This window comes from Cydia pomonella, chromosome 18 (assembly GCF_033807575.1).
Source record: "Cydia pomonella isolate Wapato2018A chromosome 18, ilCydPomo1, whole genome shotgun sequence".
NCBI classification, from domain to species: Eukaryota; Metazoa; Arthropoda; class Insecta; order Lepidoptera; family Tortricidae; genus Cydia; species Cydia pomonella.
The window spans coordinates 19,299,465-19,571,021 of record NC_084720.1 but is presented as its reverse complement, the minus strand read 5'-3'; the positions used below and the strand labels follow the sequence as shown (position 1 = coordinate 19,571,021).

The 271,557-nt window shown below is 40.6% G+C and overlaps 15 protein-coding genes across 22 annotated transcripts; 5 read left to right on the top strand and 10 right to left on the bottom strand.

Moving 5' to 3' along the window:
• Positions 1-37,278: 37,278 nt before the first annotated feature.
• On the bottom strand, positions 37,279-37,842 carry LOC133527473 (dolichyl-diphosphooligosaccharide--protein glycosyltransferase subunit DAD1). Its single transcript, XM_061864499.1, has 2 exons — positions 37,567-37,842; positions 37,279-37,463 (listed from the first exon to the last, which is right to left on the bottom strand). Exons 1-2 carry the CDS (start codon positions 37,772-37,774, stop codon positions 37,333-37,335), a joined length of 339 nt encoding a protein of 112 aa, XP_061720483.1. The 5' UTR covers positions 37,775-37,842; the 3' UTR covers positions 37,279-37,332.
• Positions 37,843-37,959: 117 nt separating this feature from the next.
• On the top strand, positions 37,960-38,875 carry LOC133527472 (proteasome subunit beta type-1). The gene has a single exon (XM_061864498.1). The coding sequence runs from the start codon at positions 38,079-38,081 to the stop codon at positions 38,775-38,777; it is 699 nt and encodes a 232-aa protein (XP_061720482.1). The 5' UTR covers positions 37,960-38,078; the 3' UTR covers positions 38,778-38,875.
• LOC133527448 (trafficking protein particle complex subunit 11) lies at positions 38,865-42,559 on the bottom strand. The gene has a single exon (XM_061864464.1). The coding sequence runs from the start codon at positions 42,284-42,286 to the stop codon at positions 38,975-38,977; it is 3,312 nt and encodes a 1,103-aa protein (XP_061720448.1). The 5' UTR covers positions 42,287-42,559; the 3' UTR covers positions 38,865-38,974.
• Positions 42,560-42,698: 139 nt separating this feature from the next.
• LOC133527469 (SAP30-binding protein) lies at positions 42,699-43,966 on the top strand. The gene has a single exon (XM_061864494.1). It carries the CDS (start codon positions 42,848-42,850, stop codon positions 43,703-43,705), a length of 858 nt encoding a protein of 285 aa, XP_061720478.1. The 5' UTR covers positions 42,699-42,847; the 3' UTR covers positions 43,706-43,966.
• Positions 43,967-44,539: 573 nt separating this feature from the next.
• On the top strand, positions 44,540-65,470 carry LOC133527460 (zinc finger TRAF-type-containing protein 1-B). 2 transcript variants are annotated; one of them, XM_061864483.1, is made up of 7 exons: positions 44,540-45,048; positions 46,779-47,017; positions 48,401-48,559; positions 54,023-54,234; positions 55,014-55,174; positions 59,423-62,670; positions 63,561-65,470. In XM_061864483.1, exons 1-6 carry the CDS (start codon positions 44,836-44,838, stop codon positions 59,948-59,950), a joined length of 1,512 nt encoding a protein of 503 aa, XP_061720467.1. In that variant the 5' UTR covers positions 44,540-44,835; the 3' UTR covers positions 59,951-62,670; positions 63,561-65,470. The 2 variants fall into 2 exon arrangements, with proteins under 2 accessions (XP_061720467.1, XP_061720468.1); XM_061864484.1 differs by lacking the exon at positions 48,401-48,559 and having other exon boundaries at positions 44,543-45,048.
• An 854-nt stretch (positions 65,471-66,324) lies between these two features.
• LOC133527462 (WD repeat-containing protein 89) lies at positions 66,325-74,107 on the bottom strand. Of its 2 annotated transcripts, none has more exons than XM_061864486.1 (8): positions 73,850-74,107; positions 73,484-73,707; positions 72,935-73,110; positions 72,460-72,621; positions 71,938-72,039; positions 69,396-69,487; positions 67,623-67,725; positions 66,325-66,568 (listed from the first exon to the last, which is right to left on the bottom strand). In XM_061864486.1, the coding sequence occupies exons 1-8, from the start codon at positions 73,996-73,998 to the stop codon at positions 66,413-66,415; spliced, it is 1,164 nt and encodes a 387-aa protein (XP_061720470.1). In that variant the 5' UTR covers positions 73,999-74,107; the 3' UTR covers positions 66,325-66,412. The 2 variants fall into 2 exon arrangements, 1 of the variants encoding a protein (XP_061720470.1); XR_009800887.1 differs by having other exon boundaries at positions 66,392-66,568; positions 69,396-69,482.
• A 147-nt stretch (positions 74,108-74,254) lies between these two features.
• LOC133527455 (translin-associated factor X-interacting protein 1-like) lies at positions 74,255-85,147 on the bottom strand. Of its 2 annotated transcripts, XM_061864471.1 has the most exons (12): positions 84,875-85,147; positions 84,668-84,802; positions 80,935-81,072; positions 79,688-79,863; positions 77,945-78,120; positions 77,505-77,631; positions 77,205-77,313; positions 76,849-77,012; positions 76,292-76,487; positions 75,868-76,020; positions 75,172-75,349; positions 74,255-74,486 (listed from the first exon to the last, which is right to left on the bottom strand). In XM_061864471.1, the coding sequence occupies exons 1-12, from the start codon at positions 85,016-85,018 to the stop codon at positions 74,314-74,316; spliced, it is 1,869 nt and encodes a 622-aa protein (XP_061720455.1). In that variant the 5' UTR covers positions 85,019-85,147; the 3' UTR covers positions 74,255-74,313. The 2 variants fall into 2 exon arrangements, with proteins under 2 accessions (XP_061720455.1, XP_061720456.1); XM_061864472.1 differs by lacking the exons at positions 84,668-84,802; positions 84,875-85,147 and adding an exon at positions 81,160-82,156.
• On the bottom strand, positions 82,307-83,663 carry LOC133527466 (uncharacterized). Its single transcript, XM_061864491.1, has one exon. The coding sequence runs from the start codon at positions 83,450-83,452 to the stop codon at positions 82,487-82,489; it is 966 nt and encodes a 321-aa protein (XP_061720475.1). The 5' UTR covers positions 83,453-83,663; the 3' UTR covers positions 82,307-82,486.
• Positions 85,148-85,280: 133 nt separating the features above from the next.
• Positions 85,281-163,223, top strand: LOC133527457 (ran-binding protein 10). 3 transcript variants are annotated; one of them, XM_061864477.1, is made up of 14 exons: positions 85,281-85,630; positions 127,242-127,307; positions 142,239-142,403; positions 142,850-143,040; positions 143,461-143,645; positions 144,396-144,508; positions 145,013-145,170; positions 145,457-145,541; positions 149,812-149,892; positions 153,510-153,581; positions 157,031-157,146; positions 157,878-157,989; positions 158,111-158,281; positions 160,744-163,223. In XM_061864477.1, exons 1-13 carry the CDS (start codon positions 85,390-85,392, stop codon positions 158,242-158,244), a joined length of 1,719 nt encoding a protein of 572 aa, XP_061720461.1. In that variant the 5' UTR covers positions 85,281-85,389; the 3' UTR covers positions 158,245-158,281; positions 160,744-163,223. The 3 variants fall into 3 exon arrangements, with proteins under 3 accessions (XP_061720461.1, XP_061720464.1, XP_061720462.1); XM_061864480.1 differs by lacking the exon at positions 153,510-153,581 and having other exon boundaries at positions 85,282-85,630; XM_061864478.1 differs by lacking the exon at positions 127,242-127,307 and having other exon boundaries at positions 85,297-85,630.
• Positions 163,224-167,841: 4,618 nt separating this feature from the next.
• LOC133527922 (uncharacterized) lies at positions 167,842-173,223 on the bottom strand. Its single transcript, XM_061865118.1, has 3 exons — positions 169,585-173,223; positions 168,825-168,984; positions 167,842-168,284 (listed from the first exon to the last, which is right to left on the bottom strand). Exons 1-3 carry the CDS (start codon positions 173,197-173,199, stop codon positions 167,842-167,844), a joined length of 4,218 nt encoding a protein of 1,405 aa, XP_061721102.1. The 5' UTR covers positions 173,200-173,223.
• A 5,085-nt stretch (positions 173,224-178,308) lies between these two features.
• Positions 178,309-234,937, bottom strand: LOC133527921 (uncharacterized). Its single transcript, XM_061865117.1, has 8 exons — positions 234,521-234,937; positions 223,088-223,273; positions 216,129-217,396; positions 205,412-205,593; positions 187,722-187,725; positions 184,996-185,152; positions 179,994-181,240; positions 178,309-178,723 (listed from the first exon to the last, which is right to left on the bottom strand). Exons 1-8 carry the CDS (start codon positions 234,590-234,592, stop codon positions 178,510-178,512), a joined length of 3,330 nt encoding a protein of 1,109 aa, XP_061721101.1. The 5' UTR covers positions 234,593-234,937; the 3' UTR covers positions 178,309-178,509.
• A 4,460-nt stretch (positions 234,938-239,397) lies between these two features.
• On the bottom strand, positions 239,398-245,920 carry LOC133527777 (acetylcholinesterase-like). 2 transcript variants are annotated; one of them, XM_061864943.1, is made up of 4 exons: positions 245,657-245,920; positions 242,682-242,876; positions 240,758-242,037; positions 239,398-239,609 (listed from the first exon to the last, which is right to left on the bottom strand). In XM_061864943.1, the coding sequence occupies exons 2-4, from the start codon at positions 242,853-242,855 to the stop codon at positions 239,444-239,446; spliced, it is 1,620 nt and encodes a 539-aa protein (XP_061720927.1). In that variant the 5' UTR covers positions 242,856-242,876; positions 245,657-245,920; the 3' UTR covers positions 239,398-239,443. The 2 variants fall into 2 exon arrangements, with proteins under 2 accessions (XP_061720927.1, XP_061720926.1); XM_061864942.1 differs by lacking the exon at positions 245,657-245,920 and adding an exon at positions 245,055-245,162.
• A 3,174-nt stretch (positions 245,921-249,094) lies between these two features.
• LOC133527458 (esterase FE4-like) lies at positions 249,095-251,462 on the top strand. The gene is made up of 3 exons (XM_061864481.1): positions 249,095-249,351; positions 249,705-251,017; positions 251,252-251,462. The coding sequence occupies exons 1-3, from the start codon at positions 249,172-249,174 to the stop codon at positions 251,418-251,420; spliced, it is 1,662 nt and encodes a 553-aa protein (XP_061720465.1). The 5' UTR covers positions 249,095-249,171; the 3' UTR covers positions 251,421-251,462.
• Positions 251,463-254,044: 2,582 nt separating this feature from the next.
• On the bottom strand, positions 254,045-259,090 carry LOC133527456 (cholinesterase 1-like). 2 transcript variants are annotated; one of them, XM_061864476.1, is made up of 4 exons: positions 258,854-259,090; positions 256,710-256,881; positions 254,643-255,949; positions 254,045-254,386 (listed from the first exon to the last, which is right to left on the bottom strand). In XM_061864476.1, exons 2-4 carry the CDS (start codon positions 256,869-256,871, stop codon positions 254,218-254,220), a joined length of 1,638 nt encoding a protein of 545 aa, XP_061720460.1. In that variant the 5' UTR covers positions 256,872-256,881; positions 258,854-259,090; the 3' UTR covers positions 254,045-254,217. The 2 variants fall into 2 exon arrangements, with proteins under 2 accessions (XP_061720460.1, XP_061720459.1); XM_061864475.1 differs by having other exon boundaries at positions 259,042-259,090.
• Positions 259,091-263,259: 4,169 nt separating this feature from the next.
• Positions 263,260-267,907, bottom strand: LOC133527459 (cholinesterase 1-like). Its single transcript, XM_061864482.1, has 3 exons — positions 266,857-267,907; positions 263,798-265,071; positions 263,260-263,516 (listed from the first exon to the last, which is right to left on the bottom strand). The coding sequence occupies exons 1-3, from the start codon at positions 267,034-267,036 to the stop codon at positions 263,348-263,350; spliced, it is 1,623 nt and encodes a 540-aa protein (XP_061720466.1). The 5' UTR covers positions 267,037-267,907; the 3' UTR covers positions 263,260-263,347.
• Between the last annotated feature and the right edge of the window lie 3,650 nt (positions 267,908-271,557).

The following is a 271,557-nucleotide window of genomic DNA, read 5'->3' as shown; positions in this document are numbered from 1 at the left end:
ATTACACTACTGTAAAAGGGTTACGGTCTAGCTGAGGTGGGGAATGTAAACGCTCCAGGTAGATTCTAATAATATTGATATATTTTTTCTTCAAGCAACACAATACAACTATCGAGTAACTCAGATGCTTGCTACTTACTGAATGAAATCGCCTGCAGATCTTTATTCCTTCAGTAGGGCGATAATTCTAAATTCAAATAAACGTTGCCAGTTATCCATCAAGAGACTGTGAAGGTTTCCAACCTTCACCCTACACACACGTTGAGACACAGTAAAGCGACTTGGTAAATATCGAAACATCATTTTGATATTTACCATTCGCTTTTTGATGAAGGAAAAAAAAACATCGTGAGGAAACCGGATTAATCCCAAATAAGGCCTAGTTGTAAAGTCAGATGGCAGTCGCTTTCGTAAAAACTAGTGCCTACGCCAATTCTTGGAATTAGTTGCCAAGCGGGCCCCAGGCTCCCATGGCAAAATGCCGGGACAACGCAAGGAAGATGATGCGTACAGGCTTGACAGGCTAGAGTTAGAGTTTGCTTACCATTTTCAAACCTTACCAAATAAAGTTTACCAAGTGTGTTGAAGCTGTGGTTCAGAGGTTACCGACATTATTGGGGTTAAAAGATTTTGATACCCCCTTGGTGTCTGAATTAAATATTTTCATTTTCATTTTTTTTTTTCATTTTCATTTAAATATTGAGATTGTAAGAAAAGAACACAACAATACTTCGAATTTCTGTACCTATCCTCTGTTATGTTAATACGCCCCCCCTTTACTATCTTGCTAGCTTGCTACACTCCCCAGAAGGGCGAGCCCCGTTGTTCGGTAACCCCTTATTTTTCAATCAGTTGTCGGTTCTGAGCGGTCATTATGCCTACACCTAGAATCTAAATCATACTATCGAGAGTATCGAGAGCATATTCTAGATTCAATATACAGACATAAATACTGACATAATGCGTCATAACACACATTTGAACAGCTGATAACATAAGTATGACAAGAATAACAGTCCAATATCAATATTATCGAAGAGCCGAAATATTTGCTCGTGGCCAAAGTTTGTTTATATCTTACACTACGTCACTGTACGTCACACTATCACATCACGCGAGTCTTATCAGCGCTTACTTTGTCCTGCTCTATCCTTGGTCTGAGAGTATTGTGTGAAAGAAATAACAACATTGAACATTGAAATAGTTTTGCGACGGTTATTCCCCTGGTCATTTGCCAACGCAGCCGTTATTGTGAAAACGTCGTATTTGTCTACAAGTCCCATTGAAACATACGACTTTGCGTTACTAAATACGCCAATAGTGCATTTCTCATATAGTTGAAAGATGCCAGCATTTAGAGCAACTTTAGAAGCATTTACGACGTTATGGTACTTAGATCGGAGCGATATTGAGTTGGCAAGCGGTGATAAACAAATAAACATTGTTTCTTGTCTATTTTTTCACGATCAACATTCAATAAAAATAATCACGTAGGTACTAGTGACTCTGAGAGCTGTACATGTTGACCTCGCGAAACCCAACCCCATGGCTCCTCCATTTAGAAAAAAATCCAAAAAATGCGACCTGTACAGGAAAACAGCCGGACAGCGTACATACGAGAACGTTTTTGTCCAAGCTGAATCAGACTCGGAGACGGCTCAGGATCGCTACCTTTATCGTTACCTTTTTTAAATCGTCCACAATGCCATGTCGTCAGCATACAATTCCTGAGTCGTCGCCTTCTTTACTCGTCCACATTATTATACATTCCTATTTTGACCACAGTGCCAGCTCGTCAACAATAAAGTACCACCCATTATCCTGACTGCCTTCTATAAATAAGACAACTTCTACACTTTTCATTTACTTTTGTATTACTTTTTCCAACTGAAAAGTTTTGTTGGCCTGTCATTTTGACCTCCACAAAACAAGCTTCAATAGTTCAGCGGCGGTATCATGGTTCCATTTTTATCACTTGACACTATGCCCATCACTTTCGCACTTACATACTTGTTAGAACGTGACAGGCATGGTGACAAATGATAAAGAGCCAATCGCCATCTTAGCCCTACAGTTGGCTAGAGCGATTGGACCGGCGGCGGCGGTATTCCAAAAGTTGAGAGTTCGAATCTCGCACGAGCCTGTGAATATTGTGCTTTTCTATTTTCCATTCTTCCTAGCGTGTCCCGGATTATCGCCACGGCTCATGGGAGTCTGGTGTCCGCTTGGCAACGAACCACAAGAACTGTTGTAGGCCCTAGTTTTTACGAAAGCGACTATATTGGGATTAGTCCGTTCCTCGCGATGTTTTTCTTCGCCGAAAAGCGACAGGTACTGTGTATCTTACAGGTATTAAATAATAATAAGTTACGAGCCGGGGTTTGAACCCGCGACCTCTGGATTTAAAGTCGCGCGTTCTTACCCGCTAAGCTACCAACTCCTATATTTTCCATTATGATTTGAAATCACAAAATAAGCTTTTTTGCGTATTTCTCGCACTCCCTAGTAAATTGGCATACACAACACACGGTAAAAATAGAAGCTAGAACACGTATTATTGATAATTTTGCGTAGTTTTCCGATCTCTTCTGTGTATTGCATAAAATGAATAGGCATTATGACACTAAACTAAAGCAAATTCATCAGCATTTGTGGCGTCATAAAAAAAAAAGTTGAGTCTAAACGGTTTTATTTCAACTACGTCAAATGAGAGATCTTGATACTAGATCCGTTCGCATGTCTTACCGCAACTCTACCGGTGCGACTCCATTCATCCATTACATGGAATGGAGTACATGTCAGATCGAACTCGATCTATAAAGTCGCGCGACTTATGTCGAGATATGTTACATATTATATTGATCTGTGTCCCATGTCCCATCTAATAATACACCACCACAAAGACGAGAGTCTTTGTCGAAATAATATTGGCAGTGCACTGTTATGTTTACACAATGTATTTTAAGTTTAATTACTATAATTTATGACATGATACACAATTGACCATTAAAACTGTGGGACAGAAATCATATAGGAAAAACACAACTGTAATAGTCTATGAATTCTTGTATCTTTCAATCATTATTATAATTAATTGAACATGAATAATCCGTCTAACTGCATTGAGTAGGCAAGCGATAGAGTGAGGGGGGCGCCACCGTAAACGTCAATACGTGGGTCCACAACACCACACGGAACGAGCCGCCTCGCGAGGAAAATAAATGGTCGCGAATCAATAGGTGGTTCGTTCTGCGTGAACCCGCCTAATTGTATAAAAGTATTACATAAAGGCGCTGCAACACTTTGTTGCTAGGTTGCTAGCAGGACAGAGTCAGCTTTTACGAACTGTAAATTGAGGAGCTCCTATTAGCTTATACCTATTATTGGCGGAGCATTAGCTAATGCAGAGACGCTTTCCAGACAGATTTTCGTACATTGCCCCGTCTGTTGCTATCTCTATTGCACGTGTATAATTATATTGCTGTCCCGCCCGTGATTCCGGTTGTCAATGTCACGGTGCGAGCTTGACAGCAATATAATTATGCGTGTGCAATATAGATAGCAACAGGCGGGTCAACGTACAAAGATCTATCTGGAAAGCGTCTCTTCTTTATCTGAAGTATACTTTGGCCTCGTAGCAGGAAATCTTAATTGTCTTATTGAATTGATTTGCTATCAAAAGTCATTATTATCGTGGCTCTGGTCGCTCTCGCGTTAACGCGAAATTTCCTGCCTCGTCTAAACTAGCAGTTTCCTCGGCTACGGCCATGAAGTGCTTAATATGCTAATTTTACACTCAAGAGCAATGTAGACAAGTCAAATTCATCGCAATAAATAACACATGCCGCATGTGTTATTTATTCTAAGCATAAAACATAGATAGTGAGAGTGGTAAAGAACGGGGCCGACTGGTTTATTAGCTCTAACCATTTATGTGTCCATAAACAACTTGCTTAGTATCATTTGGATAACTAATATAAGAAACAGTATTACGTAAGGTTAGTCAGAGCTCAACTAGATTTTCAACCCCTGGCCTGACTCGAGGTGTATTTACTCCAAATCCCATACAACAAGGACAATAAAGTTTCGATTTCTACCGATAATGTCCCAAATGCCTGTGCTGCCCTACATGAAGTTCACAACCACTTTGCTGACGAGTGACCGGTCAGTAATTTTGATCTCCGATCAGCGATCACCACCGATCACTCATCTGTCATCTCATAGTTTGTTACTAGTGTCAGACCGTCCACACATACCACAGACTCCACAGAGTAAGCTCATCTCTGCCTTAAGTGGAAAAGCAGCCTCACAGCAATTGGTCACCTTTTTATTTCTAATGCCGGGGCGATGACCCATTACGTTGATTAACCTATAGCACACTCTTTAATAAGTCGACTAATGCGATTAGCTTATTGATGACTGGCTAATGTACACCTTATTGCGAACACATATGGTCCAGTAACGTTCAGCTGTTAGAACTATCGAAGGGTTGATACGTAGATCTTATGACTAGTGGCAGAAAGTCTAGATTCATAGAGTTTCATTTGAAGAACATTAATGGCAAGACGAGTTAACCGTGGTAGCTGCAACATATGATATTGATATCATTATAGTCTGTTATGTTTGTATGTGGAATTTTCGCATGGAGTTGTAACTCTTATATGCAACATGATTTATAAATTGTGTATATAAATTCTATGATGTTATTGCTATAAGGTCCTAAATAAATAAACAAAACCTAACAATTGCATGCAAATGTAACAATAGGTTTATTTTTAATTCATTGTTGTCTAAACTCATATTGATTCTTTGTCACTTCTTTATTAGGGTTCCGTACCCAAAGCGTCAAACGGGACCCTATTACTGAGACTCCGCTGTCCGTCCGTCCGTCTGTCACCAGGCTGTATCTCATGAACCGTGATAGTTAGCCAGTTAAAATTTCTACAGATTATGTATTTCTGTTCCCGCTATAACAACAATTACTAAAAAGAAAACATTTATTTCCAATCTCGAGGTTCTCATCCAATCACCGAAGTTGAGCAACGTCGGGCAGGGTCAGTACTTGGATGGGTGACCGTTTTTATAGATAATGGTACGGAACCCTTCCTGTGCGAGTCCAACTCACACTTGCCCGGTTATTTTTAATCGTGTGACTATGTATTAGTAGGAAAGTCTACTTGTTCTTGTTACAAAATGGCAAATGTATATTTTACACTACAATTTTGTCAGAGGTTATTTTGATATATTTGGTATTGTTGTTTATAGAATACGTAACCGGTAGGTATAAATACCTACTGTATGGTATGCCAAGGAACTTACAACATCTAATAAGAACCCCTACTACTGTAATGACTGTAAGTCAACTCTGTTACTTTTGACCTCTGTCTTATAACTAATGAGTACTTAGTCTTCCTACATACTAATAAAAATGTAAGTGCATTATTGTCAGCAAAAAATCCCCTCCAGGCTCCAGGGTCTCACCCTTCGAACCATATTTTGTTGTGCGATCGTGCGTGTGGAGCTTGAACTTTACATTAGCACTCCACAGCGCAGGCTTCGCCATAGTTGCTACACACAAAAATAGTATCCACAACATGCTTCGTCAAAAGCAGTACGCTTCCGAACTAAGGGATCAGGAAAGAAAACCCAGACACAGCGAGGAAACGTTGCTTAAACTGGTTAGTCGTGACTTTCACTATCTCTGCCACTCGCTTAATTCCGCTCGTACCCAGAACACACAGCGTACAATTATTGCCTATAGGTATTACAATAAAGTTGATAACCACCTTACGCATGCCTCTTTGCGATTGTATAAAGGTGACAGAGTTTTGTTTTCTTCGACAATTTTATTATACACAAGACATTGTGTTGGGATGATTTCACCGCACATATTTAATATGGGCTCTGGTTCCCGCATACCGCCTGAAATCATATCGACTTGTGTGGAAAGTACAATATACGAGACAGACACTTTATAGAAAACAAATCGTATACATAGGTATACAACTATAGAGTTGGAAGCAAAATAAACGTTATGCTTATGCGGCGATAGAGCCAACGTAATAACTCTCATTTTTAAATTGTGAATTGTTGTGTGTTAGTCCTCCATTATTATCACTACTATCAAAGTTAGTTTGTTAGAAACTGAAATAATTGCCATAAGAACATCCTGAACTTAAGACTTTTTCTCGTGTCGGTGGAGTATCTTCCAGCTTTTCCTATCTCGCACTAGCTCTTTAACTCCTTGATACGATACGATCCCTACTTTTTCTTACACTTGATCTAAGTAACTGAATCTGGGATTTCCTCTATCTCACCTGTGTCCTATCCGCCCCTCCAGGATAGTTTTGGAAATTGTCATATTAGTAAAGTAAAAGTGACCGAGCCCTTTAGCGCCCAAGACCGGACCAAACCGGGTTCTGCAGTTTTCGCGGCACAACACAACAATCACACCAAATGCATAATAACATAATATGGTTTCTTTCTTCTATCTGTATGTACCTTCCTTGTCTTGCATTTTTGCCTTGTTTTCTTATCCAACTTGATGAGTGATATCTCCTCAAGGATAAGAAATTACACCATAAAACGAGGGAATTATAGGTTTTACTGAGTCTGAAGTCTGAATCACAACAATTACGTGTGGCCTTTACATGCTAACGTATTTTTATTGCCACTTTTCCTTGTCTTAAGAACATGTTTCAACATCATTAGTTGTTGAAGATGTTAGTATCAGTAAAATACACAGACTTGTAAACTTTTTGCTGCACTTTCACTCCTATAGCTTGGGGAGAGTTTCACCCTCCGATCTAATTGAAAACTGTATTTAGCGCTCACTAGTTAGTAAGTCTATATCACAGCGTAGCACTCTATCCAGTCGGCCATTCCGGCCATTTCCCCTGGAGTTGCAGCTTGGCGTCCATAGGCTACGGTGACAGCTTACCATCAGGCGGGCCGTATGCTTGTTTGCCACTTACGTGGTGTAAAAAAATCAGCAGCCGAAGTAGCTACGCGTGTATAGTGGTATTGTAGATGTAAAGAGAGTTCTTACTGATGTGCATCATTTTGGACACCTCACCCCACCCTCTTGGCTCAACCTACTTCTGTTGTGAGTACGATGTGGTGCTAATTGGGACTGTCATTTGTTTCAGACCGTAATCAACATGTCGTACTGCCTGCTCGCGCTCCTCGGCTGGGGCGTGCAGCGCCTCGTGTTCGGGCGCCTCCGAGTCGCTGAGGCGGCGCGCGTCCGCGACAAGTTCTGGAACTACGTCTTCTACAAGTTCATCTTCGTGTTCGGCGTACTCAACGTGCAGTTCGTCGATGAAGTGCTCATGTGGAGTTCGTGGTTCACCGCGGTCGGCTTCCTGCATCTGCTGGGGCAGCTGTGCAAGGACCGGTTTGAATACGTGAGTTTACTGTAACTTCACCTGTCTCACACTACGTGTTCTACATCTTCGTGTTCGTGGTGAATGTGCAATTCGTCGATGAAGTCCTAATGTGGAGCTAGTGGCTTACGGCGGTCGTCTTCCTGTACTTGCTGCGGCAGCTGTGCAAGGATCGGTTTGAATAACTACGTGAGTGTTTCAGTTGACAATATATATATATATATATATATATATATATGCAAGGTTGAGATCCCTTCTGATGACGGCGTTTGGTTGTCTGAAATTTGCAACTTGCAACACACTATTATGTTTGATTACATACTAAATAGCATTGGATTCTAACTGGTGGATCACCATGAATCTTAAATCTAACATTTAGATAGCCAGGAATAAGTACTTGACATGAAGATTTGGAAGGATAATTTATCAAATTATTATCAGCTTAATATAAAAAACCCCACTACTGAGCACGGCTGACTGTCCACTTTAATTAGGGTTTGTATTCAGGTATAGTCCTCACACCAGCTGTTATAAAAAAAATGTAAATCTATGTGAATAAAACAACTAGCGTGCTTTATGAGACAGCTTTAAATAGAGAACTTACATTATCAGAACTATATAATAGCTAACGAACACAGAATTCAAAACACTCAATTTTGATTTGTTAGACCTGTACCCCAAAAGCATAAAATTGTTGTAGTAATTCACCGAATCGCATTTCACCTCGATCTCATATTTAATTTTCGCATTGTGTCTCAATAGTTTTTTTTTTCTAGTGGCTATAAGTTTTAGTCGCATTTCACCTCGACCGTACATTTAAACATCGCGTTGTGACTCAATCGTTTATTACTTTAGTCGCATTTCACCTCGATATTGTATTGGCGACGTGATTCAACGCAACGTCAACGTCACATAGATACAATTTTAATGAGTTTGATAGCACTTGAGGCTTAATCCTACAAGTACAAAACGTGTTTTAAAAAAAACACTTAATTTTAGTGCAAGCATCAAATTAACGTATCAAGTTAAATAGAGTCCCAAACAAACGTCGATCGCGGCGAAATGCCTCTTCGGTAACATACTACACGAAAAATTAAATACTACAAATTAATTATACTAATGTCAAAGGCTACGGGAAAAAGTGCGTCAAGTAAAAAAGTGATATCTTTTTCATTCAAGGTGAAATGCGATTCGGTGCATTACTCCAACAATTTTATGCTTTTGGGGTACAGGTCTAACAAATCTCAATTTTTAATAAATGGCTAAAATACGATACAAAAAATGATATCATATGAAACTTTATCTCATCGAGTCCACTATGAACGTGAAATTTGCATACAGTTGTACAAACAGGTTCCGCCGAAGCGCGTAAACATAAAAACATTGCGTAACGAACTAGTCTAGCACTTCGTTATTCGTTACCGAGGCGAACCGGATGTAACAATGTTATGGTCTGGCGCGTATTTCACCAACTTGACGATTGTCGCCTGACAATCCTGGGTCCATTGACAATATACTGTACATTGCTGTTCTAACAACTGAGTCCATTGACAATATACCGTACATTGCTGTTCCAACAACTGAGTGCATTGACAATATACCGTACATTGCTGTTCCAACAACTGAGTCCATTGACAATATACCGTACATTGCTGTTCCAACAACTGAGTGCATTGACAATATACCGTACATTGCTGTTCCAACAACTGAGTCCATTGACAATATTAAATATACCGTACATTGCTGTTCCAACAACTGCCAACAAGTAAACGTTGAAGCTTTGCTTGCACGACGAGGTTCAATGATTATGTAAACGGTTAAGTAGCTCCTGTGATGTTGATTATGTCCATGGGCGACGATGACCGCTTCCCATCAGGCGGCTCGTCTGCTCGTTGGCTGACCATCACATAAAAAATATGTCGAATATTTTTGGTAATTTGGTTTTTAGGGTTCCGTAGCCAAATGGCAAAAAACGGAACCCTTATAGATTCGTCATGTCCGTCTGTCTGTCCGATTCTGTCACAGCCACTTTTTTCCGAAACTATAAAAGCTATACTGTTCAAACTTGGTAAGTAGATGTATTCTATGAACCGCATTATGATGTTTACACAAAAATAGAAAAAAAACAATAAATTTTGGGGGTTCCCCATACTTAGAACTGAAACTCAAAAAATCTTTTTTCATCAAACCCATACGTGTGGGGTATCTATGGATAGGTCTTTAAAAATGATATTGAGGTTTCTAATATCATTTTTTTCTAAACTGAATAGTTTGCGCGAGAGACACTTCCAAAGTGGTAAAAAGTGTGTCCCCCCCCCCGTAACTTCTAAAATAACAGAATGAAAAATCTAAAAAAAATATATGATATACATTGCCATGCAAACTTCCACCGAAAATTGGTTCGAACGAGATCTAGTAAGTAGTTTTTTTTTAATACGTCATAAAAATTAAAAAAAAAAAATTTTTTTCATTAAACCCATACGTGTGGGGTATCTAAGGATAGGTCTTCAAAAATGATATTTAGGTTCCTAACATCATTTTTTTCTAAACTGAATAGTTTGCGCGAGAGACACTTCCAAAGTGAAAAAAAGTGTGTCCCCCCCCCTGTAACTTCTAAAATAACGGAATGAAAAATCTAAAAAAAATACATGATATACATTACCATGCAAACTTCCACCGAAAATTGGTTTGAACGAGATCTAGTAAGTAGTTTTTTTTTTATTCGTCATGAAATTTAAAAAAAAAAAATTTTTTTCATCATACCCATACATGTGGGGTATCTATGGATAGGTCTTCAAAAATGATATTAATGTTTCTAATATTATTTTTCTCTAAGCTGAATAGTTTGCGCGAGAGAACCTTCCAAAGTGAAAAAAAGTGTGTCCCCCCCCCCTGTAACTTCTAAAATAACAGAATTAAAAATCTAAAAAAAATATATGATATACATTACGATGCAAACTTCCAACGAAAATTGGTTTGAACGAGATCTAGTGAGTAGTTTTTTTTAATACGGCATAAAATTAAAAAATAAATATTTTTTCGTCAAACACATACGTGGGGTATCTATAGGTAGGTCTTCAAAAATGATATTGAGGTTTCTAATATAATTTTTTTCTAAAAAGAATAGTTTGCGCGAGAGACACTTCCAAAGTGAAAAAATGTGTGTCCAAAGTGGTAAAATGTTGAACGAGATCTAGTAAGTAGATTTTTTTTAATACGTCATAAATGGTACGGAACCCTTCATGCGCGAGTCCGACTCGCACTTGGCTGCTTTTAATTATTATTATTTATGAGTTTTATGACGGATGCATGGGGGTGTAAGTAAGGAGTGGTGGAAGTTTACAGCTCAGAGCCACTAGTTTAGTTTAATAAGGTTTATGAATTGTGGACTACCGTCCTGTGACCTGTCCTCACAGACAATTCATAACAGATGTAAATCACGATATGTTTGCAATACCTTGTTAGGTTGTTAGTGATAACGGATATAGGGCTTTTAAATATATGTTATTTTGGTTAATATAATTTAGTTTCAATTAACATGCATATTAGAAATACGCATAAAATAAATTAAAATTGAACAGAAATACCAGTTTACCGGTCATACAGACATTTCAGTCTAAGAGCTGAAGGTCGCGTGCCTTGCTGTCCTTTTCTAACTTATAACGTGTTTTAATTTGACTCTATAAAGTTCTAAATCATGCACTGGCATGAGTGCAGTCAATGCACCGTGGTTGCACTGGCATGAGTGCAGTCAATGCACCGTGGTTGCACTGGCATGAGTGCAGTCAATGCACCGTGGTTGCACTGTTGCACCCAAAAAGTAAAGAAAATGGATGATAACCACAGCCTAATAAATAGTGACAATGCTGTGCCCTTGCAGGATCCATAATATGTTTGCAATAAATACTTTTACAGTACATATGGTGCTACTTTACCGCACTAGTGCGAAAATTAGCATATTACGTTACTGTGTCGAACATTTAAAAGGCCATATGTACTGTAAAACGTTGTACGATACATGTGCGAATAGGTAATCCGCAACTCGTTTCGATTTAAAACACTCCCTTCGGTCGTGTTTTAATTTATCGCCACTCGTTTCGAATTTCCTATTTTTCGCACTTGTATCGTAATGTACTATTACATTACATATGGTGCTACTTTCCCGCACGCGTGCGGGAATGAGCAATTTCCATACGTATGGATGTACTGTAAAACGTTGTAAGATACACGTGCGAATATGTAATTCGCAATTCCTGTCGATTTAAAACACTCCCTTCGGTCCTGTTTTAATTTATCACCACTCGTTGCGTTTTTTCCTATTTTCTGCATTTGTATCGTAAATAACTATTGAATTTAACCTTAGGCGATTTATGCGTAAAGAGACCTCGGTAAGGTCATTCTAAATATGAAATCTAATTTAAAGTTCCTGGCGTGATATTGACTGCCTTGAGCGACCGCGTAGGTATGTGTGAAGACAACGATGTGGCATAGATAATCGTGTTACTGTAGTTTGTATGTGTAGATGAATTTTCTTACTGTTTGGATCATTTTGAGCACGTCGCACGCTTAGCTTCTTCTGCTTCTACTGTATATTATACTTTATTTCATTTAAACGTCGCGAGGCACATACAAAATGTTACAGACAAGTAATGAGAGTTAGCTCGCGTCATTCAGGATCTTTGTATTCGCACACCAATTTGCATAAATAACAAGATCTTTTCGTTTTTGTTATGAAGTAATTCAAGTTAATTTGCTTTTTTTTCAAACAGCATCTGCATTGTTGCACTGTACATTAACTAATATGAGTTTGAAACAATTGACGTGTTTGTGATGCTATAGGTTTGGGACATTCGTGATGTGAACATTGCAATTAAAACATTGTTCATCTGTAAACCAAACCACAACCAACCACCAACTGACAATGTAAGCTGTGGTAATCTGACTGCTGAATAATTTTCCTTTACTAGTGTTCCTAGTGTATAATTTAATTACTTATTATTTTCAAGTTTTTAAAGCGTAATTTCCCTATAATTTTCTTGTGTATATGTTTGTTTATATTGTTTATGCTATAAATTTTGTATGTATTTATATCCTCTACTTTCTTGTACTCTCTCCTCTCAACTACTCAAAGGTTAACTGGAAGAGATCCTCAAAGGATAAGTTCGCCTTTGTACTTAGCTTTTCCTAATTGTAAGTTACTTTTATTACGTGTTTTTGTACAATAAAGAGTTACTACTACTAAAATGTTTAAAGGCAATCCGCCAGTAGAAAAATAATCTTGTTATGAGCTGTTCTTATATGTGAAAATCGTACTCGTTCGTACCGAAGCGAACGGTTCCAATGCGCAAACCTTGTTTCAAAGACAAAGGTCCGCGATGGTCCGTCATGATATCAATGATGCACGGAATGCTCTCCGTTTTTATGTGCATATTTTTATTGGAAGCAGTTGAATAGTGTTCTAGATTGCCTTTTACGCGTGTTATTAATAAATAATAATGCGTTGTTTGCGTTTTAGTGTCACCTTGGTCCTGAACCAGTTCCCAATTGTATGCTAATTGGAAATGTTAGTGACGCGGGCGCAACGCGGAAAGGGCAATGGCACCATCACACTGGTGATGTTTCTAAACATTCTATATAGTTCAGACGAGGTGGACTTTTCGGGTTTCTAGAAGGACCTGTCACTACTTTTCTACTAGGGTGGTATTGGGACATACAAATTCAGTACCGGAAGCATTCCCTTATGCCTACCAACTGATATCCATAACGTAATTTTATACTGTCTTTGCTTAGGATAGAGGTATCTATCGATATGTCTGAGAAAAAATGTCCGGCAGACACATGCATTAATAGATTTTTCCGCCAGATAAATCTGCCAGACAGGTCTGACGGACATATCTGTTCGTATAATATCGGTAGCCTGTATAAATGTTAGCGACCGTAAGAAATTAATTACGATTACATTTGGTACAGCCGGCCTTTAGGCTTGTTCCGTATGCTAATAGGATTAAGGAATTGATTGTAAGTATCAGTTCAGTTTATGCATCGCTTTGCTTCCAGAAATTCCACAAGCAATTCCATTAGTATTGTATGTAAAACGAGGGTGTATGTATAATGCGGATATATGGCACGGGTCAGAATTCGTACCGCGATAAATAGGCCTAGGTCTAGGTCCTTGTGACAATAGATGAAGTTGATTTAAATTAAACATAACGTCAATAACAGGAATATGCCCAGTAAACTGTACGGCTACCACCAGTCGAGATGTATAGAAAGTAAGTTACGCACACGTTAGTAAATATGTCAGTTTGACACTGCTAAGGCCTTGGAGGATTTAATAATAAAAAATACCGCACCCACAATTCATAAACCTTATTAAACTAAACTAGTGGCTCTGAGCTGTAAACTTCCACCACTCCTTACACCCCCATGATCCGTCATAAAACTCATAAATAAAAATAATTAAAAACCAAATTACCAAAAATATTCGACATATTTTTTATGTGATGGTCAGCCAACGAGCAGACGAGCCGCCTGATGGGAAGCGGTCACCGTCGCCCATGGACATAATCAACATCACAGGAGCCACTTAACCGTTTACATAATCATTGAACCTCGTCGTGCAAGCAAAGCGTCAACGTTTACTTGTTGGCAGTTGTTGGAACAGCAATGTACGGTATATTGTCAATGGACTCAGTTGTTGGAACAGCAATGTACGGTATATTGTCAATGGACTCAGTTGTTGGAACAGCAATGTACGGTATATTGTCAATGGACTCAGTTGTTGGAACAGCAATGTGCGGTATAACTGGAGACCTCTGTCTGTATTGTGTTTCTGCACAAAACAGACTGCCGATTTATGCGGGGGAGGGGCACGTCAAACGTACGTTACGTACCATGCCAGATAAACGTCAGTCCATACAATACATATATATGACCATTGGCTGAGGTTTTCGATAGAGGGTTAAGTTCTTAATGGCGACCCTAGTTTGCAATAAAGCATTAAATCCTCCAAGGCTAAAGAGAAAGAGTGTTGTTGTACCTCGTTTATAGAAAACGTTTGTCTAAATAACGTAAACGTGATATGGTCTGTAATAAAGACATAATGATAATGATTCTCAAGTCACGTGCCTCGATCATTATCTCAGTTCACACCCGAGGCCCGAAGCGACAGATTTAACTGACTAATGTTAGATTTTATCTCCTTGTAATAAAGGTTACAAACGGTCAAACTGTGGTACCTATAATAATGACGGTTATTACGGCAATAAAGTATATACGCGGTAACTCGGCCATCTTTAATGAACTTGTTCCTCAGGAAAATGAGACATTTTCCTTTTTCGAACGGACTTCAGTATTGGTTCCAAATGTAAATAAGGTAAATAGATAATGGAATAGAGTCCAAACGGTAAGTTTTCATGCCAAGTGCTACTTCAGGTATCTTTTGAAGTTGTTCATTAATCACATCATAAATTATTGGCCAGTTTAATGACTTTGCCATATAATGGGACATATAGGTTATGCATTGGCATTGTCGCCAACTCTAAATGCGTTTTATTCAGGTTATGTATAAATTGCCACAGTAGGAATGAAAAGAGATTATATTATAAATATTGACGCCCGAAAATGAACACCAGATGGCAGATGAAATAAATACATTGAACTATTATTACTACGTATAGAACCTGCACAGAGAACCAATTGAGTTGTTGCTGGCCGAGAAAAAACGAATGTAAGCGGAGCGTGAATCTCGCTACCTAAACGCGAAAAGCTCTGGTTTCCTATTATACAGCGGTGCCGTTTTATAGCGGCCGTAATATTGCGGACGCAAAAAAAAATCCTTCAATCACCGCTCTAGGAAACCGCGCCATTTTGATTACATAGACAACGTTCTAGTGACGTCATTCAACCGCTGTATTACGGCCGCTACATGACGACATCGCTATCCTAGGAAACCAGTGCTTAAGCGCCGTGAAATTCATGGCGCTTACGACGTTTTGATCGCGTGGTACATTGTTTCGTGTGGCAGTAATAATAACTCATCATCATCATATCAGCCCTTTGTGGCCCACTGCTGAGCAATGCCTCTCTTCCAGTACGCATACGCATAACTCAATGTAGGGCTTTGGTAATGAGTGGCCTTCACAATTCAAGATGCAATAGGGGGCTTTTAAATGCAAATGACTGAATTATTTACTCGTATGACGTTTCCGTGATTATAGAAAGAATCTACATATTGTCTACAATGAGAATTTTCATGAACAAAAAGGCTTTGCCTCACGCCAGAAGTCTAAGCCATCTATTAAATTGAGGGTTAAGTTTTATAACATCGGTATTGGAACTTCGTGGTCCTGAACTGAAGGTGCTGTTATATTGCCTCTATTCTAATATGTTTATCCTCCACTAATTTTAGATTATTCGGCAGCCAGAAAATATTTTCCTTTTCTGTTCCAGTTATCATCGTCTCCAAACTCGGCGCGCTGGGCGCACGTCCGCCTCGCAGCATTGCTGACTGCAGTCGCAGTAGCAGCCCTCGGGCTGTTAGCGGCCGCTGCAATATGGGCGCTGCCCGTCGCCAAGGACACGTTCGCGTTCATGGCCGCTGAGGTAAGCTGTAGTTTAACTAGCAGCAATGCTGACGGTCTGCGGGTTCAAGCTTCCGCTACATGTTCTATATTTTATTATGTAAAAGGTATACATATAAGATTAAACTTACCGAGCTTGACGGAAGTCAATTAAACGGTAGACACAGATAGTGTGACAGATGTCACAATCATCACATTATGTCGTTAGCTAAACGTGTGAATAAAAGAACAGCGTGGCCAAAAAAGAAGTCCATTCCATTCCCGTTGCCACTGCCAGGGAGGTTTTCGGACCCAGAATCGCACCCTAGGGGCTTTTGTTTGCCAATCAGTTCAAGTTTCGGCAGGGTCGATAACATTTTGAAATTACGTAAACGGAGTGTTCGTTGTCAAGGACCTCGTAGACAAACATGTTTGTTTTAGACAAAAAATGTTGGCATAGAAAAATTTCGTTCATTACGACTCTATTCTCATTGCTGTTAATCGGACAGCTGTGACAGTAACTAATACTGATAGGTCACGAACATAAACCTTCTTTCTTCCGCAGTGCATCCTGGTGCTAATAGGTGCCGTACACGTGATGTCCCGCTACATCCTGCGTCTCCTGGACTGCGACGCGTCGGGCCCCCCCGCCTACTACACACACCTCGCCTTCGACTCGGCCGCGCTCGTCGTGGAGGCAGCCCATGTGCTGCATATGGTAGGTGATCCTGCGTGCACTTCGACGTTAGGTCAGGCCCCCCGCCTACTACACACACCTCGCCTTCGACTCGGCCGCGCTCGTCGTGGAGGCAGCCCATGTGCTGCATATGGTAGGTGATCCTGCGTGCACTTCGACGTTAGGTCAGGCCCCCCGCCTACTACACACACCTCGCCTTCGACTCGGCCGCGCTCGTCGTGGAGGCAGCCCATGTGCTGCATATGGTAGGTGATCCTGCGTGCACTTCGACGTTAGGTCAGGCCCCCCGCCTACTACACACACCTCGCCTTCGACTCGGCCGCGCTCGTCGTGGAGGCAGCCCATGTGCTGCATATGGTAGGTGATCCTGCGTGCACTTCGACGTTAGGTCAGGCCCCCCGCCTACTACACACACCTCGCCTTCGACTCGGCCGCGCTCGTCGTGGAGGCAGCCCATGTGCTGCATATGGTAGGTGATCCTGCGTGCACTTCGACGTTAGGTCAGGTCCCCCGTCTACTACACACACCTCGCCTTCGACTCGGCCGCGCTCGTCGTGGAGGCAGCCCATGTGCTGCATATGGTAGGTGATCCTGCGTGCACTTCGACGTTAGGTCAGGCCCCCCGCCTACTACACACACCTCGCCTTCGACTCGGCCGCGCTCGTCGTGGAGGCAGCCCATGTGCTGCATATGGTAGGTGATCCTGCGTGCACTTCGACGTTAGGTCAGGCCCCCCGCCTACTACACACACCTCGCCTTCGACTCGGCCGCGCTCGTCGTGGAGGCAGCCCATGTGCTGCATATGGTAGGTGATCCTGCCTGCACTTCGACGTTAGGTCAGGCCCCCCGCCCACTAAGGACAGTGGCAGTTGGCAGTAAGAACGCATGCATATCCTTATAAGCTCCGTACTTGACGTAGTACTTTGCATGACAATTTAGCGCCTGGTCCCACATTAATATGATTAAATCTATGTCAAGCTATCGAAATAATCTGCTCCCCTCTTACTCCCTTTACAATAAAGGCGTATTTAGCTTAAAATAAATTTAAAGGCGGAAAAATTACGGCCATGTCCAGAGTCTCACCAAAGGCAATTTTTTCACTTTTAAATTTATTCTAAGCGTGATAGCATCGTTCGCAGAAGTTTCTGCTTGTTAAAAATAAAAAGACTGTGCTTGATACTTCAGGTGCTGTGGAGCAACGTGCTGCTGAGCATGGCCTCGCTGGTGCTGCTCCTGCAGCTGCGGCATCTACTGCAGCAGCTGCAGGCCAGGCTGCGGAGACATCGCAGATATACCCGCCTGCAGGCTCACATGACTACTAGGTAACACACAAATCCTACTCGTTATTTTAACCAGAGGGCCTATCGTGAACATCGAAAATTGGAATTTCATAATATGCCTCGCTTGCTTATTCAAGCGATAAAGAGACAAATAGATGAAAGAACGAAGTGGTTCCCGGTAAGCCCTGAGGACACATCATCATTATTTCAGGTTATTGTCCAGTGCCCACTACTGAGGATAGGCCCTTCGAGTAAGCAAGTCCCGGTCTTGAGCTAATCTAAGCCAGAAGTTACTCTCAATCTTCCGAGATGTTCATTTACATGGTATATTTACATATTAAGTTGTCACTCCGAGTGGAGACCAACGACAAAGCATATGTCTTGCAATTGTTTAATCAATACTAATATTATAAATGCGAAAGTAACTGTCTGTCTGTTACCTCCCCACGCTTAAACCGCTGAACCGATCGAGATGAAATTTGGTTTGGAGATAGTTTGTGGCCCGAGGATGGACATAGGAAGGTTTTGAACCTTTCATCAGCCATCATCAGCCCACGCAGACGAAGTCGCGGGCAGAAGCTTGTTACAATAACGTAACATATTCACTTGTGTTACTGAGCCTCAAAATGTCTTTGCGACAGAATATAAATTCCATTTTCATCACACTTGCTTGAAAAAGGATCTTATTTCATGCAGGTGTACTAAAGGACAAAGGCAAGGTATATTGTTCCCGCGGAAGCTATGGATTGTGAAATAAATTATATAAATCCCTAGGGAGTTAGGAGGAATATTTTACACGATTTTCAATCGAATGGATGTGCCTTCGATGCCTAACCTGTCAAAATATAATTCGTAAGAATTTCAATTACCCCCCCCCCCCCCCCCCTCGTTGCACAATATACCATTTCACTTCTCATGCTCGTAAAATTGAAGTTTAAAACACGTAAACAGTGCCGCTTACTGAATTGCTTATTATGCTCTAGAGCATAAAGTAAAATCATCTATTACGACCCTTATTCACTTAGTAATGAGGTCCTGTATCTGCCATACAAACTGCCACCGCTGCAGCTGGCGGCCGGCGCGAGTACGATTTTCTAGTCAGAAAATAAATGCCCCATTTTATCCTCGATATATATCGATAAGTTGCCTCGCATGAAGTGGCTGTATGCCCCACTTGAATAATAATCTACTATTATCCCCAGTTTGTATTAGAAAAGCTAAGGAAACCAAATCATTACGTGCAATGTTACAATAATCTGAGTGTATAAAAGGACTATTAGAATGTGAGAACTTGTTTTTAAATAAGTACACAAAAAAAAAAGTTTTCCACATCGCATTTAGGCACTACCGTCGTGTCGTTCACTCTGTTAACCGACATGACAATTAGTATAAGTACCTTATTGCAAATACATACGGTCCATCGTTGGTCAGTGTTGCGAGAACCTAAAGTTTCCAATCCCATAATAATCCAGATCTTACGACACAACTTGGCGAATAAAAACGAATAAAATATGCAAAATATATGGTAATCTGCGGCCGATCGAAAGTGGCGATACAAACAAGTCGCGCACCAAACGGACGCATTTACATATTTTATCATTTGTTAAACGATTGATGAAAACTTACTTTCAATACCTACTGACTTACTCATTTGATGATTGATGATTACATTGATCTAATACCTGTAATCGAGCAATTAATTATTGTAATTTCGAGGATATCGGAAACGGCTCTAACGATTTAGATGAAATTTGCTATATAGGGGTTTTCGGGGGCGAAAAATCGATCTAGCTGGGTCTTATCTTTTAGTTTTTATATCTCCGAGATATCATATACTATATATAATTTATGTAGTTTTCGTGGTTCTTTCTGTAAAGTATGTATAGGTAATATTTCATAAGACTTTCGAAAGTTGTGATGTGACGGTGTTTATCAAACCAAACAAGATGGACTACGAATACGTAGAGGTTGCCTTGTTGTTTTAAATTTTAAGGTTATTTTTTTAATGTTTGTGTTTGTTTAATTTAAATACTATTTTAATTACTTATGAGTTATTATGGTACTTGAAATAAATTATTTTTAATTTAATGTAATACCCACGGTTATAAACGTATCATAAATAACCTAGTTAACTTTATACAATTTGAATTGTTTTACAGCAGCCATTTAATCAGTTTTAATTAATAAAAATTCGTGTAGGTATACACGAAAAAAACATCAAATGGAACACATTACTGCGCTTTCTATGATTATAAGTCAAAGAAACTCATAGAAAAAAGTTGTGTGAACACTATATTGTGACTCTCTTACTAACTTGATAACAATAAATTAATCTTTAAAGCAGGGGTCACTACATGTCGGACCTATATTATTTTTTTTACTCATTTCATAAATTAAGGTAGAATCGGACCGCGATGGTCATTTTAATTTAAAAACCAGACCTCTGAAGAAACTAATTGGTGACCCTGCTTTAAAGAGTAACTAATTAAACTCGATATTAAAATTGATGATTAATAAATGTTATTTTTACACCAAATGGATCCATAATCGATTTTAAGTAAATTCATCATGACGGTAGTTATTTGCGACCGCAGCGGAGATTCATCACCACACCGCAGTGCCCGATAAGTAATCTGTTCAGCGTATTGTTATGTATTGCGCAACTTTCTTCAGGTTGTACAGTCGCCCTCACATATATCGGAGCGGTCAAGGTGCTCACAAATATCTGAACACGACTCTATTGTAAAGGCGTGAGAGTGCTTGCTCAGATATTTTTGAGCACCTCGGCCGCTCTGAAGCTCCGATATATCTGATGGCGACTGTACTAAGATCCTAAGACCTCTACCACACTTCCTGTACCTAAACTGAAATAGACTTTGACTGCAGTTAAAACATTATTATGTTATAGTAATTTATTGCCATGTATATTCACATTCATGAATAAAAAACATGCACATTTATGTAAAAAACTTAGGCGTAAAAAAATACTGTGACAAGGATGGAAATTTAGGAACACAAATCAAATTAGGTACTTTATCAAATATTTGGATTTGTGTTGACGTGACTGCCAGGTCCAGGGCGTTGGCCGCGAGAGCTGAAGACGCCTGTTCGGATTCGCCCCGGCCACTGGATGGCTTGGTTTCTTTAGTATATTATATCTATTTCAGTTTATAAAAGGAATGGACTTGGTAACACCGTTTGTTACGATGCAGACTAGCTCTCAAAGCGCTGGTGTTCAATTCGTCTTCACTTCACTCTATGTACAAAATAAAATACTAGAAATAATTGGAAAACGTAAACAGCAATTTTTTTACACTATTTTATTTACTAAATAATTTGTCACTAAAAGTATGTGGTATTAACTCACAAAATGAACCTTAAAATATGTCTAAAAAGGCAGATATTTTCTATTCTTTGTTGGTAGTTACTGATGATGGTGACCATTTGGTTTGGCAGTTCGTGTGATTAGCCTCCATCGGTCTCCATCTCCAGTAGCCCTCACCGCTTAATATCAATGCGTGCTATAAATACCTTATTTTATTGTTATAGAAAAAAACCTATTGTTTCATCGTATAAAGGAATATAAAGGTTTTTATTACTTGAAAAAACTCGATTATTGTCCTTGCGAGTCAATTGTGATCAACCCTGAACTGTTTACTCTGGCACGTTCATCGTTTTCTAAACTATTTACAACGATTCTGATATACTTTTAGAATAAATAAATTCCTAATAATAACCCAAAGTAGTATGCCGTAGTAAAGTATAGCATGGACGTAGGCATTGTAAGCGGTTTTGCAGTTTTTAAATCGATCAGCACATAATAATGATAACATAATATATTTTTTTATTATCCTTGCTAGGAGATTTAAATTCTAACACCAAACTAAAAGTATATTACAAAATACAAAAAACAATCCTTTCAAAACTTATACAAATATTCCGTTGCGCGAATGCGTCAACGCCTCATTACAGTAATTGTTTATTTATTTATTGTAAACAGTAAATAGACATTTAACCTCCAATAATTAAAATACCACTGGTCGAGGGCGAAACATTCAACAACTGGTTATTGTTGCGTAAATACATATATGAACGAAATGTTTATGATAATTAACTAATTAGATCAAACATTTTCTATGTTTTACTTCATTAGGACTAATGAGTCTTATGACGGTACTGACCGCTTGCGTAAGTACGAAGAATGTTCTAATGAAAAATCTATAATAAAGTAATTAATTACTTTAACAAAGAGAGCAAACATAGCCGATTTGATAAAAGAAAAGTGACGTGAATTTTTCAATTCGTAAGGAACTTTTTTATGCGTATTTTCTGACTTTTCGAATATGTCTGAATCAAATTATATGTAATTTTGTTTGAATTAAAATTGTACACTTCAAAGTGGTTAAAGTAACATAACCACTTTGAAGTGGTTAAGTAACATAACCACTTTGAAGTGGTTATGTTACTTTAACCCTTTGACATCATAGAGGATCTCACGTTTATATTTTATTAACTCGTGAATTTGCCTTGGAAGGCCTCATTTGGTGAGCTGGAACTAGGTAGTTTTCTCAGATGTGTAATTGCTGTTTGTTACAGTTACCCAATGGCGAGCAAAGAAGAGGTGGAGAAGAACCAGGACAACTGCGCCATCTGCTGGGAGCCCATGAAGGAGGCGCGCAAGTTGCCTTGCGATCATCTATTCCACAAGTAATTATCGTCTCCTTGTTTAGTTCTGTTCAAAACTTGGCTGATAGAGTATTTAATAAGAAATATGGTTTAAAGCAGTTTCCTTGTTGATTTCCCTGTTGGTATAGAAAATATAAAACGAATGCTGCGAGAGACTGGGGCCGTGTTTCTAAAAGTAAAATGACTAGGTATACGCGCGTACTGTCCGCGAAGCATAAACTTGAAACTGGCTGTCGCTTTTTTATTTGATGTCAACCGCGAATATGGCAGCTACTGAAGTGCTCGGCACGGTATTGTTTCAGCTCGTGTCTGTGCCAATGGATGCAACAAGACGCGTCGTGCCCGACGTGTCGGCGCGCGCTGGCGGCGGCGCGGCCGCCTGCCCCCGCGGCGCCGCCGCCGGCCATGGCGCCCGTCAACCACCTCTTCCAGTTCCACGGTGAGTATTACTGCCAACGGATGCAACAAGACGCGTCGTGCCCGACGTGTCGGCGCGCGCTGGCGGCGGCGCGGCCGCCTGCCCCCGCGGCGCCGCCGCCGGCCATGGCGCCCGTCAACCACCTCTTCCAGTTCCACGGTGAGTATTACTGCCAACGGATGCAACAAGACGCGTCGTGCCCGACGTGTCGGCGAGCGCTGGCGGCGGCGCGGCCGCCTGCCCCCGCGGCGCCGCCGCCGGCCATGGCGCCCGTCAACCACCTCTTCCAGTTCCACGGTGAGTATTACTGCCAACGGATGCAACAAGACGCGTCGTGCCCGACGTGTCGGCGCGCGCTGGCGGCGGCGCGGCCGCCTGCCCCCGCGGCGCCGCCGCCGGCCATGGCGCCCGTCAACCACCTCTTCCAGTTCCACGGTGAGTATTACTGCCAACGGATGCAACAAGACGCGTCGTGCCCGACGTGTCGGCGCGCGCTGGCGGCGGCGCGGCCGCCTGCCCCCGCGGCGCCGCCGCCGGCCATGGCGCCCGTCAACCACCTCTTCCAGTTCCACGGTGAGTATTACTGCCAACGGATGCAACAAGACGCGTCGTGCCCGACGTGTCGGCGCGCGCTGGCGGCGGCGCGGCCGCCTGCCCCCGCGGCGCCGCCGCCGGCCATGGCGCCCGTCAACCACCTCTTCCAGTTCCACGGTGAGTATTACTGCCAACGGATGCAACAAGACGCGTCGTGCCCGACGTGTCGGCGCGCGCTGGCGGCGGCGCGGCCGCCTGCCCCCGCGGCGCCGCCGCCGGCCATGGCGCCCGTCAACCACCTCTTCCAGTTCCACGGTGAGTATTACTGCCAACGGATGCAACAAGACGCGTCGTGCCCGACGTGTCGGCGCGCGCTGGCGGCGGCGCGGCCGCCTGCCCCCGCGGCGCCGCCGCCGGCCATGGCGCCCGTCAACCACCTCTTCCAGTTCCACGGTGAGTATTACTGCCAACGGATGCAACAAGACGCGTCGTGCCCGACGTGTCGGCGCGCGCTGGCGGCGGCGCGGCCGCCTGCCCCCGCGGCGCCGCCGCCGGCCATGGCGCCCGTCAACCACCTCTTCCAGTTCCACGGTGAGTATTACTGCCAACGGATGCAACAAGACGCGTCGTGCCCGACGTGTCGGCGAGCGCTGGCGGCGGCGCGGCCGCCTGCCCCCGCGGCGCCGCCGCCGGCCATGGCGCCCGTCAACCACCTCTTCCAGTTCCACGGTGAGTATTACTGCCAACGGATGCAACAAGACGCGTCGTGCCCGACGTGTCGGCGCGCGCTGGCGGCGGCGCGGCCGCCTGCCCCCGCGGCGCCGCCGCCGGCCATGGCGCCCGTCAACCACCTCTTCCAGTTCCACGGTGAGTATTACTGCCAACGGATGCAACAAGACGCGTCGTGCCCGACGTGTCGGCGCGCGCTGGCGGCGGCGCGGCCGCCTGCCCCCGCGGCGCCGCCGCCGGCCATGGCGCCCGTCAACCACCTCTTCCAGTTCCACGGTGAGTATTACTGCCAACGGATGCAACAAGACGCGTCGTGCCCGACGTGTCGGCGCGCGCTGGCGGCGGCGCGGCCGCCTGCCCCCGCGGCGCCGCCGCCGGCCATGGCGCCCGTCAACCACCTCTTCCAGTTCCACGGTGAGTATTACTGCCAACGGATGCAACAAGACGCGTCGTGCCCGACGTGTCGGCGCGCGCTGGCGGCGGCGCGGCCGCCTGCCCCCGCGGCGCCGCCGCCGGCCATGGCGCCCGTCAACCACCTCTTCCAGTTCCACGGTGAGTATTACTGCCAACGGATGCAACAAGACGCGTCGTGCCCGACGTGTCGGCGAGCGCTGGCGGCGGCGCGGCCGCCTGCCCCCGCGGCGCCGCCGCCGGCCATGGCGCCCGTCAACCACCTCTTCCAGTTCCACGGTGAGTATTACTGCCAACGGATGCAACAAGACGCGTCGTGCCCGACGTGTCGGCGAGCGCTGGCGGCGGCGCGGCCGCCTGCCCCCGCGGCGCCGCCGCCGGCCATGGCGCCCGTCAACCACCTCTTCCAGTTCCACGGTGAGTATTACTGCCAACGGATGCAACAAGACGCGTCGTGCCCGACGTGTCGGCGAGCGCTGGCGGCGGCGCGGCCGCCTGCCCCCGCGGCGCCGCCGCCGGCCATGGCGCCCGTCAACCACCTCTTCCAGTTCCACGGTGAGTATTACTGCCAACGGATGCAACAAGACGCGTCGTGCCCGACGTGTCGGCGAGCGCTGGCGGCGGCGCGGCCGCCTGCCCCCGCGGCGCCGCCGCCGGCCATGGCGCCCGTCAACCACCTCTTCCAGTTCCACGGTGAGTATTACTGCCAACGGATGCAACAAGACGCGTCGTGCCCGACGTGTCGGCGAGCGCTGGCGGCGGCGCGGCCGCCTGCCCCCGCGGCGCCGCCGCCGGCCATGGCGCCCGTCAACCACCTCTTCCAGTTCCACGGTGAGTATTACTGCCAACGGATGCAACAAGACGCGTCGTGCCCGACGTGTCGGCGAGCGCTGGCGGCGGCGCGGCCGCCTGCCCCCGCGGCGCCGCCGCCGGCCATGGCGCCCGTCAACCACCTCTTCCAGTTCCACGGTGAGTATTACTGCCAACGGATGCAACAAGACGCGTCGTGCCCGACGTGTCGGCGAGCGCTGGCGGCGGCGCGGCCGCCTGCCCCCGCGGCGCCGCCGCCGGCCATGGCGCCCGTCAACCACCTCTTCCAGTTCCACGGTGAGTATTACTGCCAACGGATGCAACAAGACGCGTCGTGCCCGACGTGTCGGCGAGCGCTGGCGGCGGCGCGGCCGCCTGCCCCCGCGGCGCCGCCGCCGGCCATGGCGCCCGTCAACCACCTCTTCCAGTTCCACGGTGAGTATTACTGCCAACGGATGCAACAAGACGCGTCGTGCCCGACGTGTCGGCGAGCGCTGGCGGCGGCGCGGCCGCCTGCCCCCGCGGCGCCGCCGCCGGCCATGGCGCCCGTCAACCACCTCTTCCAGTTCCACGGTGAGTATTACTGCCAACGGATGCAACAAGACGCGTCGTGCCCGACGTGTCGGCGAGCGCTGGCGGCGGCGCGGCCGCCTGCCCCCGCGGGTCCGCCGCCGGCCATGGCGCCCGTCAACCACCTCTTCCAGTTCCACGGTGAGTATTACTGCCAACGGATGCAACAAGACGCGTCGTGCCCGACGTGTCGGCGAGCGCTGGCGGCGGCGCGGCCGCCTGCCCCCGCGGCGCCGCCGCCGGCCATGGCGCCCGTCAACCACCTCTTCCAGTTCCACGGTGAGTATTACTGCCAACGGATGCAACAAGACGCGTCGTGCCCGACGTGTCGGCGAGCGCTGGCGGCGGCGCGGCCGCCTGCCCCCGCGGCGCCGCCGCCGGCCATGGCGCCCGTCAACCACCTCTTCCAGTTCCACGGTGAGTATTACTGCCAACGGATGCAACAAGACGCGTCGTGCCCGACGTGTCGGCGAGCGCTGGCGGCGGCGCGGCCGCCTGCCCCCGCGGCGCCGCCGCCGGCCATGGCGCCCGTCAACCACCTCTTCCAGTTCCACGGTGAGTTCTACGTGTGTAATTTATCAGCTGCTAAACGACTGCTACTAGTCACACACCCAGCCGAAGAAGAATGCCACCCGGACGGCCATCGCACCAGTCGACCATTATTGTTCCAAGTTCAACATTGTCCTCAGTGTCTTGATGAGTGACACTGTTGGATGTGTTTAATTTTCATAGAATGTTCAATAATTAACTTGGCCAGAAATAACAAAACAATGGACCTAGTATTTTATATATACGGGCCATACGCGTGCGTCCGTGAGGGACAGAACACACTATACGACAAAATTATAAACACGTTTTAAGATTCCTGACAACATGCCCTTACTCTTTACCACACACTTAAATTACTTTACTCTTTGCACACACAAAGACACGTCATGTCTGACGTCATGTCATGTACCAAGATCGCCACACTTAGCGGACTCCTACAACTTTTCGAGCAAAAAATCACTAATTCATTCATGAAAATATTTCTAAGCTTGAAACTTTGCAACTTGATATTTTACAACAACCATAGACAATCAACTTGCATCGATATCAAACTCTTCCCTAAAAATTTTGGACCAATCTCACCTGTTTTACTTCTTAATTTGTCAGCCATTTGACTGACGCAATATGTCAACAATCTTAATCTTGTCATAATATTGGAAACCGTTCAGTGTTCACCCAAACCGATCGCAATGGAAAAATTAGATCTACAACACCCACAGACGAAATTACGATATCCGAATGTTCTTTACAAATATATATAAAATCATTCAGCGCTCAAATAAAATACTCGTATTATCAAAAACTGCGGCCAGACAATAATACACACATATATTATGCTAATGTTTACTAAAGCCCTTTACAAAGTTTCTTAAGAAGTAAGCGTTCTTAGTTTTATATTTTAGGACATGAGTAGGCGCCTATTTTAAATGGTTACAGTATCGTGTCGAGAGTGTGGCAGAAGAAAAAAGTTTTTACACCACACTGTGGTACAAACATTAGCCAACAGGGAAATAGGTTCTTCACGTAATAAATATCGATGTTTTTCTTTATCAAATACGAAGCTAATTCACTAAATACAGCTACTTGAGTACACATAAAATTATCTTTCAAACAATATTAGTGGATGGTGAAGATAGGCGACGTGTGCGCGTTGCTGACCGTAGTGTCGGTGACTGCGCTGCTGCTGGTACATTCGGCCGCGAGCGCTGTGAGTGCCATGAGTGCCGCGACTACCGTGAGTGCCGTGAGTGCTGTGAGCGCCACGAGTGACGTTAGTACGGCGAGTGCCGCTACCAGAGTCGCAAGTGTCGGGTCGCAGATCACCGAAGCCAGCTACTGCTGCGGGGTGGAGGACTTGGATGAAGGTAGGACACGCTATGATGGGGCATTCGGCTGGCAGGCCCGTTAGTGCCGCCACAGAGTGGCAAGAGGGGCCGCAGCTCACTGAAGCTAGCTAATGAAGGTAAAACATGAGTGGATGGTGAAGATAGGCGACGTGTGCGTGTGCCTCTGACTGAGTTGCTGCTGCTACATTCGGCCGGTAGTGCCGTAACTACCAGAAGTATCGCAAGTGTCGGCTCACAGAATACTAAAGACAGATACTGCTGCTGGACAGGGACTTAGATGAAGATATCGATCGAAAGTTAAAAACAACAGCGCGTGTCGTAGATAGGCGTTTGTCTGTTGGATGATTAGTTTCACGGCTGTTTGTCTTTGTAATTCGATTTTTTTAAATCAGGGGCAGGGTAAGACATAACTTTGTGACCCAGTTACTTGGGGGGCTTTATTCCGTTTGTGTTATTGACACTGTTACTGGTGTCATTCCTGTAAGGCCCAATGCGCATAGTGGGTAGGTGATTATAAACATAACACACCTATATTTTTGAAGTGAAAACTTTGTGATGGGGAAAAAATGTTAAACTCGCGACGGGTCACGTGACCGACAGATTCGTCAGATTGAAACTTCGTAAGACGGATACGTGAGCTGATCGAAAAACTGTTACAATATCATTGTTGAAGCCAGTAGACCACCGGCGCGGCGTAGCAGACGAAGTATTGTATTTTTTCCTACTCTACTGTTATCTGTCATTTATGCATTCATTAACACGAATATATAAGAACATACATAAAAGATTTCAAGAAAAGTCTATATTGTCTATTCCTCATAAAAGCTCTTGTGCTTTTATAAGCTATTACATTACTGCGATTAATGGCTACCAACCTAACAAAACCAAAACGAATACAGTTTTAAACTAAGTGCATTGCTGCTAACTTACAAAATATTCATTTGGTTGCATAGTAAAAATAATTACTTCATAAGTCAGAAACACGCATGTGACACCCGTAATATAGCAACACCCATAGACTACGAAGACCGCTTAGCGTTGCATGTTAGTCTCCGTAGGCTACGGTGGCCAAAATTGAGAAAAAACTGTCCAAAAAATTAATTTAGCAAGTAGCAAGTACCAGGGCCTCATGAGTTACGAGAAGGTGTCGCTGACCGGCCGGCCGCGGCCCGGGGCGGGCTGGGCGCGGAACAAGGTATGCTCGCGCGTCTTGGCTATATACTTTTGCTGTAATTTGTTTACCTAAATTAAGATTTATTTTTGTTGACTCGTAGGAAAAATATTGTATGCAACGTTGTATAAGTAGGTCAAAAAATTCTCGTGGCGTATTCCTTAACTCACGCCACTCGCCTCTTTTGACCCTTCTTATACAACTGTTGCATAAAATACTATAATAGCACATAAATGATAGTGCTTTTATACTGATAATTAAAGCAATTCGTGCAAAATTATTCCCTAACCATTCAAAAAAATCAAAAATGCACAACCTTAATATTCAAGTTTTCACTTCTGTTTTTTTTTTTTTAATTTTAAGTAGTTAATAGAGTAAAAAATGAAAGATGAAGTTTAACGTATAATTGGTGCAGGTTCCCGCTACGTGTCGTGGCTGCCGAGCTTCTCGGTGGAGGTGACGCGCGTGCGCCGCGAGCCTCTGCCGCCCGCTCAGCTTGACGCGCTAGCGAGACAGGTCAGTCTATCTCTGAACCTACGGCATCTTGTACCTATCATTTAAAATTTTTATGAAGTGCCGGTCTGTCCGCCTAAAGGCTCGTTGAAGTATTTTCCTCTGTTGTTTTGTTATATGCCCGTGGTGATAAGTACGTGTTTGGAGAAATTCATTATAGTTCACTAAAGTGTTTTATAATGAATTCATTATAGTCCAGCCGAAAGTTATAGCAGAGTATGCGTTTATATAAAAAAAATGATATTTTGAATTTAAACATGGAGTCGAAGAATTTTTAAGTTATAGAAATGTATGTTTTGTGCAGGTGCAAGCGATGTTCCCGCACTACGGGCTGGCGCCGCTGTTGGCGGACCTGGCGGCGACGCGCTCGGCCGACGTGACCGTGGACAACATCCTGGAGGGCCGCCTGCCGCCAGCGCCGCCCGAGCCCGCGCCCGCTGGGCCCTCCCCCTCCCCCTCCCCGCCACCGCCGCCACCCCCGCCGCCGCAGGAGGAGGAGGAGACTGAACAGTGAGTACCTGGCGGCGCCGCGCGAGGCCCACGTGACCGTGGACAACATCCTGGAGGGCCGCCTGCCGCCAGCGCCGCCCGAGCCCGCGCCCGCTGGGCCCTCCCCCTCCCCCTCCCCGCCACCGCCGCCACCCCCGCCGCCGCAGGAGGAGGAGGAGACTGAACAGTGAGTACCTGGCGGCGCCGCGCGAGGCCCACGTGACCGTGGACAACATCCTGGAGCGCCGCCTGCCGCCAGCGCCGCCCGAGCCCGCGCCCGCTGGGCCCTCCCCCTCCCCCTCCCCGCCACCGCCGCCACCCCCGCCGCCGCAGGAGGAGGAGGAGACTGAACAGTGAGTACCTGGCGGCGCCGCGCGAGGCCCACGTGACCGTGGACAACATCCTGGAGGGCCGCCTGCCGCCAGCGCCGCCCGAGCCCGCGCCCGCTGGGCCCTCCCCCTCCCCCTCCCCGCCACCGCCGCCACCCCCGCCGCCGCAGGAGGAGGAGGAGACTGAACAGTGAGTACCTGGCGGCGCCGCGCGAGGCCCACGTGACCGTGGACAACATCCTGGAGCGCCGCCTGCCGCCAGCGCCGCCCGAGCCCGCGCCCGCTGGGCCCTCCCCCTCCCCCTCCCCGCCACCGCCGCCACCCCCGCCGCCGCAGGAGGAGGAGGAGACTGAACAGTGAGTACCTGGCGGCGCCGCGCGAGGCCCACGTGACCGTGGACAACATCCTGGAGCGCCGCCTGCCGCCAGCGCCGCCCGAGCCCGCGCCCGCTGGGCCCTCCCCCTCCCCCTCCCCGCCACCGCCGCCACCCCCGCCGCCGCAGGAGGAGGAGGAGACTGAACAGTGAGTACCTGGCGGCGCCGCGCGAGGCCCACGTGACCGTGGACAACATCCTGGAGGGCCGCCTGCCACCGCCCAAGCGGCTTCACTAAACACACTTAGGGAAGGTTTTTGACCTAGTAAGCTCGCCCTACGGGCTTCAGCTCGCGTATACTCCCCCGAACACTCCGGACTTTCGCGGATCTTGACGCTTCACCATCAGACCTTCGACCTGTTTATTCACCAATGATTTTTTTTTTTTTTATGACAGATGAACTTACGAAAGTTAGTTGCCGAAGGAAATCACGTTGCCATAAAAGTCCTAAAACGTAAAGCTGGAGTGTAAATTAAAAACAAAAGCTGCAAGCTGGTTACGTTACGACATTTCTATTACCAAACGAATGGAAAAATAAAGCGACTATAATTAATTTCCTATTGTTATTTTCAGAGAACTCACAACAGAATTTCCTCAAGATTCCTCCGAACGCGAGTCCAACCTACAACGACGCAAACAACTACTACTGGCGCGAGCGAGACGCCGCTACCTCTCCCGTCCCGCTCCCGCGACCTCTGATGCCCCCGCCCCCGCTGCCGCTCCTGAGAGCTGAGCCACACACACTGACGTAACATTCGGTATGACGTGAACATTGTACCTTAATAGGAAGTAGCTGAAATTGGCCGTCTCTTTCTTACTTTCGATGTTATCCTGCTAAATGAGATGGTCAGCATTATTGAACATCGTTAGCTGTATACTTTGTAATTTTTTTTTCGAAATTGTTAATTGATGTAAAGCATTCGAAATATGTATGTAAAAAATAAAACTAACGAATTCGCATTACACGAACCAGATGACACAGACAATTGACTTTTCGTAAACCTTATTGCAACTACATAAGGATCAGAATGGTCAGTTAACCGTGTTGCTGTTTACAATCGCCATAATAGGGGGGCGGGCGAAGTGCTCAAAAATATTTATAAGAGCATGCACCCCCACATATTTACAATACAAGCGTGTTCAGATATTTGTGAACGCCTTGCCCGCTCCGATAAATCTTGTAGCGAAAGTTGCTTAATATATTGCAACACGTGTTACATAGGAGTAGGAATGTATTGTGAATGTTGCGATATATTGGTCACTCTGGCTCTACAAGCTACCCTAACATCTTGTAAAAACAAAGCAGAAATGTATTAATGTAGCGTGCATTAATGGGCCTACTTATTACCAGTTCGCCGGACGATATCGGCAAAGTTATTCGCAAAAGCTTACGATCGCGAATAACTGGCTAGATATCGAAGGCTCTGAAAAACGCCCGTCATTTTGTAAGCATAACCCTTTTCCGTGCAACAGAGACTTTCTTACACCTATAAGTCTGTATCTTTAGGTATTTAAAAAAAGGTAAACAAGATCTACCCTCAAATGGCTCCTTAAGTTGAGGGTAGATGAAAACATTACATGATCAAATAAAGTACGTTTAAAGTCAGGTCCTTCAATGACAGATCCAGGCGGTTTTGTATTTGGTTGGTTAACCAATAAATATTAAAACTACCCGAAAATGTACAAATTGTTTGTTTACCTTTTTTTAAATACCTAAAGATACAGACTATATGTGTTGACATTGTTTAACCCTTAAATGCATAGTGATGTATGCAGCCTACACAACAATAAACATATAATTTTATACATAATTAGATGAAATTGATTTAGTTCTGTATAATTATTAATTATTTCGATCGTAAATTAATACACTTTCAGATGTTTTATTCAAATTTGCGCAGTACTTTAAAAAAAATAGTTTTAAGACGAAATGGCAGAAAACCTGGAAAAGTTGGTAATTTTTAGTATGTGATTTAGGCGGTTTATTCGAGGTTTGCAATTATTTTCTATTTAATATCTTTATGATAGCTAGGTATATCACAAATAGTTTATCTTTCTGATAGTAGTATGATTTTTCATGATTTAGCCTTTTAGCCTTTAGAATTCTAACACTTATTTAGCAGTGAAAATCGATGATTTAATTGTTGTTATTATTTTTCCCAGAAACAGTAAACAATTATGTAACACATATATTAATTTCAGGCAAAAAGAAAAAAAAACATGCATTTAAGGGTTAAATATGACGTCCATAGACTGTAAACGAAAGACTCATAAATGGGTCCTAAATTATGGTCAAAATGACGGGCGTTTTCCCGAGCCTTTTTCCTTGCTGATATCGTCCGGCGAACTGGTAATCAGTGGGCCTCTTAACTCTGTTCTTAAAACTTTGGACTGGCGATTAAACCATGCTGCAGCGATATAGGATTCATCAACAAGAATTATTTTAACTGGTCGCCACAAAGCTTAGCCTTGAATAAAATGTGCTGGGGGCCTAGCCAAGATGACAAATGTATATCGACAAACGCCAAACGGAAAGAAAAATGTATTGGATGACAGATGCTACGAAATGTCATGTGACTATTTTCATTCATACATTGTTTCTATTGGCGTTCTCTATCTGCGATTGTAATCTTGGCTAGACCCCCTGTTGCGAAAGTATCACAAACCAGTTGTAAATTAAAGTTATTTGAAGTTGTATTAACTAATATTATTTCTGAGTTATTCAGCAACTCGAACGGTACAATGGTGTAGCGAAATGTTTGAATCTTATTTTAAATATGCGCCTCACATATTAATTCAAATTGTATGGTATGTTATACTTAGAACAGCTAAATTTTAAAAGCGTGTTTGCCAGGAAAATATAATTTTAACACCTATCCAATAACATATCGTTCATGATAACTATCTTTATGAATATTGGATACAGGTCATATCAGTTGTCAAACTGCCTGCCTGCTTATTAAATAATAATAATAATAATAATAATAATATGGTCATTTATTCACTTGTGCGGCTGTTGGAAATTACATAACCATAACCAAAAAGTTCTCATTTGGTAAACCAACTTTAAATCTCAGAAATGCATTATACTAAAAAAAAAAATTTTCAAACAACATAAGTATTAGAAATTCATATCTGGTTGGAAGTTGGCGTGCCAAGTAAGACGGAATGCATAATTATGTCTTGACTTTATTTTCATAATACACAGTACAGTTGATACAAATATTGCACCTCCAATACGACCGACGAAGAAACTGGCAGATATTCGGGATGTTTCAAAGGCTATCGGTATCAATAAGGACGATTTCTAATTAAATTATTATGGTGGCAACATCCTACTGACTACTCAAAATTAGAAAGTATCCTTTAGCTTGGAAATGTCAGTTATCTTTAGAATATGTGACCTTTTTTAAACTTTTGTGATATTTTAATTAGTTTTAACAAAATAATATTAACGTTATGTAATGGCACAATCAGTGTCCCAGTTAGTGAATGCATTTTAATTTATAATCTCTAGAGACATGCGTAGACCACTGTCGACACAATTAATTTACCGTTGATAAGCCTTATTGCGTTGAAATAAGGTCTACCACCGATCATTAGCTGTCTCTGTCAGTACATTGACCTTCCTGATGAGATTGTATGAGAATATGTGATTGAGCCATTACATTACTTACGGTAGTGTTTATGAAAAGATCGGAACCGTTATCTCGCTGCGTGCTCGTGACGTCACGATGGTGTATTCCCATTTGTCGATGGTGTATACATGAGGCGGGGACAAACGGGAATAAGTTATATAAAGAGGCCTACCGCGAAAATCGAAGTTCGTCAATTGCGGGCATTTTTCTCTGTCACTCTAATTACGTCTTAGTAAGAGCAAAAGAGAAAGATCTTTGCGAATTTCGATTTTCCCGGTAGGCCCCCTGTTTCCATCTGTGCCCGACGGGGATAAAAAGAGGATACACCGTCACGACTCGGGCGTTGATTTGGCCCCAGGCCTTGTTGCTTTTAGCGGCAGAAAGTTTATTTTTCTAAGTATTTGAGAGTGTATTTTTATATTGACAATGTATAAATTTCGCGTCCATATTAACGAAATGTTGATCATTTCTTTCTACTCATCATACTAGGTGATTTTGCGGTCATGATACCGAACATCAAAAATGTATTAAAATGGTCATAACGAACAAGCTATCCATGGTACCAATATGAAAATCGTGGAAAAAAAACCTACTCATGTGCCCATACGTTTTGCCTACTTCAGGCCTTCAGGGTGTTCATTAAATTTTTTCGCGATTATGTGGCTATTCCCATGGGGATATTGGTCTAGCATAACCTCAAAACTCATTTTTGACATTCAGGATCAACCGCAAAATCACCCAGTATTATTTATTTAAGTTTTTTTGTGGCAGCAGATAGTGCAGGTCTACAAGTAATATGTTGCACTCACTGTCCGACATGTCTCCACTTACCGCTTTACCGCGACATGTCAAACTAAATGTTGTTGTGGGTAAAAATGTTGGGCCCGTGTTAGAGGCTCCGAACTAATACCATTTTTAACACCTCTTTGGACTTGATGTTGAATAGTTTTAGTATTAACAGTTTTTTTAATATAGACTATTTTTAATCCTGGGTTTTATATGGAGCAAATTTCAATAACATTTAAAATGTAAAAACTGAAATAATGTACTCTTTTTTTTACACATATTTATAGTAATATTCTTTCAAATGTATCTATACACCGTGGACCAATTAAACCCGACAGATTTTAGCCACGCATTCTTGAGGTCATAAGGAGTAAAAAATGTTATATGAGTTTTGGTCAAAGGCAAACTAATTTTGCGTGTTTTCTACACAAGACACGTTATTTATTTTAACATCATAGCGAAAAAAATAAACATTACAAGGAATAAGTAAAGTTTTTTGTTATTTACAGACAAAAATTGTGTTTCCTTTAAAACTTTTTAATGTCTGTCAGTATCAGTAGGTATGTCTAAACCAAGTCACATACTGGCAGCGCCACAGCTAAAAAGGCGTTTTTCACTAAGTTATTACAGAAACAAATTTTCAAAAACAACAATCTCTTTCATTTCTAAAACAAGATGATTACAGGAAATTTTGTTTTACATTTTAGTCTCTAAATGCGGTCAAGAATAGACCTTTAAAATCTGTCAGGTTTAATGGCCCATGCTGTATAAAACCCAGTTTTAAAGTTAAATAGGTACATATGTTATTATTATTTACTTTCATCACGTTTTTATGATGCTTGAAATGTTTTTAGTCCAATTGGACATTACTATCCCATATGCCCTAAGCGTAAAAAAGTAGGTTTCAAAAGACTATCTATAAGTTATATAAAGATTTAGGCTCCAAATTCTTTCATTGTGTATTATATCAGATTGATTTATAATTATAGATTATTTAGTACTTAAAATTGTCGGCATTCATTTACAGCTAGCCCTTTGATTTATTTACAATTATCTTTAAGGAATATTGTTTGAATAATTATTGTAAAATTGATTCAAGACTAGTCAAAGAATAAAAATAATTCAAATGAACTTGTTTTTTGCTACCTACCCAATTTCTTCCCAGTTTTTGCATTAACCTTTTGAATACTTTATGTCATAAACACAAACATCACTCAAACGCTAAGCGGTGCAAGGGAGATAATGTAAAAATAACTTGAAAGTGTAAGGGTTACTTTAACAGCGTCTGCCATAACACCTATAGTTGTCCTTGGTGCTGTGGGCATGACAAGTAACAAGGACTGTAGGTGTCCTTGGATAGGTTAACATTCCAATCCATTTTACCACTTACAAATAGACTACAATATCTACAAGTTACATAGGTTAAGATAAGGTTTACAATAGACAAATATGAAACTAAGAGGTGCCCTATCTTGCAGGCAGGCAGAAGCTAGTCTAATATAAAAAAAATATATTTATTTATAAAAAATTGTAAAGGTGAACTTAATGCCAGAAGACATTCTTTACCAGTTAACCCTTTTGCAAGTAATTTCACACTGAATCTAATCTGTGCAGTCACTTCTACATGACCAAGTGCATGAAATTAACACATTCACTGCCAGACAAACAACGGTGCACTACCCCAGAAACCAGTGGTCTATAGCTGCGTACAAAACAACCCGCCCAGCGTTGCCAGACAAACAACGGTGCACTACCCCAGAAACCAGTGGTCTATAGCTGCGTACAAAACAATCCGCCCAGCGGGTTGTCCGGCATCTGAACAAAGTTCACGAGCGCCCACCAGGTGGGTTCCCGGCAGTGAATGTGTTAACAAGCACAAGTGGCTCTGTAAGGTAATAATTGATATTGTTACTGTTAGTCTTGTAAGATATTACTGTAGGAGATTGTACCCAACAATCTGCCCCCTATATTACTGAAGTTGTGTTGATGAAAATAAATACGTGTTAGATATTATAACATGTATTTCTTAGAAAATATAAAATTAATTATAAATGAACTTAACCTATGAAGTTGACGACTACAATGTGCAAAACAAGGTGAGCGAATATGAAGTCAGCGAAGCCGCGCTCTGCACTCAGCCCTTGGAATTCGTTCTTGTTTTCGGGATTCACCTGGAGCCTCAAGCAGACTGAAAACAGATAAACAAGAGGGCTTAAGTGGAGTCAATTGATCGTAATGTACCAACTTACAAACTTGTTATTTAACTTAGAAAAAAATACGTATAAACTTACCGGCGAGCACGAACGAGCTGACGGTGGAGATGAAGCCGCTCAAGAAGGAATTGAACGGAAATGTGCCGACTAGGCAACAGTACACAAACTGAATCACAGCGGTCAAGAAAATGTACAGGAGGTAAGCGTCGATAATTTTCAGCTTCTTGGATGTCTTGGTGGTGTACTCTTGGTACAGTTTGGGAATTACGGACATCAGAGAGGTCATTTTCTTGGATTTTTGACGAATTTGTGAATAAAGTCGGCTTTCTCAATAAACTTAAATACACGTCAGCCACAAATCATAGACATTTTTTTTTGTTTTTATCTGATGTCAAAAGTTATGTTTGAGATATGTTTATAATCATCACAAAATAAGAAATAAAATCCCACGGAAATAATTTTTAATGGCAATACTTCTTTAAGTGTCAAATTTGCAATAGCTGCTTGTGCGTGAATTTTGCATGTCATCGAATTAAACAAAGTTTTGTACTCATTTCAATAATCCAATTAAATTTTAATTTAAAACAACAATGTTGAACGTCCAAGGCAACTTCCCTGAGTACGCGGTACCCGGCGCCGTGCAGCATCGCTTCGAGCCGTACGCCGACAACGGCGGCAGCGTAGTCGCGATCGCCGGCGATGACTATGCGGTGATCGGAGCGGACACCCGGCTGAGCACGGGCTTCTCCATCTACACACGCGAGCAGAAGAAGCTGTTCCAGTTGTCGTCGCGCACGGTGCTGGGCGCGACGGGCTGCTGGTGCGACACGCTGACGCTCACGAGACTGCTCGCGGCGCGCATGCAGATGTACGAGCAGGAGCACAACAAGCCCATGACGACGCCCGCGGTGGCGCAGATGCTCTCCACCATGCTGTACTACAAACGGTTCTTCCCATACTACATCTCTAATGTTCTGGCTGGCTTGGACGGAGAGGGCAAGGGTTGTGTGTACAGCTACGACCCCATCGGGCACTGCGAGCGCTCCAACTACCGCGCCGGCGGCTCCGCGGGCGCTCAGTTGCAGCCCCTCCTTGATAACCAGATTGGTCTGAAGAACATGCAAAATGTAACTGAAGCACCTCTGCCTAGGGAAAAAGCTCTAGCTCTCGTCAAGGATGTATTCATCAGTGCGGCGGAGAGAGACATCTACACAGGGGACAGCATTTATATCCTCATTATCACAGCAAATGGTATTCAAGAGGAGAAATTTGCTCTGCGTAGAGATTAAGTACTATTACTATATTACAAAATAATGAATGAAAAATTGTATTGTATGCAAACCTTGTGATAGGTATTTTTAAATAAATAACATACATAACAAAATAACTGCGTTTATTATTTAAATAATAAGGTAACTACAATAAAACTAGATATTTGTTTAATTATGTACATTCCAATAAAAACGAAAGTAACATCTCATAGATTTTATTTCTTGTACTTAGGCATAACAAATATATTATCAGGAAAAGTTTTGTCGAACATCTCCCGGAGCGCATCTTGTCCAGGGTGGTCACCTACTAGCGCTGCTTTTAGTCTCGGGGGTGACGTGTTCCCGGCTACCAGTGGGTGGATGTTGTAACACACCTCTACACAGTCGCCTGGAGGCACAGTAACAGACAGCTTCCTATACCCCGAGAACATGTAAGCATCAGACCCTTCAACTGTTAGCATGAGCCTCACTGGGCTGTTTGACTTTCCATACAATTTGCACTTAAGTGGAACTGAAGTCTGTAGCTCTACTACTTCGGGATATTTGACTTCTATGGCTATGGGACACTCTTCAATAGGCAGGCTGGATAAGGCAGTACTGCTCATCACACAGTGCCCGCTTGTGTTACTTTTCCGCCTCCACTTGATATTATACAACCCCACCCTAGTGGGATGATCTTTAGGCTTGTACTTCGCCTGAATACAAATAGCGTCCACAGCCGTATTTTTCTCCGCCACTTCTAAATTACTAATGCAAGACTGAGGTTTAATTTCATCAGCGTATTTGAAACAATCAACTACTTCTAGTTCCGTATCTACTATCACCAGATCCCAAGGACTTAGGATTTTAACATTAGGCATGACAATAAGAGGGTCATCTATGAAGCACTTAGAGATAGGTTTGAAGTTCATAGTGACGAAGTTTGTTGAAACTTCAAAAGGCTTCACTACAGGTATTTTTGTCATAAAGTCCTTGACACATTCTAGCTTGGAGACTTCTGGAAGATCAATGAAGTATGAGACTTTTATTTGGACAGTGGTTGTGGAAGTTCTGTTAGTCTTCATGAAGAATGTGCTGGAGTGTGTGGAGGACTTATCAATGCTCCCGGGCGATATCTGGAGAGGCTGGGTCTGAGGTTGTCCCTCTATAAGGCTCAACTCGGTGACCGCCTCAGGGTTCTGGTTATCAGGAGTGCTAAGCAAGGAGACAGTGATTTTGACGTCGTAAACGGACGTGTTTTCGTCGTTTGTTATGGTGAAGGTGGAGGGGAACCACTCGCCCTGCAGTGCGGGGCTCTGGTTGCTGACGCTGTTGGACAGGCGGCACTCGCGCGCCACGATGTGGGCGATCGTCGAAGGCACGACGCTATCGAATTCGTAGTCAGCTTTAGGACTGTGAATGAAGTGTAGCAGCTCTGGGTGGATGGCTGTTTCCATGTTCTTATTCTCTTCCATTTTAAAGTTCAAGACGATTTTCCGTTTCTTATCATTGTCTAATGCAAAGGAAATATTTTTGATCGTAATTTCAGAGCCGTTGTCCTTGGAGTTGCATTTGAATTGGCACAAGAACCTCTTTACTTTCCCTCCTTCTAGAGTAATGGTATTGCCGCTGCCCGTTATGGGAATCTCGATAGTTTCCGTGCGACTCGAAAGTGTAACTAGAGCTTTCTTGACCTCGAGCGTCGTAGCGTAAGAGAGTCGCACGTAAACTTCGATTTCTATAGTTTCGTCCATTTTATATCTCTGCTGGGTGAACTTGGGTTTGACCTCGAGGACGCTGGATATGTTCGCCATGTCGACGTTGACGGTAAACGGTTCGCGCTCGGCTGCTGCTCGCCAGAGCTCGGCAGCGCGTGCTGCGGCCGCCGTTGGCAAGTCCGGCTCTGCCAAGGGAACATCCAGATTAAGCACAGCCATGATATTCTTGAAGATCCTGTCCTTATCATTGTTTGGCACTTGAATGTGTTTAGACAAGGCTTCAAGAGACAGTTGGATGTAGTCCTGCACCACAGCAGAGAGATACGCGCACTGCAGTGCGCGATTCAGTACGTGTGATGCGAGGAACCACCAACGCTCGCGCCGGTAGTCCCACAACATGTGGCTGAGCAGCGTCAGTGCCTTGCCATAGTCCGCGCAGTAATAGTACTCATTCGCCATCTCCACCACAAGCTGTTTTCGCATGCGCGGCGAATGGAACGTCTTGAACTGCGAGATAGCGCTGCCAAGAAAACTGATGACTACTGTAGAGTGATTGAAGATCCTTTCATTATATTGCAGGGCCTGTACAGCTGCTTGCTCTCTCTGTGGATCGTGAGGATCGGCACTGAGACGACCAGGCCTCCATGGCCTCTGCCCGTAAAACTCTACAATACCTTCTAAAGGATCGGGCGGAGGAGGATACTGGGTTGCCTCGGCACAAACTGAGCGCATTGCTTGTCTTCTCTTCACTGTGAACTGAGCCGCATACTGGTAATAGAAGCCTGGGTGTTGTGATTGTATAGCTGGAAGCCCTGCTCGTATTGCTTCATCAAATAACTCTCCAAAGGCACTATACTGTCTCGCAATCCATGCATAATGTTCAAACAGCAGCTCTGTCGGGCCAATTCTATTTTTATACCTCTCAATGTGTGTTTTGAGCTGTGCTATAGCATCTCTTGCCATATTTAAGGCAAATAGTAGTTTACAGAGCTTGTAATTGATATAACCAGCCACAGTTCTCACTTCATGCATGTTGGTGTCTACTGCTCTGGTTTCCAGCAGGTTGTTGTAGGCATGAAGATAGTGCTTGTGTGCAGTGCTCAGGTCCTGCTTGAGTTCATTCAAGAAGCCTAACTTAAATTGGTGCCTCACAAAAAGATACTGATGTGTGGTCTTGTTCAGGTGGTCTCGGTGCTGCTTTATGTTTTTAGTTTCATGATGATAGTAGTTCTGTGCAATATCGTAGAATGCGTTTTCGAGTCGCACTATGTAGCCCATGAGATGGTCATTGTGGGGTAATACAAAAAGTGCCTTTGACTGAATTTCGCAGGCGGCACAGAGGGCCTGCGCGCGCTCAGCGCCCAGCATGTACTCGGAGGGCGGCGGCGTGAGCCCGTCCTGCACCACGACCACGGCGACGCGCGTGGCGTGACCTTCCACAGCCGCGCGAATGCTCTGCACTCGCGACGCGCACTCAATAATCTTCTCGTTCCACTGGGGGTCATTCCACTCCATGTCATAGAAAATCACGACGACGGAGGGCACTAGCGCCACTCGCTTATGAATCCAGTTCTTCTTGAGTATGCCCTTGGGAATGTACCACTCATATGAGTTCCGCTTTGGCTTGACTACGGGAAACTCGAATGTATTCTGCAACAGCTTGAAGCGCACGGCGGCGCGCTCGGAGCGGCGGTTGTTGCTGAAGGCGTCCCATACGGCCTTATGCACGGCGTTGTTCACTGTGTCCAACCCTGAGAGTCCCACCAACGCCAGGGGCTTCAAAATGATCTCGGGCGGAAACTCCGTCGGATCACTCGGCTGCGTCGCCATCTCGCTGCTGTTGTGTAACTACTACCGACACATTAACTTAAACGATCACTAGCCTATCACTGTTTACACGTCTCACTAGAAGCGTATCATTATTTTTCATCAATAATTTCTAATTTCTACATTCTCCAACACCTCCATCATTCGTCAAATTGACAGTCAGCAGCGGGCTTACCGCAAACACCGAATTTCGCGATTTCCGGGGATCTTTCTCCGTCACTCTAAATACGCCTTAATTGAAGTAAGCGAGAAAGATGCCTGTAATTTGCAAACTTCGGTATTCGCGGTAGGCCCTCAGTAATGCGTTCCGTTCTACAACAACTGAAAAAAACCGAAATCCGCACTGCGACAGCTGTCCTTACTATGTTATGTTACTGAACGAAATCAGTGATCATCCTTTTCAATGCAATTCCTAAACGCATTAAAAAAAGTTTGTCAAAGTGTTTGCATGTTTGACGTTCACGTTAACATATTTTGTCATGGCATTTTACTATTTTTTTAAAAACTTTATGTAAAATTGCCTAAATGTCCTCATTGTGTTTTACTCTCAAATATTAACTCACCATGACGTCCCAAGCCTTAGCTTCTCTCACAGCGACGTATACTGATTCCGAGGGCGAGGAAGACATCGAGGAGCAGACCCCCGAGAAGGATGAGGCCAGAACTCACTCTGCGCCGCCGAGTCCGCGGCGTGCCACGGACGGCGACGGCCCGGCGTCAGCGCCTATCAGCCCCAAGAAGCAGCTAGTGTCCTACGTGGACGAAACGATGGTGTCGGACGAAGAAGCGCTTTCTCCCGCTCCAGGCAGCCAGGACGACATGCGGCGCCTCTCCATGGAGACGGACACGGACGAGGCGGTGCCGCGCTCCGATCCCGATGACTCGCAGGACGGCGCCAGCATTCCCCCCGAGCCCCCCGGCAAGTGCCCAAAGGAGCTCCAAGAAACGATTGCCAAGTTCTACAACCGTATGCTCACAGAAGGTCTTGACATGAACCGAATAATCCAGGATAAGAAAAACTTCAGAAATCCTAGTATCTATGAGAAACTTATTCAGTTTTGTGATATCAATGAACTGGATACAAACTATCCACCTGAAATCTATGACCCTTTGAAATGGGGTAAAGAATCTTACTATGATGAGTTGGCTAAGGTACAAAAGCTAGAAATGGACAGGAGAGAAAAGGAAAAGAAAGAAAAGCTAGCTAAGATAGATTTCATATCTGGAGTGGCCAAGAAATCAGAGAGTGATGATGAGAAGAAGCGGAAATCAAAATGGGACCAGGCCGCACCTAATGTTGGATCCAAACCAACCATAAAACAGCCTGGCCTGCTGCAGCAGCCGCTCACTAGCAATGTAACCGGTACCAAAGGGACAGTTATATCTGCTTTTGGATCTTTGCCTAAGAAACCTAAAATCTGATTGCATGAATAATGTATTTGAAAATTGAACTGTGCAGTGTGAGGTTAGACTTTTCAGCACATTTATGAGACAAATAGCTTGGGCGGTGGGTGCATTCAGGGCCTGCACATAGCACATGTCAGGGTTCACCAGGGGCCGCCGGCATCTGCACCACCAGTACTTGTAAATGTAAATGCCTGTGGAGAACTAACTGTGGATACCTTTATTGTAATTCTCTGCTTTATGTCTTTTTCATAAGTATTAAATATTTAATAGAATCAATGTTTTGTTTTTAGTTTCTATCATACTGATTACTACTTCATTTAATATGTTATCACTAACATTGCATATTGGAATTAGATACTATGTTACTACTATCAACTCAACTGATATTAGAAGGATATTACATTTTACTCAATTTAATATTAACATTAACAATGTAATATTGCGGTCATAGATGGTAGGATCAACCATTTGGTGATCAGATCTCTGCTATACACGTGCGCCCGTAAGAGATAGAACATAGGCAATGCGCCAAATTAAAAACACGTTTTAACATTCCTAACAACATATTAAAACCAACCTACGTAATTTGGTCGGATTATTTGTTGCCCACCATAAGGACTGGGGGACTAAACAGAAATTGTAACAAGGACAAACAATCATAGCACTTTCTCTGCTACTCCTATTGAAAGTTCCATAAGAGCATCCCGTTCGGTCATCTGCCGGCTCTACTATTTCATCTTTATTCTTATTGTACCTCTATAATTTATATAAACAGCATTTTTCAATATACAAAATCTGGGTTAGATTTAATTTTTAATATGAAACTACGTATGAAACCATATTTGGCAATATTTTTTTTTTTCTAATGTTGGTCTTTGTGTTCTATTAGACTATTCATCAAATAAAACCGGTAAACGTTTCTCAAAACTGCTCTATCTGTCAAGTAACGTAAAATGGAACGTTTCGTCGCGTTGCGCAAAAAACACACAGGGTGGAGGGGGGCGCTATATATACAAACAAAACACGTCAATTTTATATATGTACTTTGCTTTATCTATATAGTGTAACGAAACCTTTGTTTGTGTTCATCATCTGGTGCAGTTCTCGTTTGTTTTGATTAAATCTGTGTTTGTTTACGTCGGGCAATGGCCGAGGCACCCGAGAGCGAGCCCGTGCCCTCCGCGAGCACCGAATCTGAGATCACAGCCGCCCCTCCTGATGAGAAAAACGAGGAGGGCCCGCTGCCCGAAAAGCGCAGAAAGTTAGATAAAGAGACGAGCGAGAAGCTCGAGCACAGGCTGGGCGGCATCCTATGCTGCGCGGTCTGCCTCGACCTGCCGCCCGCCGCCGTGTACCAGGTATTCCTAAAACAGCTGATCGCCGTGACAAAGCCATCAGCTGTTTTACCAAAACATTTTCTATTGCATCCTCTCTTTGTTACGTAAGGCCGGGCTCGCAAAGCGCGCCGTGGCGACGCCTACACGGCGCGCGGCGCGTGTCTCCATTTTGTGGCCGTAGAGTATTGTTATGGCGTCATGAACCTTTGTAAATGTACGTCTTAGTCGTAGGCGCGCGCGCTGCTGCGCCATTGCCCTTTGTTCCGCCCTTGAAGTGCGCATTACTAAACTGTAATTACAATTTAAAGCATATTGTGTAATTGGGCGAGTAGTTGTGTATTTATTGTTAAGACTGCTAGACTATGTACACAGGTAGTTGTAATGGACCTAGCTGTATGGACTCTTGTAGCATTTCATTTGAATAAAGAAATGTTTAAGAGATTTGGCCCTTTTTTCATTTAGAAACCCTCCCCTCATCCCTCAGACAAACATCAACAAATATGCAAAAAAAATCAATTCCTATGATTATTTAACATTCCTGGAATTTTCTTTGTTTTCATGACATTTCAAGTTCTTATGAAATTTTAAATATTTATTTCATTCTTAAATAACAATGTTTGGTGTCATTATTTTATTACAGTTTCATTGATAAGTGAATGTGAGACGAATAATATTTTATTCATGTATTTTTTTGTTGAATCACATAGTTAATATTTTTAAAGAAATTTATAGTCTTTCTATCAAAATAAATCATCAGCACTAAAACTATTTTAGACTGACTGACAGAGAAAAGTAGAATTCTTCTTTGTTTTATGAAGAGAGATTTAAGAACACTTTAATATATTTATTTTCTGTTCCAGAAGTTATCCTATGCATTAGTTTGCTTTCAGGGACCATGCAATGAAGGTCCGAGGTAGACGACACAAGACATCAGATTTTTATACCTACTAGAAAATATAATCCCATGTCTAAAATCCTGTACTATCAATTTCTTTGTATTTCAAAGAAATTAGCAGGGGTTTACACATTGGATGTCAGATAATTGATTACACACAATACATATAATATAACTTACAAGCTTTTCACAATACATGTCAACTTTACAATAAATTGTTCAACAGCATTTTACTACCAAAGTGCAGTTAAACAATATGTGTTTACCAGGTTTAAATTAAGTAAAAACATTTAGCCACACTATGTTTCTAGTTATAATTATAGTGCTGCTCATAATTTTAGCCTTTCTATGTGCTTTTTAGGGCTATGCCAAATGGCAAAAAACGGAACCCTTATGGATTCGTCATGTCCGTCTGTCTGTCCGATCATTTCGTTCAATTCAATGTTGGTAACTGGTAATGTAAAAATGTAGTTTCTCTAATTAACCTAAATTTAATCCCAAAGTTAACATTGTTTAAGTTGAGAGTTAATTCAAATATACCATTAAACATGTTATGGCTACATCACATTAGTTGTATTTTCTCACTTGTCAGTAATCTGTTCAGCGTTGTGGTTGTAAATAATAGCTGTACAATCTCCATGTTCATCAATAAAGAGATGGCTGAGCTATTTTCTATGACTACTGTTGAAATGAAAGGCATCTAACTACTGAGAAAATGCAACTTATCCTCTAGCCGCCCAGATGCCTTTAAGGACTTTCATTAAATTGTGTTTTTAATCTTAATCAAATACAATTTTCTGGGCGACTAAAGGTTATATCCAACCAAATCCCCCGCTGAACATTTTCCCGCCCACAGTGCAGCAACGGGCACTTGATGTGCGCGCCCTGCTTCACGCACCTGCTGGCTGACGCGCGCCTCCGCGACGAGGCGGCTACCTGCCCCAACTGCCGCGTCGAGATCTCCAAGACCTCGGCCTCGAGGAATCTGGCGGTGGAGAAGACAGTGTCGGAGCTGCCTTCAGAGTGCAAATACTGTGCTCAGGTGTTCCCGAGGCATTCTCTACAGCACCATGAGGAGAAGATCTGTGAGGACAGGTTAGTCATTAGACCTAAGTGAGCTTCCTCTACCGACTGCCGTAAGATCTCCCTTGGTTTTGAGGAACTTGGCCTTGCAGAAGACTGCATTATGAAAAGAGGTTTAGATCAGGTTAGTGACGTAACTTCAAAATTTTTATAGAATAGTGAAATATTAGGCAAAATTCTTTTAAAACGGTACACGTTGTGGTTAAATATTTGTATATAAAGTTATCTTACAACACTGTTTTTGAGTGTTCTGACGTTATGGCACCTTATAAAAGGAATGACCAGTGTAGTTTAATTAGCGTCTATATACTTAGCTACCCCAGAAAATAGCGACGAATAGACGCCTACTTTTTTAAATAGCTTACGCTCCGTCTCCGTACCCTCTAATAATGGGTAATGTAATAGTAATAGGCCACTTTTCAAATAAAACGCATGTAGTTATCGCAACGACGTCTTTGCTCTATTATCTATAGTATAGGCATGTATGAGGAGACGTTGACCGCATGTAACGAGATAAGGCCACATGCGAGATTTCTGTAAATGAATACCTACGTTTCAGTGAATACTACTAGTATAATGTCTATGATAACTTTGAAATTTTTTGGGCTTAAGTTATTTAACTTGCCTCGCAAGGATCCTTAGGTATTATTTCTCGGACTTGAAGTAGATGTTTTACATTTCGATAGGCCTATATAGGGTCTTCATTAGGAGTAGGTACAATATACCTCGCCGAAATAGGTATGGATTAATTATTACAAAAAAACAAAAAACCCGACTGCACACTCAAAAGAGGAAAACAAGCCCATTGACAAGAATATTGTTGTTGATGGTAAGTATCGCAGGCGGGGACCAACAGAGGGTTACTTATAGTCATTTTGGTTGTTGGTTGTTAAGTTCACCTTTTAGCAAAATCTTACTTAGGCAGATATTTTCGTTGGTGGCGGTTACCCTCCTCCCTTTGGCAGCCGGGTAAAAAACAGCTGTAGTCATTTTTATCTGCATCTTTCTTTGCTAATTTTCCTGATTAACTCCTACTTGATCCTCTTCTACTTTTCACGATCTTCCGTCGATGAAACCACTCTTTAGCTTTACACTCCGTTCTCGCTCTTGTTTTCTGTACCTACCTATACCCTACTAGTAAGGTAGACGGATTGTGAGATTGAATCAAAGTTAGGACAGAATATCGGGTTCATAATAAAAAGAGAGGCAGTGTACTAACAGTAATTTAACGGACTACGTTTAGACCTTATATTGTTGAAAAAAATTTTTTGCATATTAGTAGTCAGGCGAGTCCAAACAGACCGATCTGCTTGGCGCGGCATATTCCTCGCGAGGCTAATCATTCTGTGTGGACTGGACCCGACTAACAGTGGCAACGATGGTATCTTCCCCCAGGCAGTACAAGTTCTCCCAAGTAGTAGTGGGCGCCCCGCGGCGCTCTTGGGGCGGGCTGGGGCGCCTGGCGCAGGGGCTGTACGCGCTCGCGGCGGCGCTGCGCCCCCGCGGCGCCGCCTCCGCCTCCGCGCCTCCCCCACTGCCGCCAAGACGCAAGAGGTACCGGGACGCATCACCAAGCTTGGACTGAACACTTAACGGGGTGTATCTTGGCGAACTTGAGAAACCATCATATACTGCTTAACAATATTGAATTCATATTCAATGATATTTGTTCGCGGTGTTTTAATCATGAGTGTGTTTTGCAATGAAAACAATCAGAATCGTTTCAGGCGTATTTTAAGCTGAATAAAAAAACGATGTAATCAGAAACAACTAGTTGACTATAATGCTGGCACCAATTTTAAACCTTGCAGAGATGCGTTTGCTGCCAATTTAAAGAAAGAGTCATTTTGCGCTTCCGATCAAGAATTATAAATATCTATTTATCTTAGCTTAATATGTCTACCTAGATCTGTCTGATATGTATCTATATCTACCCATATTCCTTTTAAAAGCAATAGGTATTGTTAGCCTCGTAAGAGCGGGTACAATTCGATTACCCTATCTACCCATGCTGCCCAATCGATCTGATATTTTAAGTGCGCGATATATTAACAAAAATATTTAAATTACTTTCTCTAATGAATAGCCGTTCTGCATATCTAAATATAAGACTTATCAGAGAAAGTTCAAGTTCGCCAATGTATACTCCGATATGTAATGTAGTGATGTATATAACCATACATGTAATGCTCCCTTTACGCTACTAACGCTAGGGGATGCTTGTCCGCTTGGTGACTGCGTGTCGGTACGCGCATGGCTCTGTGCTTGTCTTGTCTCTATAAAACTTATCAATGAAATTTTCAAGTTCGCCAATGTATATTCCGATATGTAATGTAGTAATTATAACCATATATGTAAGACTCCCTATACGCTAACTAACGCTAGGGGATAATTGTCCGCTTGGTGACTGCGAGTCGGTATGCGCAGGGCTCTGTGCTTGTCTTGTGCGTGCAATTTTATTTTAACTTAGTGTTAAGTATGTTCGTCATGTTGTATCTCTTTTTACTAGCTTGTCTACTGTGTGTAATTTATTTCGGTTTATTTTATGTTTCTTTCCTTTTGTCTGTTACCTTCCATGATTATTTCTCACTCGATGGTCTCATCGGAAGCTCAGCGCTGGAAGTTGGCAGCAACATGCTGAGATGAGGCCATTTCGTGACACTTTATTCTCACCATGTTCTCTTTTATGTGTCTATTTAGTGTTTGTGTGTTTATGAATGAAACAGATTCTATTATATTCTCTTCTATCCTATTCTATCAATCTCATGTTATAAGACTTATCAGTGAAATCTTCAGGTTCGCCAATGTATACCCGATATCATAGAGAAATAAGAAGTAATAGAGTGCTCACTCCATACATCAGTTTTGGTACCAAAATGCTTATTATTTTCGCAGTCGACATCTAGCATCGAGTAGCGGAACTCTCAGTACTGCTACTCAACAATAGATATCGCGGCGAACAAAAAGTCTAATGCTCAACGATTTCCCGCTAATATTATAACCAGAGTAAGCGTAGGAGTTGAAAATAGAGTTCCGGTTGGTACCAAAACTGATGTATGGAGTGAGCACTCTATTACTTCTTATTACTCTATGCCGATATGTAACGTATAACCATACATGTAAGGCTCTCTGTACGCTACTAACGCTAAGGGGTGCTTGTCCGCTTGGTGACTGCTTGTCGGTACGCGCATGGCTCTGTGCTTGTCTTGTCTGTATGTTATAAGACTCATCAATGAAATTTTCAAGTTCGCCAATGTACTCCGATATGTAATGTAGTAATTATAACCATATATGTAAGGCTCCCTGTACGCTACTAACGCTAGGGGATGCTTCTCCGCTTGGTGACTGCTTGTCGGTACGCGCATGGCTCTGTGCTTGTCTTGTCTGTATGTTATAAGACTCATCAATGAAATTTTCAAGTTCGCCAATGTACTCCGATATGTAATGTAGTAATTATAACCATATATGTAAGGCTCCCTGTACGCTACTAACGCTAGGGGATGCTTCTCCGCTTGGTGACTGCGAGTCAATACGCGCATGGCTCTGTGCTTGTCTTGTCTATCTCAAGACTTATCAGTGGAATCTTCAAGTTCGCCAATATATACCCGATATGGAACGTATAACCATACATGTAAGGCTCCCTGTACGCTAACTAACGCTAGGGGGTGCTTGTTCGCTTGGTGGCTGCGTGTCGGTACGCGCATGACTGCTCGGTGCTTGTTTTATCGACATATATCATGTTACATTTCATGCAAGATATTAGCAGTTAATAAAGTATTCTTCGGTTCCAACATTTGCAAAGTAACTGATGATGATGTTAGCAGACTAGCCGAACATAGGTATTACGTTTCGCGTTGTTTCGAACATCGGACGGTTGTGTAAATGGAACCATAGATTATCTAGGTACTTGAGGGCTAATATTGGGAACTGAAATTTGACTGCTACTTTGAGTAAGTACCTATTTGGCCAATTGCCCATCTTTATATCACTGTATGTAATGTCAGTGTGGCGGAGACCGGCATTATAGGGCACAATATGATTTGTAGGTATACGTACATACGTCGCTCAGACATCGTCCGAAAGAAAGCTTTACTCCTGCTCTAATCGACCTTTATGTGGAGTATGTGCACAAACGCAAGAGTTAAAGACCGTTGTTTTTTTTTTTTTCGCTCTCTACAATATTAACAATTTGGTGTATTTCAGTTATTTCCAACTTACTTCGTGGAAATTTACAGCGCAAAGTATTGCTTTCAGACAAATTGTCCACGTAGAAAAACTTCTTGTTTTACGGTAGGTAGGTACATTCTTTTTTTGGCACACTATAGCGAGTGATAGCAAGAACGACATGCGCGTTAGGGAGGGACCCAAACTTAGATTTTATTAGACAGTGAAAATTCTGTAAGTACTGTTATCTTATTGTATGATATCAATCGGTGTCTTAATTCTAGATCCAGATTATAGGACGTGCCTGGTTAGGTTTGGGTACGATGACCGACAGGCCGCCAATAGCCACGATAACAGGTTAAGACGAGGCCGGTCATTTTATTTAGTTGCGGGATATTCCTAATTGGTTCTCTTATTTTATAGCTTTGCACTAAGTACGGATGGAGCATACCTCATATATATGTTCCTATATTGAATTATTTGTAAGTGTCACCTACGTTCGTGAGTCCTTTTAGATGTAATGCCTGTCTACTGCTAGTACGTTACTGCTATACCTACAATCCGCATCATTCACACTTGCATGTTCGTAGTAAGCGTGAAAGAGATAGTCATTGGCAGTTTGGTTTCCGGATAGTATATTTACCAGAAAAGTCTCGGTTGTTTTTGAACAGCATTTGTTCGAGATAAGAGTAGCATATTTAGATAGTTTGTATATCTGTTGGTAATAGATACAGAAGGCAATAAGGTATTTCTTACTTTGACCCGATGATATGCATGCTCATTAATAAAGTACCTATTTAACTTTCTAATGTAAACCTCTCATTTTAATGACTACCGACTACTGACGTGTCTATCAGCAGTATACCGACTTGGTCACGCACGCTGCTCGGTGCTCACCGGCTACATCGAAGATCGTATCCTTTGTCATGTACATTATTAGCGAATGCATTGGAGCGTAACTACAGCTTGGGACTTATGCCTCGGCCACCGAGCGCCATCGCCATATGTATATTGATATTGGTTAAGGAGATATCGTAAGTTGTAGATTCGTGTTAATCACGGGCAAATGCCATAAAAAATTAACACGTAAACTAGACTATATTTGCAAGGGCAGGAAAAATCCGCACGCTATATCTTCTGTCGCATCATGCGACATTGACTGTAAAAGCGTATACGACATAACATGGGCTCGACAACTCCACGCCTTTAGGAAAGTATAAAGCGTCACGTTCCAGGTTCGTGATAATCGTGATGGTTGTTGAAATTCCGATGCGCCATATCCATACTGATGAAGTTTGCCTTTGTTTATGAAAATGAAGAGGGTCCACGTGTATGGCGAATGATAACACGCGCCGAATGATTTGCATTGTTATCTAACAGTATTACGAGTAGATTAGTATCATTAGGTATTATAATAACGATATACGACTTAGTTCACTGACAATTCGTAAACCTCTTTTATTGAGAGATAGTAGAATTTTTAATGGTTATTTCCGTCTTCGTCTGTATGCGTGTCTTTGTTGAATCAAGAAATAGTTTCGTGCTAATATCAATACCCGAGCGTTGCGAGGGTTTCAAGGCACGAGGGTTAAACAAACTGCCTCCGAATGAAACAAAAATTTTCACCACACCAACGCGAGGAAAATACTATGAAATAAAATAAAAACAAACCAAATCAAATCCAGATGAACGTAACCAAAAAAATTTCATTCAAAATCATTATTTAAAAGTCATTTGTACCAGCTTACATAAGGAAACAACTTAAAATTTGCATCTGATTACTTTACCCTACATGTGGATAAAATGTAATTTTCTCATCAAGTGGGCCTTTACCAGTCGGTGTGGTGAAAAAAATATTACTCTGCTAATCCGCGAAATAATAACTAGTCAACGAAATACCATCAAAAGTACTTTTATTATCGCGATGGCAAGGGAACATTAATTATATACAAAAAATACGCAGGTAAACGCCGTATATACGTATAAAGAGTTTAATTATCAGTAGCACTGATTGTCTAGCTAGCACAATATTCGAATTTAAACTGTCTTCAGACATACTTACATTAAACTAATTCCACGGATTCCACTCACGTGTTTTTAGTCACTCACGCGACATCGCTCGTATCACTCGTATGTCGCGTGAGTGACTAAAAACACGTGAATGGAATCCGTGTAATTAGTTTAATGGATTTGTTAGCTGTGCATCCAATACGCAGTTCGTCCAAATGATATTTCAATTCGCATTTATTATTTCGGTGATTAGTGAAGTAATATTTTTGTTTTAATTAGTATGTATTTCCGCAAAGTAACGTCTGGTTCTATTAATTACTGACTTTGTTAAGTAAATCATGTAAAATAAATACTTGGCAAGTTTAGATAATAGGTAGTATTAGGTGTTTATTAAATCTAATTAGTAAATTATTTTTTACTGTCTTACATTGCCTATTTAAGTAAAACACTAATGTTGGTCCGATATTTTTTATAAATAAATAAAAAGTGGCCCTGCCGAGGCAACTGGAGATTTGAATCCCGTTAAAAGCATTGTCGGACGACCTAAGCATTTTTGGACCAAGGTGCCCCCCGCTTTCCGGGATCATTCATCGTATTTGATTGATTCCTAAGATTTTGTTGCCCTCCTAGACGTGATGGCCCTAACTAACTGCTTAATTTGCTTATTGTTTCATACCCATGGGAAGGGCATGTATTTCTGTGATTAGCTTATAAATCTTATAATTATTCGCCTACGTCTTCGTTTACTACCCATGTCCACAACGTCTCACTGAGGTTACCGGCGAGGCTATTTCGATTAGTATAAGATAAGACAGTGTTATTGATATAGAGCGATGTGCGCAGACTGACGGGCTGCCGCTACGCCTCCATCGGCTGCGGCTGGCGCGGGCCGGCGCACGAGGCGCGCGCGCACGAGGCGGCGTGCGCGCACCCCGGCAAGAGCGCCGCGGAGGTCGTCGACGTGCTCGCCGAGCGGGAGCGGGCGGCTAGGGACGCCAACGCGGTCTACACGCAAGTGCTTGACTTGCTGTCGTATGAGAAAATCACGATAAATGGTAAGTGCCATACAGCGTGAAGGCTAATTAAAGTGCGGCTGAGGTCGTCGGTGTGTCAGCAGAGCGGGAGAAGGCAACAAAAGATGCTAATGCGGTAATATATTTCTTAACCGAGGTAGGTATCTAGGTAATATGTAGGTACATACCGTCAATTGTACTTAGGTCAAGCAAATTTTTGTCAAGTTCGAGTTCTGACGATGGGGTTCATGAGGACTCGAGGGAACTCCTCAAATGTTAAAGGCATATATATATAGTGATCTTAGTATTTTCATTAACAAATCAAGTATTTACATTTGTAGAAATGACATTTGATGAAGTGGAACTGCTGATGATGAACAGAACGGAACTCTTCAATGATGCATAGTTCACGTTTGGCAATTTGTTCTCTTTGCCAAGCAGTTAGGTTTCAAGGCACATTTTTATATTTCTATCCTATTTAGTTTTTTTAATAATTATCTGGTGCTTTATTTCATGCATGGTGTGAAATAATTTATCTTAAATACAGTCGAATACCCTATTGCGGGTATCTTACCAGTCAACCATAGGGCAAATCTGAAATGGGTCAAGGTGGGTGCAGTGGCAAAAAAAACATGTTACCTTCTTTTCTACATAATTAGGCGTAGGACGCTGTCTTTTTAATTTCATTGTATGAAATCTAAAATCAACAATAATCGTTCTTTCACCGGTCTCCCTCATTGAAGTCGGTTTTTTTTCTTAAAAATTATTTTCTAATTTGTACGACTTAGTCAATCGTCATATTATGTTACATATGTTTTCAGATCTGCAGCTAAAACCGTACCGCACAGAAGAATTCGTCCATAAACTGTACTATGAGACGTCTCGCTTCAACGCGTTCGGTCATCAATGGGTCGTCAAAGCGTTCGTGAATCGCAACCAACGCGATCCTACGCAGAGCACACAGCGGGAGATTACATATCAGGTAAAAATAAGGACCTTCTTTTTAATCTAGCAAGATGTTCTGTTGGGGCATATATCTACGGACGAGCCTTACGGGCACTAAGAATGGTGCTAGTTCAGTGGTGTCATTCACGAATTCGAGCCAATCGTGCAGTCTAACGGAACTAGTTGCGACCAATCGCGTTGTGGCGTTAGACTGCACGATTGGCTCGAATTCGTGAATGACACCACTGAACTAGCACCATTCTTATTGCCCGTAAGGCCCGTCCTTAGATATAAGTGTCTCAATGGTTAAGGCCCTATATAGTGACCTTGAACAACACCTAATTTAATGAAATAAAACATCATTTAGCATCATTTTTCATTTAGCTAATGAGCTAAATTATAAATAGGTACTTTCAAGAGAATCGTAATTTCAGAGTCATCATTCGAGGTCATATTTCGCACCTTGAAGGTAATTTAACTCGTAATATATAGTGTTCGTAGGAACTAGAGTCTGAATTTGAAGAACTCGACTCTTTTTACGAAACTCAGCGTTTAAAAAACTTCCGAGTCTTTTAAGTCCCGAGGCGAGTAATTTATTGAGCCTCCGAATAAGGACTCCGTCAACAATTTCATAGGTTTAACCTAAATAAAGGTAAATAAATTTTGCTTTATTGTATTATTTGTGTGCTATAACTAATTTATTACTTAAAGACAAAGCATTTCGAAATTTTGCAAACAAAAAATTTTGAGTTCTCTGTAAAGAATTCAAGTCCCTACAAAAGACTCGAGTCTCTAACAAGTTGAAAAGAACTCGAGTTTAGACTTAATATGTGAGTCTGAAAAACCGAGTCGAGTTTCAAAGCAGAGGACTCGAGTCTTAACCAACCACAGAAAACCGCCTATAGAAGCCTAATATTGGCCATTTTGTTCGCGACGCGAATCACCAAACCGTGAGGTGCGGGACGGGTGCTCACGGCGTTGCGATTGGTCGCTCTAAACATGGTGCGCTGGCACGTGCATGCGTAGGGATGGGACATGTTCATTATGGGAAGTGGTACTGGTACCAAGTGGTACCATAATTTTAAAAAAGGTAAAATTGTTATCAATAAAGTCGACAGAAAAATTACTTAATAGTATTAAATCAACATTAAGTACTTTAAAAAAGCGGCCAAGTGCGAGTCGGACTCGCCCATGAAGGGTTCCGTATCATTTATGACGTATTAAAAAACTACTTACTACATTTCGTTCAAACCTATTTTCGGTGGAAGTTTGTATAGTACTGTACATCTTATTTTTTTTTAGTTTTATCATTCTGTTATTTTAGAAGTACGGGGGGGGGGGGGGGGGGGGGCATTTTACCACTTTGGAAGTGTCTCTCGCGCAAACTATTCAGTTTAGAAAAAAAAATGATATTAGAAACCTCAATATCATTTTTGAAGACCTATCCATAGATACCCCACACGTATGGGTTTGATGAAAAAAAAATTGGGGAACCCCCAAATTGTATTGTTTTTTTTTTTCTATTTTTGTGTGAAAATCTTAATGCGGTTCACAGAATAAATCACTTACCAAGTTTCAACAGTATAGTTCTTATAGTTTTGGAAACAAGCGGGTGTGACATACGGACGGACAGACAGTCAGACAGACATGACGAATCCATAAGGGTTCCGTTTTTTGCCATTTGGCTATGGAACCCTAAAAAATAGAATTTCAAAAATACACATATTCTTATACCTCGTCCGTGACTTTGGTGGCAATAGCAGCCTTTGGACAATTAGAACTAGGAGTCACATGGGCGTTCCAGACTCTGAAAGCCTGCTAAAAATTGGATTTTTATTTCATTTCTTATTTTGATACTATCTCAATAATGATCATTCTACTAACTAAAAATTCAACTACGTATACCTACTAAGATAAACTTCCTAATAAATAAAACTACATATTAATTAATCTCAATTAAAAATAAAAAAGAATCACAGTATTCTTCATATTTTTTAAAATGGTACAATATGGTACGAACGAAAGCACGAAGTTCCACAACTGACGAAACTATCATCGTCACATCACTATTCGTTTGCGTGAAAGGGATAGCACATTGCATTTTCAAGTTATCGAAAAGGGACGGGCGCTTCGTTGCTGCTTAGTACAACCATATTGACCAGTATAACATGAACCCCGCGGACAAGGAACAATTTTCAACAAAATAATGAATGAATAATGAATGTTATTCCACCTGTTTTGTATTTGGAAGTCTTAGATGACTTGCCACAAAATTTTACGCTGTAATATACCATTATTAGGGAACGTATTCAATAATTTATGATTTATTTTCGTACAGACGGCACACTGCTGACAGGTCATAAACTTGGGCGCTACTGTTCGAAGCGGCGCACATACGTAGATTTCAACTAATTAGGCGGCCAAAACTCGCTATCCGAAAAAAAAACTAATGATAAGATAACCATTTACTCAGGTAGTAAACAGTTCCGGGAATACAATGGGCACCCCCTCCCACCCTTCGTAGATGCGCAAGAGCTTCCCTCAGGTAGTCGGAATTCGATAGTCGCTTAACGTGTACGTGTCTGTTCTCGGCGCTCCTAAACTTACAACTTTTGTAAAATTCATATTTGTTTTTTAACTACTTATTTTCGAGTGTCAGTGATGGATTGCAGTAATTCAGGTAAGAACCTATGTTTTTTAATAGTAACTTTTTTAGTTTCTACTGCCTTTGATAAACTTTTAATTTTTCAAAGATAGCTCTATCAATAAGTCAGATTTTTTGTGTTTCTTACAATTAAATATGTCTTTTAACTAACTTAAGGGTCCGTCCGAGCAATGTTTTCTTTATTTTTCTATACTTTACTTATTTTTCTATCATACCAGTAAAAAATTAGCCGCGGAAACCCGCGCGTTTCCCAAATAAGAGCATTTGAATCTTAGGGGTCGAAATTGAGAAAAATACCACGTTAGTGCTAAATTGTATTAAATCTAATTATTTTTTGTTTTAGGTCCGTCTGGTACCTCGGGTACTAAAATAGTGACTCGGAAGTACCTGTTTCAACAGGTACAAAGACAAAATTTACCAAGTTTAAGGGAAAAACTCGATTCGTATGAAGATTTTCTTTTGATACGTTATGGAGACACCGAAAATGCTAAAAAGTGTTTGAAGCAAAGGTATTCTTATATCAAGACCAAATTCATGAAAAGATGGATGAAAGCCAGTAAACACGAAGAAGTTTTCCTAAAAAACAACCGAGATTGGTTAGAAGGAACTTTCGAGATTCCGATAGAATCGGCCTCTCGTCAAGGTAGGCCAGCAAAATCTTTCGAAGATTTAAGTGAGCGAAGCAAAAGAAGAAAAACGGAAGAAGTCCGCGCGACTTTGAAGCATGACGTCATCATCCATGCCGCACAATCTGTTTTACAAAACACTGGGCAAAGGAATGCTTCAAAAGTTCTCAAAGAAATTACTAATTCGCCGACACGAGCCAGCAAATATAGATCTGCCTATTCTAAAGTGAATAACGACGACGACATGTTACCTCCACTGACGCCTCTGCAAGCACTTCAGATGTTCGTGGAAGCTGATCTTTCAAGACGGCAATATGACATAATAAGAGCAACAAACCCAAAACATTTCCCTTGCTACGACTTGTTGCTAAAGGTGAAACAAGAATGTTATCCACCAGAAGAATCCATGAATGTCACAGATACTTCGGCTTTTATTAACATCAGACCCCCTGATCAGCTCAAGCAGACAAATCAAGAAACCTTGTCACAAAGCATTCCTACCTGAAACTATAGAAATGTTGATGGCTGCCAAACCAAATACTTCTAGAGATAGCCAATAATCTTTGAACTCTCTCAAAGTAAAATATGTGTTTAAGTAGTTTTATTTGTAATAAGTATATATTTAAGATATAGATATATATGATATTTTACCATATTTATGCTTGTAACTAATAATTCATACGACGTTTTTATTTTGTTGGTAATTTAAAAAATAATTTTTATTTTTTGTATTTTATCGATGTAAATATGTTGCATAATCAATAATTATATTTTTTTCGGATCAAGAGGAGTTTATTTTAATTTCCTTTTGTACGTATAGCTATTTTCCAGAAAAAAATATTTTTGGCCGCCTAAATAATTGAAATCTACGTATGTGCGGCGCGCGTACAATCTTATATGTGCCCAGTTTACCACACGGGCGGTGACCGCGAGTCGTCCTATAAGCTCAGTCTATATCTGTGTAACCAACACTAGTAATATATGTAATTTGCAGCTGATCCTAAAGAGCAAGACGCTGTCCCCGCTGCACGTGCAGTGGGTGGGGCTGCGCGGGCCGTACGGCGAGGCGGGCGTGCGCGCGCGCGTGCAGCAGCACGTGTTCGCCGACGACGGGCCCGAGGCGCCGCCGCAGCCGCTGCCGCTGCGCGACCACGCCGACACCAACAGGCTGCTCGCCAACAAGGCCATACACTTCAGGTCCCCGCCTTACAGCTTCGCCTCCGCCGTCCTGACAGCAGCACGTGTTCGCCGACGACGGGCCCGAGGCGCCGCCGCAGCCGCTGCCGCTGCGCGACCACGCCGACACCAACAGGCTGCTCGCCAACAAGGCCATACACTTCAGGTCCCCGCCTTACAGCTTCGCCTCCGCCGTCCTGACAGCAGCACGTGTTCGCCGACGACGGGCCCGAGGCGCCGCCGCAGCCGCTGCCGCTGCGCGACCACGCCGACACCAACAGGCTGCTCGCCAACAAGGCCATACACTTCAGGTCCCCGCCTTACAGCTTCGCCTCCGCCGTCCTGACAGCAGCACGTGTTCGCCGACGACGGGCCCGAGGCGCCGCCGCAGCCGCTGCCGCTGCGCGACCACGCCGACACCAACAGGCTGCTCGCCAACAAGGCCATACACTTCAGGTCCCCGCCTTACAGCTTCGCCTCCGCCGTCCTGACAGCAGCACGTGTTCGCCGACGACGGGCCCGAGGCGCCGCCGCAGCCGCTGCCGCTGCGCGACCACGCCGACACCAACAGGCTGCTCGCCAACAAGGCCATACACTTCAGGTCCCCGCCTTACAGCTTCGCCTCCGCCGTCCTGACAGCAGCACGTGTTCGCCGACGACGGGCCCGAGGCGCCGCCGCAGCCGCTGCCGCTGCGCGACCACGCCGACACCAACAGGCTGCTCGCCAACAAGGCCATACACTTCAGGTCCCCGCCTTACAGCTTCGCCTCCGCCGTCCTGACAGCAGCACGTGTTCGCCGACGACGGGCCCGAGGCGCCGCCGCAGCCGCTGCCGCTGCGCGACCACGCCGACACCAACAGGCTGCTCGCCAACAAGGCCATACACTTCAGGTCCCCGCCTTACAGCTTCGCCTCCGCCGTCCTGACAGCAGCACGTGTTCGCCGACGACGGGCCCGAGGCGCCGCCGCAGCCGCTGCCGCTGCGCGACCACGCCGACACCAACAGGCTGCTCGCCAACAAGGCCATACACTTCAGGTCCCCGCCTTACAGCTTCGCCTCCGCCGTCCTGACAGCAGCACGTGTTCGCCGACGACGGGCCCGAGGCGCCGCCGCAGCCGCTGCCGCTGCGCGACCACGCCGACACCAACAGGCTGCTCGCCAACAAGGCCATACACTTCAGGTCCCCGCCTTACAGCTTCGCCTCCGCCGTCCTGACAGCAGCACGTGTTCGCCGACGACGGGCCCGAGGCGCCGCCGCAGCCGCTGCCGCTGCGCGACCACGCCGACACCAACAGGCTGCTCGCCAACAAGGCCATACACTTCAGGTCCCCGCCTTACAGCTTCGCCTCCGCCGTCCTGACAGCAGCACGTGTTCGCCGACGACGGGCCCGAGGCGCCGCCGCAGCCGCTGCCGCTGCGCGACCACGCCGACACCAACAGGCTGCTCGCCAACAAGGCCATACACTTCAGGTCCCCGCCTTACAGCTTCGCCTCCGCCGTCCTGACAGCAGCACGTGTTCGCCGACGACGGGCCCGAGGCGCCGCCGCAGCCGCTGCCGCTGCGCGACCACGCCGACACCAACAGGCTGCTCGCCAACAAGGCCATACACTTCAGGTCCCCGCCTTACAGCTTCGCCTCCGCCGTCCTGACAGCAGCACGTGTTCGCCGACGACGGGCCCGAGGCGCCGCCGCAGCCGCTGCCGCTGCGCGACCACGCCGACACCAACAGGCTGCTCGCCAACAAGGCCATACACTTCAGGTCCCCGCCTTACAGCTTCGCCTCCGCCGTCCTGACAGCAGCACGTGTTCGCCGACGACGGGCCCGAGGCGCCGCCGCAGCCGCTGCCGCTGCGCGACCACGCCGACACCAACAGGCTGCTCGCCAACAAGGCCATACACTTCAGGTCCCCGCCTTACAGCTTCGCCTCCGCCGTCCTGACAGCAGCACGTGTTCGCCGACGACGGGCCCGAGGCGCCGCCGCAGCCGCTGCCGCTGCGCGACCACGCCGACACCAACAGGCTGCTCGCCAACAAGGCCATACACTTCAGGTCCCCGCCTTACAGCTTCGCCTCCGCCGTCCTGACAGCAGCACGTGTTCGCCGACGACGGGCCCGAGGCGCCGCCGCAGCCGCTGCCGCTGCGCGACCACGCCGACACCAACAGGCTGCTCGCCAACAAGGCCATACACTTCAGGTCCCCGCCTTACAGCTTCGCCTCCGCCGTCCTGACAGCAGCACGTGTTCGCCGACGACGGGCCCGAGGCGCCGCCGCAGCCGCTGCCGCTGCGCGACCACGCCGACACCAACAGGCTGCTCGCCAACAAGGCCATACACTTCAGGTCCCCGCCTTACAGCTTCGCCTCCGCCGTCCTGACAGCAGCACGTGTTCGCCGACGACGGGCCCGAGGCGCCGCCGCAGCCGCTGCCGCTGCGCGACCACGCCGACACCAACAGGCTGCTCGCCAACAAGGCCATACACTTCAGGTCCCCGCCTTACAGCTTCGCCTCCGCCGTCCTGACAGCAGCACGTGTTCGCCGACGACGGGCCCGAGGCGCCGCCGCAGCCGCTGCCGCTGCGCGACCACGCCGACACCAACAGGCTGCTCGCCAACAAGGCCATACACTTCAGGTCCCCGCCTTACAGCTTCGCCTCCGCCGTCCTGACAGCAGCACGTGTTCGCCGACGACGGGCCCGAGGCGCCGCCGCAGCCGCTGCCGCTGCGCGACCACGCCGACACCAACAGGCTGCTCGCCAACAAGGCCATACACTTCAGGTCCCCGCCTTACAGCTTCGCCTCCGCCGTCCTGACAGCAGCACGTGTTCGCCGACGACGGGCCCGAGGCGCCGCCGCAGCCGCTGCCGCTGCGCGACCACGCCGACACCAACAGGCTGCTCGCCAACAAGGCCATACACTTCAGGTCCCCGCCTTACAGCTTCGCCTCCGCCGTCCTGACAGCAGCACGTGTTCGCCGACGACGGGCCCGAGGCGCCGCCGCAGCCGCTGCCGCTGCGCGACCACGCCGACACCAACAGGCTGCTCGCCAACAAGGCCATACACTTCAGGTCCCCGCCTTACAGCTTCGCCTCCGCCGTCCTGACATCAAACGCGTCCTCGTCTACAAGCTCATACACTTAACGTAAAAAAAAATCTCACACACGGCCATCCTGACGTCACACGCGTCCTCTTATACGAATCCAAAGACTCCCAACTCCAGGTAACCAATCAAAAAGCACGACTCTTTTCCCTTCTCGCTAATGCAGTGCGCGAGGCAGCCGCACGTCTCGGCGCCGACAGCCGCGAGGCACGCCCGCAACCTTCACCGTTACGTGACCATGCCGATACAAACCGACTGCTCGGTTTTATTGTTTTATGTATTCAGAATACCGCGCTGACAGCTCTTTTCATGTGCTGCCGGCTCGAGTATTTAAATGACTTATATTTTTCTGACGGGAAAGATTTAAAAAAAAGTATGAGGTAGAAAATGTGCCTTAAAAATGTCTCAGATTACTGGCAAAGATTTGTTTAATTTGTCGCAAAATTTACATTGTATGAAAAATCGAATTTCGTTAAAGTTCTCCATACAAAACGCCAAATTCATATGTAATATTATTAGTGGGTTGTCATGGTAAATTTAGTATACAATTTTACAGTGTCGTGGACTTTTAGCTTAATACCGTTAGAGAAATGATCCCAGTTAAAATTAATCGACCAAAATAATAAATAAATCTGGAACTCGACCTCGACTAGGTCATCCTGATAAACGCGTCCTTGTTCACAAAGCTTCTTCTCCTAGCAAATGTATAATTGTTGGTGCAATAAAGAATATTTACTTACTTACTTCGATCGTACTTTGGGCGACCGATCAAAATAAAAATCCTACACGGCCATCCTGATACCGAGTGCGTCCTCTCCGATTAGACATACATGTAAACATATTGACTTATCTTTCCAGACTCATAATGTTCCTGACGTCGAAGTGATCATTTGTGCCCGCGCTCGACCAGCGGTTCCTGCTGCGCACGCGCCGCATCCTCCTGCTCGTGCAGCAGTGCTTCCTGCTGGTCGACGGACAACTCGACCAATATCAACGGGAAATAGTTCCGTAAAGCCACAGACATTTGAATTCAGAGCCGGATTTTTTATTGGAACTTTTTAACTCTTGACTGCCGAAGGCGTCAACTGGCGCACGCGGCTACAGCACGATATCAATCTTCGTGTATTACGACAAAATTCAGGATGACGCGTCGCACACGATAGGTGTGGCGATCAAAAGATTAATGTATTTATATAGTCAGTAAGTCACGATCTGTCCGATAGAACTGACTAAGTTCCCTGATCATAGACATAGAAAATCTGTCAGTTCTATCTGGCATATATCCGTGACTTATCCTTCCGTGATTGGCCAATAGAAGGCGCACCCCACATTACCTGAAATTATCACAAATTAAGCACCAGAATCTCTATGGTCACGGAATAAATTCCGATATTGTCTGTGGCACCTGGTTTTTCTAAGTATCAGGTGCCATAGACGATATCTGAATTTATTCTGAGACCATAAAGATTCCGGTGCTTAATTTCTGACCATTTAAGCCCGTGTAGGATGCACCGAAAATCCGGTTTTAAATTCAGGCGAGTCTGTGATGGCCCTAATACACTTGCCCATCTGCTTCTGTCCACCTATTCCCACAGATTTTAGGCTTTCAATACTATCTCCTTACTTTTGTATGTCTTGTCTGTAAATATGTATGAAGATTTTATTTTCATAAGTCGCTCTCTGGCGCTTAACACATTTTATTAGAAACAAACAACTGCTCTGCCGATAATAGCAAAATATATAATGATGAATAATGATTATATATAATATGAATTATGTACGTTCCATTGTCTATGAGCTTGATATTACGGAGCGGAGTTTGCCAAACTACAGTAAAAAAAAAATATGTCGTCGCCTTAGTATTTTATACAATGAAGACCTTATGGCATTGAACATACGTTCGAGCCATACATTTTTTGCGTACTTCTTTGTTTAAGACACTATTGCAGGTATATTGTGAAGGTAGGAAGTAACTTGTCGATATGTTTGTATTTGATAACGAAAAACTGAATGTTATGTTAATGTGTATGTAGTTGTCTATTTTTTTTTTTAATCTTGACTGCTGCTTAAATCATGGTTCGAATGACTTCACTCGTTATACTTTTTATTTTGTAAATCAAAGTGTTCGAGATTAGACTATATTTGAGTACAAATTTATATTTATTGGGATTTTATTTTTAGGCTAATTTCATGTGTGGAGTCTTAGAATAATATGTTTATATGAAAAATGTATGGAGATGGACAGAATTATAGAGCTTAAAATAATATCTCATTGATGTTATATTATATTTTAAATTGTATAATGCTTTATTAAGAAAATGATATTGTTTATATTATATCGTTTTGAAAGGAGTTCTGTATCTAATCGAATTATGAGATTTTAATTAATGTTTACAGTTTATTTTTCGGGTCCTTTTCACGAAGGTGCATCTAGATGGCGACACCGGCGTGTTTTTATCCAGTGTTGCCATTTTATATTGCAAAAGGTTACCTTTTTTATTTTTCTTACATAGTCTTTCCAACTGTCATTTAAATAGGCATTAAATTCGGTCTATAGATGGCAACATTTATTATTTGCCTTTTATATAAGACTGAAAAGGTTGGGCAGACTTTGTGGTAAAACCTTTGTGAGACGGATTCGTATAGATGTGTGCGTGGTTTAATGTATTTACACTAATAGTGTGTGTGTTCCGATAGTCGTAACAGAATCAATTCGTGTTTATTCATATTTGGCTGCTTAGTGGATATTAAAGAGATAAGTTATTGAATTGTTGATTTTTATTTATCAGCATATGGCATTTCAAATGCTCGACAGGACACTTTTATTAAGCTTTGAGGCACTTGAGGTTTAAATAAAATGTGTATATTTGTTGCGTATGTATGTATTTTTTAATAGTTTGTCAAATCTCATCGATCAGTACGAAGCCCTTCATGTGCTAGTCTAGGGGGTCATCCATGAATTACGTCACACGTTTAGGAGGAGGGAGGGGGTGGGGAAATGCGACATGTGATAAAGGAGGGGGAGTTTAGTTTTTGCGACCATAATCGTTTTGATTCATAATCGGTTTTGTGTTATAAAATTTCTAATATCGATTTAATGAAATTTTTTAAAATTCGAATTGCTGTTTTTTTTTTTTATGGAGGATAGGGAGGATGTTTCCTTGAAAACAAAATTGTCAGATAGGTGACGTCACACTAGAGGGGAGGGGTCAACAAATTATGAAATTCGTGTGCAATGAGTTACAATAATATGGAAATGAAATGGGGGAGGGTGGAGATGACCGAGCGTGATGCTCTTATGGAACTTTCAGTAGGAGTAGCAGAGAACGCGCTATTATTGTTTGTCCTTGTCAATCTCACTTGCAAACTTTTTTTGCCCACCGTTTTTATGGTGGGTAATAATGAACCCGGCCAAATTACGTAGGTTGTTTCTGGTATGTTGTCAGGAATGTTAAAACGTGTTTTTAATTTTTGTCGCATTGCGTATGTTCTGTCCCTCACGGGCGTACGCGGTATAGCACATGTATACAATCCTATACCATTTATGGTGTGACGTATTTTACGGATGGCCCCTCGCACTTGACCAGTTTTATTTCTAAAGCGCAGAAAAGAAAACAACGCAACCGTGTACATAAATATTATGTGCCTCGGTGTTCCGCATAACATCGGTAAATAATGAAACGATAGTAAACATATGTAGAATATATTGGTCAGTAAGGCTTGTGGCGCACTCTCATCTTGTCCATGGAGCGCGCCAGCGCGAGGCCGGGGCCGGGGCCGGGGCCGAGGCCGAGGCCGGGGCCGGGGCCGCGCGGGGCCCACACGCTGACGAGGCCGGACTCGCCCGTCGTCACGAGGATGTCTCTCTGGAAACATAAGGGAGCGTATATATATATATTTTTTAATGTTACCAGTTTTTATCACCGACTATTTTTTTCTTAACAAAGGTAAATTAATTTTTGAGATCATTTTACCGAGCCCAGAACTTATGATTGGCAACCTCTGGTCTAGTAGTAACTAGGTCTTGAATTAAGGATATTGAAAAAATATCAATATATGATATTGATAATTCTATACTAGTTTTATAAATTATCAACTCGCCATATAGAGATCTGGCAATTTTTATGCGTAGCCTCTATTTATGGTACGATATCTACACCAAGAAAGTCTAAGAAAAAAACGCCCCTTAGTTTGACATCCAAAAAACAGATGGCGCTGTACTGCGCCATATGTTTTGAGTATGGAAAGTGGAGGCGAGGAACAGAATCTCCTTAGACAGAACTGTTGCAGCTATAAATAATAGTTCAAAATCTCTCCAGAGTAGCGCTAGAGTAGCTAAAAACCTAGGCGTTATTGACGGAGTGAAGTGCGCTGTCTATGATTAGAATTTTTTCTCAAGTATTCTAGGTATTGTAGCGCCACCTATTTATGGTTTTTTGTCGGACACTTTTTGGCACATGGAGATTCTATTCCTTAACTCTACCTTCCATACACGAAATTATGTTAAATTTTACACTTACTCCATCAATGTATCTTTGTCTATACCAAAGAGAATTTGAAATAGAGGTGTATTGTCAAAGAAAACTTTAAACGACGTAAATTTACTGCCATCTTTCGACACATAATTAAAACTTTTAGAACGCATTTGACTTTGATCCTTATTCTTTCACTGATATGTGCTCAATTTGTTAAATATCATAAGTGGCGCCATCTAATAGATCAAACGCCAAAGGTACCTTTAGGTAGTGCCCAGTAAGATGGCATCATTTTTTAATTTTAATTTAGTTTTAATTGTGTGTCGAAAGATGGCAGTAAATTTACGTAGCTACAAAGTTTTCTTTAACAATACACCTCTATTTCAAATTATTTTTGTCTATACTTATGTGGATTATGTTAGAACCACGATTTAATTGAACATACCTCTGCGTTATAAGAGCAGCACCTGACGACCTGCTTGTTGCCGACGAAGTTGGTGGTGGGCTGCAGCTTCTTACTGGTGGCCGTCACCGAGCGGAGCACGTTGCTGAAATTATATTTTATTTAAAGTTTACGAAATCTCAGTTAATAATGTGCATATTTCACTAAGATTAGTTAAGAGATTCTTGTTTCTCATTGATTTTGTGTAAATGTTATAATGATATTAAAATAATTGTTTTTATTGTGTTTTAAATGCCGTGAAGCAGTTTACAAAAATATAATATCAACGTTCACCCTGCACTAGTACTTTGTTTACATATGCTCCTAAATATTTATTCGATTTTTTTTTTGACATGACGCACGAAGATTTACGCAAATATAGTTATATGTGTATGTAGCGGGTACTAATGGCTATCCATGCGTATTTTTTCTGGAGGTGTACCTCCGCGAAAAGTAAAAAAATAAATCTGAAGAAAAATAAAATGTTTTTTTACACAATTAAGTATACGTACATGACGTGGGTTAAAAATGTGTATTTTGTAGCCTATTTTATAATTGTCAAACATAATTTTGTTTCGTTAATCTAACTTGATCAGTTTACAAAATATGCCACTTTCAATGATACGCTGATTATTTTACATTATCCTGAATAACTCGAAAACAAAAGAAGATCGAGGTCTGATATTAAGCATAGTGTTCTTAGGACTTGCCAGTACACCACCTGAAAGAATGACCAAATCCGTCGTTGGGGGCACCTCTAGTTCGCTTAGCCTGCTAGATCCTTTGAGTGTGGAAGATATTTTAGTGTTAATATGTAACATATATGTATATACAGAGTAATTCATGAGAAGTGAGCAGGACTACAGCCTACACAATCAGTAAATGTTAATGAATCGTTCACCATCATATTAAGTAAAACAATCACGCTTCTTTTCTGTTATTTAACTTTTTAGTAAGGAAAATTTTTAGTATCTACAATCATGGATACCCAACAACACAAAGATACAATACTACACAATTAACAAAGATTAAACCTCTTTAACCGTTATGACAGCATTTGATTATGAAGAAAATAAAATGTCACACTTGAATGAGATACAATTTTTCAAAAGTATCCAGGCTTCGATGACATTAAATTTGCACGTCACCATGATGTCACGTGTCCGTCTTACGAATTTTCAATCTGTCGGTCACGTGACACCTGACGCGAGAGAACATTTTTTCCCTATCACAAAAAGTGCACAGCGTCGCTAAAGAAGCTTTCACTTCAAAAATCTATGTATTACTGTTTTAAAATTATAACTCTAGCTGCTGTGAAAGGGGGTGGTCAATGGGGGTGAATGTGAGCTAGATGTTAAAATATCCTAGTTCCAATTAACGTAGCAATGACGTCTGTTAAAGACTTTCAAGGAATTCTAAGCGCGTATATGCAACATGTAGTAAATGCAAAAGGTACTCAATCAAAAAACCTGTCATAAAAGGAACTCTCATCTCGCGCACTCGCCCCCGTGCACACCCCGCTTCCTTAACTCAAATTTTCTTAGGCGGCTCCACAGAGCGAGCACACGCACGAGGCAATCTCCTTGCGCACAAAACGGCCAGTGTAGCGCAAATTGGCTCGAGTGAGGCAAAAGTTACAAGAGCCGCGCGAGGCCGGGCGTTTGGCGCGCGAGGAAATTTCCTAGCGAGGCTGCTCGCTCTGTGTGGAGCCGCCTAATTTAGTGCTTGAACTATAGGTAAGAAATAGTTTGGTAAAGTAGCAAGTTGGAGGCTCACCCGGCGGCCGCGTGCGAGCCGGCCAGCACGACGGCCGCGCCGTCCGCCGAGCGGTACGCGTCCACCACGTAGCAGTCGTCGCCGCGGCTGCGCTGTTACACAAATTATCTTTTCATACACCACATTCAACAAGGGCTTGTGCACAAATCACGTGAGGTTTTTTCGGCTACTTTTTGAAGTGCCAAGTGAAGATTTCTGTTTAACAAAACCGAGATAAATTATGTGGTAGATATTTTTTCTTACAAGGAAAGGTACCCAACTGTCCGGTTCCGATTTGATTTATATTTATATATATATGTTATAGAGTAGTCTAAAATAACGGACACGTATTTTTTTTTAGCTGCCCAAACTCAACCTATTGGGAGAAATTGTCCTCCAAAGTACTAAAAAGTTACTAAATCTTCTAACTCCTATAGAAAGTGATGCTCAAGCAACTTGCTAGTTAAAGGCTTGTTTGAGTATATGTTTGAGAACAGGAAAAAATAATGTACACGTGTTTTGTTATATCTGCTTAAACTCAAGTTTTCCTAAAAAAATACCCGTCTTTATGTGTAACTTTAGCGATAAGGTATTATTTTTATTTATTTTATTTCAAACATATTTTCATAACATTACAGTCGCAACCAATACGTCATGAAATTATATAAATTAAAAGCGTAAAACTACACAACAACAGTTGAGGGCCTAGCATCCATCATCTCACAGAATCTCAGGCATTCCCTTCTCACAGCCTCCCATCGCCACGCAATCAAGTCGCACTCCGGTGCTAATGTCAAGAGCGCATTCAATTGTGAGAGAGAGCGAAGCAATGGCGAATTCATGCGCGACACGGTGCGCATTATAAAACTTCGAATGTCGATTTTTTTAGGAAAAAATGAGTTTTAGCCGATATAACAAAACACGTGCTCATTATTTTTTGCTGCTTTCAAACATATACTCAAACCAGCCATTAACTAGCAAGTTGCTTGAGCATCACTTTCTATAGGAGTTAGAAGATTTAGTTACTTTTTAGTACTTTGGAGGACAATTTCTCCCAATAGGTTGAGTTTGGGCAGCTAAAAAAAAATACGTGTCCGTTATTTTAGACTACTCTATAACATATATAAATATAAATCAAATCGGAACCGGACAGTTGGGTACCTTTCCTTGTTAAGTTTCGTTCACCATAGAAAAATACACGTGAGGTTTTCTTATACCCCCCCTCCCGCTACGTGATCACTCGTGAGTTTTTCGTAACCCCCTCCCCCCCTATCGAACCTTGCGTGATTTGGGCACAAGCCCCAAGTTGTAATCGTTTGCTGTTCATGATCTATGACAGAGTCACAGAGTATTTCAACCTTATTCATAATTCTTCCCCCTACATACCTACCCCATTTCCTTTAGTCAATTTAACATATATATAGTTTATAATTTCTTACTAAAGCTTTGCAAGCACTGCAAAATTATAGAAATATTATAGTAAGGTGCAACTTATAACTTATTAACTTTAAAATCGAACTTTTTACTGCATAATGGACATGGGAGTCAAAATTACTGAAAACCTCAAATGGGAAGAACATCTCACAACCATAACCAAAAGAGTTAAATCCTTGATCTACCTCGCTAGAAAAGCCTTTGGAATCCTAACGCCAGAACTCATGCTTAAGATATATAAGACATATGTTAGACCCATCTTAGAGTACGCTGTTCAAGTCTGGAGTCCTTATTTCGTCAAAGATGTTGAGATGCTTGAGAAAGTGCAACGTAGTTTCACAAAAATACCGAAACAACATATCTTATGAAGAAAGACTTAAAGTGCTGAAGCTCACAACATTAAAAGATCGTGGAGAGCGCGGAGACCTGATCGAAACGTTTAAGATTCTGACGGGACACTACGATATAGACCAGTTTCAGGACCTGTACAAGCGCAATAGTAACACCCGTCTGCGAGGCCACCAATATAAGTTAATATCTGAACTGTCTAAAAACAACCCCCGCAGACATTTTCTCAGCAACAGAGTGGTGAAAGTGTGGAACAAACTACCAGAAGACGTGGTCTCAGCACTGACTGTCAATCAGTTTAAGGACAGACTAGACAAATACTTAAGCAGCGCAAAGAATTCATTTTAAGTAAAGATCACTCAGATACAGGCCTGCCAACTGCCTGCCTGATTAATAAATAATAATAATAATAATGTTTCAGCGAACGGTCTCAAAGTGAAGAGTCTCGACCAACACCTTGAGAGACTCTCGCTAGGTGGTTGGATCACGGGTCAGATGCAGAAGGCGGTGGTCTTGGACACGGCACGGATAGTCCGGCGGTTCCTCTCTCTGCGGCCCTGACCACCGGCAGCTTGGGCCCTGCCCCGCTGCTGGCGGCACCCTAGGTTAGGTTTTTTATAATTTGTTTATATCTTTTGTATTGTTTTGTAAGTGTTTTTATATTTTACTTTTATATACATATTGTAAAAAACCTAACGTAAGAGAAAAAATGAAATAAAGGGAATAATAATGTTTTGTGATGATCAAAGATATCAGAGTGTCAATTTTGGTTGCCGCCTACCTTGATGGTCCGGGCGATCTTGTCGCGGCCGTAGCTCTGCACGAGGTCGCCGCGCTCCGTGTCCCACACTTGTAGGTCGCTGCTCTGCGTCACGCACGAAGCCTGCGCAACACAACAACAACTTTTAATGCCGATGGATGAATTGCATGGTTACTAAGATATAAGGTAGCAAATACATTCTATGTAAGTATGTATATTCTATAAACAGGGCAATTGTGAAACATCGAAAATATCCTAAATATAGAGATTTTTTTGTTAGTGCATTGACAACATTAGTCTAAACCGAATGTTTAACCAGCTATCCTTAACTTTTGCTACCATCCACAAAAAATTAGGAATACAAGCAAGTGTATAAGTAGGTGTTTATGTGTGTTATAACCCGTGAAATAACCAAATTTTAAAGCCAACTATTGTTTACAGTTTTCTGTATAACACAAAATTAATTTTATATAACACCACACTGTGGAAGTTTGCCTATTCTTTTCTATAATTTATATTACAACTAGCCTTTCTTTGTTATACCTGTGAATCACTAAGCCAAGTTATCCTCTCAATAGAGTTTTCCACATTAAGTGAATATGTGAGTGCATCATCTTCATTAGGTTCCATGATGTTGTAAACATTGAGGAGGCCATCATCAGAACCGGAAGCCAGTACACTAGGTTTTTTCTTGTGGAATTTCACCTGGAATTATTAACAGTAATTTTAGTTTATACTTTGGTATATATTACTTGTAAATTCATTCACTTGATATTTTTAAAAGGAACTGAGGGACAATATCTAATTTCTATCAAAATAAAACTTAATATTTTGCAAATATGCCACAACAATCAATTCATGAACTTTATACATAAACAAAGTTGCATTATGTTAGGTCTCATAATGCAACTCTGTTTTGGAAATAATCCACTATAATAAAAAACATTTTGCAGAACAACAATAGATCCAATCACCAATTTTGAAGAGCACTATACTGCCTGATGCTTTTGGCGCCTACCTGAGTGATGTCATCAGTGTGTGAGTTCCAGTAGCCACCCAGAGGCTTGGTGACGCGCTGATCCCAAAACACAAGGTATGCATCATTCTGTACAGTTTGGCTTCCCGCACAGAGCACTCGGCTATTGCAGGATACATCCATGCAGAGGTACGGCCGGACTATCTGTTCTTCTTCATCTGGAAAAGGTATGCCATGGGAAAAAGTCAATTGTTTAAATTTAAGCACACTTGTTGAAATAGATATTATTCACTATTAAAATAAGGACTACATGTTTACATGTATTAAGTTTAAACAATATTAAGTTGAATACTATGTTTACATTGAGTATTACGTTTTCAGCTTAGAAATTTCAAAAGCAGCCACATTTAAGTTCAATAATAATATTAGTTATTTATCAATATTGAAAATCTGTCTAGTGATTAGTTACCATGTTGATTTGATTAAGATGTTAAACAGCCATAAGCTCAGTTGCCAGGTTTTGGAGTACTAGATAGAACCAGTTTGATTGAAATGGTCTGGAGGGTCTGGACAATGGTAACCTAAAGTTACCTTTATACTCCTGCACACAACTCCCGCTTGTCCTCGTGTCCCACAGCTTCACCAGCCCGTCTTGCCCACATGAATGCAAAAGATGTTCCTCTTTATGCAAGAACACCACATCCGTCAGCTCCTTCTTGTGACCGCTGAGCTTGCACACCTTGCTCAGTGACGTGTTGCTCAGCTGGTATACCTCGATACTGTTGTCTTGTAAGCTTACGGCTATTTTTAATGACCTGGAAATCAATTTCAGGCGTAAATATGTGGTAAATGTTACAAGTGAAAAACTATAAAATAAATAAATAAAAATTGTTTATTTCGGACCATTATTAGTAGAATATGCTTTAATAAGATTAAATAACTTGAATTAGTACTTACTTAGTTGTGGCTAACTTATTTACATACGATTTCTTAAGCGACACTGCAGTTTCTGATAACAAATTGTATTTTTTACTAAACAATTGTTCTATTTCTTCTGGCCCTACTATATCTCGATCCTCTTCTTCAGTGTCAATTATGTCAGCCATTTTTTGTATATTTTAAAGGTATTTTCATATAAATTTATTTAAAAAACTGCATGTAAACAAATGGTACACAACACGTGTGTAACTAGAAATTTCACGTCAGTTTGACATTAAGTGGGCTAGTGCTAGTGTATCGGTAAATACCGAAATCAACCACTTACCATATTTGAACCGTTGTAGAGATTTCTTAAATAGTGTTGTGTTATTTTTTAAATTGTAACTTTTAATAATTTTAAAATACGGGAAATACAAAAAGAAAAAGGAGGTAATTGATATTCTTTATTAATTTGGATTAAGTATGTATGAACACTAAATTAATCATTTGTAAGTAGTTCTCCGATGAGTACTACGGGATCGCGGACCAACGCGTTCAATGTCCCCTGCAGCAAGTCTGGCGGCCAGGGTCCGGAGCGGCAACGGGCTGATGCTGCTGAGTTCCGAGACTTGGTCGGAAAACGCCCAACGGATGTTGCGCTCCATACGGATATGATCTGAACATTTATTTAACGTTGACTAGGTTAAGGGTAAAGGCATCATGATAAGAGTAGTATGTCTCTTAGGTTCAGTTACAAGGAAACATGAGATAAATCCCTAGTAGACACTGATAAGAACGTTTGAACAATATCGAAGTAGAATCGTTTAGTTAATAATAGGTAAGACAAGATTTTCCAAGATTCATATTAAATGAAATGTTTGCGATTTGCTAAATCGTTCCTATTTCACTTTTTAACAAACGTTGCACAACCGGAGCGAACTTAATTTGAAGTAGTTACTTTAAGTCTACCGTCCGCGCTCAGTTAAATATTTCTTACACTGGAAGTGAAGATTAAATACCCATCTATGACAGGGTCCACAATAGCGGACGCTAGTTCGAGTAAGTACACAGTTATCATCTTGCTACCTCGCCTTTTGCCGCCTATTAACTCCGCTAGTGCCTCCTACAGGAATTCTGGGCCTGGTCGTATCTGTGCAAACTGCATCACCAGTTACCTATCGCCTGATCAACAAAACGCTTGAACGCGTCCACTGCAATCATCTTGCTGCCCTGTTTCTTGCCGCCTGTTATATAAGAAGTAGAAGAAATATTACTCATTAGTAGGTACCTAACAGTAGTACCTCTTGCAGTTGCAGGTATCTCGGGCCTACTGTACTGTCTGTACGACTACAAGAGGTTACCTATGGCCGGGTCGACAATAGCGAAGGCCCGCTTGAGCGCGTCCACGGAGACCGCCTTGCCGGCCTGCCCCTTGCCGCCCAGCTCCGCCAGCAGCTCGCGCAGGAGCTTGTCCTGCGCTTGTTGCCGCTGGCGGTGCAGCTCCCGCGCGAACTCCACGCGGTCGAAGCCTTCCTCGTTCTGGTGGAGGGAACAATGGTTTACTTTACAAAATACCAAAATGGATTCCCCTGGGAGATGGACGGATTTTGGGGCATATCGCATGTATATAATGTCTAGGCAATATACTGAAGGCGTGTGTGATTTTAGAGTTAACGTCCACGTCGAAGGAGAAGTGTAGGTACGTTGTACATTAGTTATGTTCGTTTTTAGGGTTCCGTAGTCAACTTATAGGAACTCTTGTAGTTTCACCATGTCCGGCTGTTTGTCTGTCAGAGGCTTTATTTCGTGATCGTTGGTGCTAGATCTATTTCATTTCATTAGGACTAGGAGGCTAAGACAAGTCTCGGTAGACCTGCTGAAACCAATAACCTCAGCAATTTATGTAAATGAACTCTAACCTAAACAATCAAAAACTACTAGAGCTCAAGCAAAGGTTGGTTGAGGTGGAGTACTAGATATGTATTAAGAATAAGTAGTAAGAAGGCTCGTGGAAGATACACTGAGTATTTCAGCCGGAAGTACTTTACACAACTTACCTCTTGGAATAGTTTGTCCAGGTTAACTTCGGTGTTGTTCAGTTTCAGCTTCAGCTGCTTTCGCACTACATCGCAGAGATTGCGGATGTCCACTTCGCTCTTCAAAGGAAATTGTGCTTTGGCTACTTTCTCAAATTCTTCTATGGAAATAGTCTGAAAACAAAGTCCTGAGTTATGTAAAGGATTAATTTATGTGTAACACAGTTAGGATTAAAGCAATATTTATTTTGACACTCTTCACTCTTTTCCTGAAAAGTCAGTTGATGGGCTTTCAATGAATTAGCTATACGCCACGAGTACTCGAAATCCGACAACACTAGAGGTGAAAGAGCAGCATGCATTCATGCTTTACTATCCTAAGCTGCTGTAACTACCGTTGCAAACAAATTATTTTAGAGCAATGAGGGTGCATCCAAGGGTTCACCTCTCCATCCTTGCTGACGCGATACAGCTGGTCCCGCAGCGTCTCCCACTGCGCGCGCAGCGACCAGTAGATGTCCTCGCTCAGGTGGCCGTGCAGCACGCCCCAGAACAGCTTGACTTGTGGCTCATCCAGCATCTGTTCCGCGCCGGCACACAGGTTGTATGCCCATTCTGCACGCACTGATACTTGCTGATATCTGGAAATTGCTAGAAATTTTAATACCTGCTTTTTATATATGCCGCAGGCGGAAGCAAGCAATGTGAAGTTGATGAGAGTAAAGATTCCGCCCTCTCTTTGTTCGTGAACTAAAAACCGAAGGACGAGGCTTACAATCACGAGGTGGAAAATGTGCCAAGTTTGCGCACTACTCGCACTAATCGACAAAGGAAATTATTACTAATCTGCCAATATATAAGTACCTAGTTACCAGCGTAGATGGTTTGGTGCAAATGGTGCAATGCAATTGACCCTAAGACTGGATCGGGCTGAAAGATTTACGTTATGTCTTTGTGTCTTGGTAAAACAGTGTCAGTTAAAAAAACTATGCTCTATGTTACCTTTCCTCTAAATACTTGGTGAGGTATTCTTGCATAGAGATGGCTTGTCGTCCCTTGCCACGCCATACGTCGGTGATGAGCACGCTTACTTCTCGCCGCGAGAGCCGAATGTTGCGGACCTTGCCAGTGTAGCGAAGGTACGGCGGGATCGCCGGATCCGTGCCCTGTAGCCAATCGGAATACGTTGCTGATGCTGACTATGGGTTAGCCAATGAGACAAAAGCCAAAAAAGAAGAAAAGTTTTCCATTCGGAACTACTACTCGTACTCCAAGTCCAACACCGATGAAACCAAAGCAATAACAATAGCAATATAGCATATAAAACAGCATTGTGAAGCTGTAAATGAAATATTTACCAGGCCATCGAAATACTCCAAGTGATCGCTTTCTGCAGCTGGTCCCAGCTCTTTCAAAAGAACTCTGAGAATATCTCTCGAGGACAGACCACTTGCCAGCTGCCACCATCTAGAAAGATAATTATTGAATGGATACGGATACAGGAAACCTAAATGATCTGACAATGTCTATTTAGTGACCTCCAGAAGCTCTCCCGATCGTTAAGCTTCCACGGCTTAGCACTTTAAGGTACCTATAGCTTTTCAAAATTTTCAAACAAAATGTATAAATGATCTCAATGGTTATCCAAGAATTCTAACCTCTCCCGGCCTCCGCTGATGAAATCTGCGCAGATCTCCCACCGCGGCCGCGGCGTGCCCGCGCGTTCTAGTTCGCTACATCGCTCTTTGCACTCAGCCAGCTCCTCTTCTAGGCTTTTCTTGCTTGCTGAAGAGAAAGAGCAGGAGACAATATGATTTCAGTTTCCATAAGAAGAGTATGGTCGGCACCATGCCTCAATTCATTCAGAAGTTTTATGAAAACTTGCTACAACTTCAAACATTGCACGATTTGCGCATCACACTTTTTGTGAAAGTCCACAATTTTGATAGCACTACTCAAATTAACATGTAGTACTCATCTCACCTAAATCACTATTAGAAAGGCTCCATTATTCTTTACTTTGGGAACAGAAGTCAAAGCAAAACTATGAAGTTTTTGATAAGCTTTACTAGTCGTCAGTTAACAGAGTGAATGGTACCTAAAACCTTCTTGTATTTGTCCTGCAAAGCCCCCAGCTCCACCTGCAGCTCGCCAGCCCGCTTGTCGAGCTCCGACCACTTGGTCTCCAGGCTGTCGAACTCGCGCTGCGGGACCGTTTGCGCGTACTGCTCCGACATCTTGTGGAGCTTATGTTGCGTTGAGGATAGTTGCTCTCTGCATCAGACACAATTATCTTATTACAATTCATACTGCCCTACTACTGCTTGTTATAAGTGGTTGAGGTATAAAAAATAACCCCGACTACTACTTTTAAGTATTAATGATTGCTACCCTGTCTACACCCTGATATTGAATCTAAGAGGTGCCCGCTATTGCAAATAATAAACATGCATCTTATGCATATGTAGGTATCTACACCACACCTGCTACCTTTTGCTGCTTTTTCTTCAAGTTGTTGAGTTGATATTCGTTGTGCTGATAAGATTGAGATATATCTGCAGCGACCCATCTCGATGTGCTGCAGAATAATGGGGTATTTTTAAGCGATTTCTGTAAAGGCTGGTGTTTTCTTAATTGACTTGATATCAAATATCAAACATTTATTCAGCAAATAGGCCACAGGGGCACTTTTACATGTCCATTTTTACAAACAATAAATTAAAAAAAAAAAAAAACAATTACAAATATCGAATCTATGAAATAATAAATACTTTATTAGAGATGTATACTGTCTCTAAATGTCAAATTACACAAAAAAAACTATGATAAAAAAATAAAACCATAAAATACTAAAATTCTTTAGAGATGTATAAGTCTCTAAGTGTCAGAGATAAAATATAAAAATATATATTAAATTATCCTTGGAGATGTAGAGGGTCGCCAAGGCTTGAATTCTTATATAAATAATTAAAAGACAAAAAAATTAAAACAGACAAGAACCGAATGAAGTGTCTCACGTTAATGTCACTCAAAAGTAAAGTTACATACTTTAACATAACCTGTACCCCGTGTAAGCTTAAACAGACCGGTCTCCACAAACAGCACCCGTTCACGAGTATGACGTGTATCTCAGCCATCGCCTCCCTCAACCTTCATTCGGGAAAGTGGCGACCCGATCAACGACGCCACCGTAAGTAAAGACTTTTAAGCGAGCATGACATGTTCAAGCTGCCGGGTTGTATTAATATAAATATAATAAAAAAAAAAATGTGAGATACAACATTTGTGCTTGTAAGTTACATTAAAGACGGCATAGCGCCACATAAACGCGACTACATATTATTCATAAGGAGAGCCTACCTATAAAACTAAATTATAAATTTAAATTGACTTAGAGATGTACAGGTCTCTAAGTGTCCAAATCATTAAAATAGGTATTAAAATAAAATGAAATTTAAAATAAAATAAAATTTAAAATAAAATAAAATCTTAGAGGTGTATAAGGTCTCTAAGTGTCCAAAACTAAAATAATACAATCAAACGAGAACATGATGTTCTCTTGTGTCATGATGGTAGCAAAATCGTGATACTGTACAGTGTTATCTTTTTCCTGATCGGCACCGCCCCGCATTTACGATATTCAGGGCTGTAACCGCGAAAATCGAAGTTCTCAAATTGCGGGCATCTTTCTTGGTTACTTTAATTACGCCTTCATTGGAGTGAAAGAGAAAAATCTCCGCAATTTGCGAATTTTGGTTTTCGCGGTAGGATATAGCGCTGATGTCGCACCGGCTTCATACCGCTAAATCGAGGTTCTAAGGTAGAGAGTACCACTGCTCACCTACACCGGTCCAACGCAATGCGGAGCATGACGGGATCTTCATGCGCGGTATCAGCAGGAGCGCTCTCCAGCTCTCGCAGACGTAACTGTAGCGACAGATTCTCGAAGTAGAGAGTGTAGCGTGCGTCGCGCTCGCGCGCCAGGCTCAGGTATTCGGAGAAATGCTCGTCTTTTATCTGCAAAAAACTTGATTAAGACAATGTACATTCAATAGGAGAAATAGGGTCTCACTAATAACTTAACCCAAGGTGGCTGCGTTATCATTAATCAGTGGCGGCCGTAGGGGGTGGCGAGCAGGGCAGACGCCCGACATCAACCTAATCACATGTATCAGCCTCGCAGAGCAGATATTTAAAAGACTGCCGGGGGCCTCGCGAAAGGTTAAGGCCGCTACTGTCTTTTTTTTATACTACGTCGGTGGCAACTATGTATACCTGCAACCCCAGAGGAGTTACATGCACGTTGCCGACCTTAACACTCCGCACCCTCGTTGAACTCAATAATTAGTCTACGAAAAAAAACTCTGTTTGCCGACCTGTCTGGCCTAGTGGGTAGTGACCCTGCCTATGAAGCCGATGGTCCCGGGTTCAAATCCTGGTAAGGCCATTCATTTGTGTGATGAGCATAGATATTTGTTCCTCAGTCATGGGTGTTTTCTATGTATTTAAGTATTTATAAATATTTATATATTTATATATATCGTTGTCTAAGTACCCACAACACAAGCCTTATTGAGCTTACTGTGGGAGTTAGTCAATTTTTGTAAGAATGCCCTATATTTATTATTTAAGTACATACAAGTACCTACGTCGTAAGCAAGGATACTCGGCCGGTTACTGTACTCTAATAACGGACACATAAGCAGTAGTGCAGGAGTGCCACACATGCGCGTTGCTGCCTGCTGGCACCACCACCAAAACCAGTCAAATCTTTTTTACATAAAGTCGGCGAGGGGTTCATTCTACTACACTATTGATACCTATGTATATACCTACTAGCAAAAGGCACGTGGGAAGGCATGCGCAAGGTGTACTGATGAAAGGACGGACGGATATTCAAGTTGTGTTCGTGTAACAAAAGTATAGATGTAAATTATTATTATCTATTATTATTTATGAATGCACAGGCAGCTTATAGCTGATGCGTGCATATCAATGTCCTGCACTTGTGTGTTTTCCATTTATAAAATGTTTGTCGAGTCTGATGTAACAAAAAGTAAAATGAAAGCTTCAACGGTTGACTTCAACCTTCCCAATTTCCTTCTTGAGCTTGGAGATCTGAAGGGTGAGCTCCTGGTTCTTGGCACGCAAATCTTCCGTCTCCTTCTGCAACCCCTTCATTTTCTCATCTCTAGCTGCCTTGCGCGCCGATACGCCGAACACTCTCTGGAATGTTTTCAAACAAGGGTATCTCACGCTTTTACGGGAAAATCATTGCTGCCTAGAGGCGGGTGATGCTAACACTACACATACGTTAACTATTACGTTATTACATTTTTATGCTGTACGCTCAGATTGTAGCGTTAACCTCTTACTTCATGTCATGAATAAAAAGTATCTGTTTAAAAATGAACTTTAATAACAATCATTAGAGTTGAAAATTATAACTGCCATATAGGGCTGCGCATGCGCAAGCGTTAAGTAGATAATAATAGAAGTTTCATATAAACTACCTAGCTTAGAGCCTGGTCTGCCAACAAAACAAACCACTCTGTGGTTCGGCAGAAGAATAATGTAATTAGTTGTACCTAAGCATGATACATGAATAAACTTTTTTTTTATTCATGCTGACATACAGGGCTAGAACCATACATACCAGCTAAGAATAAATTATTATGTTTGGAGCATATTTCTATTTAGTTACGTAGATTTTAATTTCAATCACTTAAATACAAAACTGTGATAAATCTGTCAGTCTGGGTTTATCAGTTTTCGAAACGAACTAAGATTTACGATTAGATTAGACAGACAGACAGTTGGTTATCTCGCTTGCGGTTATGTCATATTACAACGGAGATAACGATTACATACATATAAAATATTTGATAATAGTACTAATAATCATTTATCAAAAAAAAGTTACTTTGTTACATTTATTTTTAACCTCGGCCAAAGACGTCAAGTGACGCGCGCTGCTACAGAGCAATATCAACCTTTGTGCATTCCGACAAGGTTCACGATGACGCGCCGCGCACGGTAGGCGTCGCGTTCAAAGAGTACACCCCATAAGGCCCCATAGAGTAAAGTCTTGGGCCCCATGTACTAACAACAACACTGTCAACAGACTATGAATGGACTTTATATCTTTGTATTAAGGTTTAAAATAGGCCAGTTAACAATGTGGGTGATGGTGTATATAAATATGTGAAGTGAAAGTAGTTTCACTACACGATAAGCAGGTCAAAATTAATATGAGGTATCAGTCGACGACGAAATGTGTCCGTAATTAATAAGTCTAGTCTGTACATACATAGGGAGATATTTTTAAAACAGGAGAAGTAAATGTTTGCTATTTGTCTAACTAAATAAACTACTGCAGTTACTTGAATGATAATTACTTAGTTATAATGATAAGAATGAGAAATAGTGTGGTGAAAATACATGGACTTTAAAACTAATGTTTGATTTTTGATAACATTTTTATTACAATGTAATAACAATCAGTTACAACAAATAATACTTCTTAGAATTAGTCATGATAACGGTATAATTATAATGTATATTAGTGAAGTTAGGCGCATGTTGAGTGTAGTAATCATATACAGAGCTCCTTGTGCTCGGAGATATGGTAAACAAGTTCCTATTGTTTCTTATCACACCAGCTCTGTACTTGTTTGCGTATACTTTTAATATCTTCCGCATACGTCCTGCAACAGCCTCCGACATATTTAACACCTAAGTCTAACCATTTGTGAACGTAATAGTCCAATCGTTGCAACTTATCACCCTCGGTCCAGCCAAGGTCCTTGTGGTACTTTTCTCCAGAATTCGGGTAGACTATAAGGGGTATGGGTACCATCCTGTCAACATTGATGCCATCTAGTAAGTGAACAATGTTAGCCGGAGCTGTGCAGTTGACTCCAATGGCTATTATTTGCTCTGGGTTCAAATCATAACATTTCCTTGCAACGGTTTGATAGTCTTCTCCATGGGCAATATGTTTCTCATCCTTACAACTGAAAGACAGCCATGCTTTAGTCTCTGGGTAATCTTTTAACAGTTCAACAAGCATCACAGCCTCCTTTTCACATGGCACTGTTTCAAATGCAAGTAGGTCAACTCCAGAGACTATTAGAGCCTCAATGCGAGGTCTATGCCAGTCTCTCATGGTTTCAGCCGACGTGGTGTCGGCATAGGCGCCGTTGTACTCTGAACCGTCGTGTAAATGCGCGCCATATGGCCCGACCGACCCCGCTATTAAAGGGTTTTGATTTGAAGTATTATTGTTAGCATATTCCTCAAGGTATACCTTTCTCGCTTCTTTTGCGAGTCCCACTGCGCTTTTGATTAAATCTAATCCCGCTTCAGGCGATATTCCAAGATATTTTACAAACCCTCCGACGGAGGCCTGATACGTGTTGGTACTGATGATGTCAGCTCCAGCCTTAAGGAAGTCGAGGTGCGTCTTGTACACATCGCGCGGGTTGGTCTGGAGGAAGCGCGCCGTCCACAGTGGGTCACCATCGACGTTGTCGCCGACGTGGCAGGACAGTTGCGACGAGAACCCACCGTCCAAAACTTTAATCTTAGACGACGCATCTGCCATTTTTAGCGCTACAAACGTTAATACACAACAAAATGTGTAATGCGCTTCCGGAGATCCTTAGACAGAATGAGTCGAGATAGTTGAATGTTTCCGCTTATATTATCAATCGTTTATCGCGATATGTTTGGTTTGGAAAATGTAAACAAAAATAAATGATACGAAAAAGTGAACGTCACAGTCCTCTCCTCACATAACCGACATATGTCACCTTGACATTTGTCAAAACCGGTTTCTTGTTTAAGGCATGAGTTAAAACGACTGCGTTTGTTGATATGTATAATTAAGGGGAAGTCCTGCAGCTATCTAACTTTTCGTTAGGCTCCATAAAGACGAGAGATTAAAAAGCGTTGCGTTAGAACCTGAGGGCCTACCGCGAACCACGTTCGACGTGTTGCCTCTCTGTCGCACTTGTTAATTCGTACGTAAGTGTGACAGGGAGGCAACACGTCGAACGTGGTTCGCGGTAGGCCCTCTGACGTTACAAGTTCAGTAAACTAAATTTGATTTAACGGCCAACGCTCAACGCCGAAAATCAGACAGCGATTGATAAAAAAGCGCTGCCCTTAAAACCCGCTTTCGTGTGAATACATACATCATGTATGATACATGGTTACCCATTAGTGACTTCAAACGCTGTTGAAAAAACGCTCGTGCTAATGAGGCTTATCTTATGAATTCTTGATAAGATGGCGGTGGCCAAAGAGTAAAGTAAGTCTTGGCGGTGGCGCTTTTTTGTCGTACGTTGTTAGATTTTCGACTTTGAGGGTTGACGATTAAATCGAATTTAGTGCACGGAACTTGTAACGTCAGGGGCCTACCGCGAAAACCAAAATTCGCAATAGCGGGTCTCTCTCTTTTACAACTTAGTAAGACGTAATTAGAGTGACAGAGAAAAATACCAGCAATTGTTGATGGTTTTGCAATAAACGTTTTTCTATTCTATTCTATTCAATTGACCGCGACCGCGAAACCGCGAACCGCGAAAATCGAAGTTCGTCAATTGCGGGCATTTTTGTCTGTCACTCTAATTATGTCTTACTGAGAATAAAAGAGAGAGATCCCCGCAATTTGCGAATTTTGTTTTCGCGGTAGGCCCCCAGGTTACAATGAAACGCTTTTTAAACTCTCGTGCGAATGAGGCCTTAAGTTAGACGCTACTACTTTTGTATTTAAGTTAGATGAGACTAACATGCGGTCCTTCTCTAACGTACTTACATCTTGAATCAAAAACTGTGATATTCGTTCATCTCTGATATGAATGGCATTATCGTAGGCTTGTTTTATATCTGTAAGCGTATTTGAATATGTGACGCTATATTTTATGAGCTCATTAAAAGCTTCCCGGTAAATCTGAAACAAAATAATAAAGTAAACTATACTAGTAAACTATATCAATATAAGATTCTGTAAAAATACGTCCACCTCGAGCACTTCGTCATGATACAGTTGCTGTGTTTGTAAAACTTCACTGGATGTTTTCTTAACATGTTTTAATTTTAATGTCACTGTAGAGTTTATCTGTTTTAAATATTTTGGAGAACTATTTCTGTCGTTCGCTGAATACATAACTTATGTTTGCTGCAAATTTATGAGAATAAAATAAATGGCAAAGGTATCTAGAAACTTTTAAGTGGTTTGTTGTAGTGATTATCTCGAGATAGTGCGATAACATTGATAAGTGGTAGACCCACATTCGTACAATTGGGCAAAAAATTACTAAGCAATGCATCCAGTCGACATTTTTGCAAATCTACCACAAACAATAGCACTAAAATTTATGAAATCCGGTAAATTTCTTTAAAGAACCATGTATTCGCGGGTCTTTTTATTTTACTTTTGACAGTTGAGGGTTGAGCCGTTTACGGGTTTTCCGGTTTTGTCTATAGTCATGCCTGCAGTGCTGCCACCTGCGGGACGATTGATGTAATGTAGTGGATATGACGTCATTGACATTACTGTCCGACGGGAATGGGAAATCAGAAATGGCTGCGATAGGTAGTGGACGGGGAACGATGGATTCCCAAAATCAAGTGCAAAGTGATACAACTGTAGACCGTTTAAAATTACTTTATCCAAATGTGAATGAAGAAGAAACCCCTTTGCCGCGATCATGGAGTGCCAAGGACAAGTTCAGCTACATCGGGCTGTCGCAAAATAATCTACGAGTGCACTACAAAGGTAGGAACTTTCGTTTGTTTATGGATTGAATAACTCGCTAAACTTCACTAAAACACTTTATACTTAATCTGATGTGTTTGAGGACGCGAGCAACTGCGTAGTTATGTTGCAAAATATCTGACGTGTCATAAATCTCGTAGAGTTCAGGCATCACATACAAACGTAGTGTAACAAAGAAATCAGCTGATCGCATACTTTGCATCAACACTTCGAAATAAATGGTGACTACTCGGTCCTGTAAATTCCGTCTGTAATCGTGTCGGCTGCGCGTTTAGCTTCGTTATAAAACCGTTATTATTGGCGTAAAATGTTGCATTACTTGCAAAGGTCTATCTGCGTTCATACTTAATTCTAGTTTTAGTAGTTAACTAGATTGAGATACAGAATTAAGGAGAATCTTAAATTAAATACCACAAAACTTTGCGATCATGCAGTGTTCTCATGAATCTAACTGATTCATATTACTGATAATTATTTAGTGTTAGTTACAGTTAAATATAAATTGGTTGGTGGTTTGTTGCTCTATAATGTGAATTTTAGTGATTAGGTAAATGCTTGACCAGGATGAGGTCTAAGATTTGATAAACATACATATTGCATCATAATAAGTCATCATTGATTGCATTAAATTCAGACTAGTTTGTATGACAATTTTTATTTAGAAATAAATGATATGGTATGTTCCTTTTGCATATCATCTTTCAAATGCATTGAAGCATTTTTTAAATATAAATACTAACATTGTGGCTCAGGAATCTATTTTTATAAATAAAAATAACAATAGAAAAGATATGCATAGGACATGCCAAGGTTGAAAGATTTGCTTTATGAACATAGTAAATACTTAACAATCAATAAAACATTCATCAAAATGAACAACCCAAAGAGTTCTTATATTAAATGTCAAAGCATGTAAGTGAGGGCCATTATTTATTGTTTTAATTAAACACAAATGCTGCTACACGCATCAGTTCTAAGAGCTGCTAGTGTATCAAATAAAATAATAATAATACGAACTATCTTTGACTCCCGCGATCCCGATGATTATAACCTTGCATCAGGTACGCAATAGGAATAGCGGTACAGAACCTGTAACGGTTTCGCACATGGCGAATCCTAACGTTTCCCACGAATTACTCCGCTGGCTACAAATTAGTTTATGACGTAAAGTTAACAATATTCAGAAACTGACAAAGAGAGATTAACACAAAGGCAAGTGCCGACAAAGGGAAGGAAACAGATTACTTATATTATTATTATTGTATGTCTTTCCCATCACGGAACAATGGTGCTCCGGACCTTTGGGAGGCGTGCGCGGAGCCGAAGCCAACACGTAGAGGCCCTTTTGACACTTTAATGAAATGTAAGGAGTACACCTAGCGGATGCTGCCCTTGCCCGTGTCATGGGACGCACGCAGAGGCAGCACCCGCCAGGGTGTAAGGACTATTTGAGGGTTGATGGAATCTAAAATGAACTGGGCTATTGGGTGAAAGCGATGGACTAAATACTGGGCTATGGGATAAAAAACCGGACGCCTGCCTAATAAAAGGGTATTCAATTTTATTTCCGGCAGACGGTGACTCGCCCCCACAAGATGGGCCCCCACAAAAAGCGACATCTAGGATGGCTCAAGGGCAACACCGGTGTGAGGGCTCAGGGGTGTTGAGAGGTGTACGCCGCTTTCTACCCAGTGGCTGCGAGCAGCCACTGTGCCAACTCGCGTCTTATGCAATTTTTCACTTCCACCCCTGGAGCTTATAGCTCTAACGACTCCACTTTGGCCGGCCGGCTAAGGCAAGCCAGAGGCAGAGAATCGTGTCCCACCCACCCTCCTTGCGGCTAACAGAACTCCCCAGGAGCACTCGGGTACGTGAGGTCGCTACTCCCCAACAGCTCGCCACAAGCTGCCCTGCGTTGACTGATTGCACTGGTAAAACCAGCGGGCGATGGGGTCGTCACATCCCTACGCCTTTTATTATTATTATTATTATTTATTAATCAGGCAGGCAGTTGAAACAACTGATAGTTGCCTGTATCTGAGCGATCTTCTTTATATTACAATGCTTTTACAAGCTCATCCCTGTAACGGTCATAATAAACAGTTACGTATGCTATAATGTTCTTCTGTTGGGCAAAGGCCACCCCTCGTTTTCTCTACTCAACCCAACTCTCATTTGCATTTTTCCATCATTCTGGGTAGAATGTGTCCAAGCCACCCCACCACGTCAGTCATAAAGTTGTTATAGTACACGATAATAAGGATTATACAGTTCACAATATGGCTTTGCCTATTAGATGACAGTTTAATAATAACAACAGTATTTATTTGGGTCCTAACCTGCACCAAGCACCATTGCGGACAGCAGGGGTTATCATATTAGCAGATAAGGTTGCTCCGGCTGTAGTAACCTTGAGTCCATTAACACTGGCTATTTTTGCCAATGTTATATGTATGTATTTTATAATATTTTTGGGCAATATTTTAAATAGTATGAATATTTTAGTATTAGTTAGATTAGGATTTTGGATCCATTAGCTCATGTAATAGCTATTTCTGAAAAATAAGAAATTTGCTCAAATCTTACAATCTAGATTTGCCTTTGTTCATTTTGACTATTTGAAAAAAAAAACTTGATTTAGCTACATTTAAACTACCTATATTGTCTGTAAGAGATTTCTTTTTAGTGATAGAAAACGCTTGTTGTTTACCTATTCTTGAGTTGCTGTATTCATTGTATTCTTTTCTTTTTTTAGGTCATAGAGGTGTGCTATAAAGAGTATTTGTATTGTAAACTACACATTTCTCTTTGAAATAAGAAAAGTTCGGACATGAGATATTAGATTATCATTGATTTGGTTGTATTCAAGATTTGACCAATTAGTTATGTAATAACCAAATTTTGTTACCAAAACTAAATGCTATTAGAATTCTTGAAATATTTAATTACGAGGACATCACACAGATAATTTTGACCTACTTACATGTGTAATTGACCTCATAAATTGTAATTATCGTATTGTTATTGCAATCCTAAAATATGTATTTACAAACAAATTATTCAGAATTACATTATATATTTGGGCTTGTGCACAACTCGCGCGAGGTTTTCTCGGCTACTTTTTGACCCCCTCATCCTCCTTGGTGATATTTGGTGAGGTTCTTGGCTTACCCCCCCCTCTACCACCTATAACCTCACGTGTATTTTTTTTCATTTTTCATTCGACCTCAATTTAAGATAAATAGTATTTATAGAGTAAATCTTGTTTAGTCTCGCTATTTTGAAGTGCCAAGTGAAGATATTTGTTTAACGTAACCGAGAAAAAGTATGTGGTAGATATTTTTCCTTAGTTTTGTTCACTATAGAAAAATACACGTGAGGTTTTCTTATACCCCCCCCTCCCCCAACGTGATCTGTCGTGATTTTTGTCGTGTTCATAAATTGAGAACAATGGTCTACCCAACAAAAAATCTCGTAGTCGGTGTTTGAATGCTGAATTACTTACAATATAAAATAACGTAATTTGCTGTCTCCGTTTTACATAATTCTATGTAATATTCGGAAAAAAGTTATAAGAAAAACATGCAAAAAATATTATGCCTAATTGTCTATTTATTGATTTTTCTGTTTTAACATCCTTGCATCTTCCGTACCGCAAAAGCTGGGTCTTTTATTTTAATTTTAATATATAGTTCGTGTGAATTGGACTAACAAGATTGCTACCATGCATGTTTTACCAAATTTACTCTTTGTATAGCATTGTTACTGAAAAGTACCCTAAGGCGTCATTCATTTATCACGTAAGACGACTTTTGACAGTTTTTGACCCCCTCCCTAAACTAAATTGCATATGTAACTATGTAAATCAGGGTGCGTAGATAAGATGTCAATCTTTCACGCTCCGTAGCGTAGCGTATTTATCTCTCTATCACGCTTCCTTATACGACATAAATATGTGGCCCAAATGTCAGTTTGCAAATAATAATTAATTTCGCCGTTACCTATATAAATTAATAATAGCTCTAGCCTTTGACGGCGTAAATTCACTTCAGTTTGTTATCTAGTTGCACTTTGCGCTAGTTGCATGCCTATCTTTGTTCAATGTAAACTGAAAGTGAAGCGACGCAACGCAATAACAATTTACGAAGCGAGTGTTCAGCTTGGGCCCGTGTCATACAACAATGTACACGTATAGGGCTTACAATTCGATTATTCGAATTTGTCGAATATTCGATCTGTTTTGATATTCGAATATTCGGCCGCTCTTTTTTCGAATATATATATATTATTTTAATAAAAATGATTTATTTTCGTAAAATATACAGGTGTTTATAAAGTAGGGAATAGTGCTACCCGGTAAGCAAAAATGTTCTTGTATTGGGCAACACCGCTCTTCCTTAATTTACAGATTGTCACACGATTTTTTTTAAAGTACTAGTTTAGTTTAAGTCTATTAATATAAGATATGTATACAATACAATTAAAATCGGGTAAGTAATAGAACGTATACAAACCTATAATATATCACTCTGAATGTATAAATTCAATTTGTATAATTTTGATCGGAATAACATTCAATTGCAATAACATGCAATATGTATAACAACGAATTCTATAATTGTAAATTGTATAATAAACACTACATATATCATTGTTTACGATAACATTAGAAAGGTATAACGTTGAAATAATATAACATACAAAACAAATATCATTAAAAACAATAAAATAACGACACGTTTTTTTAGTCAATTGCATGTATTTTTGCAAAATATAATGTACTTTTCATTGCATAATCGATTGTTTTTTTTCCTTACTACCGAAATTACATTATTTAAATATATTTTTGTGTGTTAGTTAATGAACAGATACAGTTTTTAAATTATTATGAAATGAGCAATGTATTTGAAACATCTATACTATGCGAATTAATATTTCAACGTAGTTTGCTCCGTATTTATCTATTACAGATTGCAGCTTTTTTTCTGTGGTAATTCTGGTGCTAATTTCTTTATCTAGAGGGTCACAGTTCTAACCTAACCTAACCCACTTTTCTGTTAACAGTTTCTTTTTCCGAAGCCTCAGAGTTCTAACCTAACCTGCTACCTATTCTGGAAACAATTTATTTATCTAGGGGGTCACAGTTCTAACCTAACCTAACCCACTTTTAGCAGTTTTTTTCCTAGTAGTGTGTTCTATGAGGTTTGAAATTCCAGGTCATCCTACTAATTTTACTACTTAATTATATAAGATGTTATCTATATTTTAATATGTATATATTATGACAGTTATATGAAATGAGCTTAACTTATATGTATATTATACCAAACAGCCATATGTATGTCGTATGTTATATTATTTTCATGTTATACTAATTGAAAGTATACGTTTACTTTATTATACATAAGGTTAGTATACATTTTTAACGTTTGTAAACTGAAATTATTCCAAAAGTGCGTATATATTATAGGACGCACCCATTAAAATCACACACAACAATTGTTCATAACAATTGTTTTATTACTCGAAAACATCTATTTCATCCGCTGTAGTTACAGTTTCTGTGTGTTTTGCCGGGTTTTTACAGTGAATGAGGAACGGTAGGTATCCAAATGCGAAGAAAATAATATTTTTATTGTTTTCCTCTCGATAGGCTTCGTGAAATTACAGCTGAACCTAACTAGATTTCAAAGAAAACAAATTAAAAAAATATAAGGATTTGTCCGGTTTGATCAGACAAAGTCCGCCGAGGTCTACTCCTTCCATCTCCGCCTTCTACTCCTCCCTTATACTCTCTCTTTATTAGCCTTCTTTCACTCATTATTTTCACGCTACTATCCTAGTCTGACCCTGCCTACGAAGCAGGGAAATAACATACTGCGAAGCTAGGCCGCCTTTTGTACCATAAGTTATCTTTTGTACAATAGATTTTAAATAAATAAATAATAAAGAAATAAATAGTGTTTATTTAATAAGTTTTTGGCAAAAAATTCATTTTTGGTACGAGCTTTTATCGCTGACTGTACTTTTCTTTCCACAGGCAACTAATACTCATCGAGACAATTCTAAAAACCCCAAACACAATTAGGTTACGTTGTTTTATCATGGAGTTCCTATGGTCACCTCCTGTCTCTATCATCAGATCAGCTCGATGGTACCATAATATTGCATTGTCACCCGACTTACATATGTTTGCAAATTTTCAGCTTCATCGGAAACCGGGAAGTGGGTCAAATTTAACTTGCAAGATTTGATTACAAACAGACAACGGTCAGGTGAAAGTAAATAAAAGCTTGTAAAAAAATGTGGAAAATACATTATCATGGGGTTTGACGTTTAAATGATAAGATTGACAAGTTATGTAGTCAATCAAGTACCACGTTATGCCCATGCGTATGTATTGTTTGACACGCTCTGTAGTCGACGTGACGAATTTTCATATGCCATAGTATTGTGTGTGACGTTAGATGACGTAATGGGACAAAGATTATATGACGGTAGAATAATCACATTAATTACTATAGTAAACAAATTATACATAGTATTCTTGTACGTACTACGTACAGTACAGTCCAAAAGAGAAGTCTGGGCATTGTGAATGTCATCTCGCTTTGTGTGGTAGGGCACAGCCAGGGGATGTCATTCCAGATCTAGAGCAGAGCCCAAATGGGGAAGTACCTCCACCTTACAGAAAACGGCAGCCAAATAACACTAGACCCTACTCATAGTGTTGTGTTCCTGTCGGTGAGTAAGGTTGCCAGAGCTCAACGAGGGGGGGCGGGTTTAGGGTCGGCAACGCGCATGTAACTCCTCTGGAGTCGCAGGCGTACATAGGCTACGGACACTGCTTACCATCAGGCGGGCCGTATGCTTGTTTGCCACCGACGTAGTATTTAAAAAAAAAGTCACGTCTGAAAATATCGGTACGAAAAATGTGCCAAGAATATGTATACACTACCTTAATATATGGGCAAGAAAGTCGTGTATACACTTTTTTCGTATCGATTATTTCAGACGTGACCGTACAGTAATCTACAAATAAGTCGCGCGACTTCATAGGTCTATTAAGCCCGACTAGACATGATGACCATTTTTATAATTATGAAATAATATTCGTAGTCTGCGACACGACGTTACGATATAAATACATGAAAACCAGTAGTGTCACAGCGACACGTCGTCTGCTGCTGCTATCTGCGATCGAGTTAAAACTTGCGGGATTTCACTAGTGTGCGGCACAAGCATTTTTTATTGAAAATACTTACGCCTCACAGTGCCATGCCACACACTGGTGGAATCCCGCCTTAAGGCGTTTTTAGCATTCAAAACGTTACCTGTTCACTCTGTTCAGGCTCCATTTGGAACTCGTAAGAAAACTTTTTTTCATCCCTATTCATCTAGCTCGGCCGAAGTAAAGACTTCGCATGACCAATAAAAGGTAATACGGTTAAAATAAGCTTAATCAAAGCCCACATTCTCGGGACCTCGGAGCCGGATTACCGATTCACGCCAATTATGCTCGAATGGCCGAGCATAATCTTATTTCTTATTTCGTTTATTGCAGAACCATGGTTACATTAAGGCCATTAAGGTGTTAACATGTATTGAGTGCATGCATGGTTACCCTGTCAGGGCATAGCAACATTATTGATATTCTAAAACTACTTAGTTACTAAAATAAATACATATTCAAACACAAAATAGCATTTACGTAATACTAGGAAATTCTTACAATTAAAATAAAGCAATAATACTATAATTATTAAAATATTAGTTCTAGTCACAAATCCAGATTCAAGTAATAATGAGAAATAACCATAATACATACATTAAATTGAAGTTCATTAATAATTAAATTCATAAAACATAGACATCATTCATACAAACAATCGACTGTTGAATCGATTGCGTTTTTTGTACTATACGTTGTCTGGTATTTAAAATAAATTATACTGTAACTCTGAGCTGTAGACCGTGCGAATCCCCATGACTCCCTCATTTTGAAAAAAATCCTATATCTTATAATTGAACCTGCTCACAAATTTCTTTAAACTCCTGTTCTGTAGAGCTAAGATGGTCGGCTCTTTATCATTTGTCACCATACCTTCCTGTCACGTTCTAACAAGTGATAAAAATGGAACCATGATCGCCGCAGGAGAGCTTTTCTTCCGGATATACGAAAGCGTTTTTGACCGAGCTGAAACGGAGACCTTGGCTTCGCCCCCTATTTTTTTTTTTTCTTTTGGCCCTATTGAAAAAACATTATTAATAATCACAGATCGTGTCATTCAAGACGATGCGTGTCTTGACTCGTATTATTATGTTTGACAAATCTGCGCGTCATAGTGGATGACACGAACTTTACTATATCATCAAAACTAAATATTTATCCAAATAATGTTTCGTTTTCAAACAAATACCCAAAAAAGCATGTTCAATTCAACACACAAACAGTTCACTTCATCTAAATCCATACGGAATTAAGGTAACAGCTGCATGAGCTGCAAAATCCGTCCGGTGGTACTTGATCGCGTTCCAAATATGCCCTCACTTCCAAAACGTCGCTTTTACACCTGTTTAACTGGTGATATCAATATCTATATTGGTGGTTCTCAATAAAACTCTACTATCATTAATTTGTAAACAATAGAGGAAAGTATAGGAGTGTGGATTTTAAGTTCTTGATTTATTCCAATGTTGTTTCCTAGTCTTCGAGTAACCATGATGGGGTTTTAAATTCCACTCTTTTATAAAATGGGTTCATTACATGGCATCGTGTGGTCTCATTCGCATATCTACAAGAATGAGAGCTATTATTTCTTGTCCAATGAAATTGAAGAAAAAGAGAATTTCTCTCATTTCATAAATTGACCCTAACGGCTTCCTTAAAACAATGCAGGTGTAGGATAAATTAGTCTGGCTAGGTAAGCACTAAGCAGGGAGTATGTCCTCTGGGGTGTAACCTTAGATTTTACGAGGCAACTTTTGGAGCGAGGCTGCCACGACGCACTGCGGGACTTAAAGGTCTGCTGAATGTCGAACTTGTCGGCATGTTGGAGACAAATTTGGGTTAATCTAGTTTCCGTAAAGATTTATAAGCTAAGGATGGTATTTTAGTCCCAAGTCGCTTATGTTTATTACCTAGGTTATATTTGAACCATAACCACAAATAGATAGATAGATTAAAGCTCCAATCTGAAACGAATATTTTGTTCGATACAGAAAAGTATATTTTATAGTGTTGTAATATGTGCGAGCTCTGAGGACCTTCCGCGTAAAGCTTTGCGGTAGATACACATTAAGATATGAATGCTCGGTGGAGCAAGTGCAAACAATAAAAGTATTTTTGAAAACAGCTTGGATCCCGTTTTATTAAAATTACCTCGTTTCTGCTTGAATGGAGAAGAGAAGAGGAGAGCGAACATATTTAAATAAATAAATAAATATTATAGGACATTATTACACATTTGTGTTGTGAAATATGTTGCAAGTGGTGTTATGGAATCCCAAACATTGTCAAAAGCCAACGTTTTTGTGAATACACACCTTTAGATTCATTCTTGTAGAAACATCCGTTTCTACACATTTGATACGTCTGGAGCACACAATAGGATACCGTACCGTCTCCAGCGGGCATTTTGACACGTCACACGGTGTATACCCCTTTGTTGAGTTACATTTGCCTTTTACTACTAATTCATATGTTCAAACGACAGCATTTTAGAATTTTTATACCGTTTGGCTTCTAAGTCGATCATAGTCTAGGCTTGTCTTGTGGAGACCCCAACGTCTGCTTCAAAGACCTCTGCCGGGACGTATCGACCCGCCGGTTGTTGACCGTCCCGAACCTGCACTTTCCTAATTCCGCGTCTAGACTCAGGGCAAAGACCAGACAACAATGCAGCCCTTAATGCAAATAACTTGGAATAGTCTGCGTTTTATTTCGGTCGGTGCTTGGTCCTTTGAACGCGGGGTTGTTGACCGGTAGTTGATCGACGGGTTCTGCCGATGGCCTGAGCGATGGCGCGTCCTCTGCTGTACACACGGCAACACGTTGCTGCGCTTTTTCACATTGACATAAAGTATAATTCTTTAAATATATACAGAGCTGTTTGAATGCGATTGTAAAACGCCTTTTCTCCTTATTTATAGTTTCTAAAGCTGCCAAAATGGACGTTTAACCGTTCCTGGGCTGTCAAAGCTTGTAACAGTTCGGATAAACCATTTAAGCCCCTAGAAGCGGTAATGAAGGCTCAATCACGAGTATTATTAATCTAGCGCTCGCCGCTCGAGACCTTCGGCCGGAATTAGTATTAGTAGCGTCGCAGAATTTTAATGCGAGCGACATGGCAACGCAGTGACTTGCCGTTTCAACGCTGTCTTTTGTTTACTACTTAGTCACAGTTAACTTTTGGAAAATTTGGAATAGAACTGCGTAAATAGTAGGATTTATAAAAATTGAATTGTATTCGATTAAGTGGCCATTTATTGTCCGAGCGGGAAAGGGCAATAACCGAAACTACAATGTCAAGTAAAGTCACACATAAATGTTTTCATTATACGTATTCTAGTCAATAACAGACGTAGGGGTACGTTCGGGATTTTTATATCTTGTGTAAAACTGTTATCACAGAAACCGAAGACAGTAATGATATTATAGTGCTTGGACTATTTCCTTGGGTCATTTTGATCTATTAACAAAAATACCATGATATTATAGTGTTTGCATTGGACTATTTCGTCGGGTCAATTCGATCTATCAACAAAATATTTTAATTCTTGGCTTAGTCTTGCTTGCTCAAGCTAATAAAATATTGACCCCTAGTTAACGGTAGCAGATTTCACTCAAGTATCACGTTCTACATGAAATTGCCCATATGGACGAGCTCCGGCCCGCGATGCCTAGTCCCGCTGGACCGGGTTCATTGACCTGATTACTCGCACTCCCCGATTATTGGCTCGGCTTAACAAGTTAACACGAAACCCGACCGGCGATGTTTTGAGAATGTTCCCGAATTTGCACAAGTCTTGTGGGAATTAACGTCCCAATAACTCGTCAAGGTGAGCACGTGCACAGGGAGCTATGATCCCGGCTTTGAAAACGTAAACAAAGTTGCTTACGCATAAAGTATAACTTGGGGCGTTCATGACACAGTTGACTGATGTTTACTGCAAGGAGATAAAGTTTGCTATTGGCCACTTTTAGGCAGTTTATAACTTAATTCTTCATGTGATGGTGTATTCATACGATATCCTTTAATTTGGAGGAGATTTTTAAAGTTAAGTAGCGTAGTGTAATTGTCATTCCAAATAAATAAAAAGCGGTATCAAAGAAGGTTAACGACAATACACGCCTTCGCATTTTATATTAATTAATATCTGTCGCCATATTGTCTGGACTAGACTTCAGCAAGACACGCTGGCCACCTACAGTACCTACATGATGCATGTAATTGTAAGTCGTGGCTTCTTACGGCCTGTTTACACATTGATTAGAATGATTAGTGATTAGTGAGAGTTCGTACATTTGTAACTAATGTAATGTATCAACAGCGGTGGCAGCTGGCAGCATGGTTCCATTTTGATCACCTGTCACTATACCCGTCACCTTGGTGACAAATGATAAAGAGCTGACCATCTTAGCCCAACTGGTCATATTCAATGTTTAAACATGACCTTACTGTTCCACGATAATTCTCGTATAACGTATACTGGAATACGGTCGAGTTAGAGACTTCAGTTGCTAGTGCGTCGTGTGTTATCACATCACATGCCATCCCGCGTGGTCTGCACTGCACTGCGTTCAATTAGGCCTGTCACACTTTAACTAAAGGGTTTAATGGAAAATGTTACCTATAAACGAACCGCAATCATCACCTTCCTCGCGTTGTCCCGGCTTTTTGCCACGGGTCATGGGATCCGCAATGTCAAATATACCTCAACAATAAAACGAGTTCATCTGACAGCTCATTTTGATTTGTTCTATGTAGATTTATGTAGCGGTATTGATCCATGCCACTGCCACGTAGCAGGACTCCTTTGGCCATCGCACGATGGCCTAGGCTTCATAAAGGATGCAACAACCTAAAATGCCTCCAGGACATCGTGTCAATGTATTAGTCTAGTTTGCAACATCGCTCTTGTAATTAGGCCGTCGGAAGCCTTCGATATTTTAGTTCATCGTTAGTACATACGTACCTGTCTGTTGTTTGTGACAGGTGGTTCGTTTCAGTGGAGATATTGTTTCTCTTCGTCATGCCCCTGGCAACCCCACTTCTAACTTGGTTTAAATCTACTAGAAAAACCTACTTAAATCTAAAAGAGACTAGGAGTTCTACTAGGTGTACTAGAAGGTATCAGACCAAGTGAAAGGCGCTGTTGAGAAAATTCTCAGCAGAACTCCTATAGAATTAGAATAGGACACTTGTCCTGGTCCTAATCTCAAGTCACGGCGACCTGCAATCTTCCGAATGTCATCCACCTGCCGAGCTAACTCGTTACAGGCTTGTTTTATATGAATGCTGCCACCAATTCGTGAACATTTTATTCTTATTGTAACTAAAACAATACATTCAGCCACCCTTGCCCACCGTAAACGAAACTGTTTTCAACGAAGTCTCATTAAACCCCAACGCAACCTACAGTGCGTGAGTGCATTTACTGAATCCGCCTAAAGCCTCTGGGAGCGAGGCTCACATCCAAGTCCAAACTTTATAATAGCTGTAACAAGGTTCAATTTAACTTGGCGGAGATGGAGAAGGATCTACTTCTTATTGACGCATGCCGGAAAATTGGCCCTAAAATGTGCCGTTCAGTTATATTATATTAAAGCCGGCTCTTTTTAAATGCGCACGTAAATGCTTTGTACATTCAGTGGCAGGATTTGCTGCGCAGAAGAACGTGTCCCAAGAAATTATTTAAGTTCGTTTTCTTGATATTTGAGTCGCGGGTCATTCGTAAGTCATTTTTGTGTTAAGGTACAACTTGGATCCCGGCGACGTGAGGCGACCGCACGTCGCCGCATTACAACCGGTTTCTATGTATTTCTATGTAATACCATTTGAACTCGACACGAAGTCGCGACACGATGCCTGCAGTTGTCGTCTGCGGTCGCGACGCATCGCCGGGTACCAATATGTACCTTTAGCTTGAGTTAATATGATTTCATTATAAACAACCTGATATTTTTTACTAGCCAAACATCACGTACTTTTTGTATTACCACATGAATCTCCACAAGAGTGCCTTTTTTTTCCTACATACCTACCTATGGCAGACAGCGAATCTTTTATACGTTGGTTTAGTACTTTCATTTATTTTGTGGACATACACCGTATGAATATAGGAACCCGGCTCGCCAATGATGCTCGCGGATATTTCATTACGCGCGCTGATATCGCGGCAAAAGGATTCCACTGAATGCCAAACCCGTGCTCATGTCATTCCCCATTCGAGGCCTTTCAAATTTCAATTATGCTGTACTGTCACATATAGAGATGGGTAGTGAGTAAATACTCAAGAATAAATATCGAGTAAATACTCAGTATTTACTCTAGTAAATACCTTCTTATTAAAAACAAAATGCTTACCGTTTTTTCAAAAATTAAGCGTCCTATATGCTTTTTATTATGTAAATATTGGTAATATACGTAAATACGAGTATTTATCGTAATGAGTAAATACGAGTATTCATCGGGTGCTTTGAGTAAATACTCAGTATTTACTGTATTTACTCAAATACTCACCCCTACTCATCTCTTCATTCATATACGAATACGAATACTGGCGTTTGTAAAGCAAAAATTAAGCCTGAATCAGTATTCAGAACAGTGAATTTTACAGGGATTTTGATAAATTTGTTTTGAATTTAATAACAAGGGAAATCCCTCTTGGTTAGAAAGTCAGGCCACTGTTTCACAAAATTGTACACTTCTGAGTCAGTAAGTAACGACGGTATAAGCGTCATTATTTACCAGCAATGTACGGTAAATTGTTATTGTCAAGCGACAGTTGTCAGCGTGGTGAAATAGTATGTCCAGAATCTAAATGGACTGTAGTTTTTGAAGGACGCAACCATCTAATCGCAAAATAAGGAGGTCTGGAGATATCGTGAAATTAGACTATTTAAAAAATATCTACGTAAAACGTGCAAACGTGCACATACAAATAGGAGACGAATTATTTATCGTAATTTCGCCTTTGTGGTATTTTGGTCCCGTTTCTTTGAACTAGCTCACAAATGGCGACGGATAATGATTAATTTCAGTCATCTAAACTTATGTCGCTCAAAGTTCTTAAATTCTCCAATTTAGTTGTACACAAATGTGACATTTAAGGTTAAGAGGCTGTCAACACCCAATGTCCTTGACATTGATGTTACTTAAACAGTTTTTTAAGAAAGACTATTTGTTTTAGTCAAGTAAGAAAAATATATGTTCATATTAATTATATTTCTAAGACCGTGGTTGTACTCGATACATGATTGAACGAAATCGGCTCGATAGAAAATAATTGCAAAGATTGGTCTTAAAATCACAATTAAACGGTTTTATGTCTTTATTGTTTTGACTTATGGGTCTGCAATTAAAATCACAATTTCAAAACATTTATATCTAAACCGTGGTTGAGTAAACTATTATCCACTTTTTTTTATTTAAATATTTTTCTTATTATTCCCTTGCCTAGGCCCAGTAACATGCGACAATGCTATCTCATTTACTCCGATAGAAATAGACAGTGTGCGCGCTTTAGGTATTGACAGCCTCTTAAAGCATCGGCGGCAACAGTAATGCAGCTGCAGTTGACATCCAAACGTCACCTTTATACTGTTCCTTCATAAATTAAATTCGACTAATATTTATTAACAATATTATATCTATTTCTGTATTTATTAACAATAGTCTTGCAAGTTACGCTTTGTAATACTAACACTTTTATGGACTTTGCCTGAAATAAATGATTTATTATTATTTAGCGTAGATTTCAGCAAATTTGTTACTTTCGACACGTTTGTAGATCAAGATCTCAGAAAGTTTGATTGCGTTATTGTTGCCCCTATGGATTTTAATTTATTCTGTGGCGGGATGCCTCATTTCGTCAGGAAAATACGTGCTATCCGTCAGTATATTGAACGTGCGGAAAATGGATAAACCATTTGATGTTTCAGAACGCGTTTTGGAAGGAATATTGATAAAAAATCCAAAAGTGGTTTTCTTTCGATGTTCGTAGTAGCTGAGCAATCACTAGTTGCGGTGTATTTTGTCATGGCTACTTCGGATTTTCAGTGTCTTATGCAGATTTAAATATATTTTGCGTGTGTCTGTTATAGATCTTCACTACTTCTGCATCCAATCATTAAATTAATTGCTTAGAAGATGCAAGTCGATTCTTATAGGCAGATATAGATATTCAAAGGTACCTAATGAAAGCAATGAACCCATCAGTGTTGACTATTGGTAACTTAAAGCGCTGCTAACAACAATTATTTCTTAATTTGATTCTATTAATTTTTACAGTTTTTTTATCGTCTGTTTTATTGTTTTAGTGATAAGGCCCTGACCCTGACCGATAAGGCCCATTAAGCCAGCCACAAAAATTAAGCCACTAGACATGTAGAATTTCATTTTCAAGCGGTTGCACAACGTCTATAATCTATAAGGTAACGTAGCGAAGCATAATTTACGGTTATACGACACAACCCGCTTTCTTTTTATTGTTCACGGAGCTTCATTATGATTATAAAGGTAAAGCTGTTTTCAATAGATGAGAGTATCAACAGCCTCTTGAAGTACTTGTGTATATCGCGTATGTTCCGGGTGCCTAAACGTAGGGCATTGACTCCTGGGGTCACGCGGGGATCCCCTCGTTCGCTCCCCTGCCATTCAAATGCAAGATGTGTGTTGCAGAGTTCCTTGTGCATGTGTTTTAATGAGTGGCGACAGGTTGGGGTTATTATTTTAAAGTGATTTTTAGCGCACACAGTTAAGTAATCATTAACAAATGTTATAGACCGGGCGTTGTCATTATTAGTAGGCATGTGTATGTTTGTTGAAGTAGTTTGCTAAAAATTTGGCAATAACAAATATTATCGAAGTCTGTCCAGTTATTATCCGGATAGTTATTTAGTCTCTAGTTGGGTTTTGTTTAGACGTAGGCAAATATTGTGCATTGTGCGTTTAAAATGGCTGTTCAAATAATTAAACAAAATCAATAAACTGGTATTTAAAATCAATGAAGAAATTACTGTAAAGACAATCTGTAAAAATAAATTGTTGATGACGTGTTTTACCACTACTTAATCTCGTCAGCATCGTAATAAGACAAACCACAATTCGTCCGGTAAAAAGTTATTGATTGACGTATTACGATATTACCGTCGTCCATTAAATGCTTTAATTATGTGTCGAAAACATCTTCACATCTTTGATTTCAATTGTTAGTCAATATTGATGAACATAATAGGCAATGTCGAGACTAACTATTACTACTACTAGTACTACTACTACATATAACACACCCGACTTGGGTAAATCCGTGTAAGTTCTGCTTTTTCTAGCCAAAGACAGCTCTGCAAACAGCATTGTTGCTAATAGATCCTTTGTCTGCCATCACGGATTATTTGCTTTAACTATTACAACCTGTTACAATACAACTTACATCTTTTGACGAGTTACATTATGTTAAAGGTCTGGCCCTCGGTAAAGGTTTTTAAATCTACAAAGTCTACTGGTTACAATATTTACGCTCACTGCAAGCATACACAAGCCATTTAGTTAGTTAGTCCCTTTGTAGGCTTAAATTAAAGTCGGCTCATGCAAAGTGTAGGTAATAGAGTGAGGTTGTAACTTCATTGCAGCTTTCAGCTTTTGACGTCGCATGTTGTACTCAACAATACACACAATGCATAAATAGTATGGTTTTCCAATTTCAAAATGCGAATGAATGAATGATGCTTTTATTCGAAACACACATACACAACAACATTAAAATAGACTTAAATCTAGGTAAATTAAAAGTTACAGTGCTGCGGGTGGTTCCAGAAAAGGATAACACTCAGCATGTGTCGCAGCACATCAGTAGTGTTGCGACGCTGATTTTCAGTGTACCCATTGACACGTAAAACAACACAAAACAACACAGAACATAAAAACAGAACCGAAGCAGAATACAACAGAATGTGCACTTAACATTGAAATTTATTTATAAGAAAACCAGGACATGTTTATTAATAAATACATACTTACACAATATAACATAAATGAAATGAATACTTAGAAAAGAATACTTAGAAGATGGTCAGTCATTTTTTGTATGTGATCTGTTTCTTCGATGCAATAGTATATATCTTCTAATATACATACAAAGTGTTATTTTCTACTTGTTGAAATATTTACATATGAATAATATCAGACATCGAAATCTTGTAAAATCCTTGTTTGAAGTACATGTTGATCATATTTTAACACCATCAGTATTTTTCGCGAGCTTTTAAACATAAAAGGAATAGGTACATTAAACGGCTGGTACTTATCTCTAATACAAATAGCACACATGACATGACATGGCTAAACAAAATTATAGCTGTTTTTCCATAAATATAATTTGCAAGTTATATCGCATTACAGATAACACTGTGCTGGCAATTTCCTTTTAACTTTTTATTCGTTTTGCGTGTGCCTGCACAAAATGAATTTACCGAATATTGGGCAAAGGACATGAGTACTACATGTATATTTTCCAATATTTTTAATCAGCGGCTCAGAAAATGAGGATAATTAACACTGGGATGAAAGTTTTGATTTGGGTTATATGTTGGGAATTGGAAGCGTAATTGGATTCATAACTGTCATATTTTCGAATCGAATGACCTAAAACAAAAGACCAGCAATTAAATTAGACACATATATGCCGCTGTATAGCTGATAAGCGGTCTCATGCCATATCTTGACTCCTTTTACGAATCAGTTGATGCTCAGTGGGCTGAAAGATAAACCGCCACGTCTCCAAGAATGCAAATCTTCTAATAAACTTGCACTCATGTCTAGACAGAGCCGTTTCTTAGTCTAATGACGGATCCTAGCCTACTTCCTTCAGCTATATTTTATCTCATAATCCAACATATCTTATTAATTGCTGATCCATCTTTTCCCGAATCAATACAGAGGCGATTTAACGACCACATGCGGCACTTCAAAGAGGTGTGTTGTATTCAATTAAGTAAATATCATTTATCTGTAATTTTACAACTCTGCCCGGATAAGGAATCTTACTTTTTAAATAAATTTTCGTTCTTGCCTATGTAGACTTTTAGCACAGAAATAACGGGTTTATTAAATTCCTTCACGTGTTGGTTCTATTGGATAAAAGTTGATGAATGCTGTCCGTCCGTCCGTCCGTCCGTCTGAAAACCGTCTGACCGCAAATTTTTCCAATAAATTTGCTTCTGTCGAGTTGCCGAGCTTTGCGAAAGTGTTCTTCTATTTGTTGCGTCTTGTATAAACGTTGAATTTAGAGTTTAGAATATACTATAAACATATTTTCTTAGTGAAAACCTTTTTAGGGTTCCGTAGTCAACTAGTTATTAGTCGCACTCACTCACTCACACTAGTCGTAGTCAGTCTGTTTGTCTGTCCAAACTGGCTTTGCTCAGTGATTGACCGTGATCCGTGATTTAAAAAAAATTGTATTTTTTTACAAGCACTTTGTTTACATTAGTTAGTGTTTATACACTTTAGTAAGACCCATCCCTTTTAGCGTTGCATAAGCGGTCTAAACTACTCTAATATTTTTGACTCTTGTCCCTTCCTGTCCAAACTTCAAATGACTAACTGCGAGGAAATCTGCAAGTCCATTGTCTCGTTCAACTGATGAGCCATCACCATCAGCTCAAGTGCACACTGTTAACTGACGATTTGTAGACCTTATTGCAAACATATAAGGACCATCTATGGTCAATCAAAGTGTTGAGTGTACTGGAACGCCAACGGGCCACGTCTCGCCGTCTGGGTCCTAATTGTTCACATTACAGTTGCTCTGTCGATTGTCAATCGATAAGTGTAATGGAAGAATGGAACGCCTAAGAACGAGTTTGAAATTTTCTACATAGAAATATTCCGAAATGTAAAGAACTCCAGAAATTTAATTTGCAGACACGTCTCGTTGTCTGGGTCGTAAATAGTCGTAATTGTTCAAATTATTAGTGTTGATTGTCAACTGATAAGTGATATCGAAATGTTATTAGGTTATCTATTGTAGACGATTGTTTTATTTATAACGTGCGTACGAATATTGTTTTATCTACTTTTTTCGGTAAAGATTTGTTGGGCTATCTAAAAAATCCGTTTACAAACCAGTAGGTCTACCACAGAAGTGGCGCGACAGTATCTCGCTTGCGAGACAGTCTACTCGACTTTTTCTAACTGTATTAATTAAAGAGGGACTCCAGGGAAGGACAATAGTTCAAACCTCCTTAGCGCTCAATAGGCGAAATTATTCTGGCAAGGAAATAATACTAACAGAGGGTCAAAGTCAAAGCTTATGTCTAGAATTTTTGACGTGACGTTGTCGAATAATGGAAATCTTTTTCTTTTATAATTTAAATGAAACGAGGTTTGTATTTGTACGCGGGATCTGCGAACAGTAAAGCATTAACGAGCGAGCTGATCAGCTTATGAGAGCATTACTGGAGTCTATCCTATTACGGAGCCAATTAGCCCCTCGCTGCGTCGGGCGAACGGGAAAAATGGGACTTTTACCACCCCAACAAGAGTTAAGAGGAGTTATGCGCTTCAGCCAGACGTCTTACTTAAAAGTTGAACCTTTTATTAAAAGATTCTAAGTACTGTTTTCGGCTGCTGCAATTTGAGGTCGACGACTCTCGAGTCGAGATCTGTGTTCTTTCTGTTCTTACAGTTACCTACTTGTTAAGTACTATTAGAGTAAAACACCAGGACACTTTAAATACAACATACAAAAACACCAGGACAATATTTAATTAGGGAATCACAATTATTAGTTAGATATTGAGTGTGGCTGTTTGCGCTCGAAACCGATCTGACAGTTGGATGGAAGCCACGACACCAGCGATGGGACACGGCAGTATTTGCATAGTGATGTCTGCACTTAAACCGATGAATGGTGTTGCCCTCATTCTGTCTTTTGTCAAAGTTGACAACGGTACGCATAAGCATTGATTGAAGGTTTCAGTCCTTGAAATTTAACGAGAGTCTAAGGTTCATCATTTAAATAGTCGATCTTTAACTAATGATTAAAGTTAATTTAATTTAAAGTTTTGTTAATGTTTATGTTAATCACTGCCATTTTACAAACCGGGGCTAAGTAATGTTTGGCACGGTTTGGCAAAGATGAGTAAGTTTACTTCAACAAAGGCCATATTGTATCGAAGCAACCACAGGATAGGCGTTCGTTCTGCGCCATTTGAACGATTGAATATGCATTGTTCTCTTGCGCTCGTTACATTGTTTAAAACTATATTTATTGTTGCGCTTCGCTCATAACTTGTGCATACTTGATGTTACATTACATTATCCACGCTTTTTCAACGCCGGGTTGCGACGCCTCTATAAGGGGATTGCGAAATATTCTCTCTTCTCTCTTTCACTGCAGTCAGCTCCGTATATTTCTTCCGGTCTTTGGCAAGGTTGAAAAGCTCATCGGCCTTCTGATTCTAGACCATTCCTTATGTTACCTAGACACGATGTCATTATACGTCCAGAATTTGCAGTTGCGAAAGTCTAAAAGAAAAAGGGGATGGATTTCCAAGGATAAACTAGCCTATGACCATCCCCAAGCTTCCTACAGGTTCTACATTTTTAATGAAATATGTATGTTCAGCAGTTTAGCCGTGAACAGATAACAGACAGGTATACAGTTACTTTCGCATTTATCATATCAGTATGTATTAAAAGCATAACTACACAATGTGGTGATACGAGGGATAAACATTGTGATGTGATAAAATAAACAGTAGATCTACTGTTTATTTTATCACATTATTGACATTTACTTACATACGAAAAGAAAGAGAGGTACGGGCATTGTGAATGTCATCTGGCTTTGTGTGGTAGGGCACAGCTAGTGGATGTCATTCCAGATCTAGAGCAGAGCCCAACTGGGGAAGTACCTCCACCTTACAGAAAACAGCAGCCAAATAACACTAGACCCTACTCATAGTGTTGTGTTCCTGCCGGTGAGTAAGGTTGCCAGAGCTCATCGAGGGGGGGCGGGTTTAGGGTCGGCAACGCGCATGTAACTCCTCTGGAGTTGCAGGCGTACATAGGCTACGGAGACTGCTTACCATCAGGCGGGCCGTATGCTTGTTTGCCACCGACGTAGTATAAAAAAAAAAAAAAAAAACATAACCTTAAGGAATACTATCTTCCTCTTCCATAGTTTTCATTAATGACACTGTTGTTTCTTTATTTAAATATATGTATTAGTTTTTATGTTTGTCTATGTACGTTTATGATTATACTTATTTAAGTATGTTTATTTATGTTTTGTGTTGTTTGGTTTTTTAATATTTTGCTTTGCGCTACCTACCGTATATTTTATTTTTATTGTCTCCGATACCCAAAGGATGTCTCCAATCCGCAAGAGATCGCTCTTGAGCGATAAGACCGCCTGTTGTTACCTCTTCCAATTGTCTTTGTTTATGTTTCTGTACATTTATTGTAAACTATGTAAGGTGTGCAATAAAGACTATTGTATTGTATACCCTAGCTTCGGGTTACTTGCATTCAAATGATTCATCAATTTACTCGTGTTTAAATGGGTGCCATTTTAAACCTTACTGCACTGGTGATAAGATACACTATATTTTTTAGCTTGTTTCTGTCCAGCACAGTATTAATCTATTAATGCATTCTTTTATTGCAGTAGATAATGATAAATACTTAATATACATGAAGTGTTTAGTGAATTTTATATTATACTTAAGTATACATAAAATTCGTAGATGACTTGTCATTGATTTGTCTCTGAGGGTAAAATATCTAAATATAAACATTTCTAATGATTAATCAATAAAAATAATAATATTTCATGCATTGTATGTAAATATCACATAAGGATTTCACCTTGCCGACATTTATACATTTACCTAGCGTTTTTTTTTTTATAAAAACTAATGTTAGTTTATGTCGGTCTTGGATATTCGAGTGATGTAGAGGCAAAAAAAGAAGTTTCGGTGTTCCGTATTCGCAGTAGGGCTCTCTATGGCTGGCTGGCTAACTTTTACATGCACTTTATACATAATCTCACACTGGCGGAGCGGCGGACACATTAAGTTAGTAGTAGTAGTAAAACACTGTATTGTACAGAAAGAAACATAAAACAGGACAGAACATACATCATTTGTACTAAGGCGAACTTATTCCTTTCAGGGATCTCTTCCAGTTAACCTAGGCAGGCTAGGTTAGTTTAGGCATTTCGTTTATTTCTCGTAATATTTATATTACGTCAATTCAATTGCACCTGCATCAAACCAATACTGAGCCTCTGTCGCAATCACTCCTAATAGTTTGATTATTACACGCTATGATCAAATCAACTCGCTACTGGCCTAATGAAAAGTAACCGAGTGGGAGCGAAGGGCGCCGCGGACGGAGCCGGGTCACGGTCCCTAGCTTACGAAACCTACCGCTATTACTGTTTCCGCATATAGAGTAAGCTGCAGAGATAACTGGCCCCCTGCAAACAAGTTTATATGCAGCAGGGTCAGTTATCTCTGCAGTGTCAGTTATATCTGGCTGTGTGAGCTGTAGACTTCGCAAAGTCCCATGACTCCGCCATTTTCAGAAAATAAAATCTGTATCATCAAAGAAAATTCTTACAAAATTTAACGACAATCGGTTGAGCCATGCGATCTGTAAAGAAAACAGGAGAAAACTTAACTGAACCATCAGCTTGCATGTTAATTAAGTGTATTGAAAGTGAGTGCATTATTCGCCAATAAACACTATGTTTACTTACTTACTGCTGTGGCGCAGCGACCCAAAGCCGTTTCTGTCCAGTCGACGGCGCCGAGTTCGCTAAGGTCTTTTTGCCATTGATGTAAATGCTTTTTGCACTTCATCTCTCCAGCGGTACCTAGGGCGTCCAGACGGTCTTCGGCCATTTGGAACTCTGGAGTTTCAAACACTATGTTTGGCGAATTAAATGTAAAATGAATGTACCAGACGGGGACTGGACGTTCGGGGCAATGGACATACGGAGACTGGACGTACGGGGAATTGGATATTAGAGGCCAGAATGCTTTATTTAGAAAAAAAAATTTACAGAGTCATGCATTATTAAGACCAGTCCTTTTCAGTCTCATTAAAATGTTTCAGTCCTTTAAAAAACGCGATCTCTTCAAAGTCTCCTTAAATTTAGACTCAACTCTCATACGGTACTATATACTTCTAACCAACAAATTTTTGCAGTCCTTATATGCAGAAAACAAAACTAATTCGTACTTAAAATGACAAATTGTAATTTTCCCTTTCTCTACTCGTACTATTTTATTTTATTTTATTTTATTACAAGGAGATAAAACAGAAGCATACAAGTCAAGAACAATATAGACAGTGTATACGTAACTAGTACAGTATAGATTATGATGATTCCTTAAATATATCTCACTGAGAACATAAGTGGTATCAGAATGTAAACCTAGCAACATGCAAACTCCAATTTAACCATTTCCGCTACAAAATCTATATGCATTTACAACGAATCCTACTTCTTATTGTTTTATTTTGTACAATTTTGTCACAGCAGCCTTGAATGAGGCACGGGAGCATGAGAATAAATCTACATTTGAAAGTAACTTGTTGTGGTGGTCACAAATTCTGTGTATAGGAGCCCGTTTGCCTGAGTTGGAACGCGTAATCGGTAAGCTAAATAAGTGTTTGGACCTGGTCAACTTCTGCGGAGTGCGGAACTGTAAGGCTGCGAGGAGCTGCGGGCAGTCTACATCGGCTACACAGATGTTGCGCAGCATCACTGCGTCAGCAACGGCACGTCGGTTCTCCAGAGAAAGCATATTATACCTGATCAAAAGATCAGCGTATGAACAACGTGGACTCTTCATTTTAAAATTCAGAAAACGAAGGAATTTCTTCTGCACCATCTCTATTTTATCAATGTAAATTTGATAGTATGGGTTCCACGCTATTATTAGACTATTGAGTTCGTTCAAGTAGCTACGCTACGAATTGTAGGGCTGCGGCCTGCGAATAATGAAATATCAAACTCAAGACAGACGGAGAAATGAAAATAAGCCTATACTTAGAAACCGCGAAGGTAACTACAAAGACAAAGGAAAACTAACATAAAGGCTTAAGAACGTCACGAAGTTTTGTACTCGTACTGTTGAACTTCTAATAAATACTATTCTAGTAGGTATTGCTACTACGTCGACACGAAAAAATTTCTTGATATTCTTGCATCTCTACTGAAATAATTCAAAGTACGTATATTTAATTTCCTGATGCTCTTTTAAACCTGAAGGCTTCCCGTAAGAGTAAGGGCCTGCTTTACAATGTTCAAGTCCTAAATAAGTTACTTGCTTATCTGATAAATAAAGTCATCGTTGGAGTTTCACAATCGTTAAATAAGCTTAACTGGTAGATAAATACCTTTACAGCTTAAGGTAGTTTCATCTGGCAGTTGATGTATTTGTTAATTAGCTAGCCAATACTTAACTCAGACTTTGTGAAACAGGCCCTTAAATTTCCTACATTTTCAATGCCGTAATCGATAAACTTTCTTTGAAGATAATGACGATTGATTATTTTCATTGTTTGCTGAACTAAAGGCTTGTCTATTGAGACATTTGAGACTGTAGATGACCCAAATGATTTATTAACTAAACCAATCCATAAACTAAATGCATATAGCAGGATTTGTCAAAATTGCATGGGGCATCATCCGTATTTTCCGTAACAAAATTCACCTATAGGTCAATCATTCAAAAATAACATGTCTACGTTAAAATATGTGGTTAGTTAGGTATTTGTAGAGTGTAACATTTTGAAGGACTTTTCAAATTCAATCATCCACATGAATGCTGTGCGAACGAATTGTTTTTTCCCTATCATGATAATAAATTTACGGCTTTCTGTACCGCTTAGCAACGAAGCATCTTTTGTCTCGAGTCAACAAGCCCCAAAGGCCGGGATTGAGCATCCAACAACAAAGCCACAGAGGGCCACAGAATCGATGCTAAAGGGCTGTCCTTGCTTGATGCGAGCGGCCGAAATGGTGCATCTAGCAACTGGGTCAAGCTCGGCGCGGCGGGTCGGCTGCCACGTGTTGCCCCACTCCCCTCGCTCACAAACAACCTGAAACAACTCCTAAGGCAGTTCTCTTTAAGTCTAGTTTCCTTTGAACTGCCTATTCACATTTGGCCTTGCCTGTCGCCCGCGCGTCTCGACACCCATTCCATTATAAACTCTGATGCGTTGTGAAAAGATACCATTTAGTATGCATACCTGATAGCAGTTCGAATGTTTTGATGGTGTATTTGCATTATTACAAAAATACGGAAGTCAGGATAGGTGTTATTTATGTTTGTTGTTATGTTAAGTAATATACTATTGTTGTTTCACTCAACGTTAACCTTGTACTTGATATTGCGTCATATCATAATCTGAAAATTGTTTAAAGGTACAAAGAGTGACCTAGTTTCATAGTGGAAATCAGTAGTTGGCGTCCTATCGGGCCTATTTGGGAAATATGATTTGATGTTTCTGGGTTAACTGGGATCGTATGCTCGATAACAATTATAAAGCATTCTACTGTATATTTATTTAAAGACAAGCCAAAAGCAACATTAATCATTTTGAAACCCTTTATCAATAAACAGGTCTTAGTATGTTCGTACAATCTGACTCCTAAACTTGCAGTGTTATGCTGAACTAACTATCATTTCCAGAAAGTTGATTAACCCAAGTTTCGAACAATCTAGCCCTAATTATGTACTTAGTAGTTAGATGTTTGTTCCCGAATCTACTTCCGTTCCCCAATGTTTACCAAACGCTTCTTCCACAAGTTTCCAAATAAAAACAAAGTGGCTTATCGTCTATTCCATTTCCCCGCTTTCGTCAGAGGGGAAATATGAATACCTCGAGTTAACGGTGTCAGAAGCGACTGCGTAAACAACTTTCCCTGCTTGCACCACGCGGGGAGCTCTCTTCTGCACGGAATTATATGGTCAATAAACAAGTAGATTTGGTCAAGTCACGAAGTCAAGAATGAGTGGATTCGTGAATGTAAGAGGGTACTTTAACCTGATGTAGTTTTCAGGCTGGTCATACAAACTGCAACACATAAGTGTATGTTAACTCGGAGGAATAAGGTTTACGAATGGCCTGTTATCTCTGTCGATGGTGCGTTCTAATAACCGTATGTAAAGTCAATCAATTCATAATGTAAAAAGGGTATTTTTACTGTGGACATAACTACATAAGTGTTTTGTTAAGCGTCATTAAATCCGTGTTCTGAGCTACCAAGCTATATGCCTAAAACAAATGCTCAACAGCTTACCTAATCAAAATAACAGTTACGGACCGAGGTAAGTATTTATTTGCTAACAGCTCATGAAAAGCCCGGTTCTTGTCAAAATTTAGTTCGCAAATATTTATCCAGACACGACCAATACCCAACAATAGGCCGAATGTGCTCCAAAATCCGAATATTTCGCCGTGACATTATACAGCTAAGCAGGTGAATTGTGCAGTTATCTCGCCTTTCAGCGCCCTAGTTGCTGGGGCCTTGACCGCCCCTCTCCCGGTGAGGGGGGAGGAGGCTTCAGCACATTGCCCCTCAAATTTATGTCTTGGGGGCTTAAAATATGATTCACGGATAACGCATCATGAGTTACTCGCTCCTTTTCGGTAGTTGATTTTTGGAAATTTGTGAAGGACGATAGGTAGCTAAATTGGAAGGCCTTTCATCGATATTTATTTATGATAAAAATGTAATTTATGTTGTACATAAGATCCAAAGATGTTTTTTGCTCCTATAGAATGAAATCAATTCTTATATAGTAGATACATTTACAAAAACTTTAAAGCCAGTCTTGAGACTCTTGTGTTCATTAGGTTGTACACATTCAAAATTTTGTTTATGTTTCATCGATCTTTATCTATATATCTGCTCTTTCTAAATTGAATATTTCTATTCCACTGTTTAATTATATAGTCTTTATTTTAAATTGTAACGTTAGTGCCACCCAAAGCAAAAATAAACAACTCAAGTCTTCGTCGAAAAGCGACTGGTAAATATCAAATGCTATTTCGTACATAAGTTCCGAAAAACTCATCAGTACGAGCCGGGGTTTGAAACCGCGACCTCCGAATTGCAAGTCGCACGCTCTTACCGCTAGGTCACCAGCGCTTCCAAAAAGAAACAACTCAAGTAGTTCTGGAAAATAAAATAGTAGGCAGGAATCCAGGCATTTCTGGCGCCCGCGTCGGGTAATTAGGTTTCGTAGAATGCGCAAAACTGTCGTTCTCTATCAAATTCTCGTCGTATTTATAGTCCACTTCGTTTGGTCGCTACGGAAATAATCTCCGGTGGTCTTTCTTCGTTTCATCAATACCAGAATAGCAACGTTCTGAATTATCTTTACGATCAATTTATACATTTAATTGCGTCATTTGTTTTTGTTAAACATGTAACACGATATTCTATAGAAGCCTATAGCTCGAATACTTTCGTTATTACGATTGATTATACCTTTTTCTGACTAGTCTTGTTTGTTTATTTAATCAGTATCATAAATTTCTTCTTTTTGACTCTCTATTTCCACTTCTGTTGATATATTTTGTGAATAAACATTTTATTTTGATGTCACATTATCGAAAATGTGTTTATATTTTTAATCTTCTTGTTACAGGTAAATATTATGGTATTCCTGCTACCCGGCATATGTTACGTGTATTATAGTCGACACAGTTGTGACCAATCGTAAGCCTTATAGCAACGGTATAAGCTCTACCCATGGTCAGCTAAGAGTGTTGCCGTTAGTATTTGTTGGGCGAAGCGCCGATAATACATTTATCGAAGGGTTGGTAACTTGGTACAGCGTATTTATAGATTTCAGAATTATTGGTCACCTCGTATCGAACCTCAGCGTATTTTCGTACGAGGTGAAATTAGTCATAATTTAGTTATCATTTAGCCACGGTAAGTATATTGTCCCGTAGATGAGAAGCAACATGACTATCCTCCAGCAACACGTCATATTCTAAACACATCAGTTGTTAAATGTTTAAACTGGAGACTAGCTGACTTATTTCTAAAAATACATGAAACGAAACATAAATCAAACAATAGGAGCCAGTAAATAGCAATACAAATATTTTTTATTTACTCCCAATCTTATAAATCAAATAACACTGCAGTACAGGAAGTTGATATACAACTCATACTGCATTAGTTAAAGATATTGTTATTCCATCACCGTCACCAGTTGGCATTGTTGGCAGATTGGCAATTTTTGCAGTCTCGCGACTCTTGCACCGGCCAGACTCGATGTCTCCGTTCATGTATTTTTAACTTCCCCGAGCTCCTCGAACTTGCCTTGTTTGCATTCCGGCCAATAATTGCCAATGTGTTTTTTCACCGGAACTATAATACTATATATAAAGACGTGCAAGAGGGAGGGGTCAAGAATACCGTAAAATGACGAGGACGCGTATGGATTCAAGTGACACAAAAGATGTCTAATAGCAAATTAAATTCTGTGGTCCACCAACACCAATGATTTAAAAAAAATAAGTTTGTTGATTCCTCATTCAGAACCTTTTAACACTATTTTCTCAAAGGCAATCCGCTTTATACAGACTGTTGTTTTGCATAATTCCATTGAATCCGATATTTGTTTAGGCTTTTCACCGTGTCCACAAATTAGCAACTGATGTGGGTCGAAGCCAATCAAACGCGGGTCAAGTTCGCGCTGGTCGCAATGCTGACACACGATTGCGAATCTTATTATGTTGGCTTGCGAGCCAGAACTCCTTAACCGCGAAATCCTCGCAGTCATGCGTTGTTTAACTGTATTTGTAGCGTTCTACGGTCATTAATATGCCAGTTTTATAACCAGTTTTGCGAAACACAAAGATGCAACACTTGACTGTCTCTGGTTGTTTCTGTTTAGGGAATAATATTAAGTGGATGGACACGCACATGTTCATTCATATGCGGCGACTTGTCAAGTTGTCACTTTTCAAACAGGTTTTAAAGAAAACCTGCTTATTTGCTCCATTTTTCAAGCGGTAGTTCTCTTTGTGTGGGATAGAATAACATTCGTCTAACACCATTCGGGAAATGTGAATATATGGTATGGCCAGGTTTTGTATTCACTTCCTACTATCCCCTTTGTCATCCCACCCACAGTGTCACCCCTATATCTACCTTGCGATTGCTTCTGGATCCCAAACCGTTATCATCAAGGACATAGCGTCAGAATCTCAATATAGATGTGTGTCAAGGTCGGCACGGCTAGCGACTGAATTTGACCTGTATTTTCCAACTTGGGTATAGGCGGTATAGCATTGTACGTTTTCCTCTTCCTATAAGCCCTGTGGTGTCTGATTGGGATTACACTAAATCAACACCAACTGAGAAACTAGGAAAATCTGAGCAGAAATTGAATTGCCTTACTGAAGGTATAAACTATAGAAGGATGTATTCATGTCCAGTCCTTTGAGACTTAGGCTGTCCACGCTCGGGCGGTTTCTTTACTTGACGACAACGGCAATCCGTTAAAGGTTTTCCTGCCTATTAGTAGAAGAGCTTGTAACTACAAAACTGTGTTTTATTAACTGGGACACTAAAGGTAAAGGCCCTCTTGATTGTTCAAAAATGGTTGGGAAAGTCGCATTTTATCCACAATTCCACATGTGTGGCAAAGTAATCTGACGAAAATTTTGGTAGTCTGGTTGGTTGGCTGGTAGAATTTACTTTTAAATTATGATTTTAAGTGATTAATATTTAAAAACGTTCATATGGATTTCATTTGGTTTGATTTTGTTGATATTTTACAGTTAGAATTTTCCTCGAGTTGGTTTGGTGAAAAATCTCGGTGGCAAAATTTGCCTGCGTGCCTTGAAACCCTCGCAACGCTCCAAAAGATTCCACTTTTCGAATTTTTCGATTTTGGAATATTTTGTATCAATATTGGCACGAGCGGTTAATCAACATCTTTGCCCCACCGTAAAACAAATACCTTTTTATTATTATATTCATATTTCATTGTGTTACGAATTGTTAGTACTCGAACTATTGTAATTCCAAAGCTTATATTGTAACTTGTTCTTTGTGGCTGGAAAACATACTCCAATTTTAAGCTACTAAACGTCTTTAATATAATAGCAGCCTTCAATTTTCTCCGTTCCTGGGTATCGAAGTACCCCAAATGTCGTGTCGCTTCAGTTTCACTTTCGTCGTTACTACCCACTGTGACGGCATCCGTAGCCAGATTTGCGAGGGACATTTCCATGAGCAGGAATGTCTTACGCGGCTCAAATGGCAATCGCTAAAGCATAGTTCATATAGAATTGGCACATAATTAGCAATGTTTAAAAAATAATAATTCCATGGCGGGAAAAAAATTGACAATTACAGTTCAATCACCAACCTTCAAAGTATTAATTGTCAAAATATTTTTTTCCTAGCTTTTTGCATTTTAAAGTTTTCGACCATGAAAATTGAGAACAGGAGATTGATTGTGCACAAATACTTCGAAAATTCTTATCGATCCCGGACAAAGACAGCTAAGTCGCTTAAGATGTTAAAAGCTAGTATTTGTGGGGTCATAAAACGTTACAAGGAGACTCTATCAGCTGACAGGAAAACACAAACTAATCGGAAGTCTGGTACAAATAACAAGATTTTGGGAAAAAGACCTAAGGTCACTCAAACAAAATTCAGGACGGTCTAATTACGATTTATCCCAAAAAATCAAAGAAACTTCTAGAAAGATAAAGATGATTCACCTCAGAGGTGGCTATAAGAGCTATCGAGCAATAAAACAGCCAAATCGGACTGTTAAACAGATCCGACAAGCTAAAACACTAGCTCGACTATTGTACGACCCAGTATTGACAGAATTCGAAGGTTGCTTGTAGTTGGACGACAAGACGTATGTAAAACTCGATTTTAATCAACTACTCGGTTCGAAGTTTTATATGGCCAATAATAGAGGTCATTTACCCGAAAAATATAAGTTCGTGAAACTTGACAAGTTCGCAAAAAAACATATGATATGGCAAGGAATTTATAATTGCGGCTGTAAGACGAAAAGTTTTATAACATAGTCAACAATGAAGTCGGACCTTTATATTAAAGAGTGCTTAGAGAAATGAGTATTGGCATTTATTAGATCCCATAACGGTCCTGTGAAATATTGGCCAGATTTAGCCAGCTGCCACTACTCAAAAAAAGTTTTGGCATGGTATGCTAATAATCAGGCCAAATACATACCCCGCGAGATGAATCCTTCGAATCGTCCCCAATTTCAATCTATCAAATACTATTGGGCAATCATGAAATAAAATTAAATAAGACTAGTCAAATTGTCCAGGGTATCAATTCATTGCGATCTACAAGAAATCAACACGCCAAAAATGTCGACAAAAGTGTTGTGCAGAAAATGACGGGGGTCCATTATGAAAAACAGTTCGTAATTATTAACATAACAGAGATTTTTTTTTTAATTTATACATATTTGAAAGCTAAATACATTACTATTTAAAATTCACCATTCATAACTTTCTTATTTTATTAACTTAAAAAAATAACAATCTTCTAGTGCGTACCAATTCTATATGAACTATGCTTTATTCCTTGATGTATGGCCTACAAATTATTCCTTTTTGTCTTTAAATACCGACAAGTCCAAAGTGTCCCCGATAACTTCTAACAGCTTTTCTTGTGCTCCTTCCGACCCTCGTTCAAAACTTTGAACAAAAGTTCCGACTTATTTTTTGTCCCTAAAGATTTGGAACAAATGGTGTGAATGTTTTTCGTTAATTTGACATTAACGATAAACAATAAAACATTGAAGGTTTAAATGTCGCTTCTGCAATTTTATCGCTTTTCCACAGATTGCTAATGAAATACAAATGGACTAGGATTGCTGTCCCAGTCTGTTTTCAATAAAGTTGCTAGCGACATTTACTCCTATCGGTCTATCTTATATTGTAATGCCTTGTACTTTAATTTGACGATCATTGCGAGATACTAGGTATAAGTAGCCATATTGATATCTTTTCCGTAATTATTTTATTTGACATTGTATAATTATTTCCCAATGTTTATTTGACATTGTGATGAATTTATTTTGCTATTGTATATAATAAATAGTTGACGATCATAATATAAATTCATATAGTTTAGCTTGAAATAATTTATATTGTAATTTAATATTATGAAATAAATAAATTCAAATTTATAGATTTTACGTTCAATCGTTTTTCGATTTCAAAGATTTTCAATAAAGATTTGCATTAGTTCGAATGACGCTAAAGGCGATATTTATGAGACTGGTCGGCGAGCTGTAACGTTAGAACTAGTAGTCTCCTTGAGCGCGATCTGACACCAATCGGCCGCCCCTGGGGGCTGTTTCTGGGCTAACCTAGAGTGCTCTTTACAAAGCATTATCCCTAAGACCCCTGTTTTCTTACACACGATATAAAGTGCCGCTCTGTACGTTTCTGGGTCACTAAGATTTAATTCATTTGGGGTACATCAGCTTGTTCAGTAAGATTATGACGGCATTGTTCTTGGCTTTCATAGTGACCTATATTTGCTCGCGTGCACAAAGGTTTATCGAAAAACGATATAACAGTCCAGAATCCAGATGTAAGTCTACATATACTGCAGTCAAGAGATTCTGTTGGCATTTTCGTTCAATACAGTTAATGTATTGGTCTGGAAGTTATGTTGCATTTCTTGTTCGGTGCCATTTTTCACAGACGTGACCGCTTTGAAAGCTGCCGAGTCGCGGGATTTCGCTCAGTCATTTGACGTTAATTTAAATCGGAATGATAGTACGTTTCAGAGCAAAATGTAATTCGCAAAACAACATGCAACTGACACGATACCTCCTCCGTTTTGCATATCACGTGAAATATTAAACAACAACACGCAACTGGTAAAAATTGGTAAATGTACAAAAAGCGAAATCATATTTATGTAAATCATTTATTACGGATAGGAGGAACATAAAAATTTAAAACATTTATCAATCTGTAAAAGGTGCGTGTTTTGTATGAAGCGTCTTCTTCTAAATATTTTGCGCTCTGTCACTTCTATCGTTTCCAGCTAGGGTCAGGTAATACCTACATTTGAGGTATTTTTTATGAAACCGATAGCTATCCTGTGAAATATCAACTCAGCCCAACCCAGTTTACGCTTGTTACACTTCCAGTTTCCTGTTGTCGTTTTTTATAGAGATGAAAATGTAATTTTTGCCCTGGAGCGGCCGTATATAAGCTGACGTACGATATGAACGTGAATATTCAACATCATAAATATGTGTACGTTTCTACGCTCTATTGTTAAGGAATAAGGTTTTGAATCGGTTATATATTTATGTTGACTGAACACTGTAAATGTCAGTTTGAATCTTGTTAGTAAATTCCATCCTGCTATACCTGAAGTCGTATCTCCGCATGATTCCCATCCGCATATGCTGTTTCTGTTGGTGTTGGTGACATACATGTTCGCCACTGACGCCTTTGTGGCTTAAACCGTCATGACACCGCTAATTCTTTCCGTTAAGCAATGTTCGGAACTAGGTGTGTAATCTAATTTAAAGTAATCGTTCACCGTAAGGCTGTAATAATACTAGTAACAAAAAATCTTTATTTACTTGAAATCTAATACAGAATGTGAGCCTTACATTAAATTACAAAATAAAACTTATTTTAGGTTTGTAACAGTTCTATTAGGATTGAGCCTCCATTTCCTGAACTAGGACAAAGCCTGTGACTCAGGATTCAGTGATTTCTCCGGAGAAATTGGCACAGGTTTTGTGAACCTGTACTTTAAGAAGTGAAAACACAATAATAATACTAATATAGAAAATGACAATGTAAAAAATCTAAATATTATATAAAGAAAAGAAAAGAAAAGAAAAACGGCTAAGTAGTGTGGGGGGTGCCTCTAATTATATATTTATTTACTAAATGCCTATGTTATTAATTGAATCGAGGTTGTTGGCCGGTTATCTAAATTAGGATCGTGTGATCGCAGGCTTGAATCCAAGCATTCTTGTAAATTCCAAGTTATGGGTGCCTTATGTCTATGTATTCAATTATTAATATAATTGTATAATAATAAAACCACGGTCGGTTTTCCAAGAGGCAATATTATCTGGATGAATATAATCTGTTAGTCTCAAACGTGACGTTCAAATTAATTCATGAATTTATTTCATAGAATATGGTATACATACAATTTTGGTGTAGATGTTTTTTGGTATAGAACAGCATATTCTGCCATCACTGACGCAGACTCTGTCTGAGTGACGTTTCTGGTTGCAGAAAAGGCTTCTGTCTTGATAACTTATTACGCTTTGAACACGTCTTCCATCTTCTTCTTCGTAATTGCTTCACAGATTCAAGACAATCCGAATCGTACAATACATGTATACGTCCTACTTTATTTATAATTAGGCCGCCGTTGTTGGCCGCCGCTCGTAATGAGATCTTCAAAATGTTAATTATTCAGTCCCTGACAAACTCTGAGCCTCTTCTGTGACGATATTCCCATTTCTTAGAGTTGGTCGCTCGAACGGACCATTATTACAGTGTATATTACTCTCATAACAAAACAGGACTGAATCCTCTAGCCGCTCAGACAACAAACATTGCCAAGATAAAGGTAATTTTGATGTGTCAAAATTCTTATTGGAATGGAATGGGAGACCTTTTAATCCTTATTAGTCAAATACCGTTCGAGAAATGGGCCCCTGCATGTCTAGCATAACTTACATCCGCGAGAAGGACCGCGACTCGAGTCGACATTCCCGCAGCTGTCAAATTTGTCGATTTCCGTAGCACAACTGACACCCGCGACTGCAACAGTCGCGTAGAGAACTCAAAGTCGCGGCGCGACTCGGCAGTGTTCCCCGATGAAATCAAAGTGAAAAAATAAATGCTATTTACATATGACCACACTGAATCGGAAACAGGGTTGCGCTATTTCATTCGTTCTTCGGTGGTAAAAATCAAGTTTTTTGTCGATGGTTATGTTTTTCCTGTCAACGTCAAGGAACTTTCAAATTTTGTCAACATTTTATTACGAGAATATATATGGAAAATATGTAAGTAATAGAACTTTATATACTCACTTTTGTAGCATTTATTAAAATTCATAGTCCTTATGAATGTTTTTTTAATTAAACTTAAAATAATATATTGTTATAGTAAATTAAAATTCCCGGAATTGTGATTATTGGTTTGGTTTACATATTCCTATTGTAAGTAGATTTTATTTCAGAATAAGCCCTGCATTATCCCAAACATCCAATGGAAGCTATTATTAACAGGAAGATGATATCGAGATCTCAAGTGGATAGTCAGAAAACACTAGGCAAGCAGGTATCAAAAGCGGGGCTGGCTGTCTCCGCGCTAAGCAAGGCTGCTAAGTCTGAGGACAAATTTAATATTTCTTAGAGGTAGTACTAACCTAACTTATGATTGCAGTCACTGTATCTTCTATATTTTACTAAATTAGGTATAAATAAATAGTATTATCGGGATACGTACGAGTGTAAGAATTACCAATTTCTCCCGTAATGCAATCGCATTAAAGTAAAAGCAAGCAACACGACCTGACTGGCGTCCTACCTAGGATCGTAAATTATTTGTTCCTGATTACTGCAGTCAGACTCATACTAAATTCGATTACATTTTTACGATTTAGGATCCTGAATTAATCTCTTACAGAACACTTGTGTTGTGTTGTAGGATTATTTGTGCCAATAACGTGTGTTTTTATAAGTACCTATAGCTATTTTAGATTTGACAAATGGAGATAAAAAGCTTATTTCATAGTTAGTCAAAATCATTTCTTGTTTTGTTAACAAACCGGTTCTTTTTCCAGGGTGATCTGATTGTCCTACGCCACATGTCGAAGAAAAAGCAAAATAGAAAATAATTTTAAGTTAATGTAGAAGATGCTATTTCTAGAAGATTTTAATATAAGTTGCAATAATATATACTCTGAATTTAAATATTGTTTTTTTCCTAAATTCCTGTAATTTTTACCTGCAATGAAACGAATATAAAGTAGGTGCCTTAAAGCCGTCATTAAGGTCTTCCCTGCCCACTTCATAATGCCTACCTACTGCAAAGTATCATACCATGACCGTATCAATACCTGTCAAGCACGAAGAGAAGCACCTAGAATACGGCCACGATCTCTACCGTATGATGACCGTATATATACAGCCATAACGTAATTTGACATGAGCGTAACGACACTTTCAAAATATCGGTGTTGGCCAGGGACGGAATGGTGTACTAGGTGATGACTGATAGTATTTCAATCAAAGCATAATTTTAAGCCTGACACGATCCTGTTACATAAAAGAGAAAAACCGTAGGCGAAAAGAGCTTACGAACAGTGCAACCACCCATCGGGTTGCTGGCAGTTAATATGTTTAAGTGTGTTTTGTTGAAGTCAAGAAAGGTTCCGAACGGTACCTAGTAAGAGATTGTTGAAATTAGACATTTAAGCGTAATCCTAAACACTACGGAGATTTTTTTTCTCCGTCAGTGGCAAACAAGCTTACGGCCCGCCTGATAGTAAGCAGTCTCCGTAGCCTATGTACGCCTCCAACTCCAGATGAGTTACATGAGCGTAGATATTCATATTTATAGTATTTATGTAGACTCATGCCATGCTGCTCACCATCAGTGTCGTAGATAAATTTAGTAGTCTTTGCTATAATTATGTACCGTAAATTACTAATGCGTAAAATTTCGTCTGTCTGAAAATACCTATTAGGCAATATTGTAATAATTTCGATAGTTTGTCTCCCATATTTGTACCTACCCATCTCATCGGCTCCATCTACTTACAAGCAAGTGAGCGCCGTTTGTGGATGGAAGTTGTATTAGGAAGAAGTTTTTAAAGGGGTACTTTTACAAACTTACTGGCCTGAGTTGAAATTTTGCAATTGTAAGGTCATACCTATGTACATACAGCAAACTGTCTAGGATCAAAGCTCTAAACACCTTTCGTCAAGATAAAAACAGACTCGTCGCACTTTAAATTCCGAAACTGTATTGGCATGGGATACGTGTAATAATTTTAATATACTCGTACCTATTGATGACTCCTGAAATTATTAAGGGGCTACCAAGCCGAATTATGTTAATGTTATTATGTTAAACAGTCATTTATGTACTTGTATCATCGTGCATTATGTATATGGGGTTAGTAACATGCGTTTACTGATGGGTCCATACCTACTTCTATATCCCTAATGTACGTTTCCCACCGACCGGCGGGAATCGGGCCGCGCCGGAACGCATTTTCAATATGCCTACATATTAAGTAAGGCAGAAGTGATGGAGTCCGACCGGAGCCGTCCGCTTCCGCCAGGAGCCGACCGGCTTGCGGTACTACTAATGTGAATTATTTCATGAATTTTGCAAAAAAAGTACAAGTTAACCACCCGCGAGAGCAAGTCGCGTTCTTAATGTCGCGTAGACTTCAACTCGCGGTTTGACGTAAAGACGAGAGAATATTTTGTCTCGAAAATGGCAGTTGTGCTACGGATTTTAGTTCAAAGTCGCGATATTCTGTCATTTTGTGACAGTGACATTCGATCTCGAGTTTGTCGCTTCTCTCGTGCGTGAGTTGTGCTGCCACCCCGCGACAAGCCCTCAAGTCGCGCCGATCTGTCTCTTGTCGAGCCTGTCGCGGTAAGTCATGCTAGCAGTGTTGGAGTGTAGGTTTAAACTGGATCGTCTATAAACTCGACTGGCCCTTGCTAGCAGACAATGCAAACACGAGTCTGCTCTAGACGAGATTAACTCTTGCGGTTTTGTTATGTTCTCGTTCAATTCTGTTTATCAACATTTACTCCATTATAACGTTACACGCCTGTCGTTTATTTATTTGGTGTGTCTGAAGAAGTTTCAGATCTAGGGCTGGTAATAATATTAGTTCACGAACTGTCATGTCGTATGCTGGGTTACCATGGCAACACACAAATAAAATTAGACTAATACCGTTCGAGAAATGGGCCCCTGCTATCACTTACTGCCGACGACGGACAAGAATGTCGACAAGATACTGTAAAAAAAAATTTAACACTTTTATTGCTGACTGTACTTATTCTTCTTTGCATGTCTATCAAGTACTTCTCGAGACCTTTTTTAATGAGCCTAAACTCGATGCTTTTGTCTTTTGCGTTGTGTGTCCATCGAAGAATTCTATGCTACCTTCCGACTGCATGATCAGATCAGCTCCATGTTACCGTATTATTGCATTGTCATCGGAATTAAGGAAGTACTCCAAATTGAGGTCTACATTTGAGTTACAAGATTTGAAGCACACACTAATAATTATATACAAACACTTGAATGCAAATAAGCGGTGAAGTTAAATAAAACTATAAAATCCTTTTCGTTTCAATGAAGTCGATTATTGTCAGTAAATCCCGGGCACAATTGATAATATTTTTGTTTCAAAAAATAATATCGTATGGAAAATGGAATTGTATTAACCAATATACGGTTAGAGCTATTTTATAGTCTGATCTGAATTGACGTTCGGTCTGTCTTAGTTAGTGATCCTGCCTATGAAGCCGATGGTCGCGGGTTCGAATTCCGGTGAGGGCATTTATTTGTGTGGTAAACACAGATATTTGTTCGTGAGTCATGGGTGTTCTATATGTATACAACGTGTTGGACATTGACCGAGATCCCGAGTAGAGTTCCTTCTCAGGAATGTGCTAATATGGTAAATTATTTGATTAGATAAACATTAAAAAATGTGACGTTATCTATGAAAAGGGACCTTATTGTCGATGGCGCTTCCGCCGTTATAGACGATGCTCTGATACAAATACAACGCTGCGTGACGCAGTGCGGCGTTAGCGCCATCGACAATAAGGTCCCTTTTCATAGATAATGCCACAACTATATATTTTAAACGTTAAGTTAATTCAAATAAATTATCAATAAATAGAAGCATACTGTATTAGTCGTTCACGATGACGATAAGATTAAAGTGACACTAGTGACATGACATACTCTTTAATTACCGTGTGTCTACATACAGGTTGTTCCTGTTGTTAAATCGTTAATTTCTCCGTTAATACTGTGTCGATTGGAATGAGACTACATAGGTTAGAAATACCCTAATCAACGCGTCCTATTCATCTATGTCCAGAGGGTAGAGACACTTTGTATATATATATATACGTATGTACTCGTATATCGTCGCCTAGTACCTTTAGTAAAAGCTTAGCTTGTTTGGAGCTAGATCGATCTGTGTAAGGTTGTCCCCATTCCCAAATTTTATATAAAAAAAAAAACTTGAGGTGACAGGCTCTTTCTCAAAGGTTCATCTACCCGGATACCTTTAAAAAGGAACCTAGATACACATATTAGTAGCTAACCTTTAGGGTCGGCAACGCGCATGCAGGGTCGGCAACGCGCATGTAACACCTCTGGAGTTGCAGGCGTCCATAGGCTGCGGTGACTGCTTACCATCAGGCGGGCCGTATGTTTGTTTGCCACCGTCGTGGTATTAAAAAAAAACCTAACCTAACCACGTGCAAAAACCTTCCACGTGTTGTATCAATTGTTCCTAGACACTGCAGGGTTCCAACTTAAGCCAATAACAATCACCGACACGTTTCTATTTGATAAACATCATTGCATGGATATAACATTATCATTTACTAATAGTGGCTGCCCGGTAACATCAGAAGTTCATTTCTAGATTGGTAGGTATTAGAGTAATATAGCCCAAGAACTGGCAATGAGTTTTCTATGACAACTGCAACAAAATTAATAACCATGATCTATAACGTTTTCGGCACTTTATTGTCAATATTATATGTAATATTTTCTACTGTAAATAAAATAAAATAAATCAGAACACACTATACTTTTGGTTTATCACTGTTCGATATAGGAGCGTTTGTAGACTCCCTTATCCGCAGAAGATTAAATAGCAATAAAATCATACAAAGTAATATTAACTACAAAACTCCCGTGAGACTCGCAAACAAGCAGACAAATCAATCAAAATAAACACAAATCGCAATTATATAAAATAGATGGCATTGGCAAGACTATTTAAATTATAAATTGTGAATATGCCTCGACAAATTTTCTTTGTATATGTAGATATCGATATTACCTATCCTATAGACAATTTATATTACGATAGGTGATAGTTGGTCGTTGCCTAACTACTGACCTATTTTTTTTATTGTTATGGTGTGTACTATAGATACATCAAGATCTTATGCCTAAGTAATCTGATGTGAACGTGGTACTAATGTATCAGTTTGACTCTATCTTTTTAATTTAGTGGTAATTTAGCGTATAACATAGTATTGTAGTATGTAGTTATACATCGGCTCCATAGCACCACTTGCTCTTCGCTCGTACGCAGCGCTGTGGATGGATGCATGTCGGACAGATAAGTCGACGCTTTTAGAAACAAGCATTATACTTTTCTTTTATCCACAACTTTATAATGCCTTATCGACGCATTGATATTTATCGATATCGATGAAAAACATATCAGAACGCTCAAAATACTCGTGTTCAAGTTGTGGTTAAAAGTAAAAATACAATGTCTATGAGCTTGGGTTCTTGCAAATATCGATTCTGTTCTTCAGTTGTTCCATGGTTTTAATTGTTTCAAACTAAATTGTAGTTTCACTTTACACGACGGCGTCTGTCGCTACGGAAAGCCAGTAATTTTAAATGCCACTTGCTCGAAACTTTAAAAACTTGTTTAATGTTATAATTCACTGTTTTAAAAGTGATCCATGATCCATGGTGATCATGTTGATCTAGTTTAACGGGATCGATACTTGCAATAAAATATCCTAAGCTCAATAGACACGGATAGTATCGTTTGAGAGAAACGCAAATGCCCATACGATATTGTGACGTCGGCAATCCACTTCGCTATTTGCCTAAATATTTGTATTGCATCTCTTTGAAAAGTATTGCAGATGCAGAACCGTTTTTGCGAAAAATAAGGCAAAGTGAATTGCTGGCTCAGCTACTCGCCATAAAATCGTCACATTTTTCGAGTGTTCCGTAAAGGCAGCTCGGATTCTTTCATGGCGAATTGCTACGTCCAAACATTTGCGTTTCTGGGGGTTTACAGCGAACTTTAAAATCGAAATTCGTGTGTTTCCATTTCTGTACCTCCAAGAGTGGTAGAGTTGGAAATAAATTTCGAATTTCGATGTTCGCGATAGACTTTCCGATACTAATCCACAGATATCTTCGTTCAGAAATCACCGAGTAGCCAGAAGCGTAAGTGGTGTATATGGGCCCCAACATGTTCTATATAATGGACCGTGGTTTTCTCTATTTGTTGGAAGGTGGGACGCAGGGTCCGGGACGAAGACCCCACCTGCCATATCTCCACTTACGCCTCTGGATGTATCGTATGTGAATACTATAATATCCTTAGGACTGCAGCAGAAATGTGTTTATCGATATCGATACTTTAAATGAGCGTCACTCCCTAGTTCGAGCATTTTGTTATTTTTGGGACGTGTCATTTTAGATCAATATTGGTAAATACTATGCTAAAGTCTAGAGTTTTCCCTTATCTGAGACTAACTGCTTGATATCGCGCTTTCCTTAAGGCCACCATTTCTATGTGTCGCTTCGTCCTGATTGTTCGTTTGACTTTATACTCGTACTTGAGGCTTTTACATCTCGAAATGGTACAATTGTAATGAAGCATTGTAAATAAAGACGTAAGTGACACATACAGCTGTTTAATAAAGAGATATCTGGTATGTCTTCCGTAAAGAACAGTAAACTCGCAAACAGCATGTAGCTCATTTGAAAACTAGATTATTACTCTTTTGTCCCAGAAGATTAATTTATAGAATCTATAAATTGACACGATTTTTTGTATTAAGTATGTTTTTTGAGGCTAGTCAACTGAGTTTGCGATGATTCTGTTTTTGCTGTGTGTCTCAATGTTTACCCCTATCGTTGCTTCACTTTAATAGTTCCTTGTAATATTTTGTCGTCTTCTAGATTTTATTATATGTGTACACTTTTCCCCGTTCACATCTTTGTTGTATCGTCTCATCCGTGACGAGAATACCCGTCAAACGCAACGATTGCACACGCTTCCTCTATGTTGTATTGAAAACCTATTAGCACTTAAAGAGCTGGTTGCACTAATTTTGTTAATATTTTGCTGAGTTACGTTGATTGAGTGTGGTGCAACCGGACTTAGCCTTTCTGGAATTTGCGAAAGGATGGATCACTAATATTCAAATATTCAAATATACTTTATTCATGTAGGCCTAGCAACAAGCACTTATGAATAGTAAGACAGTATTACATATAATTATCTTAATCTAATTATCAGAGCAATTTATTGATGTTGTAAATATTATTCCATATATAATACTAATGAATATAATTCATAGATCAAATTTAATACTAAAACTTTCACAAAATATAGTCATACAAAAAAAATGTATAAAAAATACTAGTCCAGATTGTTTCTAGAATAAATTCTAAATGTCTTAACAAATATAATAAAAACAACAAAGGAAATACATGCATTGGAATATCCATTTCATCATCATTATTCAAATATAATAAATAATTAATCATTTCGAATCACAATTAATCCCACGTTGTTTTATCATTCATGTAGTCTTGTGTGGTATAATAAGGTTTAGAAATAAGTTTACGCTTTACATGATTCTTAAATTTATTAATTGGTAACTCAGTAATATGGTTTGGAAGTTTATTATAAAATCTCACACAATTACCCATGAATGATTTTTTAATTTTATGGAGCCGAGTGAAGGGCACTGCGAACTTATGTTTATTTCTAGTATTAATATTATGAATGTCACAATTTTTCTTAAAATCGGCAATCTTTTTATGCACATACAGAAGTTCCCATAGTAGTCACGTTTTCTGGGTTACACTTTAACCCGCGCGTACCATGCACAACTAGAACTAGTTACTCTCCATAGCGATAGCAGTCCATTCCGCTTTCCATTCCAAACTGTCCCGTTCACAAACAATCCCACTATTAGCAAAACAACCCTTTAGTTAGAATAGAAGTACCTTTTGCAGTGCCAGCCTGCGAAAAGGTTGTTTTAGGTGTAGAAGATGCTAGCCAAAAAAACTAGTGTCATTTTTATTGTGAGAACTGCTGAATGTGTTTAATATTCTACAACAACCAAACCTTTTTCAAGGTAAATTAAAACAATAATATGTTGTGCCCATCCGCGTTAAAATTTTGCGAAAGAAATCTTTAAAAAAGAAAATTTTGTATCGATACAATTTGGATGGACATCGGCATCATCCCGAGCGACGGGAATATCACCAGGTTAATGGTACGCAGCATGATAAGCCACAAGGAACGTCTAATTCCGTCCTCGAAAAGCCAAGATGGCGGCATCTCGCCTTTTCGCTTTTCTTATTGTTCTGCTCTGCTGTTTGAGTGATTCGATAATACTGCTAATCGATTTTTAACGGCTGTTGCATTTTTTAGTTAATGTATTAATAACCTAAATAACTACTCTCGCTACACGTAAGTAAGTAATCCTCAAATGTTACAAAAAAAGCGGCTAAGTGCGAGTCGGACTCGCCCATGAAGGGTTCCGTACCATTTATGACGTATTAAAAAAAAACTATTTACTAGATCTCGTTCAAACCAATTTTCGGTGGAGGTTTGCATGATATCATATATATTTTTTTGGTTTTATCATTCTCTTATTTTAGAAGTTACAGGGGGGGGGGGGGGGGGGCGAGACACATTTTACCACTTTGGAAGTGTCTCTCGCGCAAACTATTCAGTTTGGAAAAAAATGATATTGGAAACCTATCCATAGATACCCCACACGTATGGGTTTGATGAATAATTTTTTTTTGAGTTTCGGTTCTATGTATGGGAAACCCCCAAAATTTATTGTTTTTTTTTTCTATTTTTGTGTGAAAATCTTAATGCGGTTCATAGAATACATCTACTTACCAAGTTTGATCAGTATACTTTTTATAGTTCCGGAAAAAATTGGCTGTGACATAAACCGACAGACAGACGGACATGACGAATCTATAAGGGTTCCATTTTTGCCATTTGGCTACGGAACCCTAAAAAACCTGAATTTTGCCACTTCACAGCGAAGGCAGAACCAGAGGGTCTACTGCAAAAACAAAGTTCACTGCATACTCGAGCGACATAAAGACAGATGACGAATTTTCGATTTTCGCGGTAGGCCCTCAGTTGTTGACACGATAGGAATTGAAGCCATCAATATCGTCCCTTTTCCGGAAAAGGTCAAAACAGTAAAACTCATTGTTTATTCCTCTATGGTAGACCTTCCCAGCGGTTTGACTACAGGATGCTCCCTGTTTCGAATTTCGCTGACGTCTGAACCGAACGCAATTCAGTGTTTTATGGCCGGCGCCGCCACCGTGCCGGATTCAGTTTGTTTATGCAGCTACATTTCTGTCAGCCTACATTTAATGCGGAATATCTACAGAAGGCACAGGATAGAGGTACATACTTGGAAATCGTTTCGCTGACAAGAACCCAGCTTTTGAATACCGTCAAGGAATTTAATTTCAGTATCATTTCGTACATTGTCACAGTGACAATAGTATGAGGTCTCTAGCAACTTTCATATTGATTGTCACTGAGACAGGGTCCGAAATCGGTGGTCCAATATTACAGGGTTCTATGTTTCACTTTTATCGAACTGAAATTTGAACATTGTCATAGTGAGATTGAGTCAAATTTCAACTATCTTGAAAATGTAACATAGAACCCTGTAATATTGGGCCAGCGAAATGGTACAGAAATTAAATTCTTTGACTGAACATTGAAAATACATTATGTGACATAGGTACCTTATGAAAAGGTACCTTTCGGCTTTTCCCGGCTACGTTCGGGTCAGCATTGTTTCGAGCAATTATTAGGGTTGGCACAACCTGACGTCCCTATACGTGCACGACCACAGATAAGATAATGACTTGACTTTTGACAAAACTAAATGGCCGAAAGAGATAGTGCCATACATTAGAAAGGGACAGCATAATTAGTCTCTGACTCGCTGTCAAACTTCGGTTCTGCAGGAATTCTCATTTCTGTACGGTAGTACTATTGTTTATTTTATGCTTTTGTAGGTCAAATCTAGAGATTTTTTGAAGAATCGTAACATGTATTTGCTCGAAATAGTAACCGCGATTTTACATTTCTGTTTTAGTAGGGCTAAGATGGTCGCTTCTTTATCATCTGCCATTGTGCCTGTCCCGTTCTAACAAGTATGTAAGTGCGAAAGTGACGAATGATACGGCAGGCGATAAAAACGCGACCATGGCACTTTATCGTACACAACACAAAGTTAGTACTAATATACATGTGTATATATTTTCCCTATTTTGTAAACATCACATATTATATATGCCCACAAGCTTACGATACACCTTGGGCCGCTTACCCAGTAAATGACTGCCTCGTAAAATTAATATTTGTCGATCTATCTTTACATATCGTAAACTGTATTGTCAAAGCTATAAGGTCCGCAACTGGTCAGTGACGGTTATTGCTGTCACTACGTGTGTATTTACTCTACACCTCATTAATAAATACTAAGGTACTTCTGTGGCGCAGCGACCCGAAGTGGGTCTTGGCCTCCGACACCAAAGACCGCCATGCTTCTCTGTCCAAAACCGTCATTAATAAATAATACATAGATTTCTCTGTGAAGTTATTTTAGGGTTGGTTTTTCCCAATTAAGTAGAAAAGGCCCGACGTATTAGTCATAGCAAACTTCCCAGCAGTGTTTGCTTGTTGTATTTTCTTTTTCACAAATCTTACGCTTTTCAATGTATTTATGATGTCCAATAGGCTACCAGATTTTAACGTGTCGTCATGTGCAAGAGTGAGATGCAAGTCGGCCAATAATATACGATTAGGCTTTATTGAAATTGAAGTCCACGGGTGAAATTAAATCGACGTGGCTTGTATGACTTGTGGTTTCATGTCTCATTTCACTTGCTTCCAGTGAATGCTGTGTAATTACGATTGGCTATTACGTTTAATATCAGTTCCCTGAGTGAGGCGATTGCTCAAGCAAGATATTATACGATGGAACTTTGGAGGCCTACAATGGAACTTTTTAGAAAAGCGACTGCCTTGTCACCTTAGCACCCAGAGGTTCGTAATCGTAATTGCCTTCAGGCTTCTTCACAATGTTTTTATTCAGCGAAAAAACTATGGTTATCGTACACATATGCATTTGCACATGGATATATTACATTACAAGACTTTTTTTTCATACGAATGATAATGTGTGAATCCTGTTTCGTTATATTTGCCGGCCACTACCTGTTTGACGCTAACCGTATCAGTCAGCTTTGGACCAGATTTTGACCAAGTTTGACTATTCTACTACGAGATTCTAGATTCCCTAGCCGTGGAAGTCATTAGGGGTGGTCGCTGATCGCACCAGTCGTGTTCCAGACTTTATCTATTATCTTTGCTCTCTGAGTCGTTTGTTTGCTGAGCAACGTCAATACACAAGCCGTGAAAGTCATTAGGGGCGGTGACTCAACCTTTCTCGTGGATCAAGACTCAAGGGCCGTTGATGGCACCTTTCGTGTTGCAGACTATTTTATTTACGGAACCCTATTATCGTTGCTTTACTTGAGTCGCTTGCTTGCTAAGAAACGTGCACAGAAACCGTGGCCGTCATTAGGAACGGTGAATCAATCAACCTTTCCCAAGTTTTCGTGGGTCAAGACTCGAGAGCGGCTGTTGATCGCACCAATCCTGATGCAGACTTTATTTTATTTTCGGAATCCTGTTATCGTTGCTCTCCCTGAGTCGTTTGCTTGCTAGGCTACGTGCACACAGCCGTGGCAGTCATTAGGGGCGGTGATTCAACCTTTCCCAAGTTATCGTGGGTCAAGACTCGAGAGCAGCTGTTGATCGCACCAATCCTGTTGCAGACTTTATTTTTATTTTCGGGGTCCTGTTATCGTTGCTCTCCCCGAGTCGTGTGCTTGCTAAGAAACATGCACACAGCCGTGGCAGTCATTAGGGGCGGTGACTCAACCTTTCCCAAGTTATCGTGGGTCAAGACTCGAGAGCAGCTGTTGATCGCACTAATCGTGTTGCAGACTTTATTTTATTTACAGAATCCTTTTATCTTTCGGCTTTATCTTTTATGGGCTTTATGTGAATTATAGCAGCTATCTTGATGAACGTTTCATTTGCTTGCAGTTTTATATACCATCTGTGTATTGGCAGAGCAAATAGAACAGTTTGGGGGCATTCCAGAAGAGTGTCGGGTACGTGACGCTATTTCTTCAACACTTCGGATAAAGCTATGAAGCCGGTATTTGGCATGATAACGCTTGCTAGCTTAGCTTTAAAATCAACGGTATGTAATGCAATACAGTTTTCTGCAAGTTAATAAGGTAGCTGCCATACGTGTCACGTCCCCGATAGAGTAGACCTTATTGTGGAATGACCCTGAAGTCTCTTAGCATATCAGGTCTAAAGTTTTGTTTGATACTTGTTAAAACATGACAGGCGATAAAAATGCGACCGTGCTACGAATGCTGTAGATGCTTATTTCGCATATTATTATTTATTATTTTCTAAAGTCGCAGACATACACGAGTATTATAGAAAATTAAACATTATATTATCTGAAGTTGTTAGTCCATTACGGCGAGCCAGATGGCCTACGGCAGCCGCTTAGTTGTTTATCGCTATGGATAAAATTGCAAAGTTCTTTGTTTGCATTTGTGTACAAAATTATATGATGATGTTTTCGTCTTAATACCTATATACTCAATTACTCATGCATGTCTATTTCAGAGCACTTTTATGGTATAAACTTAAAGTGGAAGCTGTTTTGGCAAATATTTTATCTTCTTATTATTAAGATATGTGTTATTGATGCTTTATGTTTCCCAACACAATAAATAAATAAATTTAAAAAAAAGTACCAATTACGCGACTCGAATATTCTATCTTTATATTCACGCGGCCATCGTATCATATCCGAGTAATAAGTTGAAAGCGCCATCCGTCACAGTTTAGTGCGCTTTATTCTAAATGTGTGGCGTAAGTTTAACTCGAAAAAAATTGTCATCAACATAAATTGGGACGCAGTCCCAGCCAAGAGATTTTAGGGAACGGCCTAAGGGCCTATCGCGAAAATCCGAAGTTCAGTATTTGCCTCTGTATCGACCGAATCCGAAACAGAGATAGAGAGGCAAATAATGAAGTCTAATTTTCGATTTTCACGGAAGGCCCCAGTTCTCTAAATGTAGCGTAGTATAGTGAAGACTAGTGTCCGACCGAAACCCAATTATTTGCCGAAACCCAAGATTCGGTTTTGACTCAGATTCGGCCGAAAGAGAAATTTCTAATAGACGTAAATTGTATATACAGATGTCAATCACAATTAAAAAACGTGGCTTAAGTGGGGTTCGAACCCACATCTTTGGATTGCCGGTTCAACGCGTTTTCTATAGACGTGTTAATTTTTTTGATAAAAAGTGGCCTTTCTTTTTAGGCACGTACAATGAAATACCTATAAATCGTGCATGGTATAAAAAACCGGCCATGTGATTGTCGTGCCGGAAATTGCAATATTGTAAGTTTAGGCGCGGCCGAAAGGTTCGGTAGTTTTTCGACTGATTCCCGAACCTTCGGCCAGGCGCGGATACAAGATTTGGCTTAGGGGGGGGCCATTTTGAGAAAATCATATATTTTTGGTAAAAAATAAAATTTACTCAATTTAGTAATGTGAGAGCCAGGGTTTTAGGGGGGGGGGGGGGGCATTGCCCCTATGGCCCCCCCCCCCTTGTATCCGCGCCTGCCTCCGGCCGAAACATGATTTTAAAGCCCCTAGTAAAGTGTGTCATAGTGATGTAGGTGTATTGTATTATCAACACTAGAGCTTGAATTATCTTCGCACACGTGCCGGGTCGGTAACCTGTTGTTTGCTCCTGCGCAGCCCGCTATTCACAATGCTTACACCAACGCGGTTCTCAAGCTAACCATTTTAACTTGACCCTTAAATCAGTGAGAACCATAGAGCGTACTTATACTGGTTTATTCAGTCTGTGACTCTGCAAATAGCTGGAATACCTCAAAACCCAACCGCCCACTCTCGAAGCGATGCGTAGTAGCACGTAATGGATAAAACTGAACTGCGCCGCCACGCCATTGTTACGGCCCGGCGGTTTGTTGGTAAACTGACCAGATATTTTGGTCGTTTTGGTCGACATTCGACAGAGTATGATGTTTGCTCGTGCATTCAATAGTGCGTAATACGGTCAGAACTGATGAAAACGAGTAGCCTATTTTTATTTGAATTTCTATAAGTAGAGTTTTCATGACAAGTGCTATGTCAAAGTACATTGTCACTGCCATGTTGGTGCAAATTAAGCGTGGTCGGAGTCTACTCTGTTCACACTTAAATAATAAATGTATTTATTATTCGGGGAATAGTCTAACCGACAGCCAATTATAGGTTTCCATTTACTCAAATATATTTGTTTATGCTTAGAGGACTGCTTGGCAGCAGTATTGAGATGAAATAAATTGCCTACGAAGCGCTGAAAATGCACGACAAGCAAAATTATTTTGCTAATTCAATCTAAAATTATCCACAGTCAATCACGGGATAACAGTAGGTAACAGAGCCGAAATCTCATATCAGAATCGAATATCTTGATGTCGCTCGTGCCGCAACAAATGTTCACGGCAAACTCACTGCGACATATGGTTCACTATCCTGTGTTCTGCCTGGCTACTTTTGCTGACTATGCGGAACTCAACAGATTTTTTTTTAACTAACTTGGACCTTATTTCCTTGCGACAAATCGGCAGAAGTTTACAGTGTGGACGATGCTGCATGGCTACAAGGCCCCGGGGTTCAGGTTCTTCTCTCACTCTCACTGAGCGCAAGTGTGAGCGAGATGGCTGTGGATTGCGGTTATATTAACACATTCACTGCCAGGAATCCACCTGGTGGGCGCTTTGTTCAGACGCCGGACAACCCACTGGGGCTTCTGGGGTAGTGCGCCGTTTTTTGTCTGGCAGTGAATGTGTTAAGTTAAATTAATTTGTTTGTAAGTTTAAACAAAAAAGGAATCGATGAGTTCCATCAAATATAAAAAAGCGGCCAAGTGCGAGTCGGACTCGCCCATGAAGGGTTCCGTACCATTTATGACGTATTAAAAAAACTACTTACTAGATCTGGTTCAAACCAATTTTCGTTGGAAGTTTGCATGGTAATGTATATCATATATTTTTTTTAGATTTTTCATTCCGTTATTTTAGAAGTTACAGGGGGGGGGGGACACACTTTTTTTCACTTTGGAAGTGTCTCTCGCGTAAACTATTCAGTTTAGAAAAAAATGATATTAGAAACCTAAATATCTTTTTTGAAGACCTATCCTTAAATACCCCCCCCACACGTATGGGTTTGATGAAAAAAAAATTTTTTTTTTAATTTTTATGACGTATTAAATAAAAACTACTAACTAGATCTCGTTCGAACCAATTTTCGGTGGAAGTTTGCATGGCAATGTATATCATATATTCTTTTTAGATTTTTTATTCTGTTATTTTAGAAGTTACGGGGGGGGGGGGGACACACTTTTTACCACTTTGGAAGTGTCTCTCGCGCAAACTATTCAGTTTAGAAAAAAATGATATTAGAAACCTCAATATCATTTTTAAAGACCTATCCATAGATACCCCACACGTATGGGTTTGATGAAAAAAGATTTTTTGAGTTTCAGTTCTAAGTATGGGGAACCCCCAAAATTTATTGTTTTTTTTTCTATTTTTGTGTAAACATCATAATGCGGTTCATAGAATACATCTACTTACTAAGTTTGAATAGTATAGCTTTTATAGTTTCGGAAAAAAGTGGCTGTGACAGAATCGGACAGACAGACGGACATGACGAATCTATAAGGGTTCCGTTTTTTGCCATTTGGCTACGGAACCCTAAAAATGCGCATTTTTGGACCAATTTTCATAATTTTAGGTTGTGTGCGAAATTGTTACAATTTTTTTAAGGTGCGATTTAGAGCTATAATCAGACCAAGATATGTTGGCAGCGATTTTGACAGCCCAGACAGTGCAAGTGTTATTTTAAACGTCAAACTTCTATGAAATAATGACATTTACTTAACACTTGCACAAGCTGGGCTATCAAAATGGCTGCCAAGTTAGCTTTGTCTGACTTCGTGATTTTTTTCTATCGAGCGATAGACAAGAAATCAGGTTTCGAATCGATGAAGTTCCTATAGAGAAAGGCCCCAAGATTGCTAATTAAATTTATGGCAGCCGTATTGTGATCCAAAAAAGCGCTACGATTTTTCACAAACTGCCGGCTCAACCTACTGCTCATAACATTCATCATACACGCTTATAGGGGTACCTAGACCTCGGCGGACTTTCTCTGATCAAATCGGGGAAATCCTGAAGAAAGGCCAGGTCAAGAGCACCCTAAACCGACGACCGTGTATCTTAATTCCCAAATACCCATGTCCACGTTACCCAATATAAAACGTACTAGGACTAGGGAAGTATAGTGTCATCCACGATGACGCGCAGATTTGTCAATTCTAACCTTTAATAACATGAAATTACGAGATAAGGCACGCGTCTTTGTGAATGACACGATCTATGAATTGTCAGTCCCTTTCGATCCCATTGCTGCTTAACTCAATAATAAAACGTGTTTACTTACGAAGCAAATAGCGTAGTGTTATGTGACCTTGTTCGATATCTCGTGACGTAGAATTTCGAGCATACCTACACGGTTAATTGATATTCGTAAATCGTATTGCAAAGTGATAAAGACTATTGGTATGAGATCAAAGTGTGTAGTGGTATTGTCGATACGTTTAAAGGTTTTCTGCTTTATTTCAATGCCATGAACGCTCAAATAGTGATAAAGCTTTATGTACTTACGCGACGTAGGTACCTATCATTTTATTTTATCATTTATTTATATATTGCATCCATAGTGTGGAACAGATCTTAATAAGTAAGTACATTCAGAGTCATGGGCCCTGGCAATGCCATACATATTTTATTTACAATAATCTCAATAAAATGATAGGAAATAGGTAATATTCTTATTAGGTACTTATTATGAATGCATATCATTTTTATAAACCCATGTATAGTCATAATATTAAACATTATGTCAGATTTCTTATTTATACATATGTTAACAAACATCATCGTTCACTGTTAGCTGAAAATTCGACGGCAGAGCGATAGGCATATAGTGAATAGTCCATCGACGGGTTATTAAGTGGTATAAGAGAGGCTCTCCTCTTAATACATTTGATATATGCGCAATGTCATTCAACTCTTCTTTGTTTATGAAATATTTTAAAGATTTCTCGGAATATGAATTTTTCATTGTTTTCGTACCACAACTTGGCACTGAAACGTTCATAACAGGTCGAAGCCCAACTGCAATTGAATTTATAATTATACTTGCCGCAGAACTAAATAGCCAGTCAGGTCGTAATGCCATCTCTATCACTCTTGGTTGTTCTTAACAAGGGTAAAGGAGATAGCGTAATGATCTCAGTCGCGAGTTAGTTTTGCGGCAAGTATCGTTGAATCCTACTATGCCTACTTCCCACTATTATTCATTTGAGCAATGCGATGTGATGTATTAAGGCATTCAAGGTTCCTCAAAGAAATTACTTAGATAGGAAGGAAATCCACCTTATGCCTCCGGCACCTCCGGTGTACAAGCGGGACATTGCTTTCATACGTACTGTCTCGCTCACACACAAAAGCGGCATTCGGATCCGCATCTATTTGATAACCGCGTCTTACGTTTATCAGTAAAATACCCCGACTGCATCCTTATTAATATCCTCGCATCAGCTAGTCCAAGTATTCGCTCGTTCCGCCGTTTGCAGCCTCGGTATGCGCCGTCAGCTGTCTAAGGGTTTGCGACGTCAGCGACCATTATAGCATCACTGCCACTGCTCCACAGTCAACCTTATGTCTTCACTGACAAGGTTCAATTTACAAGCGGTGTTATGTGCAGCTTTAATTCGCCTCCGATATTCAATCGTTGAGTAAAGTTATGGGATAACGGTAGGACAATGAGCTTCGCCTACTGCTAATACAATGTGTTTGTGCACGTATAGTGGAGCCGTTAACCACGTATAGTACGATGAATTTTATCGACAAATCACCCCCCATACCTATGTTTTTTCTCAACCATTTTAAAACTGCACCCCTTCAAAGTTTTATGCTGCCAAACATGACTGCACTTGGTTAATGTACCATTATATGCACAAACACATTGTATATCAGACAATAGTTGTAGACCCATGTGGGAACGGGTGTGGATGTTCAAATCAGGCTCTAAAATCAAAACTGGCGACCCGCCCCGGCTTCACACGGGTAGAACCTTAACAAATTATGCACCTAAACCTTCCTCAAAAGTCACTCTATTGATAAGTGAAAACCGCATGCAAATCCGTTCAGTAGTTTTTGAGTTTATAGCGAACATACTGACAGATAGACGCGCGGTCGGCGACTTTGTTTTATAAGGTGTACTCCTGTACTAATACTGTACCCGTGAGGGAAGGGACAGAACATAAAGTACACAATGCGCCAAATTAAAGACACGTTTTAACATTCCTGATAACATACCAAAAACAACCTAATACGTAATTTGGTCGGGTTATTTGTTGCCCACCATAAACCATACTAAAATTTACGGTGGGAAAAAAAAAAGACTGACAAGGACAAACAATCATAGCGCTGTCTCCTACTGACAGTTCCATAAGAGCATTTCGTTCGGTCATCTGCCGGCTCTACCATATCATCTCTATACTTATTGTACCTCTTTGACTAATATCTATTATACTAATTCTTTGGCTATTAAGCTTACAAAACGTTTCTTTCCCTTATTGCTTATCCTGAACGGATTAAGAACGTGCAGGCACTCGCTAGCGACACTTTAATATAAGAGACGTCAGGTAGAGGGCGACGAGGGTAGTTGCGGAATTTACTGCGATCACAAAATGAACGGGGGACATCGTTTATGTTGTTTCTGCACGTACAGCTGTTAACGTTAATGTTGGGTCTTAAACTAAAGAAAAGTTTCGAACTCGACCCGGCGTCTTCAGCAATACACTCGAGAATTTGGGACGGGTACCGCCGGGGCCACCCGGTCAACCGCCCTAGAGGTCGTGGCGTTAGCCGAAGACGCGGCTTCGATTCCGGCCTCGGCTACTGGACGGGACTGGCTTACGGCCCGATTCGAAGATTGATTAAGACACGTTTAAGATCTTTAAAAGATCGATAACTAAACGACATATCAAAATTCCGTCAATTATACGACATACAACCGATATCTAAATGAGAATTTATCTAAACCAGAACTTATCGTTATCGTATTTCATTCTTCGAATCGGGCCATTAGTCATTTTTTCTTTACTATATGACATCTTTTTCAGTTCATCCTTGAATTAAACTCTGAATAAAACAATCTAACTTGTCATGTCAATTTTCTTACAAATATTAACAAAAGTTTACGAACCACATGACGACGTCTAAAATATATTCTTTCTATTTCGTTAAGAACCCTCCTTCATTCCGCCCTCCACATTCATAGTAGGTACTACAATCTACTATTTGAATCAAATGTAATTCCAATACACACTAGCTATCAGCAGTGCGTCTAATTGATATCGGATATGGAATCGCGAAGGATGCGTGTAACATGAGCGTGCACGACGCTAAGTGGCTTGTTGCGATCCGAGTGCAGAAAACTCTACACTGTAGGTATTTCTGCGCTGTTGAAGAATACTATGCCGTTAATCGCTTCTATGGAGGAATGTGTTGAGGTGGTTTCTAGTACCTATTTTTTACTGTCTCATTGTAATCCCTTCACTGCAACAGCGATCGGCGTTACAAATGCTTGGTTCGTCAGAAACACTACATACCTACACAGTGGGGGGCGCATGTCAGCGTAAGTTCCCGTTGGCCTGGTTTTTTTTAAATAAGCATCTAGTCTATACGGCTCTCAAAAGGTACCATTTTGTAGGGAACTCTTCTGGTGTAGAAATGTAATTGGTATTTTTATGATCGTTCTCAATACTAGAGACAAAAACTGTCGATGCGATTTTATTTTACGTAATGAACATTTGTAGTGCAACGGTTGTAAACCCTAGTAAGTTGCAGCAACCTTGCATGCTGACCGTGTGTTACATCACGCATGACAATGGTTATTGTTAACTAAGTGCTAAAAGCCCTTCGCGACACGGAACCAGTGGCCTTCAATCCTAGACATCCTAGTCCTATTAGTCCTATCTTAGTCTAAAATATTTTTTCTAAACTTCTTTCGTACTCAATCTTATTGAATGATATTGAGTATCTCAATTTGTAAACTGCTTACTTATTTACAATACATATCCCCAATTGCGGTGTCTTACCCAAGTTACCCAACCAACTTCTGATACCCATTGATATTTAATTTCTGATACTCTTATATGTCGTGTACTATTTAGTCATGCTTATGTTCCTGACGCTGCGCTGCCGGCATGTTTATACGACAGAATCTAAATACATACTAACATGTCGCTACAGGCGTTGTAAACTCATTACTCATGGCCCTGTTCATGTCATGACAGTACTCAACTCACTTTTAATGCTGCTGGAGAAATCGCCTAGTGTACAACCATGAAGCTGCATGATTATTAGCGGGTCCCTGATCCCTGCTCTGCTTACCGCACTAGAGTCTGTATCATATATCTATCTTATTTCGCTATGTATATATATGTATATATATATATATATATCTTATACATCTCCAAACTTAATGTATTAACCGTGGAGACTATACGTCTCTGTCATATTGTATAATATACTTGACTTGGTACATACTAGTTATGTACAGAATGTAGCATTAGTTTATGAGACTGCTAGTTTAACAGTCCAGACGCGGTTTATTTACTTAGTATAAATTTTATTTTGACACTTGGAGAGACTTTACACCTCCAAATTTTATTAGTATTAGTACTCTGACATTGGGGACCTTTTACATCTCCAGATTTAATGTGTTTTTAACCATAGAGACTATACATCTCTATTGTATTGTATTAATTATTTATTTTAAGATTATTATAATGTAATGTTTACCCAGGTATTGGCTGTTGTATTTATAAATGTTGTTATGTATTTTTCATGTCACTATATGATGTTACTATAAATGTTGTATTGACTTGTAAAAGAGCCCTTGAGGCCTACTTGCAGAATAAATTTTTGAATTTTGAATTTTGAATTTTGAATGTTTTTGTTGCAGGTCATGGCAAAACACACAAGGATGCGGCGAGCGTCCGCGCCACACACCCCATACCTGCAGCCTGCGGGCTGTACTACTTCGAGGTGCGGATCGTGTCCAAGGGCCGCGACGGGTACATGGGCATCGGACTGTCGGCGCACGGGGTCAACATGAACAGGCTGCCAGGTGAGACACACAAACATACACGCAAGGAGTGGGGTATCCCACACACTACTTAATACCAGCGTATTTGGTGAAGTGGTTATGGGGATATTTGGGAGCAGTAATAAGAAATTTAGAGGTACTTAATTAAGGAACGTGTATTCACAGGATTGCGACCGGGAGACAACTAAGGAGCGAGCTATTATGCGTTGGACCTTCCGTAGGCGCGCGGAATGCTAACAACCCATAAGCTGTCTAATATAGTGATTCGTATCCAAAGACCACAAGGAGTGCCTTCTTGGACATTTTATTTAAAGAAGCGAAGCTCAACCCTTGTACATACGTATATAAACCAGAGCACTATGTTCGTAGAACTGAAACTTCGGAAAACTAAACACGCTCGACCCACATCAAAATTTACGCCACGCAGCAAAAAGATAATCCGCTGACTAGAAGAAATTATGTTCCAGGCTGGGACAAGCACTCATACGGCTATCACGGCGACGATGGGCACTCGTTCTGCTCGTCCGGCACCGGTCAGCCGTACGGGCCCACGTTCACCACCGGCGACGTCATCGGCTGCGGCGTCAACCTCGTCGATAACACCTGCTTCTACACCAAGAATGGCCACCATCTGGGCATCGCCTTCCGGGGGCTGCCTGTGAGTGCATATCCTTATCAAAGTCATGGTGTTTAGACTTCGTTTACCCAATTTAGTCTTTAGAAAGTCGCTCTTTCCATCCGATATGACGCGGTATACAGCGCTATGACAACTGGAAACTAACGCCTTGATTTTGTGCCTTAGGACTGTCTCGGGTTATTGTTTCCCTCCGATTTCTATGTACTGATTAGCCCAGATGAAATGGCAATCAGAGGCGTACCTATTCCAATCGCGACCGTGGCAAATTCATAGAACGGAAGGAATGGATGCAATGAGGGTCTGTGTCAAATTGGGGCCCTCTTGTGCTAGGGGCCCGTGGCATTACGCCACGCCATACTTGCTACCAAATAGTTACGCCACTGATGGCGATCGGCAATTTCTTTCATGTCATTTTTCTCCAAATAGTATACCTGTTTCCAGCCCAACCTATACCCGACGGTGGGCCTGCAGACGCCGGGCGAGGTGGTGGACGCGAACTTCGGGCAGCAGCCGTTCGTGTTCGACATCGAGGACATGCTGCGCGAGCTGCGCGCGCGCACCCGGCTCACCATCGACGAGTTCCCGCTCCCGGACGCGCAGGGCCAGTGGCAGCAGGTGTTGCACAGGCGAGTTTTACTAGTTTTTTTTATCTCAAAACTGCCATCTGACGTTTCTGAGGAGAAACTACACACAAACATTATTAGTCCACAAAATTCAAAGATTTGTTTACGATTTAATTGTCATATCACGTCTACTGTTGTACATAAAGCTTCACGGGGATCGAACGAGAAAATAAACAATTCTTTGCCGGTCCTATCCCATGTTTTCCGCAACCTTAAACCACGATTTTAAAAGGATTTCTCTGTTCGGTAAGTGATCGGAATTTCAGAAGTTTTAGGCCTTGATGGGCATCCCTTTTACAAACAATACGCCCTACCCACTATCGACGTTGTCACTCCAACTCTCCTTGATTCTGTTCAATGTTGTCACTTCAACTCGCCTTGGTTTTGTTCAACGTTGTCACTTCAACTCACCTTGGTTCTGTTCAGCGTTGTCACTTCATCTCACCTTGGTTCTGTTCAGCGTTGTCACTTCAACTCACCTTGGTTCTGTTCAACGTTGTCACTTCAACTCACCTTGGTTCTGTTCAACGTTGTCACTTCAACTCACCTTGGTTCTGTTCAACGTTGCCACTTCAACTCACCTTGGTTCTGTTCAGGATCGACTTTTCCAACTTACAGGAAGCGGTCAAAATTTCAACATATTTACTAGTTTATTTTGCCTATAACCAGATTTTTTAATTTTAGTGTATCTATTTCGACATCTTCACAATACGTCGATGTTCATTACTTTCATTAGCGATTTGAACATTGCAGGATGGTATCGACATACCTAGTCCACCACGGGTACTGCAGCACGGCCACGGCCTTCTCCCGCGCCACCGGACAACCCATACAAGAAGACATACAGTCTATTAGGAATAGACAGAGTGAGTCATTTTAATAAAGAATATTTTAGCGTTACTTAGTCTTTCTTAAGTATCTTTTGATTGACTGATGATTTAGGCAGTTTTTATACTCAAGGGACAATGCCGCTTGTGAACTCCTTAAAGCTAATGCGGAAACGATGTTTAGAAGAAAATCTCAATCTGTCCTTTCAAGTTAAGACAAATTCCGAATATCTTGTTTGTATGCCAACGTTACAGCAACATGTTTTTCACATTTTCCGAAAATTACCGTTTTCGCTTCCAAGATAATCGCCTTGCTGTTTGTTTAAAATTCTTCGTTTGAAGGATTCTATTATGATAATTTCAGATACCAAAATGATCTTTATGTGCCCATTTCTGTCAGTTAAAATGATGAAAATCACGGTCACGTTTGTACTGACGTTGGCTTAATGCATATCATAAAAATCATAATTTATTACTTATGTGTATCAACTGCTTTGAAATATTAATAATAAAATTAAATCATTCATGTTTCGTGTGTTACAGAAGTATCGAAGTTAGTGTTATCGGGTCGCATCGGCGAAGCGGTGGAGCTGACTCGGAGACTTTATCCAGGTCTCTTAGAGCGGGAAAAGGAGCTGCTGTTCCTGCTGCAGTGTCGGCAGTTCGTGGAGATGGTCAACGGCACGGAGCAGGGGGAGGCTGTGAGTTAAATGATAATTGTGTGCTCCGCCAAGTGTGACATTTCTCTGAGATCGTATGATGCAGACGTGGTGCGATGGGAGTTTATTTCAAAAAGAAAAAAAAAAAAAACATCTAAATGTATGCTAAGTTTTGTAGATCGGTAGGGTGTGTTATTTTCTTAGAATTTTTAAATTTCATGTGTAATACCTCTCAAAATTTGCCTAACTAAATTCAATTACGTTCTGTTTTGAAAAAGAATATGTTTCTAAACTGCAATAAAGATAATATCCGTGTTTGGTGTTGCAGGGCGCGGCGACGGAGAACGGCGCCAGCAACGGCGTCGCCACCTCCGTCATCTCGCACACCAGCCGCGCGCCGAGGCACACCAATGGTTAGTCTCTCATATTACTGTAGCGACGGAGAACGGCGCCAGCAACGGCGTCGCCACCTCCGTCATCTCGCACACCAGCCGCGCGCCGAGGCACACCAATGGTTAGTCTCTCATATTACTGTAGCGACGGAGAACGGCGCCAGCAACGGCGTCGCCACCTCCGTCATCTCGCACACCAGCCGCGCGCCGAGGCACACCAATGGTTAGTCTCTCATATTACTGTAGCGACGGAGAACGGCGCCAGCAACGGCGTCGCCACCTCCGTCATCTCGCACACCAGCCGCGCGCCGAGGCACACCAATGGTTAGTCTCTCATATTACTGTAGCGACGGAGAACGGCGCCAGCAACGGCGTCGCCACCTCCGTCATCTCGCACACCAGCCGCGCGCCGAGGCACACCAATGGTTAGTCTCTCATATTACTGTAGCGACGGAGAACGGCGCCAGCAACGGCGTCGCCACCTCCGTCATCTCGCACACCAGCCGCGCGCCGAGGCACACCAATGGTTAGTCTCTCATATTACTGTAGCGACGGAGGACGGCGCCAGCAACGGCGGCGCCACCTCCGTCATCTCGCACACCAGCCGCGCGCCGAGGCACACCAATGGTTAGTCTCTCATATTACTGTAGCGACGGAGGACGGCGCCAGCAACGGCGGCGCCACCTCCGTCATCTCGCACACCAGCCGCGCGCCGAGGCACACCAATGGTTAGTCTCTCATATTACTGTAGCGACGGAGGACGGCGCCAGCAACGGCGGCGCCACCTCCGTCATCTCGCACACCAGCCGCGCGCCGAGGCACACCAATGGTTAGTCTCTCATATTACTGTAGCGACGGAGGACGGCGCCAGCAACGGCGTCGCCACCTCCGTCATCTCGCACACCAGCCGCGCGCCGAGGCACACCAATGGTTAGTCTCTCATATTACTGTAGCGACGGAGGACGGCGCCAGCAACGGCGGCGCCACCTCCGTCATCTCGCACACCAGCCGCGCGCCGAGGCACACCAATGGTTAGTCTCTCATATTACTGTAGCGACGGAGAACGGCGCCAGCAACGGCGGCGCCACCTCCGTCATCTCGCACACCAGCCGCGCGCCGAGGCACACCAATGGTTAGTCTCTCATATTACTGTAGCGACGGAGGACGGCGCCAGCAACGGCGGCGCCACCTCCGTCATCTCGCACACCAGCCGCGCGCCGAGGCACACCAATGGTTAGTCTCTCATATTACTGTAGCGACGGAGGACGGCGCCAGCAACGGCGGCGCCACCTCCGTCATCTCGCACACCAGCCGCGCGCCGAGGCACACCAATGGTTAGTCTCTCATATTACTGTAGCGACGGAGAACGGCGCCAGCAACGGCGTCGCCACCTCCGTCATCTCGCACACCAGCCGCGCGCCGAGGCACACCAATGGTTAGTCTCTCATATTACTGTAGCGACGGAGAACGGCGCCAGCAACGGCGTCGCCACCTCCGTCATCTCGCACACCAGCCGCGCGCCGAGGCACACCAATGGTTAGTCTCTCATATTACTGTAGCGACGGAGAACGGCGCCAGCAACGGCGTCGCCACCTCCGTCATCTCGCACACCAGCCGCGCGCCGAGGCACACCAATGGTTAGTCTCTCATATTACTGTAGCGACGGAGGACGGCGCCAGCAACGGCGGCGCCACCTCCGTCATCTCGCACACCAGCCGCGCGCCGAGGCACACCAATGGTTAGTCTCTCATATTACTGTAGCGACGGAGGACGGCGCCAGCAACGGCGGCGCCACCTCCGTCATCTCGCACACCAGCCGCGCGCCGAGGCACACCAATGGTTAGTCTCTCATATTACTGTAGCGACGGAGGACGGCGCCAGCAACGGCGGCGCCACCTCCGTCATCTCGCACACCAGCCGCGCGCCGAGGCACACCAATGGTTAGTCTCTCATATTACTGTAGCGACGGAGGACGGCGCCAGCAACGGCGTCGCCACCTCCGTCATCTCGCACACCAGCCGCGCGCCGAGGCACACCAATGGTTAGTCTCTCATATTACTGTAGCGACGGAGGACGGCGCCAGCAACGGCGGCGCCACCTCCGTCATCTCGCACACCAGCCGCGCGCCGAGGCACACCAATGGTTAGTCTCTCATATTACTGTAGCGACGGAGAACGGCGCCAGCAACGGCGGCGCCACCTCCGTCATCTCGCACACCAGCCGCGCGCCGAGGCACACCAATGGTTAGTCTCTCATATTACTGTAGCGACGGAGGACGGCGCCAGCAACGGCGGCGCCACCTCCGTCATCTCGCACACCAGCCGCGCGCCGAGGCACACCAATGGTTAGTCTCTCATATTACTGTAGCGACGGAGGACGGCGCCAGCAACGGCGGCGCCACCTCCGTCATCTCGCACACCAGCCGCGCGCCGAGGCACACCAATGGTTAGTCTCTCATATTACTGTAGCGACGGAGGACGGCGCCAGCAACGGCGTCGCCACCTCCGTCATCTCGCACACCAGCCGCGCGCCGAGGCACACCAATGGTTAGTCTCTCATATTACTGTAGCGACGGAGAACGGCGCCAGCAACGGCGTCGCCACCTCCGTCATCTCGCACACCAGCCGCGCGCCGAGGCACACCAATGGTTAGTCTCTCATATTACTGTAGCGACGGAGAACGGCGCCAGCAACGGCGTCGCCACCTCCGTCATCTCGCACACCAGCCGCGCGCCGAGGCACACCAATGGTTAGTCTCTCATATTACTGTAGCGACGGAGGACGGCGCCAGCAACGGCGGCGCCACCTCCGTCATCTCGCACACCAGCCGCGCGCCGAGGCACACCAATGGTTAGTCTCTCATATTACTGTAGCGACGGAGGACGGCGCCAGCAACGGCGGCGCCACCTCCGTCATCTCGCACACCAGCCGCGCGCCGAGGCACACCAATGGTTAGTCTCTCATATTACTGTAGCGACGGAGGACGGCGCCAGCAACGGCGGCGCCACCTCCGTCATCTCGCACACCAGCCGCGCGCCGAGGCACACCAATGGTTAGTCTCTCATATTACTGTAGCGACGGAGAACGGCGCCAGCAACGGCGGCGCCACCTCCGTCATCTCGCACACCAGCCGCGCGCCGAGGCACACCAATGGTTAGTCTCTCATATTACTGTAGCGACGGAGGACGGCGCCAGCAACGGCGGCGCCACCTCCGTCATCTCGCACACCAGCCGCGCGCCGAGGCACACCAATGGTTAGTCTCTCATATTACTGTAGCGACGGAGGACGGCGCCAGCAACGGCGGCGCCACCTCCGTCATCTCGCACACCAGCCGCGCGCCGAGGCACACCAATGGTTAGTCTCTCATATTACTGTAGCGACGGAGGACGGCGCCAGCAACGGCGTCGCCACCTCCGTCATCTCGCACACCAGCCGCGCGCCGAGGCACACCAATGGTTAGTCTCTCATATTACTGTAGCGACGGAGGACGGCGCCAGCAACGGCGGCGCCACCTCCGTCATCTCGCACACCAGCCGCGCGCCGAGGCACACCAATGGTTAGTCTCTCATATTACTGTAGCGACGGAGAACGGCGCCAGCAACGGCGGCGCCACCTCCGTCATCTCGCACACCAATGGTTAGTTTCTCATTTTTTAAGGAGCTTTATACAATGTCCTGAATTTAGTAACAAATACGACACAATGAAGATTACGTCAATACGTAGAAGTCAGATGGAGATATTTTCATTTTGTTTCACGTGTAGCGACGGGGGATGTTTTTACTTATATTTATGAAAGTCGTACAAGGAGAGATTAAACTGCTAAGGCGGAACTATGATGTGATGATTTCTTCATATTTACGTGTGACTAGAATATATTTGGAAGTTTAGGACGAGCGGTAATCCTGTCTGCATACAGTGCGAAGTCTGGTCGTTGGGAAGACAATTTTGTTTTTCTATACACTTGGTGTATATATAGTTCAACGAGGCAATGCCTACTTTGTCATAGTGGCGATAGTATGAGGTTTCTAACGACTTTCATGTTGTTTGTCACGAGGTCCGACATGGGTCACAAAGGAAATTTTTCGACACTAAATATGTTGTTAAAATGGGTCGTTAATAAGATATTTATTTATTTAAACTTTATTGCATAGTAAAAATATACAGTTACAAAAGGCGGACTTAATGCCCCAAGGCATTCTCTACCAGTCAACCTTTGGGCCAAACAGAGAAGCAAAGTTGGTGCGGGGTATGTAAATATGGATATGTAGATATGTTATATGTTGTATTGCAGGGGTGTCAGAGGGCGGGTCGCGGTCGACGCCGACGAAGGACGGCGACGTGGAGATGGCGGCCGAGCCCGACGCGCCGCACGGTACGTGTGTGTACATGTCCAGGCAGCCCGCTGGCCGAGGCCTGCAGAGTGCCAAGCGAGTCCCACCTGGTCCGACACTATTTATTTATACTTTATAGGACCATGTCGGCCTATGCTCAGTGTGGGGTTCCGTAGTTACCATTCTGTCAAAAAACGCTAAACGGGGACTGTTAATAAGTATGATGTCCAGTCCCGGACTTTAATTGTTGTCGCATTTAGGGTTTGCTTTACATTCAAAATATCATAGCGTTAATATTGACAATTGACTTCAACATAGATGGTTAAACAATGTACAATACAATACATTACAAGCATACGAAAGTACTTTCGCAGCGCCTTGTACAACTTTATACTATGAAGAAAAGACTTTGCAATAACTCAAAAACGCCTGGACCGATCATGTTTCCTATAATCTTCATTTAAAGTATGATGACTAATTAACGAGAGATTTATCCGAAAAGAAGAATCTTAGACGTTGCGAGAGTTTCCAGGCACGAGGATTAAAGCGACTTATGTGTCCATACTAAATTGCAGCTTTCTAGCACTAACGATTACAAAACAAAGCTACAGACGGACAGACAGGATATGGCGACAATATAAGGATTCCCAGTTGACTACGGAACCCTAAAGAAAAAAATTCAAATGAATGCTAAATGACATCTTCTGGCGGTCAACCATTAGGTCGAATTGAGACAACCATCGAGACAGATATGTTGAACACCAAGTTAATACACTGTTCCGATGGAACGGGTACATAAAACCTGCCAATAATGCCTAGTATTTTGGCTCATATATACAAGGAACGTAAAATACAACGATGTTATATACCAGGTTTAGTTGATACATATTCACGGAACAGATAGTGTCATTTATAAATTGTTATTTTCTCTTTACTTAGGATATTTAACATCAAAGCACACCTTTTATTTCATTAAGCTACTCCACTTTGTTAATGACCTCAAAAACGAATAAAAAAGGTGTATTTTGAAGTTAGATTACTTACCATATAAAGCAGATAAAGTATACTTCTATAAGTGTGAAATTAAGAAGATTTAAAACGTATTACGTCATGATAACGTACCTTACGCAGTGCGCAAATACGTTTAACACCACTGATAAACATGCATTTTTTCTACAACAGTGAATTGACTATAATTATTGCCATGTATGTCTAACATGGAAAATGAAAAAATACCATGAACAAAAGAATATGTGATACCTAAAATAAAGTATGTGTATGTTGGGATGGACCTGGTCTAATCGGCCCAAAATACCAAAATTGGGGGTGATATAGAGGGTTTCAAAATTTATTATATCTATAAACAGTACACTTTACATATAAAAAGTTGATATTATTTTATACTAGTAATATTAATTATAATGATTTTATTATAAACAATGTATTACTAATGTGTACATTATTATTTGTATGTAATTCCGCATTTGATTTCCAATTATGAATTATTTGCACTACACGCCATTCATACATATAATTTTATTAGAGTCATACAATAACATTCGACATTATTTATTTTATTATTTGCTAGTCGCTTTGTGTTTTGCCTGAACGTTACAGTAAAGTGGATATCAAATAAATAACAATTAACCGCATTCATGTTTGGTGAAGGCCAAAATATTAATATGTATGCCAAAATATGGTTCTATACGTTATATCATCTTATGATTTATTTATTTTATTTTAAACATAAATATTAAACTGAAAATGCAGTTCGCTGCGTAAATTGATTGGAAACAAAAATCCAAAAACCGTGACTTGAACGAAAGTCCTTATTTATAGTAAATAAATTATTGATGGTAGAGGAGATAAAGTGTAAGAAAAGGTCGTGTTTCCGAGTTCGACGGCTGAAGTAAATAGCGCTGCACGTGGTCTTGTCTTGCAGTAACTGAAATGACAAACTTTTGACAGCCACAGGTACCACATAATGTACAGTAGGGTTCAAAAGTGAATTTATGAATGAAATCATTCACGACCCGTCTGGTCTAGTGGCTAGTGACCCTGCCTATGAAACCGATGGTCCCGGGTTCAAATCCTGGTAAGGGCATTTATTCGTGTGATGAGCATGAATATTTGTTCCCGAGTCATTGGTGTTTTCTATGTATTTAAGTATTTATATATTATATAATTATATCGTCGTCTAAGTACCCTCAACACAAGCCTTATTGAGCTTACTGTGGGACTTAGTCAATTTGTGTAATAATGTCCTATAGTATAAATTGTCCATGTAAATTTGAACAAGGAAATGGTACTGAAATTAAATTCCTAGACCGTACCTTGTCACAGTAACGATAGTGTGCGATCCGTAGTAGCTTCCATATGTATTCCCAGTGATAAGGTACAAAGTGGCACAGACATTAATTTCCTTGTCTGTATGGGATGTACAGCGACATCTACTACGTCGAATTCGATTCACGAATTTTCGATATAGTTTATACCTCTTCTACTATTGATGAGTCGTGTCTGATAGTATTGAGTTAGCATGGTTTAGTCGAAGTCCTGGCTACGTGGCACCGCATTAGAGCATCTCATCGCACCTAGTCGCATGCTATTTATTTACGCCTACTGAGTCATCGCTTGCTTGCAAATCTGCGTCTATGGTTTCGGTACAAGATGTTGGTTTCCTAAAATATTCTATATCCTAGGCATCAGTTTTCTCTGATAACCAATTTTTTTTCAACAGCCCCTGTCCAATAATATTTAAATCTTAGGAGACGGAATCCTGTTTAATCCATTCCAACGAATCCTTCACTGTGTTCCAATCCAAATAATATTTTGAGAAACGAATGTTTCGTATCGAAAACCTATGCGCAGAGCTTATCTCCTACTCCTACAGCACGAAGATTTGACCCACTAATGTGACAATTTGACATATATTTTGTAAAAATGTCAATTTGTGACATTGCGTGGGGTCTAAGGAAAATGTATGCCAGCCCTCGCACGAGAAGACAACCCGTGGCTTATGCCTTTTACAGTCCTTGGATTAATAGTAGTTACTCAACATTTTCTTCAACAATTACTGGAGATCGCGTTATAATTATATCTTTAATATTCCGACAAATGATTAGGAATTTGTTAAGCTACTAAACTTGGGAAATAAAACTGTTTTAGAAATTCTCCTGAAATAAAACTTTTTGTATCCTGATCTAATTTATGAACATTTGCTAAAAAACCGTGTCTGAATACTGTAATACTACTAACCTCGGTCGGATTCGTCCGCGTCGGAATTGTTAAATATACCTTCAACCTAATTTTACTTTCTTTGAGGTCGAATATAAAAAAATAACCTTTAATAATGTAGCTACAACGTCTGAAGAATATATTTTTTAAATTGTAAGTTCCCACTTGGAAGGGGTTGTGTGTCGTGCTGGGGGTCGTCTGTCAGAAATGGGATATTAGCCATTATAAATTATACCGTAAATTCTCCCTGAATTATCTGTAGGTAATTTACCATAGCGCCATCTCCAGTGGCATCGGCCACCGTTTATGCCGTGTTTGCTAGCTACTCGCTATTTAGTAAGTGTAGCGCCGGGTTGCCGTGCGGCGAGGGCCGGCCGGAGCCGCTAGCCGCGGGTGACGGTGAGCGGGCGCGTGGTTGTAGGTGCGGAGCCGGTGAAGGGCATGCCCGGCGTCACGGCCAGCGTGCACCAGCTCATGCCGGACTTCCACAAGGGTTGGTATCCTAGAACACTACGGACGAACGCTCTCATGTGATCAGGCGTCGTATGTTGGGACCGACCGTAGAATGGTGCGACTGGTTGTCGAATATTTGTGACTAAATGTCGAATATTGTGAGATATCGTCGAATATTTGTGACTAAATGTCGAATATTGTGAGATATCGCCGAATATTTGTGACCAGTTGTCGAATATTTGTGACTAAATGTCGAATATTGTGAGATATCGCCGAATATTTGTGACCAGTTGTCGAATATTTGTGACTAATTGTCGAATACCGGAAGATATACTCGAATATTTTGGGCTTCTTGTCGAATATTAGGAAATATCGTCGAGAGACAGCGTCACATATAACTAAATGTCGAATGCTTGGAAAAACCGTCGAATATTTGTGACGAATCCTCTAATGTTATATTATATGTAATTGACGACCGGTCTGGCTTAGTGGGTAATGACCCTGCCTATGAAGCCGATGAGACCGGATTCGAATTCCAGTAAGGGCATTTTTGTTCTGATGAACACAGATACTTGTTCCTGAGTCATTGGTGTTTTCTATGTATATAAGTACTTATGTATTTATCTATATATGTATCTTTGTCTAGGACCCATAATATAAGCTTTGCTTAATTTGGGTTTGGGTGGGTAAAAAAATAAACTGTTGGGTGTTATGAGGATCGATAATAACATACTCTCGATTTTGGTTTTAGTAGTAGTAATCACTTTATAAGGGATCTCTTCCAGCTAACCTTCGAGTAGATAAGGGATTTCAGAATTCAAAATAGATAGAAAAACTTACGGTTATCGTGGTAAACTTGACGAACAGTCGCATACACATAGTGAAGAATTTTACATGTGCATTTATGACGCTCAACATGATCACGTGACTGCGTTCGTCACGAGACAGCGGTTCGGTGTGTTGGTGGGCTCGCTTCAATCTCATCATTCTCATGGACGTCGGCCATTCCTTGACTTATATGTCATTAATTTTTGACTTGTAATATACTGTCACAGGTGTCTGACCATTCGTAAAGCTTATTGCTACTATTGGTCAATTTATGATTGTAAGTTGAGGAATTGAAAAGGTTCGTCTTTATCATTTTTACCTCTTTCCTCCCGGAATGATAATCCCCTTAAAGTATGTATACCAATTCTCTTCAATATATGATTTTTATTGTGTTTCTTCGGCTTTACTAATTAACGGAAATGACTTGTTTTTTTCAACTTTACCAATATTTTTTTGTAATTGTATTTGTTTTGCTTTTTTATTAACCAAGCTACATTCAATAAGATTTTTTTGTTGGAGCAATGTGTTAAAATTTTGTTTACTTCTTCGGTTACAATATTAAATTCCATATTTTCTTTAACTTCTTATTAGTAAATCCTAACTCCTCTCTTTTACTATCTTTTGTATTCCTTATTTAACTCCTTCTTTACGTCCATCGTAAACCATAAAATATTCTTAGCTTGGAAACAGTAAGTACTTTAGTTAAGTTTTATTTTTGAAAAACAAAACTTATTTGCTTGAAGTATGTTTTTGTAGTGTAGCTGTGTCAGTTGGGACTTATTTTTGCATGGTGTTGACCTATTAGAATAAAACAAATATCTATTTTAAAGAGTATACAATTATTATGGTTTCCTGTTTTCAATTAAAATGAAGTCGGTATCAAGACCGTATGAATTCATCTGTCTAACTGGACTACAATTGTGTTATATGTAATAGAACATTAATTAATTCTTCGTTCTTACTCACTGAAAGCAACGTATGTTTAATGATTATTGCCAAGTTTAATAAAATAATTATATTGACATTGGTAAAGCAAAGCGTGTGCTTTTTTCCTTTTGAAATTTTACAATTTGCGGCTTTCCATCACAGAAGAGTCCTTATACTTCAAGTGCATAAGATCCATTTTATCTATAATTCTAACAGAAATTCTGATAAAAAGGTTCTTATTGCACTTGAAGCATAAGGACCCTTCTCTGATGGAAGCCACATTTATGATCACAAGTGTAAAGAAATATTAATATCAGAATGACTTCAAAGTCTTGAAGTTAATGGATGAATTATTACTGGTATTCTTATTTATGGTCGACTAAACTAACAACGATATGAGCATGCAACAAGGTACGTCTCGCATGCCGATATGCTTTATATCTATCTACGTATAGTATCGTATGTATGACTCCTACAGTATCGTCATGTTATTGGTCTCGGGGTTCGAGTGCATGGGTGTGGCGGGCGACCCTTCAATCCACTGGTTTTCTTGCACAGTTTCACAAGTGTCTATTAGAGCTAGTGCCATAATAAGTTTGTTACGTTGCGAAAGTGACAACAGTTTTTGGTGGCATTAAATATAATTAAGTATCATTATTTGTACAAGATATGTGCTTAAAATTTAAGAAGCACGCTGAGGGCTACTGCTATCCGATACTGACAGCTGAAAAGATGGGTACCGCGTGATATTTTTTGTGGTCCGCATAATGTACAGAGCCGTAAGGGACATCAATATTAACTATCTAATTCGAAGCACGAATTCGTCTTAGACTTTAAACGTCCGATAAAATTAATGAATGTTTGATTCGAGTGAACGTCATATTGAGGATTGCTGTTTCTTAAAGTTGCATTAGATTTTTGTGGCATTGGATATAATGGACGTTTGTAACACTAGCCTGGGATTTGTATGATTCTTTAGTAAAAATGTCCAAGTATGAATTACTAACTTGGTTATAACACTTGCCAACCAGTGACATTTTACCCAGGAACCCTAATACCGACTACTGGGTTAAACCGGTGTTCTATTCTCAATAAACTCCAACCTTGCACCGTTTGTGATAAATGTTAAAATAGTTACATCTCTGAATATGCAATTCATTTCGAGACTATGTGTGTTGTCAAGTCTTGTCAAGTGAAGTCAGACCAATGTGACCATATAATGTACAAATATCTATGGGCAAAAAAACCCTTTAGGTAAGGAAGATACCAAGCTTATATGCATTCAGATCAGAATATAGTTTTGCCAACTATCCAGACTTTAGTGGTCTTTAGACGCTCAAGTATTTATTTAGGCTTACAAAATGCTTACATTAACTCACTTATACTTTCGAAACGATTGACCTTCTAAAGACAATTTTTTAATCTCCATTAATTCACGAACTCATTGCACTTTCGTCTCAACTTAATATTTTGAGGCCATACTTTTCTATGAAAACCGGAGAAGCACACAGTTTTTAACCACTAAATTGTTATAGGAACATCGTCTTAATTATAACTATTCAAGCAAGGCCAATTCGTAAAACTTAAAAAACTTGACCTTTGATCTAAATGAAATAATTGTTTTTATCCATGGCAATTTACTAATTCAAGGATATAATATATAAACTGCTTCTTTCTCCGTTCTATCATTGTCCACATGTTTTCGACATTGTTGTAATATAATGTCGTGTGCAGACGCAGAGGGTTGCGGGAACCGCGCCTCCGTGGAGAGGATGCTCGCCTTCGGGCGCGAGCTGTACGCGGCGAGCCAGAAGCTGAGCCAAGACAACTACCACAAAGCCATGCTGGAGGTATGTGCCATACAACTATCCCAAAGCCATGCTGGAAGTATGGGCCAAAGGTACAACAGAAAGAAAGTGGCCATGGAAAAAAATGTAAACCTTGTCTGGAATAAATGATTTATTATTATTACAAAGGCTCTATAAATGGGCAAGGAAAATCCTTTCTCATCTTAGCGTTGTCCGGCTTCAGCATTCTGAGAATCGTTATACAGAATTGGCTGGGGTTCGAACTCGATACCTTCCCAATTTGAAAGCCGCCCTTTTTTGAATGAGTAAATATCCTAATCAAACTTAGCGAACTGTTTGGTGTAGGTTCGTTCGTTGACCAAACTTAAAAATTGAATTTAGTAATGTTGTGACCAACTGTCGAATATTGTGACCGGCGGTCGAATATTGTGACCAATTGTCGAATATTGTGTTTACTTATCGAATATTATGGTAAATATGGTATGTGGTCGCTCGTGTTGTCGACCAGTAAAATACTTTTGAGAAATTGTATACTACGTTAATTTTTATTGAATATTGTGACTTTTTAAATTTGGTGATGTGCATGACATTTTTTTTTTATACTACGTCGGTGGCAAACAAGCATACGGCCCGCCTGATGGTAAGCAGTATCCGTAGCCTATGTACGCCTGCAACTCCATAGGAGTTACATGCGCGTTGCCGACCCTAACCCCCTCCCGCCCTCGTTGAGCTCACATGTAATAAAATGTTTTTTTTTTCGTTTGTAATTTCAGGACGCGTTCAGTTTGTTGGCGTACAGCAACCCGTGGGACAGCCCCGTGGGCTGGCAGCTGCAGCCCGTGCGGCGCGAGGCGGTGTGCGCGGCGCTCAACTCCGCCATCCTAGGTACGGCGCCCGGCGCAGGCGTCCGTCCTTGCACGCTCGTCGCCCCCGCACGTGGTCACTGATGACCGCGGCGAGACTTAAAATGTGGTATAGTTATTTAAAGAACCGTTTGTCGTTCCAGAATCAATGGGCATGCAGTGGACGTCGCCGGTGGAGGCGTGCGTGTCGCACTCGCGAGCACTACTGCGTCGCATGTCGCGCGCGGGGCTCGGCGCCTGCGCCTTCGCCGACCTGCCCGCCTTGCTGCGCCGCTGACTGTGCTCGCCCGCGACCACACGCCGCGCCCGCCCGGGTACGTCACTGACTGTACTGCACTGTACCCCCCAGGTACCGCCTTGCTGCGCCGCTGACTGTGCTCGCCCGCGACCACACGCCGCGCCCGCCCGGGTACGTCACTGACTGTACTGCACTGTACCCCCCAGGTACCGCCTTGCTGCGCCGCTGACTGTGCTCGCCCGCGACCACACGCCGCGCCCGCCCGGGTACGTCACTGACTGTACTGCACTGTACCCCCCAGGTACCGCCTTGCTGCGCCGCTGACTGTGCTCGCCCGCGACCACACGCCGCGCCCGCCCGGGTACGTCACTGACTGTACTGCACTGTACCCCCCAGGTACCGCCTTGCTGCGCCGCTGACTGTGCTCGCCCGCGACCACACGCCGCGCCCGCCCGGGTACGTCACTGACTGTACTGCACTGTACCCCCCGGGTACCGCCTTGCTGCGCCGCTGACTGTGCTCGCCCGCGACCACACGCCGCGCCCGCCCGGGTACGTCACTGACTGTACTGCACTGTACCCCCCAGGTACCGCCTTGCTGCGCCGCTGACTGTGCTCGCCCGCGACCACACGCCGCGCCCGCCCGGGTACGTCACTGACTGTACTGCACTGTACCCCCCAGGTACCGCCTTGCTGCGCCGCTGACTGTGCTCGCCCGCGACCACACGCCGCGCCCGCCCGGGTACGTCACTGACTGTACTGCACTGTACCCCCCAGGTACCGCCTTGCTGCGCCGCTGACTGTGCTCGCCCGCGACCACACGCCGCGCCCGCCCGGGTACGTCACTGACTGTACTGCACTGTACCCCCCAGGTACCGCCTTGCTGCGCCGCTGACTGTGCTCGCCCGCGACCACACGCCGCGCCCGCCCGGGTACGTCACTGACTGTACTGCACTGTACCCCCCAGGTACCGCCTTGCTGCGCCGCTTACTGTGCTCGCCCGCGACCACACGCCGCGCCCGCCCGGGTACGTCACTGACTGTACTGCACTGTACCCCCCAGGTACCGCCTTGCTGCGCCGCTGACTGTGCTCGCCCGCGACCACACGCCGCGCCCGCCCGGGTACGTCACTGACTGTACTGCACTGTACCCCCCAGGTACCGCCTTGCTGCGCCGCTGACTGTGCTCGCCCGCGACCACACGCCGCGCCCGCCCGGGTACGTCACTGACTGTACTGCACTGTACCCCCCAGGTACCGCCTTGCTGCGCCGCTGACTGTGCTCGCCCGCGACCACACGCCGCGCCCGCCCGGGTACGTCACTGACTGTACTGCACTGTACCCCCCAGGTCCCGCCTTGCTGCGCCGCTGACTGTGCTCGCCCGCGACCACACGCCGCGCCCGCCCGGGTACGTCACTGACTGTACTGCACTGTACCCCCCAGGTACCGCCTTGCTGCGCCGCTGACTGTGCTCGCCCGCGACCACACGCCGCGCCCGCCCGGGTACGTCACTGACTGTACTGCACTGTACCCCCCAGGTACCGCCTTGCTGCGCCGCTGACTGTGCTCGCCCGCGACCACACGCCGCGCCCGCCCGGGTACGTCACTGACTGTACTGCACTGTACCCCCCAGGTACCGCCTTGCTGCGCCGCTGACTGTGCTCGCCCGCGACCACACGCCGCGCCCGCCCGGGTACGTCACTGACTGTACTGCACTGTACCCCCCAGGTACCGCCTTGCTGCGCCGCTGACTGTGCTCGCCCGCGACCACACGCCGCGCCCGCCCGGGTACGTCACTGACTGTACTGCACTGTACCCCCCAGGTACCGCCTTGCTGCGCCGCTGACTGTGCTCGCCCGCGACCACACGCCGCGCCCGCCCGGGTACGTCACTGACTGTACTGCACTGTACCCCCCAGGTACCGCCTTGCTGCGCCGCTGACTGTGCTCGCCCGCGACCACACGCCGCGCCCGCCCGGGTACGTCACTGACTGTACTGCACTGTACCCCCCAGGTACCGCCTTGCTGCGCCGCTGACTGTGCTCGCCCGCGACCACACGCCGCGCCCGCCCGGGTACGTCACTGACTGTACTGCACTGTACCCCCCAGGTACCGCCTTGCTGCGCCGCTGACTGTGCTCGCCCGCGACCACACGCCGCGCCCGCCCGGGTACGTCACTGACTGTACTGCACTGTACCCCCCAGGTACCGCCTTGCTGCGCCGCTGACTGTGCTCGCCCGCGACCACACGCCGCGCCCGCCCGGGTACGTCACTGACTGTACTGCACTGTACCCCCCAGGTACCGCCTTGCTGCCCTGCCTGCGTCGTAGCGCAAAAAAAGCATACTGGCAGAATTTTGCTTATAGGTTTTTTTTTCATCTTCACTCATCGCACCTGATATCTATGTAGTATTTCCGGGTCTAATTTGACGTAAGTCATGTCATCATTTCATAGCAAGTTTGAGAAAAAATGTATTATAGATTAAGTTTGTTATATGAATTGACAGCAAACAATAAATTAGAAACCCATTCCCGTTTGCAGGCCGCGGGCGGGGGCGGGGGGTCGTCGGAGGATGCCGAATGTGACCCAACTACTGATTGCCAACTAATTATTCTACACTGGACCGGTCCGATGTAACGCCGACTTCCGATTGCATAATGAAGTAAAAGTAACACAGTCTGTTGCCCCCGCCTAATGTCTCAATTGTTCCCATTGGACGATGACAGTAGGAATAAATGGAAATAGGCCTTAGGGAGTCATAAAATTAATCAAAAAGTAGCCAGAAGGATAACTTTCAGAATAGTTGCTTACGATACAAGTGCGAAAAATAAGAAATTCGTAACGAGTGACGATAAATTAAAACACGACCGGAGGCAGTATTTTAAATCGACACGAGTTGCGTATTACCTATTCGCACATCTATCGTACAACGTTTTACAGTACATGTGACCCTTTAAATTTTCGACACAGTTACATAATGTGCTAATTTTACGCACTAGTGTGGAAAAGTAGCACCATATGTACTGTAAAATACATTTCAAAAATGCTGCATTTTTACAGGAATGTTCTGTGGTTTGGTAAAAGAAAGAAGGTTTTGAACTGACAATAAAATTATAACGACCTATAGATACTAAGTAATCCACAACTTTCGCCACCTTGTTGCAAAATACTTTCATCAAAAAGAAAGGACACCTAAAAAGAAGCGCAAACCAGGTTTCCAAAAGCCAAAGTTATACGATGGTATATAAAAAAACACGATAAAATGGTATCTTGTTAAAAAAATACTTTCAACCTCTACAACAAATAGCAGCAAATTTAACATAGATATAACTATATGTGACCTGCAACTTACTATACATTTCCAAACTTTTACTTCAATATGCAACCCCAGGCGAGGACAGTGCCGTGCGGAAACAAGCCGAGTGACTTTGTAAATAAAGATCAATTTACCTTAACGAATTAACGCACACTCAATGCCTTAAGTGACGTGTGGAGTGAACAAGTGAGTGGAGGACTTTACGAGTACGAGTGATCGTTGTGGTTTAATTTTAAATAATGACTGCGTTGGCTACGGTGCATCTAGAATTGGTCATCTGTGGCGAGATATTTTAACATGTTTTATGTTAAAAACTGGTGCAAAATCAATACACTTTATAATTTATTTGATGTATCAGGTAAATGGTAACTTTTTGATGTCAACATCATTATAAAAAAATGGGTATACTTTGATTTGAAAAAGTAATACCATTTGCCTGAGAAATTTACATATGTCAATGTGAAAAAGCTTTACTATTTTTCACTATAGAGTGTTGATTTTAGTACCAGCAGCCTAAGCAAATAGATTGCTGGAGAAGGTTTTTTTATGTAGATTCAACTTGCATTAGGCTACCAATCATACTAATTCATAGATTACACATTCTAGATTCATCGGCAACCTCCTTGTAATAATAAATAATTGCGTTGGTCCATATTGTTGGTTCGTCAATCAATTTTTGTATAAGTTTTATGCGTAGGTTTAGACTGGCGAGCGCCAGTCGCAAGTCGCAGTCGCACAACGCCGCAGTCGCACGATAATCGCATTTTCATTGTGTAATCAAGTTAACCATACAAATATTTTTTATTGCACACTTAATTCAAAAATAGGAGAAAACAGTACGTGGAAAAAAATTCCAAACTACCTACACAAGCTTTATGCTTTTGACCGTAGAATCGTTTTCAGCGGTAGCAGCATGGTTCCATTTTTATCGCCTGTCACTATGCCTGTCAGTTTCATACTTAAAACGTGACCGGCATGATGACGGGCTATAAATATGAGACCGTGCTACGGCCCCTGGTCAATTAAAGCAATCGATCTGTTTAGTTATTTTTGCAGCTGTCTACACTACATTGTGTACACTACACTGTATACAGTATATTCCATACCTGATTGCGAGACTTCGGCCTTTCTAATGACCGAGTCCAAGATATTACCCAATGATTGGCATTGAAAAGCAGTTATTGGTATTAAACTAATTCTACGGATTCCACTCAGGTTTAGTCACTCGTGCGACACAGCGTGCGACGCGGCGCGCAGCAGTACGCGAAGCACGGCCGTCGTGAACGCTCGCACTGTTAGTGCTTGAGATAGAGACCTAGGCTCTCCGAAACATGTCGCGCGAGTGACTAAAAACACGAGACTGGAATCCGTAGAAGAAGTTTAATGTTTAAATTCAGTCATCGGTATATTATTTATATTATAAACATGTGAATATTAGAATGTGCGTGTCGGCGTCGTGCGGCGGCGAGCGCGTCGTGTACAGCGTACGAGTATAAGAGCGTAGTACCATATTTATGAGACGATTCTTTCGACACATATTTTTGCACTCGACTGTACACGTGCAGGGAGCCCGGGCGGGGCCGCGGGGGCTGCTTCTTTAATATAGCTATTTGGCTATGGAAAGCGATGCTTTTGGAAATTAACGTCAAATAAAAAAAAAATATTAAAGGACATTATTACACAATTTGACCAAGTCCCACAGTAAGCTCAATAAGGCTTGACAGTGTTTTTCACCTGTTACTTTCACTATGAGAAGTCGCGATTTCTTTTACCCTACGGGCGATAAAATTCGACAATGCTATCCTGCACGGATAGAATTGTCAAGTTTTATCGCCCGTAGTGTCATGTGTCACTTTCCCACTTATTTGGTTAGAACGTGAGAGGCGTGGTGACACGATAAAAAGGCGACCATCGTAGCCCTGCTGATCAGCCGAAATGTATTGAAATAATGTTTACAGTACATATAGCACTAGTGCGGGGCTACTTTATAGCACTAGTGCGAGAAGTAGCATATTACGTTACTGTGTCGAACATTTAAAGGGCCATATGTACTGTAAAACGTTGTACGATACATGTGCGAATAGGTAATTCGCAACTCGTGTCGATTTAAAACACTCCCTTCGGTCGTGTTTTAATTTATCGCCACTCGTTTCGAATTTCCTATTTTTCGCACTTGTATCGTAATGTACTATTTTCGCGATGGCGCGGTCGGTTCCATAGTAACAGCTGTTCATTTTGCCTCGTGCAATTACATTAGGCCCCGGCGCCTTTACGGGACGCAACTTTGCATCGAGAAGAAATCGCAATATCCCTTATTCCCTGTAACGTATAATGGCCAAGAATGGAAAACTAGCTTAAGAATGTTTCTAAAATATATACTGCCATGCAATAAAGTCGACTACGTTCCATAACAAATTATTGGGAATAATTGTATCAGTTAGTTATGTACAATGTTTTTTTGTATCAAAGGTTTGAGAATGGATTACTTATTTCTTTAACACATTCACTGCCAGACAAAAAACGGCGCACTACCCCAGAAACCGGGAACCCACCTGGTGGGCGCTCGTGAACTTTGTTCAGATGCCGGACAACCCGCTGGGCGGGTTGTTTTGTACGCAGCTATAGACCACCGGTTTCTGGGGTAGTGCGCCGTTTTTTGTCCGGCATCTGAACAAAGTTCACGAGCGCCCACCAGGTGGGTTCCCGGCAGTGAATGTGTTAATATTTTGTAGAATTCATGATAGTATTGTCTCTATGAAATGTAAAATGTGTTCATAACATAAGCTACTTAAGAGTTGCAATTATTGTGTAATCATAATTTCGCTAGGGTAACTTCTATAAATTTTTATAAAACTCAGTCTAGCATGGTATCTTAATAATAATAAACCACCTTTCGAACGCCAGTGACATTTATAGACGAGTGAGTGAGATATTACAACCCGTATATTTGTCAAACTAAGATCTCATACATATTAGTGATTTTTCTTAGCGGCGTTCAATTGCTTACAATGTGACTAAATTTTAATTCTAACCATATTATAACTTGAAGAAATCGCTTTATTACCTTAAGTCAGACGCGGGCCCCGCCAAGATTAACATAGTTATATTTATATGATACGCCAGAATCCTGCGTGTATATGCTTAGTATAGTGCTGCTCTCTCTCCGCGACATATATCGCAGGCGTATGGTTTCGCCGATGTACCGCGGGGCTATTCTGCTCTGCGCCGATATGTCGCGGTGGTTCCGAGGGCGGCGGCGGCGACGCGCTGCAGAGATCGAAACCAGCAATAAATTAGGCGTTTTTAGAAATATTTTCTTATTAGGCTTATGGAAATGTTATGTTATTTATACTTCCATATATTCGTACATTTTATTTGTAATCGTAATTTACGTTGTATAAAAGTTATATTGTAATATTTGAGAGAACAGGGGAATGACAGCAATCAATGTGACTCTTTATTCAGCGGGGGACTCGCATCCCCAAATTATAACTACAAGAATTTGCCAATACAACGTAGTTGCTAACAACAAAATATAGTTCTACTGTTCTAATTTTGGCAGTATATTATATTGAATTGAATTGAATTGAATTTTTGAATTGAATTGAACTATTTATTTCAGGTAATATACCCATATATGTAAATTAGTTACAAATTTTCTTTAACAATATTATAAAGATGCCCGAAATTTGCGAACTTCGGTGTTCACAGTAGGCCCGAGGAGACTGGTAAAAACAAAAATAGATTTATTTTCTCCAATTATATGTAAATAACAATAACATAACATTACCAAAACAAAAAAAAATATCTCTTAAAACGCCCTCTAGCTTTGTGTGTAAACTTTTGTAACTATGTATAACAAAGCTTCATGTATATATCAGCGTGTGTGTATTGTACGCTTGTCGTGTCGTGTCCGTGTCGTGCCGTGTGGCGCGCCGCCGCCGGGACTGTAAATGATCCACAATATTGTTCTTATATTGTATTGTTTTCTTTTTTAATAATATATTGTGTTTAAACGGCGTTGCAGTATTTTATTTACGCCTGAATCCTTCACACATTCACTGCCAGGAACCCGCCTAGTGGGCGCTCGTAACAGTTACTCGGATATCAGACAACTAAGCGGGTTGTTGCTCTAGGTACCCATAGATGACAACAGCCAAAGAGCCCGCCTAGCGGGCGCACATCGCCACTGCTAGCAGGGTTGACACCACCAACAAGTTTAATTATTATATTATTTAGTCACGCACCAGTATGACTGATACGTCGTAAATGACTTCGTGCGTGGTACCACAATATACCTACTCGTAACCAATTTAAATTAGAACTGGGAGTTGGTTTAATTTACAATTTTCGTGGCAACTATGAGGTTTAAAAAAATTTACTAAACAAAATTAACTTATTTATTTGAGAATAAAATTACAAGTAATTTCTCCAACCTCGTTTTGCTGGAAATGCGGTAGGGGTTGCTGGTGAGATGTACTACAAAACCCCAATTTTATTTGGCTTTTACTCCTAAACTGAGATGTACAATTTTTTTTCACCTAATTACAAATTAAGTACCAATTGTGTACTAAATAGGGACCGTGCGTGTTGGAGGGTCTGCCATCTTGTGGCCTGAATCAGAACAATAAACATGTAAATTTACACGTCACGTGTTTTGTTTTGCATGGTAGGTTCTGCCATCTTGTGGGCTACATTGGAACAATAAACATCACATTTACGCCTCGCGCCAAAAATCTGACGGCTCCTGTGCTGCCTCCTACAGTTCATGCACGCTCCCTATCAACTCCCTATCCTCATATGGTAATAAAAAAAAGACAATGTGGGGTTGCCAGGGAGTATGACGGTCAATAACGTCCTACCTTAGTTCTCATGTTAGCCCAATGCCAAGGGCGTAGTCAGTGAACTAGGAGGGGACTTGATCATTCCTAGCAATTCGGGACAAGGTATATTTTTTTTACTCCCGACACAAAAAGAGGCGTGTTTATATTTAACGCCAATAATGTCTGTCCATCTGAGGCATTGTAGGTCTTCAACGGATGGGATGATTTCGATGCGGTTTTTTTGCGTGAAAGCGAGATTTCTTGCGGTGGGTCTTAGCTATGTTTCATAAAAATTGATCCAAAGTTTAAAAGAGTATCAGATCTTTTCCAAAACTTAAGGCATTTATGGCATAAAATGGGGTTTGTTGGGGGTTTTATTTTTTATTTATTTATTAGTTATTACGTTACCGGCGTCAAATATTATTAAACATTCTTATATTTCGTGAAACGGAAAACAACCCTTGTTCGTATCCGACATCGGATCCGTTTGCAAGTATCCGGAGGCCGTATGGATCTAAAAGTTCTTTAACGATATGATAGAATGAATAATACAATTCATAAGTATAATTGATTACCAATTTTATCCCCTTCTACAGTCAAAATTCACGCTTCATGACTAATAAAACCTAATGGTTTATAATTCTAATGAATGGTGGTGGTTGGTAATTCTAATGAATTAGAATAACTGCGTCCCAATATTTAAGGTGATAATTTCAATGACAAACCTTTTGGCTTAGAAAGGCATAGATTACTCCCCCTTTGAAAATATGGCATGAACCAGGCTTTTAGGGCTATTCCTACCTGTTACCCCTAAATTGTTACCACAAAAAAACGAGAAAACAAAATTCGGTGCGTTCCTATTTGACCCCGCCGGGAATGTGTTTTTATAGAAATTATTCTCATTTACCCCCGCCTCATATATAGCGGCAGTTAAGTGGGGCGGGACAAATGGGATTACACCCAAAATTCCCGCATTGGTACCTGTGCTTACCAATTCACTAAAGTCTCGCCTAGCTCGGATGCCCCAGTCATAGCTGGAGCGACATGGTGGAGGCGGATCTGCATGAACTTCGAGTCGACAATTCGCGAGATGTCGCACAGGACCGAGAAAAGCGGCGCTGTCTTGTGTCGGAGGCCAAGTCTCATTTTGGGTCGCTGAGCCAACAGAATAAGTAGTGTTTGGGAGGTTAGCGAATCTGAATTACTTTCAGGAGCAGCAGACGGGTCTCTTCAATGACTTGTTTATATTTTAATTTTACAAATTGTTTTTATTTTAAATTATATTAAATGAAATTAACAAAAGTTAGAACGTTGGCGATTCTATATAAAAAGGCAAAAAAATCGCGAGAGCGGCTTGTGTGCCGTGTCGTATGAGGTCGTAAAGTGATGGCTATCGCCGCGCCCCCGCGCGGCCGTGCTTGGAACTCCGCCTCTTCTTGTGATGCCCGCTAGATGGCGTTAGACTCGCGAACATGCCCCCGGCCTTGAAAGCACCCGCTTTCAATGTGGTTGTGGTGATGTGGATGGGGTTGGCGCAGCTTCACTCTCTGGCGGCATCAAGAGAGGGCAAAGCTTAGTGAAAGCCCTGCGTATGACCCCGCTCGCTGTTTTTACGTCAGCGACGCGAGAAACTCCGTCGTTTCCTGTGAACAAAGCTACCACCCGTCCCAAACGCCATTTGAGGGGTGGTAGATTATCTTCCTTGACCAGAACTAGGGAGTTGTGAACGATATCCTGGCCGTGAGTCTGCCACTTCGTTCTGGTTTGAAGCTCAGAAATATATTGTTTTGACCACCGCTGCCAAAAGTGTTGTCGCATTTTCTCCAGCATCTTGTAGCGTGGGAGCCGACCCGTCTCTGTCGTCAAGTCCTTGTAGGGCGGCGCTGTCAGCGGTCGGCCAATAAGGAAATGCGCTGGAGTTAATGCGGAAAGGTCGTTTGGGTCTGTGGAAAGAGGATGCATGGGTCTGGAATTCAGTAGGGCTTCGGACTGTGCCAAAACCGTGCTAAATTCCTCAAAAGTTAAATTCGCGTTGCCAATAACGCGCTTCAGGTGATATTTGCAAGACTGTACAGCTCTCTCACACAAACCTGACATATGTGGAGCATAAGGGGGGTTAAAATGCAAATTAATGTTATCATTAGCGGCGCACTCAATGATATTACTCGCGTTACCCTGTAGGAACGACGAAAGTTCTTTCATTGCCCCTACAAAGCAACGGCCATTGTCGGAATATATGACGTTAGGCTTACCACGGCGCGAAATGAAGCGTTTAAGTGCGAGTAGGTATCCTTCGGTACTAAGACTTGTGACCAAATCAAGATAAACCGCGCGCGTCGTGAAGCATACTATCAGACAGATGTAAGCCTTTTGAGGTTTAGCTCCCCTACCTCTACGATTAAGTACATATACTGGCCCCGCGTAGTCTACCCCGCAGCTCATAAAGGCGAACCCAGGTTCCAAACGTAATGAAGGTAAGTTACCCATAATAGGTGCAAACGTTTTCGCCTTCATGCGGATGCAGGTTACACAGGTGCGTACCACACGCTTTGCTAAATTAGTGCCTCCGAGAGGCCACCAGCAGTCTTTGATAGTAGCAAGCAGAAGACTAGGTGGAGCATGCAGTAATCGTATGTGTTCACTCTGAAACAAAAGCTGTGTGAAATGATGTTTCGAACAAAGCAAAATCGGATGTTTTTTGTCGTATGTAAAACTAGTCGCATTACTAATACGACCACCGACCCTTATCAGACTATCTGTGTCTAGAAATACATTTAATTTATGAATCCCGCGCGTGTGTTTAACAGGTAAGTTATTTATCATCTTATCATACTCAACAGGAAAAGATTTCATTTGCGAAAGACGCGCCAGTTGTTGCATCGATGCATTCAATTCGTCAACAGTCAGCGGGCCAGTTTTACGATTTATTTTGTTTTTAATGCGTGTGTTGTTTACAAATCGTAAAACATAAGCACCCGCGCGCCTTAAGCGGTTAAATGACGAAAACCTGTCGAATTGGAATACATCGGTGTTAATTTGGCCTGTCATACTAATTGTGTTTGTTTTTATTTCAGGTAAATCAACCGGTATTATTTTGGAAGTGCGCGATAAAGTACTAGGTAACCAGTTAGATTCTGGTTCATGCAAAAAGGGCGGTCCATTGAACCAGAACGAATTGTTGATAAGCGCGTCAAGTTCAAGGCCGCGGCTAACTAAATCAGCTGCGTTATTCTTGCTACTTACATGTAACCACTGCGCGCTCCCGGTTAACTCGTTTATTTCCGACACTCTGTTTTGAACAAACGTTTTAAGCGTGTGGGGTGACATTCGGATCCACCCAAGAACGATTGTACTATCACACCAAAAATAAACAGAATCGAATTTCACTTTAAGCGATTTCATTATTTTTGAGTACAACCTAGCGGCTAACAGCGCGCCTAGCAATTCAAGTTTCGCGATACTGACGGATTTCAAGGGAGCGACTTTACTCTTAGAACACAACAGATGCACTGTAATGACCTCATTATTATCTCCCGAAAGCGTACGCACATATGCACAGGCCCCATAGGCCGCTTGACTAGCATCACAAAAAAAGTGCAACTGTGTGCAGTGCGCATACGCATTCATTACATAACGAGGAATGCGGAGGCTATGTATGTGTTGTGTATGTGTGAGTATGTATGTACGCCAGGCTGATGCGACATCCTCAGGCACTTCCGAGTCCCAATCTAAGCGGCAAAGCCATAGTTTTTGGAGTAAAATTTTTGCAATGATTATGGCTGGCGAAAGTAGCCCGAGAGGGTCATACATTTGTGAAATGACTGATAATATTTTGCGCTTTGTTATAGGTTCGTTATTATTATCCTGTTGTATTTTTGCCGTGTAATGAAATTCGTCAGTGTTGTTAGTCCATCCTAAGCCGAGTGTTTTACTTTGACAGTTATCGCCTAAACACAATTCACGTGACGTAATTTTTGACGAGGAAAATTGCGAAACGTCAAAGTTAAACACCCATTTTCGGAGTGGGAAACAGCCTGACTGCAGTACGTCGGTGACCTTTTCACAGATATCAATTAAAACGTGTTTATCATTATTTCCTGTAATTAGGTCATCTACGTAGCAGTCTTCTAGTATAGTGCGAGAGACCGCTTCGTCAGCACATTCTTTTGCCAGCTGATTGAGACAGCGGATGGCCAGAAAGGCCCCAGAAGAAGTACCAAAAGTTACCGTGTTAAGTTGGTAAATATTTAGCGGCTCCGAAGGGTTCTCTCGCCACAAAATTAGTTGAAGGTTCCGTTGGTCTGGTTGAATAAGGATTTGCCTGTACATTTTTGCTACGTCTGCGCAGGCAACGTATCTATGCTCGCGAAAACGTAACAATATAGAAAAAATATCGTTTTGTATGGTCGGCCCGACTAATTGCAAATCGTTCAGGGATTTCCCAGAACTAGTGGGCATTGACCCATTAAAAACAACCCTTAAGCGTGTAGTGAGACTATCCTTTAACACAGAGTGGTGTACAAGAAAGCAATAAGGCTTTGTGTATGTGTGTATAAGTGACATGTGCCCTAGCTCAATGTATTCGCGCATAAAATCGCAGTACATTTTTTTGTGCTCCGGGAGACGCTCGAGTTTGCGTTCTAAAGATAAGAACCTACTCCTAGCTATATCGTAGGTATCGCCGAGCGCATCAGCAGATTCCTTTAAGGGTAAACGTACCAAAAAACGACCATCTTTATCGCGTTGCGTAGTCGAAGCGAACAGCTGTTCACAGGCGCGTTCGTCGTCAGTCAGTCCGTCTCCTATCTTAGGAACCTCCTCGAGCTCCCAAAACTGTTTTAATTGTGCGTCTAAAGTTTGCGTGAAATGACAAGTAGTTTTATTTAATTTAATGCGTTTATTATTAATCGGACCCACGACGATCCAACCAAGTTTAGTATCTTGTAAATAAGGCCCTTCTGCGAGAGGAATACGATCCTTATTTAACAAGCCCCAGAAATAATCACCGCCTAACAATATATCAATATCTGACGATTTGAAATAATTAGGGTCCGCGAGTTGAATATTATCTGGAATGCAAATGGAATGCGCGCTTATTGCTGCTGTCGGCAGCGGTTCCGTTAAGACAGGGAGTACCATGCAATTGATGCGTGCATGGTAGTCACCTGTAATAGACTGTAGGTTAAGTTGACACGAGTGTGTGGTTTGCGTGATTAATTTACTTAACCCTGAAATATTGTAAGTGGACTGTACTAAAGGCGTTTTTAATTTATCTATAAAAGATTGTGCGACATAACTGTGTTCTGAGCCATTATCAAGAAAAACTCTAGCCCTATGTAATTTATTGTTGCTATCGGCAACTACTGCTATTGCAGTACATAATAATACCGGTTTTAACGGCGGTGAGAGTGTGTGCGAATTAAGTGTAAGAGTGTGATGAGTCGAGGTGGCGGGGACAGCGCTTGTCGGTGGCTTGTTGTTTACATTGCCAGCCGAAGCTGATGCACCGTCACTGTCACTACTCAAGCTATGTATCAAGCTATTATGTTTTTTCTGGCAGATCCTACACGGGCCAAAAAAGCAGTTGTCAACTGTGTGACCAGCGCGAAGACAATTGTGACATAGTTTCTTATCTTCAATCAATTTAACTTTGTCGGGAACAGTTAAATCAAGGAAACTATTACACGAATAAAGCGGATGATTAGCGCTGCACATTTGACAAATGCGAGGCGAAGTGCGTTTGGAACTGGATTTGTTTATGTGTGACTGTGAAACTGTGGAGCTAGAAGCATAGCTATGCGTTGCGTTTAAATTGTGTGATTGTGACTGATTTGATGGCTTTTTAGTGTCATGCGAATTTGAGTGCGTATTTTTGGAATGATTAGCCGAAATAGATTCCAACATATCTGCACGATTTTGTAAAAAAGTAATCAAATCAGTTAGCTTAATGTGAGAGGTAGAATCTTGCCGATTAAAGTTGATTGAGCCCTTGTGCTCCTCCCACTCGCGTTCCGTAGATGCGTCTAGTTTCGTGACAATTAAATAAATGACTAACGTGTCCCAGGAATCCGTAGGTTCTCCTAGGGTCTTTAGGGCACGAAGGGAACGTAGCACAGAGTCAATCAGCCTTCTAATCTGTGTAGCAGATTCCTTATTTAATGATTGCGTGTTAAAAAGTGACTTTACGTAATTGTGTGTTAGTAACCTATGATTATTGAAACGGTTTTCGAGAAGCTCCCACGCGGTCGTATAGTTCTCTGCTGAAAATTCCAAGGACTTTATTACTTGCAAAGCGGTGCCGGTTAAGGCTGCGCGCAGGTAATGGAACTTTTGTATGGCACCCAGGTCCTTAGAATCGTGTATCAGAGAAGTATACGTGTCCCTAAACCCTAACCAATGCTCGTACGAACCGTCGAAGGTGGGGAGTGATATTGTAGGTAATTTAACCTTATAACCCACGGAATCTGTGCTGGCAGGGGCAGCGGCGCTGCCGTTAGCAACAACGAGACTGTTGCCAACGTCAGCTAATTCGGACGCTGCGGCCACTGTCTGATAATATTGCCCCTCGAACTCTTCGCGGTAATCTAAATGCTTAGGAAGGTCACTCGGATCTGCTAACTCCTCGATTCTAGTTTGAACGACATCGAAATCTTGATAATAGCTCGCGGCATTATTTATGCGTAATTGTAACTCAACTTTTTGGATATTCGTTAAATTAGCCTGATTAAGCGTAGCGACATATTTAGCGAACAACGTGAGTTTACCCTTGAGTGTGCCACGTCTTTGTGTCAAGGTACGCGAATCGTTCATATCGAGAGTTAAAGTACTTGGAGTCACTGATGTTTTAGGAGTAGTCATGGTGTGTGTGAGAGAATGTAAAGCACTTACAGTTTAATCCCGAAACTCGTTGTTGACTCGTAATGGCGGCCGTGTGCACCACGCGGCACGTGCTCGACACTGGAAGGTTACAAAATAGACACGGTTTTAGCACAATGACGATTGAAGGGAGAAGGTGAAGAATGGATGGCCTGACCGTTTCTTGCTGATCCTGGCGCTGGTTGATAGCTTCCGGCTCGGAGGTCCAATGTTTGGGAGGTTAGCGAATCTGAATTACTTTCAGGAGCAGCAGACGGGTCTCTTCAATGACTTGTTTATATTTTAATTTTACAAATTGTTTTTATTTTAAATTATATTAAATGAAATTAACAAAAGTTAGAACGTTGGCGATTCTATATAAAAAGGCAAAAAAATCGCGAGAGCGGCTTGTGTGCCGTGTCGTATGAGGTCGTAAAGTGATGGCTATCGCCGCGCCCCCGCGCGGCCGTGCTTGGAACTCCGCCTCTTCTTGTGATGCCCGCTAGATGGCGTTAGACTCGCGAACAAGTAGTATTACAATTTTTCCTCAGTAAGTAGTTACCACCGGAAAGGCAGGAAAAAAAAGTTCATTTTCAAAATCAAGTAACTAGGTATTGGCATTATTTTCGTAGCTATTTTAGCTATTTTCAGTAGTTACAAATGAAGAATGCCCCTGTTGTTCTAATGGTAACAACTTGGTGGTATCATCCGGTAATAGCCCTGTGGTACATCATGTACATGTGAAATTATATCGTTCTCATAATACAACGATTCATTAATTATGTTAATTGTTGCAGTTATGGATAAAATCGATAAAGAAAGGGAAATGATTGGCGCACGCACGGGGGACTGTCCATAATTTATGTAGAGGGTGATAAATCGAGCTGGATCGCGATTTTATTATAATTTTGTGAGGTTAATGGTTCGATAGAATCCAGTAGGTAATATTTGGGTAGCTTAATATTTAATGTCTGCCCTAGGTAATGGGCCAATGGTAGAATTAGGTATAGTTTTTTAAACGACGTCCCATGTTGTAAGGTCGATTGAGGTATCTAAGTAACTTTGAAAGCGGGGACTTTATCGCTAATTAATTGCTTTGACAACACTTAGCTACTTCGACTGTCAGAACTTAGTGGAAAGTGCTTCTAATTTATAATTGCAATTTTTCGAAGCCACGCGATTCGTCTTGCATTGCCCCTCGCAGCTTGTCGCCCCGGACCATGGCCACTTTAGGCCATATAGCAAATACGTCCCTGTCAATATCGTATACCGCATCAAAACCACATCCCAGTAAACACTTTAAAATTGACCTATACCTATATAGACTTTCACGCGTAGTTCGTTCGTAGTGACACTAGTAACTACTGTACATACTAACATTACTAACTTGTGTTTTACTATTTTATGTAAGGATTAGTAGGTAAAAACACATGTTGGGTACAAACAATTATTTAAAAATCGTTAATTTCCCACCAGTTGATTTATATCAAATATCAAATATCAAACATTTATTCAGCAAATAGGCCACAGGGGCACTTTTACATGTCCATTTTTACAAACAATAAATTAAAAAAAAAAAACAATTACAAATATCGAATCTATGAAATAATAAATACTTTATTAGAGATGTATACTGTCTCTAAATGTCAAATTACACAAAAAAAAACTATGATAAAAAAATAAAACCATATTTATATGTATAACTAGAAAACTTACACCCGATGTTAGTACTTAAATAAAAACACTTACGAGTAAAACTAGGACTACGGGCAGAGAGGAACATATACAAACTAAATACTTATATAACAATAATAATACCGTTTATAAAAATCAGCATGTAAAAATCTAAACAAAGTACCTATTCAAATAATATTATTTCATCTAAATGTTTTGGTTATGTTTACACCTCAGTTGTAGTATTTGTTTCACTCGAGAAAAACAAAATCCATAAGTAGTAGAGATGGAGATGAAATCGATCACAGCGCACGCCGTGGAATAAAATGCTAATAATGCGTCATAGCCAACACAAGCCATATATTTAATCCAATACCGACCGTCATGAGTACGACGAGGCCAATTAACAGTAATAATCATACAACTTCTCATTTAAACACTTGCTTAAACTTCGCTGGCCTATAATCTCATTTCACTCGTGCATCAAACCATCGAAACCACCTGGAGCGCAGTCAAAAATGCACGTATTGGCAAAGTTGGTAGTATTGAGCAAAGTTCCTTGTCCGTATATATCAGGAGCGGGGAATAAAACGCGCACGTGGTATCTTGTTGCGATAGCGGTCGGCTGAAATTGAATGAAAACATTGAATATTTATTCTGAGACGATGCCGCGCTGCAGCGCTCGGGGCGGCCAAAGAGGGCCGACGCCAGAGGGGATCTGATTTAATGTACAAATGTGGGATTCTTTGTTTTGCTTTATTAAAACTTACAATATATATATATATTGCACAGCAATATACAGGGCGGAAAAATCGAATGCCACATGGATGGCAACTACCTTAAATATTGTAAATAGCACATTTTGTGTAAGGGAGACTTTCCTTTGTTTTTAAAAACAATAAATACTGCATTTAAGGATTTATGAAAAATCGCTTGCCTCAGTCGGGACTCGAACCGGTCAAATGTGACAAAAAATAATGTGCTGTATTTTATGATGCAGATTGAAAGGGTTACTGATAAGGTTCATTTTTCTCTAAATAACAAATACAATCAGAATAACGGAAGGCCATGAAAATTAACAATTACCTTTGAAATTTGATTTCACCCGTCACGTGAATTAAGACGTAATCCTTGGAATACAAGGAAAATAAAGACGTTTAAATGACATGATAATGATGAGCTACACTTATGTTTACTTATCACTTTAGTTGCGATTACTAATGCCACTTTAGTAACCTACCTACTTCCTTTGATAGGAAAATTGCATCAATTATTCTCTAGTCATCATAGTAGAGAGCTAGGATAGGTAAATTTTTTAAAAAGGAACATTTTAACGAACCGTTTTTGTTTTTTAAGTGCAATCTTTTTAATTTAAAACAAATAATGCCCGACTTGTTGAACGCATTCTTTTCTTTTTTTTCGAATTGTGTTTATTCCATTTTCAAATATTAGAGCTACTATTTTACGTAGATAAATTGAAATTGTGACTTGCAAGTGCTTTTACATTATAAATGGCTGACGATTATCAAGAACAGTTCGATTTATTAGAAGCGTACTTTGTTAATGCAAAAAATGTAACACGAGCAATCTGCATCATAAAATAGAGCACATTATTTTTTGTCACATTTGACCGGTTCGAGTCCCGACTGAGGCAAGCGATTTTTCATAAATCCTTAAATGCAGTATTTATTGTTTTTAAAAACAAAGGAAAGTCTCCCTTACACAAAATGTGCTATTTACAATATTTAAGGTAGTTGACATCCATGTGGCATTCGATTTTTCCGCCCTGTATATACGTGTCCTGACTGATTGACTCATCAACGCAGAGCCGAAACTACAAATGCAAGAAAGTTGAAATTTACACACAAGAGCTAGAGAAGCGATTTTGTTAATTAAGTATTAGTATTTCCGGGAGAATTACGAAACTTTTGTAATTATTAGTAAGTAATACTACATAGCAAACCCTAACTGAAGCGAGGCCCACATGGGGCGAGGATAAATGGATATTAATGCTAGTTTTTTATTTATTTTGATGACCAGTGTTTTATATCCAGGAATATTATATTACACATATTTCAACGAGGTACCGCTGGTGTGATGTCGTGGAGGCGGACCTGCGTCGGCTGAATGCCAATTCATGGCAGGAAACCGCGCTGGATCGGGACAGGTGGCGTTCTCTCGTTTCGGAGGCCAAGATTCTTTTTGGATCGCTGAGCCAAAGCAGTTAGTTAGTTATTTCAACGACATCATGACGAAGTTCGCGTCTGGGACGCTATAGTCTCTGCGCGCCCCGGGATCATCTTGCGGCTCTCCTTTTAATATTTGATCTGCATATTTATAAATCGCGGACTGTTGGCTGTTGGACCCGCGTGTTTGCGGATTTGTAGTTTATTTCGTGCTCGTTTGTGTTACACACGGACAGCTACGAAGGACTAGCTCGTTTGGGCTTTGAGAAGCTTTGATAGCGAAGAAACGAAATTTTGTATCACTACCTACCTTATATTCTACTTCAGTGTGAAGATTGTGTAACTTGTGTAATGCAGAAATATGAAATAGTTATCATGAAAATGTATCTATTTATGCTAGTTAATGCTACCCTTTTAGAAGCTCGGTGCCTAACTCGTTATAAAGATTACAAACGTTGGATTAGTTAAAATGAAAACAATTTGTATTTATTATGTACCCCTGCTGCTGTTGTCCATGCTTGTATATTATGTAGTCAGTTACAGCAGGCGACGTTGACGCGATTCTGGAGTGGATACCACAGTGGATTAGTTGCCAAGGCGCAGCCATAGCAGCTGTACTACACGAGGGATAAGTAACGTGAGGATCCTATTTTCTTCCACAAATTATTTCTTCGTTCTTACATAACGCTAACCCCTTCACGGGACCTTGGTGCGGCTCTCGAGCGGGGATCGCGATGAATGTTTTGCCCAGGCGCAACGTGAACAACTGAATTACACAGTATGTACTGTAAAAGGTTTTGTAGTGTTGATTGAAGACACAGGGCCCTCGCTAATGATACGGGCGACCCTGTGTCCGCGGTGACATTTGCGAAGGGTTTTCATGACTTATGCGATGCCGGGTCCGGCATCACCATCAGACAAAACAATGGTGATGCTCAGTTTTTAGAGACCCGGCGTTGTTTCTGTGTTTGAGCTTTGATGGACCCATGGTCCCCGCATTGAGTACGGGCGGCCATGGGCCCTGGAGTTGGTGGTTGAGATTTTTTTTCTGTGTTGCGAAATATTTAAAGTTTTGATATTTTAGGTTGGTTGTGCGAGTTGGGACCGCAGTAGATGTTGATAACACTACTCGACGAACGCTGCTGCCCATACGTCGGTATTCCCTTAGTCGCCTTTTACGACACCCACGGGACGAGATGGGGTGGTGCTATTCTAAACGCCGGCACCACACGGCAATGTACTGTAGGGTTTAAAAGTGCATGGACAAGTTATGAATGAAATGGTACCTACAACTCTAACACATGACACAAACTTATTCACTCTCACAAGAGACAAAACATTACTGTCCATATCTGAACAACAGTCGACCTTGGTCTGCCCATACCATCGCAGTTTGAACAGCGACCTTGGTGAGACTCTGGTTTGCCATCCACTGTATAAGATATACCTACCCCTACCCTTTTCCACAAAGTTCTTCACTCTCACAAGGCACAAACCCTTTCTGGCCGTACCGGCACAGCAGTTTCAACAGTAAACGGCCTTGATGCGACTCTGGGGCGGGTACTACGGTGAACTGGCTGTCCAGGCGCAACGTGGGCGGGCTGAGAGATGCGTTGGCGCGGGGCCAGGGTACTGGGAGGAGTGGAGTCCGATGTGGAGTGGGATCCCTAGAAAATAAAGTAAGAAGTACCGTAACTCATTATTGTAAATCATTGTATCTGCACACAGATACAACAAAGCATACCCAATTTAAAACTTTTGCAGTTTGCTATGCATAGGTTGTTACGAATATAAAAGTTTTACATGGACCCCGGTTCTAAAACAAATCTGGGTGCCTAGCTAAGATGCCAATCGTTCGCTCCGTAGCGAACGATATGGTAATCTCTTTCTATCACTCTTCCATATTAGTGCGACAGAGTTTCGTTCGCTACCGAGCGTAAACTATTTGTATCTTGGCTATGCACCCAGCTAGAACCTTAATTTTTTAGTTAAGTATTTTATTTAGCCGGGGATTATGGAGGGTGCTTTTGATCAATTGCATTGATTCAAATTATCGTAGAACATTAAATTATACTTTTAAAAATTTGCAGTTGTAGGACTTGTAGGTTTTAATCACAAAATTCACTGACAACCTTAACGAACAAATGATATTATTATCTCAGTTCTTGTAAGAATGAGTGCATATATTTAGGTATAAGTATGTATAGGTCTTACATTTTAAGAGGGAAGAATAGCTTTGCGATCCTAACCGTACATTTTTAATTAAATTTCCATTTCGGGAGATAACGGTTTCCACTAACTAAATCTTAACAAATCACTTTGATATTGCTGTCGTTTGCTTCAGCTTAATATATTCTAGGTTTATAAGTTACGCTTAAAATGCGCTTAAATTGAAAAAAAAACATAATTTATGTAAAACAAACTTATAAAATGTGATAAAAACTTGGTCGATTTAAGCCGTTCGGCTAGGATCGCAAAGCTATTCTTCCGTCTTAATGCAAGAGAGAGTACTTCAGGTACTTTTAACTTAATATTTCCAGCCCACAAAGTAACCTACCGGTCGTGTCATAGGGCACGCCAACATACTTATCTGCATGTGTATGCTGACCACATCGCAGGCGAAATTGCGCAAGCAGTTTGCAGTATCGTTACCGCGTTTGCGCACTGCTGCCGTTTACGTTTGTACATGTTTAGCTTTGTGACTTTGCGTTTCGCTACTTGTGATTCATCGCCATGCCTCATCGTTGGCCCGAGGTGTGAATATCTAAATATCATACCCCGTCCCCAAAAGTGAGAAAATCATCCACAAAATTTATAAAAATGATCCAAGATTATTGAAACTGTTAAAAATCTGGGAACAAAAGACATGCTCCGTAATTTATCGCGCATTCGATTCACGCACTAAGTGAAGAGGGCTTAAGATTTTACAAAACTTACCCAAATTTCATAAAGTTAGCCAGCATTGTAGTGAATCGCTCTATGAACAGCCTATCCTCAGACGACACCGGCAGCCCCAGCCCCGCCGGCTTGAAGATGTAGAAGATGTCATCAGAGTGCGACGCGCCTTTCAACCCTGCCTTATACCCTATCAGCCCCTTGGCAAAGTTCCGCCCGCCTACGTACGAAAACATGTAATTATACACAGGCACTGACTTTTCCACCATTAGTTTCGAAAACGCATTCACTGATGCGTAAGCGATCCAGTCTGAATAATAGTTCACTACACCTTTCACGTTTTTACTGCTAATTTTCTTACCCCCAAAATAATATGAGCGTAGTTTTTTGACTATCTTCATCTTCTCTAGTTTAGAACACAAGGAGAAAACTGATGGTAGTCTTTGGTCGAATTGAGAGTCCCACTCTTGAAAGTCCCGATCGCTGTTTAGTCCGTAGAACAACATGCCTTCGAGATCGGCATACCCTAAAATCATAGGGATTTGTCTAAAAGAATCAGACTCAATTATTTCGTAAGGAGTACCCTCAAAGAAAGACCCTGGAAAATTGATATCTATACACGGAGAATATTTGAAATATCTGGTGCTTACTGATCTATCATGTGTGCTTTTCAATAGATCTTTCAACGTCGCGTTCATAAAAGTATTGTATACATCTCGTTCAGTTTTGACTAGACCGAGTTTTCTAGCGTCTTCAAAAGCTGGTTTAAGAGGCTCCAGGTTAAACGCCCAAGGGCTTAAAGGTGTTCCACTCATAAAGATAGCTTTATGAAATAAACCATTGCTGGATTTTGAGAGTAAATGCATAGCAGCTGCACTAGCCCCTGCACTCTGCCCCGCTATCGTCACATTGTCCGGATCTCCTCCAAACGCAGCTATATTCTTCCTTATCCACTTTAGAGCAGCAACTTGGTCTTTCAAGCCTAAATTGGCGACTCCATTCAAGCATAAGAAGCCTAACACTCCGACTCTATAGTTGATAATGACTGCTATTACATTTTTAGCGACTAGATACTCAGGATCGTAGTGTGCTTTCGTGCCGTAGTAGTAGGCGCCTCCGTGGATGAAGACCAGGACTGGCAGCTTGGGGGTGGTGTGCGGTGGGGTGTAGACGTCGAGATGGAGGCAGTGCTCGGAGCCAAGCGTGAGGAAGGAGACGCTCTGTGCGCACGCGCCGAACCGGCTGACGGCGAGCAACGTGCCTCGCCAAGGAGGAGGGTCTTTCGGGGGCTGGAAAGAAAGGAAAACATATAAATAAATTGCGTGTATGACTGCTGTTGTTATCAAGGAACAGTTAATTCACATCTTGAAAATCATTGTCATCTAATATTGCCTGCCGCCTGCTCTTTAACCTATAACTAAATAATACTGCGATTTTAGAATTTTTGATTACAAAAGTCGGTTAGAATTTTAATTAAATTTTAATGTTAATATTTCTCAAATCGGCTTACTCTTAAAGTAAGCTAAATTGTGACCGCGGCCGGGAAAACGTCCCATTTTGCCATAAGGACGAGATTTGCTTGTATCTTTAAACGAATAATCTGTGAAGGCGTCTTTATGGTGAGTGATAAAGTGGGACGTTTTGCCGGCCGCGGTCACAATTAGGCTTCAACAGTACTTGTAAGCGAAATAAAATATAAAAATACTATCTAATGAGTAGAGCATTCATTCTTAATCGTAGTAACAAAGATATAATGGGGTAGGTCGGTTGAAGTATTTTGGTATCAGTATAGATTTCAAACGCTTCACATACCTTACTTAATTCTTGCGTCCTAACTTAGGATGCCGCTTACTAGGATCTTGAAAAAAAGTCCTAGTCTGTGGAGTCAGACTCTTACTAAATGCGGTTACAGTTATTTTTTTTCTGGAATCGTATGGCCTGTATAGAACAAAGCTAGAGACAGGTAAAACCTACGCTGGCGCCATCTATAAAAACCTTTGAAAGTTGCCAACTCCATTGAAAACTTGTTAGTAATAGTTATTTACGATACAAGTCTGGGAATGAGCACTTTCCGTGCCTATGACGAAAGTTTAAAGAGCCATATGTATAAGTACTGTAAAACGTTGTACGATACACGTGCACATAGGTAATTCGCTCCCTTCGGTCGTGTATTAATTTCTCACCACTCGTTGCGGATTATAGAACCGTAGATAGGTTATATCAGCGATTCCGGGTTAGACTCATATAATAAGCACAAAGATACTTCCATATCTATTTTTATACCTATAAACATAAAAAATATTTTTTTTATGTCACCCGGGATGATATAAGGATCCTAATGATATATTATGCATCTAAATTGGTTAAGGCATTCAGAAGTTATGGTAGAATAAAGAAACTCACATACATAGGTACATACAAACATGAACTCTGAAAACAACTCCTTTTTTCAGGCAGTCGGGTAAAACAAGGCTGTAAGCCCCAAAAATACTATGCATTTGACATTTTTAAAGACCCCCGTCTTCACTAGCAGCCCCTGCGGCGAAATTAGACGCGCCAGCCCTCAATGAAGCATGTCATTTTAAAATGAAAGCTTAACTGCGATTGTGTGGGATCGGTTGTTGGTGGCGGGTGCGTGTAACTTTTAAGAAACAAATGGACCGCTTTTCCTTACATACGTAATCCCTTTTTCATAAAACTTAGCAACCTTTATCAAATTTTGTCTCTTTCTAACAAACAGAACTGTCAAAATGACGTATAGGGACAAACGTTTATCAACGATTTATTATATTCGACACATTATTGTTCGTTTTTTAGCATTAGAACAAAGGTAAACAATCTTAACGTGTCTTTTTATTGAAAATTATCAAAAAACGCTTTTTAATTTTAATATTTGGTTTAGTCCAAAGCAAAGTAATGTAAATAATCGTATTTGATTTACAATTGATACTTATTTTCTGTGACTTATTTTTCAATAAAAAGACACGTCTAGATAGCTTATCTTGTTTCTAATACTAAAATAAACGAACTATAATATGTATAACGAATACAGTTTTACATAGCTAGGTGTATCATGCTCCATAATATCCCTTTTAGTTTTCTTCTCTAGCCTGTCAGCAAACTACGTTGCGCAGGACATCAAAAAATGTGCAAAACTATTTTTCAAGTTTCGACTTTGACTTTGACTTGCAACATTTGAGTAGTGTCGCATCCCCTACATCGCAGGAAAAATCTTAACACCGCGAGTCAGCCCTGCCGCTCGGGGGAGATAGCGACATCTCTCGGCAATTCGTGTTAGTTTGAGTTTCGACTTGATTTTGATTGCTGATTATAAACGAATTTTACTAATTGTACTAGTTTAGGTGTCACTTGAAAAATAATTAACTGTAATATTTTGTATATTGTAAAGGCGGTCACATATATTTAAACTGATTTGAACCCAATACAGATACTCGTATTCCTGTACAAAAACACAGGTGTCACATACAGATATTATTAAATCTATTGGTGGACTCACCTAATATTGGTGGGTGTCATAGACTATTATTTTTTCGTATGGTTTAATGGTATGTATACTATCAAATACAATGTATGTATTCAGAAAATAAATGCGTCAAATGGTATTCGACAGAAAACAAAATATAAATAAAAAACAAAAACCTATTATGTTAACTGTTTGTTTACACTGAAATAAACATTGAATTGAGTTTTATAGAAAACCAGGATAAAATAAGGTTATTCTTTGATATTATACCTAGATATGTTATGTAAGGGTTTCAGTACCTAATTGTTCATTATTTTTATAATTTAGTTAAAAATACCCGTCAGCAAACTTATTAGCACACGTCGACAAAAAATAAACTTTGATTTAGATTTTTAACCATGAATTATAGCTGCCGACGTCCATAATAATACTGGAAATATTTCATCAGCGGGAGTCAGCCGCACCGCTGCGCGACGCTAGCGACATCTCTTGGAAAACTCAGATACTTTACTCTAAGAGTTAGTTTAGTACATACATAGTTTTGATTATTTATTAAGTTTTTAATTAATTTATTATAAATTACAATTAAATGTTACAGTTACAGTAACCCGAAGTTCCACCAAACTACATACATTTTTGACTGTGGATGAGTTTCGGTCACATTTTCTACTTTTTGTAACTAAATACAAAATGAGAAGTATATTACAGTTTTATACCATAATTTAAAATAACGTATTCAGTACCCCTAGTGTAAATAAATTCGATTTTGAAACGTGACGTACGCGTTTGCGTTTAGCCTCCTTTTGTATTGGATTTAGAAAGAGCGCGCCAAGCGGGACGTTTTGGAAACTCAAAATCCTATACAAAATGAGACTTAACGCAAACACGTTCGTGACGTTATGATGTCGATAAAATTTACACTAGGGGTACTGAAATTAAGTGAATATAAAACTTGAGTATGTATATAGACGCTGTCGGGAAAATAGACATCGAAGATATACCTTTTTAAATGATTTATTTATATATATATTTTCCCAAATGCTAAAAAAAAAACAAAGTGTAGTTTGTTCCGACCCGTCTCTATAATGTAGTGGTTCCCAAAGTTGACTGGGCTCTGACCCACCTAGCAAATACTGCTAAATTCAGGACCCGCCTCTTGGGCGTCTTAAAAAAAGGGCATAAAACATTATTATACACTCGTTTCCACGTATAGTAGTTTCTGGGCCCACATTCTGCTATATTATAATACAACCCTTATACAAGCTAATTGCTTAGGGAGTCAAAAATTTATCATAACTTCTTATATATTTATGGGATTAACACGCGTTTAGCATCGTTTTGATTAGTTCCGACCCCTATACCGCAGGGAAAATCTTAACAGCGCGAGCTAGCCGCGGAGCTTCATCTTAATCCCAAGACCAAGTACCGTTTGGTGAAGGACTTTTGTCAGACTTTTGCTATCATTTTTGACTTTTGTATTGTTATAAATATTATTTTGATCCTTAAAACCGGATCCACTGATACTTATTAAAAACTTGTCATATAAATATATATACGCACCTGAAATCTCTCACTAACAGCATAAGGTATCCCGTAATACCTCCGCTGCCCAGACAGGCTGCGTAGACCTCTCAGCACGCCCTGTTCGACCCGGATCTCGGGCGTGAAGATACACACCACCGCCTTCACGCAACACAGTGCTAGAATACTCCTGCTTCTCATTATGTCCATTCAATGTTAATGTTTACTTGTCAATGCATTTTTTTCACTTGCATTTGTCTACTTACGAGCAAGAGGCAAGTTGAGTGGTCATCTCTCCAAGCTCGATTGTGATTTACGTGATCGATTCTTTCCACCATGGTTTTTAATCGTAGAATAATGATGTCTTAGTCGGAATTTTTGCTGTTTTGATATTTTTGATATTCACATACAAGGATAGGGGAGGGTTTAGAAAAAGACGCTTTTTTAATTATTCTGCGTGACGTAGAAAATATGTTCCGGCTTAACAATAGGGTTGTTTCCATCTACAAATCTTAGGGCAGAATTGTATCCCAATAAATTCTTTTGGATTATAAGAACATGTTAAACTACTTTTACCTGGGGGGGACCTGTAATGACCATATTTTTGTAAATATTGAATTTAAAATATCTTTTAGCACACGTCACGTGACCAAACTCGAAACGTCTTTGAAGATTCTGATGACGTCACAACTCTCGGTATGACACTGTTGACAGTTAGGCGATAAACAACAAATGACAAATGTCAGTTGACAGCTCGTATCTTCTACGTGTGTATGTAGTTATGTGTCAAACCGTAAACTGTGACGTCACACAATTTTCAAAGAGCGTTTCGGGCGTGAAAGCATCCGTCAAAGTATATTTTGTTAATTTAACATATTTAGTTAATATAGAACGTAATACAAGCGTTTCAAAAAATTGGAAACAACCCTATTTGTTTTAGGCATCCAATATACTCATGTACACGACACATGGCATTTTCTAGACTAAGTAGGAAACACTGAACAAACTTCAACTTAAAGATAATATTGTCAAAGAAAAGTAGTCCAAGAAGCACAATCTATGCGGCGGCAATATTGTCCAACACGAACCTGAACACAATAACGACTTCACTTTTGTCTGCACTTCCTATCAAACTTGCCTTTGTGAGATAAAACGAAGTCTGTGCGTCTAGCGAGATGCAACTGCGAGTGCACCGAGGGAAAGTGCAGTGGTTATGCAAGCCAGCTGCAGTGTGCCAGTGTGGGACGCTGATGGCGGTGGAAGGTCAAGTTGTTCTAGAATCAGGATTCAAAAACTGGTTGGACAATTTTATTCTAATAAGGTCGTAGGTTATTTGGTAATAATATAATGATGCTTGTTTTAAGTGCGTTTAAAAAAACTACCTAAAAATCAATGTCGATAGCTAGTAGACTAAGAAATATAATATTTAGTAAAAGGTATTCAAATCGTTTACTCTCAGCCAAAGCGTCCGCAGTGGACGACGACGTTTCATAGTTTAAGTCATTGCTCGGCAGCGGTCGCGTCTTATGAAACCCTATCCATTTGCTCAGAGCCAATTTCATTTCATTTTCAATAGACTGAGCCGAGCTCGACAAACTGTCGAAGGAGCATTCGGAATTTTGTTAATGTTTTTACCCTGGTGTGTACCATAGACTACCTAATGTAACGGCATGTTTGTCGTATACTGAAATGATAAGTATGTCGTATATTAAACGTTTTCACTGCTTCTATCATTACTCGTAGCTCGTCTTTTTCTGTAATTAATTTCACCATTTTACACGACCTCTGTACGCGACGTACGAATGTTTACTATGGAAATGCACTATAGTGGTCTCTCTCACACGCCGGACGCGACCTACGGCATTTGTTGCAGACCCGGGCCTAAAAAGCATTGTGACGCAGCATACGACGTGACGCTGTAAGCGTCCGATGGCGTTTATCGGAGATCACTGTCTAATGTCGACTGGAAAGCCATCCATTTTATCGAACGTTTTGACCAAGGTAGGTCTTATACGACCGGTTTGGCCTAGTGGGTAGTGACCCTGCCTACGAAGCTGATGGTCCCGGGTTCAAATGCTGGTAAGGGCATTTATTCGTGTGATGAGCATGGATATTTGTTCCTGAGTCATGGGTGTTTTCTATGTATTTAAGTATTTATAAATATTTATATATTATATATATCGTTGTCTACGTACCCTCAACACAAGCCTTATTGAGCTTACCGTGGGATTTAGTCAATTTGTGTAATTTGTGTAATAATGTCGTATAATAAAATTTATTAAACGATAAGCAGCTGATTTTGCTAGGTCCCTTGTAATTATTTTAATTTTAATGATATTTCATGTAATATTAAGCTGTTTAAGTGTGTATTAAATAGTTTTAACATTAAGTTTTATGTATACATAATAAGTGAAGTGCTTTAGTGACGTTTACGTGTCTTGTAATATCTCAAATTTGTAGCCGTTATAGGTTATACATTTGAAATCTGTGTTCGCCTTAAAATCCTTTCTGGTTGTTTTTATCACTAGTAATTACTAAGTGTGCGTATAATAAAGCGTAAATCATTGCACAGGGTTAGAACACAGTGTAGACATAGTCAATCGTCACTATTTCATGTAAGTACGTACCTAAATATCACTTGGCTTGAGTAAGCGAATCCTTGTTTTTTTTGGGTTTAATATAATAATAAAAAAAACATCTACAATGCTAACCCGCAGAGCAGCCGCAGCGGCTCGCCAGCAGGAGACTGATAAACTCCAACTTACCTTGCTGGAATTGAAAAAATCCAAGGAATCTTGTGCTCAATTGCTTAGTGAAAGAGAAGACAGTGAGAAGGAACTATTATTAGTACTTAATAGCAATGATAAGCTGAAAAAGCAACTGTGTTCTTTAGAAACTGACTATAATAATGTAAATTCAGAGCGGGCCCAGCTTCAGGAGACGGTTGACAGGTTCACTGAGTGTAGTGCTGCCTATGAGCAGGCCCTGAAGGACATCAACTCATTGGAGAGAGCACTGCACGACGCCCACGAACAAATCTACGAGCTACAGGAGGCCCAAAACAATGTAGCAGCAGCACACACTCAGACCTTATTCGAAGAACTGGTTCGGCCCGACTCTCAGTTGGTTACCGCACCAATTGAAAACCCTGTGGCCACTACAGATTTAGCCAATGATACCACCACACCAAGGTTAGTAAGTTGCAGCGGAAACAAACTAAAGAAATATATTAAATTAAATAGACTTATTAAAAAAAAACAAAAGTTGTCAAAAATAAATAAATTGTTTTTTAAAAAATTGAGATTTTGTAAAGTTAATGTAAGCTTAGTGGATAAGTTAGATTTATACTCTGCTCAGTTAGAACATAGTAAATTACAATATGAAACTGACACACAGACATTAAAATTAAAAGTTCAGAGTTTGGAGGATTCAATTAAATCCTTAGATGCAATAAATGAGAGTTCAAAAAAAGTTATCAATGAATATTCTTTAGCCATGGATGATTTAATATCCCAAATTAGGCAAAATTCAGAGCGGGTTGAGTCTCTGACCAATGGCCAGTCATGTGCTTGTATGCAAATGAATGGTCATTCGTCGAGTGGAGCACTCGAGCCGAACCTGTGTGACAGTTTGACTCCATCACAACAAAATGATAATAGCTCCTTCCACACTACACAACAAAGCACACCTGAACCTAATGTCATTATGTACTGTGATGAAATTGGAAGCAATATGAGCACATTTTTAAACTATTACTTAAAGGGACTTAGTACAATCAACAATTGTCTGCCTCATAGTAGCCTTGAAAATCTCTCAAAACGAATTTTAAATGATAGTACTATTAATTCAAAGACAACACTGCTTATTCTTATGGGGAATAGGGGTAATGTGAATAAAAATAATTTAATAAAATTCTTTGAAAAATTAAAGACACTTATAGTGAATGAAATTATTATTTTCACATTCCCCTATTGTGATCAAATGTCAGAGGCAGAAAATAACACTAGGTGTAAGTTAAATATATTTTTATATAATCTTTGTACATATAGTGATAAGTTTAGTATAATTGACACTAACAAATTTGGTAGCAAATACCATATGCCTATGGTTTTTTGGACTAAAGGTAAGTTATACCTTTCAAATTATTATAAAAGACAAATAGCTTTGTCGCTATCATATTTGTTTGACATTTCTGCCAAAAATTTGGCAGTTTATCCTGCTTCTATTGAGCAGACCGGTATGAACTTGGTTTTGGTTCCAGTCATAACCAATAATTTAAATTAGCTCTTAAGACAAAAGAATCTGTCTCTGGCAATTTAGCTTTTAGTAAATCTGATGAAAAATACTGCAAACATGGAATGTACATCCACCTGGTGCATCAAAACATTCAATGTATTAGAGGAAAAGATTTACAGATTGAACTTTTTTTGAATGATTATAATATTGATATTTTATGTATTACTGAACATTGGTTGAATAATAATGAATTAATGCCTCAATTTAATAATCACCAGGTGGGCAGTTCGTTCACCAGACTTAGTTCCATACATGGTGGGTCATTAATTATATTAAATAGTCAGTTAAAATTTAAGGAACGTAAGGACATTGTATCCATGTCTGTTGAGCGGACTATAGAACTAAGTGCAGTAGAATTGGAGCAATTTATTGTTGTCTGTGCGTATAGGCCGCCTTTAAGTAATTTTGAAATATTTGAAAGCATAATGGAATCCGTCCTACTTAAAATATCACCTTCTAGTAAGAAATTACTTATATGCGGCGACTATAATGTAAATATTTTGGAAAATTCAACAGTAAGTTGTAGATTGTTGAATCTTTTCAAATCATGTAATCTCAACCACATGTTTATGGAGCCTACTAGAGTGACTGCCACTAGTGCCACCTGTATAGATAATATTTTCACTGATATTTTTCCTACCGCTAAAAATGTAATCAGCAAGTTAGAATCAGACCACTTAGGCCAATTAATGGTGTTTGAGGCTGTAAGGAAAAATACCTTGCGAAAACAAATAACTTTTGTACCAGTAACCTCTGACCGCGTGGAACGAATGAAACAAAGTTTAATTCAGGCGCTACCCTTTCTGTCTTCCAACATGAGTCCTAATGATATGTATAATTCATTCTTTCACACTTTTATGGAAAATTATAATGCGATATTTACTACAAAATCGGTCATGGTTAGTGATGCATCAGTTTTTAGTGAGTGGGCTACTGCAGAGTTACATCAACGAAGACGTGCATTGTATGCCTTGTATGAGGAACGGCGGTTCAATACGAGTGATGAATTTAAGGAATATGTTAAACAATATTCGAAGAAGTTTAAAATAGATTGCCATATCGCTAAGCGTAATTATATAAGTCAAACAATAAAAACTAGCTCTGATATAATTAAAACAACGTGGAAAGTAATTAATGTGGAGACTGGTAGATCAAAGCAAAGGATGAAAGATCTTAAACTAAAAATTGATGACAAAATCGTAGATTCCAGTTTAGATGTAGCAACAGAATTTGAAAAATTCTTCACCGAGGTACCAGCTTCCACAACTAAGAACTTAAATTCATCACCCTCGTCTGCCGTTACACTGTTAGAAGAGAATGTCCCAGAATGTACTAGAAACCTTAATTTTGAACATGTGAGTGCCTCAGATATATTAAAGGCGTTTAAATCAATTAATGTAAAAAAAACTAGTGACCTTTGGGGAGTCTCCGTTCATACTGTCAAATCCTTAATAGAAGTTGTAGCGCCTGACCTGGTAGTTATATTTAATAACAGTGTTGACTGCGGTGAGTTTCCTGATCTAATGAAACATAGTAAAGTCACTCCTTTATTTAAATCAGGTAGCACATCCGACCCCACTAACTTTAGACCGATATCAGTGTTACCAACATTCAGCAAAATTTTTGAAAAAATAGTTTTGAGTCAGTTATTGAAACATTTTAACATTAATAATCTAATGCACAACAAACAATTTGGTTTTACACGGGGTCGCTCAACAACCGACGCTGGTGTTGAGCTAATTAAACAGATCTTCGATGCCTGGGAGGAGTCACAGGATGCTTTAGGTATCTTCTGTGACTTATCTAAGGCCTTCGATTGCGTCTGTCATGAAACATTGATCAGGAAACTGCACTATTATGGAGTAAGAGGCTCGGCACTGAATTTAATAAAGTCTTACTTACACGGTAGAATACAAAGGGTTGATGTGAGTGGACAGCGATCACCGGGGTCATTGGTCTCTATGGGTGTACCGCAGGGATCAATATTGGGGCCGTTCCTGTTCCTTATCTACATTAATGACCTGCCTTACCTAGTAAAGACCCACCATGACATAGTATTGTTTGCAGACGATACTTCACTTATTTTCAAAGTCAAACGACAGCAACAAGCTTGCAGTGATGTAAACAATGCTATTTCTAAAGTAGTAAATTGGTTTAATGTTAATAATTTATTGTTAAATGAGAAAAAGACTAAGTGCATTAAGTTTGTTACAAGTCACATAAGGAATGAGCAAACAGGTGTCATTGTCAAGGATGAGGAATTGGAACTAGTAGATAGCACAGTTTTTCTTGGTATAACTTTAGATTCTAAACTACAATGGGGTCCCCATATTGCTAATCTCTCGAATAGACTGAGTTCTGCAGCTTTTGCAGTGAGCAAGATCCGTCAGTTAACAGACGTGAAAACAGCTCGATTAGTTTACTTTAGTTACTTTCATAGCATTATGTCATATGGTATTTTACTATGGGGTAGTGCTTCAGAGATAAATACCATTTTTGTTCTGCAGAAGAGGGCTATTCGTGCAATATATAAAATGTACCATAGAGACACACTTAGAGATAAGTTTAAGGACATTAACATAATGACAGTACACTGTCAATATATTTATGAGAATATTCTGTATGTACATAAAAACATTGCCAGTTTTAAGAAAAACTGTGAAATACATAATATTAATACTAGAAATAAGCATAAGCTCGCAGTGCCCTTCACTAGGCTCCATAAAATTAAGAAATCATTCATGGGTAATTGTGTAAGATTTTACAATAAACTTCCTAATATTATAACTGAATTGTCTGTTAGTAAATTTAAAAATTATGTAAAACGTAAGCTTATCTCTAAAGCCTATTATAGCACACAAGACTACATGAATGATGAAACACCGTGGGATTAAGTGTGATTGTAAAGAATGAATTATTTATTGTTATGTTATTAATGATGAAATTGATAATTCAATGTATATATATACCGTATTTTTTGACATTTAGATTTTATTCTAGAAAGGTTCTAGACTAGTATTTTTATACAATTTTGATGTATGACGATCTTTTTATGAAATTCTTATTATTAAGTTTACCATATCTATAATAGTTCAATGTTTTTTTTAGAACAATAATAACTGCATCAATAAATTGCTCTGATATTTAGATTAAGATGATATTTGTAAAATTTGACGATTTAAAAGTGCTTGTTGCTAGGCCTATTTGAATAAAGAATATTTTGATTTTTTGATTTTGATATTTATACGAATCTACGCTAGATTGCAACAAAAGTGCGGAACTCTACCAAGACGGGCGCATTTCCATGTTCGACCACTTTATAACAATTAGCGACGGGTATTTTTCTTTATTACAGCCGCCAACTTAATTGCTCTAAATAAATGAATTGTCCTCGCTGCGTTTGTTTGCACTCTCATTGGCTGAATGTGCTTTTGCTATTTTTTTTAGTGATTTAAGTGTGTTGTTTAAACATTTAGACTTGATAAAAATTCGAGATAAGGTAAGGTGATCTCTTCATTATTTACCAATGCCTATGTACCTATAAGAGGGCGGTGGGTGCCCTCGAAAATTACTTAGGAGTACAAGAGATAAAATATTCGTCGCGTTAATGAGAGCGGCTCCTAAAACTACGAGTAGTACGATGAGGACAACTGCAGCTTAGGTGAAAAATCCTGCATAAAAGGTAAAAGTCTGCAAATTCGAGGTTTCGTACTCGACTGTTTCCTCCTCCAAAACTTAACCAAACATAACGAAATTTTGAAATCTAAATGATAATGAAATTATCTGTGTTACTCTGTTTTGCTTTTTTGGCTAATTGTTGTCAGTTTTGAATATCACGCTTGTCTTTGCGGCCTAGTCAATTGTGCCGTTTTGGGCAATGTATGTATGTTTATTATTATGTATGTAGGCGTATAAATAAACAAAAATATCAATACCAATCCGCATTGGGCTAGCGTGGGGACTATAGCCCCAGCCCTCTCGCGCATGAGAGGAGGCCTGTGCCCAGCAGTGGGACGTATATAGGCTGAGTTATTATTATTATTATTTATCAAAAAACTAAACAGTCCGACACAGATATTGATAATATTAATCTGTGTTCAAAAAATCATTGCTCATGGGCCAGAAACCACGGAGGAAACAGTCGAGTACGTTTGTATGCAGTCCACTTGCCTCTTGAAGCCGGGTTACCTATCATGGGAGTAAGATTAATGGTCAATTACTTTTATTTAGCAATTTAAAACAATTTGTCAAGTTTCATTTAGTACATATCATAACATAAGAAATTGATAAAGATTTAAAAGATTATATTTTTAAGTAAAGCTTGGAACTGTAGATTTTTTTGAAAATGTCTTGCTTTTTGAGTTGAAATCTTTTACTGAGTATTTTTGCAACAGCGAATATTACAACTGTTACATTAATGTCTTGCTTTTTATCATATTACAAAAAGAGTAGTTGGCGCGACGAAGTTAGTGCCATTATTCAGTCCCATAGTCGTCAGGTAAGTGCGGTTATACGTATCTTAGCCGACAGTTCTATACGAGCAGAAGCACAACTTTTATTCATCATCATATCAGCCCTTTATCATCCACTGCTGAACATTAGACTCTCTTCCAGTACGCCACTTGTCCCGGTCCTGAGCTAATCTCATCCAGAAGTGACCCGCCATCTTCCGAATGTCGTCCACCCAACGAGCCAACGGATGCCAGGGGGTTCTTTCATCCGAAAGCGGCCACCACTCCGTTAAGAGGCTGTCAATACCTAAGGCGCGCACAATGTCTATTTCTATCGGAGTAAATGAGATAGCACTGTCGCATGTTACTGGGCCTGGGCAAGGGAATAATAAGAAAAATATTTAAATAAAAAAAAGTGGATTATTGGTGTAATATTTTACTCAACCACGGTTTAGATATAAATGTTTTGAAATTGTGATTTTAATTGCAGACCCACAAGTCAAAACAATAAAGACAGAACCGTTTAATTGTGATTTTAAAACCAATCTTTGCAATTATTTTCTATCGAGCCGACTTCTTTCAATCATGTATCGAGTACAACCACGGTCTTTGAAATATAATTAATATAAACATATATTTTTCTTACTTGACTAAAACAAATAGTCTTTCTTAAAAAACTGTTTAAGTAACATCAATTTCAAGGACATTGGGTGTTGACAGCCTCTTAACATTTAGAAATAGAAATAGAAAATATTTATTTGGCATAAAATCAAACAAAAACAACAAAGTAAATAATTATACGTAGGTACACCAAATAGGATGCCGCTCAGCATAAGCCGTGTCTTTTAGACGCGGCACTGGTTTTCAGGGCACCCAAACTTAAAAACTAAAACTTAAAACTACATACTTAAAACATTTTAGTCCACCTACCATCACTCTGCCTAGCAACATGTCACACCCGACTCCATTTTAGTTTGGTAATGACGCAACCCAACGTCTAGCACCTTGTCGCGGCGACGGATCTCGATATTCCTTACTCGAACTTGAAGCTTGATACCGAGCATGGCGTGCTCCATGGTTCTTTGTGCTACACGGATTCAATGCACAGCCTTCTTGTTGAGCGTCCATGTCTCTGCTAACATTCCACAATGCCTAGAAACTTGCATTAGGTTAGCGGAAATGCTGTGACCTGTCTCAGGATGTCCGCTAATACAATTTTTATTACTTACACCTTATTACTGAACTCTTCTGTTCCGTGCGTATTGTCAACATGACCACTACAGTTGTAAAACTACCTCCAACTCCGGGTTCCGGCAAGTTTCTTTGCCACCGACGGCGGCCATGTTGCCAACATGCCAACTTGCCTTGTGACGAGTATGTGATTGGTTTATCGATGCTCATCAAGAGCTATCTCTTCTGTTCCCTGCGTATTGTAACATAACCAATACAGGAGGCAGTCGTAACTACCTTAAACTTCGAGTTACGGCAATTTGCCTCGCGACCGACGGCGGCCGCCATGTTGCCAACTTGCTTTGTAAGTTGTGACGAGTATGTGATTGATGTAATCCACGAGGCTGATTCGAATATTTTGAATTTACGAATTGACAGTTATATCTCGCTTGTCATAATAACTTTTATTCTATAATTAAATTAATTTAAAACATGGCTCATGAAAGCTTTGAAACATCTCGCTTGTACATCTCGCTCGTACGTATAAGTATATAGCGAGCCTGATTGAAATTTAACAATAAGTTAAGGTTTTGTCTGCATTCGAAATGAAGTGAAAATTGTGCTTGAGATACGCGAAAATCACCAACATGATTGTCAAGGTTGTCAAAACCAGACCAAAACCATAGCAAACTGTTGACTTAGAATCAACCTCTATACGTGAACTCACGTATATTTGACATACGTGTCAAAAAACACATAAGTGTGTCAAAATCCTTTCCGTTGTCTTGTTTTTTGTCCCCAAAAATTTTTGACACCGTAGAGTTTTTTGTATGGGGTAAAATTTAGTTTTTAATTTTTCTCACGTTAATTATAATCTACAGCTAGAAAGACATGCCGTAGCACTCGACGTTTTTTTAATTATTTGATTAAAGACAAAAATACAAGCGTGACAGAGTGGTCAGAAATAAGACAACGAAAAAAATTTGACTCAAGTACCATTATTGGCAATAGTCGCATTTGAATTGCATCAAAACTTGGTCGACGGAATGTCAATACCACTTCAAAGACGTAAAACGAGTCCTACGAACGACGAACGTTTTTATAAGGAGTTCTAGTAAAAGAGGAGCTATTCAGGATGGAATAGGAATGGCGTACAACGAAAATATCTACCAGTACTTTGAGTGAGGTGTGAGAAGACTCTTTATTAATTATTAATTTAAACCTTTACGCAGTTCGAATAGCAATTTGTAGTAAATAAGGGGATATTTTCCTGGGCCTTAATGTCACCATTAAGGCCCAGTAAATTTTTTTTTTTTTTTTTTTTTTTTTATTTATTATAACATTAAAATATAAAATATGTGTACCACAAAACAAAATATTCGCCAGACTGCGAGACAGTTTGTTGGCGATGAGCTCGCTCGTTATACTTATAAAAAGGTACATAATTTTGCACTGTCCTACCGTCCCGGCATGGCCAATTTTTTTTTTTTTTTTTTTTTTTTTTTTTTTTTTTTTTTTTTTTTTTTTTTTTTTTTTTTTTTTTTTTAGACTAAGTTAATATTTTGGTAATTTCAGGTGACAGATTATTTATAGTTGGTCAAGCAAATCTTGTCAGTAGAAAAACGCGGCAAATTTAAAAAATCGCGGGCTAGCAACACTGTGTTCGAATAATTCCAAAATCGCGTGTAATCTGTGTTTTATCTGTAGAATGTGGATCGTCCATCTTGTTTGTTTACATTCCGAATCGGTGCTAATTCAAGAGAAATTTCTGCTCCCAGCATTAAAATAAATATCAATATATTAAATAATATTGTGCATGACCATAAGCAAAGTCAAGATGCCTACAATGTAAGTAAAATCATGCTCGTTGATCTTAACCATTAGAAAATTTTGAGGTTATGATAATTACTGCAAGATCCCGGAGAATTTTTAAGATAATGTGCAGTTTTTTCTGTTTCAGGGTTAAAAGGCTTAAATAAAGATAAAACGTATGCCTAAATATATCCAATAAGACCACGAATTGTGCCCTCGAAACCGCAACTGATTCGATTGTTCCCAATATCAACAGACGAAGTCCTCAAATATTTTCAAAGGTAACTTTTTTAAACAATCTTAAGACGTTTAAGAACCTTGATTATACCTACTTTCTTTCGCAACATCTACCTAATACTTCCATATGTTTGTTGCAGGATTAAAACTCGCCCAATATAAGGCGTTCGTAAAAGTTTCTCTTCATACAAAACTTACCTACGGGGGTTTACGTACATACGTGTACAACGCAAACAAGACGAAAAATAAACTTGTTAATTAAAAAAACTAAAAAAATTGGGACAATAGTTTAGATTATTATTGTAAAAGTTGTCCGTTTGTTAATCATCACGAAAATATATTATTTAGGCTGATTTGTTTCATGCACTCAGCCATTGCACATGTATACCTATGGAAAATCCTAGTTTATACTTTCCGAAGTCGGTATGTACCTATTTAAGAGAAGTTTTAAGTCGCTTTACCTGTTTGTTCAATAAATTAAAATAATTTATTCAGTGTGCATAATTTTAGAAAAATATTTTAACATTTAAATCATACCTTCTTTTATCCAGAAACAATATAACTCCATATTACTCACATGAGTGGAAGTTGTTAAGTTTCCATTGTCAAGGTATCTTTTATTAATATTTTGAGTACCTGAAATTGTGTCAGTTCCTGACAAGTCTTGAATAGACTAATGTGAAAGTTAATAAAATTTCTTAACAGCATTCTCCTGATATCTAAATGACTTTTTTAAATATCTACATATAAAATATGATCTAGCCGATACATGTAAATATCTAACATTTTTAGCCTGTATAAAAACAGTAGTGTGAGCAAAACCTTACCAAGCTAGCATGTAAGAGTGGTCTCAGAGATATTGGAATATCTCTGTACTATAAATTAGGCAAATTGCTTTAGACTAAGTTTTATGTGTAACTACTACTATAAGAATAAATTTTGAAACTTGGAATGGAAACTTTAAACTTGAAATTACAAATTTTCAAACAGATCTGTTTTATACTTAAGATGCAATAAGTGACTAGGTACAAAGTATTCTGATGCTTGGTTGGAGTGGACCAGTAACATTGGTAACCAACTTAATGATATTTTTTCAATGAATGGCCTGAATTAAGTGTAAGTAAGCTAAAGTGACCCGTATCTTAATTGCCTTGAAATTAAATGAAGACCAAAATATCTGCAGTTGTGTTTTATTTATTTTTAATCTGTATATTTATATAAGTATATAGTAAAATCATTTCAAAATTACACTGGTATGTGAATGTGACATTGTTCAAGAGAAATACTCTAATTTACAATTAACAAGTGGCATAATTATTTTCTTTGGGCTTCTTCAGTTTCTGAACTGATGTTAAAAACAGCTTTCTACCGTGGTGCTCATGTTCTCTTTGCTCCCTATTTGTCTTCTAAGTTTGCTAAAACAGAATAAAACCATATCAAAATGATGTAAATAGTCCAGATATTTGATATTTAATAAGCCCTGCAATTGTGACAAGAATAGTTACAGTGATACCCTACCAGGGCTACCGCTGCCAGTGATGGCTCAGGGGTTACTTACCTAGGTTTTAATATTTACCTAAAAAAAACAATGGATTGTTTTATTCTAGTTAAATTCAGTAGTATAGGTACCTACTAACAGCTCGTTTGGTAAAAAGTACTCAAGTGCAAATGCCTTAACCTTTACATTTATTTAGCTATGACATCTTCATGTTTAAGTTGAATATATATGTAGCAGATCTGCTCCTAAGCATACCAAAGGTTAAGAATGCGAGCGCTCGCCTTTTGCGTCCACCTTTTAAGCATACAAACCTTTATTTTAATTCAATCTATTGATATATTTTTCGATTGTACCTACCTAAATATGTCTAATTAGCTTTTGAAGGTTGCATAAAGGAGCATTTGTATTGCATTTTATCGTGATATATCTTTAATATTGAATTCCAACCGAGAAATCTGATAATATACTAAAATCCAGCTACCTGCGGAAGCAATGATTTGATTCAAACATTATTTTCTCCAGCATAGTCCGTTTGCAAATAGGTATTTTTTGATCTCGTTCATCATATTGATTGACATCGTTTTTACTCCAGTTTAAAATGTCCCTCTCATAATAATAACAATTTCCAAATGCTTCAATAAACCGCGAGCGGCAATTTTAGTTGACGTACGAAGAGCGCGCTCAGCGGAAAAAAATATGTTTCGGTTCGATGTACATTGCTGCTTTTCTTAGCGCAATACTGCTCTGTGAGTGTTGCCATACTTCAGTTTGCTTTACATTGCTACTGACAGACTTTGCTTGACAGACTATATTAGTGCGATGGCCCGGGCGGAGGGCGTAATCGTTTTAACATTGTTTGGTGGCTCGATTTTGGTCACAGATCTATTATTTTGTTAACTGATACAATTATTTGATTAGGTATTAATATTATTTGTCAGAGATTTAGGACATCAAAGTATTAAAATTGTAATATTTTTTTAACGCCGTCCGATAACACAGTTTGTGGAAGATTAATCCATAATATTTACTTACTAGTGTTTTCAGCCTTCAAAATACTGTTACCATAATACACCGTGCTCTTCTCGTCGCACACCACACGTCGGCAATTCGCAATGGACCGGCACCACGACTGCAGACGTCACGTTTACTAAGTAGATCATATATCAGCCTCATCGGCACCGCTAACGGGAGGATGAGCTCTAAATACTGTCACCATCATACACCGTGCGCCTCGCGCCGCACGCCACACGTCGGCAATCCGCAATGGACCGGCACCGCGACTGCAGACGTCATGTTTACTAAGTAGATCATATATCAGCCTCATCGGCACCGCTAACGGGACGATGAGTTCTTCAGCGAGGTTTGGGAATCTTATGGACTCTGGCTTGTCTTAGGGGTCGGTAAATTTTTGAGAAAAGGTGGAGTAGAAATCACCGGTTTGGTTCTAATATTGAAACGACCTTGACGATCGTCTTGGCGATTGGCGCGCATCTCATGCACGACCTTCATTTCATTTCGCATGCACCAATTAGCTCGAGCGATCTTCAAGGTAGTATCAGAGTAAAAAGAAAACCTTAACAAGTTGTTCTATTATACATAAGTAAAACTAAATTGGGCTCTATAGCCCATTAAACTAAAGCACGACCAGAAATATATGATCTTTGTCAAGAGGGCGCTGTTATTCTCATGTAGAGGGTGACAGTTCAGTTTAGTATGCAAAATTTAGTTCCAATGAAATTCCGCAATATGGCGCATGATCATATATTACTGGTCAAGCTTTAGAACTCTTTTCTATTCTTCGTTTTTTTTAGCATTAGAAAAAAGGTAAGCAATCTTGAAATTCTCTCTTTTTATTGAAAATTATTATAAAATACTTTCAAAAAATGAGTTTCCTTATATTACTTATGAAAACAAAAGAAAGTAAATATTCGTATATGATTTATTTTTCGGATGTATTTATTAGGGTTTACACTGTCCATCTGTCTATATGTATGTCTCATCATCATCATTTTTATTCAATAACAATATTACATTGTGTTTGAAAAATCTTAAATCTAGGCACATGCATACAAAAAATATATTAAAAATAAACATCATAAAAATAAATATTAAAACTAATTCAAATAAATCGCCCGCTCAAATAGATAGCCCAAAAATTAAAAAAAAAACTAAACAGAATAAAACAGATACTTAAGTGGGGCTCCTATACAACAAACGTGATTTGTTTGCCGTTTTTTGTGTAATGGTACGGAACCCTTCGTGCGCAAGTCCGACTTGCACTTGGCCGGTTTTTAATTAAAAAAACACGTCAAGATCGCTTACCGTCTTTCTAATGATAAAAAAAAACGAACCACAGGAATCACAAAGAGCCGTAAATATTATTTTCAATGGTCTTAAGAGGGAAGAATATCTTTTCAAATCTAACGAAATAACGGTAATTTTTCTACGAAATTCCATTTCGGGAGAAAACGTTTTGCGCTAAATAGATCTTAACAAATCACTTTGATTTTGATGTTGATCGCTTCAGCATAATATATTCTAGATTTATAGGTCTAGATTGAAATTTTATTTTATTTTATTCAGCATGTTTTGAAATATAAAATAAAATTTTAAACCTATAAACCTAGTTTTTCATTGAGTCAATAACATACTAAAAATAATGGAGAATGAAAAATATTAAGAAGTGGAAAAACGTTTTCTCTATTTGAATGGACGGTCACGTGCTATATTTCCCTCTTAACTTAAAGTTTAACCCCCTTATTCATAAGAGTCTACTAAAGTTGACAAGCAGCGAATAATTGTTTGTCTCTTTCCATCATACTAATACGTCGGAAAGGAACAAACGATTATTAGCGGCTTGTTTACTTTCGTAGACGTTTATGAATAAGGGGGTTAATTTTTGACTGGCTTAAATAGCCGCATTTGTATCTCCAAAAGACCCCAGAATGCCTAGCCAAGATTGCAATCGTTGATCGAAAATGTCAATCGAAACTTCAATAATGTATGAAAATAGTCACGTGACTTTTCGTCGCCGATGCATGTTTTCGTTTTGTTTAGCGTTTGTCGATGTACGTTTGTTATCTTTGCTAGGCTCCAAAGGGCTTACCGCGAACCACGTTCAATGTGTTGCCTCCCTGTCACACTTACGTACGAATTAAACAAGTGCGATAGAGAGGCAATACATCGAACGTGATTCGCGGTAGGCCTTCTGGTCTTATTCATTTTCTATTTTAGAAAATATAGTAGTCTCTATATTTTACCTATCGTCTTTACAGACCTTATCTTTAAAACTAAAGTTTTTAGAGTGATTATATCCGAACTGAAGTTCTTACAAACTTGTTGGAGGAGCGAGTCTTTTATAGAAACTTGAGCCCGTTCTAGAAAAGGCTCCAAATTGTTGCTACAAATTTTAAGACGCGCTCTCCTTAGTAAGGGCTCCTTACGTACACACTGGGTCAAATACATTTTTGGTATGTAAAATGTATCCAAATCTTTAACCCCAGAAAAGACACTGGTTTTCCCGTCTTGTCTTTGACCCTACTAGCACCTTACAAGCGAGTTGGGCTCCAAAAAGATTCGCAAGGACTTACTCAAGATTCAACAAAATTTTTTTTTTTTCAGATGCAGTCTCATTAAGTAAATATAATTCTTTCAAATTAAGGGTCTATATCACAATGTACTATAAGTAAACTCCTGAATAAGCTACATGCCACTTATCTGACGAATAATTTCATCGTTGGCGTATCACAATCTTCAAATAAACTGCTAAGTTTTGCAGGAAGGCAGGTCTGGCAGTAAATTTCTTTCTTAATTAACTATCCGATAATTTACTTAGACATTGTGAAACAGAGCCAAACGAAGATTGGTATGACTCAAATAATTAAATCTGTTGTTCAACTGTCCGTAAGTCTGGTTAACAACAAGAGACGACCACGAGCTATAATACTACATTCTTAAATAGCGAGCAGCTGTCATAATCAGAGGCAGCTCGTTACAAGCAGCTCGCAGCAAGTTGCTCGCCCGGCAAGTTCGCGATGCAGTATCGTTTGAAAAACTTTCCCTTTGTGCGCAATTATGTGCTACTGGTAATGTATGCTTTAGTTCAACTGCACTTTTGATAACGAAATAGAAATAAAGCAAGTTAGCAACTGGGGGCCGATTTTTGAATTTCGATTTCGTGTAATTCCCTTCAATTTATCTCCCTACTAGGCATTGAAATTCTACTAATATAATTGAAAACGAGTGGTCAATACCACTAGATTTCTAATTTATATTGCTCGTATTTCTAAAATATCAATTCGCCGTTTTCCACAGATTTTCGAGCGACGAATTCGAGCGCTCGAAATTCAATAATCAACCCCCTGAGCGCTAAGGCTTGACGCTTCGAGTGTTCAACCCTGTGATTTTAAGACGGTTAATTTATTTTGGTTTCTTCGGACATCTGAGAGGTCCAGATAATCTGGAAAAGCTCATAATGATTGGACGCATGCCAAGGAAGGAAGGGATGGACATATGGCTTTACGTTGGGCGGACAAAGAACGTCCGAGACAAAAACCACATTTCAAGCTAGCATGCACCGGGTCCAAGATAGAGCGGCTTGGAGAGCACTGGTGAAGAGTGTCCAGAGTCGAAACGTCCCTCAGCCATGAGGATACGACAAGGAAAAATAATTTATTTTACAGATTAACGGTTATTTTTCGGCAATAATCGATTTTATAACCGGTTATATACTTTGACCAGTTCCGTCCAGATAAACCGTCGATGGTGGAGGTAATAAGCATACGGGAGTGATTTCGTGTATTTATAATTAAATAAATTTATAACTTTGTATTTTGTAAAATAATGACTGATAAATTAAAAATGTGCTTAGAAATTTAATATTAAAATAGTATCGGTTTTTACAGTTTTTACCTAGTTTTTAGTCTTTAAGTATTTAAAAAAAGGTAAACAAAATCTACCCTCAAATGGCTCCTTAAGCCAGTTGAGGGTAGAATTAAACATTACATTATCAAATAATGTAGGTTTAAGTTCAGGTCGTTCAGTGACAGATCCAGGCGGTTTTGAATTTGGTTGGTTAACCAATAAATATTAGAACTACCCGAAAATGTACAAATTGTTTGTTTACTTTTATTTAAATACCTAAAGATACAGAGTATAGTTCTAGTGTAAAACATTTCCGCATTAAAAACCCCGATGTATTTTCTGTATGGCCAAAAAGCAATCTTAACTAAGGAAGGAATAAAGAATATAAAAAAAATAAACACTATACACTAGTCTACACAGTATGCAACCAATAAAAAAGTATGATATTCATTTAAAATAGTGATTTATTGCACAATTCCTGTATGTCACACAATGGCATTAAATTACATTTAAATAAATGTTTTAGGCTATTCTAGCTTGTTCTATACTAGTCAGACTAGAAACATTATCACACCGTAAATGTCTTTCGCAGAATAATATTTAAAAAAAAAACCAACACATAAACGGATGAACCGATTTTGACAAAACATCCATCCACTACCGCTAGAAAGCCTGCTTTCATATAAAAAACGCATAAAAATCGGTTCATCCGTTTAAGAGCTAAAGTGCCACAGAGAGACACAAATAGCGGTCAAACTTAACAACCCTCTTTTGGGTCAGGGGTTAAAAAACAACCCTCGAGACAGGTAGAGCTGAAAAGTTCTACTGTCAAAGAAAAATCGTAACTAGAAAATAGTAATTGTATAAAAGCTGTCGTTCTCAATACCACTAGGGGGCTCCACTGTCTCAAAACCTTATTGACTATTTTCCCTTTATACCTACTCGATAGAAATAACAATAACTACATTATAACCAGTGAATTATGACTTGTACCTAAACCATCTATACAACGTGTCGCTACCCTCTGGACATAGATGAATAGGACGTGTTGATTAGGGTATTTCTTAACCTATGTACAAAGTCTCATTCCAAACGACACAGTATTAACGGAGACATTAATGATTTACGATTTAATACTTCGGAACAGCCTGTATATACACGGTAATTAAAGAGTATGTCATGTCAGCAGCGGTGTGGGGAGCATGCGTCAAAAACGGTACGCATACGACGCGTCACTGCGATTCCGTATCGTGACCGTTTTTTAAGCTGCGGTCTGGTCGCACCTTTAACAGTCTTCATGTGACTGCGGTCGGAAAATCGTACCTCTTGATCGCTTGCCATACGGGCGAGATTTGCTTGTATCTTTATCGAATAACCTGACAAGCCGTCCTTATAGCAAGCGACAAACTTGGACGTTGCGGTCAAGTTTTGTGCACAGCACTATTCAATCAATGAAAAATAATAAATATCAACAATCCTGACAAGCGGTACAAAAATCCTGATATATCAAGGGAAATAATTCACACATAAACATATATTCATTTTATACTGCTGTAGGTTTCATTTCAAACGTCTACCTTGGTGTAGTGCCACAGACCAGCCATTGACAGCTTTCGTGGTCATCAAAGGCAGAAAAGACCATAAGTCTATTGAAATCCAAGAAGTTTCCTCCTACACTTGGTGTAGCTGTACGGTCAACGTGGAGAAGATCATCTATAGGTAAAGATCATCTACAAGTTATTTCGTCACTTTTAACTCCTATGTTTGTACGCATACACAACTTGCAGAATGTCAGTAGTTCTTATCCGGTTTCCCATCAATACATTTTTAACATTTTATATGCTGGTCTTTGCAATACATTATATTTTGACTTTACGTTTACAGAAGCGTACGTAGTCCCAGAGACGAGCCGTGGAGAGATGACCGTCGATGACTAAAGATGAGGGGTTGCTGGCGCAGCCGGGTTGAAGTGGAGATTATTGGAACCCATACAGTTTCTTCCAATACATGCTGTAGGTCTGGTTCCAAAGGTCTACAATACTGTAGTCCCAGAGACGAGCCGTGGAGAGATGCCCGTCGATGATTAAAGCTGAGGGGTTGCTGGCGCAGCCGGGTTGAAGTGGAGATTATTGGAACCCATACAGTTTCCTCCTATACTTGCTGTAGGTCTGGTTCCACAGGTCTACAGTAGCATAGTCCCAGAGACGACCTGTGGACAGTTGACCGTCGATAACTAAAGCTGAGGGGTTGCTGGCGCGGCCGGGCTGCCAGCGGAACGGCAGCAGGGGTGATGTCGTTGGTGTTGGGTCACTGGAAAGAAAGAAATAAAATTAATAAATTCCTGTGCACACCGGACTGGTGACTGGTGGATGTAGACGTGCACGTACGCGTTGTAAAATACAGATCCTTATGAGAGACGGCACACTGCTTGAGTGACGTGTGCGTGCATGGCTCCAATATTTTTCTCACGCGCGTATCCATATCAACGCACACGCAGTCGGTGTGTTTGTCTTAAGTAGTGTTTTAATTTTAACGCGCCTTCGTTGTTGTAGTTGTAGATGGCGCTATTTATTTTTCTGCGTAAGCGTGTTTAAGCGTGAACTTTGCTCCCGCTGCGCTAAACAAAGCTACCGCTTTCCGCCTCCGTCGAGCAGAACAATAGTATGCGCACCACGGGAGGAAACGCAGGACATTCCATCCCGCGTGTTTGCCATCCTCGCCTTCGGTTCGGGTAACAATTTTACACGCGGCACGCAATTTCCTACTTTTCCTCCCTTGGGACACAAATAATTAATATACTTTTAGGTTTGTCAAACCGCTTACTGTACTTTTGGGCTATAAAACTTGTCATTTTGCTTCGGTTTATAGCTTTCTGATATATCGTCTCCAAGATTTACCAAACCGCCAAACCAAGGTGTGCCAACGAATTTTGTATGTTTTGCTCGAGGCAAATGAAACATTATGATTCCTAGCAAGTGTTCCTCCTTCCCCACCTGACTCGACATGTTTTGGAAAACCCTTGCCCTGGTTTCGTCAGGATTCGGTTTTTACGATTCAGATAACATAACATGTATCGATTTGATGATGTCGTTAGGCTGTGCATGACCGGGAAGGGAGCACGACCGAGAGAATTCATATATATTTAAAAATAGATATATTTGGGAACAATGTTACACAGATCGACTTAGCCACTAGCCTCAAATTAAGCGAAGTTTGTACTATGGGTACTAGGCGACGATATACTGATGTGTATAGATAAATACATACTAAGTTTTATAGTGTATTCTACAATTTGTATAGTCACAATACATACTTATATACTTAAAAAATACCCATGTCTCAGGAACGAATATCTGTATTCATCACTCAATTACAATAAATGCCCGGCTTCATAGGCAGGGTCACTAACTCAGTACCCACTAGGCCAGACCGGTCGTGATTCATGTTCAGACACAGATATAGTAGGGTACAGATGTTAAGTCAGTAGGGTAGATAACAAAAAAACCGTTTGTAATTAAAGAGCTAATCATTTATTTATTTATTTATTTATTAAATCTTTATTTCACATAAGAAAACACACTGTACAATAGGCGAAATTAATGCCGTAAGGCATTCTCTACTAACTCAGTACCCACTAGGCCAGACCGGTCGTGATTCATGTTCAGACACAGATATAGTAGGGTACAGATGTTAAGTCAGTAGGGTAGATAACAAAAAAAACCGTTTGTAATTAAAGAGCTAATCATTTATTTATTTATTTATTTATTTATTTATTAAATCTTTATTTCACATAAGAAAACACACTGTACAATAGGCGAAATTAATGCCGTAAGGCATTCTCTACCAGACAATTAGTGCTTGAAAATGAAAACCTAGGATCTTCAGAACATGTCGGCCGAGTGACTAAAATTACGTGAATATTACTACTAATTATTCGGTTTAAATAATTAGTTTGGTGTAAGTATGTAAGGAATGTATCTCTATTAAACAATTGAAAATTTTATTATTATGCTGCTAAATCAAACAAATTATCCGCCAAGCGTTCAAGTATGTTGTCATTACTTAATGATGGTGCAATGCTAGTTTATTTAAATTGCTTCATTGCACCAATTTCTGCGGCCCCGTTTTTACTCTGACCGTAATACACGTTTATTTTCCATATACATTCCTAATTCTTATTTTGCTCTATTTTTTCGCTGTAAACTTTTCATACTTCTGAAAATGTGAAGACGTATATTTTGATATGATAATGGTCCACGCTTAATTTAAAGAAATAAACCGTATTAACACAAACCGACTCTGCTTTTTCCTATTCTCTAAAGTTCAAAAGAGTAGCTACCGTTCAAAAGAGTAGTGCCATTTTGGCGAAATGCTGCTGTAACCGCCAGAGGACACCCTGGAGTCAGCTCTCAGCGATAACTCAGTTTAATATTTATTTACGGAGCCTGCTGGTTCGGAAATCCAATTCCTCCCACGGTGGGACGTAGTTGGAGCGTCAAACAAACACCACTTAATTAAATTCTTATTTATTTAGCACTAGCACACACTTAGTCTAGACCTTAGGCACCAAACTTAAGCACTAAAACACTAACACTATAGGCACTTTCACTATAACGTTATTCTAGTACTTACTAAGGTAAAATAACTAAGCGGTCCACGTAACTAGCACTAAAACCACTATTACCACTAATACTGATCACAACTTTAGGGCACTTTCACTTTTTCCTCACTTTTCCTTTTTATTTTCCGATCGCTTGAACTGAACTGAACTGACTGTACTAACTCACTGTCCGCAGGCCGTATCTCGCCTGCTTATATAGGGCGAATACGAGGTCTCGAAAGTAACTCCAGATAATTCGAGAACGGCCTCGTTACGTGGACTTCTCTTTCTTGTGCTATCTCTTTCTCGCATTGGGCGTAGAACTTTCCCCGTATTTAACCACCTTTTCGGGTTTATCTCGGGAACCCTGAGGTTTTCAGTGATGAACCGTACCTTTTTAGAAAGCATTTACGAAGATCTACCCTATTATACTAGTTTCAGCTGAAAATATTCATAAATATAATAATTATCTCTATCGATAGTTCAACTCCATACAAAAATAACTTTAAGTCTTAATATCTCGATAATTCTAGGCCCAATGCTTACAATGCTTGTGTCTACGGATAGCTAACCCTATTTTCTATCTATACAGGTCATTACGATCCCTGGGGAAAGCCTAACTTGGGAGAAATCAGGTGAAATTGGGTCGCCTCGGCCCGAACATATAAATACCGCGCACCGAGGTCCGCGCCGCTCAGTACGCTTCCGGCTTCCGCAGCGATCGCACCGGCCGCTCACCCGCGGTGATGACGTCACGTAACAAGCTGACACAAAACGCTATTTTCATAGCGACTACAATTTTATCCTGTTTCTAGTCAATCATACAAAGTGTGCTTGTGTCAACTTATTTCTATCCTATAGCTAGGCACCCTATAGCTATTTTATCTAGTTTTACGCGTTAGGTAATTCTTTCCGGCCCGGGTCTGTACCGTCCGAGCATTCGTCTCGGCAGGGGCCCATGCTGTCCGTAACAGTCTGCCCCCGCTGACGCTCCTGCGACTGCTCCTGTTGCAACGGTAGGACAGCCAACTTTGTGACGGGCCTCCGGAACACGCCTCCTCGGGTTTGAACGTCAGCCGATCGTATTCCACCATCCGGTCCTGGGTACACCTGGGTGACGATGCCGCGTGGCCACACATTGCGCGGCAGGTTTCCGTCCACTTGATGACCTGATCTGGTGTCAGACGATGCTCCTCTCGGATGGTCTGCTGTAGCCTTGACCCGATGAGCGCCGACTGAAGTTCCATGCGTGGTATGCTGAGTTGCCTCGTTGGCCCAACCTTACTTTTTGCCGTGATTAGGCTCACTTGGGCCTCCCCGCCATTTGAGGCTACCCGCCAGTACGCCACGCATGCGTATGCTTTGGTGCTGGCGTCCACGAACACATGTAGTTCCCTTCTCGCCACTGCCCCCGTTGAAAGATAGCATCTTGGTATCCTGAGCTTCGCGACGCTATCCAGAGCTCGCAGCCAGGCCTCAAAGTCACGCTTATCCTCTTCTGGCAGTGGAGAGTCCCAGTCCAGCTTTTTGGCCCACAGATTTTGCAGCTGAACTTTTGCTGTTATAGTATAGTGGCTTAACAGCCCCAGCGGGTCATATACTGACATCACGGCCGATAACATTTGCCTCTTCGTAGGCGTCTGTATCATTTCCTTCACTTCGGCCGGTACCCTTATCATTGTTGTGTTGAAACCCAACTGGTCGGTTTCAGGGTTCCAGTACATCCCGAGGATCTTATTTTCCTTGCCTTTGCCGAGCTGTGCCGGTGTACTTGCGTGTAACTCCGTCGGGATCTGCTGGAGTAGCTTCACACTGTTTGAAGTCCACCCTCGCAACTGGAACCCTCCCTTGGCGTGAGACGACGCAACTTGCGTAGCACGATGTAAGAGTTCCTTCTCATCCGGGTAGCTGGCTACGTAATCGTCCATGTAATGATTACGTGTGATGTCTTCCACAGCATCCGGGAACTCATCAGCGTTGTCCATAGCGTTTCTATTTCTGATGCTATGGGCCAGGAATGGTGAGCTTGCTGCACCAAAAAGCATGCTCGTCATTTTGTAAAATTGCGGATTCCCTGTCCGGCGGTCCCCTCTCCAAATGAACATTTGTGACGGTTGATCCTCGGCCCTTATTTTTACTTGGAGGAACATTTCCTGTAGATCCGCCACAACTGCAAATTGCCCTTCGCGGAACCGAAAGAGAATCCCTATAATTGACTGTAATAGATCCGGTCCTTCCAAAAGAAAATCGTTTAGGCATTTCCCTTGAACGCGACACGCAGCGTCGAAGACTAGCCTTATCTTGCCCGGTTTGTTCGGATTAGTTACCGCAAAATGCGGCAATACCCACGCTATCTTGCTATCTGGCGGCTCCTGCAGTATCCTTGCGGATCCACCTTTGTAACGTTTTTTATTCCCAGCGAATCTATGTTGAAATAATCTCGTAGCATGGAGTCTAGGTTCTCATCCCTCTCGCGGCAGTGCAGCATCAGGTGTTCCTCGCCCTCCTTGGGAATAACCAGCCGTGGTTTTCCCCCGAAGATCACCCAGCCAAGCCCAGTTAGCACTGCCGCTGGCTCGTCCAGACCCCTGACGATTGCTTCCTGTGGTAGTAGCACAGGCCATTGGTCGATGCCGATAAGCAGTTTAGGTATAGCCTCTTCATAGCACGCAGTTGGTATATTTTTGAAGTGCTCCAGCTCCATGATTTTCTTACTCATCCGTTGCGTACGTAGGCCTATACGTCGTACCGTCGTGAAGACGAGATCGTATGCGGTTTCCAAGCCCTTTCCGCGTACGCGCACCTTCACCTGTCTGCTTATTTCAGGCTCCGCTTCCATATTGCTTACGCCTGCGAGACATAGCGGCGTGGCAGGTCCCGTAGCTCCTACGGTGTCCGCTACGTCTGTCTGAATCAGGCTTATAGTGCACCCGTCGTCCAACATAGCGTAGGTGTCCACCTTCCCCTTAGGACCCTCTACGGTGACGGGAACCATTTTGAGGAACACCGTGGTTGTGTTATTCACATACTCCGTAGTGTTCGTAACAGTGTCCGGCTCTTGTGCTATAACCGCCGGCGTATGTCCGGACCCTAGGCTGGCGGTGGGCTGCGAAGAGGGCGCGGCCGCGCGGGACACTGGTGGCGGCCGGCGTTCACGCGTCACTTCCTGCGCCTTTCCCTCGTGCAGCAACTTATGATGCCTAAAAGTGCATCCGTCGATTCCACAAGGTTTGTCATGGCACTTAGTCTTTCTATGCTTGCTGTTTAGGCATCTGAAGCATATTGTGTTACTCCTGGCCCAGTCCCATCTAGCTCCTATGTCCATGGCCAAGATCCGCTTGCACTCCGGGGTTCTGTGGCCACCGCCGCAACATAGGCAGGGTACACGCCGCGCCTCGGCGTTACCCGTCGTATATGCCTGCTCGGCGTGGTACTGCGCCTGCTGTGGACGTCTACTTCCCTGGACTCGTTGGCTCGTCGTTGATGGGCGGGCAGTTTCCTTCGCTGCCGTTTCCCTCCTCTTCATATTGCTTGTAGGTAGCCGAGCGTGTGAGAACTCTAACTCGGCGTCGCTTTCCTCGATGAGAAAATCCGCCATGAGCATAAGCTCACATTTACCATTCTTTATATTTTCTCGGGCATATGCACACCATCTGCTTCGTAAGTGGGGACTCAGACGATCGGTTATTTCTCTTACCAACAAAGGATTGTTACTGTAATTTTTACTATCCAGTTCACACAAGGTGCTTACTATGTTGACGACTTTTGTAGCAAAGTTATTTAAATCTATGGCGCTAGGACCCACAGGCGGCAGACGTTTAAGCTCTTCTAGCGCTTTATCGACTAAAAGGTCAATCCTTCCAAAGTTCTTTTTCAACAATTTCATTATTAAATCTGGCTGTGTCGACGTTGATAATAGATGTTGCACGCATTGGCGTGCATCCCCACGTAAACAATTTCGAAGCCTTGCCATGTTTTCGAATGCACTAAAATTGTAGCGTCGAGTTGACTCGCTGTAGGCATTATAAAATAATAACCACTCGTTCGGGTTGCCCGAGAAAGGTGGCAGCTCGTAGCATTGTTTTGGCGGCGTTGTGCGTACGGCGTCCCTTAATTGGTCGGCGAGCCTATTAAATGCAGTAGCCGCGTCACTCGGCGGCGGCTCTACCGACGACCTTAGTTTGGTATGAGGAGTGAACGGCGTTGACGCCAAGTAATCCCTTTGTGGTTCAGTTCGTGACTCCATGTACTCGTTGCGTGGTCCCGACGGCCCCATCTCTGGCTCTAAGGGCGACGGCGCACGGTACTCGTATTGTGATCGTCGCGGCGGCTCTACCGGTGACGGCGCCCGATATTCATTGCGCGGTCTGCGCGGCGGCGATCTATCCCCTATCCGTGGCTGGCGCGGCGGCAATCGGTACTCAGCTCGCGGCCCGCGCGGCGGCGATCGGGCGCGCTCGGCCCGTGTCGGCACGGGTAGCGTCTCTACGCGAACGCGAGGCGGGTCGTCGTGGGGGCGATGCGGCGTCTCGACGATCTCTCCAATGTCATTAAGCCACTCGCTGACTCGGCTCTCGGGTTCGGCTCGTACTCGTCGCTTGGGACTACTCCCGCGTGATGATGCCACGGAGGTGTCCGAAAGTGACCCATATTCGTTAACCACGACGTTAAGACGGTGCTTATATTCTATGTCAAGCATCTCGCGTTCCAGAGCGAGCTCCCTGAGCTTCAATTCCAGTTTCTTTTTTTCTTTTATATATTGAAGCTCTTTTATTTTGCTTGAACATAGACTGCTGATGTGTGAACCCCTTGATGATGCAGATTTGACCGACGACTCTTCATTCCGTGCGTTTTTCTTAGGCGAGGATGCTGGAGGTAGGGGTGTGGTGCGCGGAGGTTCTTGCCTCTCCTCCGCCGCCCTACTCTCCCCCTCGGAAATGGGCGACATTCTCCTTGACTGCGCGCTCAATTGTTCGCGCTCGGCGCGGCGTCGCTCAATCCGCCGTTGATTAAACCGCTCGATCACAGACGGTGAACGCGGAGGCCCCTTGTGGACAGTTATCTTCACGGCCTTTGTCAGTGGTACCTCGGCCTTAGCCTTCCCTAGTACCGGCGGCGAAGATTTGGAACCCGCCTCTGCTTCCTCGTCGATGGCCTTTGACCCGGTGCCCTCGACGTCCTCGCGGTGTTCCCCCCTAGATGGAGGGCTAGCCGTCGACTCCCTTCCGGTAGCCGTCGTTAACGGCCTCCCGGTGCGCTGGCTAGATCCTCCCGACGTGTCCGTTGCCCGCTCCGCGACCTCTGATACGCGACCCGTGGTATCCGTGGAGGTCGTACGTTCCCGCTCGTTCCTGGTGCGGTCCGACTGCGATCTTGTTGTAACTCCCATTTTCGAGTTACTTCCCGACATTATTAACACTTCACAACACAGTTCACTGCACGGTTCGTCAGTCACACACAATATTCACACAACACAGTTTCCACTGTTCAGTATTAGTCCAATAAGAATCTAATTAGACACTCACTGTACTCACTGAAAGTTACTAGGTCCCACTGAATTTCAGGATCCGGTTCGAAGGACCAAAACTGTAACCGCCAGAGGACACCCTGGAGTCAGCTCTCAGCGATAACTCAGTTTAATATTTATTTACGGAGCCTGCTGGTTCGGAAATCCAATTCCTCCCACGGTGGGACGTAGTTGGAGCGTCAAACAAACACCACTTAATTAGATTCCTATTTATTTAGCACTAGCACACACTTAGTCTAGACCTTAGGCACCAAACTTAAGCACTAAACACTAACACTATAGGCACTTTCACTATAACGTTATTCTAGTACTTACTAAGGTAAAATAACTAAGCGGTCCACGTAACTAGCACTAAAACCACTATTACCACTAATACTGATCACAACTTTAGGGCACTTTCACTTTTTCCTCACTTTTCCTTTTTGTTTTCCGATCGCTTCAACTGAACTGAACTGACTGTACTAACTCACTCTCCGCAGGCCGTATCTCGCCTGCTTATATAGGGCGAATACGAGGTCTCGAAAGTAACTCCAGATAATTCGAGAACGGCCTCGTTACGTGGACTTCTCTTTCTTGTGCTATCTCTTTCTCGCATTGGGCGTAGAACTTTCCCCGTATTTAACCACCTTTTCGGGTTTATCTCGGGAACCCTGAGGTTTTCAGTGATGAACCGTACCTTTTTAGAAAGCATTTACGAAGATCTACCCTATTATACTAGTTTCAGCTGAAAATATTCATAAATATAATAATTATCTCTATCGATAGTTCAACTCCATACAAAAATAACTTTAAGTCTTAATATCTCGATAATTCTAGGCCCAATGCTTACAATGCTTGTGTCTACGGATAGCTAACCCTATTTTCTATCTATACAGGTCATTACGATCCCTGGGGAAAGCCTAACTTGGGAGAAATCAGGTGAAATTGGGTCGCCTCGGCCCGAACATATAAATACCGCGCACCGAGGTCCGCGCCGCTCAGTACGCTTCCGGCTTCCGCAGCGATCGCACCGGCCGCTCACCCGCGGTGATGACGTCACGTAACAAGCTGACACAAAACGCTATTTTCATAGCGACTACAATTTTATCCTGTTTCTAGTCAATCGACCGATAAGTCAATCATACAAAGTGTGCTTGTGTCAACTTATTTCTATCCTATAGCTAGGCACCCTATAGCTATTTTATCTAGTTTTACGCGTTAGGTAATTCTTTCCGGCCCGGGTCTGTACCGTCCGAGCATTCGTCTCGGCAGGGGCCCATGCTGTCCGTAACAGCTGCAAAATCAAAAAGAAAAGCTAAGCTAATTAAGGCTTTAAGTAAATGATTTTATCGATCATCATTGGTCTTTGCATCTACTGCAAAAGTCATGAAATATACTCGTGTTTAATTCAGATTTCTTGCAAACAAAATGAACTCTCTAGTTCTCGCTTTCTGGCACAACCGCGACACGATCAAATTTATGTGCTGTTTTGTTCTGTTTTACACGAGCTATAAATTTATGGAAATTGTATGAGAGACGTGCCTCGCGGACAAATGAGCGCCACCTAGCGAAGTATTAAACGACTTGGTACGCGTGTGGTGCATCTAGTCGTTTATTCAGGAAAATAGTTGAGAAGATACGATTGACATAGTTTCTGGAATTGATTCGCCTAGCATGATGGCATTTTCGTAGGTAGTTTTGTATCGCATTGTTGTCAACCAGCTAATTTTGAAGAGTAGGTATGACGTAGGTTTACTATTAATTTAATTAACAGGAAACAAATTAAGTAAAAAACTAAAAACAGAATCAGTAATATTTACGATATTGCGTTCTTGACACATTGGTTAGTTAATTGACGTGGAATTTAAGTGTTCTTTTGTTATTAATAATAAAGGTATGCGTCACAATAGAGAAATAAGAAGAATATATAAATCATTTTTCATTTTCATTTTCAATAGAGTGCTCACTCCATACATCAGTTTTGGTACCAAAATGATTATTATATTCGTAGTCGACATCTAGCATCGAGTAGCGGAACTCTCAGTACTGCTACTCGACAATAGATATCGCGGCAAACAAAAAGTCTAATGCTCAACGATTTTCAGCTAATATTATAACCAGAGTAAATGTAGGAGTTGACAATAGACTTTTTGTTTGCCGCGATATCTATTGTCGAGTAGCAGTACTGAGAGTTCCGTTACTCGATGCTAGATGTCGACTGCGTATATAATAAGCATTTTGGTACCAAAACTGATATATGGCGTCAGCACTCTATTACTTCTTACTTCTCTATGGCGTCACATACCTACCTGAGTTTTTTTCCTAATTTTAATCCCTGCAAAAAATACGAAACCTAAAGATGACTTATCAAATTATTTTGTGAAATATTGTTGCATTGTCTGTACGGTTTCATCCTAAAGATGCCTGAAGCCCGCTTTGGCACCCAACCCCCAAAAATTGAGGAGAGCGATTGGTTACTGACACTTTCGGCTTTAATTTGAATTGTAAAATAAATAAATATTATAAGACACCCTTATACAAATTTACTAAGCCCCACAGTATGCTCAAGAAGGTTTCTATTGTGGGCATTCAGACAATATTTTTGCTCATCGCACAAATCAATGCCCTCACCGGGATTCGAACCTAGAACCATTGGCTTCATAGGCAGTGTCACTACCGCCTACGCCAGACCGGTCGTCAAAAATCTATAAAGAATAATCTATAGGTAGTGTAACTCACCCATATTTGGCGAAATTGGTCCAAAGAGTGACCATGCGCTTAATCATGCGCCGTTCTAGCTGATGCGGGAACGGGATAGAATGAGGCTTGAACAAGTAGAAGAGCTCATCGGCATGAGACGCCCCTCCCGTCGCCCCGTACCCCACGATGATCTTGGCCATGTTCCTGTACCCTCCGTACTTGAACAGATAGAAGTATATCGGCTTATCTGTCGTCTTCGCGTATAAGTCCGACTCGATTACTGATGGAAACTTGAAGTGCAAATCTGAGTACAAATCCACCATGTTAAGGATCAGTTCGTCTTTTTCTGGAGGAAAGTAATGATTTTTTATTATATCTACTGTGCTGTTCCTATCCAACTCTGTAGGAAACTCTAAATCTAGATGTAAATTTTCTTTGGGATCAATTGATTTCAGACTATTTCCGTAATCTTTAGCTACAAAGTATATCCCTTCGTTGTCGTTAAAGCCTATTATCATAGGCACTTTGGTGTAGTTTCCAGATTCGATTATACTTGTTGGGTATTCAGTGACTATAGCTTCGACTCCTGGCAGATTTTTCTCAATGCAAGGTACGAAGAGCGTGTCAGACGAAACGTAGTTTTGATTTTCAACAGCTTTAACATTTATTAGTTCGTTTACGGTTTTGTTTCTTAAAATATCGTATATTTCGTAAGGATCTTTGGTATTATATCCGAATTCTTTGACTAGAGCGCTAGCTGTCCTTATAGGATCATGCTGCAAAGCCCAGGGTGCAAGTGTAGACCCACTCTGAAGTATAACTCTATGGAAGAGTCCTCTAGCGGCTTGTGAAAGCACTAAAAACGACGAAGAAACAGCGCCAGCGCTTTCTCCAAACAGCGTCACGCTATCCGGATTTCCTCCGAACGCTTCTATATTATCTTTGATCCATCTCAACGCAGCCACCTGGTCTTTGAGTCCAGCATTTCCCGGCGCATCCTCGGTTCCTAAACATAAGAAACCTTCAACGTTTAATCTATAGTTGATGCCAACAAACACAACTCCGTGTTCGACGAAGTAATCAGCTCCATAGAGAAAGGCGGAGCCAGTTCCCTCAAAGAAGCATCCTCCATGTATATAGACCATGACTGGGAGGAGTTTTCCTCTGGTCCTGGTGGGGGTGTAGACGTTGAGCTTGAGGCAGTCGGGGTTGCCGATGATGACGGCGCCCATGATGGTCTGCGGGCAGCGCGTGTTGGTGTTCACGGCTTCGAACACGCCGTCCCAGGCTGGCGGGGGCAGCGGAGCCTGGAAGGGGGAAATATAACAGTTATATGATGTAATGCCTACAAGACCTTTTTCATAAACCTAGACCTTTACAATAAATACAATACAATACAGGGTGTCCAGGGGTAGATTCGGAAGTCAGAATGAATATTATTTGGAAATCAGAATTTCAAATTCAAATAATTTACCGTACAGTCGACGATAAAAGCTTGTATCAAAACTAAAGTTTATTTTACGAAAAAAAAAAAACATATATTAACACTAATCAGCCTGTTGTTCTCAATGTGTAAATTACAACGGTGCGTTTCTCCAGAAAGTTCCTGCCTCGCTCAGCTAAAATGTAGAATGAACTGTCGCCCGCGGTATTTTCGGATCGATACGACCTTCAAGAAAAGACTCCCATCTTAAATAGCGGCAACGTACTTGCAAACCCTCTGGTGTTGCAATTGTTTACCATTAGGCGATTCATTTGCGCGTTTGCCTCCTATTTAATAAAAAAATAAGACTCCCCTATACTTTCCTGGCTCGTTATCTGTCTCAAAATAAGTGGTAGATTTCCACGACATAATGCCTTATCGTATTGTGTTTTGATTAAACTAAACATGACCTTGTTCAAATGATAAATGGTATAATATGTGATACCTACTTACATAACGCGAACATGATTATATTGATTATATCATTACTGGTGACATGCTAAATGATAAACTAAGTCTCTTTTACTAAAAGACACCTAGTAGTGGTAAGTAGTGTAGAAATCTAGACCCTTGCTAATACGGTGATACCCTTGGCCGCCCTTGTCGTCACGAAGTTTTGAAATTCCCGAGGCTCCGTCGATTCAGGAACGAGAAAATATTTTTTACCTGCCTGATTTTGCAACCGGCCAAATATACACACTCGAACATGTACTAAGTACCTATAGGTATGTTTAGTATGTTCTAAACTGTAATTTGATTAAAGTGTGACCCTTAACCGCATCAGAACTATTTTTTTCGGCATGTTGCCGAAGAAAAGTAAAATTCCCGATATTACTTCATAGGGCCACATTGAATAAAATCGTACATTGTGTCCCATGGAATTGCAATATATATCTTCCAGAACCAAAAATATGAACCCTTTAACCGACAAGGCCGTGTACCCAACATGCACATCGATTACGCTCCGTAGCAATCGAAATATAACTGTCACTGTCGCACTAATATACTTGTTCCCCCTCCATCCTCTACAAAATATTATACTGACTCTTTCACTTTTCGAGCTGTTCGGCTGTGGAACAGCCTGCCCTTAGATATTAGGTGTGCGAAAACTCTTCAAAGCTTTAAAACCCTACTGAAAAATCATTACTTGTCTCTTTCTTAATGTGCCGCTGTGTTATACTATGTATGTATGTATATTTAGATATGTATCTAATATTTATTTATTTTAATATAGGTATGTATTGTTATATTTATATGTTTATTTAAATTGTAAATGTACTGTATGTACTGTCTGCTTGATGTATGTGTAATTTTCCTATTCCTCTAATTCATTCGTGCACTACCTGTTCTAAAAACTTACTGTTCTTTATATCCTGCTACCCTAAGGTTGTCTGGAAGAGATCGCTTACAGCGATAAGACCGCCTGTTGCTACCTTTCATTACATTGTAAATCTGTTTTTTTTTAAATTTGTCTTCTTTGTGGTGCAATAAAGAATATTTACTTACTTACTTACTTAATATAGAAGAGTGACAGAGTGACACAAAGTTGTTTCATTGTCGTAGCGATAGCGTTTGTTACCTTGGCTAGGCTGGCTGATTATAAGAAATCCTCAATACAAGCCTCATTGTCACCGTGTAGTGCAAAAAATATTGCTTATAAGGAAAAAATTGGGTGGTAATTCTTTCCTATTATTATGCCATATATTATAGGGTTAAAACATTTTTTTGTAGGACTCGTTTGATGTACCTATTATACCTTAATTAAAACAACGACATTTTATGAAGGACCTTCAATAATAATATGAAAAAAAATAATTATACAAAACATTGTTGCACTTTTCCTTATAAACATAATGATTGTCCTTTCAACAAAAATTGCCTTAAATAAGGAAAAGTGCAAATAATCATTACAAGGAAAAGGACAACAATCATCCTTTTATAAAGTCTACTGTGTGTTAACAATCGCATGTGTCCTGCAGCAGCATTACTGTTGGAAGGTATTGCGGCAGCGTTAACGCTGGCGCTCTCACTATAAATTTCCTTGATATAGACCGTGTCATTCTCGATGACGCGAGCCTTGACTCTTATTATCATGTCATTAGAGGTTAGATTTGACAAATCTGCGCGTCATGCGCATGACAAGAATTAAACATTGCTTTGCTGTCACTGTCGCATTACTGCAGATATTCAGTCCGTCACGCTGGTGGCCTAGCGGTAAGAGGGTGCAACTTGCAATCCGGAGGTCGCGGGTTCAAACCCCGGCTCGTAATGAGTTTTTCGGAACTTAATGTACGAAATATCATTTGATATATACCAGTCGCTTTTCGGTGAAGAAAAACATCGTGAGGAAACCGGTAATATCAACAAGGCCTAGTTTACCCTCTGGGTTGGAAGGTCAGATGGCAGTCGCTTTCGTAAAAACTAATGCCTACGCCAAATCTTAGGATTATTTGTCAAGCGGACTCCAGGATCCCATGAGTCGTGGCAAAATGCCGGGATAACGCGAAGAAGAAGAAGACTTCTTCTTTTAAAAAATGGCTCCATCAAATTGATGATGATTTCGTTAATGTCAAGAGTGTGCTCTTAGAGCTTGACGTTGTTCAGTGACAGCTGGACTTCACGAATATCCACACGGTTGTTGTCACGTGTTGTTGTTGTGTGGCATCCACGTTAGTTGACTGCATAATAAGCTATCAATATTACACTTTATACCTACAACATTAATGAGCAATAAACAAAATATTAATATTCTCGAGACGACTTCGCCATTCTGAAGATCAACCGGAGCTGCGGAGGTCTTGTCTGTCACTTATTTTATCAAGGAGATTGACAATGACATTGCCCGCGTCACCGCTGCAGTAACGTTACGAGTGATGCAGTATTGGTGCGACAGTCATCGGAACGTTACTTTTAACCGACACGGGCAAGGCAACGTGATGGTAAATAGTGACGCCCTGTAATTTTGCATAATTGCCCGTTGGTATAGATCGTATTTAATAACCGGTAATTCTGGTATCCATATAATAACCGGTAATTCTGGTATATATAACTTCTAGGAGTTAAGTTAATAACAACTTTATACAACTAGAGCTCGAGTAATAAAATATAAGCATTCGTTTTTTATATAAATAAAAAACTAGATTTTCCGCCGTGTTCGTCTGCGTAAAATTATGATTTTGACAAAAACTAACCCACAGCAATGGTATTGACTCTGACCTGCTAGCATGAGTTGCATTCTCGCGCGCGAGTCCATACTTGAAGTCGCGCAAGATGTATGGAGTCGTGCGCGAGAAGGCAACTCATGCTAGCAGGTCTGACTGAAGAACTTACAAATAAAATAAAATAAATCCAAATCAGCCCAGCCGTTTGCCAAAGATCGGAGAAATCCTTCGAAATCTTAGGGAGTCCGTTGCTCACTGGCGCGTATGCGTGTGACGGATTGTACCTGCAATGGCGCCTGCGTGCGCCCGCTCCGTGCACCCGCGCCAGCTAGCGGATGCGCTTATGGCTCAGTTTCATTGGTCGATAACTCGGTCGATACAAAGCGTGTGGGGACCCCCCGCAGGCGGTATAACGACTACTGAAACTTATAAGTTGATAGGTCGGTCGATATACAGCATGCGAGTGACTCCCAGCAGGCGGTAAGGTGGTATAAGGACTAGTGAAACTCATAATGGCATGCGTTTTGAAAATCTCCCGCACCCTGCATGAGGGCCCTATCGACCAATGAAAACAGTTTCCCGAATGCGGGCCATATGGCATGCTGTATGGAAATCTCCCGCACCCCGCACGTGGGCGCTATCGACCAATGAGACTGAGTCGGTTGAAAATTATACAGGATGTTTATTTAGTCACCTGCAATAATTTACAGGCTGAATATATAGGTCATACTGAGCAGCATTTACTATGGAACCAATGTAAATGCTGCTCAGTATGATTTACTATGGAACCAATTACTATGGAAATCGCGAAAAAATAATTTACTCTCCTGTAGAAATTGTCAAGGTCAGACAGCCAAAATTGATGAGACAGCCAATTTGTTTTTCGCGATTTCGGGGTTGTGTTCTCTTAGTAAATGTTGCTCAGTAGGTATGACCTATATATTCCTTCCTCCTTCCTCCTCTGGCGCAGCGGCCCAAAGTGTGTCTTGGCCTCCAACACTACTACCGGTCCTGTGCAGTTTCTCGCCAGTCTTCAACCTGGAGCTCGTACAGATCCGTGTCCACCACATCCGCCCATCGATACCTAGGTCGACCGGCCGGGCTGCGTGCTGTCGGTTTTCACTCCATATATTCACGCCGTATATTATTGCAGGTGACTAAATATACATCCTGTAGAAATGACGAATGACACCATGCCGAAACTGTAATACGTAAACTAAAGTCAGCCATGGCAATTGCAACTATGGATCGAATGCAGTTAGGTAGTAAGAGCCACTTCAATAGCCCTGGCTGACCTTAACGATAATTTGCAATGCGACAATGAAACGATGGAGTGACCGAACAACCTTGACCTTGCCCGCGGCACCGCCTTGAAAACGCGATTACTTGTTTATCTCCGTTTCTCCAATTCGTAGTTTCTGAAAGGGCACCATCGTTTCGACATGTCATGCGCTCAACGACCTTGTCTTGGTCATACGGGTTGCCATCCGTGTAAGCGAAAATAGTACATTTCGATGCTAGTGCGAAAAATGACATTTCCGCACGTGTAGCGAACGACGTTTTTTAATACAGTTACGAAAAAATAAGAAAAACAACAAGTACTTTTTTATGCATGTTCTATAAGACAGAAACAATTGTAAATATAAAATATTATACTACTATTACCTATGTATCGTTGTTTACGATTATTTGTGTATCTTATATTTAAATTGTATGAAAACAATATCGAATGTTGCCTTTGGAAACTTAAAACATTCTTGCGGTGCGAAAAAACGCCTGTGCTTTGACAGGCGTTTCGGCAGCTATTCCGTTCACATTGAGGCGTCCGCATCGGTAGTAGAGGCGGACACAGCACTTCGCACGATCTTCCGCCATCTCTCCCTGTTGGTAGACTGTCTGGCACATTCAGATACACTGTTTCCAACAGTAGATTTTATTTGGTCAGTCCAGCGCATAGGTGATCCATTGCTACCTATTGCTATCCATTTATGCTACCCATTGGAGCAGTGAAAAAAATCAATCTAAAGATAAAGCCGTGTATGCTCGGTTTATGGCGCATATTTTGTCGCTCGCAAGGCAATTTAAACCTATAGGGGCCTTCCTGTGCACCTAAAATCATGAAAATCAAGCAAGAAGCAATGCCAAGTAGCGCAAGTCAAGGAAAAAGTCCGATAACATTTTTTCTTTTGGCGTTCGTCGATGTACAAACAGCAACACTATTTAACTGTCCATCAGTGGACCTTACCTTTTGTAATAAGGTTTACCGATGGACAGTTAACAGTGTGAGCGATGGTACGATACTTACGATAGTCATTTGGCCAGGCCCCCAGAACGTGTCGCGTAGGTAGTCTCACCTTAAATCGATTCTCATCGCTGACTGTCCCATAAGGAATCCCCAAGTATTCGACGAGGCGGCCGTCGCGCGACACGCGCCCGCGCACGTATCCGCTGCGCGTGCGCACTAGCGGCGCCGGCTGCTGTAAAATAGTTGCGGCCACCAGTGAGAACAATGCTAGCCACTTCATATCGCGGCCCGCCACCTGGAAAGTAATAACACAAAATAAATAAAGAATAAATAAATATTTGGGGACAATAATACACAGATCCTCGCAGAGACCCTGGCAACTGGGAGAGACTCGTGGTGATGGGAAAGGTGGATGGCCGACGGCCTAGAGGACAAAGTCCATCGAGATGGTGTGATCAAATACCAAACGCTTTCCACAAAGCAACCGATAGCACAAAATAAAAAATAAACAGAAGATCCGTTCCCGCCGTTCTTGAAAATACATACCTAAACTTGCCCGACTCACTAGGATTGCTTCTGCATTAATTTCGAATTTTAAAAAGGAGTAGGTAATATAAGTTTACAGACATACATACATCGATTCGTTTATACATACATCTTATCATGTTTACATTCCTTAGAGACTGCATTTTGACGTACATGACAGTAGGTACCTACGTAGCGGCGGGGACGTCAAGTGAGCAACGCGCGCACAGCCCGACTAAGCTCTGCCCGAGACTGCCCGAGAACGCCTGTAAATCTAACGTCTGTGTGCGTAATTGTCACGTCTGTGTGCGTGCGGCGAAAATGGCACTTTGTACTGAGCGGACTCTGCTCCGGCGCGCGCCGCCGCTATTTACTTTGTGCCGATAGGGTGAAGTGGTGAGCTGTCACAGGGAAAATGAGCAAGCGAAGTCACGATCCTTAGCAGTACTATGGGTCCTAGGCGACGATATGCATACGTATATAGACAAATACATACTTATATACATAGAAAACACCCATGACTCAGGAACATATTGTATATCTGTGTTCATCGCACAAATATATGCCCTTACCAGGATTCGAGCCCGGGACCATAGGCTTAATAGACAGGGACACTATTACCCACTAGGCAAGACAGGTCGAAATAAAATGAAAAATCTTTATTTCAGGCAATTATGGCCCATACAGAAATAGGTACCTTAAAACATGCATACAAATATTAAATAAAATATAATTTAAGGCTAGGAATGTCAAGTTTGCTCGTCATCCACGTGAAATATAACGCTTAATGTATAACAATAACAACACAACGTGCCTACCCAAATAAATGTTGTTATTCTACTAAAATATAGAAATGCATAAATTGTTACTTTTCATCTATTATTTTATTCAGTTTTGCTGAAATGATTAGGTTTAAGAGGGCGTAAAGCCAGGAAATCGCATATAACCGATTCGCAAAACCAAATGATGCACAATGACCAACGGAATACTACGTTGATGCGGAAAAGCATTTTTGGAATGGCTATCAGAATATACAATAAAATTCCTGACTGTCTCAAAAAATTACCACTATCTAAATGAAAAAAAAACTGACTGCATTAATTGAAAAATGTTATTATAAAATAAGTGATTATTTAGATGAAAATTAAATGTTTAAATTTTATTTCTTAAGTATAATCTTCTTATCTGATCTTACTGAAGAACAACTAAATAAACTCGAACGTCTTCAAAATCTATGCATCCGGTTCATTTATGGCTTGCGAAAATATGATCATGTCTCCTATTACCGTTCGCAGCTCAAGTGGCTTCCTATACGTTTGCGACGCAATTCACATATTCTTGCTCACCTGTACGGTATTTTATTCAACCCCTCTACCCCACTCTACTTGAAGGAGCGCTTCAAATACCTCTCTTCTTTGAGATGCTCTCAAAATTATATGCTTGCCCAAATTTCTTCTTCTTCAAAATTCTATAACGATTCTTTTACCTTCAAAGCGATTCGGTTATGGAATGCCCTGCCGTCTGAGTAAGACATGCTAAATCGCTCCCCATTTTTAAGGCTCAACTCAAAATACACTATCTGTCCCTTCCTCAAACTCGTTAATCATTCGATTCAGTCTCTTTGATTCTGTGTTGTGTGAAATATGTATGTATATGTTTATATATATATATATTTATTTATTTATCATATTTATGTATATATTTATATGTTATACATATATTTGTGCTGTTTTATTTTTTTCCTCTGTTCTGGTTCTCCATTTATATTTGCTACCCTTATACATATTTCTTCCTTACGGTAATTTCTACTACCTGAAGGTTGTCTGGAAGAGATCGCTTTTTAGCGATAAGACCGCCTGTTGTTGCTTAGTTTTTTTTTTTATGTTTATTACTGTATTTAATCATGTTTTCGTTGTGCACAATAAAGAATATTATTATTATTATTATATTATTATAATTATGTTCCATTTTTTGTGACTATGTTTTAAAGAACACGGATGATGAAGACAATTAATACAATCTTATATAGGTACTAAAATTAAAACTAAACTAGCCATAAAATAAAACTACTTAAAAATTAAACTAATATTAAATAAAACTAAAATTAAAAGATATACTAATAAACAAATTAGTTATAAAATGTTTTAAATGATTATTTAATTTACAAATTGTAAATTTTAATATGATGCATGTTTTGTGTTTAAAGTATAGTTAGTATTTGTGAGACTACGAAACCTACTCGTATGTAAGAATTGTAAGATCGATCATTGTACCTGTGTTTTCACGAATAAATAATCTTTCTCTCTCTTTCTCTCTCTCTCTCTCTCTCTCTCTCTCTCTCTCAAAGTGATACCATAAGTGTTGCGTGTACAAAGTTTTGTACGGAATACTAATTAGACTTTTTTTGACCGAAGCTAATCCGAAGGTCACCGTTTTGACTCGGGCAATCTGCTTTCGTATACACGTCGCAATTCTCAACCAATTCTAGTGAAATTTTGTGAGCCGGTTCATTAGTTACATAGATTTTTTTGTCGTTTCGGTTTTTTGGAAAAAAAAACTTTACACGGTACATTAAGTTACTTTCTTTGTTCGCTTGTAAGTTTCTTGGTATCGGCACACGTGAAATTTGCACAGTGCCACTGCCAGGGTCGAACCTCCATCCTCACGTTTGCTAACCTATTACCTAACCACTGGATTGCGGTTACATATTTGTTATACTTAGTCACAAACGTTGAATGAAATATCTGTATATATTGCTATGTTGTTTTGTTTAGAAAAAAACATATTAGATTAGCAGGGTGTTTTTTCAACGACTAAATATACAGGATGGTCCAAAAATACGTTGACAAAGATTTTTACTGTTCATTTTACTATGTACTTTTGGGCCACTCTGTATATGTTGCACCGATTCGCCATACAAGGTGTTCGAGAGATCTGTGCAAATAAAATTTCGTCAACTAGGTATATGTGTTAAGTATTCTTGAGTTGGTCAATGGTGAAGCAAATTAAAGAGAAGTACATGACGTGTGTCGATACCTACTCAGCTACTTCCAATGTATTTTATCGTGTATGTCCTAATTATTAAAAACAATGTAAGTGTAATTATGTGTAAAGTTATTGATAAAATAATAACCGTATAACACTACTTATAGTCCAGTGTAGCATTGATTTACAAATTCAACGCTTAATTAAATAACAATACCTAACAATGTTATTTTTAGTATTTTCTGGGTGTTTTCCGCCATCACCTAAATGGTCGCGTACTGTGCGATGGAAATGAGCTCCCTTCCGAGGTTTTCCCGAGGGTCTACAGTATGGGGTTCTTCGAAAAAGGAGTGTCCAGGTTTTTAAAGGGTTGGTAACGCGCATGTAACACCTCTGGAGTTGCAGGCGTCCATAGGCCGCGGTGACTGCTTATCATCAGGCGGGCCGTATGCTTGTTTGCCACCGTCGTGGTATAAAAAATATATTATTAAACTATGTAGCCTCAGAACTGAGTACCTAATTCAAAGTATTATATATAATAATAGCAACAAACCTACAATACTATTTGAGTTAGTTTTGAGCCATTGGGAATTTTTTTTCTATAATTGGGTAGTTTTACGGAAATAATTTATTTATTTAATCTTTATTGCACAATACATGAAGGTACAAATGGCGGACTTAATGCCTTAAGGCATTCTCTACCAGTCAACCAATTAATTAATGACTTTTAACCAACCAAATAATGGCTTTTAAATAAATAGTTAAGACCAAGATTAATACACTAATATCTGGCGGGAAACCGAGCGTTGCTGGGAAAACATATAAAAACTCAGAAATGCGCGTTTTCCCTGAGATAAGACCTAGCTAGATTGATTTTTCGCCCCCGAAAACCTCCATATAGAAAATTTCATCGAAATCGTAAGAGCCGTTTCCGAGATCTCCGAAATATATATATAAATATACTAGAATTGCTCCTTTAAAGTTTAAAGGTATAAGATAAACAGGCAAAATTTTGTAAATCTGTTGTAACTTGTAATTTTTTTTTAATTTTATAGGTACAATGTACATAATTTTAATAATTAAGTAATTATGTTTGACACAATAATTATTGTTCACAATAAAAAAATAAAGGACCAGTCAAAAATAAACACGGATTAAGTACATAATTATAATAGGAACCTTTGAGTAAAATCGTTTTAATATTGTTATCAGTTATTAGGTTCATGGCTTGTTTGTTTATTTACCTATTTATTACAAAATTATAACCATGATCACTACTTTCCTGTTATCTTTCTATGTCAAGTATATTGAACAGTACCGAGGCAAAACACAGGAATCGACTAGAACAACAGAGGTCAATAACAATAATATATATTTTGTAATCGAGTAGGTACCAACTAACGATACTTGCGATTATCTTGACTTGAATTAGACAACTGTTCAACTTAGGTCTTGAAAAACTCAGGTCGTCCGTCCAAACGATTGGTTAACGAAAGGTTTGGAAGTTTTTTGGCCGAAGGTTCGTTTCAGCCAAAAAACTTCCAAACCTTTCGGGCGCACCGGAACTGTATTTCGGCACCAAAGTATCGGTTTCGGCATAAAAATCATATTTTGGCCGAAACTAGTGCAAAACAGAACCGATTTCGGTTTCGGGAAAAATCCTTCGGTTGGACACTACAAATTACTCCACAACCTTATGGACAGATAAAGATGCTAAATAATATGCTACTCAATGTTTCAGTCATTAAATTGTATATGTATCTTCAAAAACAAAAGTAATAAATGAGAAATTCAAATGTCAAACTCAACCAAAACAAAGTTTGTATATACATGTTACTTAACACAACACTGATAATAAACCAAAGCCTACCTATTTATAAGTAATTCAAAATTCCCATCAATCACTACACTTTTCCACTATTTCCACTACGTTTTTCCACGTTTTCTCGTAAGCGCGCGCGCCGGCAGCCTGCCGAGCTTATACTCCTTGCAAATCACATTCAAAGGCTTGAGTCGGGGTGCGTCTTATTTAAACAAAGAAAATTAAACTTTCTGTACCGTAGTTAGAGTCTATACTAAAATGATACAGCGAACAGTTCGCGCGCAGCGCTGTAAGCTGCTGCAATTGAAATATAGAATGTAATAACTGTATAAAAGGTTTAAATTCCTTTGGCTCGTAACATGCGTGAGTCGAGTCCATGTGATCTCGTGTTGAAGGCGGACTGCTGACGCAGTTGCCCACAATTATGCGGAGGTCAGAATGTCGTTAACTTTTTTTTTTACTTGCTAATGCGCAGGGCTGGGGATTATTTATACTAATCGATTTACATTGGGATGTTGTATATGGTAGGAATTTTTAATATAGGCAGTTCAATTAAGAAAACGACGACCAGAGGGCTGGCCACTATTTCGCACAGCGTATAAGCGGTATGCGAAATAGTGGCCGGTATACAGCGGGGAAATACGGCCAGCCCATTGACGGCGATTTGGGCCAAATTTTTTATCTTTAGTTTAAGTTGTTAGTAAGTTTTATTATGTATGTTTATTTCTTTGTTTTTGGATATTAAAAGAATGTTTAAATTGTTAAAAAAAATTAAGAAAACAAATTGGCTTCAGGAAAATATTTTGTCAAAAACAGTATGTAGATTTGTAGAGGTATATTTTTACACGACTGCCCAAAAAAGGAGTGTATTGTTTTCAGAGTTTATGTTTGTTGTTTGATGTTTTTTTATTTATTTCATACCTAGTGGAAAAAAGGATTAGTTGTAACCTAGTAACCCAATTTTTCCGGTTTATTGTATCTGATGTGGTTCTAGAGCACGATTCTGATTTAGCAACTTGTTAGGGGTTGAATTGGTTTTGATCTTCGAGCTATCGAGCTATATTAGATCGCACTTAGATCGTGTCATTCACGAAGACGCCTGCCTTGACACGTAATGTCTTGTTATTAAATATATTAGATTTGGGAAATCTGCGCGTCATTGTGAATGACACGAACACATCAGCAAGTAGAAGTTTTTGTGGCAAAATAAAGTGATTGACAAAATCAAATATCGACATGTCTATTATCGATGCTACCTTAGCGTTATAGATATTTTAAACATTGTATAAAAAGATAGCTACCGCGAAATACACAACACGTTCGATATCCTCTTTGATACCCATTGGTAGTTTTCTTATTTTTTGACACTGTATTCTACAGTTTAAGTTTTTATTTTTAAATCCTTAATATAAGTAATAAAGAAATCATGGTCGGATTTGAAATTGATTTGCATTCTTGAAATTTCCCGGTAAATTACAGCAAGTAGAATTTACATCTTTTAATTATTAATCTATGACTGACTTATCGATAACATATTTGTCGATGTTTCATTTTCTCAACCACTCGTGTTTGCCACAAAAACTTCTATGTCTGAGCTAATGCAGCCATTAATTCTAGTTGCATATTTGCGCCGTTTGATGGAGACCCTCGGGCCCTAGGGACATGGATGCACTCTATATTCAAGGAGCTAGCGAAGGGAGCTGATGTAACGGGTGATCAGAATTGCCATCGCCCAGCGAATTGGCATCGCCATATAATAAAGGAAGTCATCCGAGTTGACATTCTGTACCCCTAGTGTAACTTTGATCGACATCATAACGTGACGAACGCGTTTGCGTTAAGTGTAATTTTGTATAGGATTTTGAGTTTCCAAAACGTCCCGCTTGGCGCGCTCTTTCGAAATTCAATACAAAATGAGACTAAACGCAAACGCGTACGTCACGTTTGGAAATCGAATTTATTTACACTAGAGGTACTGATAACGGCTCGGTACGCTAGTTGTGTCTTGTGTCACTTAATGGACTTAATGTCGATAAGCACACACAGTTAAGGTGTCGCAATCAAGGGTCAATGACTTGTTATCGCTCTGATGCGTTGCGGTCACAGTTTCCAAGGGCAATTATAAAATTATAAGTTATTTATGTTACAATAATAATATTTAAATTACTTTAAACAGGTATGGGCATTGTGAATGTCATCTCGCTCTGTGTGGTAGGGCACAGCACAGCGGATGTCATTCCAGATCTAGAGCAGAGCCCAACTGGGAAAGTACCTCAACATTGCAGAAAACTGCAGTCAAATAACACTGTACCCTACTCATAGTGTTGTGTTCCTGCCGGTGAGTAAGGTTGCCAGGTTGTTGCTAACGAGGATGCGGGGTGTTAGGTTGGCAATGCATGTAACTCCTCTGGAGTTGCTAGCGTAGATAGACTTCGACTGCTTACCATCAGGAGGGCCGTGTACATATCCGATCCATATCGTATCTAGACTTAATATTTGACGTATCTTAAAGCTCGAATCGGGCTGGCAGACAAATTTTTATTAAGCCTTCGTCATGTTGTTTATTTTCAGTGGAAGGCAAAGCAAAGCAGATTTTAAAATGTTATAACCATAAAGATCGCAATATCTCTGGGGGCCTAGCCAAGATGAAAATCGTTTGCAGAAACGAAACGCTTGTCTCTCTATCACTCTTCCATATTACAGCGATAGAGACAAATAGCGTTTCTTTTCTCGGCGGACGATTGTCATGTTGGCTAGCCCCCCTGATCTCCCCCTGAGCAGCGCTTTCCTTGACAGCAGCCGCGGCCAATGCTGCGTGTTGCAACCGGTTGGTCAATCGTGCGCAGGTTTGGAAATATCCAATATTTGCTGTTCGCTATCACGGATATGTTTCCTCCACGGGAAGGTTAATTCCGTTTCTAAGTCCGACTGCTAATAGTATTTCGTAGATATTTTTTATTATTTGCCGAAAACAGAGACGAATGGAAGAAGAGGGGGGAGGCATTTGCCCAGCAGTGGGGCACAGTGGGCTCTAAATAATATTAAATAATAATTACTAGCGATAAGACCGCCTGATGCTACCTTTCTTTACATTGTAAATCTTTTTTTTATAATTTGTTTTCTTTGTGGAGCAATAAAGAATATTTACTTACTTACTTACTTACTTATTATTATTATTTGCCGATCAAAGTATAAGTACTGTTCGGATTCGGACTACACTATAGTTCGTATTTTTGAAAGAAGCGATCTTGACGTGTTTTTTTTATTAAAAAACACTTTTGAAAAGTAAGCCACAGTAAGTATTTAACAATTATAAATCATATTCGATTTTTTCCATTCTTCTCCTTTCTTATTAGTAATAAACTATTTTTTAAAGCTTTTTTTATATATAATAATGTTCAATAAAAAGACACTTTGAAATTGTTTATCTTTATTAATTAAAGTAGCATAGAAGGGGTTAAAGTAGCTATGGACGTTTCCAACTCCAGGGGTTTCGAGTTACTTCCGACTTAGTTCACATATAAACGTAAGTCGTTAAACGGAGGCAGAAAAAGAGTTCTCCCAATAGCTAAGAGTGCGGGCGTGAAGAACTGAGATAAATAAAATAATAAATATTTGGGGACAATCTCACACCGATCAATCTAGCCCCAAACAATGTAAAGCTTGTACCTACTTTGCGTACTAGGGGACAAGATATACCGGGTGTCCCCTGTAATACATGAGCAAAAAATAAATGTAACTGAGAGCTGTACACCTCAAACTGACCAACATTTTAATTTCAATTCAATTCAATTTATTTGCAAAATGTAGTAATACAATAAGTTGTTATATACAAAATGGTGGTGTTCAGCTACTTATAAAAATAACTTGTATTCTGATTTTTCGTAGCGTTTGATGACTTGTTTTTAAAGTTTATTTTAAGATGCTATGTACATATTGCGAATTTTGTTAAGTTTAAAGCGTGACAAGCAACGTCAATCTGATATGATGACAGCGTACATGAAGATAATAATTTATTTGTAGGTATGAATATATAATAGGAAGTTTAAAATCATCATATTTTTAAAAGTCGCCAAACAATGTTGGTCAGTTGGAGTACAGCCTACAGTTTATTTTTTTGCTAGTGTTACAAGCTACTCCCGGTGTATGTATCGTTAGATAAATATTATACTTAAATATATAGATAGGTACGTAGCACCCGTAACCCAATAAGAAACATGATTAACACACACACATAAATGCCCTTACCGAAATTCGAACCGAAACCTTCAGCATAGTAGGCAGGGTTACTACTGACTAGGCTAGTAGGCCGTTAAATATCAAATCATTATCATATTTTTACAATCTGAACATGCTTCCTGGTAGCGAGGGTCCTTGGCAGCGACCAATAACACCAATGCCGCGTTGAGCAACCGTTGCAACTCGAGCGAGTGTTTGCCAATATCCAATATTATCTAGTAGACGGGTAACTACTTATTAGCTGCCCACTTCCCTTTTAGTCGGAAGGTTTGTTCCGTTCCTTTTAACCGACTTTTACAGAGCTGGGTGTACCTATAGGTATGGCTCTCGATGTATATTTTCCTCTGTAATGTAATGTAAACCTCTCAGAAAGTAATCATCAATAGCCTAGGTGCTATTTACCTACTATTTTTGCATTTTAGCTATGTGCGTTTGAAAACTCACCTTCCTGCCACTAATGATCTGAGAGCCTACCGCGAACCACGTTCTACGCATTGCCTCTCTGTCATACTTACGTACGAATTTCCAAGTGCGACAGAGAGGCAACACATCGAACGTGGTTCGCGGTGGGCCCTATGAACTTTATTAATTTTAATATATGTAATGAACTCTCTGTTAACTGTCAAAAGTGTCAAATATAAAATAAAATAAGAGACACTATAGGCATTAGCCCCGCAATATGGAAGGTGGAAGTAAGGAATCTCCATGTACCAAAAAGTGTAATCAAAAAACCTTAAATAGGTGGCGCTACAATACCTAGAATACTTGAAAAACAAATCATAGACAGCGCACTTCACTCTGTCAATAACGCCTAGGTTCTTAGCTACTCTAGCGCTACTCTGGAGAGATTTGAAACTATTATTTATAGCTGACAGCTGGACACTTTTGCAACAGTTCTACCATAAGAGATTTCACTCCTTTTAAAGCCACACTCCATACCCCGCAATATCAATATTCATCCGTCAAGGTGGCCACGCACAAAGGACCTATGTACAGTCAAGTGCAAAAATATGTATCGAAAGAATCGTCTCATAAATATGGTACTACGCTCTTATTACACTGGAATAAGATGCTATGGGACATATTTTTGAGTAAGATGTGTACACCCATATTTTTACACTTGACTGTACAGCTTACGGTCATGATTCTGTTTCATTTGAATGGCAACCGCGTAAGCAACGCAATGTGGGACACCCTTAAGGTGGATGACCGGCTACTTAAGGATCTCGGAAGTGAAATGGATGCGTCTGAACTGAAGATTAGAGATCGATATACTTCCTTTTTCAGATATTGATAGGTAAACAACTAAACAGGAATGTTTATAATAAATAAATAAATATATTTAAAAGTACTGAATGTAATTACAAATATCTAAAATATTTGTGAATAGTTTCAATACCGTACCATTCAATAGTTACTGCAGGTTACAGTTTAGTCACCCGCGGTATTTCTGGACCGATAAGACCTTCAAAATAAGAGCGTACAGCCTTGTTAAAGCCCCTCTGGTGTTGCAGGTATCCATGGACAAAGGTGATTACTTACCATCAGGCGGCGATTTATCAGCTCGTTTGCTTCCTATATCATAAAAATACCTCAAAACCAATTCCTTTTGCTTGTCCCACGCGGACGAAGTTGGGGGACGAACAAATTTTATACTTAAAACATACGATACGACACAAATTGCACTTGCGTTCTTGAGCAAACCAGCCAGACCGGTGCTATTGTTTGTTAAGTTTATATGACATTGTCCTAGTAATAAAGGTGACAGTTGCACTTGCTGTTTACATGTCTATACACACTTCATCATCATCATATCAACGCAAAAACGTCCACCACTTGACATAAGTCTTCTTGAGGGCTGTCCAGAAGAAGCGGTAGTGATCTGCCCTCAAATGGTTCCCTGCGATCTTCACAAACGACTACAGGTAGAAGTAAATAGTCGACCCTAGTGGCAACCAGTTATGTACTTACACTTGTCTTATTAGCCATCGGCGGCATTGCGAATTCCGCGCGTACTTCAAACTCCCTAATCCCACAACACATCACAAGAAACTTTAATCAATATCATTGCTAATTCACCGAAACTGTCAATAATGATCAATAATCTTTACAGCGCCATCTAGTTGTAAAATTACGCATTAAATTGAAAGCAAAAATGTGGTTACTTTTTAAACTTTTACCACAACGCCATCTATCTACAGCAAAAAGACAGTTGCGATGTTTATTTTCGACAATTAAATTGGGTATTTAGGGTGCTTCGCGAGGAAACACATGAAAACCCTTGCGACGTGTGCGAGCCGGCGAGGCAGCTTAGACACTGTGCGGGGCATATTTCCAATAGGTAACAAACACAGGTCAAGCGAGTGCTAACCAAACCAGTATTAGAGAGACCCCACACAAGCGGCGGCGTCTAGTCAGCGTTATGGAAAATGGTGTCGCTGCGCAGTTGCGGCAACGTTGCCTCGAATAGCAACATATACATGACTAGACGCCGACGCTCGGGAGACGCTAGGTATTGGGTCTCTCTTAAAGTGCTCCCTTAATGGAGTTTAGGTGTCAGTTTCGAGATAGGTAATTAAATTTTATAATATGTCGAGTCAAAATCTAACTTTGTGAGTTCTGTACACCTAGTGTAAATATTTTCGACAGCGAAACGTTACGTACGCGTTTGCGTTAAGTGTCATTTTGTATGAGATTTTTGACTTTCCAAAACGTCCCGCTTGGCGCGCTGTTCAAAAACCCATACAAAATGAGACTTAACGCAAACGCGTACGTCACGTTTCGCTATCGACTAAATTTACACTAGGGGCACAGATATAACATGTACCAATTTGTATGATAGAAATAAAAAGAAAATGAATGACTAAGACTCTCAATTCTGAGTTATGTATCTTTTTGATACACATATTAAAAAAAAATTACAGTTGTCAATTTGGTTTTCTGTGGCATTGTCGAATTACATACGAATAATAACAACTATCGTTAACTCTCTTAAAAAAAACATAGATTATCAATGGTTTAAAGTGAATAATTTAAGAGCATTTGTTAGATTTGGACGCACCTTTATGGATCGTTCCTTCAAGTCTCTTTTAGGCTTAAACTGAAATAATGTTATATACTAATCTTATACTTTGACTTTGACGACCGGTCTGGCCTAGTGGGTAGTGACCCTGCCTATGAAGCTGATGGTCCCGGGTTCAAATCCTGGTAAGAGCATATATTTGTGTGATGAACACGGATATTTGTTTCTGAGTCATGGGTGTTTATATGTATTTAAGTATTTATAATTATAATATATTATATATATCGTTGTCTAGGTACCTACAACACAAGCCTTATTGAGCTTACTGTGGGGCTTAGTCAATTTGTGTAATAATGTCCTATAATATTTATTTATTTATTTATACTATATTTATATATTTTTACCGTGATTGTGTCATTCACGAAGACGCGTGCCTTGACTCGTAATGTCATGTAATTAAAGGTTAGATTTGACAAATCTGCGCGTCATCGTGGATGACACGAACTATACATTTCTGAATAAATTAATATGCTAAACTTCCATATCTACAACCATTTCACGTGACAGCTACTCCATATAAAATGAACGGTCATATGGAACAACATTCGCGAGAGGTATAGAGGTGTAGTTATACTGGTGGCTAGCGCTGGTGTGAGGAATGCGCAGCCTTTCACAAGTGCAACGCCGCGCCGCCTCGAGCCATGCGCGAGCGCAGACTATTATGCGCCCATGAACCCGGTTCATAACCGATTCCCGAAAATAGGGTTTCATCGTAAAACGATTTCACCTTTTGAATTTTTTAATATTTTTGGAGGGGATATGAGCTGTCTATATGTATACGTTCGTACGATGGGGGTATGTATTTATTTGCAAAGATAAAGTAGGTACAGTAGTGTCTTAGGTGGTAAGTGACAATTGGTTGCTTATTCTGCTATTTGTACTAAACACGTTGTACTAGGCATGCAAAAATCTTAAAACTACTACAAATCTGGCTGTATATCTTTAGAGAGGAAATCTTTTACTCTGTAATAGCTTTTATCAGACAATAGCCTCATTAATTTGTTTCTAAATCTATGTACCTACAGGCACTTCTCTTATAGATTTTGGTAACTAGTCAAAAAAATTCATGCACATCATAAAACAGTGATTGGAATATAATGCTGTCCTGGGAACACAATTATAAACCAACCTTCCAGGATCCCGTTAATTTTTGGTAGAGGCACTTTCCGCTGTTGTAGATAAATGCATATGCCTCTTTACAAGCATGCAGATTTCTACAATGTATAAACATGGCAGCGGTAAGATCTCATTTCCGTAATTTATATTAATCTTAACATTTTCGCCAAGTTTGGAGTTAAATTGTATGTTAGTTAGTTTTACTAATATTAATTCGCAAATTGTGTCTTTCTAACCATTTTATAACATTTATTAAATTCTCATTAACTTTACGTTCATGCTCCTCAATATTTTCATTCTTTTTTGATGTACAATACAATACAATAAAATACAAATCCTCTTTATTGCACAACCTCTGAAAAAAAATGTACATGGAAACACATAAAAAAACATGAAGATAGAGGTAAACAACAGGCGGCCTTATCGCTACTTAACAATAAAGGGACGTCATCAGTAAATATAACAGATTTATATATATCGGGTAATATATTTATATAAGCAATAAATAATAAAGGCCCTAGTGCACTACCTTGCGGTACATCACAGTCTAGGTATGTTATTGGGTTTTTAATAATATGTTATAAATTATTCATGCAGTGTTAGCGAAGGTCTCCGTTTCAGCTTGGGCAAAAATGCTTTTGTTCCCATGTCCGGATGTTCTCCTCTGAAGCATGTTCGGCAGTTATAAGTAGTAATTGGTCGAAACGATTTAAACGCCAGTAGGGTCTATGGCACTTATGCGGCTCAATAAAATTTCGGCTCTTCTATGGTCTTAAATTCATTGCATGATGTATATGATTTAACGCCGAATGAATGGCAAACGTGCTCGGAGCCGGGCACTTATGAGATGGTCTAACGCTATGAAGAGGTTGGTTGGCGGCAGCTTGCACCGTGCAGTCCACAACTTACTTATGACTGCACAACTTACTTACTGCTGTGGCGTAGCGACCGGAAGTGATTCTTGGCCTCCGACACCAAAGACCGCCATGCTTGTGTTTTTTTTTTTTTTATACCACGACGGTGGCAAGCAAGCATACGGCCCGCCTGATGGTAAGCAGTCACCGTAGCCTATGGACGCCTGCAACTCCAGAGGTGTTACATGCGCGTTGCCGACCCTTTAAAAATCTGTACACTCCTTTTTTGAAGAACCTCATACAGTAGACCCTCGGGAAAACCTCGGCAGGTAGCTCATTCCACAACCGGAGCATGCGCGGAAGGAAGTTCCTCTTAAACCGCACAGTGCGTGACCATTTAGGTTCTAGGGTGTGAGGATGAACACCCTGCCAACGGCGGGCGGTGCGGTGATAGAAAGCCAAAACCATTTCTGTCCAGTCGACGGCGCCGAGTTCGCTAAGGTCTTTTTGCACTTCGTCTCTCCAGCGGTATGTCCATGGCCCTAGCATGGTCGAAGACCATCTGGAACTCCAAAGTACGCCCTCCAGACTGCACGATCTCCACCCATTCAGACTACGTGCCTGAGTCATCGGAGTCACGTGGTCGCCATACTCAGCAACGAGGGAACAAGGAAGAACGGTCCAAAAAATTTACCATAAACGCTACGAGTACTCTAAAAACTGATGATTTCTACTGGCTCTTCTTCCAAAGAGTTCGTGATCATTAAAATTATTTTGGTACAAACTTGCAAGTGGCTGCATTAATATAGGCGCGGTTTGTGCAAAAACAAACGTCACTAACTTCCAACAGTTGGATAACATCTGTGCTTTAGTTTTGGATTTATCATGTTTAAAGTTAAAACATAAAGGCTAACGTAATGATTTTAACACTATTCATCGAACTCGGCCTAATTGGATACCTCGTTTTGACGCTCATGCGAAGGATGATTACATGTGTAACCAACATAAGATTGCTTTTAAGCATAGCATATATGTTGTTTAGCGTAGTCGCGTAAAAAGGATGAAGTTAAGGAAATGGCATAGTATAAAACATAATTTGTAACACTACTAGCGTCATCTAGTATTCTTACGAGAACCAATTTTTAGTTCCGTTGCAACACTTTTGTACTGAACTTGTATGTACTGAACAAGAAGTTTGTCTGGAAAAGGTCTTAAAATGTACAAGTATTTGCGTCCACATGATAAATTGTTTCGCTTGTTTAAATATGTTTGTATCCTATACTGTACGATGATGACTATTTCATTTGTTATTTTAACAAGGAAAATGTTAATGTAGATATGTCACACCTGTCGAATCAAATAGGATTTTGTGGATGCATGTAATTTAATGACATCGCAAGTTCCATCTTGTTTGGATGTAGGAAACAAACGTTAATGAAATAGGTATTTCTACAAAAAGTTCCTTATTCGCATATTACGTAAGGAAGTTTCTAGGAACTTAAACTTTTGTTTCAAACTTTATACTTATAAGTACTTCCTGAGCTCTAAGCTCCTTTCGCAAATAAACCTAATGGATTTTATATTTCCTAGACACGAATAAATAACGTCGTAAACAGGTATCAGACTAAGCTAACTCGGCAGCGATTTTGATAGAACAGACTGTGCAAGTGTTATTTTAACCGTCAAACTTCTATAAAAAATATGACGTTTAGAATAACACTTGCACAATTTGTGCTATCAAAATCGCTGCCGAGTTAGCTTGGTCTGACTATAATGTTCGTGTTCAAAATATTGAATGAAACCAAAAGTCATATATTTAGTACAAAACCAACTATAATACAATTATTTTCTTCTGAACTTGTGGTATGTTTGGTTCCAAAACGCAAACGCCCGTTCCTCCCACAGCGGGCGGTAGTGGGACTGTCTGTCTATGACTAGAAGACGGGCGTCTGTCCGGGTGCTTGGCGGCCATTTTGGAAGACGAGAAGATGGCGCCGGATTTGGATTTCTGCAGGAGAAACAATCAATATAAGAAATTTTAAATGAAAAATATTAAAACCCCCTACGCTATGTGCAAAAATATAAGGCATAATTTTGGAAAAGAGCTGACTCTTTAAACTGCTGGATCGATTATAGCTAAAAGAACTACCGCAAGGAAACTCGCTTCTACAAAAAAACACATCGAAACAGGTCTATCCGTTGGGGAGCTATGATGCCACAGACACATTGGCGTCAAACATATAACACTTCTTTTTTTGCATCGGGGGTTAAAAACAAAAAATAACCAACAGTAAAATTCTTGTAATTTATTTGAATTATTTAAGCCAAACTATTGCAAAGCCTGGTTTTAGTTAAATAAATCGGCTGATAGCATTTCGGGCCATGCTCAGTGTAGGGTTACGTAGTTACCATTCTGTCAGAACAGACCAAACAGGGGTTATTATTACTTATTATTACTAGCATAAGGGACTAAGGAAGCAAAGAGCAAAGCCGCGGACGGACGGAGAAACGGACATGGCGAAACTATAAGGGTTTCTAGGTGACTACGAAACCTAAAAAAATTGGACATATTCTCCTGAGGCCATACAAAAAAAATTAAATTGAATAAGAAATACGGTTGAACTTCTTTTGTTTTGAAATCGAACGAAACAAAAGAAATATAATAATTGTTATTATTTATTAGTGGAAACTGTTTGGCTTGTGAATGTGAAATCTGATTAACCATGTGTGTTGTTTTTGTCTGTTTGTTTCCCAAAGGTTTAAATAAATAAATAAACAATTCTGTTCCATTTAATAATGGTTGAAAATGTTGAAATACTTGAAATTACACTGAAGTAATTAAAGAGTATTGTCATGTTATGAAAGGTTATATTTGACAAATCAACGCGTAATCGTGGATAACGTCAGTAATGTTCGGATAGGCATACTGTCAGTGTGGTGACTATTCAATCTTGTAACTAAGTAGGTATACTATGTGCACAATAGTGAGATGTATGAATTTTGAGGATAATGATATTGTTGATGGCAATATGAGTGGGACTTCATGACACAGGTATTTCTTACCTACTAGGAAGACCCAACCTTCTTGTCATAATGTGTACTCAAAATGTATGAAATAAATCATTTTTTTTTTCTTTTTCATGGATAAAAACTTACCCAAATTTTGCAAAATTGGTCCACATTCTAGTAACAACATCCACCATGTGTTGTTCCGCGAAATAAGCAGTAGGGAAAAGCGGCTTAAACATATAAAAGAGTTCATCAGCGTGAGTAGCCCCAGGAGCTTTTCCCCATCCGCAGAAAAACTTGGCCACATTCAGCCATCCATCATAGTCTAATCTGTATGTGAATAATGGCTCCGTACTTGTCTTGAGAAGCAGGTCTATTGTGGCTAAGACTGGATACGTAATCCCAGAATCACCTTCATAATGAGAGAAATTCACAATGGTTTTCTTTGATATAGCTTTATCACCCATGTATAATTGCTTTAACTTATGAGCTATAACTCTTTTTTCTTCTTCATTTTTAATGTCAAGATCCCTTGGCAAGGCTTTGTAAAGATCTAATTTGTTTATGGTTGTGTCATTCTCTTTAGCAGTAAACATATACCCTTCTGCATTGTTATATCCTATTATAATTGGCACTTTATGATAATCCCCTTTAGAGATAAGATTAAAGGGTTTATCTGGCAAGAATTGCTCAACGCCTAGTATCTTTGTCTCGACACAAGGCACAAAAATATTTTCTGATAGGACTATGTCACCTTCTTTCCTTGGAACTCGGGTCTTCATCAACTGCTGATCTGATTTCGTCATCAAAATCTTGTATATTTCATTCGTATTATCTGTGATGTATCCAAACTGTTGAACGTATGATTTAGCGACTTGTAAGGGCTCAAACTGAAAACTCCATGGAGACATTGCTGTTCCGCTTTGCATGATGGCTTTATGGAATAGTCCTTTTGACATAGGCGATATCAGATGGTAGGAAACGGAAGCTGACCCTGCGCTTTCTCCAAAAATAGTAACATTATCAGGATCTCCACCAAACGCTCCAATATTCTTCTTGATCCATCTTAAAGCTGCAACTTGGTCTTTCAAGCCAGCATTGCCAGGGACTTCCTTAGTGCCTAGACATAAGAAGCCTAAGACTTCTAATCTATAGTTGAATGTGACGAGTATAACTCCATGCTTAACTAAGTACTGTGGCCCGTAGAGAAAAGGGGAACCTGATCCATCTCTAAAGCCTCCTCCATGGATGAATACAAGGACTGGAAGGGGAGACTGGGGATCGGAAGATTGGAGAGGAGTATAGACGTTCAAGACGAGGCAGTCTTCCTGGCCCATTATGATGGAGCTGGAGAGACGTTGTGTGCACTTGACGTTCTCGTCGTTGGCTTCGAAGATGCCGTCCCATTTTGGTTCCGGCCCGGGTGCCTGGAAGATTCGAGAAATATTTTTATAAATACTGTTCGTATTAAAATTATCTGTAGGTACAGTGAGCTGCAAACATGTATGGACAAATGGACACACTGTGAATGTATTCGATCATAAAGTGACTATGCAATTTTGTGACTGTGTGATCTTCCAGCTGCAAAAGTGCATGGCCACTTTATGAATGAATTCCATTCATAAATATGTAGTCCATGTCATTTTGTAACTCGCTGGGCAATAAAAACATAGTGAACCGTTTATTTTAACGATCATTCTAAACTTACCTATTTTGTACTTTACTTTATTGAATATTTATGGGACAATTTAAGCTAATTTCTTTTTGTTTACTAGACCAACGTAAACACAAATTAGCAAATGACACAAATGCATTGTGAAATAGTAATAGAGTAATTTAGTCATTTAGTGCAATTACTTTTCAATTTATTACGTGAGTAATTGCTAAATAATGGAATACCGTAATTTGGGAAATATTCGTATAGGTGGTTCTTCGTATTATCTCTAAATAGTGACTCTGGCTCCTTTTTCCTATTATTGTATCGTATCGTGTCCAACAAAAGCACTTTTACAAAAAAAAAATTGTTTAGCTCTAGCTAATCTGTTCATACTGAATCAAATAATCATCTTACCTGAAACCGACGATTGACAGTGGCATATGGTATGCTCAAGTACGCGAGATGTGAGCCATCATGCGCGACGCTCCCGCGCAGCAGCCCGCTGCTCACGCGCAGCGGCGCCGTCGGCTGCCGCGCCAGCCGCGCTGCCCACAGCGACCACAGCACTAGCCACTTCCTGCTCAACATGGTTTACCGGAGTGGCGCCATCTGGTAAGAATATAGTGTACAATTATGTGTCAATATCTATAGCACAGTGTTCCCCGCATACCGCATCATTGTTGCAAGTGCCGCTATTTTTTAAGTATTTCTGACTATATTTTTATTAAAGGGTGCCAACTATTGAGTGCTTAGAAACAGTAAAAAAAAGTCACTATCTATAGTCAATGTCTATATAGTTGGCACCACAGTAAATGGTAGTGCGGTGTCAAAATCTGCCTCTTCGCCAAACCCGTTCCATCTCGTCTCGCTGAATCCTGAAGAGATGGATGCCGTAGTCACTCATAACTTTAGAGCTACCTGGGGCAGCCATTCAGGTCGAGCCATGGTTCTGACATTCCAGCATCCAATATGCGTCATATTTTTCAGTCTTCACTATTTACTAGACTCTGCTGTTGTTTTGTATTGGAATAGAGAAACGAAGTATAAAATAAGCATAGGAACGTCATCTTGTAGTTTTTCTTAAGAATTGTAGTCTGTTATATCACAATTATTTTCTTGATTTGTTTTCCTTAAACCTTTTCTAAGACTAAAAGATAGAGAGAAAAACAGTGGAACAGAAATAAGTCAAAATGCTACTTTTATTTACTAGTATAACCGAAAATATTTACAAGTAGATTAATTGAATTAGTGTTCAATGCATATCAAAACCTGATCTTAACAGTAGTCGAGGCCAAGAGCATACTCTTTGTTTTTGATTGACTGTAAGTGCAGTCAAAAAATTTAATTTTCGACCCATTCCGTACTTTATGGTCACAGTGACAATAGTATGAGGTCCCTAGCGAGTTTCATATTGGTAGGTACGAAGTGTACGAAATGGCACTAAATTCCTTGACCGAACTCTGGTAGCCGATGAACATGTCATGCTAAATAAGTTTTAAGAACAATCGTAAAATTGCCATTTACTTTTATTTGCCAGATCTCGATTTTTCTACGAACCAGTATAATGTAGTGATCGCTGGCTATCTCCTACACAGTCTGTTTTCCTTGTTCTGTGGTCTCTTATATAATAAAAAATTACAATTTTAACAAACAAAAAGTACGTAATACGTTATTGCAATAGTACACTCAGCCACAAAAGTGCTTGGCAACTTCATGAAAAAAAAATCTATGTAATTTTGCAGCTCTACTCTACCGGCAGCGCATGAACCATGAACTGGAAGCTCTGATCAAACAGGAGACCCTTGTTAGGCTTTGCAAATCCCAGCGGCTGAGATGGGCGGGTCACCTCGAACGGATGCCCGATTGAGAGCTCCAAAAATTATGACAAGGTGGACGCCAGACAGAAAAAGCTTAGGGCCTACGCTAGCTGACGCGGACGCCCGCCGCGTGCGCACGCACGCGGTTGCTGTTTGTAGGTGAATTCCGCCGCACGCGTCCGCTTCAGATAGCGTCGCTCATACTATTTTTCGTTAACCCGCTCATCCGCTCCGTGCACCCGCGCCAGCTAGCGGAGGCCCATAGTAGTAAGCCTAAGAAAATGTGGCTGAACTGTGTGGAAGAAGATCTTTGAAGGTTGAGGAAGCATACGAACTGGAGGAACTGGAGGAAGGTTTCCAAGGATCGCGCCAACTGGAGGAAGATAGTGGAGGAGGCCAACACCCACAAAGGGTTATAGTGCCATGGGAAGTAAGTAATACTGCAGGTCGCTGTTAACAAACATAGCAATGAAACTACTCTTTATAGTACCCTAAAATGGGGTGAGTAGGGATTAAGAGGGCAGTTGGTTTATGAATGGGGTGAGGAGGGATGACAGAGGGGTGAGTTTTTACAGGCTACTGCTTCGTAAATGATATATTCTAATATCAAATGAAGCTATTATAATGTTCATAAACCCAAACTGTCGATCAAAAAAATTTCAAAACTCACCTTAGTAGGTGAGCTGGAATTACCGACCATTTCGTATTTCTCTTTAAAGTTATGAAATGGAACTACACAAAATCATAAAAAAAACTAAAATTCAAACGACCGGAACATTTATTATGTTTACAAATCAGTTTGCCACATGTAAAAATAAAGTTTTATCGAGGTTTGAATGTCAGTTTTGTCCTTACTCACCCCATTTTACGGTACCATTAACTATTCTGTGCAACAGGTAGAAAGAACACTAATAAGCAAGCAAATGTGTGTCACACGTTTATTGTCGTGTGTCGTAACCGGCATACTTACAATGTTCACTGTTCAATAAATGTTGTATTTAGAAATTAAAACTTGATTGTATCTTCCTCGCGTTGTCTCCGCATTTTGCCACGGCAAATGGGAGCCTAGAACTCCGCTTGGCAACTAATCCCAAGAATTGGAGTAGGCACTAGTTTTAGATAGCGACTGCAATTAAACTTTTCAAACCAGAGGGTAAACTAAAACTTGATTACCAATACAATTTACTACCACTTACTCGTAAAATCATTTTATACTTCAGTTGAGTGAGTAGTATACACTCATGTCGTGTTGAGAAAAAGACAAAAGGATCGTTACTACCGGCTTTTCTTTACGTGACATGTTATAATAATATGCATAATTCGCCTTTAAATCATAAGGGTAGCCAACCAAAATCAAAGGGCATATTTAGAATCGTGAAATATGATACCAATTTCAACTCAATGTCTATTTTTACTCTAATTTATGCGAATACGTTTCATCTATGAATGAATATTCATTATATGATATCATACTATACCTATATGTTACGGTTTTTGTGCTTGTTGGCTCAGTATTTTGACTTGGACTTTTTTTCTTAATTTAAACCTAATTATTGGTATTTGTTTACATACCGATTTATTTACCAGCACCATCTTTAACACCAATGATATTGCAATTTTTTAACATTCCGCACACTTTAAAAATAGGTAACTCAACTCAACTGACACAACTAATTATCGCCGATCGAACAAAAACAAATGAAAGTTATAAACGTAGTCAACACGTTCGCATCGCACCGGTCGTGAGCAAGCAATGCCGAAGCATGTTAGGAGGAAAGGCGACGACCGCGTTTCCATACAAACGTAAACCGCATTTTCCTCTCTGGTTATCAACATTACAATTTTTTTTAATATAATTTGATATATGTACACATAGTCATAGTCATTTAGGCATTATTCAGTTGCAATTATAACATTCAAATTAAAATATTCGCATAGGCACAATGTCAATTGTTAAATTAAATTATTTAATTAGGCATTATTAAGCTGCAATTTAAGATTCAATTTTATAAAAATATTAGCATAGGTACAATATCAATTATTAAATATGCTGTGCCCCTTTGTTTGATTTTTTCTTTTTTTATTATTATTAAAAGAGTTACAGATATTGTAGAAATTGTTTTTTATTTTTCGCTCCTAAATCTTATAATAAATAAAAAAATCGAAAGAGTCAAACTCTCCCATACAAAATATCAACATCGGCCAGCTTGGTCTCATAGTAATAGTTGTTCAGTATGACATATATTAATTATTTTGCTAGGCCTTGTTCCCATTTACTTGGGGTCAGCCTTACCTGTTCTTCTTTTCCATTCTGCACGATTGAGTGCAAGGTCGGCGTCTATATTAAGATCATTTCAGGTCTTGCTGAACCGTCGTCAGCCTGGTGGCAGGCTGTCTTCCAATTCCTCGCTTCGTCGTTGGAATCTCGAGGGCTACCTTAACCAATTAACCATGTAGTCTTCTGGACGCCTCTGTACATGAGGTGATAACAGCAGACGTTTTCCGTTAGCTTTTCTGTTATTGGAGCTACTTTGAAACTTGTCAGTACCTATGACCTATATATTCATCCCGTAAATAATTGCAGGTGACTAAATTAAAGGATTATTTTTCATACTGTCAATATCCAGGGAGGAAAATAGGGACTACGTTTGTATGGAGAAGCGATCGTCCACTATCGTCTTAATGTACCTACAAACAGCGACACTCCTGACTGACCATAGGTAGGCTTTCTGTCGTTGTAATAAGGTTCACAAACAGTTATCTACTTATATGAACGATGGGTACATGCCTGACCGGTTTTGTTAACGATGTGCGGGTTTTAGTAACCGTCAGAATTTAAAGGAAATTACTTACCACATTTCGTTTTTTATTTATTTAAACTTTATTGCACAAACAAAGAAGGATGTACAAGTGGCGGACTTAATGCCAAAAGGCATTCTCTACCAATTCACTATTGGGCCAAATATAGACATATATTATGTTGTTTTCTGGTTTAATCTGTCTTTTTAAATTACATTATTATCTTTTTATATTTCAAATTAGTTATTTACGATACAAGTGCGGAAAGTAGGAAATTTACAACGAGTGGTGATAAATTGACGTGTTTTAAATCGATACGGGTTGTGAATTACCTATTCGCACGTGTATTGTACAACGTTTTACAGTACACAATGGCCCTTTAAATTGACATAGGCACGGAAAGTGCTTATTTCCGCACTAGTGCTTAAATTACAATTACATTTCAATCGCAAATAGACCTGTAAATTTTGTATTTGGAATATACTTCTCGCATAAAAAGAAAAACACCAATGCAATTAAACAGGATTGTGTGTGTATCAATGAATGTTTATTTGTATTAAGTATATGTGTAAGTTTATCAATATATAGTTTAAAAGACACTGCACCTGCTTAATCTTTCTGGTTTAACCCATTGGTTGACTGGTAGAGAATGCCACAAGGCAATGTCCGCCATTTGTACCTTCATGTATTGTACAATAAATATTAAATAAATAATTAAAATAATTAAACAGATGAACCGATGTCATAGAAAAATCGATAGGAAACAAGAACAGTAAAAGCAAAGATAAGATATAAGACACATTGAAATAAAACTATTAAAAAAACCATTATGGACTTAGGGTACCTGTTCAAAGTACAATCACGGAATTTTAAGGTTTGTCACGTTTTAGATTCTATGTAATGGCATTAAGGTTCAAACGCGACAAACCTCCAGGTTCCGTGACTAAACATTAATTATTTATCAGCTCAACCAAATTTCTAAGTGCGTTGTTAATGTTATCACACGTCATATCAACCAAAACTCGTTGGGCAGATCATCAGTTGTTATTGAATAACCGTTACGTTACTATGTTTATTCTGTGATTTTATTTTTGTTGACACTGGAATAGTATCTATATAGTTAAGGTTAGTTTATTAATATATTATTTCGCTAAGCGCCTTAATTACGTACGAAAAATATTATTACACGATATATTACAAATTTATACAATCTTACAAATTTTGACGACCGGTCTGGCCTCGTGGGTAGTGACCCTGCCTATGAAGCCGATGGTCCCGGGTTCAAATCCTGGTAAGGGCATTTATTCGTGTGATGAGCACGGATATTTGTTCCTGAGTTATGGGTATTTTCTATGTATTTAAGTATTTATAAATATTTATATATTATATATATATCGTTGTCTAAGTACCCTCAACACAAGCCTTATTGAGCTTACTATGGGACTTAGTCAATTTGTGTAATAATGTCCTATAATATTTATTTATTCTTTATTTATTATTTATTTACAAATAATGTTTACATAATAACATGAAGTAGCTAGTTAAACGCGTTCCTTATCGCTTCCGATGCAAGAGTGCCCATAATGCTCACATTACCCCGCTGGATGGCTATAGACAGGCTCTGCACCAGAAACGATTTGGAGCGGGAGTGTCTTCATTTTACAAAAATAAGCCTATTTACTTTTTATTTTTTTACTATTAAGATATCTAATACAAGATACTTACAACGTTGCTATTATATACTTGTCTTATTAAACTGAATTTAAAAAGCATTAAAATATATGAAATATGATTACCACAGACCTTGTTCTCTGACTATTACTGTATACTAAATAAATAAATAAATAATTAAATAAAACTACGAGTATATTCTAATAAAACTATCAAATTTCATCCCTAAGTCTTCTTCGAAAATTCTACTTACTTTATAAATCTGACAATATGATTAAAACATGACTGTTTTGTGGCTTGATTTTCTTTAGTTGCCAAACAATACGTGTAGTAGGTACTTAAAGCCCGACCAGAAATATATGATCATTGTCAAGAGATGGCGCTGTAATTCTCATGTATAGGGTGACAGTTCAGTTTAGTATGAAAAATTTAAGTTCCAATGAAATTCCGCAATATGACGCGTGATCGTATATTACTTTACCTTATGTATTAATTTGCATGGTTTATTGTGAAGCTTAAGTTTGTCACATGAGTTCCTGTTGTGGTCGCTTTGGGCGGCGCTGCAACTGTTAAAGATCACACTATAATCTTAAGAGATAGCGCCACTCCGATAAACCATGTTGAGCACGAAGTGGCTAGTGCTGTGGTCGCTGTGGGCAGCGCGGCTAGCGCGGCAGCCGACGGCGCCGCTGCGCGTGAGCAGCGGGCTACTGCGCGGAAGCGTCGCAAGTGACGGCTCGCATGTCGCGTACCTGGGGATTCCTTATGCTACGGTCACGAGAGAGAATAGGTTTAAGGTTCGTTAATTTTTTAACTTAACTTGTGCCTCGTCTCGTCTCAAAAAGCGCCAAACTGAAAACCAGCCTAGACAGCGTTTCTTTGCCATGCCACCTGAGACTTAGCCGCCGTTACGGCCGGGCGTATTGGGTGATTGATATGAGAGGCGGGGAAGGTGCTGACGCACGTAGGGTCCCGTCCCAGACAATGCACAGTCCTCTCTCATATGTCAGTCGTTTTGACTGACCTCTCCATATTTCTAGGCTCATTGCCACATACTAAATTCGTAGAAAATTAAACATATTAATTTGAATTCTTTCTTTTTTCTTCGAACCGCATAATTCATCTCATGTAGATTTTCATTATGTTTTAGGCACCAGGTCCAGAACCAATTTGGGATGGTATATACGAAGCCATTGAAGATAATGTTATGTGTCTTCAATGTCAAATGAATTTTCTTACAAGAGAGATTGGAGAACAACCCGTGGGTCAAGAAGACTGCCTGAAGTTAAACGTCTACACACCTGCGTTCCCTTCAGATTCCATATTGCCTGTCATGGTTTTTATACACGGCGGAGGTTTCACAGAAGGGGCAGGCTTTCCTTTACTTTACGGACCAGATTACTTAGTGACTAAAGGAGTTATTTTAGTGACGTTTAATTATAGGTTAAACGTACCAGGATTTCTCAGTCTAGGAATAAAAGAGGCTCCTGGTAACGCTGCAATGAAAGACCAAGTGGCAGCCCTTAGGTGGGTTCAGAAGAATATTAAAGCTTTTAGAGGAGATCCAGATAATGTCACGATTTTCGGAGAGAGTGCTGGTGGCGCCTCGGTGTCTTACCACTTGTTGTCTCCAATGTCCAAGGGACTTTTCCACAAAGCCATCACCCAGAGCGGCTCTTCTCTATGCCCGTGGGCTTTCCAAGCGAACCCAGTTCATAATGCTCACCGAATAGTAAAAAGTTTGGGTTACGATACGAAAGACCCTCATGAGCTGTACAAGATTTTGAACAATCTGCCGTTACCTGATCTAGTTGGTATAAAGCTTCCAAAAGATTTACGACAAACACTGTTTTCCGAACTCATGTACGCCCCTAGTATTGAAAAGAATTTTGATGGAGTTGAAGCTTTTTTGACGGAGAAACCATACCAATTATTGACAAGAGGAAATTATACCAAAGTTCCATTAATAATAGGATTTACAAACGAAGAAGGTTATTTCTTCATAGGTGCAGATGATGCAGTAGTATCTAAATCTATCCTCGATTTCGAATTCGCGTTGCCTAATAATGTTGAATTTCCGTCAGAGTTAGAAAAAAAACGAGTTGCAGGAGAAATTAAAGAAATGTACATGGGTGATGAGCCTATATCAAAGACGCCCTCAGCAACTGTAAAGCTCTCAAGATACTACGGGGACCCATTCCTAATTTACCCGTCTTTGGCCGAGACTGAATTATTGCTTCAGTCAACTGATAAACCTGTCTACAACTACTGCTTCAAGTATAGTGGCTGGCGGAACGTGTGCAAAGCCTTTGCAGGTCGTGCCTTCCTGTTGGAGCCGGGAGCGACGCACGCAGATGACTTGTTTTATTTGTTTCATCAGCCCTTCTTGTCATGGCTGACATGGTTTGACAAGGAAATGATAGAGAAAATGACGACTTTGTGGACGAATTTTGCGAAGTACGGGTAAGTATCGCTTTATCAAACTATGGTATATGTTGATATTTTCATTTAGATACTCATTGAATTTTCATTAAAGCAATTATGTAAAATAAATAAAAAATTAGGTAGGAAAAAATTTAAGCTGCTGTAACTTAAAGACTCAGCGGTAAACTAAGCATTTCTCAGTGACTTGAAATAATTTTTGGCTAATTTATGTGAAACGTGATGAGAAGTTAATTATGATGTTTTCTGTTCCAGTGACCCAACTCCTGCCACCTCAGAGCTGCTGCCGCTGCGCTGGCTTCCCACGACAGCGACGAACCCTCGGGCCTTTGTGCTGGATCGAGAACTCTCCACCGTCCCTCTGTGGTTCAAGGAGTCGCTCATATACTGGAGGGATTTGTACTACAAATATAGGAGGAAGTGATTGTGACTCTGGTTTTTAAAGTAGATGAAACTTTAAACGCTAAATTTTAGCGTATAAAACCATTAAAAACTAATAATTAGTTTTTAAGATTTACTAACAAAATTATATGGGCTCTGTCCGAAATAAATGTGTTCATTTATTTATTTATAAATATGAAGAATGAAGCGTTATCAATGTCTACTCGATTGCCATATGGCAAGGCAAATACTGTTTTACTGTAGATTGTAAATGTCACCGTTATTAAGTCTAAATAAAGATAGTCATATATTGATACATAATAGTTATATACAGAGGATGACTCACTATAACTAGCTTAAATCTAAAATAGGCCCTTGAGACATTGTACCAAGGATGCTCGCGGCATTTTCTCATTGTGTCGCAATACTGATACGTTGTGCGAGGATGATGCCACCAGTTCTTCGGTTACCAGTTACGTCAACCAGACGCTTCGCGATAATCGCGATTTCTGCAAAAAATAATAAAGATTCATTCCTTTCCATACCATTTAAAAGACAATTTTGCAACTTACAACATATTATTTTGACATTTTGTGTCACAACAACAACTTTGGGACTCAAAATCAATTGGACAGGCAAGTCCAAGATAATACGCCTTCCATTGATAGGCAACAATAGCAAGCTCCAACGCCCATTATAATGATAACTTCACTTGTCTCAAACACCTAGAGGCCAATTCGAATGTACATTTTGATATCTAAATAGACATTTTGTTATCATATTGCGCATGCATTTCGCTCGTACTTGTATTACGGATGTATTAATTGACGACAGCGAATGCAACACAACGTACGTTCGAATTGCCCTTCCAGTCAGTTTGTGCCAGTACTATCCGTAACGTTTTATTAGCCAGGAAAATAAGTAGTTTATCTATGAAATCATTATCTATCATGATTGTTACCAGCCAAGGAAGTTTATCATATGTGCTTATGTATTCATAGTGTAGTATTAAATGACTAAAATAATGGCTCGGAATGTTTTCTAAAAACTGAAGAAGACAGCCTTTATTTAGAAACAACTTGTACAAAAATATAGGTACCCTAGTGGATAATTATATCCAGGGGTCGGACAAAAAGTGCGGATGACGTAAAAATGACGTACTTAATCTTGCACACAGGATGATGTTTGAGTTTGTATTTAAACTTCCGTGTGACATGTAGTAACAAAGTAGTATTAATGAAGTAACAAAATAATCGTAAATAAATCCATGGAATTAATAATACAGGTGGTAGGGTGATGTAGTGAATAAAATAAATTTCACGAAACTTGTTACCATAAGGTATAATTATTTGAAATTAGTTAGAACAAGTCTGTGGGATCCTCAGATAAATAGGTTTAATAGTCAAAAGTGGGAACAGTAGGTAAGATTAGCAGTATACGTGTTTGTCACGTACCTCCAAAAACGGAAAATTGCCACAATATTCGAGTAAAGATGACATTTTAGAGCGTTTTCTTATATATTAGTAAATATAAATTTTAGCTAAATACAATCATGAGGATACAATAGCTAAACAATAACGAAGTCAATTTATTGTTCAGTCAGCGTCAAATACTTCGTAGCAGTCAAAGTAGCCAAATAGTTCGGTACACCATATATTTAGTATGGTGTACCAAACTATTTGGCCACTTTGACTGCTACGAAGTATTTGACGCTGACTGTTCATCTGATTGACAATGTGTCAGTCAAAAACGTACTTACTCATTTCAAGTGGCGATATCGTTTAATAAAGAGGTCAATAAAGAGATTGATAAATGATACGTGATAATTGTTTATGAAAATCAAAAATACTATTTGAAATCATCCTATAAGTGGTTTGACGTCATTCGCACTTTTTGTCCGACCCCTGATTATATCAGTTATGAACTGAGACTTATATTAAATTCTATATCAGGTTAGGATAATATTAACTGAATGGGCTTCAATTCAATTCAATTCAAATATACTTTATTCATGTAGGCCTAGCAACAAGCACTTATGAATAGTAAGACAGTATTACATCTTAATCTAATTATCAGAGCAATTTATTGATGTTGTAAATATTATTCCATATATAATACATACTAATGAATATAATTCATAAATCAAATTTAATACTAAAACTTTCACAAAATATAGTCATACAAAAAAACTTCCTCTTTCTCGACGCAAAAGAGGGGTGTTTTATGTTTGACCCTAATGTCTGTATGTGTCTGTCTATCTGTCCGTCTGTGGCATCGTAGCTCTCCGATGGATAGTGGTTATTAGCTATATATGTTTGATAGAAACCGATCCACCAGTTTCAAGAGTATCAGCTATTTTCCAAAATGATGTAAGGCATTTTTGGCATAAATGGTATATAACGTAGGGCCTTTTTAATTTTTTAAATTTTTAATGTCAGTTAGCATTGCGTATCTGCATTTGTCAAGAGTCGGCACTTTGGATTTAATGATCTAATGATGAAATGTGAAAACTGCCCAATGCCCAACCGCGCATAACATCCGTAACAAATATTGAAAACTAATTCAATTGTTTACCGTAGAACAGGTACTGCCTGCCCAATAAATTATAAATTCAAACATCAAGTCGATTTAGTAGGGTAGGGTACCCTCTTAAAGAAATCAAAAATGTGTAAAAAAAATTACTATATAGAGTTTATTAAAAGAAATTGTCACTTTGAACACAGATCTTCATTACATTTATAAAAAAAATTGAGCTTGCTTTCAGAATAGGTGCTTTTCCCACCCAAATTCTTCATTCTCTCTAATTAATAGTAAACACCTTCACATTTATTCACATTAATTTATTTCTTTCTATAATTAGCATACACATCTCTCCAATATTTCAGTGAATCCTTGAACCACAAGGGCACGGTGGCATGCTCCCGATCCAGGACGAAGCTTTGAGGGTCTGCGCGGTCCGTGGGGAGCCATCGCTGCGGTACCAGCTCAGAAGTCGAAGGAGTAGGGTCTCTGGAAAAGATGACAACGTCAAGTAAGACCTTGTCTTTCATGTTTTATGCAAAAAAAAAAGTATATCATGAACTTGAGAAAAACAAAAAATGTAATAGGCATTTATAGAAGGTGTGCATCGCAAGACAAGGACTAGCCCTTGGGGTGACCATTTTAGATATTTGTCTGATAGAAATTTAATAATCCAATTAAACTTTTAAAACAAAATGTTTCCAAGTCAGGATAGGCACTTACTAGATTGTTTGTAAAAACTTACCCAAATTTCGCAAAATTTGTCCACAGAGTCGTCATTTTATCTATCATCTTTTTGTCAAACTTCGCCAACCAGGTCAAGAAGGGTTGATGGAACAAGTAAAACAGTTCATCTGTGTGCGTCGCTCCAGGCTGAGAGAGGAAGTGCAGGCCTGCAAACACCTTGCCCATGTTCCTCCAACCGCTGTATTTGAAGCAGTAGTTGTATATCGGTCTGTCGGTTGACTGCAGAAGTAGCTCTGTCTCAGCTAATGATGGAAATGTCATAAACGGATCTCCGTAAAATTTAGAAAGCTTCAGTGTAGAGGATTTCTTATTTGATATAGCTTCATCATCCATATACATTTCTCTTATTTCTTTTGCAATTCGCTGCTCTTCTGCCTCTGTTGGAAATTCAAGGTTATTTGGTAAGGAATGCTCGATTTCACCGGTGATTTTTGATGAGAAATGTTTCTCTGCGCCAATAAAGAAGTATCCCTCTTCATCCGTCGTTCCGATAATCATAGGGACTTTAGAGTATTCTCCTTTTGCCAATAACTGATAAGGTTCTTCTGTTAAAAACGGTTCAACATTATCAAACTGCCTTTCTACACTAGGTGCGTAAATAAGATTGGAAAACAACAACGTTCGTTCATCTTTAGGAAGTTTTGCCATGAGTAGTTCTTTTATAGGTCTCTTATTGAAAAAGTTCAATAGTTCGTAAGGGTCTTTCGTATTACATCCAAAACTTTTTGCAACTAAATGAGCATTATTTTCGGGATTGCTTTGATGCGCCCACGGGCATAAGGATGATCCGCTTTGTGTGATGGCTTTTTGGAAAAGTCCTCTTGACATTGGGGACAGTAAGTGGTACGATACAGACGCGCCGCCAGCACTCTCCCCAAAAATAGTAACATTATCTTGATCCCCTCCAAAGGAACCTATATTTTTCTGAACCCATCTTAAAGCTGCAACTTGGTCTTTCATCCCAGCATTCCCTGGCGCCTCTTTTATCCCTAGATTCAAGTAGCCTGGCACGTTTAATCTGTAGTTAAAAGTTACTAAAACAACTCCTTTAGGAACTAGATAATTTGGGCCATAAACTAGGGGTACGCCAGATCCTTCTATGAAACCTCCTCCGTGGATAAAGACCATGACAGGTAACTTCTCCGCAGGAGGTACAGGAGTGAATACATTTATTTTCAGGCAGTCTTCTTGTCCTGTGGGTCGCCCTGGTAAGCCTCCAGTGGGGAGAACGGGACATTGTGGGCAGATGACTTTGCCGTCAATCGCATCATACACGCCATCCCAGGATGGTTCAGGTGCCGGTGCCTGAAATAAAATTAGACCAAAATTATAAACACGTATATATATTTCAATTTTAAGATTAAGAGAGCTTTTGCTAGATACGTAGAGGTTTCCGTTTACAGTAATAAGATGATGCCAAGTACAGTCGCCATCAGATATATCGGAGCGACCAAGGTGCCCACAAATATCTGAAAACGCCTCTATTGTCAAGGCGTTAGAGTGCGAGATTAGATATTTTTGACCATCTCGGCCGCCGATATATCTGATGGCGACTGTACCTCTAGGTACTGACATCAAAAGCTCTGATTCATGATTAGTCAGAAAAGGAAGCAGTTAACTGTCAAATTAAGAAAAAGATTTTGTTACTTGATGGTGATTTAAATTCTTGGAGTCAGACCACGCTAAATTTTCATGCCAAGTGGTATGAGTAAGTCAAGTATGAAGTTGGGGTTAGGAATATGTAGGTACGCATTGTTACTGCTAAGTTTGTGCAAAGTCAGCGTGACTGTGCAAAATGCGTCCAAATGTTGCAAACGTGCTGCCAATGCACCTGCGCGGTGGCAGCGTGGTTGCATTTAATTTTATCGCCTGTCACTTTCGCACTTACTTACTAGTTAGAACGTGACAGGCATGGTGACAAGCCATAAAAATGCGATCGTGCTACCGCCGCTATTAGCGAAAGGCTCACGTGCATTTTAACGTTCGGGAATGATGAGGAACTATGATTCACGTTGCATTTACGACAATTGGACGCACCTTTACATTTCTACAGTTTAATACGCACCTGAAACCTATTCTCCGGTGTGACGGTAGCATAAGGGATCCCGAGGAAGCGCAGATGTGTGCCATCCTTAGCGACGCTCCCGCGCACCAGTCCGCTGCGCACGCGCACCGGCGCCGTCAGCTGCCGCGCGCGAGCCCATGGCACCCACTTGCTTATACGCATCACTATCAAACTAATAAAAGACATTATAACTATAGTCCTGCCAACCAGTTTTGTTAGCAGAAAAATGCAGAAGCTGAAATAGATGTCATATAGGGAAGAAAAAGTGACCAAGGCAAGTGTATACGTCTTATTTAGGGGTCCATTGATTACCAGTTCGCCGGATGATTGCATTTTCTTTAGAAGCGGGAATTTTGAAGATGTAATTACAATACTTTCGCAATTTTAAGTTTACACTAGTGTTTCTCGGGCAGGTATGCGCTTATTATGCGAGATTTGACGTTTTTAGATTATGAATTGTAAGAATATAACATCTGTCGGTGTACCCTTCTTGTTTGATACTATAGCGTGGTAGAAAATGCCGTCAATTTGCTCTAAATTATACTATACCTAAACGTTGCCCTGGGCTCGAAGTTGTAGCAAGTAGGTCGGTAGGTAGGTAGGTAGGTAGGTGCAGCTAACAGCAGAAGTAACTGAGTGGGCTAGGTGTCCAAAATGACCTGTAGGTGTTCCCTGATGTTAATAACAAGTTACAAATTTGATCTGGCTTTGTTATGGAATATAAATATTAATAATTAATAATAGATATTATATGACATTACTACACAAATTGACTAAGTCCCACTGTAAGCTCAATAAGGTTTGTGTTGAGGGTACTTAGACAACTATATATATATAATGTTACCGCGGTAACGGAAGGCCGCGAACAAGATGGGCGGACGAGATAAATAAAATAGCTGGTCCAAACTGGATGCAAATAGCCCAGAACAGAGCAAATTGGGCATCTTTGGAGGAGGCCTTCACTTGCGGAGGGGTTCTTGCTCTTTAAGTACTATTAGTCTAAAAAAAAGTTAGTGTTAATCATAATCTAGATTTAGTGTTTTTATCTATGTGAAAATGTATAGTCTTAGTTTGCAGGAAATAAAAGGCTTTTGTATTTGTGTATATCATGTATAAATATTTCAATACATATGGCGTTATCCATAAACGCGTTACTGGCCTAAATTAGCTATGAATCGTTTGTCTATATCTGTCATTTTGACTTATGTATTTGTAAGAAAGGAATAAAACCTAATTTAATTAAATCAAGTCCGTAAAGTTTTATGAATAAGGGAGTTAGAAAACAGCCATGAATCGGGAACAAATATCCGTGCTCATCACACAAATAAATGCTTTACCAGGGTTTGAACCCGGGACCATCGGCTTCATAGGTAGGGTAGTGACCCACTAGGCCAGACCGGTCGTCAAAATTGACTTTTTTCAATCAGAAACATCACCTTTATCTGAAAAAAAAAGAAGATGAGTAAAATGGGGTCCGGTTCTTTCATTTTGAGCACTCGCCCGCTTAGGGCTTGTTTACAAATCACGCGTTTTTTGCCTACTTTTTGAACCCCCTCCCCCTTGGTGATATTCGGTGAGGTTCTTGCCCCCCCTCTCCCCCTTATGTACATGTAACTACTACTATCATTCTCCGGCCTTGGCAATCTTGGAAACCAAGGTCAACATCATAAACGTAAACATAAAACTCTGTGCATGGGTTGGTTTTGTTACTTTATTACTTAATATATTGCGATGCTTGTTTCTGACATAACTTTGTATGTTAATTAGAAGTCATTCATTTGTGTCTCAGACCCTTTCCATCCAAATAAGACATTTTTATGATGTAGGTAAGTAACGTGTGATTGGTCTAAATTGGCCAAAAATCCAATTCGAAAGGGTTTCAGTGGAAGACCACTGTCAAATCCAAAAGTACCCTTCCACCGAGCTGACTGGAAGTTTAAGCGTCTTGAATAATTTTTACTCACCTTCTTACATTTTTTTTTAATTCGTCAATTTAGGCATTAACATAATGCACCCATGAATGTCAAAAAAGTACATTTGTACAGAATTAAAATTAAATAAATATTATTATTAAATATTATAGGACATTATTATTACACAAATTGACTAAGCCCCACAGTAAGCTCAAGAAGAATTTAACTTACTTAATCACACTCTTCTTTTCCTGTTTTTTCCTGACGTCACACCTTAGTATTTATCCAATTTTAATTAACATTCACAACGAATCATCACGACTCGTTTTTTATTCTAATTCTAGAGGAACAAACTATACGATCTAAATTCGACCGTAAATAACTAGTTTTACGATTCAAAATCAAAAACAAACTCTTACTTTAGTAACCAAACGTTGTGTTCTCGCGGTGTAGTAACACAAACTAAACTGAAGTCGAATCGTCTGTATAAAAATACACTCAACAACATTCAAGTACAATGGAAAATGTACCTTATGTTGGCCGTGATAAGAGTTAATTTCAATTTACGACAAACGACTTTTACGATTGCATGTTATCTGCTATTCTTGCTGATTCATGAGATATGATAATTGATAGTATTAAGTACCTAGGCAGACATTCGTGGACTTAATAATACATAATTTCGATGACAGACATAACATGCCACAAGAGGTGTACATGTATATAGGGAACGTCCATGACTATAGAGCGCAGCATAGGATCAGGAGCTCCCTGTTTTTTATACCACGTCGGTAAATTGGTTGGTAATTGGTTGGTAATTGGCGCGAATTGTAAAAGTCCAGTTTAAGCTTACAATAGCTACAATGCACCAGAAAAAGTACGTGAACTGTACAGGGCAGCACTTCTTTTGCAGTGAAGTGTCAATGTACAGTTTGTTTTTAATTCGGGTCACAAGATGGCAGACCGGCCAATGCGCACAGCTCTTGTCCAAGAAAAAATCGTGCCCTCGAGTTGGACCGCCGAACTAGAAGGCGCTAACTACTACTTCGAATAATTACCGCATATTGTGCTATAAGCCATACAGATACATTTGCTTATTTCAGTTGTCTCAGGCACGATTTTTAGAACGAAGTTCCTTATCGGACTATACGGACTTAGCGGATGGGGGCTAGGCGAAAAAAAGTCTAAGATTTTTCCGTCACAACCCATACGATTGAGAAAGAATGAGAATGAGGATGACCGACATGGACATGGACACGGAAATGGGACACGGATACGAACACGAAGAAAATGAGCATGAGCATTAACATGAACAAGAACATGAACATGAACATGAACATGAACATGAGCATGAGCATGAGCATGAACAAGAACATGAACATGAACATGAAAATTATTGCTTGAATTCCGTCACAACCCTTTCTTAACTTCGTTTCAAGCGAGTGTTCTACGACACACGCATTTTTTCTTAGCCTTAATGATTTTCAAGTACTTACCGTATTTTAATCTGATGAACGATGACAAGAGAACGTGTCTATAAATGTATGTCCATATATTAATAAGTACTATATAAAAATACCGGCCTTCTTATCTGTCATGCTCAAAGAGAGACACTAGTAGGTACCCGTACCACGAGTCATTGACAGTGTCAACACTGACATATACTACGTAATTTACTTTCTATAGATGTAGCATCTTGCTCGCACTAATATAAGTAAGTTACGTTCACGCTAGCGTTTATCTCAGTGCCAAACTGGTGGCAGCTATAGGTAAATAAAAATAAATAAATTCATTCAAATTTTATTTAGCTTTAAGATAAATGCTATAGGTACCTAACGTTGCCCGTTTTTTTCCTCCACGATTAAATCTGTCGTTTACCTAATTATAAATTAACAACATTTTATTTACAATAACAATATACATAATGGATTGCGACGACTTTGGTTTGCGACGTATTCCGAGTAAAGGAGAGGTGGCGTAGCTACTTTAACGAGTTGCTGAACACGCAACACGCAAATGTCTCTCCTCCGGAACTGCCCCCTAATCTTGGACTTGTTGCCCCTATTACACCAGATGAGGTGCAAAATTGTCTTCGCAACATGAAAAATCGGAAGGCCGTGGGTCCTGACGACATACCGATTGAAGCGTGGAAATCGATGGGTCCTCATGGTGTGATCATACTTACTGACCTTTTTAATCGCATACTCACCAGCCGCAAGATGCCCAATTCATGGAGATTGAGCATTATAACGCCAATTTATAAAGGCAAAGGTAGTGTACAGGACTGTGGAAGCTACCGAGGTATTAAGGTCATGTGTCACACCATGAAACTCTTCGAGCGCGTAATCGACTCAAGGCTCCGGCAAGAGTGCACGGTCTCGGAGTGTCAGTATGGGTTTCGTCCTGGCTGTGGCACTATAGATCCCATCTTTGCCCTAAGAATGCTAGTCGAGGCCTACAGAGAAAAGAAAAAGCCCTTGCATATGGCTTTTCTGGATCTGCAGAAGGCCTTCGACTGCGTACCGCGCCAGGTAATCTGGTGGGCTTTGAAGGAGAAGAATGTGCCACAAACCTATATTGATATTATCCGAGACATGTACCACAATTCGGAATCCATAGTAAGGACCGCCGTTGGCGATACTCACCCATTCCCTATCACAGTTGGCGTTCACCAAGGCTCAGCCCTGAGTCCTTTTCTGTTCAGCGTAGTGCTAGACATTGTTTCGGCAAAAGTCCATGAACCATCTCCGTGGCTGATGATGTACGCTGATGACATTGCACTGACAGATGAGGACAAACAGAAACTGGAGCATAAAGTGAATAAATGGAAGGGTGCGCTAGAGAATGGCGGTCTGAAACTAAATGTTGCGAAGACCGAATACATGGCATGTGGCGGCACGGACCCCGACCCCATAAAGGTAGGAGACGAATTTGTCGTGAAAACGAATAAATTCAAATACCTTGGTTCCGTGCTGCACGAATCTGGTGAAATCGATCACGACGTCCAAGTCCGAATAAGTGCTGCTTGGGCAAAATGGCGAGAAGTAACCGGTGTCATCTGCGACCCTAGGATACCGGTGAAGCTAAAGGGCCTTGTGTACAAGAGCATCATCCGACCAGTCCTACTATATGGTAGCGAGACCTGGCCTGTCCTCGGAAGACATGTCCAGCAGCTTCACGTCACCGAAATGAAGATGTTGCGATGGATGTGTGGCGTTACGCGATTAGATCGCATACGTAACGAACACATTCGTGGCAGCCTTGGAATTCGTGACGTAGCGGATAAGCTGCAGGAAAGTCGCCTCCGATGGTATGGCCATATAAGCCGCAGACCAGTAGACTACGTCGGAAATAGATGCCTCAACCTCACTGTCCAAGGCCCTAGTTCACGCGGCCGCGGTAGGCCTAAGAAGCGCTGGCTGGAGGTCGTGAGAGCGGACATGGTGGAGAGCAATCTCACATCTGAGGATGCCGAAGATCGGGCAAAGTGGAGAAGATTAAGTAGGAGAGCGGACCCTGGCGCTAGGCCGGGAAAACGCTAGGTTGAAGAAGAAGAAGAAGAATATACATAATGGATATATACAGATATTATTACAAGTAGCTTAAATTTAAAATAGGCGTTAATTACGTTGCGCGAGGAAGCCGCCAGCTCTTAATAATAATAATTATTAAGAGCTGGCTGGTCTCATAGCGAAGAGTCTCGACCAACACCTTGAGAGACTCGCTAGGTGGTTGGATTAAGGGTCAGATGCAGAAGGCGGTGATCTTGGACACGGCGCGGATAGTCCGGCGGTTCCTCTCTCTGCAGCCCTGACCACCGGCAGCTTGGGTCCTGCCCCGCTGCTGGCGGCACCCTAGGTTACGTTTTTATAATGTGGAATGGAAAAATCATGTTTTTGCTCTTTTGATTTGACTATGATGTTCTTATCGTTATTTTTTTACTTAGGAATACCAACAGATAATACATCTTACATGCTCTTAAATCTATATGACAATCAGGGCTGATGCTTAAGTTCTTGTCGAAAACATGCAAAATATATTCGATAATGAATATAACTGGCTATGGGGTATAAGTAATCAACCAACAATTTTTTTCTATGTATAACCGATCAAACAACTTTGTCAGTAGAAAAAGGCGCGAAATTCAAATTTTCTATGGGGTGATCACCCCCGCGTTAGGTTTTCTTAATTTTCTGCTTTTTTCTACTGACGGAAATGGCTTGACAGACTATAAGTGTATCATTGGTAACAAATTAGGTAAAAATTAAAGACCAGCACTTCTACAAGAACAGTCACACTTTACTAAAAGTTTCTGTCGTGACATATTCACAATGGGATATATCTCTCCAATCTCTTCTGTCAAGTTAAAAGTCTTCATATATCTGGATGACGGTTTGATCGAGTATCTGGTCGGTTATTCCACAGAAAGGTCTACTTTGTCGGGGATGTGACGCGTATGGCAGATGCCTTAATAATCTTCAGAAATTTGTAATATACCGTTGAGTTATAAGCTTATTGTTATTTATCAAACGTTATCATCAAATGGCTTCTTAGCCTTATCGAAGTTTTAAAAATAGCGTCATGTACCGGACACTTTCCTGGAATGCCCAAGCCATGCCCTGTTAACAAAAGACGTCTTCATATCATATCATTTATTCAGTAATAATCGTACAATGTCATTGGTATACATTCCACTCATTTCTTCAACTGTGATGTTTATCACAATCAATGTGATCTATACTTAGTGTAGACTTCATTCCAGTACTTGAGCGAGTTACTCGACCACAACGGGCGAGTGGAAGGTTCGTTGTCTATGACGAAGGCTTCAGGAATTGAGAGGTTGGTCGGCGGCCATATTAATGGCAACAGCTGCGATGCTTCTGGGGTTGGGTTTCTGAAACAATCCAGATGAGATAATCACAAGATTCATAAGTACAGTCATTAAAACTATCTATAATCGACACTGTTCCGTTGTTACTATATTATCGGGTTTCTATGTCTATCGTCCGTATTCATGATAACAATATTTAAAACGTGCCCATAATAAGTCAACAAACATTAAAAGCAGATAAAATAAAACAACCTATGCAAGGCCGTAAAACTGAGCTACCTACTCCTAAACCTGTTTAAATATCATTTTAACAGTAACAGCTTTAGTTTCTCTAAAATACATACCCAAACTTGGCGAAGTTTGTCCATAGAGTAGACATTTTCTCCATCATTCTCCACTCAAACATATTCGGTATCAAGAGCTGCTCAAATAAATAGAAGAGCTCATCTCCATGAGTAGCCCCAGAAGCTGTTCCAAATCCTGCCCACGCCTTGGGAACGTTCTTCCAACCTGCATAGTCAAACACGAAACTAAACACAGGTTGATCTGTGTTGTTCAATATCAGTTCAGTCTCTTTTACGACAGGGTACACGAAGAATGGCTCTCCGTGAAACTTTGACAGCTTTTCTAAAGTTTGCTTAGATATTGTGTCATTGCCCATGTACATTTCTTTAAATCTGCATGCTACTTCTAGCTGTTTCTCTTCTGTAGGAAATTGCAAGTTGCAAGGGAACGCTTTTGAGAAATCCATACCTGATAGAGTTGTACTATTCTCGAAGCTAGTGAAGAAATATCCTTCTTCGCTAGTGGTGCCTATCATTAAAGGCATCTTTGTGAACTCTCCTCTTGATAACAGTTCATAAGGTTCCTCCGTCAAAAATGCTTCCACACCTTCAATTTCCTTTTCAACGCAAGGCGATGCTAAAAGTTCTGATAAAATACTCCTACCGTGTTGACGAGGAATCCTTGGAGCTACAAGTTCTATGTCAGTCTTTTTAGAGTAAAAATTGTAAAGGTCATGAGGATCTTCGGATTCATTACCCATGACTTTGGCCAAAGAAGCGGCAATTTGTACTGGCGATGGCTGGTATGCCCATGGAGCTAACGACGAGCCACTTTGCATTATGGCCTTGTGGAACAGACCCTTAGACATTGGTGATAATAAATGGTACGACACTGATGATGCTCCAGCGCTTTCACCAAATATTGTTATATTATCAGGATCTCCACCGAACGCCCGTATGTTTCTCTGAATCCATTTCAACGCTGCTACTTGGTCTTTTATTCCGGCATTTCCTGGGGCTTCTTTGATGCCTAGGCAAAGGAATCCTTGGACATTCAGTCTATAGTTTATGGTGACGAGAATAACGCTTTTGGAGACTAAATTTCTTGGCCCATAGAGTGCTGGCGAGCCTGAGCCTTCGATGTAGGCCCCGCCATGGATGAAGACCATGACGGGTAGAAGGTGGGTGGAGGTGAGAGGGGTGTAGACGTTTAAGGTAAGGCAGTCCTCCTGGCCGCTAAAGAAGTCAGTACTGATGTCCAGACGCTGGAGACAGCGGATGTGGTCTCTGTCCGCTTCGAAGGTGCCGTCCCATTTTGCCTCCGGACCAGGTGCCTGGAGATAAAATTAGACTTATTTTAATCACAAACAGATTAGGAGCGAAATTTCATTTCATCAATTTCAATTTCAATTTATTTATTTGCAACCAAGTACAAAACACATACAACTTAATGCCAGGTGTACAGTACGTGGACCCTGATAGGGCGCAGCAAAACCTTATGGACTACATGAAACTAATTTTAATCTTATGGTATATAATGGCTATTAAAATATAATTACAATTCGAACTATTCCATAATTTAATAAACATTCCATAAAAGTATTTCATAAAAAAATAATTGATCGACAAAAGAAAATACAAATAAAAATAAAATAAAAATGATATTATAGTCATAGTTACACTGCATTGGAAAAATAAATAATCATCAATAAAATTAAATAAATAACAAAATTAATGAAAATGATCAATACATGAATGGATTAAGAGGACGTTTACAATAACTCAATACAGATTAGGTATTTTAATCAAGAAAATCCATAGAGTAATCAATATCCGTGAATTTATACCTACACTGGAGAAAGTAGGTACCGCACATTAATATTCGAGAATGGTGTGTGTATGACATTTTGCCTGGCCGGTGCCCAAATCAATAAAGTGCTAAGGTATCAGTCGCATATTAATTTGGTAGCATTTTTTTTGACAATACACCATGCATTACATGAACATAATTTACGAAGAAGTAGAGTCCAAATTTAAACTACAAAAAGTAGGACCGCGAAGCGCGAAAGCCTAACCGCGAACTTATATGTCTTGTATCATTATCATCATCTTCCTCCCTGCCGTATCAGGCAATGGCGTCTCCATCAACAGTTCTTGTCCGGATTATGAAACGCTGTAATAAGGCTCGCAAAACCGATCTTTGTTTTGAAGATTCGATCACACATTGCGTAGTGGACCGGCTAGGAAGCCGTTGTATGTTGTGTGTTGTCTACTTATTAGGTAAGTTATCTATCTCTGTGATGATACCACTCGTGGAAAGCGTTATGCAAGACTGCATTACGTGAATTACCAGTGTATTATTAGGTATCTGTGCATCGTACGAGTAGAAACAAAGTAAGGTGTACTCAGGTAATGCAGAATTTTTTTTCGGAATTACCTGAATACTTAGTAATAAGTTTATGTCTTAAAATAATTTTAAATTAAACACAATTTTTATGTTTAAATTACAACGGTTTGATGGAGCTTAGACATTTTTTTTAATATTACGTTGGTGGCAAACAAGCATACGACCTGCCTGAATGCCGCAACTCCAGAGGTGTTACATGCGCGTTGCCGATCCTAACACTCCGCACCCTCGTTGAGCTCTGGCAACCTTGCTCACCGGCAAGATAATAGTTAAACACACCCTGATCCCTGATCCGTTTTTGGGGCCCACCGAGTATAATGTTTTGACCAATTATCAAGTAAAACTGTATTATATATAAATAAAATATCTACGTAAAGAACGCAAACTTTGTTCCTATCTTACTCGTGATTAGCACAGGGCATATCTATCCTGCGGCTATCTCGTAGCAATAGCATATGCCGATATACGTCGTATATACCTATGCCGTAAAAATTGACTGTTATTCTATTTAAAATCATCCGTCAATTATTCCTTATCAGAGATATATCATGGTTTGCATAAAACTCACCATATTCTTCCTTGAGGCAGTAGCATAGTGTATTCCAACATACTCTGCGCATTGTATGCTAGCGCTTGCGAATGCCATCGGTATACCGTTACGCAAAGTTGCTTTTTTGACATGATCAGTCCAAGCCAGTAATTTAATGCTTACCTTAAACCTATTCTCTCTCGCGACAGTAGCATAAGGGATTCCCAGATATGCTATATGTGAGCCATCATGCGCGATGCTCCCGCGCAGCAGCCCGCTGCCCACGCGCAGCGGCGCCGACGGCTGCCGCGCCAGCCGCGCCGCCCACAGCGACCACAGCACTAGCCACTTCGTGCTTAACATGCTTTTATTATATATTTATTTATTTATTATTTATTAAATATGTTTACATGACATTAGTGTTAACCGATGCGTCACGAAATTTACATGTATTAACATTCTCAAGAAAATTGGTTACGGGACACTTATTGGGATATCCTCAGTGGCAGTGATGCTCATTTAGTTTTAACGACGAAACACTAATTAATAAAAACGTTTTATTATAATTTTAAGTTTACGTAATTAGTGGACACGTATGGTATGACCTCAGTGCGTAACAGGCGTTTTTTTTCACATTTAATGGCTTTTAATTTCAAATTTACAAAATATAGTTTTTAGTTTAGGTCCTCAGGGGACAGCTCAGTATGTGTCACATGCGTTAATTTTCACTTTTAATGGCTTCTAATAACTTCAATCTATGCACAAAAATGTCCCAATGCGTTATGCGGATATTTTTTTTATTTATCCTTTTCATTTCAACAGGACCTTCCTGTCTCGTCTTAATGTTTTTCGGCTATTGAAACACAAAATTGAACGATGATGTCGTAACATTATAAACCGATTTAAATTCTTGATATCACTGCTATCATATTAGGCGACATTTAAAAACAACTTATTTTATCACAATATTATTTGTTTACTTTTTATTCCACGTTTCGTCACTCACATTTTCTGGTCAGTATGTTTCACCTGACTGCGCGAGGTTAACAAGGTTAATGTGTTTATTGAACATGTTATATGTGTTCGAAATGCGAAAGTTGTTGGGCGCGAAAGTCTGTGATAAAATGCGCGTGCGTTTGTCGCTGCGATTGGTCGCGGACTGTTGGGTGTTTTATGCACTTCTGTGTACCTGGTAACCGGTCTTGCATGTATGCAACACCATAGTACAATAGTAGTGGTACTAGTGGTAGTGAAGATGTTCAACCGAAAAATAATGTAAACAAATAGGTATGGCTATATTTTATAGATTTAAGTAGAATTACCGTTATGGTATATCATTCAAATCCTTTGTTGTTTTAGTTTACTAACAGGTATTGATTATGTTAAAAATGTAGCTCCTAGTATAAATAATTTACTACATCTTGCAGGAGTTAATGTTTCACATATAATGTTACATTGTATTTACTATTTTGTACATGATTGCAATAAATAAATGATAATATAATAATTTGGTGGCTTGGTTAGAATTATATACAGCTTAAAAATGAATTTACTAGAAAGTTAATATAATTAATAGATATTTTATTTTCTCACTGTAACGTGTACGCTCTCCGTATGTGGGTTTTCATGCGATGTTTGTTGTAGCAATATTGGTACACACGATAACTATTGCCTACCTACTCAATATACCCATGTGTATAGATAAATCCTATACACCCTATACATATACACAGATAACATACAAAACTCACAAACAAATAAACCCAGAACCAACAAATTTACGATTTGTTGTGTTTTTGGAGAATTGTGCAAGCTAGTTAAGGGGAAACATTACAGGTCACTTTTCCACACAAACGTTCTCGACATTATTTCCCTGTCTGATATTTTTTTATATGAGTTCAATATTACCAATACCTGTGTCTCTACGTTTTACTTTTTTTATATTCTTGTTTTTATAAGAACTAGGTTACTTCAAAAAGCGCCTAAAAACGGTCAAATAAATGCGCCGTAAACAGACACCTAGCATACATAATATAAACGGAAAAATAAACGTAAAAATCAAAACGGCCATACACAGATAATGTCTTTCTCATTCCGTTCTCAAATTTTCTATGTGATTGGAGTAGGAAAATGTTGAGAAAGAAACCTCGATTTATGAGATTTTTATGCAGGATTTTTCGTCAAAGTTGCAGTTGTCCTTATCGCACTAATTTTAGGAGCCGCCTCCGTCAGAGGGATGAAGATATTTACCTCAAATTCTTCAATTTGAAAAGGGCCTCAGCTGGTATTTCCTCATAAATTCACCGATTCCACTCTCTCTGGTTATAAGAAGTCAAACCAGTTCTGCTACACGTAGTCATTCGGGTTGACCGAGTTTTACGTTTAACCATCGACTTATATTGACTTATAAATAAACATGTACATATATTATGAGGAGTGTAAAAATATAATAGATTTTTGCTCCTAGTTGCGTTAGACTGCTCCACTGGCTAGCATTGGTTACGCACAACTTCGCTTGTAAAGACGGGCCTTACAAAGTAATATATTATATTATATATAAGTCAATGCGTTTAACATGATACATGTTAAATACTATAATTTGACAGTAAAGTAGTGTATGACCCGCCTGATCTATCTTTGATTTTGTACATACCGTAAAACGTAAAACCACCTAACTACTTAGGCATAGTCATAGTTGAAATACTACAACTATGTCCACAATTTCAACACTGAACTAAGTATTAAATAATAATAACATGTAAATCCAAGAATTCATCTAATCTATCTTTCTGAAACTCTCTAGGTCCATGGGGTCCCAGCGCGCACAAGTTTTTTGCAGAAATCGCGAAGCGTCTGGTTGACGTAACTGGTAACCGAAGAGTTTGCGGCTTCCTCGCACAACGTATCAGTATTGCGATACAACGAGGAAATGCCGCACAATCAAGGGCCTATTTTAGTTTTAACCTAGTTATATTGTAAATAAAATATAGATGAAAAAAACCATAACATTAGAGTTAGTTTTGGACCAAGGTTGAGAGATTTTGGAACTTTACTCGTAGGGACTTATATAAGTAGGTTTATGGTACTAGTTTTAAATAACAGGTAAATATGGGCGGTACTTGGACGGTCCGGTAAACTCATTAATCCGGCACTAATATAGGGGTGCCAGTGATCATTTCATATCCAAATTTATTAATTTATTACCGTAAAACTACCCAACTATAGTCCAATACTGCAACTATGGTCCACAAGTTCAAAAGGAAATTAAGTATCTATAACAATGTTCCTTTAGGTTTACTCCTAGTTTTACCTTCCATTTATAAACATACTTTGCCTTAGAACTACAAAAATATAGTAAAATACAAACCTGAACGAGAAAAATTGAGTTTATTTGTGGACCATAGTTGGGAGCTTTGGAGTGTAGTTGGGTGGTTTTACGGTACTCTTGAATATCTTTATAAACGCCGTAAATCCAGATAACAGTACAATTTTCTTTGAGTTGAGAGATTTTGTATGTAAGTATAGTGTCTTGCATCGACGTACTTGAAACATATCAATGTAATAAGCAGATTTGTTATTAATTCCAGTAATCCGGCTCACTTGTGTCAGCATTAGTGCTGGATTAATGAGATTGTACTGTAATAGCATTTACGTTTTTGAAAAACTAAATAAAAATATTTAAAACGAAAAAAGTGTTAACTGCCTCCCCTATCAGTCTTGCTTTTATTTTTTTTAATACTACGTCGGTGGCAAATAAGCATACAGCCCGCCTGATGGTAAGCAGTATCCGTAGCCTATGTACGCCTGCAACTCCAGAGGAGTTACATGCGCGTTGCCGATCCTAACCCCCTCCCGCCCTTGTTTAGCTCTGGCAACCTTACTCACCGGCAGGAACACAATACTACTTATTCGAGCGACAGAGAAGCAGATAACGAAATTTCAAGTTCAACCCTCTGGCTATCCTGAGCCATCGCTCCTACTCTAAAGCGACGGGAACGTCACCGCTGCACATTACGGGCCGGGCCGGCTGCGCCGATAACACGGCTTATGGTAAACAGCGGCGGGACCGGTTCACCCGGATTTACGGCATTTACCGGATTTTTCCGGTACTCTTTTAATCTTTATTGTTTTTGAGTGCCGCCGGATTTGAGAGGGTTTGGCTTTTTAGGTTGTTTATTTACTTGTTTTATCGGATGACAGTCGCAGTTTGTAACAATGATATGTCTGAAGAAAGATGACAATACATTACATTTAATCACACATTTAGGGTGCCTTTTGACCAGAGATGTGCTATGTTTGCTATGCAATGTTTTCATACATTTGAAATGTAACTCCAGCTACAGCTACGTTTCAAATGTGTGAAAACATAGCATTGCACAGCATTACACATCTCTGGTCGAAAGGCACAGGTTGACTCATATCTGCACCCTCTACCAACATTTACATTCAAATGTTATAATTTAACCGATATTTTCGAATTCGAGTAAGGTTGCCAGAGCTCAACGAGGGGGGTGGGGTTAGGGTCGGCAACGCGCATGTAACTCCTCTGGAGTTGCAGGTGTACATAGGCTACGGAGACTGCTTACCATCAGGCAGGCCGTATGCTTGTTTGCCACCGACGTAGTATAAAAAAAAATCGAATTAAGAAATCAGAAATCATAGCATTTATTCGTGATAAACTATGACATACAAAAGTATAACTACATAACAAAAGAAAGAAAACATATAATAAATAAATAGAGTATATAACATGCTTTAAAATACGAATTGTACACATATTTGCACCACGCAACCCCTCTGCTGCTTTTACGCACCTGCATACCCTCTGGTGTTGCAGGTTGCAGGCGTCCATGGGCGGCAGTAGTTGCTAATCATTAAAAAAAA

Excerpts from the sequence above, each read along its gene's own strand:
- LOC133527473 (XM_061864499.1), bottom strand. The coding sequence starts at position 37,774 with ATGACCTCTCTGATGTCCGTAATTCCCAAACTGTACCAAGAGTACACC. Across the intron at positions 37,464-37,566 it reads CAGCTCGTTCGTGCTCGCCG|TCTGCTTGAGGCTCCAGGTG; the intron begins GTAAGTTTATAC and ends ATCTGTTTTCAG.
- LOC133527472 (XM_061864498.1), top strand. The coding sequence starts at position 38,079 with ATGTTGAACGTCCAAGGCAACTTCCCTGAGTACGCGGTACCCGGCGCC.
- LOC133527448 (XM_061864464.1), bottom strand. The coding sequence starts at position 42,286 with ATGGCGACGCAGCCGAGTGATCCGACGGAGTTTCCGCCCGAGATCATT.
- LOC133527469 (XM_061864494.1), top strand. The coding sequence starts at position 42,848 with ATGACGTCCCAAGCCTTAGCTTCTCTCACAGCGACGTATACTGATTCC.
- LOC133527460 (XM_061864483.1), top strand. The coding sequence starts at position 44,836 with ATGGCCGAGGCACCCGAGAGCGAGCCCGTGCCCTCCGCGAGCACCGAA. Across the intron at positions 45,049-46,778 it reads CGCCCGCCGCCGTGTACCAG|TGCAGCAACGGGCACTTGAT; the intron begins GTATTCCTAAAA and ends TCCCGCCCACAG. Across the intron at positions 48,560-54,022 it reads CTGCCGCCAAGACGCAAGAG|ACTGACGGGCTGCCGCTACG; the intron begins GTACCGGGACGC and ends CGATGTGCGCAG.
- LOC133527462 (XM_061864486.1), bottom strand. The coding sequence starts at position 73,998 with ATGGCTGACATAATTGACACTGAAGAAGAGGATCGAGATATAGTAGGG. Across the intron at positions 73,708-73,849 it reads AATAAGTTAGCCACAACTAA|GTCATTAAAAATAGCCGTAA; the intron begins GTAAGTACTAAT and ends ATTGATTTCCAG. Across the intron at positions 72,622-72,934 it reads ACACTGATGACATCACTCAG|GTGAAATTCCACAAGAAAAA; the intron begins GTAGGCGCCAAA and ends TAATAATTCCAG.
- LOC133527466 (XM_061864491.1), bottom strand. The coding sequence starts at position 83,452 with ATGGCAGATGCGTCGTCTAAGATTAAAGTTTTGGACGGTGGGTTCTCG.
- LOC133527455 (XM_061864471.1), bottom strand. The coding sequence starts at position 85,018 with ATGTATTCAGCGAACGACAGAAATAGTTCTCCAAAATATTTAAAACAG. Across the intron at positions 77,013-77,204 it reads TGGAGTATTTCGATGGCCTG|GGCACGGATCCGGCGATCCC; the intron begins GTAAATATTTCA and ends GATTGGCTACAG. Across the intron at positions 76,488-76,848 it reads ACCAAGTATTTAGAGGAAAG|ATATCAGCAAGTATCAGTGC; the intron begins GTAACATAGAGC and ends AGCAATTTCCAG.
- LOC133527457 (XM_061864477.1), top strand. The coding sequence starts at position 85,390 with ATGACGTCATTGACATTACTGTCCGACGGGAATGGGAAATCAGAAATG. Across the intron at positions 144,509-145,012 it reads GTCTATTAGGAATAGACAGA|AAGTATCGAAGTTAGTGTTA; the intron begins GTGAGTCATTTT and ends CGTGTGTTACAG. Across the intron at positions 145,542-149,811 it reads CGCGCCGAGGCACACCAATG|GGGTGTCAGAGGGCGGGTCG; the intron begins GTTAGTCTCTCA and ends GTTGTATTGCAG.
- LOC133527922 (XM_061865118.1), bottom strand. The coding sequence starts at position 173,199 with ATGACTACTCCTAAAACATCAGTGACTCCAAGTACTTTAACTCTCGAT. Across the intron at positions 168,985-169,584 it reads GGAGCGCGCAGTGGTTACAT|AGTGAACACATACGATTACT; the intron begins GTAAGTAGCAAG and ends CTTTTGTTTCAG. Across the intron at positions 168,285-168,824 it reads AACGTTTGCACCTATTATGG|ACCCAAACGACCTTTCCGCA; the intron begins GTAACTTACCTT and ends CTCTTTCCACAG.
- LOC133527921 (XM_061865117.1), bottom strand. The coding sequence starts at position 234,592 with ATGTGTTGTGGGATTAGGGAGTTTGAAGTACGCGCGGAATTCGCAATG. Across the intron at positions 205,594-216,128 it reads ACCAATTTCGCCAAATATGG|TGACCCAACACCAACGACAT; the intron begins GTGAGTTACACT and ends CTTTCTTTCCAG. Across the intron at positions 181,241-184,995 it reads CTGTTAGTGAGAGATTTCAG|CCCCCGAAAGACCCTCCTCC; the intron begins GTGCGTATATAT and ends CTTTCTTTCCAG.
- LOC133527777 (XM_061864943.1), bottom strand. The coding sequence starts at position 242,855 with ATGTTGAGCAGGAAGTGGCTAGTGCTGTGGTCGCTGTGGGCAGCGCGG. Across the intron at positions 242,038-242,681 it reads CTGTCAATCGTCGGTTTCAG|GCACCCGGGCCGGAACCAAA; the intron begins GTAAGATGATTA and ends CGAATCTTCCAG. Across the intron at positions 239,610-240,757 it reads ACCAATTTTGCAAAATTTGG|AAATCCAAATCCGGCGCCAT; the intron begins GTAAGTTTTTAT and ends TTTCTCCTGCAG.
- LOC133527458 (XM_061864481.1), top strand. The coding sequence starts at position 249,172 with ATGTTGAGCACGAAGTGGCTAGTGCTGTGGTCGCTGTGGGCAGCGCGG. Across the intron at positions 249,352-249,704 it reads CGAGAGAGAATAGGTTTAAG|GCACCAGGTCCAGAACCAAT; the intron begins GTTCGTTAATTT and ends ATTATGTTTTAG. Across the intron at positions 251,018-251,251 it reads ACGAATTTTGCGAAGTACGG|TGACCCAACTCCTGCCACCT; the intron begins GTAAGTATCGCT and ends TTTCTGTTCCAG.
- LOC133527456 (XM_061864476.1), bottom strand. The coding sequence starts at position 256,871 with ATGCGTATAAGCAAGTGGGTGCCATGGGCTCGCGCGCGGCAGCTGACG. Across the intron at positions 255,950-256,709 it reads CACCGGAGAATAGGTTTCAG|GCACCGGCACCTGAACCATC; the intron begins GTGCGTATTAAA and ends ATTTTATTTCAG. Across the intron at positions 254,387-254,642 it reads ACAAATTTTGCGAAATTTGG|AGACCCTACTCCTTCGACTT; the intron begins GTAAGTTTTTAC and ends CATCTTTTCCAG.
- LOC133527459 (XM_061864482.1), bottom strand. The coding sequence starts at position 267,036 with ATGTTAAGCACGAAGTGGCTAGTGCTGTGGTCGCTGTGGGCGGCGCGG. Across the intron at positions 265,072-266,856 it reads CGAGAGAGAATAGGTTTAAG|GCACCTGGTCCGGAGGCAAA; the intron begins GTAAGCATTAAA and ends TTTTATCTCCAG. Across the intron at positions 263,517-263,797 it reads ACAAACTTCGCCAAGTTTGG|AAACCCAACCCCAGAAGCAT; the intron begins GTATGTATTTTA and ends GGATTGTTTCAG.